Below are 288,358 nucleotides of genomic sequence, written 5' to 3' on the forward strand. Positions count from 1 at the left end.
CTATATATTGAGGAGTGTTATGGGCAACTTGATTGCAATTATAGCAACTAATTTCTGGCTTTTGTTTGTTTACGTGGAAGTAGAGTAGAGCACGAGATTAGTTTAAATCTTATTTTTGTCTCTATCTATGCAAAGTTGCTCGCAGACGCGCAATTTTTTTTAAAAGTCACTTTGTGGGAGAGTTGTTATGTTGTTGTCCATGTCAACCGTCATCTATGGAAAGTTACCCCACCATAGAATCGAGTCAACTTGTCTTATATATTCTAGTGAATTGGACTTATATTTTTGTAGTGGTAGATAAACTACAGTACTCCCCCACCAGAATGCATTAACGCAATATTTATGTCAGCTCTAAGTCAAAATTTACATAAAAATAAGAACACGTGTTATTAAACTTGTTAAAAGTGTTAACGCATTAAAGCAAAATACGGAAAATGTATTTATTAATATACACATAAAAACTGCTTATTTTGCGTACATTTTACTAAAGATTCCTTATTACATAAAACTGCGCACATCATTTTTATAGATTATTTACGACATAAGTATGATAAAATTTAAAACGTCAAATTGCAGTAAATAAAGATTATTTATTTTATGAATACTTTAAAGAAGCATTTTAGTAGATAAATAAATGTACTATAGTAGATCTCCATAACACAAAGCTTAAAACTTTAGGATTTGCGCTTTATGAAATTTTGTGTTATATAGATCTTTTCACTTATCTTTAAACTTAACTACTACATATGACGTTATTAGTCTGGAAAAAATCAATCTTAAAATGCTTTAAAATAAATTTAAGTTACAAATACTTAAAGCAAAATTTGCTTTTAAATATTTATTATTTACAGAAAAAACTGAAATATTCTGCGGCATTAGAACTGGAAGCTAACAAAGCAATCAACTTTGAATTTTTAAGTTTTTCAAATTTAAACTTTTTCGAAAATAATTGTTCTTGCTTACTATGGAAAAAATCTTAACTGCACCCACAAAGATAGTGTGGTTAATGGAGAATCATGGTTAATAGAATTGCTTTTTATAAGATCGACTGTATATTTAAGTTATGAATAAAAATTCAAAAATCGAACAAATATTATCACTGCCATGTGCAATATGAAAAAGGAGCTTGCCAGATTAAAGTAAAACGGACGAATTTTTTAACGAAATGGAAATCAGACTTTTCTTTAAAGCAGTCCGATCAGCTGAAGCTACGTAACTGTAACGTACTACCCCTGCGAAGTTATCACATTGCATGTCGGCAAGTTGATGTAGAATTTTTTATTTAAATGCTACGTACATAAAGCATTAGAAAATTTTGCTAATATAAATAAACCCTAGCAACAATTTTATCTTGACTCCAGTTTGATTCAAAATTGGCTCAATATGGGTCCTACATGTACATGCATCGAGGGACCAATGTCTAGATATCTAGATATCTTTGTTTCTAGATATCTAGATATCCTTGTTTCTAGATATCTAGATATCTCTGATGTAGATATCTAGATATCTCTGATGTAGATATCTAGATATCTCTGATGTAGATATCAAGATATCTTTGGGTTGTCTAGATATCTTTAGTATCGCCCCTGTACAGGACCAATATATGCTTTAATGGGGCCGATATAGAGCCTATATTGACTGAAAAATGAATATAAAATATCAGGTGAATCTGAGAATTCTATATAGGGCTTATATTGGTTTTAAAGTGGATGGAAAATGTAGGGTTAATCGAATAATTCTATGTAGGACCAATATCGGAAAAATAGCTGCCCTTTGAACTTTTATTGAGCCAAGATTCGTGAGTATTGGTCCAATGAGGTAATTGGTCTAATGAGGTAGATGCAATCGACTAACAGAGCATATCAAGCGCAATCAAGATATACATTTTATTTTATTTTATAAAGGTCATTGAACAGCCGACCCAATTTTGAGTTTACGACTAACAATGTTTAAATCCATAGCCTTGTAACTTTCAACCCAGTCCAACCCAGACAAGGGAACTCCTGGATCAAGTATTGGGAGAAATATGCCTTCGTGGGGGACTTTTTGATGCAACTAATCCGCATTTGTGTTACATCGAAAGGAAATTCACGAAAACCTTCCTTGGTTAGTCTGACGGCAAGGGGACTCTAACTCATGATCTGTCTACCACTGAGGATATTTTACGTCAGTACGGTGGTTTTTGCAAGCTGAGTGCGGGAGAGTCATATCGATAGATTTTTTTAATTTTTCGGGTTCACTTTATGATATATTATCTATCTGTTATCCATCGTTTTGCTTCTGAACTTAGGTGAAAACTATTTTGAGACCTCTGAAAAACAAATGTGAGAAAAGATTATCATAAAGTCATTTTTTTAACTAATTGAACAGTTACTGTATTACTGTTGAAAATTAATTTGCATTTCACAAATAAATAAATAGCTTATTTTCGTAAGAAAACTACTCTATTTTATTTACAATGGAAATACGGTACAATGTTAAAAACATTAAAAATATTCCTGCAGAGACGTGCAATTTTGAATTAGACCAATGGAGCTAAAGGAATTCAGGTCAAAATTATTTGATTGCGGCTGTTGAAGTTGGTTTAGATTGTGATACATATTAATGTATTTAACACCCATAAAGCTTGAGTATAATAAGACTCATTAACGTTAAATTGAGTTAATTAAATTTCATTATGGCAAATGACATTGCGTTATACTCCATTAAAGTACTAATATACACTATCGTACTTAGAGACTTTCAAATCCTTTTGAGAATGAATTAAATAAAAATTAAAAATACCATATCAAGTTTTCCAATTTTGTAACTTATTAATGAAAAATATGTCATGCCTTTTCTTTTAAATTAAATGAACACTTTTAAATACACTAGATAGTAAATTGTAATAAGTTAAAAAACATAATTGTAGCATTCCTGAGAGGCTTAGGATGATTTGTTATCACAAATTGCCTTTTTTACATTTTGTAAAATTATTACATTTTTTTGTAAAATTATTGCATGTAAATTATTACATTTTGTAAATAAATGTTTGGATTATTACACCTTTGTGATGTTTTATTTTTACAGATAGCTTTAGTTGAATCATTTTGTTTTCGACAGCGGCAATGCATTATGGTATATGTTTTCAAGAATGGCTGCGCAATACTATATCATTTTTAATGAATGTATTTCAACAATCACGTTAACGCAGACGCCTAACATGATCCTTTTGCAATGAGAAAAAAATATAGTTAAAACTACCAGAATATGGTAAAATTTACCATGTTTCTGGCTCTAAGAGAACATCAAAAAGCTCAGAAATATCAAGCTGAAGCGTTTTCGTAATGAGTTTGCTAAAATTAACAATAAAATATGGTTAATGTGGTGAAGTTTTATAGTATCTTTGAGTATGGCATCAAAACCACTTATTCGATACAATTTTTTTTCTGAGTTGTATTTTTTGCTAAGGGTATAATTGTTATAAGAACTGTAATTTTGAAAATGAGTATTTCTGGTAAATGGTTGCCATATAAACATTACCGTATATTTTTGTTTTTTCTTTAATCGAAATATAATTATCGTACAAACCGTAATTTTACCAGGATTGTTTTCTCCTCACAAAGTTTTGACACATAATCTACTCTTAAAAATAGCAGGAAATGTCTGCACAACTTAAACTAATTGGAATGAAAATAGGAATTCTCAGTTGAAGAACTTGTCTCCCCAGTCTAAGGCATGTGAATTAAAATGACTATTTGAAGATGAAATAAAGTTTTAAAAAGTTCGGCTTAACATTGAACCATATTATGTGTATCTTGAACTATAAATATGATTCGAATAATTTTGCAAGTTAAATTTATGTAATTACGGAAAAATAATTTAGATAATTAATACAGTTAAGGTAATATAGTTTTGTTCAACTTGAACTAATAGTAATGATGTTTTACTTGCTAGCAAATGAGAGTTTGCAGTTAATTTGACCCTTATTTAGAGTTAAAAACGCTCCCTAATGTTTACGAATGTAGTCTACTATTTTTTGTCGTAAAAGAATTTTGGTTTCTATCGTTAGAAAGATTGGCTCAAAATAACTAACATGGAGCAATAAAGATGTATTTTATTAAATAATGGCTAACAAAATTTAAGAATCTGAAAGACAGAGCAGAATGATCTTTGGTTTGATAGAAATAATTAAAGAAAAAATACGCATCCCTTTAACTACAACCGAAGACCTTCCAAGACGTTTCTTTTGATTCTGCTCTGAAAATCATTTTTGTCGCCTTTTTCTTAAAATAATTTTCCCATGACTTGTCATCTTTTTTTTTTCAACTCTCGTCTACGGATAACTTAGACCACTTTTTCCTTTAACTTATTACTAAGACACTTTCTTCTAAATTCTTATAGCATTATTTTCCTGTTTGCAACCAGTTTTATTCTCAACAATTTTTTCTTTCTCTTATGGAACTTATAGGTGCAAGATCGCATATGCAACATGTTTATTAATGCAATCATGAAATCAAAATGCATACTGGATATTTTCACTTCAATAAAATAAGTAGATTCTATTTACGTTAGACTGGCGAGTTCATATTTGACAAAATTGATATTTTTAATTTGTAAACGGAAAGGAAAAAGAGTGAAAAAAAGTGAAAATGCTGTCCCGGTTTAGAGTAAGTTATACTAACATTGTACTAATTGTCATTGTTCTCATTATTACAGAGCTATTTTTAACTTTTATGTATCAAATATTACTTTCACCTAAATAATTGCGTGAGGATTCGAAACAATTAAGACAACAAAATTATATATATATATATATATATATATATATATATATATATATATATATATATATATATATATATATATATATATATATATATATATATATATATATATATATATATATATATATATATATATATATATATATATATATATATATATACTATCAAACAAAATATTTAGAGGCTGAAATAATACAGTGATAACATAGTATAAATAAATAAAATAAATTTCATTTTTTAATGCGCGTTTTTAAATATGGATGTTAGGTTTATTTTGCTTGTCCATGTTTCTATGTGAGTTCATTGAAATTAGAACAATTTTTCATTAGTTCCACTTAATACAGAAGTTAACAATAAAAAAAGACCAGCCAGTTATAAATAAAAATACTTTTTTGTGCAAAATAAGTTTGATTAACTTTTTACCAGATTTTTTCCGGAAGAAACAAAAAAAAAACAAATTTAGAGAACAGTGATACGCTGGTAATTTCAATTCTGGATTTCATTTACTTTATTTTTCAAGTAGAACTTAGTTTTACATTGATAAAATCTTGACACATATATTAAGTCTTCACGAGCGTTAGATTCTGCACTTCAAGGAAGCAGAAGCAATTAGTTTAGGAAAAGACTCTGGTTGACATCTTTTCTTTGCCGCCCTTCAGCAGTTTTGTATAGAATACTTCAATATTTTTTTTTTTTTGTAAATAAAAACGATTTCAAATAAGAACCTTGTAGCTAAGTATAGAGGGTCCTGCTGAACTGTCTAAATAGTCTGACTAGAGACTGACAGATTTAATCAAGATATTCATTGTTTAGTTGCGTACAATTCCTGAAAAAAGGAAATATTAATTTGAAAAATATTTATTTTTCGAGAAAAATGTTAAGTTACTTACCTCAAAAGTGGTTGTCCATGGACAGAAGTCTCAAAAGTACACATTCAATTTCAACAAGATTTAGCTGATAAGTTTAGTTGTAACATTTCTGCAGACAGCATTATTAAAAATTATTACCTTTACACGCACATGCGTTCTCAATTTTGATTGGCTGTTTTGTGCGTTACTAACCAGACGTCTTCTGTGATTGGCTATGTGTTATCATTCCACTCGCTTCTTATATATAAAGATATATATATTATTTTTATATATACACCCTTGTGCAAATTAATTGAAACAAGCTTTTTTTTCGTGTTTTTTAAAGACGATGTTTTGAGGTTGTTTCGGTTACAATGGGGTTGGACCTTTGCAGCCTATTGACGGTATGATGCGTTCTGAGCAGTGCATTACTATTCTGGGTAAAAAAGTTGTTCCAGAGTTGAAGAAACGATACCCTGATGGAACAGGGGTTTTTCAACAGGATTTAGCTCCTTGTCATACGTCCAAAATTGTCAAGAAATTCATGTCTGAGAATCAAATTGAGACATTGGAATGGCCAGGGAACTCTCCGGATATCAACCCAATTGAGAATCTCTGGGCCATATGCAAGAATCGCCTATTAAATATGGACTGTACAACTATGGAGAAGCTAATCACGGCGTTAATTCATGTGCGGTACAAGGACACAAATATTATAAATGACTGTAAAAAATTAGTGGAATCCATGCCGAATCGTGTCCAAATGTTAATAAAGTGTCGTGGAGATCATATTATGTACTAAAAATTTTTGAGTTTGTATAAATTTAAATAAAATAGCATTTTCTCTTAGTTTTCTGAATTTATTGAGTTTGTTTCAATTAATTTGCACAAGGGTGTATGATTATTTTTATTTTGCGAAAAAACTTGACATTTTCTGAGTCACAATGAAGTTTATTGTTATGGCTCAGTTTGTATTATATGTAACAATTCTATTCAGTAATTGCTCAGTTCATGGTTTTCATTAAGCAATGTTACGTGCTATATTTTAAATGTTATTGTATTATGGTATCTGTAAAATATCATTTATAACTAAGTCTTAAAATATTCTATAGATTACGGAGATAGATACAGATAATGTTTGTTTATTTAGATTTTCACTTCATTTCTTTTCACTTTGAATCTGTTTTTTTATCTACATTTCCCTCGCTAGTTTGGGTACTCAACTGGCGCAAAACCTATGAGACTGAGAAACTTGAAACTACAATGAAACTAAAATGATGTGTGGAAACTTAAACAAAGAATACGTTGAAAAAAACTTAAATTCAATGATAGTTTCGAGAATTTTTAACTTTAAACTTGTAGGAAAAACATGACGAGGAAGCCCTCTATAGGGCACGTAAACGGACAATTGAGTTAAAATTTGACGTGCTGAATAGCCATTATAATTTATTATGTAACTGAATATACGTTCTACGTATAAGGTTGATTAAAAACAAATGATCATTAGTATCAATAAACAGTTAGAAATTAAGAAATCATGCATAAAATTGAAAGAAATATCGGCACAATTAATTAAGCTAATTCATTTCATTTTTTTATGATTTATCGTCCTTCCACTTAGCTTTATACTTCATAATAGCCAAAACATGTTCTTGGAAGTTCCTTTCCTGTAATGATTAATTATATTCAATTTCATTTGGCATAATGTTAATGTTTCAGGTCAACACCAGATAGTTAAAAATTACGATAATTAACGATTTTCTCCAATACATATCCCTTTCGATATGCCATAAAAACCTATTTCCACAATACCAATATTAGTATATTTAGTACTTCTTATAAAAGCACAAATTTACATAATAAGAATATTATTGATCACTAAAATCTACGAAGCAAAGTTGGAGTCAATAATAGTAAAGTGATTGTTTTATATTTTTCCTAGATTAATAAGTGCATTTTCTCCATTAATTTTGCTTTTTAGTACATAATTTTTGATTTTTTTCATTTCAATTTATACCTATTAAAAAATTTTACTAAGCATCAGTGACGTCAATGCACCATGGCAATTGTTTATGACCTATATATACGAATAAGTAGTATTTCTCCATTAATTTTGCATAATTATATAAAAATTTTTATTTCGATTTGCACCTATTAAACAATATTAAAAAATAAATGTATAAGATAAAAAAAAGAAATTCTACGCTTGTTAAGAAGACTAAATATACGATAGAAGACTTTTTTATTATTTATTAAAAATGCATCAATATGCTATGAAAATATGTTGTCATATCACAGTAATGCAAATGATTTGAAAGAATTAGAATTTGTAAATGAGGTGCACATAATCAGAAGAAATGGGTTTTTTTTCCTGAAATCTTGATAGCGAACATATTAGTCATGTGTTTATTAATTAATTTTAAACGTATATAACTATTTAAATTTTGTACGCATTTATTTAATTTAATTACGTATTTATTTTAATTCTAAACGTAAATTTGAAAAATAAATGTAATTTCACTACTGAGACGGAATTATTTTTATAAACAAGAATATTTATATTATTACATTTCAAGAAAGTCAAACGTGCAAAATCAATAGACCTGCATATGATAGCTCCTTTAACATTTAATATTGTTAGCTAATCATTACCTTAGTTCAATCTCTTTTTTATGTTAGACATAAGATATATATACTTCAAGTAATTACTCTAAGTTTGCATGATTTAACATGACTAAGTGCAAGTTGACCAGCGTCCGCTTAAAACAACAAAACTGACAGTAAAGTTTCTAAATAGATTGGCTGTAAAGTTTCTGAATACATTTCCGATTTAATATTCTGAGAACATAGATTTTTTAAATAATTTGAATGATAAAAAAGTAAGCTTTCAAATATCTGTTTAGAAGTATCGGTTTCAGACTTTTTTTAGTTTTGGGAAGAAGCAGATCAGCCTACTAAATAGTATGAATTCCGTCCAATGTAGCTATTTATTATTTTTGTCTTTTTATTAATTATTCTAAAATCAATTTTATAAAAATATTTAAAGTTGGATTAAATAAACACGGCCCATTTGTAAAATTGACGATTTTTACACAAACATATAATACTTCAATTTATTTAGAAAAAGACAGGTTTGAACGTTGCAAAAGAAATTTGATTTCTAGTTAACATTTTAACGTTCTTATTTCCTTAATCCCTATAAAAGTGTTTGTGCATTTTACGCAATTTTTGTAATACTAGAAGACTGTCTTGCCATTTTCAACATAAAAACGTTGCTTTTCTTTTCTTACACTAGAGCCCTTAAGTCATAGCAAAGTATGACAAACACTTCATTCAACGTGACGTACCTTTCCTCTCAAGAGGCTTCAGGCAACCCTCAAATATGGCATGGAAACTCACCTTGTCATATTATTCTCTGCTATTCCTTTTATAGCAAGAGACAGTGATTGAGCTATTCTGCAGTGTTTCAAAGTGTGCATTTATGAAATTTCTCCTGTAACTTTAAGGAATCTCTTTTATCTGAGAGCAGTTAATAGGATGTTTACGTTTTCTTTCTAGAATACATTTATCATTTTTCCAGTATAAAGTTTATGTATTATAATTTATATTACCTTTGGCATCAAATCTTGGAGAGGCGAAAACAATTTTCATATTCGGCAAATCAGAAATTAACCACGATGAGGAGATGAAAAAGAAAGAAAAAGTGGTTTTATATCAAAAATATAAACTTCAATAAGCGCATAATGAGTAGAAAATTAAAATAAAAATGTTTATACTATTGGTATAAATAGTTTTAAAGCATTTTCCAGAATTTTTGGTTCTTCATCAGAACGAGATCATATAATAGCAAAAACTCAACCCATAATAGTCTCAACAACTTAACTCATTTTAAAAGTTGTCATTTTGTCATATTTAAAATAATCTTTTAATTCGTTAATGAATAATGAGACAATTTGTGGTAAAAAGTATTCAGCGTTCGAAACAAAGTTTCTCTACACTATAAATAAATCTCGTGTTAAATTACGGTATAAAGCAATTCGAATGCATCATCCGAAAACTTCTTCTTACAGTAAAATCCATTTGTACTGTAAAATAGTATGCGATGATTCTTGCTATAGCATTTATTTAATTAAATGTTTATTAACATTTATTTATTATATTCATTTTAAAAGCTGTCATTTTGTCACATTTAAAATAATTTTTTAATCCATTAATGAATAATGAGACAATTTTATGGTAAAAAGTATTCTGCGTTAGAAACAAAGTTACTCTTCACTGTAAATAAATTCCGTGTTAAATTACGGTACAAAGCACTTTGAATGCATCATCCGAAAACTTCATCGTACAGTGAAATCCATTTGTTCTGTAAAATAGTATGTGGTGATTTTTACTATAACATTTATTTATTTAGAGTGATTCAGTGATTTCAAGGTAAATATTACTGTAAATATTACGATAAATCACATTTTTAAAGGAAAAAGGAATTTCATGATAAAAATTACCGGAACCCTGAGTGATGTTAGTTTTTACCGGAATTTTTTGCTATGCACAATGGAGTAACTTTGAATGGTGTTGAGGCATATTATCTTTCTCAAATTTGCTGAAATCTTGGCTGGCTGTTATGGTAAATAATATTGCTGTATTTCGTAACCTTAACTACCAGGTGTTGTGTGCAAAAAATAAATAAATAAGCAGTTGAATCGGAATAACTTATGATCTCATGATCAAATCTTCAGGTTCTAAGTCTCCATTTCAATGATATGAGAAAGTGAACTCAAAAGCACCGAAGAGCCATTACATTATGACCATCCTGCTAATAACATGTAGAACCACCTTTAGCCCTCAAAACTGCTAGCACCCGCTGTGGCATTGACTCCAGAAGGTACTGAAAGGCAGTCTGAGGTATCTGTTACCAAGCGCTCACCAACTGGTCCTACAATTCCCTCCCATTGCGAAGGGGTAGCGTGGCAGCACGAATTTGGTTTTCCAAGTAGGACAACGAATGCTCTATTGGATTACGGTCAGGTGAATTTGGGGGCTAAGATATGACTTGAAAGTCACTGGAATGCTCCTCGAACCAATCCATGACGATTCGACCCTTATGACATGGTGCATTATCCTGTTGGTGAACACCATACCCCGCAGGAAAAACTGTTGCCATGAATGGGTGAATCTGGTCTGCAACTATGTTCAAGTAGCTTACAGACGTCAGGGATTGTTCTATGAGGATTATGGGTCCTAATGGGCCCCATGAAAACATTGTTCCTACGCGAGAAACCATGAAAACCTGGGCAAGCCCATTGTTATAGATGGAGGGTGGTCATAGTGTAATGGCTCTTCGGTGTATGTTGATTAATTATCACTGATATTTTAAGTTGCGGAATCAGACACAAAAATTTACTTTCTCTGAATAAGTATATATTTTTCAATGGATTCAGGTTTGCTTTTAGCTAAAATCTTTCACCTGTAGACAATTTTATAACTCTAGTGGCAGTAACTGTAGTAGTGATTATATATGTACAGAGTGAGAAAAAAAAACGTGTCACCCCTAATAATTTTTAAATTGAGGATTGGATCTTCACGCTTTGTGACTTAATCTAAATGGTTCGAGAGGGTGACTTCAAATATCCTAATTAATTAGTACAGACGATATTTTAAGCTAAGAAATCAGAAACAAAAATGCAATTTCTCAGAATAAACACACATCTTTTCGATGGATTTAGATTCTTAAACCTCAAAATATAGGAGATAGCCACAATCTGGGAAATATGGTCACAATAGTTTATTCAGGAGAGAGCTCCAAATTTGGACTCTTTAATATTAATTTTACTTTTGCGTATTTCACCATATGTCGAGAAATTCAAGCGAATTGAAAGATTTTTATGCAGAATTCTAATATTCATTGATCCAAAGATAATTCATACAAACTGTAACTTTTAGTAAATATTTATTATATTTCTATTATTTAATTAATAATTTAAAAAAAATTTAAGTGTAGGGTATAAAATATTTTTTGCATCATTTTGAAAAATGAAGCTTTAAATGGAACTTAAAAAGTTTTCGAAATATAGTGAAATACGCAAAAAGTTAAATTAGCATTTAGGGAAGCAAACTTTTGACCGGTCGCATGACAATACAATATGTCCTGACTATATGGACCATATTTCCCAGTTTCCAGCTACGTCCTATACTTTTTGCGTCTGAAATCCAAATCCGGTGAAAAAAGGTATGTTTATACAGAGAAAGTACGTTTGCTGATTTCATAACTTAAAATATCGCCTTCAGTAATTAATTAGCATATTTGAGGTAACCTCATTGAACCTTTAAAATTGAGTCCTAGAATGTGAAGATCCAATTATTAGATCAAAAGTTATTCAGGGTGCTTCATTTTCCATTTTGCTTATTCTACTTTGCTCAACTAGAACGGAAACATTGTTTAACTTCACACTTAACTAAATTTCTGTATGTTTTCGAATTCTGGTTCGGTGTTCATTTTAGTTTTCTAAGAATGTGTTATTAAAAATTAGAGGAGTAAATTAATTGAAATGAGTTTTTTTGAACACTCAGACTAGATATCTAGTTTTTGTTTTTCATAATCTATTCCTAGTTATTATTCGGTTCAACCACGAATACATATATTCTGTAGAAATCAAATTCCTACAGAAGCTATAAGAAGTCTCCTAGCGCAAAACACAACCAATCAAAAAGAGCATATGCCGTTAAAGGAAAACTTGAAAATATTGAGACGACTCATTCTATTTAATTTTCAGATGAGTCTATTGCTCGTAATCTCTTGAACGATCGGAAAGTTTCCAATATTTGACAAATGTAAGAGGCTGGTCATTAAAATAGATCAAGTAACGTACGTCTATTAGTTGCGAAAAAATAACACATTAAAAACTAGTTTTTGGTCATCTGTTAATTTAATTCATCATTTAGGGAAAGGTTTAAAATGTATTCAATATTTTTGACGTCAGAGTTTAAAGTATCAGGGAGCAATATTTTCAGTGATAATTCTAAACTAACATCCTCCGGTAATGACACTTCCGATTCCAGATATGTATAAAGTGAATAATATCGGACATGGCATAGAGTTCTGAAGGACCTCCTTATTCATCTTGTAATTACGAGGCAGGGTATTATGCAATTCGCTTCTATTAAACTGAAGTATTTTCAAATTATCTAAATATAGTTTTATAATATAGCTTGAAACAAAAATGATGACATGAGCGATTGAATTATTCATAGTGTTTTTTTTTTATAAAATAATTTTTGATTAACTTCAGAACAGATATTTAGATGACCTATGTCTCAAGTAAATATGCCACATTTAAATTTAGGAAAAAAATCTCCATTGGCTTTGGAAACTGAATTTATTACATTTTAAGTTTGATTTGGTGCATGATTATTTTAATGCCCTTAGCAATAATATTTTTTTTTCAAATTATGAAGAGTTTCCTAACACTAGATTGCCTAAGGAAGTCATTTTGACTGCTTTTAATTTCAATTAGAGAAACAATGATGTATATAATGACACAATTTCGTAAATTTTCTACAACATGTAATTTTTTTATTGTTAATATTTACTAATAACTTGTTATATAACTATAAATGATATAAAAAATTAATTTTAAACAAATTTCTTTACACATAATTTTTTTTTTCACAATCCAGTCATTTTGACTGCTTTTGGGCAATATAGGTATATACTAAGTTTCAGTCTTTCTACTGTTAAAAGAATAGGCCCTGATCATTTTTTGAAGCAAAAGCATATTTTAACATTATTCCTTAAACGGACTTTTTTTCTCCTAAATTTAATATGAAGAGCAATAATTTTAAAATCTAAATTAATCTAATATAAGTTATATTGTTAATCAGCTCTAAAGTATATTACAATAATAAATGGTTATAATGAATTCAATTGTTTAAAATTCTAGGAGGTAGCACCAGCTGTTCGCTTCGCTTAACAAACCCCGTGATTGCTTCTCATTCATCATTAACGATCAAGGGAGAGGAACGTATTATGTCCATTTTTTTGCTAAAATTACAATTGGATTACCAATTGTTTGGAAAAGAAATAATATAATTTTATGTAAGCACATTTTATTAACAAGTCAATCGTAACGAAATGAAATGATAGCTGGATTTGATAAATAATCAAATAAACTTGAAAAAAATTAAATTATGCAGAATGAGCGAAACAATAAGTAATAATAAATGATAATAATTGTTTTACTTGTTAACAGTATATAACAATCACCTTATATTGTATAGCAGTTCTCATTGAAGTCAGATCTTGTAACTCTTCAGTCATTATACTTAAAATTTTGATATAAATGTTAAGGTTTATAGGTTTATATCTGGCAACAACTACTTCCTCTCTTACTTTTTATTTATTCCTCTTTTCTGTTGCTTTTGATATCATGGCAAGCGCAAGCTAATAAAAGGAAAATTTCACGAGAGATTAATTATTCAGCAACAATAGATTAATAATTGATATTAAGGGAGAAAAAAAATTAAAAAAAGGCACTTAAAATAGAAAAATTTTTTAACAAATAGGAATTTCGAAGAAAAAAAAACTCTGGTTAAAGTTATAATTCGAAATGGTCTATAGACCGCGTCAAATTTCATTTCCTTAGTTGCATTCCAATGGACAGTAGATCGAACATTGTCTTTTTATTACCACAAATTGAAAAATTAATAATTCTCGAACTAATACTATAATTTTATTTTTTCTCTCCATAGAATACCTTGTAGAGTCTTTTACAGACTTTTATAATTTCAAATTTCTAAGTCTTATAGATTTTGAGCAGCAAAGTAAGACGTTGCTTAAAAAAATAATTTAGAAATATTTCACAAAAAAAAGAACTTGATATTTTAATCACTCTCGAAAAAATTAGAATTTGAAAAGAAGGAAAAAAACCTCTAGATTTAATTTATAAATTAATATGGCCTTTTCAACTTTAAAAATTTTAAATCTTTATTTGCATTCCCACAGCCTATAGAGCGACCCGTAAGGTGTTTTCTCCAACATTTTTACCAGATTTTTTAAGATCCAGACAGAATGGGGTACTTGATATTTGATTTTTGGGAAATTTTCAAGATTTGTTCTTTATGCAAAACTATTAAACATGAGTTGTTGTTTCTTATTTTAGCGAAACAAAAATATTTCTCGATGTTTTGGGGGTCAAAACTGCAGATCTTCTAAAATTTTGAGAGAAACTCATCAGTTTGCAAGTGGCTATACTTTTTGTGAAACAAGTGAATCATGACACTCATCGTTGCTTTATGTTCTGCTACGTTTACATAACCTATTAAGACATAAGTACTTTCAGCGGACTTTTGTATCAAAGGTCACTCAAAAATCTCCGAAAAAAATTCCATTTCTTAGACTTTCGCTGGCAAAGTCTATTAGTACCAACAGTGAACAACAAAGGTATGGACTTCTGTGAATGCATGCTAATCAGTAGTACTAACAAAATAAACTTATATGTGGTGTATATTTGGGGTGACCTTAAAATTAACCTTAAAGTAGGAAAGAAAATAATTTGCTCCTCTTTCAAGATCATTAACTGCCTTCTGGTGAAGCTTTCTGGTCCCACTGATGAAGGTTGATGGTATGATGAATGCCGATGGATACTGTGATATTCTCGACAATCAGGTCCTTCCTACCTTGTGGGTAACGTACGGTATGGCTTATTGCTTGTATCAAGGCGATAACGCAAGATCCCATGTTGCAAGGAGGACTCTTGATTGGAATGTGAACAACAACATTAAACGCATGGAGTGGCCGGCGCAGAGCCCTGATCTTTACCCAATTGAACATCTCTGGGACGAATTGGACCGTCGGTTGAGGGCCTGCACCCCACTCCCCAAAAGCAAGCATGAACTATGGAACTTCCTGTTAAAACTTTGGAGGGAAATTCCTCCCTGCCATTATAACTAATTTAGTGGAAAGCATGCCTAGAAGGGTTGCAGCTGTGATCGCAGCCAAAGGAAGCCCTACCTCCTATTAATTTTAATAAATATGGGTTTATGTAGTTATAGTGTCGTGTCCCGTCACTTTCTTCCAAATAGTGTATTTTAAATAAGTTATATTTTAAATAAGATATAATATAGAATGTACAATGTGAGTGAATAGAGAAGAGAAAGAATAGATATACAACAATATAGAATGTGAAAAATTGTTCGAGTAATTGCAAATTTACAAAAAAATTGGATTTCGGGTAGCCGCGCTCACGTAAATGCCGGGTATCACGGCCCAATTTTATTTCGTCGATAAATGTACGGTTGCAAAGATTATTATTTTATTGCTTCAAATTTGAATGTTATATGCATTTTTAACAACAAATATTGTTGTTATTAAATGATTGTTATTAAATGATAGAATTCGCTAAAAGTATATCAATACGTAATAAATAAAATAATTTAGTGATAAAAATGATAAATGAGGTTTATCTATAGTCAATACATTGGTCATTTTCACTTACACCTGAAAAATCAAACGAAAAACATAATTTTTGTAACTGGGCGGGGCTACCTGACACATTTAGAAAAGAGCTGAAAAACATGTTTTCTTAAATTTCTATTTTTTTAAGTTAAACTATTATTTTTTGGTTTATTCTTTTTGCATTATTTAATTAGATGATGAAGCAATAGAAACATTCAAAAATATTGAATATTACTCAATATTATACAGAAATATAAGCAATACTCCTTATGTGGGCGGGGCTACCCGACTCTCCCCTATTGCTTATGGTTAATATATTGAATAAAACGTCTGTCCTTTAAAAAAAGAACATTTTAATATCATTGAATACTATTTTATATCACAATGGATATCTAGTATCGTATCTGGTTAATTAAGATGGATATTTAAAAATTGTTAGAAAAATGTTAGATAAAAATTTTGGTTTATCAATAAATTAAAAAATCGCAATGTTACTATAAAAAATTTGTAAAATTAAGCCTAAGTTTCCTTAGACATAATTTTGTAACTTTTTTATGATAATAATTTATGATAATTAAACATAATAAGTTATTCTATTCATAACAAACCTTTTTGTTTGTTGGAAAGTTTTAAGCTTGAAACATATTGACATAATTTTAAACTTAGATGTATAATTTGGCTTTGCTTGCAAAATCTTATTCACTAAATATTTTATTACGGAGGGGTGGTAAAATTTTAATACTGTCAAAGTCTTTTTGGTAATTTGACAGCGTACTTTCATAGTTTCTCTTGTATTAATTAGTTATTCAAAATTTTCCCAAATTATATTAGAGCATGTAGTTAAATGCGCTTAAGGTACTTATTAAACAATTTAATCCTAAGGGTATTAGGTAAAGATTTTCCTTTCACATCATATTTCACTTTTTAAGGAAATTTCATATTTTTGAGAAAATGAAATTGTGTTTACTTACATTGTTTGATAATACCTTTTTTATATCTTGGAAAAAAAACTCTGATGGAATTAGGATTATTTTTCAAAAATAATCCCTGTAGCAAACATATTGAGCATTTATATTGGTGACACTTTTTTTAAGATTAAATAGATTGTTATATTAATGAAGCAAAAAAAAATAAATATTAAAATTGTTTTTAATTAAAAAATATAGAATACAATAATCAATTTGGGATTTCTATAAAAAAAAAATTCTTAAATGAAAGAAACCTTATATGTTAGTTTCTACGCTGACGTCAATTTAGCATTAAATATGCAATTATTTCTCGTAAAACATTTTTAACTCACTGAAATAACAAGATTATTAGTCTGCTTGAATATTGCAATAAAAGGAAAATGTATTAATCTCAGTTGAAAGTTAAAACTTTTTCTTTTCTTTTTTTGTACACACATATACTAGTTTATTTGCTGAAAGTAAGAAACATCTTAATAAACCACGTTATTAAATAATATATATATATTTTTTTTAATTTCCAATGGGCTGCACAATCAGTCTTCCCGATGAGCAGACCTAGTGCGCTCTTCAGAAGTGGTATCCACTCTTTCAGGACCACCACAATGGGCGAGATACCGTTGGCCATGCTAATTTGGACGTCTAGTTTCTGCCACACTAAATGGCAGCACCGAGACTCTATTTGGATGCTAAAGTGAACTAGGAATTTAATTTTGCCGGAATTGCCAAGAGCCAATAAGGCACTCCAGGGATCTTTTATATGCCGCATAATCATACGACAAGGTGGCTGAGGATTTTCCGCATCCCGAAAATACATTATTAAATACATAGAAAAGCGTATAATTAGAGAAACAAGCTATATTAAAGTTTATGATGGGATTCAAACCCGTTAATTCCATGCTTTAGAGCAGTGGTTTCAAACTTCTGGGCCGCGGACCAGTACCAGTCCGTGGATCAAATGGTACTGAGCCGCCCAAGGAATATTAAATTATATCCATTTTTTACACTGGTGTATATCTCTCAGATTTATGCTATTTTCTATGGACGAGTGGTAAGCTGAGAACGGAAATAAAACTTCATCTGAGATAAATTTAAAACTGAGATCCATCACCTAAAGTCACACCCATACCACATATGTAACTGTATTTTGTTTTAAGATATGTTTACATACAATTAAATTTTATTTTATTTTTTGACCGCCGTTGAACAGCCGACCCAATTTTTGGGTTTACGACTACTAATGTTCAACGCCGTAGGCTTGTAATTTTGAACCAATCCAGAAGACAAGGGAACTCCTGGATCAGTACCCCCAGAGGCATTGATTTGTTATGAGAACATGGAGGACTTTGAGACTCGACAGATTTAGCGTGCATCAGTCACCATTTACTACACGGGGAGTCTTCGACCGGCGGGGACCGAAACCACGAACACTTGGACATGGGCCCGGCACCCACCGACCAGGCTATCCCGGCCTAGTAGCGACAATTTATCAGAATTCTTGTTGCACCGCACCTGTAGACCTGCTACAAGGGTAGTATTAGTTGGTTATAGCAGTAAATGGAAATCATTTGTCATGATTGGATATTAATCCGTCAAACCATAGTTACTTTGGTTAGATAATGGGTTTGGTGTTTACCAAGATCTTCTAGTGGTTCTTCCATGGTGTTGTTCATCGCCTGTGAACTATTGAATTTGAAAAATTAGTATCATGAGAAAAATACAATTAAATTTAAATTATTAAATCAGAACCATCTTAAATAAAAACAATCAACTCCCTCATCCCCTTCAATGTGCCGCGGTAAAATTATCAAACGCTGACCTGTCAGTGGTGATGCAGAGGTTGGGGAGCACAGCTTTAAAGTATTCAGCAGAAGAGCATATATGCTACATGTCGGCTATGATTTTGCCTTTTAAAGTTATAGTGGCAGACAACGGCTTAATCAGCAATTTCTTTAATCATTATTGCCAATTTCACAAAAGTACTTAATCTCTTTACGTATTTGTACAATATCAATCTACTTCTCAAAATTTAATTTCAGCACTTAAAAGAAAAAGATAGGAAAAATTGCGCGAGAGTTTACGAGAGAACATTATTGGGAGCTTGGTGCAAAATTATGGGGAATTTAAACAGATCACCTGTTAAAGTTTTTAGAAATAAAATGAAAATGAAGTAATGAAATGTAGCAAGCAGTACTATTAAACAGAAACACATAGTAAAGCATACCATTTAGAAGAATTATCATTGCTTTAACAAGTATATGTACCAGATGGTTATAGAATATGAAGTAATTTGAATTTTTTGAAAATATGTAAGTATAAATTGCTGCAAGCGTTACAGTTAAGAATTTTATGCTTATTATGTTGCTCTTTATTTGTATTTAGATTATAAATTCTCTTTGTTCCTATTTTTATTATTATTACTCTTGTTCTATTAAATAGATTTTGAGAAAAAACACTATAATCGAAACATTGTGACGCAGAAATAACTTAAGTAAAACACCTATTAGATTTCTCATTTAAACACTGTCAATAATGTCGTTTTTACGAAAATTTTCAAAAGAATTCAACAAACACAATTACATGACAGTGCAATGCCTCATGCGAGAATTTTTTTGAAAAGGTTATAAAAGAATTTACAGAATTCCAGGAAGGCAATCATATATCTAAGCCAAAAGTTAGGAAGATATAAAACTTTTTATGCCACTTTTACAATTCTCTAAAATGCGCTACGTCTGTTTTGCACTACAAACACGTTTAGAACGTTCGCAAAATTACCTAGCCTACATCTTTTTTACTCGTTTCATCGAAAAATAGCCGATGGAATCTGTATTGGCTTTCTTTTGAATTTTCACAGCTATTCTTTCTGGATCAGAAGTAAATATTGGTATGATACATGCTTTATAGTCATGAGAAATGTTATTTACGTAGTAGATGATTTTTTTTAAATGTTTGATTTTACATTCTAAATTATGCGGTTAATTTTTTTAAAGGATACAATTATACGTTTGAAACAAACTGAGCAACTTTTTTTCCCTTAAGTATATTTCATTCACCAAATTTTTTTCAATGTATATATACACTAATCACTTGCACTCATCTACCATCGATTGGTGATACGATCTATAGGACTAGTTTTTGAATAAATCGCAATCTTCAAGCAATCTCTGCAGTTTAAAATGCGTCTTGGGAAAAGTTTAGCTTTTTTAATATTTGCTTATATATTTTTAATATTTCTTTCTAAAGCCCTTACAGAGAAAGAATTATTCCTTTAAAACAAAATGTGAATCAGTTTTTGTTTTTTCAAAAAAAAATTGATATTTTTTCTTCTTATCTTAACAAGCAATTTACGACCAAATTGTTAGGACGTATTGTTGGTTTGACCTCTCTAATTGTTTTTGGAATAAAGGTTGTAATATCTTTTTCAAAAACTTAAAATGTGTTTTTAAATTTTTTTATACTTTTTTTAAATAAAATGTTTTATTCCGCGAAATTTACATTCATTACATTTATTTTTTAAATTTTATATTTCATGTCACTTCTAATTTTATTATACACATTACACAAATAGCACATAAAGTAACATTAATTTAATTGTCCTAAATCAATGATTCTCATATTTTTATAATTCAACTTTTCCCACATCTTGTACCCTTTTTCAAAATATAAACGCTATATTTTCAGTTTTCCTCCAGGTGGTACCCAGAGTTACACTTAGATTCAATCTTTATCACTCTTCTTACAAGTGTTTAAAATTATAACGATAGATGCTGAGTTTATTTGATCTTGTGAATTTTAGTAAGCTCTCTACGTTTTTAACGTAGAGAGCAAGTTTATGAACAGAAATATTTCCTCATGTAAGAAAAAAAAATAATTAAATTGATTTTAAGGAAATATTTAGAAGTTGATTTATTTTTTCCTGTGCCATTGGGTTTATTTACTTTAAAAAAAAAAGGCCTTTAATAGCATTTTTAACTAAATGACCCTTTTTAAATAATATTCATAATATAAATATTAATTAATGACAATAACGTTGCGATTATTTTAAATTCAAATTTCGGAACAATGGCGTATCATTTTTCTCGCACCTTAAGCGTTTTTTATTTAAAATATAGTTATAATTTTGACTCATAGTTTTTTTTTTACGTAATCAATATATATAAAAAAGTTTTAATACGAAAAATACGAAGTATGACAATTTAAATTTAACGAAATTTTCTAATTTTTAAGTATTTTCTTATTTTTATAAAATATGAGCACATTAAAAAAGTTGTTTCTATCATTAGATAACATTTTGAAATTTTTTAAGACTTATACTTAATAACATGTTGCTCTTATGTTTTTGTTAAGCGATTTAGGCACAAAAACCTTTTAAAAGTACTTCTAAGCAATTAAAACTATTTCAAAATTAATCACCCGCCTTCACTCTCATTGAATATTTCTATAATGTTTCAAATAATTCGGAAATATCATTAAAATGAAATTTTAGAAATATTTAAAAATAACAATCCATTTCTTATTTTCAATTAAAATAGAGCTTTTAGATGTTTTTGTTTTAAAAATATTTTTTTTTAATATTTGCTACTACATTCAAAACGTAATTCCGACAAATGAATAGTAAGAAAAAATAATTAAATAGCAGTTGTAAAAGTAATATATTTCAGTAACTTATAACATTGCGAAAATTCTGAATTTGAAATCTTGCATCATAATAAGGTTTCATTAACAATACCTTATTTCCATTATTTTTTACTGTGATATCTCTTTAATGTAGAAAATCGATAGCACTGCCGCTACTGTTCTGGATGTCAGATTTAGAGATACATCTTGTTTCAACAATAGGCTTTAGGAACATAAAATTATGAAGATGAGTAGAAAATTGCGCAGAGAGTACGATGGAAAATAAAATAAAATTACATTCGACAACAAGTTCGAGCCTTACTTAATGATAAGCTTGTAGCAAAAAAAAAAAAAAAAAAAAAGAAAAACATGTGGGTTATTCTACAGGTTCACAGAAATACAACTACAGGGTAAAACTTTGTCATGCTGAAATAGTTTGTAAATGAACTTAACACTATTTTTTTCTGAAGTACAATCCGTTTAAATACCAATGCTTACAAAATTATTTGACTTTTTATGAATTTTAGAAATTTTATACCATTTGTAAATTTTATGAATATGATTTACCAAAAATCCAATTTTTGTAATACAACTATATCACTTACAAGCTTTTAAAGTAATAATATTACCATCTGTTAGGCATCAAATTCAACATTTTATTTTAAAATCTTGAATTTAAAATATTAGTTTAGATCCTTAGGTTACAATTTTTGAAACATTTGCGTTTTAAGAGTTCTATTTTTAGATTTTAAGTGATTCATTCAATTATGTTGAGTGCGCTTCATACTATCCGTATTATGAAAATTATTCTTGATAAGAAAGGATGCTTTAATGGAAAAAAGAGGTTGAATGTGTTTAGGTTTCTTTTGACATCAATTCGCAGGTGGCTGATAATACATGGTCATTGGCAGAATACTTAGAAAGTGATGCAAGATATGCAATATTTCATACTCAGTCTCTTTCTCTTTTGTTGAAATTCGAATAGATGAAAAGAAATAAATTCTTTCCCATAAGGTGACTGCGTGGATGGGAATCTTCTACTTTTTTCCCGTCGCTTGGCAACGATAGAGTTTAAACTCAACATCAAAGATGTTTTGCAATAGGTTCTCAAAAATATTATTGCAAAGATTCTTGTTATCGATACTTTTTCCTTTCTGATGGGATTTATTTAAACTTCCGAAAAAAAATTGTTGTTACCCAACGAGTTAAAGAAAAGTGTGTCATTTTTCTTAATTTGTCTCTTTTGCAAATTTCGATTGTTTATAGCACCATATCTAAGAGATGCATAACGATACAGCAAATACTGTTCCTGTTCGAATTACTTTCTGATTCTGATTTGGAAGATCTAGATATTTTTCAGTAAGAGCCTGATGAAGCAAGAGTTTTAATTTGCACACGGAACTTAAATGAAAATAGCTTTGAGATTTTCATTATATTGTATATATGTAGAATATTCTTTCTAAAAGTAGTATCTCTTACGAACAAAGAAATTAATACCAAACAGAAATAATACCAAGACCTATATAGCAATACTGGTATAAAATCATACCGGTAATTTTAAAACCTGGTATGGGCTTATGAGTTTATAAATTTCTATCAGTTTATTGAAGCTTGACTTAATTAAATTTAAATTATTTAAAAGAATGTACCTTGTTTATTGCTTAAAGTAAAGATTTTTAATTGAAATAATTCTTAAATAAAACATAAATAAACAGAAAAGAGCGACAAATCCTGAAGTTTACGAGATCTACGCAAAAGAGGAAAATCGTCTTTCATTTATTCTTTGAATTCGTCCGGTAAATCTGTAACAAGAGCAAAATATTCCAATTTTTGAAAATAACCAATTTTTGAAATAGTAGTTTTCTCAGTTCATTCCGTTTCTCTGCTTCTACTTGCAGCCAAACATATGCGGGTTGTTCAACTAGCATCTACTTGTATTTGTTTACCATTAGAGCATCATATGGGAAGTAAAAAGCCTTATTTTAGTAAGTATTTTTACACCTTTATTCCATTTTTATTATACGCCATTGTCAGTTTTTTTCGAGTTAAAACGCATATTCTTGAGTAGTATTCATATTAAACTGTCAAGATTTATGTATAATTCTTAAATTATTAAAGCATGTTTATGCATAGAATTAATTTCTGGAGGAAAATATAATCGAAATGCTTTGCTGCATACGTGTTACGTTCTTAATTATTTATTCTTATTATTTGTTCTTAATTAACAGATAATCATTTATTTTGTTGCATATAAAATTTATAAAGTTTGCATTCTATCTGATATGTTAATTAAAATTTTTTTGTTGATTTTGTTGATTTATTTTATTCTAGCAAATCCAGTGAACGTAAGTTTAATTGCATGTTAACTGTTAACCTTGCGTTACGCTAACCGTTGCTAAAAGGAAGAAAAATAATTAATAAATAAAATGTTTTTTAAAATACCACATAAAGCGTATTGAGTTAAAATTTATTTTCACTTATCGGCATCTTGCAAAAATGATTTAAAATATTTTAATAGCAAGTTTACCAGATTACAAAATATGAAAACAAAAGCGCAAATACAGGACATTGGCTTGTATTTTATGCCGCGTTCTTACTGAAGTACAGAACCGCATTTGATTTGTTAGTTACCTTGAATTGTTACAAAACTCGATGTGCACAAGGTAATAATATTTTACTGGATAGTTTAAGGTTTACAATAAATAAAAGGTTGAAGTTTAGTTATAAAATTTTTATTTGACGATTTTCAGAGAATTTATTATTATTATTGAAAATATTTTTAGGGAAAAAAATTCTTTATTAATTATTAGTATATTTTTGCCACGGAATTGCCCGATTGGGTTTGCACATGGTTAAAATATATTACATTGTATATAAGTTAACAAAGACATTTTTAATAAATTCCTTAATAATATAAATATATATATATCAATGTGAGAAAAAATACTCCAGAGAGGCTGCTCGTATTTGCTGGACTTTGTGATCGTTTAACCCCTTAACGATCGGTTAATTTTGAAGAAAACGGTCAGAAAAGTGCCTATTTTTTGGCTTTTGTATTTGTATTACGTATTTGATTAGTGCTACAACTAGTTTAAAGTAAACAAACTATCTACAATTACCATAAAAGTATCCTGGTACTGCCATCTGGTGTGTAAAATGAGAAATAAAATGTTTTCCGGGCAAAAGAAATTAATTAGTTTCATTCTTATTGGCGCGTTACTACTGAATACTCCAGTCCGTCAATATCACGGGAGCGAGAAATAGAGGGCGAAGCCTCACCCCGTCATTTTCACGGGACCGAGAAGGAAGGGGTTAAGAAAGCTGCTAATCAGAAACCTCGAGTTCGAAAAACCACCGGAAAAAAGAGGAAGACAAAAGTGACTCAGAAGAGTGTAAGTTAAAGTTTTTATGTTTCGAAAAAATGTTTTGTCTTTCTCCTCTGGCCTTTTTAGCTCTTTATAATAAAGTTCAATTTTAGACACTGAAAATAAATTACATATCAATTGTAAATGCTGTTTTTATTGTTTTTCTTGTCCTCAATAAACAAGTGTTTCTGATTGTTCATTAAATAGATGCTTGGTTATATCAGTTTTTGTTTGGTTGTTAATGTTTTACGGAGCACTAGAGCTGCAGAATGGGCTACCGGTGACAATCTGGGAAACACCCCTGAAGATGGTCCGGAGAGAAGGCATATTCGCCACATCTTATTTTATAGGAAGGACACAATCATACATAATCCATCCATCCCCGGATCGCTATTTTGATCTGAACCAGAGCACGATCAGCCTCTGATCCAGTACACCCAGAGGTATTGCTTTGCAGTGAAACTTGCAGGACTTTGTGACCCCGAAAAATACAGCATCGACCAATCACTATTTTTACTCGGAGTGTCTTCCACCGACGGGGATCGAACCCACGACCTATCGGACACGGGCCCAACTCCCTACTAGCCTTCTTTCATCCCTGCCGTTTGAATATATAAGACAGACCAAGATTAGGTTTGCGTGAGAATGTAGCTGATTTAAGTCGAAGACAATGCTTTCATTTCGCTTCTCAGAAGTTATGTGCTGTTTTCTTGCTTAATAAACGTTTTTTGCGAACTCAAAGGACAGTATTTAATTACGCTTTCTTGGCATTCAACAAAATTTCCCAGCAACATTATGGGTCAGGTCTATTCTGCCAAGCTAAGATTTCGTCAATTAATTTATCTTTATTGGAAGTAAGATTTATTAAGATACAACTTGGGCCGTTTACGTAGTTTGATGAAGAGGCTGAAAGAGATAGAAGTTCCATTTTTGGGTTCGCAAAACTAAATAGTTTCAACTACTCTAGCTGGATAGTTAATATGAAAGTTTTACTCAACGATAAAAGCTCTTAATGGAGTTGTAGAGGATACAGAGAAATTAATAAAGTTTGAAACAGGCAGAGGAAAATGTTCGTATGAAATAAGAAAATCTCGAAGTTATAATACAATATTTCAAGATATTGAAGAACATTTCCATGGGCTGATTGCCCATATAGAACACAGCGTAGAAATTTTTTTTAACTATTTTTATCAGCGGACTATTTCAAACTTTGAACATGCCAACCCAGCATGCTTAGTAACTCAAAGTTGACCCGGATATGAAGGCCATATAAATTTGTCAATGAGGAAAACAAAACAATTTAATGATATCGGCTTTGAAATAATTCAAAAGTTCACGCGTTTCCAATTAATTAGAGATTTTCCAGTCGACTGTGATATCCTAGTAAAATACTTTTTTGACTAGAGGCTAAAGATCTTAAGATTTTAAATATTGAGAAAGCTCTCCTTGTTGAATCTGAAAGGAAACAACAAAAATGCAATTGGCAGGATATAGTAGCCAATGCTTATGCTACTTAATTAGCTAGAAAGTAAGTTTATCACAAGTTGCATGTAAACGAGCTCAATGGTCGAGACCTAGGCTATAACAAACCCCTAATGACATGCTCCTACCGTAATTAAAATGATATTCAGTGGATAGATCTACAAGACAAAATTCGAAAAGTTAAGAATCCAAGGAGCCTTTTTACAGTGTTGTGCAAGGAAAAAAAGTTATTATTCTCCAAAATAAAGAACATAAACAGTTTGATGAATTTCTGATTGATACAAGAGCGAAGCTGATTTTTGCGCTGGTTCACTACTTCTAAGAATTTGAATTTAAGTCAAGCTCTTGTTGGAGATAAGAGCAGTAAATACAATATGTTTGATTTTGGTATTATACATTTCAATTATAAAAATAAATTAGTTCCCATAAAATGAGAAAACGTATATTTTCACCTTCTGTGCATAGGAATTTGAGAAGAGGAGCTAACATGGATTGACTGGAATTTCTGTAAAATGGGGTAACAAGGAAATGACTGTATTTGTCAGTAGAAACATTAGGAATTTTAGCGTATATAGGAACTATAGAGAATCATTAGTATAGTAAAATGAAACTTTTACTAATCCTCAAGTCTTAAGCGCAATCATTGAAGCATTTATGATATTAGATGATATTATTATATTGGTAAGCTACGAAATTTTACGTAAAAATGTTAGTTAATTTACAATTACCAGAAAATCCCGAGGCTTTATTTTCTCATTTCTAAAGATACGAACTATTAATACATAAACATTAATATTACATAAATACATTAATGTAATTTAATTATTAATATATTTATGAAAATAATATTTTAAATTTTTATGGACCTATTTGTGGATACCATTTTGTCCCTACCAAAGATAAATACTGGAATACTGCTGACGCTATCTCGACAGCAGCCAGCAAATAAATGAATGCCAATGTTCCAAACATGGAATTTCAGTAATAACTCACTTAAATGTTTTTTGCTCCATTTTTTTTTAAATTTAACAGTCTATTTTAGTTGCGAATGTATCAAATTCTAAGGTACATGGTTAAACCTTTCTTAATTCAGCATTTTAACTGTTCAGTGTTTTTTTCCACCTAATTTTTTCCACACTTTTTTTTGCTTTAAGTTACAATTTGCTGTGCTGCGCAAAACGTATAAGATTTAGAATCAGAAATTAAAAAAGTAACTGAAAAATGTACATGAAGTGCGAAGTAATAAAAAAAGAGCAAAATGTATAAAAATTGTCGTAAAAAAAATTCTGTGCTAGTTGATCTGATTAGTAACCCGCTGAGACGCATCTACAGAGATGAAATCTGACATGCTGAAAATGCAATTTTCCTTTTCTAACTTAATTTTTTTTGTATAATTTGTTAATTTAATTGTTAATTTTTTTCCTAAATTTCAATTTTGTTTGACTTATAGTGTTTTTTTCATGAGTTTTTCAAATTTTTTTTCTTTCTATTTACTTTATTGACATTTTAAATATGGTTGTATTGAAAATTAGCATTTCTCTCTATTTCGTAAACTCATGCTTGAGAGATAGAAAGAAAGATCATATGTTGCCATATGTAACTCATGACATTTTTAATGAATTTTAATCTGAGAAAGATAAAACCAACTTCCAAATAGAGTTGCTATAAATATCTTTAAGGAGAAAAAATACTTCTTATCTGTTTCTTTTTATTGAGTAACATATTCTGTATTCCTTAGGTCAATTCTTTTCAAGAACAGATAATAATTTTTTTTCAAATCCAGCTAATCATTAAGTTCGCTACGATTAGCATCTTTACAAAATATTTTTATATTAATCTACTATAATTGATTATTTTGTTGCGAAAAGTATCGACTTTGAATAAAATGCAATTATGAAGTTGCTGAGAAGAGCGTGCAAGAGGGTGGAGGAGCCGCCTAGTATTTTCATAAAAATACGTATTTTGAAGCATACTAAAATAAACTAAGAGGAATACGTCATTACCATTATCCTTTATTATTAGAGGAATCCGTTGTATTAGTTAATTATAATATAAACCTATGTACAAAATATTATTTTTTAAATTGCCTTTAATGTTTTATTTATATTTGCCTTAATTAATTAAAACCTCAGGGGAAATTTAAACTTTTAGTTCCACAGTACTATTTAACGAGATGTTTTTTTATAATAAAATTTATGTATGTCCTCTTATATTTAAAGAATATTAACAATAAAAAACGCAGCTTTTTTTTAAACAGCTTAAAAAAATATATTTTTTGTAACACTAATCATGCTTTTATTTATAAGGAAAAAATATTTTAAAACAAGACAAAAAGTTTATATTTTAAAAAGGGGTAACCTTTCTAGATTCAGAAAAATTTTCAAGAAATCCCTTTAAGGCATATTAAAATGTTTAATATTCATTATAAAAGGATGAAGCTCAGAAACAGAAATCTGATGCAACATTATATAATCTTTTTATTCAAATGCTGTGTAATTATTTTTCGTTAGAAAGCAATTTATAAAATATTTCATGAAAAGAATTAATTAGAGTAATATATTAAAATATAGTTTTTTTAATAACTATCACGTAAGGATTTCTTACTCAAATAGTCTAGTCAATTTGTTTAATGCATGTCAACATACTATAGAAATATTAAAAAAAAATCTTCATAATCATCAATTTAGCATGAGAGACATGATCTTCTTTTACATTCACTGTAGTCTATTTTCAGACTAAAGCAACAACAAAAAAGGAGGGTGGGGAATCTTCAAAATTGCTTATTTAGTTTAGGCAACAAAAAAAAAACAGTTTACGGCCTTTAAGTTTATTTTGTTTTTCTTTTTATACTTCTTTCTTTATTTTTGCTATTATGTGTTATTAACTTGTACTATATTTAATCTTTTGTATTTTTTTAAACATTACGACTTTGCACATATCTAAATTATCAATAAATTCCTGCTGACTGGGCTCGTTCCAAGGCTGGTGTGGAGCCGGACCAGTAGCCAAGCTTTGGGCTATATGGTAAAGGGTCCATAGTGACCTAGGCACATGTCTAAAGCTTAGAGAAAAGAAAAAAAAGTCTATTTTCAGATTTACTATCATTTGGACATGGCAAGCAAAATTTTCTCCTGGCTCCCGGATAGCCTATTTACTCACCTGCTATCATTTGGGCATGGCAATCAAGATCTTATTTTGACTCCCGGACCACGAACTGCGGTTCCTTGAGGAAAAAGTTGACCATTCCTCCAGGAATCTTTTTTAGGCACCACGAATACCGGTTATCTTCGGCAATTCCTTTAAGAATTATCTTTAGAATGATGATGTTATATCGTTTCGCACTTGCAAATTATAATAATTAAGTAATTAACAGAAGTTTCTTCTCAGTGCTATTTTTTCAATCGAAAATTCGAAAAGTGGAATTAAGTTAAAGTCATAACCAGAAAGAATATTCAAGTTAAATACCATCAAAATTCATAATTAAAATAGGAAGACGAAAAATAAATAAATAAACAAATTAAAAAAAATTATTCAAAAACAATTTATGAAGTTAGCAAAAAATAGGTGTTAAATTAAGGTTTAGAAATTAATTAAATGAAAAGTAAAAATTCAATTTTAAATATTTTTTCACTTTAAATTTGAACTGCATTTAAAATAGAGTTATATTAAATAATAGTTTTATTACAGATACATTAAATAATAGTTTTATTATAGTTATATTAAGTAATAGTTTTCAGAACTTTTAGAGTGAGTCCTTTTAAATCAAAACAAAATTAACATATTTCATGACTCTTTAGTTATTAAGTTATTTGAAAAGTCTCTTTATAATAAAAGTAATATTATATTTAAGTTTCAATTAAGAGTATATTTTTTCAAATAATAAGCTTTGCAAAGTTCTTATTTGCTATATTTTTACTTCGTTTTTTTTCAATTAATGATTATTTAGTTATTGTTGTTGAAAAATATATTTATCTCTTACGAAATCTTCACTTTATTGCTCGAGCTTGTCTTGATATGCGAAGTAGCAAAAAATTTATAAATGTAAAGGGAAATAAATAAATAAAGTAATTAAATAAAAGTAAGATAATAATTGTAGCCAGATTTTAACATTTTTATAGATATTTTTAAAAATAACTGAAGATTCAAGATTGATAAAAAGCGTTTCCAATTTTATCTGTTATATGATATAAGTTTATCGTTATATATTATTAACAAGTTAAAGATTAAATGTATTTTTTTGTTCAAGCGCAGTAGACTATTCTTTAAATCCAGCTAATCGTTATGATTAACATATTAACAAAATGTTTTTACATAAAAGTATAATAATTATACATTTCACATATAAAGATTACTTTTTATGTGAAATAATGAATTAATGAAGAAAAACAATGATAAAGTGAGCAGGAAGTGAAGACTCCAAGTTCAATAGAGAATTGTTAAAGGATACATATTTATAGATAAAAAAAAAGACGCTGCACTGACAAAATTGATTTATGACTTAATTAAATGGAAACTATCAATTGTGCAATCAAAAAAAGCTAAATGTATGCCTTTTAAATTGCAGTCAAAAAATATTTAACAGTTTGTGTAGCTGTATACATGGGTTTGAAATTCATAAGGATAGCAGAGCAACGCTTTTGAATGTTTATGTATTGTTTTTTGGCCGTAGAAATATTATTAGTAATTAATTTCAATACTTAATTTTATATATTTAATTTGTCAGAGTCACGATGGCTCAGGGGATAGAGCATTCGCCTTCCAATGAGGTGAACCAGGTTTTAATCCCTATGATAGCTGGTTGATACGAATTCTGCTTCCGACTTGCACCGACCACAAAGCTGAGGTGAAATATCCTCAGTGGTAGACGGATCATGTGTTAGAGTCCCTTTGACGTCAGGCTAACCCTGGGAGTTTCTCGTAGTCTTTTTTATAATGTAAAAGAAATGCGGGTTAGTTCCATCGATAAGTCCTTCACGAAGGCAAATTTCGTCCAATACTTGCTCCTTGTCTTCTGGAATGGATGCAAAATTAAAAGGCTACAGAGTTGAACGTTAGTAGTCGTAAACCCGAAAATTGGGTTCATTGTTCATCGATGGTCATAAAAAAATAAAAAATAAGTAAATAAAATTTAATTTCTTAGATGTGATAACAAATTTAAACTATCTCATCATTCTCTCACATTCCTACTTGTCCCTTGCAGATATTATGAAATCGACTTTCGTCAAAGGATGTAAACATATTTTTAAATTAAATACAATTTGAATTTCTAACAGTGCGGATGAAACTTATATCAAAATTATTTTCGAAATTTTAATATGTATTTTACATTAAATATTTTTTATTTGTGTGTATAACGTATCATAAAATTAAGAATAAAAATAGCATCACATTAAACTTAAACTGATTCTCACAAACTAAAAAATCAAAAATTTGAACCCTAGCTTTATTTTCTTCACATATACTTATTCTATGCAAAACGGTTTATACTATATAAAAAAGTTTTCATATTTAAATTCGGTAATTATAGTATATTTAACTTATATAATATGTTCATATAATGACATAGAATTAAATTTCTGAAAAAAATATTTCTTTTCAAATGTATTTCATTATTGTGCTTTTAAATTTCCCTTAAAAAACATCTGAAAAAATATCGAAACTTATCGTCCTTTACTTTCTACATTTTGCATTAGTATCTATTTCTCCAAACCACTGCGTTACTCATTAAAACCCGTTGATGATTGTCTAAATCGGAACCTCCACCTACTTTGAAACGTCATATCTTTCGTCCTTGTGGGAATGTCTTTCATCTTCGGAAACTGGATTCCTTGAGCTTGATTTCTTGATGTACATGGTACCGTTTTTGGGAAGTAAGGAATCTAAGGTTCCAGGTTTAATTTTCCTTGAAAAAGTCAATTCCGTTCCATCGGAATTCGTGATGGGGCCCCTGCTATTATTTATGTATGACAAGCAAGATCTTCGTTTGGTTCCTAAATAGCCTTTTTACGATCTGCTATTATTTCGGAATGACAAACTGTTTCTTCTTTTGGCTCTCGTATAGACTATTTACGATCTGCTATTATTTCGGAATGACAAACTGTTTCTTCTTTTGGCTCTCGTATAGACTATTTACGATCTGCTATTATTTCGGAATGACAAACTGTTTCTTCTTTTGGCTCTCGTATAGACTATTTACGATCTGCTATTATTTCGGAATGACAAACTGTTTCTTCTTTTGGCTCTCGTATAGACTATTTTCAAATGTGTTATTTATTCACGCCTCTCACTTTAAAATTAGATTGCGCAGAATCTAACCATTGTAATTTTGCTTTCCCACGTTTCCGATTAGTAAAGGGCTTTTGGAACCAAATTCTTCTTGACAGGATATTTTTCATCTAATATAGAAACATATTCTGTCTGTTTCATGTTTATATAGTTTATTCTCTTATTTTTGATGCTAATAATTATGTGCTTATTTAAATTTCTATAAATTTATGGGTTAACACAATTCTTTGATACCACCATAAATAATACGAAATTACACTAATTTCACTTTGGAAACCATTCATACCGAGTAGCCAGAAGACCATTAGATTCATGTTAATACAGATGGCTCCTATTCTGACTCACCCATGTCAGCTTTTAGTTTTTTTTCTGATTTGTTTTCATGGTATGCCTCTGCCACAAAAATACAGAACAGCCTTTGATGGCGAAGTTTAGGCTTCATTTATTGCATTAAAGCAACTATTATCTATCCACTACAAGCTTGAAAAAGTTGTTTCATTATCAGATTACAAGGCTGCAATCCAAGCAATTAGTTCACAAGAAAACTCCTTATCAGACGAGGTGCTCCAGTGCTGGGAGCTGATCAGGCTTCTAGTACAGAAAAACAAAAGCGTTATGATCAAGTCGATTCCCAGCCATTGAGGCATTTACGGTAACGAGCAGGTGGTCTTCCTTGCTCGAAAAGGAACTCAGTTGAATCAACCAAATTGCTCTGGACTGTCCTACCACTACATAAAACTATATTTAAAATGCATAATGAAAATGAATGCCTTGTCTTATCTACGAGATAGTATTAAGAGTAGGAATTGGACTGAGACAGATTTAGATTCAATACCTGACAAACCTCGCCGAGATGCTGTAGCCCTCTTTTGTCTCGTAACGGGCCTCGACTGCTTGGGAGAACACTTGTAACGTTTACGTATATATGACCATCTTGATTGTAGATTATGTGATTTGAAACAACCTATGAAGCGAAAACATCTCCATCGCTGTTGGTCACTCCACTGACTTGACTCCAAGACTGTCAAATATTGGCTTGCGAGAGAGCTTCTGGGGAAATGACTTCAGTCTTTCTTTTACTTTTTGTGGTTTCTTCTGATGTTAATTGCTTTTCTTTGTTGTATTTCATTGTTTTCCGCACCATTGGAAATGAAGAAAAAACATTAATTTTACATTGTATATCTTACGTCTAGTTTGGCTAAGCGAAATGTAAATGTATTAAATGCCTACAGAAAATATATGCTTTCGACATTTCTCTAAAAAAAATGATGTAAAAAAGCAAAATAAAAGCTTGAAAACAAGTATATATAGACATGTTTTAAATAAAAATGTATACAATTTTAAAAGAGTAGGGGAGATAAACGAATGAAAAAAAAAGTGCATATTATAAGTAGCCAATTACCTTCAAAAACACATTTTTTTAAAAACAATTATTCTATTTAACAATTATTCTTTTTTATTGATTGACCAATAATTTCGAATACATGTTTAATATTATCTCTCTTATCAAACTAAGGGAGAAAAAAGTATTATGGTAATGATTATATAAAAATTATATTATAATGTGATATTGAATAATGAAAATGCATCATCACGCTGTGTCTTTTTAATATTTCTGCTTTTATAAATTAAATTTCCTAGATATATAATGATAGCATACTACAAAGCTTTAGTTTTTCTAAGTCGATTAGATTAGAAAAACTACTCAAACAAAAACTAATTAGATTATATTTTTCTGCATCATTAAGAAAAAAAGTTCTTTTTTATCTAATTTGTTTTTAGATATATTGGTGCAATAGTTATCTTTTGTTCAAATTGTAATTTATTTATCAAAAATATTTGCTAAAACTATAGCTTATTAAAAATCCAATAATAATATTAACTTTTTTTCACATTTACACATAATTAAATACGAAAATGATTGCGCAATTTAATCATAAAAGATATCTAAATAATCATAATTGTTATTTTAATAACTTCACTGTCTTAAATTCTAATATTTCTATAAATATTTAGTTTAACAATTTATTTAATCAAATCAATAGAATAGAAATATTTGCAGCAATATTTATTTACTTTAAAAACCAGCTTAAAATACTCATCCATTAATTATATAAAAATAAACACATTCAACTAAATATGTTTCATTCATTGAGAGGTTTTTGATAGATATTATTTAGATACATTTGAATCTCCACTAACCTCTATTTAATCGAATCTCTGCTGGTCCTCTATTTAACGTTTGTTTAAAGACGATATGTATAGATTCTGGCTTCCTCAGAGTGAAAGAATCTCTATTAAATGATGTGCCTTTTCAACTTTTCTCCACAAAAAGTGATTTTCTGGAAAACGAGAGAAATTGCTAAATCTTTTTGCTAGGAATTAGTAGATTTTGTTGTTTATAACTGAATCTAAATCAAAGAGTGGACAATGTCATTGGTTAGTGACAACTGAAAGGAAGGAAAGGAAAGTTAGCAAATCGATGAAGCACGTATGTATGACAAAAGACCGAGGATAAGTTTTAGAACAGAGTAGTTTTAGTTGTATTATGTCCAAAGCAGTATTGAGAACTTCACAATACCCGAATTCTCTTTTTTGTTTTATAAAGTATTAAATTTAATTCAAGTTGAATAGACTTCTCTGCAATATCAGAAATAATGATTTTTTCTGAACACTTACAGTAAGCCATGATGTTATTTTTATGCTTAAATGACTAAATCTTTATTGCAAATTGTAATGAAGTGTAATAATTTAACACACCAAAAACAATATGCGTGGATTACACCAAAAATCTGTAAAGTATTTGTTTTAAAAGTTGTAACAATTAATATCACAAGTGGTTGTGTTTTTATAATTCACATTTTTTAAATATTAGAGGAACATCTCTTTTAAAATAACTTAAAGGCTTTTGTTTGTTATATCATAATTGTTTTTCATATCTTGTTAAAAAAAGTAATTAATTATGTTTTAATATATTTTGTTTTATTTTACAATATATCCTGTCTTCTGAAATTGAGAAGGTAGATAAATATTTACTGTTAATTTTCGTTCATGGAATTTTTTGAGTCAATGAGAAATAGTGCTGACAAATTCTGGTCAGAATTTTGAAAAGTATGTTTTTATCATAATTTAGTGCTATTTTTTTATTATCAAATGATCAGTTTCATATACTTTTTCTATTACATTAATTTCTTTCTTTCCAACATTTTGATTTTGTAGATAGGTCGTAGGTATTTAAATGAAAAATCTTTCATTCTGACATAAATCATATTCAAACTTCGAATTATAAAAAGGATCAAACGTTTAAAGATAATTTCCATAAAATAATTAATAAAGCACTAGTACTAGATATACATGATATTGTCAATATAATATCTAATAAGTATATTGCACGTAATTAACAAAGCATACCCTTTTTATGAAAATGGAAAATATTTAAATAATTATATCGTTAGTGATATTCCTTAATAGAGTTATTTGTTGTATAAAGATAACAAAGTTGAATTTTTTGGTTTACTTAACATAATATTATGAAATTCATTACTTAATATGACAGTTAATACAATATTAGTAAATAAAACTCATGTCATAAAGTGCAAAATCATATAACGGTAAATAAATTGCTCCATTTAATTTATTTATTGTAAAAAACAATAAGCATGTAATGATATCAGGATATTTTTGTAGTCACATGCGGTTATACGTTTATACTTCATGAGGCACAAGAGAATTAAATTGATTTGAAGATCATTTACAGTTTTTCGCTACACGCAACAGTAAGATAAAAAATAAGTTGTAGTGCTCTATTGTATTATTTTGTGTGTAAGATTTTCTCAAGTTTCTTCTTATATATTTCAAAAACTGAAGATTTACAAAACAAATTTAATTAAAAATATCCAGAAAAGCATAAAATTTCATATCTTATTCTCTTATTTTTATATACAGATGCAATGTACATATACAAAATACGTATATGTATACGATTGTACACGAATTGTATACTTGTATATATACGAATTTACCAATATGAGGTTCAACTGCAAACAATACTTAATTGTGTTATGAGAAGTATCAAATTATGAAATATGTATTTAAAATTATTACATTTTAAATTATTCAATAAAAACCATCATATTACAGGCAAATATGGTTTGGATTACATCCTTGAATTTAGGGGTTAATATATTCCGTTTAATTTAAACAAAATAAAATTCTACACTTAAACCATTCTTAGTAATAAGCTGATTATAGATTAGAGTACATTGTTTTCATACCAACTAATGCAGATTGGGTGAAAATTTTGACCAAAAACTATTTTTAGTGTGCGTAGGAAGTCAAAACAAAATGAAAACTAACTTAAGTTATAAAACTAAATGATTTTATAGCAATATTGTGTTTTTTAACGTAAGTAACCTTCAAAGGGTGGTATCATAGTTATCTTTTCTTTCGAAGTGTGCATATGATTCATTATTACAAAATAAATATAGTTTTAATATAAATTAAAGAATACCCAGTATGTGCAATAAAAGCATTCATTATTTAAATCAAAAATTAAAAACCACTATAAAAATGGTTTCAAAGTTTTCTGATTAAAGTGTGTTAAAGTAAGCAAATTTAAAAATATTTGAATATAAATGTTTGAATAAAATGTTACAAAAAACAAAATTTGCAAAAGTTATAATTTTATGCATTTTAAAGATTGTTTGAAAAATATTTGAATATAAAAAAACATTAAATGATATAATCTAAACTAAAACAAACTTAATTAATTACGGAATGAATTTATTTATTCTTTCCTTTCCTAATTTACATCAAGTTTACACATTTTTTCCCCCCGCCAAATATCAGTCCTTTTCAACAAGTATTTTGTTCTCGCTAATGATGCTTAGCTAACGAACCGCGAAGCTCTCAAATCTCAAACGAGCCAAAAAAGTATGGAGATTCTGTGAGGTAAAGTTCTTCTTTTTGTGCTCTTCAAATCCCATGACGATATTCACCTCGGTGCTACTAATGAGTTACTTTTATTTTGCATTTTCTAAGCACTCTGCTGGCGTGTAAATTAAAGAAACATTACAATCTCCAAAAAAAATCGACCCTTAGAAAGTGTTTTTACTTTATATATAATTGCATAAACGTATTTTTCTAACCTATGGATACTAGTTCAATAAACCTTTTTAACCAAAACAACAACAAGAAAATGCCCTTAAGTATACACGCGCGTGTGATAAAACTTTAGACGTTGCAATTGAGGAGGTTTTATGCATTTTACGGAAAAACTTTTCTTCGACATTTTAATTTTGATACATATAATAAAATAAAAAAATGAAAAAAAATTTAAAAAGAAACAAATACTAGCTTTTTTAAAAATTTTAGTTTAATTCTGAATTAGTTTTAAAATGCATTTATTTTATAAAAATGTATGAGATCATGCATTTAAAAATAAGAAAATTAATTTTTACTTGCGCTTTAAAATGAAATTAAGTTTATTAACACATCATTGAATTTTCGATTAAAATTAGATTAATTAAATAAATAAATCCCTTTTTAGCAAATGCATACGTTAAATTTTTAAAACTGTATATTGACTAGTTTTTTTATGTTCTTCGAAACTTGATCTTAAAGTATATATTTTCGTATTTTAAAATTAAAAAAAATATATATAAATCTATCTATACGTTGCAAATTTAGAATAAAATTGAGAAAAATTCGAATAAAAAAAGTAGAAATAGATTTTTTAAAACTGAATAATCAAAATAAAAACTGTAACCAGGCTCAAGCATCGATAACCATTACTTTGCATTACTTACCTCGCTCAAGCATCGGTTTGCATTATTCTCGCCATAGAAATCAGTCCAAATCAGTGTGAAAATAACTTTTATTCTAAACACTCATAACATGTATTGATGGACTTATTGGAAAATCAAGGCTCTTAGTAAACTGCCAAAGTCGTTTGTTAAGCTTATTGACATGAGCCATCTGGATGCATAACAAAAGGCAATTTGCTAATTATGAAATAAGTTTGCTAAGTATGATATATTTGCCGAATTATGAAATAAGCGATTGGTTTATATATATTAAATGGCTGCACTGGTAGAATTTCCGTTCTAAAATTACAGTAAAATAACCGGTAGAAACCTGTCCATCCGTTAACAGTAAATTTTTTTGATTCGGAGTAATTTTTTACCTTCATGTTTTTTAGTTACTCTTATTTATATCGTTAGCAGATGGTTAGTTAAAAAAACCATGAATGCGCAATTGTTCGAATTTGTACTCATTTACAACTATCATAGTTTTAAAAAACCACAAAACCGTATTTGATTGGACATTGGAGTTAGATTCTGTTTCGCTAAATGATCCGTAACACGTTACATTGTGTTGTCAGTATTGGAATTCGAACCCCACGTTCAGTCAGACATGGAATTGACCTGTTAGACCACTCGGCGATAGCATACACCTAGCAGTACAAAGTGACTTCATAAGATGAGCCTAGTTGTCGCAAATAAAATTTTCCTTGTTGCGTAAAAACAGTCAAAATTTTTTTACACATGAACAATTTTTCTCACAGTTAACAATTTCTATATTATATTTATTATGATTGTTTGACAGTTTTGGTTGAATATAGGAAAATAACAAATAAATTGTGATTCAACCCTTTTTTTCCGGGGAATTTCTAACCAGTATACATAAAACATTGTAAACGTATGGTGATTTCATTGAATATGTATGTTTTTCTTTGTTTAGATGTTGTAAACTCATATAAATCTTCTAAAAGAAATAAAAATATCATTTTATGGTACTACCCTAAAAAAGAAAAAATAAATCTTACGTTTTGCTCAAATGTTGCTCAATTAAATAAATAAAATTCAAGATTTTAAATTTTATAATCAGTTAGGAACTTTTATGGATTTAAAACCGGTATAAATAAACTTTTTCATTATTCACTGGATAAATACAAGTATGTAATTCAATAAAAAAACAATAGAAAAAAAGCATAAATTTCTCATCAACGGAAAATTTCAGTAAATAAAAACGAGTCTCCTTGCTAGTAGTGCTTCAGTTTGATATCCACTTAAATTTATTTAAAAAAGAGTTTATTTGAAAAAAAAATGCAGGAGGTAAAAGTGCTTAAGAGTTATGCGTAAATGCTAAGCACTTTTACAAATTGCTTAATACTCAACAAACTGGCTTAAAATATTGCAAAGCTGTTTCAGGCATTATCAATAGTTATGAAATATTTTTAAGGTTAAAAAAACCATAAAAAATATTTTAAGATATCTTTTAGATAACGGGTTTATATCTATTTATTCCCAACATGATCAATTTTAATTACAAATTTGAATAGTTCGATATTTGTGCATAAATTTTCATAATAGTATGTTAGAAGTTTCAACGTCCGTGGAAAAGTATTACGTCAAGTGTGAAAGCAAATGAAAGTTATATAATTAATTACGAATGCATCACTTTGAAGGAAAATAAAACAAACTGAAGTTATTTAAAGAAACTAAATATAAAACATAATAAATTAAAGTGAAATTAAGTCTGATAAAAAAAACATAACATCTTAGAAATAAACAAGTTTTTTGATTTTTATTTTAAGCTGCAGGGTTTCAATACGATTTTTATTTTGATGCTTCTTGAAAGACTTTTAAATTTATTAAAAGAGAAGGAAGAAAAAAAATGGAACTTTCAGCATGTTTCAGTGAGAGCGAATAGGAATATCATACTCCCTTGGATATACGAAGTGTTATGTTTAGGCTTCATTTTTCTTCCTATTAATTTATTTCCAATCGTTTTTTAAAATTTAATTCTGAAACTGTAACGGTACGTTAAATGCTTCAAAGAATTTTTTCTTAATTGATTTAGTAAGCAGTCACAAAATTGTGATTTTTTTCACGCAAGGAGCTGCAAGCCTAATACAACAAATTCAAGATATGTATTGCTTTTTGCAAATGAAATTCATAATATTCTTATGAAGAAACAAAATTATATAATTAGGAACAAAAACTGCAAAAATTTTTTTTTGCTAAGAATGCTATTTTTGTGTTAGCAGAAATATTCAGATATCATATAAAAGGCTACATTTTTGAGTTACATGTAATATTTAAGCGAGAAAAAAGAAGAAAACGCTACTAATTTGCTATTTTCAATGTGTTACTTTCTTGTTTTTATTTTAAGTAATAATTCACAAAATGCAGAGTAAAAGTGTTTTCTTCGAAATACCCTATAGATCCTGAACCCTTTGACGCATCTGGGACACAGTTTTTCCACTGATATAGATATTTTTGATACTCTAATTACAAGCAAAAATATATTTTCACATTTTTTCCTCATAAAAATAATAAAAGATTATTATTAATAAAGTTATATTGGGTTTTATTAGCTAATAAATAAAAATATATAATATCGGAAAATAAAAATTAAAAACATTTGCATATATTTCAAAGAAACCTTCAGAATCAGTGCAACAAAATTGAAAGAATAGATTCAAAATTTAGAAGGAATAATTTAAAAATTTAAGAAAAATATCATTCTGCTCATTGGTTTTATTTAAGTTCATAAATTCATTCGAGTTCTTTTTCAATATATTCGTAAACAATACGTTTAAATTAAATGCTTCTGAAACTTTAAAAAAAATGGTTATTATTATACAAATATTATATCAAAATATAAGTCATTATTTCCACTCAAGTATTTCAGTTCTAAAGTATTTCTAGAACTGAAATTCACTTTTAATCTATCTAACCATAAGTACTTAATAAGTTTAATCAAAATTAAGTAATTATACAAAAGTTATATCTAGAAAACATCTCAGCTACAACCCGTTGTGAGACAGAAGGTTCAGGCTCTAAATTTTTGCGAGCAACAGAATGTTTGTGGCTGTGTAGTCAGCACTGCGCATAGGCCGCCTTTATTTCTTGGGTATTTTGGTACCTATCTATCTGTTTGGCAGCCACAAATATCGTTTCTGGGTCTCTTCTTGACCCAGAGATTGAAATCTTTTTCAATTTATGGGGTGCAAATCTCATTTTTTTTCCGAATGGCAGTGCAGTGTCTTAACCATTGAGCCATTATTACTGCACATTTGAAAAACGCTGCGGTGATTACATCTACATATTTAAAAAATGCAGTCACGGTATTATCTGCAAATTTAAAAAAATGCCACCGTGTTTAGATCTACATATTTGAAAAATAGTTTAAAATAGTTTTAATTAGTTTCTCGTTTATCTTTATACAACTGTTCGGATTCCTTTGCAACTTCTTTTTGAACTCATTCTTGTGCCAGAGCTTAACTTTTTCAATGGATTCAAAAGTTCCAAACAAAACTGTTCAAAAACACGTACTGAAACAAAAATAATCTGAATATTTAAAAAGAATCATTAGCAACATTATTGCTCAGTTAAAACTAATTTTACATAGAATGCACAGTAAATAATTTCTTAGTTCTTTATTAACGTTTACAAGTGTAATTTTCAGGTAATCCAAGAAGTGTTTGAAATTTTTTTTATGACATCAAGGAATGCATCATCATTTCCAATTTCAGAAATTAAAAATTTGAATGAGTATAAGTGATGTTTTTACACAAAATTTCATTTTCAGTCCGTATTTTCAAACCCTAATTGAATAAATAGTTCCAGGAAACTAAAGCAATAAGTAAAAAATTTCATTTGCTTCAAACGAAGCGAATTTTTTAAGCGAATGAAGTTTTTAATCGAGTTACATAGTAATAATTGTAAATGTTAGGTTTTCTTCGAATAAGAATGCGTTTTGAATATAAAAAAATACTCCAGCAAAACACGAAATAAGGTTAAAATTTTCAAGTATGAATTTCGTTTCAATTTTGGCAAATTATTTAGATAATGGCGTCTTGCAAACCTATTTTTTTCAATTTCATTACAGCTTCCATTTCCCCGATAAAAATATTCTCACGTTCTGTTTATGGAGTGTTGAATATCAAGAAAATTGCCTCTCCTTTTTTGTTACCTTTTCCATTAAAAAAATCTCTTTAGGGATAAAATGAGAATTTTGCGTTAAATATTCATTCAATATGAGTTTGGATTCATGAATATTTCAGTTATTTTACGAAGAAAAACTTATCCAATGCATGAAAATGAAGTTGAATTTTTGGTGTCAAAAATAAAGGAAAAGATCCATTTCCACATAAGTGCCGACTCCAAAGATGTTGCAAAGGTTAGCCATTACGCTTGGCGCTTTGAATATATAATTTATCATAATGTTTGGAAGCATAGCGTTAGATTCATTTTTTTGAAACGCCATCGTAAGATGAAACTTGAAGCCTAAATATGAAAACTACAATGAATAAAAAGTTATGTGTCTGTAGTAAATTTTAATAAATACTATGCAATAAAACATTTATTAATATATGACTCTTTACATAAACAATAAATTCGTTTCAATTAAAAATAAATCTATAATTTTTTCTCAGCAAAATACGTTCTATTTTGATTGGTTTTCTTTGATTTTATTTGAATTATAATCTGTAGCAAAAAAATTTCAGTAATCTTTATTATTCTATGAAATCTGGATTTTAAAAATATATATTTTATACTTAAAATTTTAAAGTAATTAAAGTGTTTTAGTTTTTGCACAAATATTTAATCTGTTTTTAAATAATATATTATGAATAAAACACACAATTGCAAACATAAGGTTAATGTATTAAACCAATGTAATAATACTAGGAGCAGAAAAAAAGTCCTGCAAAATTTCATTTTTAAAATTTGAGTGATTTTGAAAATTTTTTTTTTTTAAATTATTTTTACTGATAATCATTTTTGAAATTTATTTTCTCCTTAATATATATTCATTGCCTACAGTTATAACTCGACTTTCCTTGAATTGTTTCATTTAAAACAATGTTAATTAGGAGAAAAAAAATTTCCAACCCAAAAAGTTTGCTTTGTATTTTATTTATTTGTATAGATCTATAAAGTGTTTTGTAAAGTTTAAATTAATGACAAAAAAAATTTATTCGGATGGTTCTTAACACCAACACATGGATTTCGATTTTAAATACAAATCTAACAAAGCACATTTTCTGATCAGGCCATTATATATTTTATTAATTTGTGAAATATTTTGTGTACAATGCAAAGTAGTTTTTTCAAGAAATATTTTTCTTGTAAAAAAATAGCAAAAAACAATTTTTACATTCTCATTTATAAAAAAATTAAAATTGATGAATAATTGTGCACGGTATTATAATTTCTTACTCGGACTAAAAAAATTAATATCAGTGATAGGCATACATGGCAGTACTTTTACTTTCGTTACTTGTACCGCCGGTACAAGTAAAAAGTACGTACTTTTACTTGTACTTCGTTACTTTTTAAATTTAGTACTTTTACTTGTACTTTCGTTACTTTTTTAGGGAAAAAGTAAAAGTATTTGTAACGGAAATATCGAATGAAATCGTTACTTTTTTTCTAAAACACGGTAAGCTTTCTTTAAAAAAAAGAAAAAAAATGTGATTCAGGGTTCCCGCGGCCTTGAAAAAGCCTTGAAAAGTACTTGAATTTCATTTTGATTTTCAAGGGCCCCTAGAAGTACTTGAAAATGATATTAAATCCTTGAAAAATTCGGAATGACCTTGAAAAGTATCGAAAACTCAGGAAAACAGCCCTATTTCCAGTATTTCTATGTTTAACTTTTTGACGCGCGTAAGTGTGAGAGAATGACTTCCCCGTCTTTCAGATGATGACGCGTACTGATTGAATTTAGGATTTTATGTATGTTTGGCTGATTTTAGGAATTTTAAATATTGGGAACTGCGCCAGATTCTGACAAAATCTCGATTCTTATTCAGGCGATTTTAATATCAATCATCGATCTTCGTATTAGACTTATTTAAAAATTATGTGTTGCAGGGATGAAAGACTTCCGCGAAAAAGCTGAAATCCGCTTTTTTTCCCCAATTTTGAAAATTTCCGACCATGTTCCAAAAACTAAAATTTTTGGGAAGTCCTATTGGAGAAACCCAAGCCGCCCGAACGATAGTCGGATTACCGCGACTTCTGCTATAGAGTGGAAAGGAGTCTAAGCGTTTCGTTACGAGCGCCGATATTTGATTTTTTTTTTTTTTGTTGTTGTTTGGCTGATTTTTGGAATTTTAAATATTAGGAACTGCACCGGAATTTGCTAAAATCGCGATTTTTAATCAAACGATTTTAATATCAATCATCGATTTTTGTATTTAACTGATTTAAAACTTACGTGTTGCAATTTTTTTACGCGATTTAAAAATCGTACTAGCAATTCCTAGTCACTCAATTTCAAAATCCAATATCGCGATTTGTATTTAAGCGTTTTTAAAACCCAATATCGCGATTTGTATTCTCGTGAGTTTAAAATCCAACGTCGCGATTCGTATTCACGCATTTTTAAATCCAATTTTGCGATTCGTTATCACGCAGTTGTAATATCAGATATCGTTTTTCGTATTTGTACGCTATTTAAAAATTACTTACTGCGATTCGTATTCACGTGATCTAAAAATTATGCATCGTGATTTTTATTTACGCGATTTAAAAATTCAATATCGCAATTTGTATTTCGTGTCTTTAAAATCCAACAGCGTGATTCGTAATCACGGGATTTTATAAATCCAAAATCGCGATTCATATTCACTCGATTTTAAAATCCAAAAACGCGATTCATATTCACGCGATTTTAAAATCCAATATCGTTATTTGTATTCACGCGATTTTAAAATCCAATATTGTAATTTGTATTTTCGTGTTTTTAAAATCCAATATCGTGATTCATATTCACGCGATTTTAAAATCCAAAATCGCGATTCATATTCACGCGATTTTAAAATCCAAAATCGCGATGCATATTCACGTTATTTTAAAATCCAAAATCGCGATTCATATTCACACGATTTTAAAACCCAATATTACGATTCTTGAAAGAAGTAGAAGTAAGCTTTCTCTTGAATTAGTTACTGTAAAGATGTCATATATTTTTCATTAGTAAGTAATTTAATAGTAGCGCCTTCCTATAATTGCTTAATTTTTTGTTAATATATTAGTGGTCAAAATTAAAAAATTATATTTAAGAACAATTTAAAGTTAACTGTCTAAATGCTTCTGCCACTTTAAATATTGAATAAAAATCTCCCAGCATAGTTAAAAGTTGCTTTTATAAATCTCAGTATCATATAGAGCACTCCCCCCCCCTCCTCCTAGTGACCTGCGTTGTAAAAGTTCAGCTTTTTTTATTTTTGTCCACTTTAATGCCTGGTGTTGCAATTCGTTTTCGCGTGATTCAAAAATCGTACTCGCAATTCCCATTAAAGCAATTTAAAAATCTAATATCGCGATTTGTACTTAAGCGTTTTTTTAGCGCAATTAGTTTTTCCGCGAGTTTAAAATCCAATGTCGCTATTCATATTCACGCATTTTGCGATATCAAACATCGATTTTCGTATTCATACTCGATTTGAAAACTACTTGTTGCAATTCATATTCACGTGACCATGTCAAGTGCGTATGATCGATGCTACTGAAAAAAAGTTAATTCAAGTATGAGTGGTTAATTAAAAAAAGTCAGTGACCAAAATTGTTACTAAGAATCTATCAGAAGGTATTGAGGTGAAAGTTGGCAACTGTTTCAATTTAAAATGGTTGACTGGTAATAAATTTAAAATAATCAAGCTGCAACATCCAATAATTGATTAATTTTCTTAAATAGAAAAGTGGTCGAAATTTCAAAATTATATTTAAGAACAATTTAAATTTCACTGTCTAAATGCTTCTGCCACTTTAAATATTAAATAAAAGTTTCCCAGCAGAGTTGTTTTTAAATATCTAATTGATATCACAGTATTATATAGAACATTCCCCCCTACCCCGTCTTCTGCCCGAATCTTTGCTTATTCAGACTTTGTATACCTAGCTTAAAATAAGCCTTAATGCAAAATTCAAACCTGACGTTTTTATGCATCATGAATTTTATTCTCGACTTGATGCCAATCACCCTTGTTTTTTTTATTTTTATATATATACTTAGATCACTTTCCGAAATCAAGAGAGAGCAATGGAAGTCTTATTTTTCAGTACTGCTATTATCGACTAACATTTATGGTCAAAACATTTTAGTTTAAAATGTTAAATTTTAGTCTATCTTTAACTAAAATTTAAGTCCTTGAGAATTTTATAATAAGTCTTAAAAAGTCCTTGAAAAGTACTTGAATTTTATTTTTATAGTAGAGCATGAACCCTGGTGATTGCAATATATATGCATTCACAGCTTAGTTCGTGTTTAAATACCTTCTGTTTCAACTTATTCTGCACATTCAATTATTTTTTACTAGCTCAAAGATCACAAAGCTATCTGAAACCCCGTTTTTGCTTTGTTTATGTTTGTGTTTTTAAAACGCGTTTCTAAAGAGCAAAAAAATTTTAAATCAATGGTAATTTAAATAATAAACTAAAAATTAAAATCAATAGATAAAATTTCTTTTTCGTGCAAATCCATAAAAAGTTTAATATTAAAATTATATTTGATTTTAAAATTATATTATACGATTATATTATAAAATTATACTATGATATTCTTCCGAATTTAAAAATAAATTGATGTCCATAACTTTCAAAATTAAAAATAATTAAATAAATAACAACAATTTTGCGAAAACATTAAGGAACATAATATTATTCAATAAAATTTTAGGTTACTTTGAATTTTCGATTTCCTAGAAATGTTCTTTTAAATCGTTACTTTTTTTGTTTAGTACTTGTACTTTTACTTGTACTTTTTACTCGTTACTTTTTAAAATGAGAACTTTTTACTTTTTACTCGTTACTTTTTTTAAAAATACTTGTACTTTTACTCGTTACTTTTTAAAAGTAACGTTGCCATACATGGTGATAGGTAATATTATGTTAATATTGATGTAATATAATAATATTAATATCAATATTATATATTAAGATAGGAATATTAAGATAATATTTATATTAATCAATGATAATTAAAATAAAATTAATGCGTTCCACATACTTAATTTTAAAATTACTTTTATTATTAAATGTATAATATAAAAAGTTTATCAACTAATTAAATATCACATACTTTTCTATAGTGTGATAACATTGTTACTTTTTAAACTGGAAAATTGAAATCAAATGGCAAAAAAGCAAACAATTATTTTTTTCTCAGAATTAAAGGAAACATTTTTAAAAAGTGATGAATTATTGTAGTCTAATTTCCATTTTGGAGGAAAAGATAAATATCAGTTATCGACACTGTTTAAATATTACTAATGTATTTCACATACTTTGCTTTAAAATTTTTGTAATTATGAAAAGCATAATTTTAAAAGATAATCAATTAATTAAATGACGCACACTTTTCAATACCATTGTTTAATTTTTTTATTCAAGAAAAAAAAGATTAAAAGACGAACAAAAATATAGTTGATAGCTATTTTCCCATTAGCCTAAATAAAAACATTTTAAAAGAAATTGATGAATAATTGTATATTGTATTATAATCTTCTTTTGTGGAGTAAAAAAAATATCGATGGTAAATAATATTATGAATATTAATGAAACGTTTTTCATATGTTGTCTTAAAAATATTTTTATTATTGAAAATATAATGTAAAAAAGTAATCAATTAATTAAATGACGTACACTCTTCAATAGCATGATACCATTGCTTCATTTTGTTAAACCAGAAAATTAAGATCAATAGGCAAAAAAAAAGTATATTTTGCTTAAGTCGGAATTGCACCAACAACGAAATATTTTTGAAATTCTGGTAAACTTTTTGGTAATTTACATAATTTGTATATTTTACTGTGTATAAGCAGGAGCCTGCATAATGCGGAAATAAAAAATTAAACTTTTACTTTGAACCATCATTACTTTTTTTTCATAATAATGCCTATTTACTTATTTGGATGAAAGAATATTTGATATTCTATTGAATAAATTTAAAATTTTCTTAGCTTCTTATTATTTCATTATTATTTCAAAAGAACGGAATTAGTTACACGAAGGCAGTAGGAATGATATTTCAGATTTCAATGAAAATGATGACACTGATGTTATAAAAATTTAACTAATACGCTTTAAAATTAAGTAGATTACTATCTTATTTACTCACAAAGAAAAAAGTATATCCATTCTAATGAACTTAAAAAGTGAAACATGATTCAGATAGGTAATAAAAGCAAATTTAAATTAAGTATTCCTACAAAACTATAACAGTATTGACAGCAAACAACAAATCAAGTCATCAAGTAATATTTATGCAATTCAAAAAAAGCAAGAGTATATATTTTACGTTTAATTTAAAATGTTATTACATTTAATTCAAAATTAAAACTTGTTAGTTTTATATTCTAAACAGATTAAATATTTGTTAAGAAAATTTTATCAATTTAGCTATTGAAAAGTAATTTAATTAAGATGATTCATATGTCACTGCAGTTAATTTATTCCAAGAATGTTAGAAAAATCAGTGCTAGAAAGAATTCTTTTATTCTTAATTCTCATTGCTGCCTTCAACTGAGAAAGAATTTCACAGATCACGACGAGCTTCTTAATTATACCTTAATTAAGATTCTTTGCGAAATTCAATCTCAAATTCCAAAACTTCTTAATTTCTTTACCAGGTTTCTTTTAATAGTAGAAAGAAACTAGAAAGCGAATGAAAGGGGCGCTTTTTAATTTATACAGATAAATGACAGGCAAGGAATTTCACTTTATTTTCAGTTTTAATCTCTTATTCCGTATAGTAAAATGAGGACAAATCTGGCATTTAACTTTTCTGTTGAATCAATTTATAATTGAAGGATTGTTTCAAACAAACCTCATTTAACAGTTCTTTTAGTTTATTTCTTATGAAACATACAATTTATTCTTCAATTTATAAAAGTTTGAATTTCATTTTTTTTACTTAATGGAGAAAATTTAATTTGTGATTGAAATATAAATTTTCACACATTGCTGAAAAAAAATGTTCTTCTTTGTGTATTATACAATATAAGCAGCGTTAAAAGCATTTGATTTGTTTCACAATGTCAAAAAAAAGGGTTTTATTTTGATTAACTGTTGATTGAGTAATTTATTTTTACCTTAACAACATAATTTGGCAATTATAGTTGTGAGTAGTAATTATATACAGTAATTATATACAGTAATTATATATAGTAATTATAAATAGCAATTAAATATAGTAATTAGAGTAATGTTTTCTAAGTATTTGGCACTTCGTTCCACAACATTTCAAACGAAGCAAATAGTTTTCCGTCAGGACTCTTTATACATATATTTTGGAGGATTTCATAACATGTTTTTAATGTTTTTAATAACTAAGATGTAAATTAAAACTACATTTTCAATTTATGGAGTTACATATTTTCATGAATTTAAGAGAAATAATTTCCCAGCTCTATATTTTATATAAATCTTAAATATAAAGTTAATCCACCAATCATTTTCGTAATAAATATATGAATTAAAACTTTTTCTCTGAAAAGCGCATGTAACGCAATTTTTATTCTTAAGAAATATTTTAAAATACATTACATATTAATTAATGATATACAAAAAAAAATGAATGAATTTACTGCAAATTGTTAGTGATTACAATAATTATTCGTTAAGTTTTGTCTTTCGTTATTTTGTACTATTTTTTTGTAATTGACCCTTTATATTGTTTATTATATATTATATTAATTTGGCTACTTCAATAATTGGCCCTTTATATTATATTAATTTAGCTACTTATGAATAATAAATAATAATCCAAGAAATTACAATCTTTGCCTTTAGTAGAACCATTAGAAAGTTATATGAAAGAGGCTTGGAAATAATAAAAATTTAAATTTAGGGTGTCGATAAGTTGTTTTAAAAAATATAATAAACAACAGTTTTAAAACTAAATAATGCAAGTTGATAAAACTTATAAAATTACCTAGTGATTAATTTTCATAATGTTGCACATAAAATTAAATATTACAAAATTTAATCGTTTTTGAGCTTTTTAAACTTTAAGTGCAATAAAACTTGAAGAGTTCAGAATTTTAAACACCAAACCATTAATTAATAACTAGATGAGAAATCAACCTTCAAGTCACAACAACAGATGCTGACATAACAACCAAATCTCACAGTGTAGCACGACATATAAAGAAAGACATTGGAATTTCTAGCAACCGCCATAAGCAAAAATTAGTATGAAGCTAATTTACTGTAATTAACGAGTTCTTATGCAAATTAAGCTTGCAGCGCCAGCTGCCTCCCTTTTAAACTAATCAATGAATTTATTAGTGATCTAATCAAAGAGGAATAATTTTTGACCCTTTGGGGGTAGAAGGTTAATCATATTAAAAAAGTAATATTCTTTGAGACCCCGGAGCTAGAGAACAGTAGAGATAAGAATCCTTGCTCCTCTTGTACGAACCGTCTGGCAATTCTCAAACTCTGCGCCACACGGAACTTAGCTTAATTTAATTCTTGCGTGCCTCTCAAATAAACATGTTTTAAAAGAGTTGAAAGAGTTCTTAGTTCTTAATCTGGCGAAGATCTTTTCCTCTAACAAGTATGTAAATTGAGTCGAATGTTCCTTCATGAAAGTGCAATTAACTTTGTTTGTTTTTTTTAGTAACAAAAAAGGTACATATCGTGTTGAAAAAAGTAGCAGTTTGCCAGTTATTAGAGCAAGTGAATAAATTTTATCTATTTATAGTATGTTTAATCATGAAAAAAAATATTTCAATTATTGATTAATTATTTCTGAGGGCCATCACTAGGAACTTGATTATCTGAAGAAATTACTTCGTCATTCAAAACTAATCTGAGCTTGAAAAACATGAATAGTTTTTTAATGATATCGCTTTTACTTCGTTAGGCTAAGTAGAAAGGCTTTTTTAGGCTTCGTTAGGCTTTTTATCATAGATATACATTCGAAAACTAATTACATCACAAACTGCTTTAAATTTATTGAATATTACGGCATGTTGGCACAAAAAATTCACTAACATATTCTATTTACTATATAATCATATGATGTATTTTGCTGGCAAGAGTAATTTATTTATATATATATATATATGCTCTACCTTCAACCTTTTGGTCAAAGCGGAGCATATATGTCCAGTAGATTTTACCGAATCGTGAAAGTTATTGGAGTGCTACATCCAACCATGCAATTTATATACTGCATGTCCCACTGGTTCCTTGTTATCTCATTCATATGTTAATGCAGAGGATATAGGAATATTTCAATATTGTCTCCTTAACACCGTTTGGGTACATGGTTCCATCCAAAATAAAGTAGAGGGGTACACCTGAATTACTGCCCATACAGTCATTTTCTGTTGTTTTTTTTTGTCGAAATATTGTTCTTCTACTTTTCTTGACCTATTTAAGCCCTAATTTACATTAGTTTTGTAAAATAGATAATTGATGATGTGAAGATTCAAATCCCAATTTTTTTAGTATAATCAGCATCATAAAATGCTTTTTAATTAATGCTTGTCTTTGAAATCGAGTTTTTTACTCCCACAGATTTTAAAAACCATTTAATATTCAATTGAACTTAACCACAAGCAAATTTATGAAATATTATGATACGTTACTTGAATTCCAGACATTTTAAAAGTAAATAAGAAAAGAATCCTTTAAAAAAAGTTCTGCATTATGTTTCCCTAAAAAATAATAATGATAAGAATAAAATCTAGTGTTATGTCTGAAAGAGGATTTAGTGATTTACTGGTATATCACTATTTCAGACATTTCTGAGTTGTAACGTTAGTTGTATACATTAGTTTGTTATAATATCATCTTTATCTAGTTTGGTTTGGTAGAAATGAAGGTAATAAAATCTTGCATTCAATATCTTGATTAATCACAACTCGCATTAGTTATATATTAAAATAAGGTACTTTCTTTCCCTTCAAATGTAATTTGAAAGGGCTTAAAAGTATACTTTGTAATACCGTTACAAATTTTCAGACATTTCCCTGGCTTTGAACTTACTCAATGATATATTTTAAATTGCCACACAGAAAAAAACAGCCCTAACTAATAATTGATCCACTTTAAGAAAAAAGAATAAGAAATAAAAAATAGAGAAATTTAAGATCAAATTACTTCAAACAAAGAGTAAAAGAAAAGAAAAAAAATAACATAAAGCCAACGAAAAACACTCCTGATTTTATATTTGTTGACTCTGATACTTCGTCCCTAAGATCAAAAGGAAAACAAATAAAGAAAATGAAACATACAAAAACATCAAACGATACAGTAAATTTGTTGAGATCTTGATAGACGGGATTTTCTGCCATCCGAAGAATGAAGTCAGTTTCCTCAAAGAAAAGAAGTTCGATTTTCGAAATAAAACTATCGCCACGAGCGATAACAGACATGTAACTCAATAGACAGAGTTAAGTTACACAGGGACGTAACTCAGTTACATTGGACATGAAATGTCTCTAACTGATTGACATGCTCTAATGGTAGGTCATTATTTTTGGACATTTGGCTTTTTGAACGGTAGCCAAATGTTAGTAAGGTCACGTACTAACGTTTACATGTTGCTTTCGAAATGTTTCACTAGGTCATTCTTCTCCGTTTTTCATTCCATAAATTATAGGTTTGAGTTTGAAAGTATGTATTTTGAATCAACAAGTACATTTTAGTTTGTACTATGTTGCAAAAAAGAACTATTTACATCGAAGCTCGTAGAGAATATAGAGCAGATATTTTGATTTTTTTTTTTTCATTTTAAGTAAAGTGGTCCCTGAAACACCCTATAGTACACAGTCTGAATTCAAATTACTAAATCCTTTGCCAAGCTAGGTACGGAAAAAAATCACGTAAAAGTTTCCCAACATCGAAAGAAGACTATATTTACTTTATTTTATATATTCTTTCCAGACTCATTTTTGAGTACTTTGTGGTTCTGGGTTTGAAGCATCTGATATTTTTGGATATTTATAGAATGCAAATTGAATGATATTCATTGTTCAATAGTATTATTTTTTCAAAATTTAACACTTAATTCTGTTTACTAGTTTCAATTCTTGTCACTCTCGCTTACTATAAATAGAATGTTATTGGATTGTTTTTTTTTGTTTCTTTTTATTAGATGTAACTACAAAATTTTAACAAATATCAATGGAGCACTTATAATAAATAGCCAATTGAAGAATTAAACATATACAGTAAAAAATGAATTTTTCAAGTGCTTTATCGGTTAAATGTAAAACAAATACACAGTGAATTGTTCAGCTTAAATGCAGCCATAAGTTACAGCAAGAATATTTGGTTAAGTACAGTTCCAGATGAAACTGGTTTAGATTGTTTTCATTAATATTTTACTGCAAGTGAAAGTAAATCCACCAGAGGCTATTATAGGCATTGCATAATTCTTAGCTTTTAAAATTTCTTTAATTTCTTAAATTTAATTTTTTTTAATTATTCGTAATCCGGTTACAATTAAATTAAATCAATAATCTATTTTCCTTATCACATTTTATTAAAAGCGAATATAAATATTTGTATCCTTTTCTTAACAATCAACGTAACGGCTAACTTTTCAATTTAAGCTTCTTTATTTCTCTAACAACAATAATGTTTCGGTTAAAGGGTTTTATTTAAATTCTAAGGGTTTTTTTGTTGATAAAGCTGTAGCCAGATTATTTAAAATTTAATATTAATATCGTGGGGTTGGTTTTATTATTGGCTACATTATCTATAGATAACTCGCCAAGTTTTGGATCTCTTCCTGTGCCCCTAAGTGTCCGTTAGCAAGTATGCATTCACTGGAAGTATGAACTTCTTAGCGTTAAGGATGTCTAATGTCCAATTTGATAGTGTTACAAAAATGTTTTAAAAAACGATGCCTAAAAAGAAACTGCCTTAGTCTCCATAAAAGAGATGCTTAATATTTTATTTTGTTAATATAATATGTTTTTGAAAATATAAGTTTGGCTATATATATTTGTTTATTTTAAGAAAAATTCTTACCTAATAAAGAGAGAAGATTTTCTTGCTTGATTATGTCTCAGCAGTTTCCCTGTTTTACAGCAATGTATAAAAATTTCCGTTATTACTTTATGGCATGATATTCCAATTTTGCAAATAAAAAGTGATTCGAAAGAAGAAAAGATGTCTCATAACTTACGCAGATGATGAAATGCTTTTTTTCGATTTTATAACTCCGAAATCTTAAATTATTTCCTATCCAGTATTTTTTTTATGTTTTAATAAGTTTTATTTCATATTATTATGCGTACTGCTGAAAATAATTTTTTTGTACTTATCACAAATTGAACTTCCACAAAGCACTATGGATGAGTAGCCACAGTGTGCAAAAAACATAGATTATGTTGTTTATAAAGATTAAACTTAATTTTCGCTTTTTTTTTTTTTTTTTTTTTTTTTTTTTTTTTTTTTTTTAGCTTTTCTTAAAAAAAAAAAACGAACATTTATTTTTAAATTTCAATGATTTTTTTAATGACATGAGAGTTCTTCCTTTTCTTAGAAAAAATACGATCACAAAAACGCAAATATGGTATGTGTAACATATTTTATTTGCATAACCTATTTACAATTCCAATTCCTAAACCTTTATTTAGTAAACTCTATCGTAATCAGTGGTGTAATCTTAAATAGTACGAATCTATGACTCAACTTGAATGGTGACATAGCCCAATTTATCAACTTATTAAGATTGCAGTAAATGCCCACAATATCGTGATTTGAGATGCCCGTGATGTCAAGGCATTATAGGTATTGTATACTTACGTTTTTTTCTTAATTTCATTTGATTTCTTAACTTAAAACCATATTTAGTCATTCCTAATCCTTTTTTAATTAAAATAACAGCTAAATAGTAATTATTAAATTTCATAATAAGTTGATGCAAATATTATTTAATCATCTTCCTCAATTACTCAGAACGAATATTATTCAAGATTATATAACTGAATATTAAGATATATTTTAATTTCCTTTTTCTTTAATTGCTTTTATATTAACATAATATATTAACATAATATTGAATATATTAACATAATATTGAATATATTAACATAATATTGAATATTGATTTTATATTAACATAATATTGAATAGCTTTAATTCTAAACACTTTTTTGGGTGTATTCTCTTGAAACATTATTAACGATAGACGTCATGGGATTGGCTTGAGTTTCAGCTAAATTCCTTTTTTTTTTTCATATATGGCCAATAGTGAATCAATTCCTATGTCTTAAAACATCAATTGATACTTTTTATATTACTTCAGAATCTTGTTATGTTAGGGGTATGGGCTTGCCTTCTCTAAGCATGACCATGGAATTCTTTATAAATTTTAAAAACATATACTTGAACTTTTTTAATAATTTTCAGTAAATATACTTGCTGCTAAAAATCTGTTGTTGTGTATGAAAAAAAAACCTTGGCTTTTTTTTTTTTTTGATCTTCAGAATGTTCTAATATCTCACTAATTCTTCTGAGACGTCGGAAGCTAAAATTATACAGAAAATCATAAAAACAAAACATTTATAAATTACACACAATGAACATTATTTGGATTAAAAACTCTATATAATTATAACAAGCCATCGGGAATACTTCTGAAGAGTTAAGAGTCAACGAATTTCAATTGCCATTAAGAGGTATAACCCGTCAAGAGTATTTTTCAGAAAAAATTGAAGCTATACAGCTTTATACTTTAAAAGAAATTTGAGTTTTATTATTATTATTGCATTCTATAATTTTCGATTTGTTTTGTACACACATAGTTCCTGATACTGTTTTATTTTACTCCTTTGAAACGTAATGAAGAAAACTTTTTTTCTCAGATTTGGTGCAATATATATAGCCAAATGGTTTATCTTCGTCTAAGAAAAAATACGTAAATCGAACTTATTTAACTTATTCTTGATGGCTCAAAAAGTTTTTTAAAAATTGAAGAAAAAATTTTTTACGGAAAACTTTACAAAATGAGAACAGATTTATTTAACTGTCTTTCAAGATTTTAATTTACAAACACAGTTTAAATTGATTATTTTTCACTGAAAATTTTATAATTCTTAAGGATTTTTCTGAGTAATTAACTGTGAGTTATATGTGAAGGATTTATTAAAAATTACCAGTGAATTAAATATCGTTCATGGGCTGCAATTTTGAAACAACTAAAAAAACACGCGTTTTGGACTAAGAACTGGTGTAAATATGAAAATACTCATTCTATTGAGCAGCGATACTAGTACAACTCATAATGCAACTTGAAGGTAATCTTTGTTTAAACATCTCTTATGCATTTTCCTTAGCAATGGAAACTTTAAACCCAAAACATGCCATCCCAAAACATGATTTTTTGAGTTGTGCCACTATTGCAGCCCATGAGCGATAATACTAAAGTCCACTTTTTAAGTAAAAGTAAAGATTAGTTTTACACGCGAAGAAAAATATTTTCGTAAATAACAACACTGCAAGGTAATGACGTTTCTGGTTAAAAAAAACATAATTTAGATAATAAAAGCAAAATGTAGACTATTGAAACCATTCCTTTGATCATTCTTCAGTTCATATGGTAACAGTTTACCGAAAATTCGGGCTTTCAAAAGTATAGTTCTTATTACCACTGGTTTATTATTAAAAAATATAAAGCTGAAAAGAAAATTTAACCAAATAAATGGTTTTTATGCCATGCTTCTTAGGTGTCAAAATAAAATTACTGACTTTTACCGCATTCAGTAAATTTTTCACGTATTATAAAACCGTAGTTAATTGTAAATTTCACCAAAAACATTACCAAAGTGCTTCAATAAAAAAAAGAGAGATTTTGATGTTCCCATATGTCATTGTCATATTCTGGTAGTTTTGACTATACTCTTTTTCTCAATGCAGCTTTAAACCATTTAAAGTTATTTTTTTACTGTTATTTGTTTCCGTTTGCGTGAACACTTTCGCCAAAATATTGCGTTGTTAAATATTTCCCAATTTTACTCTTTAATTTTATTATTCGTAAAATTAAATTTGATTTAGTGAAAAAAAAATAAATACCTTGTTAAAGTATTGAGTCATATATAAACATTCAGAAATAGTTCAAAGTAAGAGAAAAATAACTCAAACTTACAATATTGAACTCAGTATATGCTTTAAAATATCTGAAGTTGGAATGGATAAATTCATACATGCATACAAAAGAATGTAAATTTCACTTAAAGTTTCCATATTTCATAGAATTTGCAAAGAAAGCTGATATTTTCTTTTTATTTGAAAAAGATTTACATTTATAATATTCTATTCAACTTTCAAAATAAACATGTTTTGGTACATAAGTGTTATATCGCGAAATATTACAATCCGTCTTTCTAGAAAACACAAAAATCTTTCAATAAAATTCTATAAGACTTCTTTTTGAAACATTACAAATCTACACAAAGCTAATGACCTCTGCTTAACTTTTTTTTCCTTTCAAAAATCTATAATATTCCAGTATTTTATTGTAAGTTAAAATCTTCAGATAAATAAATAAATAGGAAGAATGTCATTCGCAATATAATTCAAAATGTTGAATATATATTATAACAGAAAAATATATTTCAAAAGTATTTTGAAATACATTTACTAAATATTTCAATAGCTTATTGGAGTACAACTCCAAAGTTTCTCTATTCCAATTTTGATGAGAATCGAATATTAAAATTACCATGCACATAAAAGAATTAAGAGTATTCCATCATATATTTTCTCAACTCACTTAAAGAGGCCTCTGACCAATTAGATATCAAAAAAACGTTTCATTTTAATTTTGAACAAATATTTCACTTATCTTCAAGTTTTTTGAAGTATTTAACAGTTCTATAGAGTTAAATGATTAATTACATTTAACTTCTGAGGGACTTTTTCCCAGAAGGGCTTTCTCTTTTCAAATAATTGTTCTGGAAATGATTTTGCGGAATACATTCCTACCACTTATAATTTAACTAAGGCTTAGTATTGTTGCTATTAGAGTGAGATAGCTTTTAAAGTGTTGTTTGAATTACTTTGTAAGATTTTATTATTTCTTTAGACAGTTTCGTTTTAAAAATAGCTGCTTTCAATAAAATATTAGTAAGGATGGAAATTTCCAAACCAAAATTTTATGTATAAAGCGATAAATATTTTAATGGAAAATATTCAGAAAATAAAATAAAAACATGTGATTATTATAATTTTTTATTTTTCATTATAGTTTAATCCTAAAAGGTTCAGAATTTCTTGGAACGAGATTCTTGTTACAACGATATTTTTTATCGTTCTATACCTTTTCGTGATTAGAGGCTTTGGCAATTTATTTATGATAAAAAATGCTAAGTACTAAGATAATGAAGATTTATGATCAAATCAAGGGTCACAGGCAATCTTTTTAGTTCATGCAAACAATGTAGTTAAGAACATTGTATAAAACTAATACAAAAGTTTTTTATTTACACTATTAACTAAACGCTTTGTTAACCCGCAATTTTACACAGAAACTAAACCATGCAACCGGCAATTATTTTCGAAGTGAAAGGAAATATTGAAACATAGTAAAACATTTTAAATATTGATTTCATGCCCAGCCGCTTTGACCGATGACGAGTTAACTCGACATTGCATATGCAATGACGAGTTATTTCGCCATCACTCAAAATTATCTGGGCATGAAAAGAAGATTAATTTCATCTTCGGTTATTGATTTGCTAAGGTTATAATAAAGGCTATCGGTGTTTAAATTACAAAAAATTAGTGAATCGGGATGCGAGTATAATTATTAATGAAATTACGCAATGGCATATGTAAATTTATGCCTAAAGAAGAGCTTATAACGCATTTATTAAGCAATAAAAATGTCATGTCTGATCCAATACTTGAACATTTCATTAATTTTTAAAGAGGAAGAACAAGCATTATAGTATGGGGATTAATATAATATCATGTAATTAATGTGGTAGTCAGTAATATCCAGAACATATGGTCTCCAGAACATATTTTCAATTTTAGTATTATCTGAGGAAAAATTCCAAAAAAAAACAATAAAATAAATTTCCAATATTTTTCTTTATTTGTTTCTGTTGAACAATTTAACAGTTTTGTTCAAATGTTAGGTAGTAATATATAGAATTGTATAATTTTTAATCACATGTAAAAAAAATATTATTTTTATAGGGAAATTTTTTCGTAATCTAAAGGTAAATTTAACTGATTTAGAATAATTGAACTATTTAAGGAAATAAACTGCTCCATTCATTCACAAAATGCATTTAACCATCGACTTGTTCGAATTTATTTCACAAGTTTCATGAACAAATAGAACTATTGATTGCCTTTCCACTCTTCAAAATTTCGATATTTTTCTAACCACTGGCAGTAATAAAATCTAGATTTTATCTTAAGCCACCTGTGGATTCAGATAAAATCCATTGATTTCTTTTCCGAAAATAGAAACTCTTTACTGAGTCCTCCAAACCCCTAAATACGCATTTCTGAAAGTTCTTGGCGATTATTTTACCTAACATTTTCAGTACTTAATCTTAAATGGAATGCCATGATGACATCCAACACCTGAAAAGAGAAGAGCATCCTCTTTCCCTTAATTCTTCGCTATAACTATGCCAGACTGATCCTAAGACAGGACCTTAATTTATTGATTGATCGCCAAGTTTAAAGCTAGTTCGTGTCCAATTAAAGGATCCGGGGAAACAAGGCTCCTGGGTCCTTGTTCACTACTAATTGCAGATGTTTGAGAAAGGTTATTCTTTTCCAAATTGAAAGACGAGTGTTTAATGTGGATGGTACCAGATTGAGGAGTGTCGTTGAGTTGAATTAGATAATCCAGGTCCTGGCACGGAAATTTATGATTTCGAATTTTAATTAAATTCTCTTCGTTGATTGAGATATTCAGCTGTGATATTCGCATGCTTGAGTGAAATAGGGTGATTGAGACTTGAATTTCGATTTCATAAGAATCATTGTAATAGTTAAATTGGGAACTGTGTTATATCTGAGGTAATTTGTTATTGCAGTGAAATGTGTTTAATTAAACTGTCCTGGAATATTTATCTCGAACTTATCAAAATTCAATTACTGCATATTTAGTGGTTATTTTGGCTTTGTACTCCAATAATTGTGAATATGTTTATTAAACTGAAGATAATCTTTATATGACGTGGTGAAATGGTGACTATTGTTTTGAATTATGACCAATCTTTATTTATTTTTCATTTTCTGTTTCACTTCGGCTTCCACGATTTTTCTAGCTTTGTTTTACAATATTTTCCATTTTTGTTGGCAATTATTTATTTTCTGTTTCAGTTCCTTTTTGATTTCCCTATTCATGCCTTGTGAGACTCGAAAATGGTGCCTATTTTGGAGCACTATAACCATGTTATCATTCATTAATTTATTTTTTTATCTTTTAGAGGGAATAAAAATTTTATATCATAAAGTATATTTTTTCGTACTCAAACTATAATAAAAGTAGAGCATTTTTTTTCTATTAAAGATCAAGATATGAGCCCAAAGTTTAGAAATAGAAGTTTATATACATAAAAAATATTATTCATATTTGAAAGGTTTTTGTGTTAGAATAGGGCTTATTTTTCTTGTAGTACTAAACGTTATTATGTAATATGTACGCAATAGCTAATGCTATGTTAAGATGATTTCTCAAGTTTATTTTTTAGAATTTTCAGTTATTATTTGATTATTTCAGTTTTATTGTCTAATTCTTAAACAGTTATTGTTATTTTTGGACTATATCATCGAAAAATAGTAAAATTAAAGGGAAGGAATATCACGCTAATGAAAATGTATTCCCATGTATATTTTTTGTCATCCCCTCCCAAAAATATATTTATGAAAGATTATACAGATATTAAAAGCACTTTTTGATAGTAACAATATGCTGGACAAAGTTACCTGGGTATTGTTCACTAAGATTTTTTTTTTAATTTTATTCAAAAGAAAACAATGGAAAGATATTTAAACGCAATATATCAATTCTATAAGCACAAAACTAATTCTAGAAACTATTTTCCTATCTAAAATCGATCCAAAATTTTTCGAAATTTTATTAGAACTTTATTATGAGCAATGTAACCCCAGGTATAGTAAAAATTTAAACGTTATTATGCGTGTTTTATTGTAAAATAAAAAATGCAGATTTAAGAAGAAAAAAATGCTTATTTTTCTTCAATTCAAAAGTCATCCAAATTATAACAAAAATTGGCAAATAACATTGGTAATTCAGTAAAGCAACGGTTGAAAGCAATAACGATTGGCCATTTATATCAATGAGTTATAAAAATCTTTCTAGTAAATAAATAGCAGCACGATAATTTTTAATTTAATCTCACTTAAGAGTTATTAAAATGCATTTACTGTCATTTAGAGACGTTTCTGAAAATTAAAGTAAGAATTTAAATTATGCGCGCAGAAATGTGAGCATTCCGACACCTCAAGAAGAAAATAAAATTGCCTTTAAAGCTTCTCGAAACAATCTTAATTATTACAAATATTATAGTACACGTTTCTTGAGAAGGTGGCGCCAGGCATGGTGCGCAGTTGCCAAAGGAATCAGTTGGATGACGTACACAGAATCGGCAACCTTGTACCTTTCATCAGTATTTAAAAAGCTTCGAACATTACTCTGTGCACATTCACACTTAACTTTTGTTTTTCTGTTTTTATCTTATTGTTATGTTTTAGTTGGTAATAAATGTTTGGTTGATTTTGTCATAGTTGTCCTCAACATAATATGTTAGTGTTCCTCCCCCTCATTTGGTGACCCGGACGTGATATAAACATGCCTACCTTGACGGAAACTCCCCACCGGTGGTGAAATGCCTGGCGCCATGACTATGCTATGCCTGGCGCTATGACCCATACAATTCTCCCCACAAGATCATAGTCAATTAAAAATCAACCATTATGCATCAAATAAATAATTACTTTATTTGTGAGAAAGACATGGTACATATAAATTATAATTACATAATGATGTTTACATGAATGTATATTTGCGCCACAAAAAGTTGCACACAACCAGCATTACAGGACAGTTTCTTCTGATTAAATATTGTATAGAATATTGATATTGATCCACTTTTAACATAACCTTATAAAATTTCACCTTTAACAGATATGTTTTTGGATTTATTTTTCGGTGAAATATTGAAACTGTAATAAATTGTTGATATGTATAAGGGTGTTCATAAACAATAATGGCGCATTACTTATGCGTCAAGGTAAATTATTTTCGCTACATTCAAACGTAAAATGCGTTTTGTGAGTAGAAATTGTAAAAAAAAGCACAGACTATCTTCTGTACCCAAAATAAGAAGCGATAAGAAATATAAAAAATTTATTTTGTCATTATGGTTTCAGTAAGCGGTGAAGCTCAGGGGATGCAAGGCCACTTGAAACAACACAAGTTTGAATCTTGGTGGTGGCTGCTTAATTCCTATACACCTCCGAGTTCTTGTTGATCACACAGACAAAGGGTCTAAATCCCCTTAATTCCAGTTTAAACGCAAATGATTTTCAAATACTTATCGCATGAGTGTGGAAATGTTTTGAATCAAAATATCCTTCCCGAATATGAGTTTGTCGCAATATCTCACAAAGGAGTTCTTAGTCTACTGTCTACTAGTTGAGTTCAAAATTTAAATACTCTGCAATTGAGTCTCACATCTTATAAGGATCAAATACTCAACGCTGGTGATAAAATCAGAAGTATATTTATAGAGTGTAACAATACTATAAGAAGAAAGTATTTTTTCCGAAGACAGATCTTTGGCTATGGAGTATTTCATGTGAAACACACTTTTCTAAAACATCGGGATTCTTTCGTGCTGCTTGAAGTTGACGATTAAAATGGTGCAAACATATTATTAAATGTTGGAGAATGTTGCAGGACATATTGCAAAATAAAAACTAAAGCAATTGAATTTACGATAATTAATTTGTTGAAGAATATCAGATTTTACAATTTCTAATCACAAAACGACGCATCAGATCCAAAATTCAATTATAGAAATACTTCTTCTTTTTAAGGAAATTACGAACACCCATAACACTTACAAACAACATGTAGACTTTACGGGAACATTTAACATTTTAATTGTCTTTTTAGTACTATATCATGTACCAAAAATAAAATTCATGAGATTTCTCGTGACTGCCATAGGTCTTTACAAGAATATCGTCGCATATGGTTTTTCTTGTAAATATCAAATAAATTTTTAACGATGAATAATATCTAAGAAACATGCTCTGAATTATTTAATCTCAGTCCGATTAGTTGTTTAATATCAGCCATGTTTATTTTTAGACTTTGGTTTTAAAAACAGTAGCTGTATTAAGACAGAAATAAATAAACGAGAAAAGTTATTAAGCTTCACATGAAATATATAGAGACAAAACAAAAATGTAATAGCTTATAAAAAAGTTCTGTTTTTTCATGTTTTAGAAGGATATTACAGTTGCCAATTTCTGAAAAACCAAGATTTCATTCAAGTATATATTTTTTAATTTACTCTCAATTTTAAACAATATCGTGTCAAATTAATAATTGAAGAATATGTAGCGTTAACCTTCGTTTCATAACGTTTCTCGTAAAGGAAGTAAAAAGAAAAAATTTCTATACACATTAATTTTATCAACTTAATACACATGTTTTAGGAGGATGTTTTAGTCAAATGCATTTTTTATTTGCTATTAAATGATCGTAGTAATCCATTGACCTTAAATATATTCTAAAAATTGATACAATTAAGTTTTTATACAGTCAAGTTTTTTTTTGTGTTGAGTTTTTATTCCATATGAAATTACATTATTTTAAAAGATGCTTTAACATATATGAACTTAAAATAAGTTAATGTAGTTTAACTTCGTTAAAATGACCAACCACATATGATTAAATAGAAGCATCTATGGCCAACTTTAATGAATCTCTTTTTGGGAAATACTGAATCAATTCTGATTTACTAACTTTGAAATAATACGTATTGTAATGTATTTTTTTATGTCATTAAAATTTGTTTTGGAAATTAAATTAACTTTATCGTAGAGCATTATCAACGGCTAAAGAAATCCACTATGTCAAAATGTATAACTCAACCAGAAAAATGGAACAAATAAGTTTTGAAATAAGATTTAATAATTTTTTTAAAGTAAATATACCGGACGTAAAATAAAAAAGTACAACTTTTATTAGTTCTGATTCGAGATTTGATTTTCCTTTATCAACTTGAAAAACTTTGCTTTGAACTTGAAAAATTGAACTTGAAAAAACGTCATTAAAAGGAAATCAGATGTAACAACATGCTCTCGCTGAACTAATAATTTTTTTCACACCGGTTTTCTTAGCATTCCAGGTCATCCAAACATGGGATGTAGATGCTATCTACGAAATATAATTTTAATTGTTCAGTCGGACAAGCAGAAGAAACTTTTTTCTGGCTTTCTAGTTTTGTCAGGACGCTGGTCAGCTTATCTACATTGCTCCAAGCACTTCTTACATATTTGGCAACTTATGAAAAACGTTAATAATTTGTGTAAATTGAATATTTCTTAATAAATATAAATTTAGCTTTTGGTACAGTTATGGAATTGTTCGTTTCAATTAGCAGAAACGTTTTTTATTGTTTTATTTCAATAACTCTTATTAAAATACTTTTAGGAAAATATAAGTTATTTATTTTCCTAATCTTAGATACAGATTCAATAAGTAATATATTATTGAGGTTTTATGTTGACATAATGTGTATTCCTGGAAAAGTTCATTTAAAATAACTTTTAATTAAGAAGTGGTCATAAGTCTTTTATGTTAAGAAATTTTATTTTATGTAAAAAAATATAGTAAATCCAACTTAAAAATATAGAAAATTTAAAAAAATAAATGCGTTTTAGACCTCTATCAATTTACATAGCATAAACGTACTAAATCCCATTAATTATAAATAAAATATAATTTCTTTTTACTATTAAACAATATATTATTTATTTTCTTCATCTGTAGTTTGTTTAAAAATATTACTAGAACATCATTAAAAATCATGCAATTCTGAATTTTAATATTTAATTTAAATATAAAAAAATAATTTATGTTCCCTGTTCACTTTGTTTTTCATTTCACGAAGAAAGAATTCTTTTTTTGAAAAAAACGAAGAGGAAAAAAAAAGAAAATAAATGTTTGGAATATCGAATATTTACTTGCGTGCCATACATTTAGAGTAGAGATTGTAGAGGTTGAGATGAAATTTTATTTTCGTTGACTGAAAAATGGAGACTTTCTTTTTCGGAGAAAAATACTTTTACTTAGCTTTTTTTCAAATATTTTCTTGGTGAAACATTAAATGGGAATTTTATTTTACTGACACAATATTTTGTAGCAGAAAAACAATTTTAAAAGGGCCACTACTCTTTTTGTTTTGGTAATGGATTGATTTTCTAAGTAAATATTTTGATTGATTAAAATATTTAAATAAGGATGAACAGTACATCCTTTTAAGATATTTTGATGAAAAGTATAGAATTGCTATACAAGAATTCAAATATCTCCCCAACCCCAAAGTTAGCCAATCAAAAGTCAACTTGACGCCACGATACCCCTCACCTAAGAGGAATCCAAATCTGTCGGCCATGCCCTAGGCCAGGGATGGGCAAACTACGGCCCGCGGGCCAACTCTGGCCCTCCGGAAGGTTTTATCCAGCCCGTGGATAGAATTCTAACTTGCCGATCCGTGGCGAATATAAACAAGATATATTATGCATCCATAATTCTGTCTACTTTGTTTAAAGCTACTTTTTGTTCCTTCTTTTTTAACAAAGTACTGATAACCCTTTTACTTCTCTATTGGTGGAATTGATTGAAATAGTCAATTGGTAAAATTTTCAAAGCAGAAGTTCTTTATAGAATAGCCGCAGATTAGGTCCCACGAGCGTTTGTTTTTCTCGAGGATCAGACATATGAAACCTAACATAGGTGAATTGTGCTTCACCTATGGCAGACAGCACATTTTAAGCTCCAACGAGCTGATTTTTCTGCCGGTGCGAGTTCTAACATTATTTATTGAATATGTAACGATTGCACACTATTGTTGCTTCTAAACATGCCAAAGTTTGAGTTAGGCAAATCATTACCAAAAGCTAGTTTCCAAAATTTAATATCTCTTGCCCAGAAAATCAGTGCTATGTTTGCTTCATCTTATATGTGTGAACAAAGTGTTTTCAGCTATGAACCATAGAAGAAATCATTTCAGAAGTAGACTAACATACAAGCATTTAACCTCGTTCCGTAAAATAAGCACATCCCACTTCTAATTTCAATATAAGGAACTTTTAAAAATGAAATCACAATTTCATTCATCTCATTAAATATTTAAATAAAAACTTGTATATCGTTTTTTATTTTTTTATTTTTAAAGTTCTTACTAGGCCCAGCAATCTTTTTTTTTCTCGACTTTTGGCTCTCGACAAAAAAAGTTTGCCCATCCCTGCCCCAGGCCCAGCAAACTCGGCTGGTCTATCACCAGTGACATTCATTAAAATTTTCAAAATACATGGAATTCATATACAATTTGTTCCGTAATCAATGCCCTGAAAAATATTTTTAAAATCCCAGGCTATTTCAGAGAAAAAAGTACCTGTGTTCATTAGGGTTTTAAATTAATATTTAAGCGTAGTCTGTTGAATCGCTGGTGAGAAAAAAAATGAAAAAAAAAATACGATAGCAATATTAAACATGCAAGAATTTCTAGTAAGCACATTTCAACTCTTGCTTCCTTTGGTAATCAAGCAAGTTTTGATGATTCTAATCATTCTCTCCACAGTAGTGATTCGATAGATTTAAAAAGAGTTTTTATGCTTCTTACCTAATTATTTATTTGCCTTTACTGTTGTGTAGACGTCATTTTTAATGCATACACTGCAGTAGTTACAAGTCCTTATAATCAGCAGTAGTTGCAAGTCAGTAGTTTTTTAGGATTGAAATTCCTAACGAGGATCTTAAAAATATTTAATAACCAGTGGTCATTCTGGAAATTTCATGCTTTTTTTTAAACTAATCCCAAATTATGAGTCAGAAAATATTCAAAGATAAATTCGCATAAAAATGAAAGTAAACAAAATTGTTTTCCTTGCCTCAATGTATAAAATGCACGTATAACTGTGTTTTTACAGTTAAATGCGACTTAACGAGTTTAAATAACATTTTTGGCACCATCCAATTAAAGATGTATTCATGTATGCAGATTAGAATTTTAGAACGGTTGAAATCGATTTCGTAGCGAAGGAACGAATGCATTTATTTTTAGTTGCATTTTTACAGAATTTGCAGTGCTTTTTTAACTTTATAAAATCAAGCAATAGTCAATGGTATTTGTTTTTTTAGCCTCGTATACAGAGCATATGTTTAAAACAATTGTTTTTTTTTCTTTCTAAAAGTTATAAAGTTTGTTTTTGAATAAAATAACATTTAACTGACGTTGAAGAATTTTGCCACAGATTTGTTTAAAACAATTTTAAAAAAAACCTCCCGATTATAAATTAGAAAAATCGCTATCTCCAGCTGTATCTTTACATTTTCGTTTCATGAAATGAAATATAAAAATGGATTTGCGTACTATAAAGTGCCATTTGTTAAAAAAATGCTTTTGAAGTAAAACTGTTCTTTAAAGGAATTAAATAAATCATCTCAAAATTCTGTGCACAAAAATTTCAAAAAATGACTTAAATTTTTTTTTTTTGAAAATAATTTTTTTTTAAATACTGGGCTAGACAAGTACGCATTTTTATAAATCTACATAAAGTTCAGCATTAGAAAAACTTCTTGCAAAATGTTATGCCGTATTTTGCATTGTATTTCTGTCGTGCGCGTGACTTAGCTCAGAAAGATGGAGTTTTTCTGATAAATTTAACGACAGACATTTTTCTCAAATTTGTGCTTGTTTATATTACTTACTCGGCAGCATCAAATATATAAAAAAATGTATTTTCCAAGAATTAAAATAAGTCACTTTATGAAAGATTTTTTTTTTTGTCGAAATCAATATTTCTATTTTGTTACAAATTTAATTTCTTTCGAACTTGGTGTTTATATATTTGTTTGGATGCTTAATAAATTAAATGTACTGACAAGAGATTAAAGAATGTATTTAACTATCATTAATCCATAGTTAGTATACATTGTTTTGTCATGGCATTATGAGAGTAAAGCGTACATAAATTTTCGAATCAATCAAAAAATCTTTTTTCTTCCATGAACTCCTTCTGTAATAAAAGTTTTGTAATATTGGAAGATTAATTTTTTTTCGTTCTTAATATTTTGGTGACCAATTAAAAAGTTAATGTGTGAGAGGTTAAATTTAAAAACAGATAAATTGTTTTCAACTCTTCAGCAAATAATTTATTTGGATCATCATTTTTGAGAAATCGATCCTAGTTTCAATCAATAAAGCTTAATTTTGAAAGGAAGTAAAATCATTTTTAAATTATTGTTTTTGCATTCAAACAAAGGGATGTATCTGAATTCGAAATAGATAATGCTGAGTACCTGAATTTGGGAATGCATAACTGGAATACAAGTTTGCATCTGAGTAGTTTTAATCTTAAGGTTTAAATTCCACAAGGATTTATGTTCTTTGAAATTTCTTAATTCTAATTATTTCTTTTTCATTAGTCTGGTATTAAGAAAAGGCTGAAAATTGCATGTAAACGTGAAGCAATTCCTGAATCTGAAAGAAAGAATAAATAAATAACTGAATTAATTTATCTGGTTTTGAAACACGACTTATCACATCTCCTTCAGATTTCCTTTAAAGAGCTCTTTGTTGTCAAATCACTGTTATCTCTGTCAACCACACATCATTCAGTTAACTTATAAAAGCTATTGCAACATGATGCAATCTATCCAGTGTTTAAAATATTTTGAACAAAAATAACATCGACGAAAATACGTGGATTTTCTGTGCATGGTTTTTAGTCACATTCCGGATGTTTTAGTATTCCGGTTATCTGAATGTAATTTTATGCGATATAATACAGATGCCTTTAAAAGCATAAATATTTCCCACGTTGACTTCTTTAATACACGAGAAATGATAAATGTATCATACATCGATTCTTGTCAACACAAACTTCGTTATTTCTTATACATCCTATGCCTGCAAAACAGCATAAAATGTTTTTTTTACAGCAATGTATCAATTCACAACACATTTATATTTAGATTTGCACAAAACCACTCAAGGAACATGTGTGCTGGATACACGGGGAATACATTCAGTGCAGCTCTCTCAACTGCGGTAGCAGGGCCTGTTTGTCACCATAATTTGCCAACAAAATAACGATTTAATATTTATTCACTCATTTGATCACAATAAAACGGTTGCAAGCTCGCTTCCAGTCCCAGAAAAATAAATCAAGATACAGTGTATCTGCTGTGGAAGAATATGATGCTGATGGCGAGGACTAGAGAGTACAATGGATGATTTAAGGATGATGACATGGCTGAATCGCTGAATGTGGAAGACAAAACGTTGCCGCCGTCGACTACTGTTTCGGCTATCAGACCTTTAGTCCTCTGCAACTTAGGATCGGTGAATTCACTGAATCCTATATTATTCTTAGCACTCACTCGGACAGCGTAATCCATATCAAAATTCAAATCCTGAAGCATGAAATCTGTGCCTGAAAAATAAAGTATAGTTGTTAAAATGGGTAAGTAGGTATTTTATTTACTACGCACTAGAGCTGTACAAAGGGATAATTGGAGTTTGTCTGGAGAAAAAAAAAGCCCTGAGAATGAGCCGAAGAGATGTCATCGCAATTTTGTGAGCCTACTTCCACTATTTAGACATAGATCTGAAGGGGAAAGAAATTGTCGTCTTATCCCTGTACCAATGGTACTGCTCAGCGACTGACCACACGATTCCACAGATTTTAAGAGCGAGTATGTACTCAGTGGGTCTTAGAAGATTCGAAGATCGAACATCGGCCGCTCCGGACCGTAATCAGATTCCCTAACCACTGGGCTACCACGGCCGATAGTTATTAAAATGCAATAAATTCAGGAATCATGATTTTTTTGCTATACTATTTACTATTAAATATATTGTTCCGTGTAGTAAGCTGACCAGCGAGCTCCTAAAAATAAAAAACTGGTAGCAAAATTTCTTTTCATATCTTTGAAAACTCATTGCTTAGCATTTTCAAAACTCATTGCTCAGAAGAGAAATCCTTTCGCAGAGATTCTCTAATTGAAATACTTTTTTAAACAATTAGAAAGGTAAAATAAGAAGCTTACGAATGCTCTTTTCAAAATTTTGCAGCATTTTTTTTTAAATTTCAGGAGGATGCTGGTCAGTTTATGTATAACGCTCGAATATTAAATGCCAGAAGAGGATTTTTTATATATTTAAAACCTCTATAAATTATTCACCTCTTGCTTTCTATTCTCCTCTTGTTAGAGAGACACCAGTACATATACATATATAGTCATTATTCTCGTGCTCATAATTCTTTGGTCGGTGTGCAGGACTGATAAGCCAATGATTGCGGGTTCAAATCCCAATCAGGTCATGGATGTGTCTCTCCATGGGTTGTCCTCTGTTGTAGGAATGTGGCTCACCGTATGAATGGAATTGTGGCAGGAATAATGTCACTCGCGCCCGTGTCTTAGTTTCACAGGCGCCCACCGTGTAACGTTAAACGATCAACAGTTGCGGTATCTTTCAAAGCGAGTAACGAAAAGTTCATTCCGGTAGAAAAAAAACATTCTTTGATTTATTACCCTTTTAGCACATTGTAGGTACAGAATTGATTTAAAACTTTCTCTAGTTTTCAAATTTGTCATCAAAATTTTTTTATCTTTAAACATAAAAATATGCATGCAAAAAACAGATTTTCAAAATTTTTCATCTTAATAAAACATATTTTCCGAAAATAAATCTTGACCATAGAATGCGGATTCGATTTCAGCACTCCAAAAAACATAAGTGTACAAAAAATAAATATTCCCGCTAATTTTTCCAGGTAATATCCATTTTTGAGCTCTATGATTGGACTATCAGCTAATAACACCGTTTTTCTAAGATCTACCTTATTAACGGCCTTATATATGAATAACGTGTTCAATTACTTAAAGCAGATTATTATTTATTATAGAATTAGGTACCTGAACTCGTTGAATATTCCTTTGCATATCTCCATGAATCAGTTGCAAGTTTCCATTGTATCTTATAACCTGTTATAGGTAAGGAATCCAAAGGTGATTGATGTATTTGCACAGCTAATGTTCCTGGTTCAGGGCTCGACAACAAGAAATTTGGTGGGTTAGGGGAAACTAAAATTAAGAAAAAATGAAGTTTAGTGATAGTTTGTTAGGAAACAAGATAAAATATATACCCAACGAAACGTGGAATAACCCAGAATAACTTATTGATTTTTTTAAAAATTTTATTATTAGATTGCAATGCAGAAAATCCTCAGCGACCATGCCGTATGATTATGCGGCATGTAAAAGATCCCTGGAGTGCCTTATTGGCTCTTGGCATTTCCGCAAAATTAAATTCCTAGTGCACTTTAGCATCCAAATATAGTATCGGTGCTGCCATCTAGTGTGGCAGAAACTAGACGTCCAAATTAACATGACCAACGGTATCTCACCCATTGTGGTGGTCCTGAAAGAATGGATACCACCTCTGGCGAACGCACTAGGTCTGCTCATCGGCAAGACCGATTGCGCAGCTCATTGGAAATAAAAATATTAGAGACTTATTAAATTTTTTTTCAAAATCTGAGTAAGATTGGGTATACATTGTGCGACATATGGATAAAGTTAAAAAGCGTGAATAAAGCACAAGAAATTTTGCAAAATACTGTAGTTTTGGTTCATAAGCAACAACGTTCCTCGGTGTCCAAAGACAAAATAACAATAGAAAACACAAGGCAAATGAGTTGCAACAGGGAAAAAATTTTAAGCAATAATGGATGAAGAGCAAACTTAAATAAAATAGTTAAAATAATAAACGAAAGAATAAAGATGAGAAATATCTGTGTCAGGAAGTGAAGTGAAAAGCCCTGATATGTAACATGTCGAAATAAATACACGTGACTCTCTTTCAAAATATTCGGAAAAATGGGGTACTAGAATGACCATAAATTAAATAAATATAATTTTTTAAAATTAGAAATACTTTCTAGAATTTAAACTCATGCATTAACTTCTTGATTAATTTTAGTTTGTGTTCAATGATGTTTCAAAAGAAAACTCTAAACTATAATTAAAATTCCAGAAATAAAGGGCCATAGATGATTCTTTAATGTCTTGATTTTGAACTTATACTTCATGTACAGTGCGCCGAAAAAAACAGACCACCCTAATTAATTTTTGATCTGTTGATCGGATCTTCACTTTCAAGGACTGAATCTTAATGGTACAAGGGGGTCATCTCAAATATGCTAATTAGCCAATTATTTAATCAAACACACCTTCTCTAAATAAACACACCTGTTTTTCGACGAATTCAGATTTCTGACCCCCAAAATATAGGAGTTAGCCGCCATCTGGGAAATATGGTCCCCATAATATGGTCAGGAAAGCAAATATTGGACCTTATTATGTTAATTTTATTTTTGCGTATTTCGCCATATCTCGAGAACTTTTTATCCGAGTTAAAAATTTTTTATTCATTTTATCCAAAAACAATTCTATGCAAAACATAAATTTCAGTTAATATTTCTTTTAATATTTATTTTATATTTTTAAATAATATTTTTTTTCTTATAATATTATATTTCTTATAATATTTATTTTTTATTTAATAATAGTTGGAAAATTTTGATTCTTTAGGTATGCAATTTTTTATATTATTTAAAATTTAATAATTTTGCAAGGCGAAATATAAAAATTGCGAAAAATTAGTTCAATAGTTCTTGAGAAATGGAAATTTACTTTTTCAAAATTCGAACCACAGTAAAACAATTCTAGTGCAATTCACGTACTGTTTAGTAATAACATTTTCAGTGGAAAAAAACATAATTCTGGTTAATAAAACCAAAACATACGGTGTTTAAACCATTTAATTGGTAATTTTTCCGTTCATAGCGCAACGATTTACCGGAAATTCCAGTTTTCAAAATTATAGTTCTTATTACCACGCGTACAAAAAGTACAAAATTGAAAATAGATTTAACTGAATGGATGGTTTTTATGCCATGATCATAGATAGCATGATTCAATTTTACTGCATGTTTTAAAACCATTTCTTAATTTGTTAACTTTACCAAAATCATTGCCTGAGTACTTCGGTAAAAATTACTTAGCTTTTTGATGCTTCTATGGAAGAAGAAATGCGGTAGTTTTAATCATACTTTTTTTTCAGTGTGAGATTTTAGATTTAGGTAGATCCTAATTTAGGTAGGGGTAGCTTAAACTGATCTTCACCTTTTGTATTCACTATATTTAGAACTTGATTGCATTTTTCATATCTTGACCCCATGTTTACCCTCGCATCGTAGTTTGAGACTCCATGTTTTATGGTAAATTTGTATTATATATTGTGAAGCATTCAGAAATGTCATATTCAATAAGTATAAAAAAGTGGGGGCTCAGACTCATCCGAGACGAGCAACAATCATGCAATCTAAATATGAGCTTCAAAATGATAATCTGGTTCCGTCGAAACAGCGTGGGTGAGAGTGAAGTTGAAACAATGCAGCATTTGAGCTAAACTAATTAGATGGTGGAAACGAAATCAAAAAATTAATAATCGTTTTAAATTAACGATTAAATAATTACCTCCTTCTAGCAAATACATTTCTTTCTGTATTTCTCCTACAGGATTACTCACAAGACACAAATACGTTCCTAAGTTAGAATGGCTTTTGATTTTAACCTGAAAATGAATACATATTACAACTTATATTCGCTAAATACGTATTTAAACGCATTTTAGATATCCATTATGGCATCGAACAAGAATACATGGTTTTAGCTTTAATAATGATCATATTATATTAGAACAGAGAAAATGTTTTCTTTTAATTAAGCACAGTCGGAATTTATTTTGTAGTTTATGAGAAAATAAATGTTTGTAAAAATAATAACGAGCTTTTCGTGATAAGTTATGTAAAAATCGATAGTCTTTGTTGAATAGAAAATTTAAGTAAATAATGATTTAAGATTGCATCGTAATAATAAATAAACTAATTGCAAAAACAAAAATTAATAAGGTATTCCAGTTTTTATTTTGCACTCCGTACATCTCAGTTAAGAAACTCGATAAGAGCATTTCAAATTATTGCACTTTACAAAATTTAAATTATTTTCTCTTGTAGAGGTTCTTTTCTTTTCTTGATAAACACAGAACAAAACAGTAATGCTGTGTTTGACTATATTTATCAATTAGAAGAGGAAGATATTTTAGTTAGAGAAATAATGTTGAAATGACACTGAATGAGACAACTTAGATACTAACTCAATTTAAAATTGCTAAAAAATATTTTCCTACAAAGCATTTAATCAAAACATGGGGAAAAGACGAAAGATTACAAAAGATTTAAAAAAGAACGTAAATATGAGCATGATATTAAATAATTATTTGCGCAATCAGTAGAAAATTTTTGACAGCTATTAGTTTATGTAGATAAAGTATCAATGTGTATATATTTTTAATTTTATTTTAAAAACCATGTGCAAATTTTTTTTATATAAATATACAAATTGTTTTAACCAATTGTAACTTAAACTTTAAGCGGTAAGAAACAGACAAACAAAGACATTTTTGAAATCTGTCAAGTAAACCACTAAGGTCAATCAGATGAAACTAAATTCCCTAAAAACATTTTTTTTAACAGATGAAATAGAATGCTAAGTGTGTTTTGCCTTTGGAACAGCTTTTCACTTTCATTGGTCAAATATAACGATTTTTGAAGGTTTTAATTTCTTTTTCGCTTTAATCGTAAAGGATCTTACTAAATATTTTCATTTTGAAATTAAATATAGCGATTTTAACCGTATTTCTTTGCCTTTAAAAATTAATTTTATTAAAAGATAGCGTTAAGACACTTATTAGCAAACAAAAAATACCATTACTATGTGTTTCATGCCATTTTACGTATATAGATATTTAATTTCTTAGGTAAGTGAAATTAGGATAAATGAGTGTGCAGTTTGCATTAGTATATGAGTTAATATGCTTATACGTCCTCTTTAGTCATTTCTAATATTAAAAATATTTTATAAAATATGCTAACACTAAATATTATTAAAAATTTGAACAGAAAAAAATAATTAAATTTTTTCTTTGAGTTTTGAAATTAAGTTAAAAAAATATTCGTATGTATCTGGCTGCATCCAGTAAAAAGCAAAACTTCAAAAAAAAAAAAAAAAAAGAAACATCCGCATCTTCTGTTATATATTCATCTCAGAGAATTTCAGTGTAGAAATCTTCTTACGCTTATATAGAATTCTTTTGTAGTATTACCACACTACAAGAAATAAAGAATAGGAATTGAATAAAAGACATAGCAATTCAATTTCCAAACTCAACGAACTACATTTCCGGTGAAAATTTGATATCCGGTGAGTGAGAAGAAATCAGAATTCCATCGAAAAGTTTTATTCTCGATACTTAGAGATATCCATTGAATTGACGATAAAGTTACAAAATATTCTATATTTTTCATAAATTTAAAAGAAAAAACAATGTCTATTTTTCATACCCGACAGTTGTATAAAATATTTTCCAGGACTCTTGAAATTAGAAATATATTGTTCACATGCCTTTAAAAGAGATAAAGCTTTAGACACCGAACAATGCTTTTGTGTTCATCTTAGTATTTTATTTTTTCTTCACCATTTTTTTGATTAAATGCTTTGTAGTAAAATATTTTTTTAATAATTTTAAATTTAGTCAGTATCTAGGTTGTCTAATTCAGTACCGTTCCAGCATTATTTCTCTAACTGAAATATCTTCCATTTATAATTGATAACACATTATAGTTAAACACAACATTACAGTTTTGTTCAGTGTTTTATCAGAAAAAAAAGAACTTCTACAAGAGAAAATAATTAAAATTTTTTAAAGTGAAATAATGCGAAATGCGCTTATCGAGTTTTTTAACTGAGATGTACTGAGTGTAAAATAAAAATTGGAACACCTTATTAATTTTTGTTTTTGCAATTAGTTTATTTCTTATTACGATGCAATTTTAATGATTCGAGTTCAAATTACATTGGGTAGCAGCACTTCGAGAAATTCGCTCTGAATAGATTTCTCAGGAAAAAGATCGAAAGTTTTTTTTCTTCACTTAATGTTAGTTTTCTTTTTCATACGTTTTGCAACATTTCTAGAATTATTAAAAAAGAAAATTTTTGCATGCAAGTGAAATTGTGTCTAGGCTGAAAAATAAATTTCCGCATTATATTGTCTTTACAACTATTTCTAACTTTTTTTAGTATTTTATGTAACAATAATAAGAAAAGAAACATTTAATTGCAAGCTGTACATTTTCTCATTTATTGCAAAGTAATATTGAAAAATTAATGTTATACTAAATTTTTATTTCTCGAGAACTTATTGGTTTATTCTTCCCAAATTTTGTCTTTTGTTTTTAAAGAAATGTAGTTTGATATAACTAAAACACTTTTTTTAGTTTAAAACAATTTTCAATCCTCATTAATTATTTAAATGCTGAATTAAGAAAGGGTAAATCAAATAGCTCGAAATTTGATAAATTAACTACTAAAGACCATCTAAAGACAAAAAATTAATAAACAAATGAGTGAAAAATAGTATAAGTGTAGTTTAATCGTATGACAGTTTTCAATTAGAGTGAACAAGATCGCTTGAGCTTTGTTCCAGAAGATATGCTTGGTTGAAACAAAATAATATTCATGATAATGTAGATTATCATTTTGTGAAATATATTAATAACTTAATCTTTTCAAAGCATAAAACTATTATATATTAACGATATATTCAACATAGTATCCTGGAATAGATATTAAAATTTATCAAGCGGAGCGCAATTCATAAGTTCGTGACATTTTTCCGAAATTTTCGGAGTTTTCGGCTTTTCAATTCTGTTGGCTCATCAAATTTCATTTGAATTTATATGTGGCTTTACACATTTACGTTTCTGTTGCACTTAACTCTAGGATGAAATTTCCCACTTCATCTTCTCTTATATTATTTTTAAAATCTTTATGCTATAGACATAGAACGGCAAAGCAGGTTTGAAGTTGTTTTCATATATGTTTTCCTTACTAATTAAAACACCAAGTTCATCAGTCTCTGGTTGACAAATATCTAGATATTTCGAATCTAATTCAGACACTGTTTATAACAAGGTCATTATTTGTTGTATCTTTATGCATCTCTTAGATCATAGTAATAAACGTAAGCAAAATGAATGGGGCAAATAAACAGGTGCACAATTTTTTTTTGATTAACTGGGTAACACATTTAACATGAAAGTAAAATAAATCTCAAAAATCAGAAAAGAAAACTTTAAGTTGCAAAAATCTGCTAAATTTTTCTGAAAGAGCATATTGAAAAATCCCTTTGATGTTAAATTTTTACTCTATTTTTGTCAGATAACAACTGCTTTAAAATCATTTCCATATCCGACAAAATTTCTATTCAATTCACATTATTCTTGATCGAGGTTCTCTCTATTATCTGCAGATGGCAGTACAATAAGAATATGTTTATAACTTCCACTTGATCATATGAATGCATTAATTTTCACTAATTTGAACTGCCATGACAACATGAAAGGATCGCAAGACTTCCGGTTTGATTTGTTTTAAAGAATAATAGTTAGAACTTCAACAAAGGGAGAAAAAAAACACTGACCTTAGTATGAATGCATAGTTTTTTTTCATATTTTGCATTACTTTTTATGTATTTTTTTTCAACTATTGACGTTTTATCAAAATTCTGCCCATTCATATCAAAATAAATTGAACCTAAACAATTTCATTCCTCTTTCTCACTTCAAATAAAGTTTAAAACTCATGAATAAAAAGTTTCACTGAAGAAAGTACGCTTAATGACTTAATTACCGCACCAATATCTGGAATGTATGGAAAAAATTTCGATAAAAATCATTATTCCAAAAAGGTTGAACAAAAAATTAAATTCATAAAAATAATTATCGATTATTTTTGAATGAACTATCATATTTTAATGAAATTTCTCGTAGCTGCATATGAATATTTTTACTGCATCTTCACTGAATAAAAAGATAGAAATGCGTTCTGTTTTAAATAAAAAGAGAAATAATTAATATCCTGAAAAAACATATTTCAATAAATATGCCAATCTGGTTTTTCTTTTTGCCAGAGTCTGTTTTTGTTTACCATTTCAAGTTTTTTCATGGTATGAATTTCACAGATTTTCTTATTATTTTTTATTAAATTATTCATAAATATTACTATTCTTATCAGTAGAATTTGTGTTTATTTGTTCCTTCTTCTTTTAACCAGACTATAGAATATATTAATGCAACCTATTTTATAGTTATGTAACATTAAATTCCGTATTATAAATAATACTTACACGACTACAGAATGCCACATTTGAACTTCACTAATGTATCATAAGGTATGGTAAGGTTATGCTAAATATTTGTATCGACTTTACTTAGATAATAATGCATAACATTTGCGAATTACTTTAAATTCACGTTAAATTACAATTTAACGTGAATGTAACGTTATATGAGATAGATGTGTGAATTTGGAAAATCTTGAGTTAAATACCTGAAGAATACTCTTGAACTTTCCATTTGAAATTCTGTATATTTTACTATTACCCAAAAGAGCTCGACCTTTAAACCATTCAAAAGTTGGTACAGGTTCAGATTCAGCTTCACAACTTAAATTTCCTTCTGAGCCTAATACACCGTAAAATGTGTCGACATCTTTGTCCTTCCATACCGGCTTATCTATAAAAATTCACAACAAAAAAGTACTCATTCAGAAATCAATTCAGAAAACTATCTGTTACTATAAAACTTTTATGTATTGCCAACTTATTTAAACCAAAGAATAGAGGTTGGAAAAATATATAATATAATTATGCTCTTCTTTTTGACCCATGATATGTTTAAACATTTCTATAAAATGTGAAAAGTACAAGCAAAGAAAAATAAATTTAATTGTTACTAAAAATATTTTTAAGTTATAGTTGTTTTGACTATGTCATGTTTTTTAACCTTCCGTTAGTCGCGCACTTGTTTCCGACATGGTTAATCGCGTTGCACCTATGAGGTGTTTCTGATTTTTTGAAAGCCAAATGAAATTTAGTCTAGTTTAAATAGTTAATTGTTTCCAATTTAAGACTCTTTACAGAGATAAATATCAAAAAATTTATTTAGCGAAGTACCGAAGATAAATTTTTCTTGCTCCCGCGTCGGATCTCTTCCTCCATCCCAAGATAATCAACCAATTGACGCAAGAAGGTTCTGCGGTTTTTAACTCCGTCACCATTTTCTTCGTATATAACTTGACCATTTATACCTGCTACGTTGAGTAGGACAGAAAATGAGATAAAATATATATATTTAATTCATAAAAATATTATATCCATAATACTTGCGTCAATGGTCGCGCTGCACCAGAGGGGTGATTTGAGCGGTTCCAACTCTCCATCGACATGTTCTAAGGTCGGTTTTACACGGACATTTGAGTAATCCAAAGTTAGGAACATAACATTAGGCTCGACCCCCGGAAAAATCTTTTGACGGCAAAGGAGGTGGAAATGCAGTAGGGATGCACCTGTGAGGTGCGCGCGACTAACGGAAGGTTAATAGTTAAATCTTACATATTTTTATGTTATTTAAGTTTATCCCCTGAAGCCATTAAGATTGAATCTTAGTTTGTGATAAACCTATCAATAGATTAAAAGTGTCAAGAAACACGTTTTTTGTTTCATTTTTGTTTTACTCTACTAAATTTTTAACAGTTTTAAATGCATAATAAATCCTTAATGTAGCCATGTGATTAGAGTGAAATAATGATTTTGAGTAATGATAAAAATTATTTTGTTTTATAATGATTTTGAGTATCCGGTCTGCCGTATATATCTATTTCATTATGAAAAAATCAACTGAATCCTCAACATTTTCTTGCGCATTGTGTATTTTTGATTCATCAAGATATATTAAATTCATGCTGTGGTGTAATTTCACAGTTTGTCTGACTATTTTGTTTAAGTTATTTTTCGAATTTCTCTTCATTTTGCATGCTACGGATCAAGTCATGAGGATCTTGAGCTGTTTAATCATTTACAAGCGCTTCCGTAAGAATTAGCAAACTTTTTGGTGCTCTCATGGAGCTAATAACACTGTAAATTTTATCGTATTCAGGTAGTTTTAACTATACTTTTATCCTAAGTACATGAAAGCTTTATAGATCATATTTTAAACAACATAGAGATGCATATAAAAATTACGATACATAAATTTATGTGATGAAACTTGAAATAAAAAGTTTTTGTTAAATTGTAATAATTAATATATATTTAGTAAATGATATCACAACATCAATGATTAATATTAGAAACAAATAATACAATACATACAATATGTGAACAATGGGATAATACAATGCAATATGTGAACAATGGCAAAAGGTATAAACAAAATAAAGAAAATTACATGTTCGAAAAATTGTTTTTACTATAACATAGGAATGTTTATATTTGTAATGTTAGAACTTTACTTTCCTATATTGAAAACATGAATTTTTTTTTATTTCTTTAACTAAAATATCTTTATCAACCGTAACATAAAGTTTACTTTTTTTGATTATTGTAATTTATAAGATGAGATAAATGTTTTTATTTTAACACCAATTACAACATTATTTCGAGTTCAAATTTCTTAAAATACTCATTCCTATAGTATTTTTAATTAAAATCAATAGCTCAAAAAATATGTAATATTTAATATTAATGTTATATTTAGTATATAATACTAGAACTTAATTCGCTTTTTCAAGAAATATTTTTGTTAAATCTGTTACATCATGTCTTAAGATATATGTTGTAATTCATTTTGTTTGGAACATATTATTGTCGTCAAATAGATTAAGTTTTTATTGGTGTTCAATTGGTAATAAACAAGTCGCTTCTGACGAGTAGCTGGTACACTTTTTAGACAAGTAGAATTTCAAAATTTTCAAATCTATAATCGTATAGCCAAAATTCATGTCAATTTTAAAAATCAACTTTTTTTTATAACCGTGACACTTGTTTTAATTTTACATCTTACACGTTCTTAGACGTTTGGGGAGCATTTTTGAATAGGATTTACTAAAACTGTGCTATATGGTCACTCTTTTATTAGAGAATTATTATTATTTAATGAAGAAAGATTTTATTGTTTATTACAAATGCTACTATTTTAAATAAAAGGTTATAGTTTAAACTTATTTTATATGATTGAGCTTTTGAAGTATACCAAAATAAATAAACAATTTTGTTAAAACAAGACTTTGCATTTATTTGCAACTACAAGCGGCATCATAGTAAGTATTGATCCTAATTGACTGTTGTAACATAGCAACTGCTCTTACCGTTCTATTTGGAGAAAGACTAGTTCATTAAATTGGAATTCGATTCATAATCTCTTATTGTGCCATGTGTACCATCTCGTAGCTAATGAATTCTCATAAATTTATGAAATATATAGTTAATACTTAGGAAAACAAAAGAAAGGAGCTATTAATTTTCTTTATTAGAGAAAAGAAGCCAACAATTAAGCAAGACCATCAGCTGTAAGATTAATAAGCTATCTTGTTTATAAGCCACCAGCTGGCGCTAAGGTTATAGGTCAGATGGTTGAGTATCAGGGAGTCTTATTTTTAAGTATAGAGTATCCCATAAAAATGTTCTTTTGCAACTCAAGAGGAAACAAATTTTTACTGTTAAATGTCTATTATGTCTTATTGGGAAAAAACATGAATTTATATTTTTTAATCAATGAAGGAATAAACGAAATGTAATTTTCCTTTTCGCCCTTTTTTGCAGAAAAATATTTTGGCTGACTGTTATTAATTGTTCATTAGTAATTTTTGTTTTTAGTAATATCACAAAATATTACTTAATGCATAATAAAGTGAACTAACCAAACAAGCAAAAAGTCTTGAGAAATAAAATAAAAAAATGAAATTCGAGAAAATTACCAGCAAACTGCTATAAATTATAATTTCGAAAGACATAAAATGTATGAAACGAGGAAAAACAAAAATAAACGCATTTGCAAGTAGCCATTAACGTTTCAATTAATATTTAAGCATTTGTTTGTTAAAATGTCGAAAAAATTTTTAACATTTACGGTTTTATCAATTTCCTAATAAAATTTATACAGAATTGAAAAATAAATTGCAATAATTCAGTTAGATGTGCAGATCTATAAATATGTGTAGATCCATTAATATGTGTCGATCCATATAAGGAAACGGAAACAGCAATAAAAGGGGAAAAGTGCATGACTATGCATTACATAATTTGAAAATATTTTCTGCAAACTGCTTTGAATTCAGGCTTCACAGGACATAAATGGTTCAAAATGATTTTTAAAAAAAGGAAATGTCCTATTACATATTTTTGCTAATGTTAAATGGACCTCACAATGATTTCCACTTTTTATATATAACTTGTTTTCATTGAGATGGACACTTCAAACAAGTCATCTGTGAAGAATAAAGCAGTGCTCACGTATTTGGCAGACGGCCAAGTTTAAGCCAAGAAAAGGTAGACGGCACGTGAGTGTTTCTTTGGTCACGTGTCAATGTGATTAAAAGTTTGCAACTGACTGATCACGAGACGCTATAATGGATCCGAAACTTATCACTTTAGTTTTATCACAAAAACATTTTTATGCTGTTGCCAAAATATCAACTTCTTTCGAGTTTCTTGCACATTTTAACACAAATAAATAAATGAATAACTGCTCATTCATTTATTGATGGTTGAATATGCCTTTAAGTGTTTTATTTGCTCTACGACAGTTATTACTATGAGAATAGTACATTATAGAGAAATGCACATCAATAAAATTGCACATTGCTGAAAAATGCACAAGCAAAATTGCGTGAAATGTATGTACAATATGCCAAAAAAACGGATTGCTCTAAATAACTTTTGATCTAATGGCCGAATCTTCAGGTTCTAGGAATAAATACGAAGGGGTGACCTTAAATATCCTGATTAATTGGAACAGACGATATTTCTGTTATGAAATAAGAAAATAAGAAACAGAAATGAACTTTCTCTGAATAAGCACATACTATTTTTTTCAACGGATTCAGATTTCTGATCCCCTAGGTATAAGGGGTAGGCGCAATCCTAAAAATATTGTCCCGATAGTTTGGTCAGCAGAGCGATCCAAAGTTTGGACCCCTTTATGTTAATTTTACTTTTTGAGCATTGCGCCGTATCTCAAGAACTTTTTAAGCGAATTGAAAATTTTCGCCATCAATTATAAAATTCGTTTATCAAAAGATAATGTCACGCAAAAAATAAATATTAGTAAATAATTGTTTATACTATTTTATTTAATTACAGTCAAAAAATTTTAAATTGTGAGGTATGAAATTTTTTACATCTTCTTAAATGAGGTAATTTTAATGAAATCAGTCAAGCATTACTTGAGAAATCAAATTACAAAAAAAGCAGAAATTTAAGATACATTTCTTAGGAATTATTCAACCGATTTTGCTCAAAATTTGTATTTTGCCAAGTACCATTGTACACCATTCAAAATGATGCAAAAATTATATATCTTGTAATTCAATTTTTTTTCGACCATTATTTAAAAAAAAATTAAGAGTAACAAATATTTACGAAAAGCTATATTTTGTGTGGAGTTATCTTTTAGTAAGCGATCTTTATAATTACGTGCAAAAATTTTTCAATTCTCTTGAAAAGTTCTCATGAGGTGTTGATATACTCCAAAAAGTAAAAGCAACATTAGGGTCCAAATTCTCCCTCTCCTGCTCTCCTGATCCAACTGTAGGGGAGCATATTTCCCAGGTTGAGGCTACTCCCTATATTTTGGGAGTTAGAAATCCGAATCTTTAGAAAAAAATATTTGTTTCCTCAGAGAAAATATGTTTTTGTATCCGATTTCGTAACTTAAAATATAGTCTGCACTAATCAATTAACATATTTGATAGTACCCTCTTGAATCAATAAGATTGAGTCGTAGAACGTGAAGATCAGATCATTAGATCAAAAGTTATTCATAATAGTATTTTTTTTTTTTTTTTACGGACTGGTACATCATTTTTGCAAGAATTGCTCGTTGCAAGGAAATACACATCAATAAGAGTTCACCAATGCGGAGAAAAAAATTTCTCTAGACACTAAAAATTATCCGAATTCCCGAATTTTCTACCAATTTGTCATGAAAAATATTGTGTTTAAGTTTTGATTCTAAAATAGAGCAATTATGTGCAAAATTACAGTAGTAACAAGAAAACTGTAATCAAAGTATTATTAATGTTCTTTCATGGCAACGCATTGCTTTGATACTTAATAGCCTTTCCACTTCCTTAATTCTCTAGAGAAGCGGTTCCTAATTTTTTTCGGTTACGGAAAACTAAATGATCGATCTTCTTTGGGTGGATTTATTCTTCAAATAAAAAATATCGAGACCATTGTAAGAGTTTTAACCAATAAAAGTTTGTTTTATTTTGAAAAAATTCATATAATAAGAATAAAACCTCGGTATATTAGGGAGTAGAGCATTTGTCTCTCATAAAGGTGTCTCAAGTTTGAAGTAATACGTTGAAGTGATATGAATTCTGTCGTGGCTCTCACCGACCATAGTGCTGACAAAAATATACGCAGTAATAGAAGGATCATTAGTTAGAACTTTACCACCAAGCTAACCATTGAAGGTTTTTGTGGTTTTTCTCGCCATGTAATGCAAATGCGGGAAAATTTCATCGAAAAGTCCACCTTGAAGGTTAGTTTGTACAAATGCTTTATCAAGGCGTTTCCTTGTCTTCCTTTTGGATTTAAAATTACAAAGCTATGGAGTTGAACATTAAACGTTGTAAACTCAGAATTTGGTCGGCTTTTCAACCCCGGTTATAAAATAAAAGGAATAATATTGTTTTCATCGTTTTCCATTAATAAAATAAAATTAAATTCTCCGCAAGACAGTTGAATTTGTTGCCCGGGCTAGTCACGCTAAGAATTTGATTATAATCTGAAATTGAATGAAATATGACGCGTTATGTTTTTTTTTCTGAAATAAATATAAACAGAATTACTTCAAATGTTGAGGACAGTTATTTGGGAAACAGATTTCCTAGTTAACGAATTTAATTTAATTATTTTATTTTGGTTTGATAAGTGCGATTATTAAGTGCTGAGACACTTGATTATAAATGCTTGTCCTTTTCACCATTTATTCAATATAGCATTATTAGAAAATTGCATATTTATATATATATATATATATATATATATATATATATATATATATATATATATATATATATATATATATATATATATATATATATATATATATATATATATATATATATATATATATATATATATACGTAAATTTAAATAAATAATTGATAATTGGTTGGCTCTTAATAAAATTAGAGGTTATGAAAATCATCACTCTCGTTTAAAAAAAAATCCTGACTCTAGGGACTTTTTTTTAACTCTTCTACGGAGCTCTATGCTTCCGTGAAACACCATTTGGGAACCGCTGTTCTAGAGAAATAGATTTTCCAAAATATCTATAGCCCTGATCTTTAAAACATGATTGAAAAGTTTCATAAAACAAAGCAGATGTTTCAGATGATATTAAGAAGGCAGTTTGCCGAAATCAAGTCAAAATCGGCAGCTATTTTGAAAATTGTTGCTCGAGTACCAATTTGGATAATTAAAGCTGCTGCCCTAATTAGATAATTAGGGCTAATTATAAAATGTTTGATTTCTACTACTTTACTCAATTTCCACATTTAAAAAATTTAAGAACATGTGATGTTGTTATATTATCAAGACGATTTTATTATTTATATCTATCTATCTATATATCGATATATATATATATATATATGTGTGTGCGTGTTTGCCTCTTACATTAGATATTCCTTTTCAACTCTCTACAGATTAAAATTTTATTTTTTTGCTCTTGTTTTTGTTTATTATACACGATTATTTTTATAAAATGAATAAAACTTCTATTTGATTTGTAGTTATAAATCTGAGTTTCCCTCTTCCTTTCAATAAAAATTATTTAATAAAGATAGGATATCTATGTATCAAAATTAAAGTTTTAAACCAATTCAAATTTTTTTTATTTTAGGTTTCAGCTCTATTATTCGTAAAAAGTGCTTCCTAAAAAGGATTCTTAAAAGAGATAAATAGTTCATGCCACCAATATATATGCAATTTGCTCGACCAAGAAATACATTTAATAACATGCAAAATGGTGAGGAATTAAAAATATAAAATAAATCATACGTTACTTTACAAAATGTAGTTAAGGACATATAAACGTAAAAACGGTAAAACATCCATGCAGTTTATAGAATGAAAATTAAAAATAAATAAAAAATAAAAAATGATCAAAAATATTTATAAGCTCAATTTAGAGTATTTAAAAGAAAATGGTAAACTCAGAGTCTAAATCTTTTCATAATTTTTTTTTACCACACAGGGGCTCTGAACTCTTTTGTTAGAGAGTGCTGCCATTTTATTACTTAAAGAATCAGTTTTTTACATGCTCTAACAATAGAGTAGAAACTTTTTATAATATTTTCTGAGGCTTATTTTACACTGATGAAAAAAATCTCAAAATGTTTCTGAATATACGGTGGATGTAGCTTTCAAAAACATTTCCTATTATTTCGGAAACCTCTTGATGTAACAGGCAATATTAACCGTCATCTATCAAAAGAAACATCAAGATAGGATTAAGTTAATATGTCTTATATACTAACGAATTGGGATTTAATCGTTATAGTGGTAGCTACGCTACACTCTGATACTGAATCCGGGTCATTGCTATTCAGTTTCCTACTATCGAAAATAAAAGAAATGTTTCTCAATTGATCAGCAACAAGACATTAAAGTTTTCTTATATTTTCGGAAAAATTTTTGTTGAGTCAAAATTAATTTCTGAATATTTTTTACAGAGTACAAATTATTGTAATAAAGAGTGTATAACCTATTTTTTTAAACGTTTAATCGAAAGAATTTACTGCATTTGCTTAATGAATTAGAATAAAATTAAAGACTATGAAGGATTAATGGACTGAGTCTGAAGTTCGTAGAGATATTGAAAAAATAATGACTGTGCAAGGAACTATCAGTTGTAATCACCTATTTAGCACTCGTGACAACATTTGTCCTAAAATATTCAATAAATATATTAATTCTAGTATTTTTGTTCATATACAAGCAGTTTCAAAGCGTAATGTTTACTTGTTTGAAAATTATATAGTTCTATTTAAATCACTTTATATACTGATAGAATTTTTATTCTAAAATTATGGTGAAATAACCTGAAGCAATCGGTCCATCTGATTTAGCGTTAAGTTTACAGTAAAAAAACTTTTTTTTTTTACCTTTACGGTATTGAAAACGCTTACAACTAGCATGGTTATATAACCATACAAAACTGTACGGTTTTTTAACCATTTACAGCCAGCATAGGCTTCAAAACTGAAAAAAGAAATTTAACTAAATATAGGAGCTTTGCTTTTCAGTAGGTTTTGTCATCGGTGTGATTCGAACCCCAGCTCTTTCGGTCATGAGACTGACAGAATTGCCCTCTTGGCTTTAATATGTACCCAGCTGCCAATAAGTGGCTTCATTTCATTGACTTAGTTGGTGCGATAAAATTCTAGTTGGTTATCCATAGTAGGTGAAAGCTGTTATGATTTATGATTTTTTAACTGTTTTGCTTGAATATGGTAAAATAACAATTAAATAAATTGGTATTTGACCATTTTTTTGAAGAAATTTCTAACTATGCAGAAGTAAGTACATTAAAGTGTTTTGGTTTAATTTTATAAAAAGAGTTTCATAAATTTTTGCGTAATTTTTGAACAAGTAGTTTCATTAAAAAAATAAAATATATCAGAAATGAAAAAGGGAACAGGTAGAAAAGGTTGACACACAGAAAAACACCGATGTTCAAACGAACCGTACAATGGACGTGGACCTCTATGTGCTTGTCTTGAATCTGCGATTTGTGTGGAGTGACTACAAATGCTCTACATGTGTAGTTTCCGGCATCTGATGTCTTTAGATTTCTAACAAACAGTCCATCTTCAGTAATAGTGCGTCGAGGACCTAAAAAATAATAATATAGAAGGTTTGGGAATGCAAATTTAAAAATCTCAAACAGACGTATACTTAAAATTTGATTTCTCAGGAACTAGTCAACAAATTTCGATCAAATTTTGTATTTTGCCATGTAAAATTACCTACTTTAAAATTATGCAAAACATTTTGTACTTTATAATTCAAAATTTTCTCGACTCTAATGAAATAAGAGAATAAAAAAATATTTATTAATTTTATTTTTTTTCACGGTATTATCCTTGGACGAACAAATTTTACAATTGTCAACAAAAATTTTTCAGTTAGCTTAAAAAGTTCTCGAGATGTGGCGAAATATGAAAAAAAAAGTCAATTAACATTGAGGGGTTCAAACTTTGAATCGCTCTCTTGACCAAACTATGGAGACCATATTTCCCAGATCTCGGCTACCCCCTATATTTTTAGGGTCAGAAATCTGAATTCCTTGAACAAAATATATGTTTATTTAAAGAAAGTACGTTTTTGTGTCTAATTTCATAACTCAAAACATCGTCTGCTCTAATTAATTAGTTCACTATCGTCTCCTCTATGCAGATTCTAGGTAATGTTTTTTCCTACACTAAATCTATAAGCACAAAATTTCCAAATAAAATTCTAACGATAACGAAATCGCACAACATATTTCAAAACATACTCCTCGAATCACTTTTGTTTTCTCATTAGAATTCGAAAATGTTAACTTTTATTTAAATGTAATTAAAAAAATTTATTTATATTTTAAAGGCACCTTGAAATCATTGAAAAAACATTTCGAACAGTTTTTGATGTCACTATATATATATATATATATATATATATATATATATATATATATATATATATATATATATATATATATATATATATATATATATATATATATATATATATATATATATATATATATATATATATATATATATATATATATATATATATATGGGTCATTCTCACGAAAACTGTCATTTTTAAGTTCATAAAATCCCAAAAAAGTAAAGTGAATAAAAAGCTCTGAAACTTTTTATATATATTAATAGAAATATGTAATGGAATTATAAAGAAAGTATGTATCCTATAAATTATACTTAATAATTAAATTAATTAATTTTTTAAATTATTAATTTATAATTAATCAATTTACGATAATTAATCATTAATTAATTAATTTAATAAATAAGTTAATTAATTTAATAAATTAATTTATTAATTTATAAATTAATTTTTTTAAGATTAATTAATAAATAAATTAATTAATTTCACTATTTAAAAAGTGAGGGAATGACACTAATAGTGAGGGAATGATATTTTATTTTAATACATGTTTTAATCTAAGTTACATCTACCTGAAGTTTGAAAATAATATCATACTAAGTATATCTAATATTTATTATAATTTAGTTTTATATATTTAATAGTTTTTACAGGTTTGGGAAATAAAATTGGCCGGCACGATTAAACAAAAAATTTTTTTATAATATACTCATTTTGAATCATTCCCTTACTTTATACACTAGTGAGGGAATGACAAATTTATTAAAATTTAAAAATAACAGTTAGGCCTAATTAATTTCTGAAGTCAATCACATACAATTATATTCATACAAGAAAGCAACATATAATTATCCACTTTCTCGATGAAGTTGTATTTTATTTTACTCTAAAAAATGACATGAGGGAATGACAACTGTAATAATTTTTATATTTATTATAAAGACACCATTGTTTGCGTCTTTTAGCACAAATCGAGTAAATATTACTTTTATAACATGTTATTTACACAAATATAAATATTTAATTTCCAATAAAATATGTTAAGCTTACTTCAAATGTCTCAGATTCAAAAGAGGAGAAATCTGACAAATCTAGATTTTGAACTCATTTTTTTAAATTAATTTGGTACATTTTTATTTGTTAAAAGATTTAGTGAATTTCGTCCCAATTATCATTTTGAATTGTATAAAATTGGCTTCCACAGTTTTGGTTAATATCCGTTCGTTCACATTCACTATAATTAAATTTCTAGTTCCATAAAGGTGTCCCGACATGGGATTCTATTTTCCCCCCTTCCCATGCTAACCTTCATAAATAATACAAATAATAATTCCTTACATAATTATTCACTGATTAATATTTTGGAATACAGTTTGTTTTATTTTTTAACATAGGGATTAACATAGTAATTATGCGGATTAACTATACAGATTAGCTAAACAGAGTAACACGAGGGACGAAGTATATTGACTCTGACTCCAAGTTAATCGTAAATAATTTTATGAATTTTGCCATATCTAAACCCAACTTTATCAAGTCATGATCTCATCTGAAACAACAAGAAAAACAGCTTATGCTTTTTTTTTAATTTTAAAGAAGTAATTCTTCAATAAGTAATTCTTCAATAAGCAAAGAACAAGATATTACATCTAGATAATGGAATGAATTTGGAACCAAAATTTTGAAAGAAATGTTCTTTACCTACATATTTCAGTCTAATATTATTGTTGAAATCATTTTTTTCGTTCCAAATTAAAAAAAAAATTTAAATAAAAGGGTTTTTTTATATACTTTTTTTCTTAAACTAAGAGTTATCTGAGCATTTTTAAAAAAGTTCCGCCACAAGTTCTAACTTTCTGAAATGAGTTATAATATTTTTTGTATTATTAATATAGGTAAATTTCGAAAAGATAATTTTTAAGTTAATAATACTGAAATCAATATTCTAATTTTGTATAGTGTACTTACTTTGATTATTGATAATGTACACGTTCCAAAAACTAATCATGAGGAATATCAAGCTTCAGGACAAAAACAAAAGATGATCGAAAGAAGGGAAGAGTAATAAAAAAAAAACTAGGCCGATATCTGATAGAGTAGAAACAGCAATACTATATAGGCTATCATACTAGAATAATTACTTTTGGGAATCGAAAGGGCATTCTCTGACGGAAATAGATTAGCTGAACGAAAAGAGCATATTCACGTTTCAAATAAAGAAAGTCTGAACATATGCAGCCTTTACATCTTTTACGGTGTAGCAAATAATATAGTAAATAGAGCTTACTTCTATATAAATCCTAACTTCTGTTGGGAGTTGTTTACTTGGATACTTATTTTGTTTTCTGTGTAGAAGGGCTTGTAAATTAATTTTTTAGACATATTATAACACCATCCGTGTTCTTTTTTTATACTACCTTCATCTGGGGGATAAGCTTTTCTTTTTCTTCCAACTATATCTATCTATCAATCTCATTGCATTTCCAATGTGTCAAAATATCAAAATGCTACTATTAAAGACACAAAAACTGTATGTTAATAAACTAAACTAAACTAAACTCAGCTGCGTGACAGCCCTAGAGGGCCAAGGCCTACTGTGCCCATCTCAGTTTTCTTGACCTTGGGCTCTGGGGTGCAGAAGCAGATGTTCCGGTCAGGTGGTCAGCGGAACGCGGAACTCCCCAGGGCTAAAGGGAACTCCCTGTGTTTAGTTCCCAAGCATGCTTGGTACTCATTTATCGACCCACTGAAGGGATGAAAGGCTGAGTCAACCCTGCCCGGCCCGAGGATCGAACCAGGGACCTGTGGCACGGCAGCGGCCCCCTGGCTTCAAAAATTGCATAACAATTATTAAAATCATACCGTAGAACAAAAAGACGAAGTAAGTGGCAAACGCGTTTTCTTTTAGTTAACCGACATCAAGCGATCGTTAGAGTAATGATAATGTAGTTCGGAAATTTTGTTTATAACAAACTGAATATTAATATTTTAATACTAATGCAAAAATTTTTTTGAGAAAGATACATTCTTCTACTGTTTGAGAAAGAGCAAAATGGTGAGCATACCTATTCTGTTATCAATGCAAAAAAAGAGGAAAATGAACATCATTTAACCTTCTTGTTTATAATGCTTTGCGAGAGCTGTCACCGTCTAAGTAGTTTTCATCCTAGTAAAGTAGCAGATTTTCCGCAATTTTTAATAATCGGCACATTTCAGAGAAATTAATACTTTGCTGCCCACACGTTCACAACGTATGAGCTACAATGAATGGGCTCCTTATTTCTCTTTTTCATGGCTTACTATTAATTCTGTGCACTACATTAGAAAGCTATTGTGCCCCATTTAATTTTTATTTTTAATCTTGCAACTTCTTTCATTTTTCGATCTTCTTCTTGATTGGTGACGTATACCAGAACTAGTAACTAGAAAGCAAATCTATTTTAGCCCAAATGCGAGGGACAGAGTTGTACCCCTAAACCTGGTGTTATCTCTGTCTCCGTTATAGGAATATATATTATGTTTTCATAAAGCTACTGTTCTTCATTTAATTTTTTATCTTGTTACTTATCCTTTCATTTTCTTATCTTCTTATTGAATAGTAAAGTGTGACAGAACTAGTAACTGGAAAGCAGATTTAATTTCGCGAAAATAAGAGGGGCCCAGTTTTGCCCCATAGCCCGGTTTCATCCTAGTCTTCCCTATATGAATAGATATTATGCTTTCTGAAAGCTGTTGTGCTTCATTTAATTTCTTCACTTGAATTTCTCCTTTCTTATCTTGTTATTGAAAGTAAAGTGTAACAGAGCTAGTTACTAGAAGGCTTATTAAATTTCGCCAAAATAAGAGGGACACAGTTTTACCCCACAACCCGGAATAACCCTAGTCTCCTTTATATAAATATTTATTATGTTTTCTGAAAAATGTATTCATCATCTCCATATTTACCTATTTCTATAGATGAGTATTAAAGCACGGTATTCAATACATTCATCAAGTTTAAGATCATTTAAAGTTACTATGGTCAGTCATCGGGATGCTTCACATGAAAAAAACTGAACATTTTGAGCACCTCAAAATAAAAGTAAGTTCAAATTTTTAAAATCCCTTTAGAGATATTAAAAATCGAATTATAAATCATGAACAAAGTAAAAATGTGGTAACTATTTTATGACAACCACTGCAAATCATTAAAATGAAATTATCACTTCCTTTAAATTATCGCTTATTTTGAATTATTATTTCCATTTAAACTAAAAAATTTTCAGTCAATTTTATTTGTGTCAGCCGCTTTTATTCTTCAAAAAAATAATTTAATTTTTGAACTTTATCTATAATAATATCAAGATGTTGTTGTTGTTAATTTACGTCGCACTAGAGCTGCACAATGGGCTATGGGCGACGGTCTGGGAAACATCCCGGAGGATGATCCGAAGACATGCCATCACAATTTTGATCCTCTGTGGAGGGGATGGCACCTCCGCATTGGTAGCCCGACGACCTGCGCGCGAAGTCGAGCACTTTACGGTAGCACAGTTTAACGAGGACCAATACCGCACACCCTCGGTCCCTACGCAGACTGATCCAAGTGGTCACCCACCCGCACACTGACCGTAACCAATGATGCTTGACTTCGGTGATCTGCTGGGAACCGTGTCTTAACGATCAGTCCACTGCGGGACATAATAATATCAAGAGTAATTATAAAAATATCTTCAGACATTATTTATATACCATTCATTTATAACTCATAGCATGAAATTTATTTTTGTTAATTCTTTCTAACACCGAAAGCAATTAGCTGCATTTTTTTATAAAGATATCGGATATATATCAAGTGAAAAAAATAGAGATAAAATGTATGAACAATAACTCTTAAAGTTAACTAGTTTATGTTAACAACGTTTAATAGCAAACATGAAGTTAACCGCATTATGCAGTTATTTGTTTCAAGTGTGTGGCATTCGATTTTTTCATGACGCAATTCAGGACATATTATATCATTTTTAGAGATTAAACTTGTCAGTCTTTTAATTTTTAAATACCAAACAACAATTTTGTTAAAATCAATTATTGTGTTATTATGAGTTACTTGAATTAGAATAGTAGCTTTCTTAAAAAAAAATTAAAGATAATAAATTTTAATTCCATAAACTGAAATTTATGAAAAACTTTTTTTTAACCTTCTTTTGCATTTATTTACATTTTAAATGAAATATCGTGTCATTGCTATATAAGAAATTATTTTCACCAAGTGGAATTTCTTATTTTTTCACTTTTGAACTTAACACTTTTTCTTCAGAAGAATAACAAAATTGTTGATGAATTTTATGTGACTGAAATTTTATAAAAAGATTTAGATATTCGAAAACCAGTATGTATCACCGCTTTTGACGAGAAATTTTAATTTCAGTTACTGATCATTTTTCACAATGTGTGTACTGTGTACGTTAAATTGAGTAATGTGTACGCTAAACTTTCCGCAATTGGTTCAGAAATATGACAAATTTTGTCTTGCAAACTTCGTCAACACTTAATACAAAATAAAACCATTGATTTCTAAGAACAATTACTGGAGCGGCATTCATAAAATAAATATAGAAAAGTTGATGAAATGGAAAATAATAAATTTTCCATGTCTCGAATCAGTTTTCAAAAGGTAATCAGATTACAAAATTTATCCGAAAATTGTATCCAAATAATTGATATAAGAAATTATGCAAGGATATTTTTCTGAAGGTACGAAAATTTTCGTGGCAGTCATTTACAAGTAAAGTTTAAAAAATTTCTTTATTACATATAAAATAAATTTTTTTTCAATTAACTGAAATCTAATCTTATAAATCTAAGCAAAACTGAAAAGATTTTAATCTCGTTATCTTTTTTTAATATTGACATATGCTAAAATAAGGTAATCTATGACCTAAAAGCATAATTTTGTACAGATATTTAGTGTTTAAATATAACTTTTGACCTGTTTTGTTTGCAAAGACCAATTTTTAAATCTTGGAGATGATTACGGTAAAAGATAAGTTCAATTATAACTATTGAATTGCTTTACTTTATTGTTCTTTTGAACTTTAATGTTCAAATCACGCTATTAAAATTGTTAGTATATTCTTTACTGCAACAATGCAACTGAAGTTTTCTTTTGTACTTGTAATACAATAATAAATAATGATAATTATAATAATCATAAAAATAATAATAATAGATTACTCGAATGTATAGTTTAAATTTACGATAGTGTTATCTTATTTCTTTCGATATCTATTTTTATTATTTTAGTTGTGCACATGTTTTGCATTTTAAAGTAGAAAAATATTTTAATAAATCAATTTTGTCTATAAATCATCTTAAAACTGCATGATTTATTTTATATTTTTACATTTTAAATTCTAATTTTTAAATTTAGATAATTCTATTTTCTTTAAATCAAAACAAAAAACGATGACCATCTATATTCTTTGCCATTTAAAAAAAATCTGAATACATATTTTCCCAATGCCGGAATTATTACAAAGAGTTTTGTTTCAATGCAAGCGTAAAAAAAATCATAATTTTTTTCCATGTAGTTAAGCAACAAAACTGGAAATGATTTATGGATTCTTTTAAGTAATGTTTATTGAAAAGCCAAAAGTCAAATGGCAGTTACAGATACTCTGTGAGCAATAATGATTTATTGTTCATTTCATTGGCATGTATCGAAAACAAATTAGTACAAAAAGTTTCTTACCATCAATAATCAGACTGCCATTAACGTACCACGAAACAATGGGTGAGGGATCAGCCCTTACTGCGCACATGATCATGAAATCAGTACCTTCTTTTCCTACTTGCTCTTCCGGTGTATCCCAGAAAGTGATTGATACTGAAAAAAAATTGCTTTTTTTAACTAGAACATTTTTTTCAATTGAATAAAGTGTTATGAAAACGTTTGAAACGATTTTTTAATAATGTTAAAAAGGTACTAGTCATTAGTTCTATTAAAAATAATGATATGTAAATAATGTATGTGTGGAAATCAAAAGTATTACAAGGTGTACTGTAATAAAAAAATTCAATTCAACGATTTATATATATATATATATATATATATATATATATATATATATATATATATATATATATATATATATATATATATATATATATATATATATATATATATATATATATATATATATATATATATATATATATATATGTATATATATATATATATATATATATATATAGGAAATAATATGGAAACATTTGAATCTTTTATTGCAATAATAATTATCTTTGATTATTTCAATAAAATGATTCAAGACAATATAATTGATAGGCAAAATTTTATATTGGTCGGATAATAACTTAACTAGTTTCCAAAACACACCAATAATAGTACAATGCAAAGAATCATCTTATTATAAACATGTAAATCATACATTTTTCATTCAAAACTAACTATTGATAAATTAAAACATATAGCTTATTAATTCACAGCATTAAAATAAAATATACTTATCTAAAATATCAATTCTAATTTTAATAAAAAGCATGTGTTTTTTTAATAGTGCTAGATGAGGTATAGTAGGTATAAAGTAAAATATTTTTAAATATGACTCTAAAAACAACCCATGAAATTTTTTTATGGAAAATTTTGAATTTTATACAAATTGAATTTATATAGATTAAATATGAAGCCTAACTTAATTTAAAGAGTCAGTGTTCTAAGTTTCAGTTCGAAGGCAGAATATTTTGATGAACTTTACACAATTTCATCAAAAAGCAAGAAAATTGTAATAGTTTTTTTATCAAATATTGTTGCAAAATGATTCAGTGGTGAATGGGTGCATTAATAAAGAAACCATATTTAATAACAACAAATTTAATAATAAAACAATAAAAAATATATGATACGAAAAGGGGCTCTCCAATGAGTCATCCAAATCAATCCATTGCCTGCCACATAAGTGATTACATAATTATATGTGAGTGAGTGATTACAGCGCCCTCTTCTGGTCAGGCAGAAATTTGTAACAAATATAAATGAAAGCGTAAAAATGGTAAATTATGGTAATTTAAGGTGTGTCTATAATGGTAATTTAAAGTGCTTTTAATGTTTTTAGTAGTCATGCATTTTTATTTATTTAGTTTTTTTCAGGAAACTGTTTTGTTTTCCATGACAAAACTGCCATATGAAGGCAGAAACTTGTGTGAAAACTTATTTATATCCTTAAATATGCTCACTAAGTCGTACCATTATGTAGTTGTATTTTTTTTCAATTGTATAATATGTCAGCTATATTGTTATTACCCCTATAATTTTTCTCTTTAAAAATTAAAATTCAAAAGAAATTTTGTTTTCAGTGTTAAAATTACTATATAGGGCTGTAATCAAACGAGTAATTTACTTTATAGTTTCATTATAAAAAATAGTTTATTAGTTATTTATTAAACTGATCTCAGGAGAAAAAAAATATCCATACCATATAATACTTAACTAAGCCTAAACATATACCCACTTCACCCCTCTTCAAAACACAATTCATAATAAATAGAAGTCTGAAGTTTACACCTATACTTCTACTTAGATCTATTTGCTCTTTAAATGTCCCTCTACTAGTTTGACCAAATATTAATAGTTTGTGCCAGGTTATAATGATATTGGAAGAAAGTTCATTAACAGCTTCAACTAACATACTGTATAAATTGATCCTAAACGTATAATTTGTAAACATAAAATTTTTTTTTAGTTTCCTAAACTGAAATAAAAATTCTTGCCACAATCCTATTGAATGTTTCTAAAATTATTTTAAGAAAAATTCAAAGTTCAAAAGGAGAAAATAGATGTTTTTTTTAACATTTTATCCATGATACCCACTTTATTCCACGTGACCCAGCTTTAGAAGTAAGCAAGACAGCACTATCCAAAACCTCCCTCTAATTGTAATCATAATTTTAAATTCACGTATAAATTCACACATTTTAAAAGTAAATAGCGCTAAAGACCCACTCTATTCTTTGAAATAAAATAATATTTACATATTATAATTTCAATTACATTTTAAAAGTAAACAATATATCCGTACCCAAAACCTAATTATTTTGATATAACAATTATCGGTTTATATTTTAAAAACATATTTAGAATGTTATTATCTCACCTAAATCCAAATTATTATTCATATTGAAGCAATATCTGTACATCAGCAACAATTTAAAAACTAAATAACACATCAACATCCAAAATATAACCTATTGCAATATATTAAAATGACTGCCCTGAAGCAACTGTTCCCAATAACCTTATATCAATTAAAAGGTATTGAAATTCCTGTTGTAACGCCTCATTAAACAAGTTGAGTATTAATCAGGATTTTCCATTGAGTATGCTGCGAGTTATGCTATCAGTTGATTAAGTCCGCTTCTCTTAAATCCTATACACTCAGTTCAAAGGTTGGAAAAGCAGATGAGGCAATATTTCAATAATGGTGCCTGCTTCAAGCAGACGTTTATTACCAGCAGATATAAACTCAATTCAGTGCATATAAGCTAACGAATGGATTTGAGCTGATTTATCACGTGATCCTTACTGCTTGAGTCAATTCCAGAAGAGGTAACCGATTCTGTATAAATGACATCATTCTAAAACTTTTCTTTAATTTGCAAATTCAAAACTGATTTTAACACGTAATTATGGCTACGTCAATTATTACATCATTTTGTGTAAAGCATAGCAACTAACTTATCAACAAATCAATTTTCCTTTGATTTTTAAATATTTCTATTGCTTAATGTTTTTTTAAAATTTATTTATTTATAATGAAATATAGTTAATTTTAACATGAATTAGTAAATGACTAAAATTGATGAAATTTCAATTTTCTTAGAAATCTGTTATGAATTAAAATGTATAAATGTATTTTAAACTGGCAAATTTGCTGATAAAGTTTTCATTTATTTGTTTTTTTCGCCTTCTGATTCATATGCAATTTTTTTAAAAAACAATTCAATGTTTATTAGTTTAAATGAGAATTTTCACGCCTTTTTGAGTCACTTTCTGCTTAAATGAATTTTTTTAAGTCAAATTTAATGTTACCGTGATTTTTTTAAGCTTAACTCATTGAAAGGAAACATTAAAATTGAATTAAGTAATATCTTTATATTTCTTTCAATCACTTTCAATTTACATTGAAATCAAAAAATTATTAATTTTTCACAGATCATATAAATGTATAGTTTGTCTCTTTATTTAAAAAAAATTAAAATGTTTATCAATTGAATTAAATAAGAGTAAAAAAAAATTAAATTTTAAAAATAATTCATATTTTTCAAATGTAATATGCGTAGAAACAAAATTATACTTTGTCATTTCCTCCTTTCATCCATCATCTTCTAATCATATTTCTTTTATAAATAAAAATTAAATTTCATGAAAAATCAAATTTAATAATCTTTTTTTAGTAGACTAAATTTTGTATAAAATACCCTCCTCTTGATAATCAAATTTAAATTAAATGCTGATATTTTAATATTGAAATGCATCTTTTTATTTCGAATTTTGTAACAACATACATTTTATTTATAAAAGTTATATAATTTATTTTCTACTCTTATCACTCTCTTTAAAGTTTTATATTATATACAGTGAGAAAAAAAAAATTAGACCACTCTAAATAACTTTTGATCTAATGATCGGATCGTCACGTACTAGGACTCATTCTTAATGTATCGAAGAGGTGTCCTCAAATATGCTAATTGATTAATGAATTAATGACTAATTAAGTTGGGAAATCAGTTACAGAAAGTATTTTCTCTGAATAAACCTTGCTTTTTTTCGACGAGTTCAGATTTCTGGACCCCAAAATATAGGAAGTAGATGCTATCTGGAAAATATGGCCCTAATTGTTTGATCAGGAGAGCTATCCAAATCATGGGCCCCCTAATGTTAATTTTATTTGTTATGGATTTCGCCATATCTAGAGAAATTGTTTAAGTGAATTGAAAAATATTTGCGCAATTTTTTTCCAGTTTTAAGATTCGTTTATGCTTGCCAAAAATGTATAAATTAAAATAATAATACATTTGATTTTTTTTTTTAAATATCAATTCATTCGAAAATACTTTTCAACCAAAAATCAATAATTATTATAAAGTGTGAAGAGTAAACTGGTCTATACATAGAAATAATAACTGTTTAGAACTTTTTCACCCAATGGTTTGCTCTCAGATATGAAATGTAAATAAATCCCAGATAGAAATTTTGAATTTTATGTTTTTTACTAGAGATGCAAATAATTTTTAACTCTTCATTTATTTACTTATTTATTTATTTTAGGTGTTTTTTTTATTCTTAAAACCTAATCTCTAGAAAAACTACAGAAAATAGTTAATATTTCATTTTCAATAATTTCCTTATGTGTAATATTGAATTCATTCAAAGTAATAGCCTAAACATGAAAGTTGCTTTAGCTAACGCTCACATTAGCTAAAATACGTTCGCGAAATGCATTTCGCAAAATAAAATTAATACAAAATTTACGAAAAAAAAAATTTTAATAGCAAATTGACTTTCTTCACACACAAAAAAAAACTATAACACACTAGCAAATTGTTTATTATTATTTTTTTATTTGCGTGCGTCAGTGCGTGTTCATACTATAGGTAGTTCAAACAATTTCTTGTGTGACGCAAATAAAGCACTACTTTCTCTTAAACAATATTGAGGTATGATTTTTAAATTTTCTTTTTTAAAACTTAATAATTATTCAAATTGCAAATTTTGTTGCGAAATTTGGTGGTTTAGTGACAATGAATAAATTATTGACTTAAATATTTCTTTTTTTAAATTTCAAAGATAAATTTCAAAGATTGCGAAAAAAAAATTTAAACATTATTTTTGAAATACTTGTAGGAATGTTTTTTCCAGTTAACCCGTAGCTTATCATCGTCCTCTATAGAGGACAGCGATAATTTGCTGAATTTTTGCAACGGATGTTGTTATATTTAATTATTTTTCACTTCCAAAATAATGTTTTAGATGGATTAACATTAATAAACTAATTTTATGATCAATTTTAAGTTTTTCGTATTTTTTATAGAATTTTGAAAATAGCTATTTTTTACAACATTTTTTAACGCTAATTAAAATTTAATTTTAAATAATTGCAAGAAGAAAAAAATAAATTTGTTTTGAAATTTATTTACCCCAAGCTCTTAATATTAAATTTGAGTAAAAACTGAATCGAAATATATATATTTAAACTGGTTTTACAAATAATTGATATGCTGTCCTATATGGAGGACAATGGTAAAATCCCCTACTATAAGCATCCTCCTGAGAAACTCAATTACATCTGGGTTTCTCTGAACATAAGTCCAGAGTTTGCTTTTAGAATTACTCCTCATTGGCCATAAGGTTTAATTACTAGGTGGCACTATCTTTTAGAGAGAAAATAATGAAATTAGAGGCGAGCTTTGCATTTAATGCCTATCCATTTTGGCAAAAAAATTTCTAAAGTTTTTAACAAATGAAATGAACATGACTATTTAGTGCCATTGATCAATGGATTTGATAATAGTGACCCTAAAGTGGTAATATTGCCACCTGATCTAGACGTAGTCACTGATGATGAAGTCATTGATGATGCCTGCACTAACATTGAACATTGACACAATATATATGATACAAAAAACCACAGGAAGAAACTGCAGGAACTATTGAAGTTATAAAACTGCTGAAGCAATAAATATTTCATCACCAAAATGGACTAATCGAAATTTTCATCAGCTCCTGAGTTACTTCTGGGTTATTCAAAAATTAAATCTAAAAACTGATGAATTTAAGCAATTTTTGAGAATTATGTTCTTTAGCGGTTAGTAGTATAAGGGGCACTTTGGCTTCCGGAAGTGACGTCACTCCGGAAAGCCAAAGTTTCCCCTTATACTACTTAGCGCGTAAAACCTGATTGCTAATTAAATCTGATTTTCGGGATGTTCTTTTAATTAAATATTTGTCTATTTTTAACTATATTATTTTAATTTATTGTCTTTTTTAGTGAAATAAATGTTTTTAATTATTTTTTAGTAAAATAAATGTATTTAAGTTCTTTTTTTTTACAGTTAAAATTGTATTTTTAATTAAATACGCGTATTTACTACTTTATTCATTGCATATTATAATATTAAAAATAATATTCATTGGTGTTTCTTTCGGAAGAGATGGAAGAATCTGAGAGTTTAAGACTCTTAATAATTTCTATGATAATAAACGAATATTGTCTAAACGCATATTTGATCGAAAATAATTGCATCGCGCACCTGCCGCATATATTCGTTTCATCTTTGAACGAAATAATTGCAAAGCGCATGCTATTTTATAAACGTAATAAATATAATAAAAAACGTAATAAATATAATAAAAAATATCTCTCCAGATGTCTCTTTTTTTATTGTTTTTAAATAAAAAATTTGTGGAAGAGGAATCTGGAAAAAATTTCAGTGATAATAAATGAGTATCAACTAAACGCATCTTTGATCGAAATACTTGTAACGTGCTTGCAATTTTAATAACGTAATAAATATAATTAAAAAACTTTTCCAGAATTCTCTTGATTATTTATTTATTATTTTTTTGTTTATTAAATACAATTTTATGAGAAAGGAATCTACAGAGAAATTTGAATGATAATAAACTAAGTATCAACGAAGAGCATCTTTAATCAAAACAAGTGTAACCGGTTCGAGCCACGTCAATGAATTTTTACCCGAATCATATAAGGGAAATAGTCATTTACCCAAGCGGGAATCGAACCCCCAACCTTTGCCTTTGCAAAAGAGGTCGGGGGATAGTGGTTGTCGTCTAAACCACTATCCCACGACCTCTTGGTGTATCTGTCACCATAAATCAAAGGAACTAAACATTTGAGGATAACCAGGGAGTTAAACCGGTAGGGCCAACTACTTCACTTCACTTTACCCTCCTTCACTTCTTCTAGTATGCAAATTATATTTATAAATTTGCATGATAAACTTTGAATGGAATCGTGAACTGTAAGTTGAAGTTAAAGTCTTGGAAGTACATGGTATAAATATTGCGAGCATCAAGAGCGTACATGTACTGCGTTGTCTGCAGTGGTCCCGCTACGTTCTCCACGTAGAAAAAACATCTATTCTCTTTGGATTTCATATTATGGGTAAGTTGCATTTTAAATTTCTTTTTAGTAGTTAATTTCTATTTTTAAGTTGCACGCAATATTTTTTTATATAAATAAAATAGTATTAGAAATTTAAATTAAATTTTAAAGAAGTAGTATATTTTGTAAAATGTTCTTATCTTTCTAAACGATAGACTGTGACAATAATAAATGTAAAACTCATACCTTGTATTACTTTAATTTTTAAGTAAAATGTTTTATGCTTTTAAGTTTTACTATCCTACTGCTTCTCAGTGTATGTATAAACCTGCAAAATACGTAGTGTTACTTTAAATTATAGCTTGACTGACGAGTAAAGGTGGACTGTGCGCAATATTTACAAAATTTTCTTTGTAACGAAATTGTTGATCCAATATTTTCATTGCTCTCTAATAACAGTGGGCTTTTGTAATGCTTCACTCTTAATGTCACTTTAAATAAATAATAATAATATTAAAATAAGTATAATATTTAAATAATTTTAAATTTAAATGCTCTATCTCGCATATTGTTTAAAAAAAATACTCTTACTACTATGAAACTTTTCACTGTCAATATTTATGTAGATATAAACTGTGAAAAGCTTTAAAGGTTATTTTAAATCTCCTCCTAGGAGTCTGAAGTGTATTCAAAGTAACTTTAGAATGTCTGGAAAATCCTTATCCCAAGAATTCGAAGAAAACGATTTTGTTGCAAGGAAAAATTTTATTTTTAAAATTAATAGTACATGCTAAATCCGTACGATGTAAATAATTTTAACTAAATTATTTTAGCCTTGCAGTCCGGATACTCAGTGGTTTCTAGAATTACCGGACAATGAAATCTTAGATCCCCACGTACAGTCTTTTTTAGAAAATGAGGACCTAGAGTTAGATGAGATGGAGTTAGATTTCCTTGAACGCGAAGATTTTTTCCTTCAAACTGGAGGTGGATCAATTAATAGGCCTTCAACCTCAAATCAAAACGTAAGAACTAAAATTTTGCATTAAACTTAACATATCTTAAAAAATAAGTAAAAATTGATTTTTTTTTTTTTTTTTTTTTTTAAATTTAGGATTTGGTGGAGTTTGATGTAAAAGAAAATAGAAAGCGGACTATAAAGAAATATAACGGGGAAGAAATAGATTATCAGATAATATTTAATTTACAATCAAGAAGTAATATTTCGATATTAGAAGTAGAGGAAGGAGTCTTACAATTGTTTAATAGAATAATTCAACGCTCAACACAATTTCTCAACCCCGGAGATCTTATTAGGATATGTGTAGATACTACAAGTTTAGACAGCCCTTTATCCACTAAACTTATGCCTGTGTCTGAAATGACACCTGAAAAAATTGTTTCTCAGATTGAGAAAGTCATTATTTCAGGGAAAAAAGTTGATTTAGATTCCTCACTAAAAATTAATATTTTAACAATAAAGCGACCTCTTGGTTCAGGTAGAACCAAAATATTAAACCTACCCTTGAATACAAAATCTAAAAAATCTATAATTGCAATCAACAACCAAGATGAGTTATGTTGCGCAAGAGCTATAGTGGTTGCTGTTGCGTATCTTGAAAACGACCCAAGGAAAAAATATATTAGTGCAGGGAATAAACCTCTTCAAGGTGTTTTAGCAAGAGAATTGCATTGCAAAGCAAATGTTTCTTTAGGACCTTGTGGTCATTCGGAAATAGAAAAATTTGCCCTGCATTTAGATGTTCAAATTAATGTTGTAGACGCTCAAGCTTTTAATAAGGTACGTTATTTAAATATTATTTTTAAGATTCTAAAATTTTTTAACAGGAAACTTATCGGGCTGTATTCTTTTTTAGGTAACCTTCAGCACTCCTGATAAATCAAAAAAAATTTTTTTATGGTTAAAAAAGAATCATTATGATGTAATTACAAAGATGACTGGTTTTTTAGGAACTTCTTATTACTGCTCATACTGTGACATAGGTTATAAGACTAAATCTGCCCACAGATGTAAAAACAAATGCCCTACGTGTTTTTCAGACTCTTGTCTTGTAACCCGCCCCGTAAATTGCCCAGACTGTAACAAGATGTGCCGTTCCTTAGACTGCTTTGAAAGGCATAGAAATGATAACAAAAAGCATCTATCTCTATGTGCGCAATTCGGACTTTGCGGAGACTGCTACAAGGTTTATAAGAAAAAGTTTCCACATATTTGTGGGGAAAATATTTGTAAATTTTGCAAACAATCCTGTATTACATCTGAACATCTCTGTTTTATGAGGCGGACAGAAATATGTCCGCCTTCAGAGAAATACATTTTCTTTGATTTTGAGGTAGATCAGTCGTCGAGTGAACATGAGGTAAATTTCATCATAATGCAGTATATGGACGGAAGAGAGAAGCAGTTTGAAGGATATGATTCCTTAGAAAAGTTTGGAGCCTTTTTATTTTCCCCGCCCCATAAAGGCTATACTGTAATAGCGCATAACATGCAGGGATACGACGGTATCCTTTTGATGTCTTATTTAATTAGACAAACAATAAAGCCAAACGTAATTATGAAGGGGTGTAAAGTTCTCAGCCTGACATTGCCCTCGTTAAAAATCCGAATTATTGATTCGCTTAGTTTTTTACCTATGCCACTATCCAGATTGCCAGATGCATTCGGCTTAAAGGAAATTAAAAAAGGATTTTTTCCACATCTTTTCAATACAAGGTAAATATTAATTTCCCATCTAGATATTTCTAAAACAATTTAAAGTATTCCCTTTACGTGTCCTATATTTTAATTTCAGAAATAACCAACAATACGTAGGACCTTTACCTGACCCCGTGCATTTCTGTCCCGATACTATGTCAACCAAAGATAGAAAAAATTTTTTTGACTGGTATAGTTGTCGACAAAAGGAATCTTTTAACTTCAGGAAAGAATTAACAGAGTACTGCAGGTAATAAATAAATAAGAGTTTTCAAATACTTGACCGCTTTGTTTTAATATCCTCTAATTTATTTTACTATTTCAGATCAGATGTTGATATATTAAGGCGTTGCTGTGTTACATTTCGAGAGGACTTTATTAAACTGACCGGCATTGATCCTTTTCAGCAAATAACCATCGCAGCCGCATGTATGAGAGTTTATTCCACCCTCTTCATAAAACCTCTCTCTATAGCCATAATTCCTCAAAATGGATACGTAAAAAATATTAATACGAGTCAACTAGCCCTAGAATGGTTAGGTTTCATGGAATTTAAAAGCGGTAAGAAATCGAGTTTTTTTTATAGAGAGCTGTACTGTCATTTTTTATATTTATTCTGTCATTCTTAAAAGTATTTTTTTTTCAATTTCAGGTCGCACTATTCAGCATTCGAGAAGAGAAACAGGTGAAGTTAAGATACTGAACCGATATGTTGATGGTTTTCACAAGGAAAGTAACACTGTCTATGAATTTTACGGATGCTACTATCATGGGTGCACTAAATGCTTTCAACCTTCTACAATTCATCCCACCATAAACAAGCCGATGTGGAAATTGGAATGTGAAACAAAAGAAAGGAAGGAGGCCCTCAAAAAAGCTGGTTATATTGTGACCTATGTGTGGGAGCATGACTTTAGAGAAAAAAAGAAAAATAACAAAGAACTTAAAGAATGGCTGTTAGGATTTAAGGTATTTATTTTTCTTATTTCTACTTTTAAAATCAATTCGGTATTTGCCTGTTACACAAAGGTCGATTCTTATATTTTACAGTGCATACCTAGATTGAACCCCCGATCAGCTTTTTACGGAGGAAGAACGGGAGTCTCCAAGCTTTATCACTGTGCCAAAGCCCCAGAAAAAATAAAATACATAGATTTCACAAGTCTTTATCCTTACGTAAATAAATATTGCTTCTATCCGGTAGGGCATCCTACTATAATTACAAATAATTTCAAATCAATTGACAACTACTTCGGGTTAATTTTGTGTACGATACTTCCCCCTAAAAATATCTTTCACCCTGTTCTACCTGTTAGATCGAAAGGTAAACTGATATTTGGTCTATGTCAGACCTGTATAGAAACGAGGAAAAATCCTCCCTGCGATCATACTCAAAGTGAAAGATCATTAACAGGTACTTGGACCACAATAGAAGTGCAAAAAGCAATTTCTTTGAATTACAGTTTGCTAGAAATTCACGAAATTTACCATTTTAATGATAGGAGCGATAGTCTGTTTAAACCATATATAGATCTATTCCTGAAAATCAAACAGGAGTCGTCGGGTTGGCCCTTAGGGTGTGAATCGGAAGAGGAGAGAGAAGTATACATTACGGATTATTTGAGAAGAGAAGGAATACTTCTGGATGCCAACAATATTAAGAAAAATCCAGGGCTAAGAGCTCTTACGAAATTAATGTTGAATTCTTTCTGGGGTAAATTTGGCCAAAACGAAGATAAGCTACAAACAGTATTTGTATCTTCACTTCAGGAATTCAACAAATATTTTTCGAGTGAAGAATTTGAGGTTAGATTCTTTTCTATTTCCTAACTCACAGTTTTACCTTAGCACTGTTAAAACTTTTGTATTCTATCTTTCAGATGCATAATGTTGCTTTTCCGACTGAGGAGATCGCCATGATACAGTATAAAATTAAGAGAGATTTTGTGGAGAGTAATTCCCGTGGTAATGTCTTCATAGCGGCCTTTACGACAGCCTATGCCCGGTTGAAACTTCTGGACACTTTATTAGACCTGGATAAAGATGTGCTGTACTATGACACTGATAGCGTGATATACATTTCAAACGGAGGAAACGATCCAGAGATAGGAAACTACCTTGGAGATTTTACAGACGAATTAGATGGATCCCATATACGAGAATTCGTAGCTGCAGGACCAAAAAACTACGGATATGAAACTGCGACTGGAAATACTGTCTGCAAAATCAGAGGATTCACCTTAAATTATCAGAACTCTTGTAAGTTGAATTTTCAATGTTTAAAAGACGTTGTTGTTAACGGCAATAGGAAACCAATTGTAACTGAAAATGTAAAATTTAGAATTAACGTAAAGGAACTTAAAATTCAAAACAAGGAGGAAACTAAACAATATTCATTTAGTTTTGATAAACGTGCTGTTGTTGATGATTTTTGGACAGTACCATATGGGTACGATTTGTCAAATACAAAATGAATGATTTTTGTAAAATACGGAATTTAATTCTGTTAATTTGTATTTTTTTCTTTGTCATAATAAAATGAAAATTGCTTAATTTTGAGTTTGTCTGATTTATAATTAAGAATTTTATTAATTTACAAATGTTGTTTTGAAACTGCAATTTTTTGTTTGTGGTACTTTGAAAGTAATTTATTTCAAAGTTGTGTTTTGTATATTTAATTAAAAGTGATAAGGAAATGAAACAAACACAAATAAAATAGCCTATAAATTTAGAGTTTAATCCATGAATTTTTTCTAGCATACATTACAGGTTTTTTTGCAGGTTTTGTTACAGTTTTACGGACTTCATACAATTTTCTGTTGACATCTAATGTAGCAGGGAAATTCACATTTTTTAAAATTTTCAAAAAGGTAGTGCGCCCATTTGGAGCGTTCTTTCTATTTCGTAATAAATCATTCACTAAATGTACAATACTTGTTTTTGGAATGACTATTTCTTTGTGAATGATTTCACCTTTGTTATTCCACTTCAATATGTCTTGACCACGTAAAAATTGGAATATTTCTTTAGCAACTTCATGATAACGTTTAGGAGCCGTTCTCAAAATTTGTCCTTCGAAGTCTGAATTTTCGTCTTTCACGTTTGTTTTTTCGATTGTTTCTTCTGTTCGTTCTGGAATCTGCTCAGATTGTTCTGGAGGTATAGATACTTCAGGATCTCTTGATAAATTAACCTTGTCATGAGTTAACTCAGTATATTTTTGTAAAATTTGTAGATAAAGAGTAGTTTTCTCATGATCCGCTAAATCTTTCCTTTCTAAAATATGTTTCATCTGCTTATCCAAATCCGATAAATAATTCGCCTGCATTTGATCGTGTGGGATTAACACAAATTTCTTGCTAAACTCCATGAATTACTGAACTTAATATTGATAGTGCAGCAGGTAATAAGATAGAAAGAAAACCGCTTCCTTGTTGAATTAAAATTTTTCGTTTTTTATATAATGGTATTTTTTTATTTGATAGTTTTCTTAAACTTCTCTTATGAAACGAAAGTTTATTTGTCTGCTTTTTTGTTAAAGGGACGTTTCCACGGACAACATTTAAAATACATTCGCACACAGATTTAATAACTTTATTGGTAGATTTTTTCAGAATGTCTTTTGGGTTATTACTTTTTGATAACTTTTTAAGAACTTGTAGAGTGTGCACTGTACACGTCGACATCTTATTGCGAAATGAAATTATATTACCTGAATTGGTAATTTATATAAGTTTTAAATTTTTTTTTCTTTCAATTTTTGACTTTGTATGAAATACAGCACTTAGTCAGGGTTAATAATTCCATTTTAGGGAAGTTGATAGCAGTAGTAATATTTACTATTGTGTACTAATTTACGGCCTTACAAAATAAATCAAAGAACATTTCTTTTGTTCTGATTCTATTCAAAGGAGTTCTATTTTGGTTGATAAACATAATATGTATCACCAGGAAACATACCTGTTCTCACGCGGAAATTATCGTCTGTATCACTTTTCAGATCAAGCAGTAAATAATGAAAAGGTTTCGATGTGGCGTCTTCATAACTTTCTCTAAAAAATTTTACTTTTGAAGGATACAGTTGTTTTCCTAAATGCAATGCTTGTGATCTATCTCTTGGGTTTTTAAATAAAACTATATAATGAGAATTTAACGATATTTCGCGCATTTCTTTTCCTTTGTGAAAGATATTTTGAATCAAAAAAATTATGCTGAGCCCTTGGTGGTGTGACATTTTAGTGAACATTTTAGTTAATTTGGAATCATTTCCCAATTCACTCATTAGATCATCTATTACAATTAAAGTATTTGTATAGGTATGCAAATTAGACGGTATGCCTTCGTGAAACGTAATATTAGGCATTTCAGAATATAACTTTTGATAAGCACCATAACACCATAAAATAGTTTTAGGAAATGGATGTATCATTCGAAAATCAATGAGTTTCTTAACATAATGTGTCTTCCCACATCCTGATGGACCCGCCACAATCATATTTAGGGGATGTCGAAGCTTTAGAATCTCATCCATTGGAGATATAATTTTCCGGCTAATTAAAAGTAATTAATATTAAACTTTCGATTTGTTGGTTTTATGTCGCAATATTCCTTAATACATATATATATATATAAAACTGATAGTTTGCAAAAAATATTTTTGGAATTAAATATGAAATATTTTTATAATTCGATAAATGAAATACAAGTTGCTTAAATCATAATTTATTGAACATAAGTCATTCTTACACCATATTTCTTCTTTACATACTGGTACATACGAAAATCATTCTTTTTGGTTACAGATAATTTGCTAATAATTGAATACATAGAATTTCCTTGGCACCGCTTTACAATGAAATAAATACAATAAGGTCCACAAACATTCGAAGACATTGATTGAAAAGTAATCGAGTTCCAACATGTATTGTGGTACTTGGATACATAGTCTTCTATTACTTTTCCATGAAAATTCGGCGTTTGTCCATACGAGTCAAAGAACTCTAAATCATTGAACTCGTTAACGTACATCGCTAGCCAGTGAGATCCGGGTCCTGATGAGATATCTTGATTCACAATTACACATGATTTTGCTTGTAAGATAGGAATGGTATCCGCCGAAAAAACACCTCGGAAATAAGGGGCTGTTGTCTTGTCTTTAGACAAAATATTGGTAATTTGTATTCCATCCATAATCAATTTCCAAAATCGTAAAGCACGTTTCTTGATTTATTAATTTCAATTAAATTTTCGAATTCTGCGAATACAATAACACATACAGTTTCTATCAAAGGTTTACTGAATTTCATTTCTAGACGTAGGTTGCTATGTTTGATGAGATTCAAATGCTCTCCGTCACATAAATCCGGTGATAGATCAAACCCATAAAGTGCGTTACCGTTCGGATAATCCTCTCTAGAAATATAAATACCTCTATTTTGACCCATTCTTTCAGCTCCCATGAACAAACTCTGATATGCCCGAATAAATTTATTTTGTTCAAAGTTCAATTCAAAAGGATTGTGAGGCGTAGGTTGACCGTCAACATAAAGTCCAATAAAGTTTAAGTCAAAATGTTTAAACTCATACGGAGATTTATTATAACTACCATGAAAAGCTTCGTTGTCAACACATCCAATTACAACTCTTTTAGGAATTTGGCCAACAAAAATATTGTCTTGTACTATAGACATATTACCTTTCGGTATAGAATATACTTTACATACCACTCTATTGATGGGGTATTTTGCTGTGCTTTTCTCTAGGGCCTTAGCATGCCCTACAAGGACTCCAGGGTGAACTCTTACTTTCCTCATGAATAAGGACACGTGATCTAACACTACTTTAAATCCATTCTTTCCCATCAAACAAAATTGAGGTTTGCTTCGTATTAACTTAATTTTTAAATCTACTAAATTTAACATAAGTCTTTCTTGATGAAAAATATCGCTGTGTATACATCCAATCATGTCAACAGACGTGCTTCCTTTGAAAAACGCAGATCTTTTTTTTAAACCCTCTTCAGAATCCTTATAAAATAATTCGGAGGTTAGCTGGGATGTTTTACTGTCGTAGCCATGATTAAGTAATGTTTCAATGTAGGAACGATAAGGATATGTATTACTTGAATTAGATATTAAACGATCATTTAAAGTTATATCTACTTGCGAAAATAATGAGTGTAAAAACAGATTTATTGGACCAATTTCATCATTTTCTAAAATAGGCTTATTATCTGATTTTACAATTTTCGCTCGGACATAGAGTTGGGTTTGACTGAGATCTATGTAATCTTCCGTATTTCCCGAGACATGAAATTCCACAGGGGCGTTATCAAACACGTTTGACACCGGGTGATACTCTACCCATTGTCCACTTTGAATGACGGTTTGCGTTGCGGGTAAGTTGAAAAGCTCTAATTCAGATTTAACGCATTCGGGAGAATCTTTTAATAAAAACGACATTATGGATCAAAAATATCCCGTCCTTTCACTTTCCTTATTTTTGAACGAATGATTTTTTTCTGCTTTTTACGCTTCCTTTTATACTTGCCTTTTCCAACCATCGATTGAACTTTATCGATAGCTTTCTGGGCTAAATTTTTTCCACCTTCTTTGCTTCTTGCTTTCATAGCATCTTTAAAATTTTGACCAGATAGTACATCAGCTGCTACACGGGTTCCAGTTCTTAATGCTTCTTTTCCTACTGTTTTGGTTCCTTTTATTAAAAAAGGAAGAGCAGATCTGAATAAACGTCTAAATAATCCACCAAGACCGTATCCTTTTTGAAAAGGAATTCCTTTATAGTAGGGCAATCCTTGACCATTTTGACCCGCATAATGCTCTTCGAATTTTTTTGAACAACACACATAAGGTACGCTCATCTTGAAGACTTTTGTTTAAATGACAGTTAAAATTGTTTGTGTGTATATTTAAAGTATTTGCTTAGTTCTGAAGTGTAGAACTAATATCACTTTCCCTCTTTCAAACGAAACAAAATCCCCTGAGTGAAATCGGATTTCTATATCAATTGTTTGAAAAGATTGACGGATCACAGGTAAGTATTGGGGTCTATCGTAATATTGACTAATTACATCACCATCTTGCGCTTTGACCCTGACTAATCTCAAGAGGGGGGCTTGTACATTTCCCACTATTTGAGGAGAAACAATATCCGTATAGACGTAGAAAAAAGAATATGCAGTTTGGACATCGGCTGGAAATTCACTTTTCATAGTTCCTCGAATAATTGTATTTTGGGGGAAGCCTAACAAAACACTTAGATTTTCTAAATGTAGTGCTGCTCCTTGAACTACATTGATTTTAACCCGTTTTGTAACTTTGTTATACATTAAAGTAAATTTACTTGGATTTTTTGGTAATATTAACTGAATTGCAGATACAAGATCGTACATTGATTCGTAATATGCTGCTTCGATCGTCTGCTTATGCAATTTTCCATCTCCAGTACTATAGTAAAATGTATTATTTGTATGATTCACATTAAGCCACGAATGAGGATAAATGATTTCAGACAAACCCACTTCCCATTCTCCATTTAAATTTATCGGTACAGGCAGTTGCGTAGTAAAATGGGATATTTTATTTTCTTGAAAATAATGCGTAGAGCTGTCGGAAGGTAGTGTCACATAGAAAGACATTTTTACAAATGATACGATTATATTAAACAATTATATTTTATAGTAGTTTGACGTCAGTCACCCAGTCGTTAAATTTATCCGGATATCCTAGAAATTTTACAAAATATTCAATCCTTCCGCCTCTTTTCCTTTTCCTAATGATCTTTTCAACGGGGTAAAAACCGGAATCTGCTACTTTTTGTAATTCTTCGCTATAAAATGTTCCTTTTATATTTTCATCCATTAAATCTTTGATTTTATATACAGTAGGATTTCTTGGAATTACGTGAGTAATAGTAAATAACTCTCTCGTCCAGTTTTGCTCGTAGCCTTTTTCAAAATGACCCTTTTCTCTGCTAACACGAACTGTATCTCCTACTTTAAAACTTATTACTGGTTTTCTGAGCATATGTAGATCTCCATATAAATTCTGCCACACTTTTCCTTGATTTGCAGTTGTAACGGATGCTGGTTCCGTTTTAATACTCCTATGAAAACTATGATTATAGCTTAAAATAAGTTTTTTTAAAATATCTATGTAACTACGTGTATTGTATTCCGTAAAATATTTCCACATCTTCGTCTTCAGGGTTCTATTAAAACGCTCAATAACAGATGCTTTTGCTTGATTATGTGTTGTAAAAAAATGAATTTGTTCTTTCTTCAAGTAATTTTGTACAATTTTATTTTTAAACTCTGTTCCCGAATCTGTCTGTAATTTTTCGGGTTTCCTTTCTTTAAATATTTTTTTAAATGCTCTTAATATAGTATTACCTAATTTGTCTTTTAAAGGTATAGCCCATGCATATTTTGAAAAAACATCAATACACGTCAACAAATACTTGTGACTTTTGTTATGTTTAGCTAAGGATTTCAAATCAACTAAATCTGCTTGGTATTGTTCATTAATTCCGCCTACAATTACTCTATTTTTTTTAAAGTTTAGCTTAAGAGGTTTATGTAAATTATAAGAATCTTTTTTCTCTAACCATTTTTTTATATCTTTAACTTTAGATTTACCTTTTAAAACTCTCTGTAAGGCGTTTATTCCTCCAAAACTACCCGGAAGTTCAGGTTTACTATATAATTCATTTAATTGTTCATTCATAATACTATTTAGAAGTTAGACACTTTTACAATGTTATATTTGTTATCCAGTTTCGAGCAAAATGAATATTTTTTTAAAGGAATGCTTTTTATGTAGCTGCCGTAAAGTTTATATTGCTTTCTAGCAAGAATAATAAATATAAAAAAAATTCCATCTATTTATAAGTAAATTTTAGAGTGTTCATTTTATCTAAATACGAAAAAAAATTCCGCATCATTTAAATTTACTAGTTAAATTTTCCATTAATGAAGCGCATTTTACTGGTGTTGCCCTCTATGAGAAAATAATTTAATTACAGAGTTTATTGTTCAACTTTTTTCTATGATAACGATTAAGGAGTCGGAAGAATAACTTTTAGTGTTTAAATACTATGAAAATTAAAATACTATACTAATTTTGATTACGAATATTAAATTACACAATTATCAGTGCTGCCCTCTGTGAAAAAATAATTTAATTAAAGTGATTATCTCTAAAAAAACATATTGCAAAACTTTTTTCTGTAATAATGATTAAGGTGTCAAAAGAATACCTCTTATCTTTTAAATTATTAAATGCTAAAAAAAATGCCATACTAGTTCTATTACGAATTTTAAATTACACATTCTTATAAGGTTTTAAAGCACAAATAACAACTATAATAGTACACATCACATAATATTTATTGAACTAAACACTGATGCCATCTAATGAACAAAAATCAATTTTTGCAAGCATTATCAATTCAAATATATTAACAGTATTCAGATATTGTTCGTTTATATAGTCAATTAAGGGAAATGGATACTTTGTAGGAAAAAATATTTCCTTTTTCAACGCCTTTTCAAAGTCAGTAACTATACTTACTGTGTTCAGGTTTAAGCACGATTCATAAAAATCATAAACTGTGTTAATTTCTTCGATTTCTGGGAGTTCGTCTGTTCTTCGTATAGTTTTTAGTCCTTTTTCTAGAGAAATATGATTGTTCACAATATTCCTTAGGACACGAGTCATGGATGACGAGGTTAATCTTTCGATGCTTTCGTCAGACACTTTTTTGAGAACATTACATGACGTGTGTCGTTTGAACAGTTCATTAAACTTGACGGTGTTGTATTTTAAATTAATATAATTACAAATCACTGTGTCGCGCACTTGACCGAGTTGTGACCATTGCACTGAATCTATTTCGACAGTAGATCTATAAATTCGACCGCTTCGGCACTGATACTCATGAGATAATGTGAAATATTTATCTTCTTGCATTTGGACGTAGTAGGTATCTCTTTCATCTCGATCTGAAGCATCCAATTTCATGTTAATATCAACAACATCAAATACCGACATCGGAGGCACATATGTTTTGCTCAACACATTAAACTGGGCTATTTCTAGAGTAACACCATCTTTGGAGGGATAATACATCTCACGATGAAGTTTATAGGTTCTTATATGGATCTTTACTTTCCTCTTGTAAGCATTCAAAGTCAGAAACAGATGGTTGCCAAGAGGATAAACGTGTTCTGGGATACTGTCTCTCTGAAATTTTCCATTTTTGTGGCCAACGTACTTGCATTCCTGTAATATTAAAACGTTTTTGAGTTCTTGACCAAATAGTGATAAAATTTTAGTAATAACACTGAAATGAAGTATATTTGAAAATTAAATATTAAAATTATAAACTGGAAAAATATCAAAATTAAATAAAAATAAAACTTTTATTTAAATTTAATCATTCTATATTATAAAAAGAAAAAAGAATACAAAATACATAATATAATTAAATACATAATATTTATAAAACCGTCATTATTAAAATTAAATAAAAAATTAAATAAAAATTAAAAAATAAAATTAAAAGGGAATAATTAAAAATAAATAGTAAAACCTATTAACTAAATAAATTTAAAAAGCATTAACACGAAAATTAAATAAAAAAATTAAAAATAAAATATTATAGTTAAGGAAATGGAAAAATAATTTTGAAATTAAAATTTTAATTATATATTTAAATAATAAATTTTAAGATAAATAATTTTAATAATAATTATTTACTTTAATAATAAAATACAATTGAAATAAATAATGACTTTGAAAAGAATAAAATAGCTTTATTTTTAAATCTAATATTACAATAAAATAAACATTACTATAAAATATACTTACATCGTTTTCATCATATTTTCGCTTCATTGCCGTATTTTCTGAACTTTCAACTCCAGCCATTATGAAATATATTCTCAGACTTCGATGGATACTATTTGAAGTTTAAAGCATACGTTCTTATAAATGTTTCGTGACTTCGAAATGGTTATATATGTATAAAATTTCTGAGTCCTGTTGCCAATTTTTTTGAATGAAATATAAACAGCCAATGAATAAATTTAAAAGAAGCAAACTACTAGTTCAACTCCAAACTGCACATGTTTCGAAGTGCATTCTTTGGAAAAACACGATCAGTCTGCTAGTTCCTTGTTCAAACCTGATCAGAACGGAAGGAGGGGGGAGGGTCATGTTCAAAACCTGTTAGATCTTGTTCAGGGTTTCATTTCATTCCTCTAAAACCTATTAAGAGACTAATTAAATGTGCTTTGTTTATCCCTACGTGTAATAGAGACTCCCTTTTCTTAAATTTGCATATAATAAACAAAACAAAAACTTACTTAAAAGAGAATTTTGGAAAAATATTGTTATTATATTTATTACGTTAATAAAACAGCAAGCTCGTTTCAATTATTTTGATCAAAGATGAGTTTCAATGATACTATCACTAAAATTTCTCTCCAGATTCCTTTTTCATAAATTTGTATTTAATTAACAAAAAAAAAAGACTTAAGAGAACTTTGGAAAAATATTTCTTTGATATTGATTACGTTAATAAAATAGCATACGCTTTACATTTATTTCATTCAAAGATGAAACGTATTTATGTGGTTAGTACGTTTTACAATTATTTCGTTCAAAGATGAAACGAATTTATGCGGCAGGTGCGCGATGCAATTATTTTCGATCAAATATGCGTTTAGACAATATTCGTTTATTATCATAGAAATTATTAAGAGTCTTAAACTCTCAGATTCTTCCATCTCTTCCGAAAGAAACACCAATGAATATTATTTTTAATATTATAATATGGAATGAATAAAGTAGTAAATACGCGTATTTAATTAAAAATACAATTTTAACTGTAAAAAAAAAGAACTTAAATACATTTATTTTACTAAAAAATAATTAAAAACATTTATTTCACTAAAAAAGACAATAAATTAAAATAATATAGTTAAAAATAGACAAATATTTAATTAAAAGAACATCCCGAAAATCAGATTTAATTAGCAATCAGGTTTTACGCGCTAAGTAGTATAAGGGGAAACTTTGGCTTTCCGGAGTGACGTCACTTCCGGAAGCCAAAGTGCCCCTTATACTACTGCGGTTATCACATTTTGCTTAGAGAAATAAAAGTGCTGGGAAATTGCTTTTGATACTGAAACAACTCTCTTTAGTCAAGCAATATCGAGAAAAAGGTAATCTGATATCAAGAAGCATTTACACTTCAATGACAACACTGCTATTGATTCATCAGATAGTTATTACAAAGATCGTCCAATTTATGAGCTGTTGAATAAAGATATACAACAATTTGGTGTGTTTTTGGAACATTTAAATATTGACGAAAGAACGTTTCTTTATTTCGGAAAACACGGTAGGAAATGTATATACAAGGGAAATTCGTAAAATTTGGATACAAGCTCTGGATGCTCACATCTTTTGATGGATATTATTTTCTTATGATACCATATCAAAGAGCAAAGCAAGATATTGAGTCTGAGATAAAGAAAGAAAAAATGTCATCATCTCCCATGATTGTTGAAAATTTGCAATCAATAGGTGAAACTCTCGCAAACCGCAAAATTTATATGGATAACTTTTTCACATTTTATGATCTTTTCGTTAGCCTCAAAAGTAAAATCTTCTTTGGTACAGGAAATTCCCTTCAAAATCATCTAAAATGTTGGGAAAGATAAATCGTGGAACATCTCACCGAAATTTTGACTCTAGAAATGAAATAGCAGCTGTTAGTTGGAATGATAGTAGGGTAGTATTTGATTGGTACCAAGTTTGAAGACACAAGTTGAAAGTAGACATACCATCATGTGTTGTTTCTTATAAGAAGTATAAGAATGGAGTATACGTGTTTGACAATCTCATGGAAACATATTGTTGCTCGCTACAAAGAAAAAAATGTTGACCATTATTCCTTAATACATCTGAGACATCATTGGTTGCAGCTTGGAAACTCTCCTAACTTTTTAAACAAATTCTAGAACTCCTCGAATTTCGTCGACACACCACAGTGTCTTACATAGTATTGAGCGTGCCTCAATATATTGCAAGGAGAGGCTTAGGGGTTGAACAAAGAAACCCATACTACTTGAAATTTCAAACTGATCATATATATATATATATATATAAGTTCAAAATGAAGAATAAAACAAAGAAAAATTATAGACATATGAAGAAAAAAAAAGGGGGGTGGGAAATAATAAGTAAAAAAATAACAAACAAAATTTTATTTAAAAAAAAAAAAAAAAGTGAAATGTTAATTAAAAACCGGAGAAAAAAAAACCGGAAAAAAAGATATAATCTTTTCTTCAGCCCACACGATTATATCCGCAAAACAGAGTACTTTCTGATATTGTATCAATAAAGCCAAAGCAAAATATATTAATACAATAGTGTGAGGAGCACTCAAAAAATTTTATAAAATAACTACATAAAAATAGATCATAAAAAGTAAATATAACATGTAAAAACAGATAATGTTATATATATATATATATATTAATAAGAAATCCTAATTTAAAAAAAAGTCCATTGCTAGCTTACAAAAACTTTGCAAAAGAACCTAAGACTGTGTGCCCAAAATGTAATTTAGGACTTTACGTCGAATATTTCCTGCCATTTCATGTAAGACAAGAGGCTTGATCACAAAGCATTTAGTAGTGGATTGGACCATCGTCCTATAGACAGCTTGTAAATATTAAACCATTAAAGTTTTTGTGAGTTTTCTGAATGTTATGTTTTACTTGGTGTTTCATCAATATGTGATAGAATCTTTTTCAAAAAACCTAATTTTTTAAGTGTGGTAAAATATTGGTTAAATTCCTCTCTCACTCTTCCTGCGAAAATTTCTATGGACAAAATAAAATAAATTAATAACTGGAATGAGAAAAAAAAATAAAGCTACTTTCGTAATTTGCACTTTATTCTCAATAACTTCGGAAGAAAATTATTATTTTTTATTAATGTTGGTTTATTTTTAAAAATAACGTACATTAACGAATAATGTTTTAAAAAATCACATGCTGGTTTGATCGTAGTCAGAGGAAATGGAAATATTAAAAGTTTTCAAGGAAATAGTTTTTAATTATTTTCTCAAAAAATGTCTTTCTTATTTATTTATTATTCAATTCTAAAATATTTAATTTAATTTTTATTACAAGGAATGCAAAGAATTTTTAGTCTCTTTTATATTTTATGTCAATTCTTATTAATTTTTTCCACCGCCTAAATACATAAAACTAAAGTGAATTATCTTTGAATTTATATTTCAATAAAGTGAAAAAGGAAATTACATATGTTTTTAGATGGAGAAACTGAAGCAGAATGAAATGATATAGTTCATATTATGAAAAAAACATTTGTAAGAAGGATGAGCCTGTACACGATTACTCTCTAAGAAAAAATTCCTTTTATTTCAAAGAGTAAAAAAAGAAAAAAGGAGTAATCTAAAGGACATTTCATGAGCATTTTAACTCAGCTTAATGAATGGTTCCTTCACAGAAGCTAAATAAAAAGCAAAGCAATCTTATAAGATTAAAATGCTACGAAGAAATACAATAAAACAATAATAAAGTTTCAGACAGTTCACGTTTTTTTTCTTTTTCGTCATCACGTTTGGTGGCTTTGCACCAATCCTGTCATTTTTCGCCTCTTTCTATCAAAAAATTTTGCATATGGTGTATTAAATATTAAGCTTATGCGACGTGGTATAAATTAATATTTGTTGTAAATATTTGGATTTTTTATTTTTTTTAGTTTAGGGGAGTGTCGGGTACCCTCACCCACTGTCAATTTCATATGTATAGAATATTTTTTCAAGTCAATGGGCCGTCGGACATTAATTATTAAATTAAAAAAAGATTATTTTCAAAGTTTCAAGTATTTATGCAGCTGGTAACATGGTAAACAATAGTTTTGAAAATATGTCGAATACAGTAGTCATGAAATTAAGAAAAATTGGTTGAATGTTTTGATTAAACTTCATTTTAATACTAAAAAAATAATTTTTTCAATACATACAGCATTAAAGTATGTAGTCTTAAGTTTAATTTGCACAAAGAAAGAAGTTTATATGTGAAAAATTGTTCGAGTAACTACAAATTTACAAAAAAATTGGATTTCGGGTAGCCCCGCTCACATGAATGTTAGGTATCACCGCCCAATTTTATTTCGTTGATAAATGTACTGCTGCAAAGATTATTATTTTATTGCTTCAAATTTGAAAGTTATATGCATTTGTAACAACGAATATATGTTTTAATATTATATGAAACATAAATTTATATATTTAAAAATGCAAATTAAAACGAGTTTATAAGAAGAGATCAACCAAATAAGTTTATATTAAAAAACAACTATTGTTATTAATTATTGTTACTTAAATTAAATTATTTTCCTTAAAGATTTAATATAAATATATACTAATATTATAATATATTAATATACATTAATGCTGATGTCAGAAGTGCCATCTGTGAAAATTCAGAGTGTGTGCAATGAATCCGATGAGCTCGGATGTGTGAAAAGAGCGTTGCTCTAATTGAGTCATGTTAATAAAGTGCTGTGTTTAGTTATTACAGTCCATTTAGAGATTTTTGAGAACTTTTTTCTATTATATCGAGAATTTTTGTGAAACTGAGCTATCGTCGGACCCAATTAATAATAATAAAAAGAATGACATTTGTTGTTACAAAATGATAGAATTCACTAAAAGTATATAAATATGTAATAAATAAAATAATTTTGTGATAAAAATGATAAATGAGGTTTATCTATTGTCAATACATTGATCGCTTTCATTTATACCTGAAAAAACAGTCAAAAAACATAATTTTTGAAACTGGGCGGGGCTGCCCTTCGCATTTTGAAAAGAGCTGAAAAACATGTTTTTTTTAAATTTCTATTTTTTTAAGTTAAACTATTCTTTTTTTGGTTCTTTTATTCTTTTTGCATTATTTAATTAGATGATAAAACAATAGGAACATACAAAAATATTGATTTTTACTCAAGATTATACAGAAATATAAGCAATACTCCTTAAGTGGGTGGGGTCTCCCCGACTCTCCCCTAAGAGACATTTTATGAATGCTCTACTATGAGATGCGACAGAGCTTTCAGTGTATCGAAAGGTGATGGGAGTCGTATTGGTCCTATATTATGTCATCTTCAGCTGAGATGGGGAAACTAACTGCATTTCAGGGGGTGTGGCAGATCAAACGACTTTAATTATTAATTACAAAATAACTAGCAAATCCACTGAATTGAAATTAGTGCCTATCGTCCCACAATGGCATAAAGTTTAAGCATCGTACTAAAAGTTTAATTTTAAAAAATAAAAAAAATACTACGCAGGTTCCTCCTTGCGTAATTAGCTTTTGACCTATGATCTAAATCTAAAAAAATGAAACGAACAATAAGGTGTCCTAATTTCCGACCTCTCTCATGACTAAACTAGTGGAATCATATTCTCCAGATAGCAGATACCCTTCTCTAATTTTGATAGTAAGAATCCAAATTCGTCGAAAAAACAGCATGTTTATTTAGATCACAGTGCGCTCTATTTTTTTAAATTCTTTATCCTAAATGTAGAAAAAGATGAAGACACTAGTGTTAAAGATAGTGACCAAGATGCTTTAGAAATGATTAAGTAGATTTTTAGTTATAAAGTAAGTTGGAGTTTTAAAGCAAACTTCGATTAAGGACTTCTTAAATAATGAAATAATATTCACTTCAAACCAAATGATATGCAATTCAGGCATTAATGGGTTGATAATCATAAAAACTAAAATGAAATTTTGTTTGGGCCCCGAGTCTTGTGTTTACTTTTCTTAAAATTAAATTTCAGGAATATTAATTTCTTAGATTTTTTTCGTCAATTCCGTATATGTGTATAATTGAAAATAGTTCTTTAAAACATGTACAGGGTATTCATTTATTTGCAAAATCTTATTACAGAATTCACTTATAAAAAATGAGTAGAATGGGCATGCAAATATGAGAAAATAAAGGAAAAATTATATAACACAGTAATAAAGATTTATTTTCATTACAGGTGAAAAATTAATGTAAAAATAACATTCAAGTTTATTTAACGTAGAAAAATTATAGTTAACATTTCTTTTATTAAATAAACAGTGCATTTAATGGACAAGTTTTCCTAAAAATAAAGCTGTATTAAATGATAGTTCTTAAGATGTATTAAATACTATTCATCCAAAAAATGGCTTTTCATTTAAGCTGCTCAAGGAAATTAAGACTCAAAAAGCGGAAATAAATGCCAATACCAAAGAGAGTTGGTTGGGGAAGAATTTTTTCTGCAATCCAAATGGAATAGAAAGCCCTGAAGGAATTTTCTCACTGATGTGAATATATCTCGAAGCTATATGCCAGAAAATTATTACTTGATAAAAGCATTTTTAAGTACGAAAAAGAAACTGGAGCTAGTATTAGTAAATTAAGTTCTTTTAGCGGAAGAAAATGAATTAACATTGAACTCAATATATGATTAAAGTGACTTAAGAAATTACTAGATTCATTCATAGTTAGATAAATTCTAATATTGCATTTTGAACGAAATAAAGTAATTCCAAACTCTCATACTTGATAAATAAATAAACTGTGAAATTTTTTTCTTAATAAGAACTGAATATATTTAATAACACAAGTATGCGAAATTGAAGTTTTTGAAAAATACAAGAGAAGTTATTGTTGATTTAAATGTTATTTGATATGCTGATTTCGAAAATGATCTTCATTTTTCCCAATCACATCAGGATTTTTTGTAAAATCGATATTAATGTTTTCACTAAAATCCTATTTGAAGAGGAACTCTCACAAACAATTTTGCATGTACAATCCGGTAGCTGTTATTTTCATTCATTTTGATCTATGTAAAATTTAATCTTGTAAGAGAAATTTGATTTTCGAGCTATCAGCTAATTTTTATAGGCTAAAATGAATAAAAAGTACTGTTAGCAGATCACACTAGTCACCTGTGGTAGCGAGAAAAACAATAAGTTCCTTGTCTTCAAACTTTTTACATCAGTTTCTAGAAAAAAATCACTAGCATAACATTTTAATTTATTTTTATTAAGATAACTTACGTAAAATTGAGGATTGACCAAGAATAACAAATATTGTGTATGTGTACATGAAAGTTTGAAACTAAAAACAGAACAAGCAAAAAAACAAAAGAGAAAAGTTTCTATTTAAATGCATACTCGTTTTCCTCTGAAGCTTATTTTTGATGACCTTCCTTTATGCCTAATTTCAGGTCTATCCAGAGTGCTATCATCCAACAGTAGTCGGCGAGCATGTTCTTGTCTCTTCTTCCTTGATATTTACGTTCCATATCTCTGATATGATGGGACCTTTCCGCTTGTTATCCGATGACTGCTACATTTTCGAGGAAAAAGTCCACATGTGAGTGAAGGAAATGTATTTTTACACTGATTGAGCAACCCAAAGTTTTAAATTTGTCCAGCAGTTTCATTACAATTTCCGTATAATCAGGATCCTTGTAATTACCTAGAAATTTACTAACGACATTTTTGAAAGCAATCCAATCTTCTTTTTCCGTTACTGTCCTGCTCAAAATCTCTATCCTTCATGAGTTTGCGGATACCTGGACCAACAAAGATTCCTTCTTTCAACTTGGCTGGGGATAAACATGGAAACTCTTTGCACAGGCATATAAAACGATCTCCAACTTTTGGAACAACCTTGACAAACTGCTTCATTACACCTAATTTTATATGTAGCTGAGGTAACAATACTTTCTTGGATCAACTAAGCTGCTTCGAATAATGTTCTTGGTGCCTGGGTCAAGATTTTGTCTTCTCGGCCATTCTTTTTTTACCCAAGTCTTGTCACGGCCTTTGAGTCTTGTCACGGCTGTCCCACTCACAAATGAAACATGAGAACTTTGTAAATCCCCCTTGATGACCAAGAAGCATGGAGATAACTTTCAAATCACCGCAAATGGTCCAACTGTGGTATATATGTTTTATTTTGTCCAGGACGAGAGCCAGGTTTTCATAGCATTCTTTTAAATATACTGAAAGTCCAACTGGTACAAATGCATACTGGCTCCCATGGTGAAGAAGAGCAGCTTTTAGGCTTCTTTTAGATTAATCAATAAACAGCCTCTTCTCATCTTTTTCGTAGATGACATTAAATTTGCTCATCAATCCAGGAACATCCGAAGAATAGACCAAGTTCTCCTCTTCATCAAAGTACTTAATAAACTCCTTTTCACGATTCCTGCACCAAAAAGAAGATGTTCCTTTGGCCAATAAGTTTTTTTTCTCTATCAGTCTGAAGCCTAACAATTCAGTGGCCTCTTTTGAAAGGCCTAGATCTCTAGTCAGATCATTAAGTTCAACCTTAGAGAAGGGCTGAGGTGAACCGGCTACAAATGGCTTACATTCGATATCGGAGCCTTGAACTTCTGGATGTTCAGAATCTGAAGACTCTGAAGAGATGAATGGCAATTCAGTTAGAGGCACAGACACATTAGCTCCATGAAGAACGAGGATTAAGACCGATGGAATACTATCAGGATTAGGTATTAGCCTTTGACTTTTCTGGTTATACTCACGAACATGGTAGGAACAAAAATAACAATCATCAAAGTGGTTTTTTGGTCTCCCTCCACGTCATACGAATTCCAAATCGTAAAGCAGTCTTCTTTCCTTGTTGCCATAAGCGTAGATCATTGAGACACTGCTCACGAACTTTATGAGGTGCCCACGATTTGTCCTGTTCTTCGAGTTTCATGCCAAAATATGAGAGATGAAGTTGTCTTACATAGTCAGTAATATTCCTCATGCGATTTTTAACAACACTATATTTGCCGCAAATATAAAAAAAGTCACCTGGGAAATTTTCACAATGTCTCGAACTCGAAGCCATGTTTCACGAAACGCACAGAAAAAGTAGACGCTAAAATGACTGCCTATTACGCTTGCTTGTGTTTATGAGAGGTCAGCGAACCTAGATAAGAATTCTCGCGACGCTATTGGTAGAAAGAGATTTATGACAGAGAAAGAGACGGTAACAGGGAGTAGTCATAGAGGGGTACTTTTGTAGATTTAACCAAAGTAGAATGCTGGTCAGTCAAGAAGTGAAGAAATTCAAAAACGAAAACTTTTTTATGGGAAATGTTCATAAAAACTCTAGTAAAATTGAATTTTTCAAAAAAGCGCGACGTGACAGAAAATTTCATTATTATCTTCCATTTCAGCACCAAAAAAAACAGCTATCAGATCCCTTGTATTTCTTTCATTGCAGGCTTGTGCAATTATTTTCCATTTTAGGAAATACTTTTCTTCCTTTAACTGTCGGCTCTGAACTCCTCGTTCTTCGCCACGGAAGATGCAGGAGAAGTTGCTCATTTTGCGTTGACTGGTGAGCCTCTTGTGACTAAATTCACGGAGGTGAGCAATATTACCCACTCACAGGGTAGTTAACATTCACTCATCACGCACAACAGAGGGCAACCACAGAAAGTAACATCCATGCCCTGAGTGGGACTCGAACCCGCAGCTATTGGCTTTGCTGTCAGGCACGCTAACCGCTCGGCCAAAAAGCGGCTTTGAAGAAATATTATTAGACAAATAATATCCAATTAAATACTTGGTTATCAAAAAAAGGTTTTATAGTGATGAAATTGGAACCATTCGAATTAATTCATAAGACTTATTATATATTGACACGTAAGGAGTAAGCTATTTTAAATTAAAAAAATGTATAACTTAAATTTAGCAATTCGAGCTCCCCCAATATGTTCAGAAATTCACGTTGTCTACAAATTTTTTTTATAGACAACCTAAAACTATTTTTTTGTAGACAACGCTGTACACAATGTAAAAATTTGTGCTACGCTGTTAGAAATATTTAGGAAAAAATTGCAAAATAAAAATATATTAATTGTTATTTTATCATATTCAAGCAAAACAGTTAAATAACCGTAAATAAGATGGTATTCAAACTGTTAACTGCCAGAAAAACCGTTTATTAACTGCTTTAACTTAATACAGTTAAGCAACTAGAATTTCATTACACCGACTAGTCCCACCTAATGAAGTCACTTAATTCTTTGTAGCTGGGTACATATTATAGCCGAGAGGGTTCATCTGTCAATCTAATGACCGATTGAACTGGCGTTCGAGTCTCAGCGTTGAGACCACAATGTTTGCTTCAACATAGATTTTTCAGTGTCCTGCACTGTACAATGTGTAACCTAGGACGATTAGAATACAACATTTTCCTTCAATTATAGATGGCAGCACCATAAAGTTGATTAACACAAGAAAATTTAGTATTTACCAAGTCATATGACATGTGAAGCAACTGGATAAATTAATTAAACCACATTCCACTGTTCATTTGATGAAACACAACTCAATCGCATCTTTACCTTACAAAAAGCTTAGCACCAACGTACAGTTGAATTTCATTTTTTCGGAACCAAGCTAGTTGTGGATGTTTAAATACCCGTATAGTTTTGCCGAAGAATATACATAGGGGAAGAAGTCTAGCTTTCATTGACATAGTATAAACTAGTCCCTTAAGATTTTGCTTGTGTTCCCTGTGTATAAAAAGAAAACAACATTTAGGGGCACAGCAGCTGAAGTTCTACAAACAGGTTTGCACCCTTCTATTTTCCCTGGACAGAACACAGAGAAAGACTAGATACTCATGGACACTTGCTGGTCATCGACCATGACTATGATAAGTCGTTTGAAAGGTGTTTTTCATTCTGCAGTTATTTTTTTTTGTTTGAGATTCTGACATTTATTTTCTAAATTTTTATTGTATTTTAATAATAAAAGTATGGGGTTCGAAAGCCTTCTAGCGGGAAGACTCTCAGAGGATAGCGGAGTGGTGGATGACTCTCTTTTTGTCGGCCTGGTCTCCCAGTGTCTGGCAGTGGATTTATCGCTGCCGTCCAGTGGCTTTCAGCTCTCTTTTGCTTCAGCAGATATTCTCTGTTCCTCGAATCGATTGTGATGCTCTAGCTCGGGTGTTACTTGGGGCTATATGATTCGTGTCACTCATTTCTTGGCACTCCTACGTTGTATGGATTTGCTTCCGCGTGATGAGACTTCTTTTGATCTGCGGAAGGGCCTTATGCTTGTGGCGTCGTAAAGATACGCTTATCAAAAATGTCATTACCCTGTGGTAATTATATTATGCTTCAAATAAAACTACCGCCTTATGCTTCAAAAATGTTAAAATTTGTAATTACATTTCGATTGTTTCTTTTTTTGATTCCTGCCCGGAAAAAAAAATTAGGAGAATTACCAAACAGTATAATATTGACATTTCTGAATAAAGGAAAATATAATTCTGATGTTAAAAACCATTATATTTAAACCATTTCTTCAATAATTGCTTAGTTCATATGTTAATGATTTACCGAAAATTCTGGTTTTCAAAATTACAATTCTTAACATGACACAGTTAGCAAAAACACGAGAAATAAAGTAAATTTAACTAAAAGGGTTTTTATGCCAGGCTCTCAGATTTTATGATGAAATTACCTAATTTTACCAATTTATCACATATAATAAAATCATACATTATAGTTAATTTTACCAATAATACCAAAGCACTTTGGTAAAAGTTATTTCACATAGAGTCAGAAACACAGTAAATTTTATCATATTCCGGTAGCCTTAATCCCACTTTTTTCCTTAGTGTGTAAATAGAAGCTATTGAATCGACCATGAATACTGGATAATATTTATTTTAAATAGGAATAATTTGCAATTATTCTTTAAGGCAGAAAAAATAATGCATCTTAAAACATTGGATAATTAATATATAGTACTCATCGAATACTCTTTTCGTACGGGGAGAAAAAGGAATAAGTCGATATTAATCAACATTACTTAATCATGTACAAATTTATAAGCTTTATGATCTGATATGTAATCAATTATGTAATTAGTTAAAATTATTGCTATTTGATATTCTTTCCTGGGATTTTACCTCATTAGATTACTCAAAACACGATTTCAGAAGTTTTACTCATAAAAACCATGGTTGACTATATTCGAAATTATTCCACTTTTAAGTTAATATAATTGATTATTGATGGTGACCAGTACATCATAATCAAGGTTTAACTTAAATAAACAGTTTTCCCGACTATCTTGCGTCTTATGAAATAACTTTTTTTTACTTCTACAACAACTGATTTTACATTATTTATGTAAATAAAAAAATGCGTTTCAGAGCCACCTGATTTCAGATAGTTTTCTAACTATTAAGTTACTGATGTCCCCCCACATACATTTCGCTTGAGTGTACTTACCATAACGAATCAATAGTAAATAAATATTGAAAAACGTAACAATAAAACTATTTTTTTATTAAATAGAATTAATTAGAAAGCATCACTGCCGCTATATTTTTATTTATTGGTAACCAACAATTTTAACAGTTGAATTTGTAACACAGAGAATTTGTTATCCAATGTAAACTAATTAAGCATTACTTGATTGAAAATTTAATTCGCTTCAAAAATGTGCAAATTGGAAATAACATTTAAAGTGCTTCAAGCGCTCAAAAACAATCAAAAAGAGTAATTTTATAGTAATAAATCAATTATTTTCACCCTAGTCACATCAGATCATCTTGATACCCTGAAATCTTGTTTCATTCATATAAATTCTGATTCTCTTGTTAATGACATTAATTCCTCCTTTTCTGTACATAGCTTTGGACATGCATTTTAACCTAAATTGCTTCACTCGCGGTTTTTCTTGCTCAGTTTTTCATTTTTTTTCCTCATTTAGATACTGTAGTTCTATCTTTGATTTTTACCTGTATTGTTTCCTTTTTAGTTAACAATTTTGAATTTTAAATTTCAAAATCATTTTTTTCCTCCCATTCACATCTGGCAAGTTTTGAAAATGCAAGCCTGTTTTTTCACAGGGCTAAAGGTTTTTTCAGCTCTTGACACACGTTGAATGTTATTTCCAATTTGTATATTTCTGAAGAGAATGAAATTTTAAATCCAGTAATATTTCACCGCTTCAGTTTCTTGGGATTATTTATGTAATTGCAATTATGTAATTTGCTAGTACCTAGTTGGTAATTCTTTTGAAATGGTGGCTTTAATATTTCTGAATATCCACCGTCCAAGGTTTAGGAATTTAACCAAACGCTTCTGTAATGATAAGGAAGATAATTAGACAGTCTTCAACTCGAATGTATTTCACACTTATTTAAATTAAACTTCTGTATTCAAGCAGAAAAAAGAGAAAATTAACCATACGTTGTAATTTAGATAGATTGAGAAACAAAATAAAAAGTCAATTTAAATCTTTTATTGAAACGAATAAATTTTCTTCTACTTCCTTGAATTCAATTGCTTGAAAGATGCTTATTTATTTTTCGTCGTATATTTCCTTCTCTTAATCTATTTTATAGAGAAGAAGTCACATTGAGTCAATACAATTACGAATTCAGCTGACTGAGTTCCGAAATTAAATTCTCCAGGCAGTTCTCCTTCCTTTCTTTCTACATTAGATATAACATTCTGCAGCATCTTAAGATTCGATAAAGGGATGATTTCACTTGAAATTTAATTTTATTATAAAAAGGTCAAACACATGTATATCATATTTATATTAAATTTCTGAAAATTTATATGGTGTGTAAAAAACTGTAAATTCAAATTTTAAAAAGAAATTTTTTTTTTGATAAAGTAAGTAAGGAAAAAGTACGTAAGGTGTATCCAGCGTATATCTGACACATTAAAGCTCAAATTGTATTTTTTTAATGTTGTTTAGATTAGTTTCGTTACATTTTATCTATAATAAAATTAAGAGTTTGTTTGTCTCTCTCTCTCTCTTATAACTCCAGAACTGTATGTCCTATCATTCTGAACTTCAAACAGCAGCTGTTGAACCTGTCAGGGATTAATTTACCCCCGATCCTAATATTCGTTTGAAATTTTCAATTAATTCGTTTAATACAACAGTATGAAAAATGGAATCTCTTCATTAGCTCAGAACTCGCCATAGATAAAAATAAGACAGCACACGATTTTTTTTCTTTCAAATATTTTAAAACTTACTTGAGTGATATTTGCTAGGTTAAAGATCTCATTAAAAAAGGGTGCTTTTTTGAACGTTCTTTAAATTTAATTATCTTTTTTCGTTCTGTAAGATTAATTTTGATTTGCATAAACATGCCAGCTTTGGTGGATTAGGTAACCAAATTAGTATATCTAAACGTATTTGAAACTAAGTGTTTATTTTGTTTTTAATTATGCTTTTAAAACAAAAATCTGAGACATACAGTATATAATTTAAAATTAACAGATTTTGAAATAGAGAAATAAGTTATATATTGAAAAGCAAAATAATCGGAGAAACATTACTAATTCTTATAATGGAAACTGAAAAAATATCTATATGCCAATAATATTTATTTAAATTTTTTATTAGGAAATAATTTAATTAAAAAATAACTAGCTACGCTCTAGGAAGTAAAATTAATGGAGAAAAGTTAAAGCATGTAACTCATTTTTAGTTCATATTTTAAAGGTAATAGATGTATTTACTACTTACATATGCTTAATGTGTCAATGTTTTTATTTAGAACTTTGTATTTTAAATACTCTACAAATGTTATAACATAATTTAAAATATGCCTAGTTAAAATCACGAACGATTCTTAAATTAATTTAATTAAGAAACTGAGTATTGCAGGGTTAATGACAAAATGAATTATTTTCTATTAAATCAAAATAAATTTAGCTATGATTAACAGAAAAAAATCTTTTTCGAAAGTGTCTCATTAATTTCAAATGCTTCATTTATTGGTTTCTATTCGAATAAATTTTTTTTATATGGGATTCACTTTATTTAATTATAATTTTTTTGACACTCTTTATAATTTTTAATAGGTAATACATAATTTTTCTGAGCCTAATCCTTTTCTTTTTTTGAAAAAGAAAAATTACCTTGAGTAATATTATAAAAAATTAAATATCGGAGAAGATTATTTAAAGTTTTTGTTTTAAGAATTTAAAGCTTTCAAAGATCAATTTCTGCAGCATGTTGAAGGTTATTAAAGATAAAGTGATATTTGGAAATAAATTGCTAGCAGTAAAAACTGAAAATAATTTTTATTGACAGCATTCTGAAAAAAAAAAAAAAAACTTAAAATCTGCTTGGGCAAATTTGTAACAAATTGTATTTGAAATGCAATACAAATTCTGTTTACATGTGTCTATGGTGTTCTGTTAAATGTTTCATTTTAATTCAATGTTTTAGTTAAATTGAATCACTTAAGAAAAGAAACTTATATATACATAAATCCACGATATTCATTTATCGCAGGCAGAAGTTCGCTCTTTGCTGCAGTTCACTAATCCCTGTGTATTATTTTGCAATCATTTATTTTCTTCCATGCACCACAAAAAGGAAATTATTTTTTCAAAAGTTTAAATTATTTTGCTTTAGCTGTATTTTCTAAAACTAATTCAATTCAAACGTTTCACTCTCTCTAGTAAGTCTATTAATATTATATTTATTTATTAATATTATATTTATTTATTAATATTATATTTATTTATTAATATTATATTTATTTATTAATATTATATTTATTTATTAATAATATATTATTTATTAGTCTGGACTAGGAAAATCATGGAAGGATATGATTCAAAATTTCAAGAGCAACGAGATAATGTCGGTAATGTGCCCAGCATTGAGCCTCTTCCACCTTTATTTTCAAAACTCATCGTCAGTAGACCCATTCCTTTAATTTTGAATATTATTAAAATAACATTTAAACTTAAAGCTCTATTTTCCTAACAAATTTAGGGAGTTTAATACCGTAATTTAATAATTTTGCATGCCAATTGCAATGTTAGAATATTCATTCTGAAATTACGGTAAAGTAACCGGCAGCAGTCTGTCCATCCAATTAACTGTAAAGTTTAAGGGAAATAATGCTTTATAAATTGATGGTTTTTAAACAGTTTACAACGAGTATACTTAAAAAACCATAAATACGTATACGTATAATACGTTACAATACGTACAATACGTATACGTATAATACATACAACGTATAATACGTTTACCAAACCATAATACGTTTTCTTAAACATTCACAAGTGTATGTTTTCAAAACCGAAACAAACAAAAATTAACTGGACTCTGGGGATAGGCTTTTTTGTTAGGTAACGAGAGTTGGAGTTAGGTTGTGGTGTGGTTGAGTTGTGTTTCAATAAATAAACTGCGGAATGTGGTTTAATTAGTTTATCTGGTTGTCCCACCTATCGTAAGTGATGGGAAATGCTAGATTTTTTGTGTTTAGCAGCTTTATGGTGCTGCCATCTATGCGTGAATGAAAGGATCGTATTTTAATTGGCTAGTTTCAGAAATTTGGAAGTGCAGGAAGCTGGAAACTCTTCATGTGTGGAGGGAAAGGGGGGAAATGATAGGATCAATGCTGGGACTCGAACCCCAGGTCTCTAGATCAAGATATTAGCAGGCTTGCTCTCTCGGCTTTAATATGAACCCAGCTACAAGGAACTATGTAATAATAATCAAATTTAATAATATCCAATTCTCTATATAAAAATAATTTAAAAATTTCGTTTTTGAAGTATAGTTTTAATAAAGTAGCATGGTACTATAATCGTTTAATTATTTTTTGAATGCTCTAAAACCGGCTATAAATATCATGATAAAATTAAGTAAGTCTAAGCTTATGATAGCCTAAAATTTAAGGCTCTTCGTTGTTAAATAAGGAAGCATACTATGTACTGTAACAAATTTCGGATCAAATTATGATGAAATGTATTGGTCCTCAGGGTGCTGGAACTTTTTGCAGCAAAACTTATTTAAATGTAAGATTTTATAGAACAAAAACATGATAAACTAGGAATTTTACAGTGATATTCACAGTTCAATCATTGAGTCACTGTAATTTAGTAAATATTACTGAAAAATTACCAAATAAAATTTTACGGTAAAATGAGTTTTACTGATACTGAACATAGGGTGTCAGTAAATTTTGCAACTTCACATACTTCAAGGTACAGAAGTACCTTGAAGTATGTGACATTTTGTTCAATAAGTATGCACCGACAGTAATGAAAATCAACTTTATGCCATTACGTATTTATGTTATTTAGACATATGTCGGTTTCTATGCTGGCACTTAATAATAATGAAAGTCAAGAGCGAAATTTTTTAAAGTTTTCAATTAAGTGTACGATGAGAAAAAAAAATATGGTCATAACTTACTAGAATATGGTTGAATTTACTTTATTCCTGACTCCATGGGATTACTAAGAAGCTCGGTAAACCTTATGGAAGCGCTTTGACAATGACTTTGATAAAATAACAATAAAATATAGTTTTATAGTATGTGAAAAAATTTGGTAGATGTCGAGAGATATAATAGTTTCCTCATAATACCTTACATGGCATGAAAACCATTTGTTCTGTAAAATTTCATTTTTAGTTTTGTATTTTTTGCTAAATGCTTGATAATAAGAAACATAATTTTGCAAACTAGAACTTTCAGTAAGTCGTTACGGAAAATTCACTAAATGAACGGTTTAAATACCGTATATTTTAGTTTTATTAGCAAAATCATGCTATTGTTTTTTAACCAGAAATATTATTCCCAAATAAAATAGTAATCTTACAAGATTGTTTTTCTCCGTGTAAAACCTCATGAAGAAAAACAAATGACGTTACATAACTAGTTTATAAGTTTTGCAATAAAGAAACGATTAAAAAAAGATCACAACGAAATACAGGAGCACAATGTATCTTATTACTTATCTTCGAATCTAAATAATTCCCCATGGGTTTCCCTATAAGTTTTGAAGTAAAAATTTTCGTTTTGTATAAAATACGGCTCCTTAATAAGAAATAGTTAAGTTAAGAAATAGCTTGTCGTAGATTCTAATTTGTAATTAAAACCGTACTCATGTTGGTTTCTAATTAGCTTAATTTTGGTTTAAAACAATTTCATTCGAACTATTGAAAATAACTTAACTTTGACTTATTTATGACCTATACGTGCTTTCTGTTGTAGGCAATAATGATTTAATATTAAAGTTTGATAGACTACTATTTAATGACATTTTAATTCATCTTCCCCCAGTTTTCTTTTGAACTTAGATTCTAGCAAAAAATATTCAGGTTAGAAAAAAATTTGATATTTTCTCGCAAATATCAAGACTCTAAAAAAACAAAATGGATAAAAAAATAACTAAAAAATTTGAATAATAGGTCGTACATAAAATGAACTCAGACCATGCATAAAAAGAGTAATCTTACCAAAAGATGAAGCAGCACTAAAAATGTATAAATTTTTTTTTATTTCTCTTAAAATAAATTACTTGAAGCTGTGATTCCAGGTTATATTTTACTGCTTCGAATCTCAAAAGCTTAGAAATGTTGTAGTTATTATCCAATATCGATCGACTTCGGAGGCATTAAATACAGAAGAAGAAACGAAGACTTAAATAACAAGATGTTCCTTGGATGCAAATTAAACTTTACTCTTTCATTGACTGTTTCAATTCCTTTGTGACCAAGTTCAATTAAATCCGTACTTTTGTAAAGTTTTTATGTAGCTCGTAACACTGAAATTAGCATTTTAAAGTGTTTGAGAAAAATAAAATCAAATTAATCCTTCGTTGAAACAATCGCAAATACCGAGATTTATTAAAATAGCTTCGCGCTTAATATCAAAGTTGCTTTTATCGTATTTTTTTTTTAAAAAAAATTGTATTAAAAAAAGTGAAAATTTATTTTTATTTCGAATTTAAAACAAAAAAAAACATGAAGTTATTGTTTTTTTTTCTCTTAATTCTGCGAATGAACAAAAATAAAATAAAAAAATGATAATCTGGTCAATCACAAGATGGATAAATTCTGTTTGTCATCAATTTAAGCTAATTTTTCTTTAATTTCCATTCCATAAAGATAAGAAAACTTTGACAACCAATATATTTTCAGTTTATATAAAATAAAAAGGTTTTTTAAAGTAACAAATAAACTTATATATTTTCGTATCACCTAGGACCATGCAGTATTTTGGTTCAATTTTATAAATAATACTTTTTACCCTCTTAAATGGGCAGAGTTTACGTTTGATGTTCTTATGAGAGAAAAATCCTTATTGCTGCTGAAATAAGAAAATAAAATAAAAGCAATCCACTTGTAATCACGTGTTTTCCCAATAAAACCAACTATAACCTTTAAATTTGTATTGTTTCAGTGATGAATAGTTTTATAATTAATATTATTTTATTTTTTTTATATTTAATTATTATTAGTAATGACGCGTGAAATAAGTTTAACTCTTTTTTCAATATATTCCATACAATTTATTTTTATCGAAAATTGAAATGAAATAAAATTTTCTCGGAATTTATTGACCTTATCATATACGTATAAGCTTCTATATATCCCCAGTTTATTTTAATACATAAAAATTAGGAGTTTCTTTTCCCTAAGTTTAAAATTTGCTAGTTTGTTTCTGTGCGATTGATTATTATTGGGGGTTGGACTCAGTTATACTTGTTAAGCACTTTCATATTGAGTAATTTGAAACTATTCTCTTAATTCTCGTGGCTAAGAGAAAAACAGGTAGTAAACACAGAGTTTCGCATAGATTGTAGTTAATAATAGTGGTTATTAAAATATTGTTTCCAAAATCATTACAAATCTCATTTACAAGCTTTCTAAAATTATTTTTAAAGTTTATCTACAAAATATTTAATACAAGAGCATATATATTTAAATAATAACTGAAATCAAGTAATACAGCTCACAGCTTTTTTGAATTCTGTCACAATTCACTCACAAATGTAATCACTTCTTTGTTTATTTACATAAACTTTTGCAAAATATCTATTACCATGAATGCAAGAAATTATAGAATTACATGGAAAGTTCTGTAATTGTAAACAATACCAGGCGTTTTCAGGCAAAGCATGAAGATTGAAAGTTATCATAGTCTTTGCCAAGTTATTAGTATACATATAACGCTTATAGATATTCTGCAAAAAGACAAATACTTTTTAAGTAATGTATAAGGAATATTGTATACTTTGTATTTTTATTTTATCGAGAGCCTGAAGGATTTTCATTAGTTGTTTTACAATGTCTTAGTAATAAGAGAAATAATAATCATTGCATAGGTAATTTTAGCCATTTTTTTTACTATTACTAAGCATTCAATTGAAGCTGGGATTCGTACATTTCAAACGAGATATACATTACAACGTCTCAATGATTCTTTGTAATTTAAAACGAACAATAAATTTGGAATGCTATAAGCTATCCTCTTTTGATTTTTTTAAAAATGTAGTTAAAGTTATTTATGAAATTCGAATGCACGAGAATTACAAACAACTAAATAAAATTTATAAAAGCTACCAAAGGAACGAATTAAATTTATGATCCATGCGTAGGAAAAATTGAAATAACATGCTAAAAGTTAGATTAAATATAGTTAAATTAAATTTGAAAAAATTAATTTATTTTATTCAATTAAAAGGATAAAAATTCTTAATTGATGTTTTAGTGTAATATTATTAAGTTCGAAATTCAAAATACAATTATTATAAGGTTCTTCTCAACTAGGCAGATTCCTACTAATGTCATATAAAGTTTAAACATGCGTCATCAAACTGTTAAAAATCCATTACCAAGCAAGTTTATTTAGCTAAATAGAATTTAATTGCCGAATCACGCAATTAATTATCAATTTAGGCAAGGATAACAGAAGTTTTATTGCTTCTATGGGATGTTGGCCTTTCAGAAACAAGTTTTGAAAGCAGATTTGATAATTATCTTTAAATTGCTTATGGTATTCCAATTTCTTTTATCACTGATTAGGAACATAATTTAGTTAGAGAGAGATATTTTTCTTAAAAAAATTTTATTTCATTAAAATTGTATTTAAACTGATTAAATATAAATTGCTATAAAATAATATTTCATTATTCGGGTTTTTTTCCAAGTTATATAACTTCAGAACTCCGATTAATTAAATTAAAAATAATTGATCTTCAACGACGATTTTGCAAACATTAAAAACACATTTATTGCAAGAATATTTTTGTCTGCTGTATTATTAAGGACGAGATTGATAATTATCTTCCAAAAATCAAAAATTTAAAATGAAAATTGCATTTATTTCGTTTGAAAAAAGTTTTATTAATGTAATGCCAAAGCTCCTTTTTTTACTAATCTCGTTACTGTATAAAACTCTAATTCTCTTGTAACTACTTTTGTAGTCACAAGTTACAGCAGTTCAGCATAGTTCATTACCTCGTATAATATTTTTATTCAATCGAAAATGTTCCAAAGTATCCACATTAAGATATATTGAATATCATTCAATAATATTACTGTTTTTGAACTTCATGCTTGAAAAACGGAAATTAAAGTTTTTTTAAAGGTTGTATTAAATAAAACGTCCACTTTTCTAAGTAGATATAGTAGATATTTGGATTTTTTTAAGAAGTTTCAAAGAAATCTTTCAATATTAAATTTTATTATTTTTGTTCCATGGGATGAAGTCCTTATCCTTCTTTATTATCCCTTTCTTCGAAAATTTGGTCGATCATAAATGCAGTGTATTTGTTCAAAAAAACTATTATATTCAGAAATGCCATGATTATAATATTTTTATTACAAGCTTATTGGATGTGCAAATTGGTATCCTTAATTTAAATAAAACGATAATCAGAAATAATGAAGTTTTAAATAGCAGAAAAAAAGGCTCGCTTATACGAAACATGTCTATATGAATCTCGTCTACACAAATCTCGTCTAAGAGAATCGAATATCGGGGAAACTTTTCAATTTATGCAGAATTCCTTGTCTTCACATTAACGTAATCTTCAGAGATTCGATTTCCATGTCCATACAATCCAACGATATATTTTCAACTTGAGAATTTGACTACGGAGATTTTACGGAGTTTGCCATAATTTCAACCAGAGCTTCGCAACGAGAGAAATTTGTTAAAACCATAATTTATATTTTCAATTTTTTTTTACTTGAGAAATTTTATTGCAAGTGCAAATTGCATATAAACGTTTCTCATATATTAATAATTTTGCCAAATATAAAAATAAGTAAATAAAAGGAAAAGAGAGAAAAACCGAAGAAAATTAAAAAATAATCTCCTTCTTCGCTTCTTATTATTCTTTATCGCGAGCTTTAATTGTTGGCGAGCGCGAGCGAGCAGGGGGTGAAGCCTCCTAGTATATATATATTTAGTTAACAAAGTAATTCTAAATTAAGACATAAAATCAGCTGAACGATTTCATATAGAATTTAATTACATTAGCTTGATAGACATTGTTCTTTTATTAAATTTTGTAATAGTTCATCTATTTTATTACATTACAACAATTCATTTTAATTCCGTTCATATAATTAAAAATGGTATTTAAAAAATTTTTTTCGTGAACATTAGAATTCCATGTGTAATCAGTTTATTTATATTGAATTTAAAATTATTTCTTTTATCGTATATATCAACAATGAAGATAGTTTCATCTTTAATAATTCTTAATCCAAAAAATTAAAATTAGCATTATTGTCAATATGAACAAACAAAGTTTAATTCCTTAGAGCTAATAAGTTTTGATTAAATTGTATAATTTTGAAAATTAAAGGTAATTAAATTCACAATAAATCTAAAAGCAAATTTAATGTTAAGAGTAATTTTTTTTCACAATAGAGTAAAAAAAAGTTAGGTAACAGTGATGGGTAATTATCCTTGTATATATATATATATATATATATATATAAGCATAATTTTTCTGAAAATGATTTTTAGCGTTTCAAACAATATTTGACACGAAAATAACATCATTTTTAATGTTTTATTAATTATAAGAGAGAAAATAAATAAATAAATAAAACTTTTTAAAAATTTTACTAAGACTATTTTTTTTCGCATTTAAGATAAACATTTATTGTTTTATCACCAAGCATAAATTTTTTAGCAACAAGCATTTTAGCAACAAGCCAAAAATTTCTCACTATTTACCCTTACATCAACTACAGATTGATGTCGGAAAATACAGAAACCAGCTTTACCTTTGATCTTCAATTTCATGGATTTTTACATCTTGTCAGAGACTAATATAGTTCCAATGATATAATATATTTTCGATGACCTTCTTTAAAGTTATTTATTACATTTGATTTGCAAACATTTTTGCATTTAAAATATTATTTATTTAGGCAATTTATACTTTTGTTTAATTATTTGCCTTCAATATTTATTGTATTTTTTGAAATATTTTTATCGCTTGAGAAATGAGCAAAACGTTATATAAAGAAAAAAAGAGGCCTAATCACGCTTGGAACTAACACACAGAGATATAACACATACTTACGATAAACTTTTAGTGAAAATTGAATCCTTGTTTCTCTTCCATCTACAACGGCAGAACAGGTGAAAATGCCTTGGTCTTTGTAACGAACATCTTCAACTACAAGTTGAAGACCTAAAATATTGTTCGGGGACGGCTCCACGTGCACGCTGAAAGAAAGAAATCCATTTGAATTTGTAAAAGTTTTGCTCAATAACGTAACCAAAAATAAATAAGTAAACAAATATAATAAATAAAAAAATAAGAAGAAAAAAAAGGAAAATTAAATACTTAGTAAGCATCTAAAAATTGTATTAAAAATGCATTATCTAACAAAATTTTTCCCAAGTAGTTTTTGCATGTCTGTATTTTATTCCGTCTATATTATAGAATTTTAATTATTTCGCTTAGGTGTTCATTTATATGACGCCCGGTGGCTGAGCTGTAGCGCTTCGTTCCTGGTTCGATCTTCAGGCCGGGCAAGGTTGACTCAGCCTTTTATCCCTTCAGTGGGTCTATAAATGAGTACCAAGCATGCTTGGAAACTAAACACTGGGGGTTCCGCGTTCGGCTGACCACCTGACCGGAACATCTGCTTCTGCACCCCAGAGCCCAAGGTCAGGAAAACTGAGATGGGCACAGTAGGCCTTGGCCCTCTTGGGTTGTCGCGCAGCTGAGTTTTGTTTAGTTTAGTTCATTTGTATATCATATACTAAGCAATATTATATTTTATAAAGTAATACTATATTTTATTTTTAAAAATTATTTTTAATTTTACAGTGTTATTTTTTATACATCTTTAAATATTAAAAAATTTATATTCGTTAAATATCTACTGAAATATTTCTTATGAAGAAATTTACATTCAAGAAATTACGATAAAATTTTTAACAGCAGTATGCCCATCCAACTAACTGTGAAGTTTACGGTAAAGAACATTTTATCAATTTACGGTTTTAAAAAAGTTTAGAACTAGCATGGTTAAAAAGCATAAATGAAAAACTCTGCTGTTTTTCAACCATTTGCAACTAGCATGGTTTCAAATAGAAATTTAACTGACCTTGGAGCTAGGCTTTCTGTTAGGTAATAGGCATAAGTGTTTAGTTTTGGTTGATTTGTATTAATCAAATGAGTCGTGAAATGCGGTTTAGTTAATTTAATTTACCTGGTTGTTTTACCTATCGTAAGATACAGAAAATACTAAACTTTTTTGTGCCACGCAGCCCCATGGTTTTGCCATATATGCGTGAGAGTATCGTATTTTAATAATCCAGTGTCACAAATTTGGGTATGCAGGACACAGGAAACTTTTTAACGTTAAAGGGAATGGGAGTCAACGCTGGGACGCGAACCCCTGTTCTTTCGGTCTTGAGATTGACAGATTAGTCCTCTCGGCTATATTATCTACAAAATTGCGAGGAGTTAAATGGCCTCATTAGGTGGGCCTAGTTGGTGCAATAAAATCCTGGTTGCTTAACCTTTTTAGGGGCAGGCTGTTGATAAACGGTTTTTTTTCACAGTTTGAATACCTTCTTATTTATAGTTATTTGACTGTTTTGTTTCAATATGATAAAATAACAATTAAATAAATTGATTTTTAACAATTTTTCAAGATATTTCTAACAGAGTACAATTAAAAAAAAAATCCTAAAGAAGGTTGGAGGTTATACTTTAATAATGCAGATTATTAAATAAGTTTATGCTCCGTTTCTTTCTGATTCAGTCGTGTAACGAAGCTACTGTATTAGTCACAAAAACGCAAGTTCAATATAAATCTGTTTGAGTGAAATTGTATCTCAGAACACTCCAAGAAATTTGTACCTTTAGTAAAATGCTCTCATGCCCAGAACATCTACCATTAAAAATAAAATGCACACTTTGAATGCAAAACAAATATTCCGACATAAAGCTCATTTTCATTATTTCTTAAAATATGTAAGTACATACCTTAAACATATTATTAGGCAATTTTCCAGTTATTTTCCACACGGGACGTATGAAATTATTTACTATTTTTGTTAAACATGTGCTTAGTAAATAATCCATAATAATTTCATACCAGAGGGGAATATATAATAATTGTTATATTCATATTGATAAAAGCTCACGTAAGAAAAAAGAATTCTGCCTTTCCTTGGATTTGCCCAATAATTTAAAAATATATCTTTTAATGCATAAAATAATTAAAATTAATGATACATTATGATATATTTTTATTTACCTTAAATAGTTTTGTCTGCTATTCTAAATAACATTAGTATTGAGTTAGCAGTTGACACTTTAATTTGTTAACAATGATTTATGTAGAAGTAATAAAAAAATGCTTTGAAAAATGAAGTAAAAAGGTAACGTACAAAAAATATTAAAGAGTAGTAATCCTTGTATCTGCAGAAATAAACAAAATAGTTTTCAAAGTATATAAGATATTAAATAAAATTTCAGAATATTTTTTCTTCAGAGAGTAAGTAATAAATTAACAGTCCTTTAGAGTGTTTAAATTCAAAATTCCGTACATTTATATTTTCCGTAACTATTTTTTACATAAAATAATTTTCTTTATTCCAAGACTTATATAATCTACTCAGTTGGAATAGAACCTATACATTATTATCAATTCCATTTAAGGTACTGAAGATGCTTCTTAACTTTGAAGTAAAGCAATCACTTTTCAAATTACCTCATTTAAATTATAAAGTGCGAAATCGAAGCCATGAAAAGATACATTTACTTACAATGAAAGAACATATTTAAACACACAAAGTCACAGAGTTATTTCCAATTTTCTATTCAGAAATTAGTTTAGAGTTAAATTTAAAATTACCCTTTCAATAAAACTGTGATTTAAACTTTAATTTTATTTTGAGCTTTTCGGAACTTCTCACACTAGTTTCAAGTGCTGTATAGTAGTTCTAAGCAAAAAGGAATTAATCTTTTGTAACTTTTTTTTACTTAATCATTGTATTTTCATTTCTGCATCTAAGGTTATTAGGATTCAAGAATTCCAATTGAAACAGAAAGCACAAATTCAGCAAGGATAATCTGAAAAATAATACTGCTGTCATGAAATATACTGTTCTAAGGAAGTGTTCAGAAAGCGAAGTTTTAATATGCATACGAGGATCAATTTGAAATTTTTTAGATACGTACAGACAAGAAGTGGATTAGAACTAACAGTTGCATTTTCAAATATAAACTATATCTTCCTAGTAGACGATCTTCAATTGGTTAAATTGAAAGCAATTTTGTCTCGCATAAATTTTGAACAGAAAGGAAAATGAAGTAATCTTTTGATCGAAATTATTACTTATACAAAATTTATGAGCATTATTTGCTGCATGAGATTTTTAACTGCTGGAAAAAAAATATTTAAAAAAATAGGAAAGAATTATAAAAAGGAAAACAATCACGAGATTAACGGGATAAAAATAGCTGAAAATCTCATTTCAAGTATTCTTAATACTAAATCCTTTCTTCGAAGACAATACGCGATTTTGTGTAAAGAAAGATTTTTAAAGCAGATGCCTTAATAGGTAGCGAAATCCTTCGATCGATGAAAACCAGCTGTAAAATTTTAATAGAATACTTCAAACTCGATTTTTTTTGGTTTAAAATACTATTTTCTATGTGCTGAAAATGGTGTTCTCTTACAGCAAGCTTATAATGAGCATATTTTATTTTTAATTTCTCACTTGAATCCTTGAGATCATGGCTCACAAAGCATGCTTCCTATATCACTGTTTCAATGATTTTCAGCAACAAAAATTAGAATAGTAAAAATAAATTAAATAAACTGATACTAAGTATATGGCTATTATAACTTTACTAGTTAAACTAGGTAATGTTTTCTGGATAAAAACAAACACAATATGCAAATTTATGAAATAAATCTTGCATATCAGAAGATATCTATCCGGTATAATTGAAATTGATTCAACATAACTACAAATTCACTGCACACAATTAATTCATTTTTAAACTTCTTATAATAAATTTTTCATCTAATTACACCATCTCTTCATCCATTAAATTTCTATACAGCCTTACATCATCTAATAAATTTCCATAAAATTTTGAAAGTTAGCCGTTAATTTATACGCCCAGCTCACCTTTTTAAGAAACAAAGCCTAATACTCGTGATTGCAACAAACGCCAGGAAAAAAAATTTGTGGAGTTGTCAATTTATTTATATTGTCATCATATAAAGATTCCTTTCTTAATTCGTAAAAGTACACCTCTTTCCATGGAGGTTTCAGCATTAGGCTAAGGACACAGTTCTCGAATTCGAACCTAGCAAAAACCATAGAACATTTTTTTTCGTATTCCTTCTATTACATTGGTGACCACAAACAATGGACACCACGCAACTTTCCTATTTTTCGACAGATGGCTAAATTACAATATTTCAACTTGTACATGGTTCGGCTTGATTTGACAAGCACACCGTTTCTGTCTAAAGCAATGTCAAAGCCCAAACTGATGACAACTTTTAAGAGGATGGTATTTATTTACAGTCTGTAACCTTATATTTTTGTAGAAAAATCTTATTAGCAGACTGTCTTATCAGTTTGCGGGCTTGTCAGTTTTACAGACATATATATATATATATATTTATGGTCAGTAACTAAAATATTTTTTAACTAACATATTAAAATACAGGTCACAAACTGTAATCTAGTGGATAAGTCACTTTTACATAAACTTTTTCAGTGGAAAAAAATCGCTAGGAACAAACGTTTGACAGACTGTATTTTTTTTATTGCATTACTTTTACAAGAACTTTTTTTGAGAAATAAATCGCTAAAAACAAACATTTAACTTATTATGAACTTTTTTACGGTATTGATCATTTCCACGTTAGAACTTTTATTCAGCAATACATAAACTTGATTTTAACATTTCACAAAACATATTGCTAAAATCCGTATTTGTTTTTAACATATAATTCTACTTTCTATATCTAAACAGGTTTGGTAAATTAACACTATTAATAGCTTCCTCTGGTTCAAAAAAATAAATCAAAAACAAATACGAATGCCAGTTAATAGCATTTCTCTTTTCGTTTACATATGTTGAAGTAAACATGTTCTTAAAATACTCAGTTTTTTTTTTTTTTTTGCCCATTTTTAACACCTTGACTGATATTACATGAAAAGTTTTGAATGACATCGGAAACAATGATTTCTCTTGTATCTGGTTCTGTTGATAAATTAGATGAGTAATTTTTTTATCGGTTATGAGATTTTGATAGTATAATTATGTACTACTATAATTATGTACGAATAAAAAACTTCAGTATACTTCTCATTACTAAAATTTTCTAAGGAAATTTTCAGCCTGCGGATTAGAAAATTATATGAATATCATGAAATTTGAACAACTGAAGCCACTTCAGAATGTTGTAATTCTGAATAGTTTTTTTATTTTTTTATTTTCGGTTCTAAAACTCCAATCACACAAATATTCAATAATATTAATAATTTTTTTTAATGTTTTATTCAAAAATTTACAAAAAGCGGTACTCTATATGAACAATGTGAACGTAAGGAAAGTATGCAAATTTAGTTTGACAGTTGGATTGAAATTTCAATCATATTAGCTGAATATTTAGTTAAAAATTAAAAGTCAGTAAATATTTCATTAATTTAATACACGCAAACCTATATCAAAACCAAAACCGGTATTAGTCTACAGAATTTTGCTTTACGCAAGCAATAAAATGGACGTTTCCTAGGATTTGAAAAAAAGGGGGTTGTTCTTACAATTAGATTGTACGTTAATTTTCTCTATAAGAGGAGAGGTTGCTTAATATACTCGTCAATATACTTTATCAATAGAGATAATTAGTCCTTTTCAGATCTGTAATTCAGTAAGACTTATGGGATATCTTATTTTCCCGCTTATATAATACCTGTTATTACCATTCCACATAAAACACGAAACTGTTACTAAATAATATCGATGTTAGATGTTAAAGTTGGGTTAATTACATTTAGAGTTGGGTTAATTATATAAAGTTCCTTACAATCAAATTCTTCGGAAAACCTAGGTGGTGTTTTGCTTTCTAATTCGGTTGCAAACTTATAGAATTTCAAATTACAAATTCAACATATTGCCAAGCTTTGCAGGACAAGTATATCTCATTATATAACTTGATATTTAAAAGCAAAGCGCAAAAAGAGTGTGTATGGTATACAATGAGAATTTAAATTATGCAAGTGAAGAAAAAATTTTTTAATCGTATTCTTACCGGCCTCTAGTATGTGTTATATCCCTTCCAGATGGCGTCTGCCACGTAAGTCGTGTTGCTTCACTTGATGGGTCTGATAAACATGTAATGAAAAAACTGTCTCCAGTAAAATAAGCATAGAATTCATCTGAAGGCTCCAATCTTAAATGACCAGAGAAAGTTCCTGGAAAGAAATTAATATTATAGCCATAAGTTACGTAAAAAATCTGGGAAATTATTATAGTTTTCCAAAATATCTGTGATACGTAGGCAACCACGAAATTGTGTTAATTGAAATTGTTTTAATAATCATATAATAGTTTGGGCTTTCTTCTGCATGCATTGATATGTATATATATATATATATATATATATATATATATATATATATATATATATATATATATATATATATATATATATATATATATATATATATATATATATATATATATATATATATATATATATATATATATATATATATATATATATATATATATATATATATATATATATATATATATATATATATATATATATATATATATATATATATATATATATATATATATATATATAAATGAATTTAAGTCTATCTGTTTGTTCTGACCCCTAAACAATCCCACCGAGAGCGAGTAAATTTGACATACTGATAGTTCGAAGCACAGAGAAGGTGACAGTCACTATTAGAACATTCCATTACGTACAATTCCAGTGGGATGGAGGGAAAACTAAATAGATTGTATGATTAGTTGAGCGTTATTCCTTGCTTCAAATTAAACTACAGGCAATTTTTTTAATGAAATATTTAAATGATAACATCAGTGTTGTTTACTACTTTATAGTTTTAGTTTATTTTTTAAAAAAAAAAAAGAGTTTATTTCGCGTAAAACTTTTAATTCTTTTTTATTCGCTTCATCCGCTCAACTCAATGAGCAACGTTAACGCTGTAGCAAGGTAGGACTACGTCACCAAATTAGAAACGTAAAATACCGCTGTACTTTTTTTGACGTCAATGACGCTTTATTAATGTTGATAATTTATATTAATTGAAATAAAAAATAAAAAAAGCGATGTACTTTGAAGCAAAATTAATGGAGAAAATCCACTTATTCATTTCTGAAAACAGTGGAAAATCACCATTCGCAAATAACTCTTAATTAATTTTTGTAATATGTATTACTGCTATAATGGTAATTGGTGCAGGTTTAGTATGAATAATAAAATGAATTTTCTGTCGTTTCATAAAATATTTTTTTCAGTGGTAACTAAGCTAATGTAATAATTTAATGAATTAGAATTAAATAAATTTTTCCTACTTTTAAATACTTACAATACTTTTACCACTTATAAACATTTTAAACAGTCTATTAAATGTTGGATAGAGAAATGGTCATGCTCTAAAATCCTCATAAAAAATCCATTTGTCCCATTGTTTTCATAAAAAATCTATTTGCTTTCATAATTTTTGCTTTAGTTTACTGCTACTGATAAATGTATTTCGTTAAAAAGTCAAATGCTGAAGGATTAAGTATCACCAAGAACTAGATTGCTTTAATCAATGGTTATTAAAACAGCACCAATTTTGAATGGTTTTAATGCCGATACAGAGAAATTAGTGTTTTACAGCCTCTAGAAAAGAATTTGTGCTGGAGAAAATTACTTGAAATTGGTAAATTTTGACTATGATGAGTTGACTTTTAGAAATAGCATCATGTCATGTGATACTGAATACAGGTGGTGATGCAATGGTGATGGTGGATACAAGCAATTCAGATGGGATGGACTACAATAAGTGTGATAAATAAGGTAATGTTGCGGGGAAGAGTTACAAATGATAATAAATAAGGAAATATATTTAAACGTTATTATTTGTATCGGCATATATATTTCAGTTTTGTACATGATTTCTTAGTGTTGTTCAGTTCTGTTTTATTGATTATTTTTTTTATTTATTCAACCCATACAAAGAAAAGTTATTCAGCCAATATGTTACAAATATGAAAAGTAAGAATTGTTGAGTAGCTCTCGTGACGAAATATTTGAAAGGTCAAATAAATTTATGAAAAAAATAATTAATATTTATACTGATCTTACGAAATAATGATCAAAGGACTCGATTTCTACTCTGTTTTTATTTTCTCTGAAATGATGTTTTAGACAAAGTAATTTTTTGACTTTTATGAAATCAGTGGTTGAAATTTTATCAATATTAAAATCTATTCATTAATAACGTTTTTGTAACCAATTTTTCTTTTTTAACTTCTGGTACAATTAATCTCAATAATTAAAATTAAAAATAAAAGTTTGGGTTAAGATACTTATGCTTCAACATTTCAAAATCATTAAATTTATCTCGTTTAAAAAACATTTCCGTAGAATATGATTTAATTTTCTTCATGCCATGAAATATTTTGTAAAATCAAGACAAGTAGCTTTGTTAGACATTTTGAAAAATATTTTTAAGCGATCCGTTTTATATCAAACAATACATTAAGAAAAATATTCAAAATTAATTTCTACATTTTCAGTCCAAGCATTTTATTTTGAAGGGAAAATACAGGAAAAAAGCGCACAAATTAAGAAAAAAACTGATTTTTTATTCAGCATAATCAAAGAGGAAAGAAAATAGTTAGGGGAAGTTTTTCTGAATAAAAACAGATAAATGAGAAAGATTGTTTTCAAAGATATTAAGTAATAAAGCTTTTTTACCTTAAATAATGATTTTACTATTGTGTTCATTATTTGAGTTATTTTAATTATTAATTAGACAATATTATTTAATGTTGTCGAATTAACTAATTATTTATAACAATTTTAAAAAAGAAACTGCTATGCATTTATTTTTAAGTTGAGAAATAATTTTATTACAAAGTAAAACAATGTTGAATTTATGAGAACAAAAAATCCTTTTCTTACATTTAAAACTATTCTCTTGTAAAATTTACAAATTAAATAAATAAATTTATAAATATGAAACTCATAAAATGCATATCAAAAGAAACTAATTAACTTTCAATTTACAATATTTGTTGCTATATCACTTTTGTCATGCCCCAAGCAAACAATTTTCGTTAAAGTAAATGTTTATGGATAATAATTTGAAAAACTGTCTACGTCGGTATGAATATTGTTATTTTTAAAGAAATTGTGTTTTCAATACTGCAAGATAAAATACACATAGAACGGACTCATTGGTACGTCATATGTGAGAGTTATTAAAGTTAGTAAGGGTTGAATAGAATTGAAATCTGAAACATCATTTTTCAATACCTAAAATAACTTTTTAAGCAAGTGAGAGGAACATTTATTTTAAAATATGCAACGTTCTTAAATTTCATATTTGAAGAGTTAACTTTAGTTCCTATAATTGAATAATTTATTTGAATGCCTTCATTTTATTTTGTTCTAGTTCAACCTTTAGTATCTAAATCAATGGTCGTAAAAATAGAAATTTATCTAGTAATATTCTATCGTGAATGAGAATATTGAGCATATTCTCAAGTTTAACTATTTTGAAAAGAAAAATAAAGTTCGCTTTGTGTAAAACAACGAATAGGATATCGAAACACAAATTCAAAATGAAAACATCATTTACCGTAAGATAGAAAAGCAACATAATCAGTGACAATTTTCATAATAAAGCGAAAAAAAGAGAAAAGGATTTTGGAGTCATTTGGGCAGCAACAATAAGTTACCGAAAGAATAGATATCTCATGAATCAGACCCAATACTTAAGTAGTAAATTTGATGAGTAAGCTAAAATAAAGATTAAAAATGATGTAAAATGTAAAAATGCAATGAACTGCGTATAAAGTTAGAAGATCAACAAAGAGAGTTCAGAATGTTAAAAAAAGTAGAAATGAACTAGAAAAGTCATTATTTTATTCATTTGCATTCTTTAGAATAATTCACAAACACCTAGTCCATTAGACGGAACATCTAGCTGAATGGCTGAAATAAATTCTTAGATGTATGCATAAATTTCTAGTTTCAACAGGCAGAGGTTAGAAGAACTCTTTCTTCTTTGATATTTTAATTGAATGACGTAAAGTTTTCGTGAAGATGTCATAACTTTATCGAAAGAAAAGTTGTAGAAAATTCAGCACTCGCACTAACTTTACTAACTCGCACATTTTACGAACCAATGAGTAAGGCCTATGAGTTTTTTTATCTTGCAGTATTTGAAACACACTTCCTTAAAAACATAACAATATTCATACCGATATAGCATTTCACATTTTTTCCCCTTAAATAATTATTTTAACAAAAATTGCTTGCTTGTGGCACGACAAAGTGATATAGCGCCATATATTGTAAATTGAAAGTTGATTAGTTTTTATTGTTACTTAACGGTAATTGCGCCAATAGTTAAAAAAAATGCATTACTCCTTGAATTGTGTGCCGAATTTTGAAGTAAACGATTACAAGTTGGAAACTTTAAAAAAATAAATGCTTCTTTCTTTCTTTTTTGTTAAATTTCTTGAGTGTTCTAAACAATCTTGTAAATTTTAAGTTCGCGTAAAAGAAATGTAAAAGGAGCTATATTTGTTCACACTTTAATTTTAAAGAAAATAATTTGACTTCTTATGGAAAATTACTCTTTATCTTATGTGTATTATTATATTATTCCCTACATATTTATTATCAAAATATTCTAAAAAATAAATATCATATTCAACACTTATATTACATTATTAAATTTATCCATATTCTAATTCTAATGTCTTAAGGGAATTACTAAAACGGTTAAATGGTTAAAATTAAATATTGAAAAGTTAAAGCTTCGTCTATAGCAGTGTTTCCCAAAGTGCTGCATGCGTACCCCTAGGGGTACGGGCCAGTTTAGAGGGGGTACGCGTTCTTATGTGAAATATCGTGTAACAAACGGAAATTTCAAAAACTTTGATTTTGAAGCAAATGTATCCTTGAAAATTTACGATTACGTATTTTTCTATTAGCTATTTTTCGCAGAGTTAACAATTAATAATTAGTGGTGTCAACAGCCAGTCTTGATTCTCAACTTTTAGGCAATTTTTTATAGTAAAAAATACATTCATTTTTTTATTAGTGGTATACAGCGCTAAGAAAAATTTAGAAAGGGTACACGAAAGTCATCAGTTTGGGAAACACTGATCTATAGCATTTATCAAAATCTTTTGTTAAAACTAGTTTGAAGCTCTTTAAAACTAATTTAAATTACAAAAGTATCAGATGGCTAAAATAAGATTGAAACAAATTAATGTTACGAACAAACGGTTATGCAAGGAACATTACATAACATAACCAAAATAACTAACTCAATGCAAACAATATGAGCAGAAAAAATAACTATACTGCTAATAATCTAGTAAACCAAGTTTCTGTGTCTGGGTTTAGATTTATGGACTTAATTTTCCTTTATATGTACATAAAATAGTTTGAAATAACGTAAAAGCACGATGCATGCTGCTGCCAATGTCGAAAGACCTTTTCGTGAATACCCTTTAGACCCCTCTCTAGCATCGAATATTCCATTTCTAGAACGATATTAATTTAAACTTGGACAATAAATCGATAATCAAGAAGCATCAGTTCCTTATAATAATGGTAATGGTAAGTATTTTAAGTAATGCCTCAGCCGAGAGAGCTGGTCATTACTCATAAATGATGAGGGTGGTTCCGACACTCGAAAAAAAGTTTCTAAACTGCTCTATTAATCAAGCATTGTCAGCTTTTCAAGGAATACAAGGATAGTGAATGAAGTGTAAATTTGTTAGAAGACTATTCGTCAACAGAATTATTTGCGATGAAATATACATATACAATATATTTAAAAATGCTAATAAATTCTCATTTAGGTAAAAGTGAAATAGAATCAACATACTTAGAACACTTATTTTAAACTCTTAACTAGATAATTTAAATCAATTATTACACATGAGGCTCCTTTTTCAATGATTTACATTTCTTATAATGTATATTTTTGAATGAAATGAATCGAGAAAAAGACCAATCTTGCAAGTAAACTTTCAGAAATATAAATTTATTTGTATATCTTATTTCTTTGAGATTTGTCTGTACTTGAAGCCACTGGATTAGTTTACCTAAAGTTTTAGGTGTGAATTCTAATAATTTTTTTCAAAACATATTTTAACATACAAGCATCTGTACAGCAAACATCTTGTAAGCAAACACATTTTAAAAAAGAAACATTGCCTAGCTGGTACTGATATACTTCTTCTCATGGCAGTAAGTATCGTTCTCTTACGGATGTGTGATATTGCTGCCATCTTGAATCGATAGTTTCATTGTACTAAAAATGAATTTTCTTTTAATTTCAAAACACTAGAAATTTTATCAAATAAATTAAATATTCCATTTTTCTTCATAATGATTAATTATTATAAAAAAGGATCAAATAATATATTATATATAAGTGGTGCTGGCTGTTAGTACCAAAAGAAAAAGTACTACTTCTAAATGATTTTTAAAAAATTGCAATTGATGTTATAGAAAATACTTCAATTATTCGAGTATTTTTTGTACTTCACAGTTGAGTAAAACTTAAGTTTTGATATACTTCTTCAAAACTTAAACTCGTCTTCTTGATTTCTACTATTGGTTTAAATGACTTTGACAATGTGCGAGAATCGTTCCACAAATTATCAAATTATCTTCGATGACTTACCATATATATATATATATATATATATATATATATATATATATATATATATATATATATATATATATATATATATATATATACAGTGGAACCTGTCTAAATTGACCACCCTCGGGACCAAGTCAAATGGCCACTATATAGAGGTGGTCACTTTATGAAGAGTCTTTAAAAAGGACTCTTTAAATAAAACTTGCAGAAAATGGTCACCTTACTCAGATTCTCACTTTACCCAGGTGGTCACTTTTACAGGTTGCACTGTATATATATATATATATATATATATATATATATATATATATATATATATATATATATATATATATATATATATATATATATATATATATATATATATATATATATATATATATATATATATATATATACCAAATAACAGATAAATTTTTATTAAGAATACAGTGGAAATTATATTAAAAAAGTGTAAAAAAAAATAAAAAATTGAAAAAAAAGTAAAAAGATAAAAAATTTGAATATTGTGGAGATTTTATAGGTAGATCATAAATTAAAAGGACTTCAGAAATCTCGCAATTCATTTACAAATTTTAAAACTGGCTTTACCAATGAACCTTTTTTCTATCACTAGACGTCTTACTTTGCTGCAGATTGATTTCAGCAAATATCCTGCGAGAAAATGAGCAATAAGGGAATTAATAACAAACGACTAATTTGAAACACACCCTGATTACCTATATTACCCTTAAAGCTACGTCGTATATTTTAATATATAATAACAGACAGTAAAAATTTTCACTTTAAATATTTATCATTAGTCTATTAGGACTTGTGGTTGATAACACAAAATTTAAATCCCTACTCTGAATAGATTATGAACTTTAATCAAGTTTTAATCAAAAAGGAGTTAAATTTGTCCAAACTGAAAGATTCCAGATTTTCCTAAACTGATTATTGACCATAAATAATTCAATTTTCTATTCAAGACTTATTAAATGGACAGAACTGATAAGAATAGTATCAGGACTACCTAGCAGTGACTAAAACTGGTCAATTTTATTGTTGTTAATGAGAACTTTTACAAAAATTATACTGAAAAAAAGGGTAACCTTATGAAAAAATAATAAGAGCCGTCTAACCGTTGGCCTCTATAATTTTATATTTTTATAATAAATTCTTTTTATTGCATTTCATATTTTTAGTTAAAAGCGTATTACAATTTATTTTTTAACGTGACAAAATTTGGAAAATAAAGCTTTAAAATAAATTAAAACCCCATAAACGTTTTTTAAACTTTTTTTTTTCCTTTTTTCCAATGCCGACCCGATTGACACTCCTCATTCAGGTATCAGTAGGCCAGATTTGTAGGTTGCTCTTTAAGGGGCACCATGTTAGGTGAACCAACGTTGCTTATGTAGTAAGGGCAGATAGAAAAAGAGAATGAAAGAACGTCCCCGCATTGTCTGGGGTTCGAACCCAGGAACTTTCTGATGTGAGGTCACTTCCCTGAACATTACACGCTTTTTGAAACTTGAAAAAAACTTCACTTATATAAAAATAGAAAATGAAATCTGAGTTATGATATGTAATGTCAGTCAATCTACCCGTTTGAATTCGTGCTCAAGCTTTCTCCGCCTTTATTAAAATTATAACATTGAACCCCATTCTCCGAGGATGCCAACATGCATACAGAAAGAGAAAAAAATCTTAGCTAAAGCCTAAAAAAATTAAAAAACAGAGCTGGTTAAAACTAGAAGGTCAACTAAATAATACAAAACTCAGAATTTGAGAAAAAACATTAAGCGGTAAAAATTGTAGAAGTAGCGAAAGTAAAAAGAAAAAAATAATAAAAACTTAAAATTTTTACTTAGCACATACGGAAACATAGAAAATCTCAAAGCACCAAATTTAGTTCACTCAAAATAATCATAATAATTATAAATTGCACAAACCCCAAAACAACCTGATACACATTACCCTAATACAGATTTAGCTGTCGTACTTAGCATTAAAGTTATTATTTAAGGTAATCAAGCTTAAAAGCTAGTGACAAATTTAGCTTCCCTTATTAAAAACAATACATATTTAAATCTCAGCTCTAACCTCTCCACACGCACATCACAATGAAAATTTTAATTATACTCTGAAATGATAATTTAATATTTTTATTCAAAATGTTCAAACTCTTTACTTTTTATAACATTTATAATATTTTATGAATATAACAGTTAAAATTTTAGTCTTATTCAGTACATTCATGCATAATTCAACAATACTAAAAATTTCTATTGTATTTGATTCAATGAAAAAATTACAATTTCATGATCTCACTAAAAATTTCAAATACATCGTTAAATTATGAAACTACAATTCAATTTCAAAATACCTAACTCAAAAGAATTAGTTTTAACTTCTTTTAAAAACATTCAATCTCAAATGTCCTTAAGACAGCTTTTTAATTTGAATTTCAATATAATTTGACGCACAATAGTTAAAATTGAAACGAAACTATCCAAATTAATGTTCTTTCACTCTTTTATCAATTATTGTCACACAAAATGCTGTCTTACGCTACGTACAAATGCTACGTACAATTGTACCTTAAGGTAAAACATAATAGAAATTTATATTTAATTTAAAAGATTGGGTGAGTTAGTATTGAACCCTTGGAGACAGAAACCATTAAAAAATTAATGACATATTGTATTTAAATTGAAAATCATTAAGAAAAAGTAAGTTATATCGCATTATATATAGTAACAACTAAATGAACATCTTAAGTTGTTTTAAATTTAAAACAAAATCAAAAGATTGAATGAAACATTCCTTAAATTGTGAAAGTTATGAAAACAATATTTAATTTATATTATCTACTAGGGAATATGTGATAGTAATGGATACCCATATGGAATTACTTTCAAATTTATCTTTTACTTAATAGTACATAATAAGTATATTTCAGCCTCGCTTAAAAAATAAAACAGCCTTAAGTAATCTAGATTGTATCTCACACAAAAGGTTTCTTTAAAGTGTAAGTCATTGATATTAGAAAAATTCAAATAAATAATATTGGATAGCTTATTTCCTGTTTTAAATTACGGTACACATATCATTGCTAAGTTGAATCCCAGTAGAACACAGAATCAAACCTGGTATTCAAAAAACGAACAATGGCTGCCTTATATGTATTTTCTGAAATTCTATAAAATAATTCGAGAGCGGATCTATTCCGTTTCTTACTGATTGGAGCTCCACCTACGGAAACTTTTTGTTAGTCCTATAACATCTAATAGAAAATTTCCAGTATTTCAATGCAAAGTTCCGTTTTTCATTAAAAACGGAGCTTTCCCTTTAATAAGAATAAAATATACAGCGCAATCTAAAAAAAAAACACCTATAAATTTCAAGATACAATTTTATAATGCAAAAGGAATTAGCATTTCTTAAAACCTTTGTGTTGTGTAGGGTTAGAGCCGGGATATCCTGGTTGGTATTTCGTTGGACCCATGTCCAAGAGGTCATAAGTTCAATTCCCGGCATTCGAAGACTTTCCGTGCTGTAAATGGTCACTGGTGCACGTCAAATCTGTCAGGTCACAAAGCCCTCCATGTTCCCATAATAAATAAATACCTATGGGGTTACTCAATTAGAAATTGATCATTCTCTGGCTCAGATCAAAATTTACGATTTATGAATAAATAAATGGATGTATGAATGGGCCCACCTTATAAATGAGCTGTGACGAGTGTGCGGCTGAAGTCGTAATCTTGGATATTGATGACGCCACTAAATATAGAGAAACGTACCCTCTGCCTTAAATTCGGTTGGTTTCACCAAACAGGCTTGGTGGCATTGGCAAGTGGCATTAGAAGAGCAGTGATGGCTCAGGGGAAAGAGCGTTCTCCTTCCAATGAGGCGAACCGGGTTCGAATCCCAGTTGACATGAATTCCGCATCTGGTTTGCACTGACACAGGGCTGACGTGAGATATCCTCAGTGGTGGATGAATCATGGGTTAGAGTCCCCTTGCCGTCAGGCGAACCGTAGGAGGTTCTCGTGGACTTCCTCTCAGTGTAACTAAAATGCGGGATAGCTCCATCAAAAAGTCCTCCACAAAGGCAAAACTTCTCACAATACTCGATCCTGGAATTCCCTTGTCTTCTGGATTGGGTTCAAAATTACAAGGTTGTGGAGTTGAACATTAGTAGTCTTAAACCCATAAAATTGAGCCGGTGGCATTAGAAACAGTAATAACAGGGTTAGATGTGAAAGAGAAAGTGAAATTTTTCACATTTTTATTATTTACGACTGTAACAATCATCCTTAATTATGACTATTTTAATTATCTTTTCATATTTGATATTTTATTGAAAAGCTAAAACTTCATTTGTAAATGTATACAACTGCAAGTTTAAAATAGACTATTTGTTTGCTAATAATATTAAACAATGCAAATTTTCTTATATCAAAAAAAATATCTGAATGCATAAAATTAAAGTTTCAAAATAACTTTTAATTAAGATAACTTTTTAATCGAGTTTAATTCAACTCAATAAGAAATATCCTTGAAACAGTAACTCTCGTTTTTTGGGTAGCAATTTTCAGTTGAATATAAATAATATATGCGAGTCAGACAAAATATACTTTAACATTCATTATTCAAGCATTACGCATCTTATATTCTATATCTGACAAATATTTCTTCTACAGTTTGGTTATGCATATTTAATAACTCAATACAAACTCATGCATTTTTAAGGGACTTATTCTTAAAGGTCATTTTTATTCTTGCCAGGATTTGAAAGAAAATAGTTTCTAATGATGTGTTTAAAAAAAGAATAAAAGTGGAATTAAAGAAAAACTGTTAAAGGCGGTATTGTAATGGTTTTAAGTCTAAATTAAGAATTAATACCGTAACATGTATTTTCCATTTTTCTATTATAATTACTTTAGCTCGTAAAGTATTGACATTTTCGGAACATAAATTATTTGTTCAAAAAATGGCAATTTAAAGTCATAAAACAATCATACTATGCATAATACTACTTGCTTCCATCGATAAACTGATCCGCTTTTTTTAAATGAGCAGAATTATAAAGCTATACATATAAATAATACAGCTAAAAAAAAGACATCTTGTAATTTTAATAAACTTATGTTGCTCTTGTGTGAAATGATTTATTATTTGTCTCTTATATGATCGTGTAAGATAGTGCTGCTGAAATTTTTATTAAACTGTTTTGTACCACATATGCTAGCATAAAAAATGTATGGCTAATTACCTAGACGGTACCTTTGATGATCAAGTTAGAAAAATCAACCTTTGCAAAATCAAGTTAGCGACTTTTTCAAAAACAAACGGTGAAAAATCAATTTGCGATTATTGATTTTGCGAACTCATGAATTTAATTTGTAAAAGACTTTTCATCCAAAGAAAACGAACTTAAACAGGTTTCTTTAAGTTAAAAGAATACATAGATTTAAAACAGGAAGCAACAAATTTTCACGCAAAAAAAAAAAACTTTAAAAAAAATTAGATTAATGGACCGGTTTATGAACCAAAACACAGCATAACAAAGTAAATGAGAATTTACACAAAAAGTTAAAATCCGTCTTAACATTTTATTTGGCACAATGGGCTTAGTTTGAACCAGTTTTATTTAACTTTTTAAAGCCCAAACGAAAGACTTTTTCAATTGACGACATTTCTTAATATTGAGACCCAGAAGTTAAGACTTAACTAATCTAAGTGTTAAACATGTATATTCCAATGTAAAATTTAAGTATTTGTGGCATCTATCCGTTGTTGGTACTCAACTTCTTATCTCCTACTTATTGATTATAAGGATCAGGTCTTGATGACTACTGTTTTAAATTGTCACCCACTTTAAGAGGAACACCCATGACTAATTAGAACAAATTTTAATAACGCTATGTATTTTCTAAAATCTATCACGATATTTTCACAAATAATATAATTTCTACATTGTGTCAATATTCTTGCTACCCAATTAAAATTCAGCAAAATTCCCAATGATATCGTAATTAATAATTATTGCTTTGTATACTATTCACGATACTGTCATAGCTGTTGCACCTGTGTGTATTATTGATAGCCGGTGACCTGCATAAATAAAAACCTGGCATTGCTGTACTTGTTGAGAATTCGATTTCATGGTACAAATAACTAACAAATACTGTTTTTTTAATGAAGTTTATGATATTTTCAATTAAAGGTTAATGAGCCGTGTTGGCTCAGGGGAGAGAGCGCTCGCCTCCTAATGAGGTGAACCGGGTTCGAATCCCGACAATGGCGACTGGTTGATTCAAATTTCTCACCCGGCTCACACCGACCACTGAGCTGACGTAAACTATCATCAGTGGCAGACAGATCATGGGTTGTTAGAGTCCCCTTGCTGCGTGCTAACCGTGGGAAGTTTACGTGGATTTCCTTTCCATGTAACGCAAATGCGGCTTAGTTCCATCAAAAAGTCCTCCACGAAGGCAAATTACTCCCACTATTTAATACAGGAGTTTCCTCGCCTTCTGGATTGGGTTCAAAATTACAGGGACGCAGAGTTGAGCATTAGTAGTCATAAACTGAGAATTCGGTTGACTGTTTAACGATGGTACTAAAATAAAATTAAATTAAAGGATAATAATATAAAGATAGTGAATTTAGAATCCTGATAAAAGAAGATGTGAATAATTAATTATTTAATAATAGAATTTAATAAATTTAAAGGCCTTGAAATTGAAAGGACGAATAAGAATAAGCAGATTTATGTTTTACATTGTTACTGACGGTGTAATTTCTCTAATTTCCAATAACTTATGTTAGCATGTATGTTTGCTCCTAACAGGCTTACCTTTGCCCTTAAACAATGCGTTTAGTGATCTTTAAGGGTATTTGGTTTTTTCTAGAATCGCTTTTATTTTTAAAATATTTTCTAAAAAAAGGCAGTTTAAATTCTAGAACACTTTTTAATCTCAGACAATAGTTTCCATCTACAAAATTTCGTATGTCCGATACAGTGTCCGAACCACATAAAGTCCTAACGATATATATTTGCAATTTGCTGAGAAAAAACCTCAATTGAAATCGGTGGGCCCGTTCTCGAGTAGTATCGAACAAACATCCAAGCAGATTATATATATATATATATATATATATATATATATATATATATATATATATATATATATATATATATATATATATATATATATATATATATATATATATATATATATATATATATATATATATATATATATATATATATATATATATATATATATATATATATATATATATATATATATATATATATAATAATTGTACGAAGAAAATAAAAAGAGGGAAAGGCCTTTAAAAAAGGAAAAATAAACGTATGTCATTCAAAAAAGTATCTATATTCATTTCAAAATAAAAATATATGATACATTAGTATCAATGGTGTCAGTGAACAAATGAAAATAAATCTTCATAATCTTCAATAAACGTACAAGTAAAATATGGAGAGGTAGAGGAAAAACATTATTACTACAAAATAGAAACGGAACATCTTTCAATCGCAATTGTAATTGGAGGTAATTGGTGTCAGAAAACATATAGGCTCTCAAACTGGGAAGTGAGAAAAGCACCGCTACAGGTAAGCAAAACAGCATGATGCTAACCATTTTAGGTTGCAAATGGCAGCAGTTCCATGTACTGCGAAATCATAATCAAAACGAGATGGCATAAGTGTACGGTAGAGTAACAACAAGACAGTACGGTCTACAGGTCTGGGGTCTACTACCCCACAATATATTTGAAAGTAGCCGTGACATATTCAGAACCATCTTCTCATTGACACAAATGTTGCATGTGTGGTAGAACTGTAAACTTATGATCAAAATTGAATTTCAATATTTTGTTTGTTTAATATCAAATATTTTGTGAGGTAGAAATGTAGGTTTATGGTCAAAAATGAATCTCAAATGTTTTGGTTCCATAACGATTTGTATAGCAGTGTTATGAATTTGAATAACGGGATCATTGCATTGGCTGAAAAAATGCATTCATGAAATTTTGGAAGGGAAAAGGGATCACACCATTCTGCTATTTTGTTTACAGTCAGTTGTAGCACACGCTCAATTACTCTTCTTTCAAAGCATGAGTCTGTGATATTGAGATCGTCAACATAAAGTGAACTAAAAATTGTGATGGTAGTACGAAAAATAGAGAGAGAGAGACAGAGAGACAGACAGAGAGACAGACAGACAGAGAGAGAGACAGAGAGAGACAGACAGGCAGACAGACAGACAGACAGGCAGACAGGCAGACAGGCAGGCAGGCAGACAGACAGACAGACAGACAGACAGACACACAGGCAGGCAGGCAGGCAGGCAGGCAGACAGAGAGAGAGAGATGAACAATGGAAAGTATGACATTTAAAACACAATCAGATTAGGCGTAGTCGTCAAAAAATGTATTCCTTAATTTTTAATTTTACTTGAAAATATCTCCGACTCAAAAAGTTTTATATAAAAACAGTTTCGACCAAGAAAGCCCATGCTAAACATAGCCTTCAGAATACCGTAGCAAAGAAGAGAGGGATGAAATGGTTATATCCGACAAAAGCATTACGAATCAAGAATCCAAAGCAACATTTTTACTTATAATTTGTCTGCCTTTGGCAAATCTATTTTAAAAAACCTGAATTAGATATTTATTTTTGAGGTAATAGACAAGCTGAAAATTTTCCATGCAATCGGGAATCTTGTAGAAGTAACTAGTCAGTGCTATTGGGAATAGTTCATCGGTTTCGTCAGATCTTTCCTTGGCTTCAAGAAGGGTATGACTGTCGCCTCACGCCTACCATTGGAATAGATATGCTCCACCCAACTTCATGTAATGTTATCCTGCGAGAAATTGCTCTTGCTTGTTTAAAAGTCACATGGTTATTTTTTTATGGTGTATCGATGGAAAATGTTCCAATATCATTGTCCCTCTTTTTGGATCATGCGCTTTGGAGTGATGCTGGAGTTGTGAATCATCCAGTATTTCATCATGTCTTGCGATGATGGGGGAGAGATATTGACGTTGTCGGTCTATGCTGAAATGCGTTATAGTAGAAGTTACAGATTTATTTGAAGAATTGAGATTGTTAATTATCACCTAATCTTCGGTGATGTCATCAGGTTGAGTCAAGAGGCAGCAATAAGCACAATTTTATTTGAAAGAAGGGGATTTGTGAGTAATATTTACAATAGATGAATATGAAATGATGACAAGAAAATTATCGCAGCAATAAAGATCATCAGTTATCAATGCATGTAAAATTGCAGTTAAACATAAAGCCAAATAAGTGAAATGAAAAGTGGGTGCTTGAAAATATGTGCCTTCTGTTTGATTTCACAGGCATAGGTTATAGTCTAGGATAGGATTCTTCATTTGACGTTCACCAGTATTAGAATCAGAACTTCGCCATAGTCCTTAATGAAAATTCAAAATCCCCGTTGAATCCCCGTAAAGTTGCAGGCTTCTGTTGGACAATGAAAACGGGAAAATTAAGAGATTTGAGTGTATTACTTGGAAACAACACTATCTTTTTCCCCCATTGTTAATTTTTTGTACTCGCTCACAGATCTAACTAGATCAACACTTAACTGTTTTTTCCTTCAATTTAGAGATTTACCTCCAATACGCTATGCTCACCAAACCCCGAAACTGCTTGCACAGTCCACTTCATATCGCTTCGTGGTAAGAGTTTGCAATCGACTAAGAGAAGACAAACTTGCTTGTCTTTTCAGGAAATGGTAACATTTTGCGTTATTTTTATCAGAAAAAAATGTATCAAATTTGATAAAAAGCTCTTTCCACGTAAAGCGTGATAAAGATTAATTCAGTGCCTGGAAGGTACACCTGATAAATTTAAATAAATTTTTTGATGGCTGTAAAAATTAAGACCGAGCATTTTTTAACAATTTTATGTGTCTCAGTAAAGATGAGGACTGTAATATACAGCTTGGTGAGTAGCTTGACAATAATGGAAGCATTTCATCGTAAGAGACGAAATTTCACAATGGACTTTGTAGATGCTTGACGCATTTTACGAACAAAAGGAATTTTACGTGTTGCTACATTATGGCAAAATTTGTAGAGAAATCCAACCAATAAGCGAAACTACAGTTACCACACGCTTTAAAAAGTTCTAGTAAAAGTATGAAAAACTTTTTCTTAATACCAATTAAAACTTTCAAAAAAATGTCTGCATCCTTTTACAATATGGCCAATTCACAATTTTACATTTCTTAGTTAACAATACTTAGTTAGCTAATTGTTCTCCAGTTTACAGTTTAGGGAATGTAGATTTTTATTCAGAGCATCTAGCTCTTCGAAACTCCTAGAAATCGTTAAGAAACTTTGTCGACGAATTAAAATTGTCATATTGTTCATCTAATAAACTAACCACTACGTCATGACTTTTCTGAAATTGCAAGCAATAATAAAACTCATCACGCTTTAAAATTATTTGTGGGAAATATCTTGAAATTTTTAAGAAACTTTGTCTTGAATAACGTTCTAATGTCCACAATAATAAATATATTTTATCACTAAATTATTCCTCGTGGAAAGAATTTTTTTCTGACAAAACAATCTCATTAAAGATACCAAAAAGTATTAAAAAAATAACCTTTTATAACTTTTTTAATCATGATATTTGAATAAGAAATTATCTATTTATTCTCGCATCCTCAATTTCTGACGTCGGTCAAAATCTACCCAATGGTGATTCTAAATAGGTTAAAATGTCAGTCGTTCAAGGGTTAACAAGATACCCAGTAAGTGACTCCGAGCTAGACCGTAACCAAAAGATGACGTTTGTGACTAGCCAATCATAGCATACAAGCAAACAATATGCACCTCCCATTTATCTGAAGCACGGACTAAAGCAGTGTTTTGGACTTTCCAGGATTCCCCTCAACTTCCAGGATCCAACTTATGACTATATTAGTAGGTTATATATAAATAAATGTATGCCGTAAAATTATTGCATCAATTGAAGTCAAAGGAAACAGCATTGCAGTTATTTAATTGAGTTATTTTAAGAGAATATAGAAAATTATCAGAACTATTGACAGATCGAGATTTTTAACCATTGTAAAAGGCAAAACCCGGCTATATAATTTAAAAAAAATTACCAATGGAATGGACAAATGGATCAATCGCGAGGTTGAAAAATGGTGATTAAAATTTTTTTGATTCTGTAATATTAAATAAAATTCTTGAGAAATTCAGAGATATTAATTTCTATAACACCGAATTCATTACCAATAACACCACGTTATCAAATAACACCAAACTCGATCTTCCCTTTCAAACTTAGACCCACAAGCTTGCAGTCCTTCCAGCTAAGTGATGGGGATGGGATATTGGTTTCATTAGTTAGGTTTCTGACAACATCAAACTCGATTAATTTTTCTTTTTTCGATTTAAACTATATTTCTCGAAGCATCTCGATTCTAAAAATTTTTTTCTCTATATATTTTGCAATTACAGCGTAACCAGTTAACCGACAAATGAAGACATATAAGTTGAATCGGAGAATTTATTTCCTAGAAAATAAAATCTGCAATAAAATAATGGGAGTTTCTATTTACGATGTATGTTTTTATATATATGTGGCATTAGATTCTTGATTTCTCGATTCAATGCGTATTATATTATTTATATATATATATATATATATATATATATATATATATATATATATATATATATATATATATATATATATATATATATATACACCGAAGAGTCATTACATTATAACTACCCTGCTAATAACAAGTAGGACCACCTTTAACCCTCAAAACTGCTAGCACCCGCCGTGGCATTGATTCCACAAGGTGCTGATAGGTAGTCTGAGGTATGTGGCACCAAGCGTTCACCAACTGGTCTAGCAATTCCCTCACATTACCTGGGGAGTAGCGTGGCAGCACGAATTTGGTTTTCCAAGTAGGACCACGAATTTGGGGGCCAAGACATGACTTGAAAATCACTGGAATGTTCCTCAAACGATTCAACCCTTATGACATGGTGCATTATCCTGTATATATATATATATATATATATATATATATATATATATATATATATATATATATATATATATATATATATATATATATATATATATATATATATATATATATATATATATATATATATATATTACTGGCGAGATTACTTGAATATCTTTGGATACTTTCGCATTTAATTTAGATCACATCAACTTAATTATTCCTTGAAAAAGCAAAAGTTCTGTAATTTTCAGAATAGCGTGATGCCTGTTTTTGCCCAATTGCATTTATTTATAATCTATTTTAATTACGACTATCTCAAATACACTTCGTAATTCAATAAAAATATCCAGGAAGGGTAAATACAACTTGGAGCACTAATTGTGGCGAACGCAAACACTCCAACAAAACTCCAAGACCAACTAATCAAACAATATTTTCTCCGCAAATCTACCCTCAGTTCTTCCACAGTAATACAAAACATCAACAAAAGACGAAAGGGGACTTGGATCTTTATCCTCTATAAATTAATTTCACGGTTCTGCATTCGAGTCTCATGAAGACAATTGTGTTTTTCACTTGGATGACATTTTTTTGCATGCTGAAATAGATGAACACTCAGGCTTACATAGACATTTTAGATTCCTGAAATGCATTTCAATTTTCTGCGGTAATTGAACTGAAACGAGTTATGTTGAATTTCAATCCCAAAGACTTCAGATTTTGAATAAAGCCTTTCATTTTTTTTTTAATTTTTAGATTGTTCGCATTTTTGCAATTGACTTATAAATTTGGAAAGATTTAAGAAACTTAAATATTTTTCGAAGAAAGAAAGAAAATTATTAAATGGAAAATTCTTATTCATCCTTTCATTTTTTTTTTTTTTGTGAAGAAGTCTAAACAAAATTAATAGGGCTGTATTTATTTTGCGGTTAGTTATAAAAGGTTTTAGGAAAGTTTTTTTTTATTTTATTCAAAAAAAATTACATCTCAATTTTGTCTATGATAAGATTTCAATCATTTTATTTGGAGAATTGTTTTATTTTTGAAAACGCATGCATATTTGTAAAAAAAAAAGAAGAAAAACATTGGTTAGGTTCCTTGAGATTTCTTAATATGAAAGGTGACTAAATCGGAATCAAGATCTGGACTTGTGCTTTTTCAGCGTTTTGGAAGCTATTTTAATTATGTCTTGTATTATTGGAACAATAAATTATGAAAAGTTCTATATAAAAAGAAATAGTTGTATGTTATTTCTGTTTAATTAACTGCCTTATATTCTTAAGTTTTTTAATGTGAATTCATTGTTCGGTTAAATTTTCAGTATTAAAATTAGTTTTTTTAAATTGTCAGTATAGGTATTTACAAGCATTAATAATAAAATTATGACAGATCATTTAAAGATCAAAAGAGATAACTGAATACGTCCATAAAAGCTAATTTGGAGAAAAGACGATTTTTCTCGAGGAATGGAATCGTTTTCGCCGATTTCACCGTGTAACAACTCTCGGCGAGAACTTATTTTTTACGTTATTGATTTGTCAAAATTACGCTTTGTGAAAACATAATACCGTTCTTTCCCCTTGAGAGAGAGAGAGAGATTGGCCTCCAGAGAGGGAGAGAGATTCTAACTAGACAATGAAAGAAATTTTCCAGTAATTTTGATTTGATTATTTATTCTTTTTTGGCTAGAATTAGAAGGCAAAATGTTTTTTTTTCTTTTTTTTTAAATATACTAGTTAATAGAAAGTTATATTAGACAACTTAGTTGATTTCAACATTATATTTTAAAAAAAACCAGAAGTGTTCTTCAAGCTATTTAAATTCCATTCTACGCATTGATAGAAGGCATATTAAACTGTGTTTGATTGAGGTCAAAGACTATTTATAAAGACAGAAAGGTTTTTGGTTTAAGAAAACAGTTGTCTTTGTTAAATCCTCTAGTCATAAAGTAAATAATAAGCCTTTAATGCAATTAATTTGCTTCGAATTTTTTTCTTTTTTTGTAGTTAACCCTTTGACGCAGAATATTTGCTAAATATATTTTAATACTTTTTTTCATTATATTGTCTTAATTTAGGTCGCTATAACTGAAAAATATTATTCTTAGCGTTTTAATAATTTTTGGTTATGAAATATGGAATGAAACATTGGTATCTTTCTCTGCGTTAACGGTAAAATCTTTCTAACATGAGTCACTTTCAAAAAGTAGTTTTTCAAATTTTCACTTATTTGTAGATCTAAGAGAAAAAGCTGTTCATCATTGAAATTTCTTTAACATACAAAATTATTGATAAATATTTGAATATAAATGAAAAAAAAGAAAACAACTTTTATGGATTTCTTATTTTAATACAATTATAGATCCGATGTCATAACAGGTTGTTTTTAATAAATATTGAACTGTCTTTTTAAAATTAAAAATACCAAAATATGTTTTTGCTTTCGATTAAATCGTCAGAAAACGTACATAAAAAGAACATCAATGTCTCATCTGATTCAAAAAGTTAAGAAATTGCTATAATTTTCGAATCATGGCTGGTTTATTTATAATTTTAATAACCTAAGTCCCGACAATTCGAGAATAAGTTTCCAACTACAATAAAAGATGAATAAGTTAATATTTCCCACTGTTTCAATTAAGAGAATAAATTTCGTGAAGCATGCTTCTCTAAAACGAAAAATTCAGCTCAGTTTAGCTGCCATTACCATGATACTAATTAAAGTAGAAATATTCCTAAATGATATTGGGTTTCAATAGTTTTTCACTTTTGCCTTTTAAAATCGTTAGCGTTAAAGCTTTAACGTGTTTTTACATTAACTGAAAAATAATGATAAGCTGGGTGCATGAAATCACAACGCTTTAAAATTTTTTTAATGAAGTCTGGAACAAAATTAGAGAACCATTTTATACGTCACTAAATTAGTTATAAAGACTTTTAATTGATTTTTAATATTTAATGTAAATCAAAATAGTTTATATGTATAGATATATTTCTTGTGGCGTGTAGTTAGTAACATGAACCAAATAAATAAAAAAACAGTATTTAATAATAAATAAATTTGCAAACAGGGTACTTTGTCTCTAAGCAAAACAATAATGTAATATTTTTAGAAATGATATAAAATTTACAATCTTTTTACTTTACAACATAATTGGAGCTTAGTTTTTTCAGGTTAAAATTTTGTTTTTGGCTTTAAATTCAACAAAAAAATAATAATAATTTCTGAAAAAAAATTTTTTTTTCATAAACATTAAAATATATTATATCAGCATTGTTTTATTTCTTACTTACGAAAATTTTATTCCTTTTCTTTCCCTTAAAAACGCACTTGTATGCATGGAAACAACCTAATAATAAATTTTGTTTTATTATTATTTAATCTAGTGAGAAAAATGTCGAAAGGAATATAACCATAAAAATTAAATAACTTTTCAATCATTCTTATTCCATCAACTACATAAATATTTTTATTCAAGAAGACATCAATATAGGTAATGATACAGGCTGGATAAACAAAACATTGCTTGCATTAAAAACTTTTTGCTATTAGTATTTACATTTTATAAATAAGACTTTTTCATCGTCCTACGTTGGAGATAAGGAATGCATGGAAACATGTATGCATGGAAACAACCTAATAATAAAGTTTGTTTTATTATTAGTTAATCTAGCGAGAAAAATGTCGAAATGAAAATAACCATAAAAATTAAATAACTTTCAATCATTCTTATTCTATCAACTACATAAATATTTTTATTTAAAAGTCATCAATATAGGTAGTGATGCAGGCGGGCTAAACAAAACAATGTTTGCACTAAAAACTTTTTGCTATTAGTATTTATATTTTATGAATAAGACTTTTTCATCGTCTTACGTTGGAGATAAGGAATGCATGGAAACATGTATGCATGGAAACAACCTAATAATAAAGTTTGTTTTATTATTAGTTAATCTAGCGAGAAAAATGTCGAAATGAAAATAACCATAAAAATTAAATAACTTTTCAATCATTCTTATTCTATCAACTACATAAATATTTTTATTTAAGAAGTCATCAATATAGGTAGTGATACAGGCTGGATAAACAAAACATTGTTTGCATTAAAAACTTTTTGCTATTAGTATTTATATTTTATGAATACACTATGTTGGAGATAAAAAATAACTCATTATTACGTCCCCAAATGCAAACAGAAGGCGTGCAGATAATGGAGATTAAACATAAACATTTAGATGATATTTTAGTACGTTTTATTCTATAACGTAACACTTGATATTAAAATCAATAGAGAGCTCATTTTTGTACCAAGGCGATTCACTATTTTCTTATATCACCCAATGATTACTCTTTCGCCAACCTGACACTGACAATGATAAATCGCCTCGTTTTAGACATGTTGACACTTTTATCCTATTTTATTGGCACGAAGTATTTTGAAGCGCCTGTTTTAGGGCCTACTTATAGAAGGTAAACTGAACAGAACGACGAACAAATTATCTTCTAAAGGCGATGCTTTTTCTCTCCATCGCTTATAATCTCAATTTTGGAGCATTATGCACGGTAAAACTGTATTACTACGATGTTACCTACTTCTATAAGGAATACTACGATAGTTTGAAACGTGGAAATAAAATATTTCGAAGAAAGAAAAATTCCTATGAAGCTAATTTAAAACGTATTTAATTTTCTGATGAAGCAAAACATCCGATTTTTTAAGGGGAAATATTTTTGTTTGGAACCATTCCGAAAAGACAATAAGTGTATTGAAACGAAAACATTTTTAGAATATATTTATATTTTCTATTTATATTATAAGTCCACTTGAACTGCAGCTATAGAACTAACTTGGCATTGGAATATTTTTACCATGCACTCAAATAAACTGCTTGCTTTATTTAGAATTATTAAAAATATAGATAAATTGAAATTAAATCGAAAGTTATTAATAAAATCTACATAATTCTCATAAAGAATTTTAATTTCTATGTTTGTTTGGTTTTAGAAAGATATAAATGATACTTAATTTAGATAAATTTTTATCACAAGCTTTTTGAAATGGTAAAATGCTAATGAAATTGCGTAATCATATTGTGCGACGTAAAATGTTATGATCAGAAATATTTCTTTTTAAATCCCTGACTTAATTTTTGAAAAATGTATATAAAGTAGTTTATTTAACACGGATAGCCTATAAATCTTTAAGACACTTTAAAAATGAGCAAATTAAATCAGTATTAAAATAAATAATCAATACAGTTATTTAGCTATTTTTCATAACGGATAATAAAATAAAAATATCAACTATTTCTCAATTTCTGTTAATATATATATATATATATATATATATATATATATATATATATATATATATATATATATATATATATATATATATATATATATATATATATATATATATATATATATATATATATATATATATATATAATAGCATAGCCGTTTCTAGACTAAAATGTGTTCTTATACATTATTACTATGATTATAAAAAACTATTTTTAATTCGATGATTGTGAAATTCTAAATAATATAGATCTTTTTAGGAATTATCTTAATAATACAACTCTTTTTTTATTCAAATAGATGAAATACAAGTATCTAATTTTTCGTCACTTTAGGCAATTTATTTTCACACTTTTATGAAAGAAATTATACTCTAAATGTTGAAATTTTTTTTAGATTTTGATGATTTGATTATCTTCAATTTCCAAAGTTACGCAATTTCATTGAACATTAATTACCCAGCGGAATTAATCGTGTTCGTAATCATGACGTAAATATTAATTTCAATTTTTTTAATTTAAATACTGAAAAAGAAAATAATTATATTAGTATCATTGCCATATGCGATAAAATGAAAGATTTTAAATTTAATATTTAAGTATAATAATGATTTTAACAAAGATAGTTTAAAAAAACTAAAATCATGTTAAGGAAGTTTTAAAATAAGCTATTTATATGTAATTTCAATGTTTCTAAAATCCTTTATTTAAATACTATTTTTAATCATATCAATAGAATTGAAAGAATTTGTTGTAATGTTTGTTTATTAAAAAAAAGGACAAGCTCCTTTAAAAATCAATTAAAAGCATTGGTATTCAGCTTAGATATTTAAATTCTATTAAATCTGATGCGGGCAAATCCATGACTAAAAACCTTTTAAAATTTTATGAATAAATTAAATTTTCTCAAACAATTATCCAAATTAAAATGCTATTGGTAAATTTTGAATTTTTATTAATTATAAATTTTGCATTATCCTCTATAATACATAATTAACTTGCGCAAATCCCGTTTCGGGCCAATCCAACGTATCAGACAAATCAAATGCGGTTCTGTGCTTCAGTAAAAACGTGCCTTAAGAAATATATTCCATACCCTCCATTTATGTTTTAATTTCATACATTTTAATCTGGCAATCTAGTACGAAAATATTTTAAAATTATTTCTGCAAGATGTCAGTAAGTAAATGGACGTCTGGTCATGCTACTTTCTTCGTGTGTTACTTTTTGTGTCTTAATTTGTATTTTTCTTGTATTTTTGTATTGTTTGCATGATATGTTTTATTTTCGTAGAGAATTTTTTTTGTTGCTCCTCGAAATGTAGTAATGATACATATTTTGCTTTGGCGATATCAATTCAACATTGGAAAGAACTCCTTTTGTCGGATATAATAGTGTGGTCTGATGAGGAGATTATATCTCTTCATTATTTTGTTTTTTTGGCTTTCTATCGTTCTAAAATTTTTAATATTTATTTGTTATTTTTAATAATTTTTCTTCTTTTCTACTTCTCTTTTAAAAAGTGTTTTTTCTTTCTTTCCTTTCTTTTCCTTTTATTAAAAACTGAATCACGAGCACTCACAAGTTTTTGAAGAAATATCTTTCCGATACTAAATATAATGAGCATTCTTGGCACATTTCATTTAAAAAAAAAACGAAAACTGAAAGATTGAGTTCACTTTTTAAAAGTATAACGAGTATAGCAAGAAAAAAAAAGGCTTTATTTTTCTAACCATATTTGAACGTCTTTTTATTGTAAATGTTTAATGCAGTAAAAAAAATTTCGATCTCAAAAGATTTAGAAATTAAAAGCCAACTTTGTTTAAACAAATAAAACTAATTGATGTATTTTTTAAGTTCCATTTTCTATTTGTTTTATTTAATATGCATTTATTAATCCCAGATGCATATTTTACATTTTATGAGGTCACCCAAATTTTAATTTTCATTTCCAGAACCTTAAGAAGAATAAACAACGTCACTATTTAAATTTGAGGAAAAGGAATCATCTAAAATTTTTAAGCTCTAATTAACTTGTTTTTCTGAGAAGTAGAAAGAAGAAAGAAATAATCAAATAAATTTTTGTGTGCTTACTGATCATAAACACTAACCAACATTACGCAGATTATGTTAATATACTTTATTTTCTGTAACTGCTAGTTTTTTTTTTATGTTGAAAATATCTCTTAACTACATAAAACTTGATACATCTCTGATGTATATACAACATATCATAGATTGAGTATCTACTTACTGATTCATTTTGGAAGCTAATGAAAAAAACAAACATAATTTGTGGAAAAATTTGCTCTTTGCTGTATTGTTAAAGAAAATAGCAATAAGTTAAATAAACATTGTAATAAATTAAAAATTTCGTATCAAATCATGTGAAAAATGGCTTCGGTACTTTCATTGTATTTAATTTTAAACGGTACACGTAATGAATCAAAAAATCTGATATGTCGTAATTTCTACAATAATAATAAAATCACAAAATAACTCGAAATATAATATTAGGGTAAATATTTACGGTACAATATTTTACGGTGAAATGGATTTTACAGAAGATATATTCTAAGTGCCGGTTTTCTAAACGGTAATTTGGAAATTTTTACAGTGTATTCTACCTTTTATCAGTGGGTAGCTATTGATTGATAGGTTGGACTAATAACATTGAGCTGAGCAGCGATGGCTCAGGGGATAGAGCGTACGCCTTCCAATGAGGCGAACCAGGTTCGAATCCCAGTCGATACGAATTCCGCATCCGGCTTGCACCGACCACAGTGCTGACGTGAAATATCTTCGAGCCATGATCCGGTAGACGGATCATGGGTTAGAGTACCCTTGCCGTCAGGCTAACCGCAGGAGGTTCCCGAGGTCTTCCTCTCCATGCAACGCAAATGTGGGTTAGTTCCATCGGAAAGTCCTCCACGAAGGCTAATTTCTCCCAATACTCGATCCAGGAGTTCCCTTGTCTTCTAGATTGGGTTCAAAATTACACGGCTACAGAGTTGAACATCAATAGTCGTAAACCCATAAAATTGGGTCGGCTGTTCAACGACGGTTATAAAATAAAATAACATTAAGTTTATATTGCAAACTTTGCCTTATTTTCAGAATGCTCGCAGTAGTTTTCGCAAACAATGTCGATAGACTTTTATTGTGTTTCAAATTTGGCAAGACTTTCAGAAAAAAAAATATTTTAAAGAAAATAATACATAAAAATAATATATTTAAAGATTTTGGAACCGAATTTTAAAACCTATTCTAAAATACTTTTTTTAAAAGTAAAACTATAAATAGAAAAAGCCGTAGGATAATATAGACCTAAATTACCAACAGCACACACAATATCATTTTACTAATTAACTGTATACACAATATCATACTGTACTTGCCTCCATTTTGACTAACAACTAGCGACCACAAATCTGATATCGAGGTTTATTACAATATTTTAATAATTAATAAAAATTGTATTAATTAATGATAATTGTAATAAGCGCAACTATTATATCCAACTATAAATTAATCTAAATAATAATTAAATATCGTAAATAAATTATAAATTTGTGCTTTTTGAAGCTGTTTCCCCATTGAATAAGTTAAGTTAAAGAAGCAACATTCTATTAAGTTGAATAAGCAACATTTTATAATTTGCAACATTCTACGAATTATGGTTATTTTACATACGTTGGCATTATTAATCATATTTATATTTCCTTATTATAAATTTTTATTTCTAATTATTAGTGGTTCTTAAATTAAAACTAAATTATAAAGCCTTTATAGATAACTATTGACGTAAAGTATTTGAAATGCACGAAGCAGATATAAATTTATATTTTCTTGAAAAAAATTTAAAGAGAAATTTTTGGTGAAGAAAAATTGATAAACAGTAAATATTGAAGAAGTAAGCTCCATAATTTATTTTCGGGAATCCATTCAGCACTATGTGAGCTGCGGATATATGGTTGAATGAAAGTTCAGAATCATATCTCAAAGAAGCTTAGAAGAAGATTTCAAAATCAATATATTGGTGAGGGATATTTTTTGTAGAATCGAGTGGAAGAAGATTATTTAGAATCTGAATAATTTTTTATCAATTGAGAGATCCTAATAAGTTGCCTTATAACGTATCTTGAAATTAATATTATCTAAAGTATTTTTAAAGAGTCTCACACAAATTTTTATAAATTATTGTTTTCTGTAACTTTAATCTTAAATGTGTTACAAAATACAAATTTTTGTCTTGAAATTATTCTAATAGCTGAAGCTTTCAATTTAAGCTTTGAACTTAGTTTTACTTTTACTTTAGTTTTACTTTTTGCAGTAAATATATTGAAATATAAATTTATTTTTGCAGCACAAGAAACTAAATAGGAAATCATAATTTCACAGATTAATTGAACTTATGATTTTGGTAATTTTTGTAACGAAAGTAAAACTTCAAGAAATTTTTTATAAATTTTAGGAATTGTTCCTATAAATTTTCGATGTAAAAGTTTTGTACGAAACAACGTAGAGCACGTTTCGGAAAAATGCTAGATTATTTGAGGAAACACAAGGCGCAAAACTTATTTATAGAAGAAACTTTTGAATATTTCTTAGAGGATATTATATGATATGTAATTTTAAGCGTGTGTTAAAAATATACACAAAATTTTATTTTTAAAATTATAACATTTAATTTGCACTATTTTCATGCATGTAGGTTATAAAGGTGCAAAGGTACCAACTTGTTTCCCTCTCAAGGAAAAATATTTCTAGTGCAAGGGAAATTTATACTTCAATGTATGAGTCTTGGGTAAGAAATTTTGATTAAAGGTTATTTTGTTCACTACTATGTACATTAATAATACAAAAGTCTGTATACAACGCCACTTTATCCAGTTATCTCGTAAAGTGTTAAGGTGTCCGCAAAAATTACCAAATGATTGCAATTTAACCTTCAAAATTCTCTAGCACTTTATAAAATATTTTACAGATAGTAGATTTGTTTCCTATCGAGTACTAAAGATTTGTATAAATTTTGTATAAAGATTTATGTATTGCTAAACATATAAAGATTTATATAATTTTTGTTATTTTTGTATAGAACTTTTGTTATTTTTGTATAGAACTTTTGTTTTTCTATAACAGTAGATGTTAGGATTCGTTATTTAAAATGAGTTTCCTTTTCTTTATACATACCAATCATTTAGTCTGTTTTTATTGTATAAAAATTTTTAATCCATGTAAAGTACAAGGAAGGAGATACGTATTATATTTTTTTATTAATGGCGGGCACATGGGTCTATTTCCAATTGTCCTCAGAAAGTCCAGAATTGCTACTCTCTTAGCATTACCCAGTGAGCACCTGTCTATGGCTAAGTCACGGCGGTGGAGCAGCGTCGCCCACGTCATACAACCACAAACCCGTTTATAGGGCGGGTTACATTCACACGATCACACAGAAGAAAGGACATAGAGCACACAGAGAGAGAGAGAGAGAGAGAGAGAAAGTTACACCCATGCAGAGAGCGGGATTCGAACCCGCAGCCATTAGCTTCGTAGTCAGGGACGCTAACCGCTCGGCCACCAGGCCGGCTGATAAGTATTATAAAACTGTTCAAAATTAAATGTTATTCAAAATTAAATTAAATGTTTTACGCTGTGGAAGTGCATATCTAGGGTTATTAAGATTCAGTAAAATGACTATATGATTAAATTTGCTTTTAAGTTTTTAAATAAATAATATATTTCAGCTTATTCCTATCAGTGCCAATGTTGAACATTATTATCAATGCTTCGAATAGCATCGCTTTGCAATGGAACCTTAATAAATGGTTAATTTGAGCTATATTTCCGATAAAGTTGTCTCGCTGTAAGTAGCGTGATGGATTTAATTGCACTAACAGAACTACAACAAAACTAATTTAAGAAATTCTACGGTTGTTCAGTGAATTTATATTATATGGTTCAGGACATTTAAAAATTCCAGATGGAAGAGATTTTGTAAAAACTAAGGGTTTTTGATCAAAATTGTGAACTTTTTATTGATTTCGAAAATATATAGTATAATTTATAGTATATAATAATCTATAGTATAATATGTATTATAGAATATTATTGCCCTATTAGAATCAACTTTTAAGTGAAATAAAGTTTCTTCTGATGAAATAGATACTCTCCGACGTTTAGTCTCCGTTAACATTTCTTGAAAAAAAACATTTTAATGAATCTAATTTTATCTACCCTTAAAAAAATATTAATCAAATACTATATAGTAAAGAGTTAGAATAGAATATCATATTGCTGGAATAGTATCCTTGGTTTTCATGTCAAATAATTGCTAATAATTACTGTGTTGACCAAATTTTCCAGAACCACTGTACCTAATTCTAATTATAGAATACTCAGTTTCTTCTTACACGTCGTTAATAGCTTGTTGTCATAAACCAAATTCAATGCTTTTAATTTTTGGTGCTCTCAGGAGCCAATTCTGAATGCAAAAAGAAATCAATACATGGCATGGGAGGACTCATTAACGATCACACAAAATTGCTCAACATTGAAAAAGCACTTCGATTTAATGTAACATTCTGTTTTTATTATCCTGGATGCTGTGTGGTTGTACAAGCGGTTCAAATTCCGAACTTTCATGTTTTTGTGGCACCTTAATTCAGTAAGCATTATTATTTTTTCGCTACAATTAAACCTAAATAAATAAATTCGTTATTTTAAACATAATATAAAAAACAAAATTTCTTGCAGCAATTACATCGAATACCTTACCATTGCGTAAATCCATTGCATTTTTGTTATGAAATTTTAAAATGATTGTCTACATCTCATGATTGGTTCGTTTCAAAAGTTAAAACTATTTCGTAATGAATTTAAAAGCTTTCTTTCGAACTACGTGCTGTGAGCCAGGAAGATAAAGAAATTAATGATTGAAAATTTAACGACAAATGGCTTGCTAATAACTAACTGGTCTGCATTTCAGAGCTCAGTGCTTCTACAGGTCTCTTCCCTCGACATCTTGAAGTTTAAGTTAAGTTTTTAATTTATAATTCCCTGATATGTTTTTGTACCTAACAACGTTTTGATGATGTAGTATTACTAGATAGCACAATGTCTTTCAAGGAAGGTGGAAAAAAAGGATCGCTTTATTATATTAGGAAAAATAGCTGGCTCGCTTTATTATATTAGGAGAAGCAGCGCTTGCTAATTATTAGAACTTTTATAAATTTTTCTTTAAAAATTTAAAACGATGTGATTGGTGACTTGGAGTAAGTTATTTAAAACTACAAGTTTTCTCAGTTTTTAGATTTTTTAAAACGGAAAAGTTTTGGATTTTTTTAAAATCCAATTTTATTACTGTTTAAATTGATAAAAACTGATTCTGAAACTGAATTGATGTTTTAATGTTAATTGCACAAAAACAGAGATACTTATCAAAATTCTAAGAACAGGAAACTGTATATACTATTATACTACCTATAAAAAACTGCTGATTATAGAATTGTAATGACATAATTTTGTCCGAAAAAAATGAATAGAGAATCCAAAACATCGAACCTTTTATAACTCGGGGTGACCTTGCGTTTCACATGCATCGAAATATACTATAGAGTAAATGTTCATTATCAGTTTATTCTTGAAAAATAAATAAACATGATTAAAAGCATATTTAGAACATTCTCTTCACGCCTCTACCCCTTTGATAGTTGAATTCTGTCGGGAGAAGAAAGACCTCATAACCATAGCGCCATTGCAATTATAGTAAAAAGTTATCTTCTTCCAGAACAAAAATTAAAACACTTTTCATTTTCATTTCCAATTAATTCCATGAATGAAACAATAAAAATTATTCTTAGCTACTTCGTAATTGTTGTAAATATATTTAATTATCTTTTACTCAAGTCTTTTTGGATTCTTGGATTTTCTTGGATTTTTAAAACCAATTTAAGAAGTAAAAAAGAAATTTAAAGATATTTTGAAATATAAATACATATAGTAAACTGATATTCTTTCTTTGAAATTCAAATTCATTCTGCATTTGAATCGTTCTTTTATTTTTAAATTTTTTCCCTATACCGCTTTCCTTATACCGTTTGCTGATCACGTACAACGCATTCTAAAGTAAATCCCAAAGTCTAAAGTCATCTCTAAATTTAAGTTTTAAATTTATTGCGGATCATGTGATGGATAAGAGTTGAGAGCAATAAAATTGGTAATAAATTTATATATTTTATCAGAAGTAGAACACTTTAGATCGAAAGCCATAAAAGAAAGACTTTCACATTAAAGAGACATATAGCATCGCTGATAATTTTGCATATCAAATAATATTGAAATTCTTTTTTTTTCAGTTAAAAAACAATTATCTGCAATATTTACAAAAAGTAATTAACTTTTGCTTTGCTTTAGAAAAATATTTCGTGCATATATGTTATAGTGTTTAAAATCTAATGAAAATTGATATGATATAAGGGTTGGGAGGTCAAAATCCATAACTACATATGATTTCGGACTATGTGAAACAATAAAAACTTCAAGAGGATTTCCTTGAAGTCTAACTAGTTTTCAGTTCATCTATACCAACTAGTTTTGGTTTTCATTAGTCATTAAGCACTATCAATCTCATATACTGTTCACTTCTCTCCTACTTGCACACTACCTTGTGCTTCCGGGGTTGGTTATATTAGTTGTATATAAGTTGTACACTTTCTTGTTCAACACAAGAAAAACTGATAATCATTTTATGCCTAGAAAAAAAAGAAGAGACAAGTCGTGCCTGGTTTAGATTTTTTTTAGTGTTATAAATATGTATTCTAAGTCGGGCTCGACTTGTAGGTATAGTAGAGACTCTATCATTAGAATTGCAAAATATTTTTTTTTCTCTTCGATTAACGAAAATGTTTCATTAAATTGAACATTATAACGTTTTCTATTATACTGTGATGACTCAGGGACAGAACATTCACTTATCAATGTGTAGACCCAAGTTTGAGTCCCAGTAGTGGCTCGTTGATACGAATTCTGTTTACCCGGTTCACGCCGCTCCTAGTGCAGTTCTAAGGAAAAATATCCTCAGTGTTAGATGGATCATGGGTTGGAATCCATTTTCCGTCTGACTAACCATGGGAGGTTTTTGTGGTTTTCTTCTCCATGTAACGGGAAACCACGGAAATTTCACCAAAAAGTCCTCCACAAAAGCTGGTTTCTCCCAATATTAGATCTAGCACTCCCCATGTCTTTTTGGTTAGGTTTAAAATTAAAAGGCTAGTTTTATAGTCGTAAATTTGGAACTGGGTCGGCTGTTCAGCACCCGCTATGAAATAAAATATACTAAAACTTTATAGTTCAGATGATTGAGTTTTGTGCCCTTATTAGCTTTAAAAAATATTATTATATTAAGTATTACAGATTTTAAAAAACGAACTGAAATACTCCTTTTTAATTAACGAAATTAAAAATTCAATGGCAGTCACCTATTTTTTGCTTTTTTTTTACAGTTTTCATAACAATCCCTAAACAACACACTTGTCGCAATATGAATAAGCGTATCGTGTTTACTATGCATTACCTAACATTTAATTCTCTTCTTTAGAGTGTTGTCATACCTTTGTGCACATTTGCCTGACGGCTTCATTTTTTGACTGCATTTTCTTGATTGATAAGTCTGGAGCATATAGCTCTATGTAATATCCTATCTAAGGCAGCTCAGTATATAAATTGACTAATTTATTACTGATATATCTGAAATTGTAAATCGTGTTGAAATGATTACTAAAAAACCATAAATTTTTCGAAAATATTGCACAATACTTATAGGGCCACTGAAGCTCCTGAAGGCAGCTCAGTATATAAATTGACTAATTTATTACTGATATATCTGAAATTGTAAATCGTGTTGAAATGATTACTGAAAAACCATAAATGTTTCGGAAATATTGCACAATACTTATAGGGCCACTGAAGCTCCTGAAGGCAGCTCAGTATATAAATTGACTAATTTATTACTGGTATATCTGAAATTGTAAATCGTGTTGAAATGATTACTGAAAAACCATAAATGTTTCGGAAATATTGCACAATACTTATAGGGCCACTGAAGCTCCTGAAGGCAGCTCAGTATATAAATTGACTAATTTATTACTGATATATCTGAAATTGTAAATAGTGTTGAAATGATTACTAAAAAACCATAAATTTTTCGGAAATATTGCACAATACTTATAGGGCCACTGAAGCTCCTGAAGTATAGGTGTCTATAATTATGCTCCTATGATGCCAAATAACATAAATTATTAAATGAACACTTAAATAGAGTCATACTGTGACATTGCATTGCTTTAAGATGATTTTTTTTTTATCAAATTACAGTATAGCAAAGAACGAGAATTGCCACACAGGACCGTGCGTGTTTCTAGTGTGTTAAATCAAATACTTCAGATTTATGTTATTTACTGGACACTTAATAAATATTCCAATTTTTATGAGTCCTAATCATTCACATAGCGAATTCTGCATTATTGAGCTTGCACGTTTATATAGTGTGATCGATTTCAAAAATAAAACGGTCATTTTTAGGTCAAACAAATATCTACAGTATTTTGCGATATTATATAAACACAATACGTTATATAATACATTATATAAGCACAAACTTTTATTCGATTTACTAAACTGAAAAGGTTACCTTTCACATCGTTACGAAATCATCGACTCTTATTTGTCGTCTCATTTCAAATCACTCAAAACTTTTTTTTTCTCCTTTTTATTTCAACTGAATATTTTATCACTATATTCAGAGTACAATACGGTCTTAAAATATTTATTGATCTCAATTTTGATCATTATTAGCGCAATGATGAATCTTTCCTTATTTCAAGTCACGCGATTAAATCAGAATAAGGTTCCGAATGGGAATTTCCGGTTTTCTGGAATATAAAGCTAAAATTTAGAGTTTACAAAGGACTTTTCTGGTTTTAATGTTGTTCTGCACAGAAAAATAATACTGGTAAAATTGCGTAACTGTATGGTAATGACATTGCTGTTAAAACAAAACACACACGCAATTCTGGCTAATAAATCCAAAATTTGCGGTATTTAAACCATTCATTTGGTAACTTTCGGTTCATATGGTAACGCTTTATCGGAAGTTCTGGTTTTCAAAACTATAGTTCTTATCACCGAACATTTAGCGAAAAAATACAAAACGGAAAAGTTAACCGAATAACTAGTTTTATACCATAATCTAAAGTATCATAATAAAATTACCGAAATTTACCACATTAACAGCCAAATTTTATCACAGATTGTAAAAAAATGTTTTATAGTTAACTTTACTGAAATCATTACCGAAATGCTTCGGAAAATAAATACCGAGCTTTTTATGTACCCATAGTGCCAGAAGTTTAGTTAATGAACATAGCACCGGAAATACGGTAAATTTTATCACGTTCTGGTATTTTTGACCATACATGTTTTTTTTTTGCCAGCGTACTTCAGTTTAAACTAACCGTACCATACCCCCCATTAAAGTTTTAAGAACACATTTGATGTTTTCAGTTTCAAAAGTACAACACTTATATCTTTGCACTAGATTAATGTCACGCCTTTTAGCTAAGATGATAATTCAAGACTTAAATTGAAGTCTCGTGTAGCAGATATAGTACAGAATTACTTATATTCGATTAAATATGATAATTCAGATTAAAAAAATTTAAAATCGTTTTGCATGAAATTTATAAGATGGGTCAGAGCTCCGTAACCGATTATAATACTGTCAACACCTGATAAAACAAACTCTTCTATCTAAACCGCAAAAAAAGTCTATAACGTGTAATCGTTCTATTATGAGTAAACGGAAGTACAATAAATATTTACACCATACTAAACAATACTATGTTCGACCACCTAAGACAAAAAGTTAAAAAGTCGTGTCTATATTCTTTTTAAGGAGATTCAAAATATTTTACTGACAATGTGAGGTAACACCATTAGAAAAGGCACTTTAAAAAATTTGAATTTTTTGCTATATTAAATAACAGAATTTTGTTTTGAAAGTGAAAAACTGCTTGAGACTTATTTTTGAAATAGAATAATTATTTTTCTTTCATGGGAATAAAAGAAACTAAATTTCGATTGCTATATTGGAATGAGAGGTTTAGTGAAGACGTTTTAATAAGTGCTAAAATAATATTGTGTTTATTGAATATAAATGAATGGGATTTTATGTATATGTCGTTATAATGGAATAGTCGTTGTAATGGGTGGTCTTAGTACTGAACATAGACAGTATTGCCTTAGAGGTAATCATAAAAGGGATCTCAAAAACGCTCAAAAGAAGCGATAAATGTGCTCTTCAATATTTCTAGATAAAAACGACTCAATATTAATAATATCAATATTGTCCAAGTTGAATCATGCGGACTATTGGTTGTTTGATTACCTAAGACCTAAGTACAGAACAACTAGAGTAGAATTGTTTTGCAAGTTTATTAGTTCATCAAGCTTGGTCAAAAATATTATTCTTTATATCGGTAAATTGAAATACAAATAATATAAATCAAAATACTGAATTATTTTAGAAAGTCTTTTCTTTTATTTATTTGCATAAATATGGGTATGAAATTTTCAATTATTAAATTTTTGAATCAAGCTTTTTTTAAGTTTTAATTGTGTAAATATGAAACTTTATAAATAAAACATTTTCCTTTAAGATTATATTGAAATATTGTATTTAAATTTGATTTTTCATAAAAACTAATACTATATAACAAAAAAGGAGTAAAATAAAATATCTCGTTGCGTGAATAATGACAAAATGTTCAAGAAATATCACTTTAATATGCTGAAACATATATTTTCGTGCATACGAATCAATTCTAACGAAACTTTTAGCTTTCAAATCACGTATATTGGCTGAAATCCTAAAAGAAAAAAAGAACGCCACTCATAAATTAGATCTAAGGTGAGAACTGTTAAAGTTTTCATCTGATTAAGAGTAAAAATTACTTCTTCAGTGATTAAATTGCCTTGCTTCATTGCAGATAAGTGAACTAACTTTATTTTAATTACTCATCTAAAACTATTCCATTTCCTGTCAGAGTCAACTGCTTTTTTTATAATATTACTTCATGCATTTGCGTGAAATTTAATGACTAAAAATTAACGGTTATAATGCTGTCAATTAAAATTATGGTTCGAATTTATTGATTTATGTAGCGAGATGGTAACTATTCCTCATTACAAACATCTTATTTTTACTTAATAACAGTATTTTTTCTGTTTGTCTTAAAAGCTTAGTATTTTATGCCTGTATCTATAACAGCTGTATTTGATTAATTAAATGATGGATTGAATGTGCAGTTTAACAGCACAAGCTGCAGAATCTGCAATACTCTATAGCTAACTTGTTAACATTTGAATAATTAAACAAAAATAAAACTTTGTAAAAAGTACTAAAGAACGGAATAAAGGAAAATACAATTGGAATCGTGAAAACATTGTTTACCTCTAGAAGGCTAAAAGCTTCTAAAAGATATATGAAAATTTTTAAATTGCTATTGCGGCATCTTAAACAAAAATTTGATTGAAAAGTTTTAAAAACAGTTGAGATATACAAATAACAAGCTGCACTTTTTAACAATAAAATATTCAAAAATGATAAACACACATACATAACTCAACTCAAATATAAAATTTAAAAAGAAATAAATGGAAATAAGGCAGGAAATATGCAAAATAAATCAATAAATTATCTAAAAAAAAGTTTTCGGGAGCTCAATTATTCGAAATCCTCATTTCCATCAGAAATCTTAACGAGTGTTCTCTTTTCCCTTAGAATATATGTTTCAAAACAGGGGATTTTTAGAGGACGCTTTTTCACTGAACAATAATACAATTTCAAAAGCTTCGAAAGTTCTACTAACAGTTTTTATTCAGTTTTAAAATCAAAATAAATAAAGTAAATAATTTATCAAAGTATTTAACAGACAAAATTTCAATCGAAAAACATCGCTATTATGTGACAAATACTGCATAGATAAACTTAGAGTGACGTAGACTGAAAGTATATTTTTATTAAATTTTTCATCTAATGTATTATTTTATGATATTTTAAAAGCATTTATTTTTACTTTTGCATACCTTGTTTACATAAATATAAAATGTTATTCCGCGAACATTTACGAAGCATCATTTTAATGTTCGCATTAATTTTTTCCTTAAAGTTTATTTTGGTTAAATATTGATTATATTGCTTTCAATATTTAAATGTAATATTTTTTCATATTTAATTTGGAAGAGAAATCCTTAATTAGCAATAAGTAAAAGAAATGGTTTCTCATCTTTGAAGGCTTGAAAAATAACTATTTATGAAAGTAGAGATGAAGCATTTAAATGTTCATCGTACACTTATTAAGTTAAATAATCACATGAAAAATACTCTTTTAGATATCAAAAATTAACTTATTTAAAAGAAATAGCCAGAATAGTTTATAGTGCAATAGGTTTAAAAATGAAATTGATATATAATCATGCACAAAAAAAGATAAAAAGGACGGAAATATTTAATATCAACAATAAAAAATATTTAAGATTTTTTTAAGTTGCATTGTTTGACAAATAATAAATAGAAATGGAATTAAATTTGCACATCAACTTTGTTTATCTTTGACCTGTAACTAATATAAAAATTATATAAACTAGGAGGTTTCGCCCCCTGCTCGCTGGCGCTCGCTAACAGAGGAAGAAATATGGTAAATTTAACCATATTCTGGAAGTTTTGATCATGCTTTTTTTTTCTCAGAGTATCATTTCTCTAATAATTTTAGTTTTTAGTACATTTCATACATTTTACTTCAATTAATAACAATTATCAAAATTAATTAAGCATTGTAAGCGTCAATAATTCGACGGTTTTTTTTTTGCTTTAGCCTAAACAAATAAATACCTTTTTCGGTTAATTGTGCTTTTTAATCCATAGATTATTATATTTTGCATTTCCATTAGAACCTATTATCAAAATTAATAAAATACCATTTCTTTCTTTATATGTTTTTAAATTTAAAGTCGGTGTTCCAAATTCTGAGTTGACAACTATCATTGTTCACCTACGTAGCCTTGTAATTTTGAAGCATATTTGCTTTGTGATATTGATGGAGATAAACCGAATTTGCGCTGCACGGAGAGGAAAGCCCCGAAAACACCCCACTGTTTGTCCAACGACAAGATGATTCTAACCCATGATCCGTCTACCACTGATGATATTTTACATCATCACTATGGTCGGTGTGAGTGGGAAGCAGAATTTTCAATTAGCGGCCACTGCTGGGGTTCGAACTTGGGTCACGTCTTTGAGAGGCGAATGCTCTATTTTCTGAGCCACCACTGCTATTTACACATCATTTTATTTTATTTTATTTCATTACCGGCGTTGAACAGTCGACAAAATTTTGAGTTTAAGACAATCAATATTCAACTCCGCAGCCTTGTAATTTTGAACCCAAACTAGAAGACAAAAGTACTTCTGGATCAAGCACTGAGACAAACTAGAATTCTTAGTATACTTTTTAATGAATCTTACCCGGATTATCGTTACATGAAGAAGAAAACGAAAAAAAAAAACAACTCTCAAGGGTGTCCCGATTGCAAGGGAATTCTAACCCACGCTCCATCTACCAATGTGGTGAACCACCTTCCACCCCCAGCGATGGTAACTCCGAACCCGGCTCGCATCGACCACAGCGCTGACGCAAAACATCCTCAGTGGTAGACGGATCATGGGTTAGAGTCCTCTTGCCATCAGGCTAGCCTTGGGAGGTTTTCATGGTTTTCCTCACCATGTAACGCAAATGCGGGTTGATTCCATCAAAAAGTCCCGCATAAAGCAGATTTCTCCCAATACTTAGTCCAGGAGTTCTCTTGTTTTCTGGATTGTGTTCAAAATTACAAGGCTATAGAGTTGAACATTAGTAGTCGTGTATCCAAAAATTAGGTCGGCTGTTCAACAACGGTTATAAAATGAAATAATAGTATTGCGATTTCTAATTCTTCTCGTAAATTGCTTGTACCAATTATCAATTGATTAAACTTTTTAAAACATTCCTTTTTTTCTAAACTTCAATTAGCACTTATTAAAAAAATTAATTTATCATCTTAGACGTCAAATATAGCATGGTATTTTTTTTACGTTTGCTCTGAACGAATTTAAACTATTTCCACATTCTATGTTTTTTAAATATATTTTATTACCGTTGATTTCAAATTACTTTGTCTAATTAGCAAATCCTGCCTAGGCTATCACTTTCACGTCAATCTTTGAATTTATCTGACATAACGAATAAGAAATAATTATAAATTAATGAAGATACAATAAACTCCTTTTTTTAATGAAAGATATAAGGTATCAAATGTCACTGATGTTACCTTTAAAATATTGAAAAAATAGAATCGCCTCCTATTTATTTTTTATCAATGGCTAGTTTTGAATCTTTGAGAATATTCTATGTTTCAAATATATCTTCCGAATGATTTAGCTGAAGCTTTTGAATGATTTTTAGGATCTTAAACTTGAATCAGTACGCTTGGTACGCTTTTGGCTTGGAAAATAACCCTGTTGCAAACTTAACACAACTACTTAAATTTTACCATAGGGTGGTTAATCATGCCGGAACGATATAAGAGCTACGCTTCGTTTCTAGCTATTTATCAAAGTTAGCTATTATCGTTTCTAGCTATTAACCAGATATTATCCAAACAATTGCTAAATAAATTTATTTTGTTATTAAAATATTTCGATTTAACCGTGAAATCATTTGCAGTGGATAAAAAGTTTTTTTAAAAAAAATGATACGTTTGTATACATAAAGTAATGTAAAAGTTTTGACTGAGACTTCAGAATTATAGTTAAAATAACAAATATACAGACGCAGAAAAATTACTATTAGCCAGATACTATTAAAATTCAAATGAATTTATTTGTTTTCAAAACTCACACTGTTTTTGAAACGTTAAATGATAACAGTTGAGTTATACTTTTACATTATTTTATATAAAAAATTCATCATAAGCTTGTACAAAATCTTTATAACGAAATACCGTGAATTGCACACACACTAAACAAACGTTAAAGTATTATTAAACAATGTACCAATTTTCTATTTTTGTACACAACCCTGTAAAAAGAAAGTTCTTAAACATTCATTATAAAAAAATTAGCAAGTATCTAACATGCATTAAATCTTCTAATAATAACTAAATAGCAGAAGTCACGCACTAAAGATAACGCAATTTTGGGTACTCTGATCTTTAACGTGATATCGTTAAATAATTGCGCACCAAGCAGGAATGTTACATTTGATATTTAAGTGATTTAATGTAAATTTTTTAAGCGGTAATCACGGAAATATAACTCAAGAAAACCCAATAAAGTGAAAGAAAAGTAGTAAATAAATGAAAAAAATTTCATATTTAAGAACTTAATCAGTATAGGTATGCCAGTTCCTTATAGTGAAAAAAGATGGAAGTTAGCCCATTGTAGACGTGGGACGAAGCCATTCATCTTCAAAAATTATTTCGTTAAAAAGTTCTTAAAATTGGATTTTCTTTTAATTCAAAATGCTTCAAACAAAAAACAAAAGTTCAATGTTAACGCATGGTCTTAAAAGTTTTTTAGAAATTATTCATAATCATTCATTCTTATTTTTATTCATATTGCTCTATTAATTTAGTAAGGAATTAATTACACAAAAATATGGCTCGTGTTATCCTCACTTTAGTAAGGTTTAAAAAAATTATGACCTTCCTTGTCTGCCCCATTTTGTAAAGAACGTGTAACATGCGGCATCACTACTGTGAAAAATACCGGATCAAATTTCTGTATAAGTACTATGTAAACGGCACTATGGTTGCATTATTCGTAAACTCTATTTTTACCGTAAAACGTTATACCTTAATTTTTGCAGTAATATTTAATTAAAGTAATTCAATGATTTTATGGATATTATTACTGCAGAAATTATAGTTATCAGATAATAGATCTTAATCCGTAACTTATTACAATAAATTTGGTATTTACAGAAAAAGGTACGGGCACCCTGAGTGCCTGTGATTTTTACCGTAATTTGATATGGAATTTTTTGCAGTGACTGCCAAATATACTAAATACTCGCATTTATTTCAATTATTTTAATTCAAAATGTTAGTTTCGTCCGCTACAAGAATATTTATAATATTATATTAACCAATATACAAATTTATTTTTAACCATTATAAAAAGGCAAATCTAAATGTAAACAGAGATTTAGATCATTTGATTAAAAAAGACTTCTGTCAGAAAAAATTAAGAGATAACTAGCTGATAAACTCTGAACATGAGGTAATAGTTAAGGAGAGCGAATTTGGAATAAAGAAAGAAAGGCGAGGAAACTGATTAAAACTGGAGCTTTTAATACGAGGAATGTTTTTTCAGTAAGGGCGGTTTGAAAATAAAAACTAAACGGAAGCAAATTTTCAAGAAGCAAATTTATTTTCAGATTCTACATACGGTTATCCTTTTTCTCAGCATAGTTGCCATGTTTGTTTAAACACTTATCATACCTACAACTAAATTTAGAATACCCTCTTCATACAAAATTGCCGTCTGCTCCGTTAACCAAAAGGTCAGGGGCTTTTTCTCGTATTCGTCATCGTGGTAGTGATTGCCGAAAAATAGATGTTTGAAACATCGGAAAGGCTGAAAGTGATTCAGCGCAAGGTCTGGGTTGTTCGGAGGGGTGGTCAAAACTTCCCAACCAAAAGACTATAATATAGTTGGCATCTGAGGTACGGACAGTGATTCTGTCATAGAGTAGCCGAATTCCCAGTCAGCATGGCAGGGAATTTTTGTACTTCACATATCGTAACTACAAATCTACCAGTGAATGTAGGCAGCAAACAGGTTTTTCGCCGACTAAAAACACATCACTGACGTATCTAGTGAGCGGCGGTTGCTAAATTTGAACATTTTAAAAACACAGAACTGATAGTATAATTTACTTACACAGCTGCAACTGAGCTCGGTAGTTTCCAATGAATTCCGGAACGCGACGCAACACTAGCTGCGACTCATGCGTCGCCTATTAGTGTATGCAACAAATCGGCCCTAACTTAAAAAACAACCCTCGAAATCAAAAGGAATTGTTAATATTGTATTAAATAAACAAAAATGAGTATATACATGATTCAAGGCAAATTGTAAAAATGAGGATTATCAGTTATAACGATGATTCTTTCGCTATAAAATCCACTCACTTTATTTTTAAAAAAAATCCAGCAAACTCACGTCTTTGTGGGAAACAATAAATATTAACTTCATTTTGAATTAATACTGATAGCTGCGAAAACCTGACTCGCCTTACTTCCACCTTACATCATTCAAAATTTTGTTTATCTGCCTCACATTACTTTCAAATTTTACCGATTCGTTTTAAAGAATATCTTCTTATAAACAATGAACCTGATCTGTATCTAGCAGCATCTGATTTTCAATTACGTATATTGTCCGTCCTTCATTACAATTATTAGTTTTTCAGCGGGAATGTCAGCGATTTTATTTATATTATTTTGAAATCAGTTTTAAAAATAATCTCGTATGACTACTATATTGTGTCTGTTTTTTTTAAACGAAACATGTTTAAATTTAGTTAAATTACCTTTAAGTTAGTCACAATATGAATTTATCTTCTATAGTTGAAGTTCAGATTTTTTAAATGTTTATCTTCAAAATATAAGCAATATTTCAGACTTTATGAAAAGTATGCCTACTGAAAGATGTTTGCCAGTTTTGAACGAAATGATACTTACTTGTTTCTTTTATTACGAGTATAGTGACTTTGATCTTTCTCAATTTCGTTCTATATTGAAAAATGTCGTGAAATATAGTAAAGTTTCGGTCTATATTAAAAGTTCTTAAAAATTAAAAAGTAAATTTATTAAAGTTGAAGAAAAACAGATTTTTTACAAGGGACCGTTGTTAATTATTACTTTTTTTCGAAATTCTTATTTACTTTTTAGTTATTTTAAAAACCCGATTAATGGAGCAATATAGATTATTTAGCCGGGTGAGAAAAGTTAATGCTTCTTAAGTATTTTAAATTGTTTTATTTTATTCATTATTTTACCTGTAGACGCAGACTGAACATCTTTTTACTTAAATACTTAATACAAGTAAATATAATTTTTAAAAATTAAATGCAATTTAAGGTGTAACTATAATATGTGAAGTTTAAAAATTGTAAAATAGTAATTAAATGTCTTAACCTTACAATTTTTCTTAATAAGATAATACCACGTGATTATTTTAAAAGAACATATTTTCAGATTTCGCCTTCATATTTGAATTATAATTAAATTCAAAGAGTAATAGTAATGAATATGTAAATACCATTAAATAAGGGGAAAGAAAATTAAGAATATACAAAAACAATAAAATAGGATAGTGAGAGAAACAATACCACTTTTGGAAAATTAGCCTTTAGTAAGAGCTCATTTTACTGACAGTAGTTACGATTACTAAAGCTGCATTTCAGTATTGATCTTTAGCAGGAGTAGAATGATATCCATCGAAGCCCAAAAAAATTGCAAAATATCAATTTTATAAATGTATTAATAGTTTATGCTTATAAGTAGGTCGAAAATTATCATTTATTGACTGTATTTTTTACATATTTTTCAGAAGTATTTTTAAAATATATCAACGTGAACACAGTTCATGAGTTTGTGCATTTTGACAAAATTGGTTCTAGCTTTTTCAATTCCTTTGTCCTATCAAATTTCACTTTCATGTCCAAATTTATAATAGATTTTTCATTTATTTTTATTTGAATTTGTTACAGGAATTTGATTTTTTACTTTATTTGATTCAATATTACTTATAAAACCAATGTACACTACTCCAGAGACATAGATTGAAATGACATGCTCTAAAATAAAATTTTATCTATGTTTTCCTTATCAACTCATCACTTAAAAATGTCTTGATTTGCCTTGATTCTTATCAATGTCTGAGAAATCTCTAAATCTTCCAATTCTGAACCACAAAGAGTTTCTAAGCAGGCTTTTTGTATTGTTATGTATCTTTCATGCATGGTACTATGAGCAAAGCAAAATTTGCAAATGAGAAAAATGAAGAGAATGCCTACTTTTCTTTACTCAATTGGTAACAACAAACGTATCTTAGTAAATATATTAATCACAGAAATGAGGGAAGAAAAGCTATCAATCGCAAGAAGCTATTCAATAAAATTGTTGGGAGCTCATTGGAAAATTTCTTTGATGTTCAATTTCTATCATTGAAAAATAACGTAAAAAAAAGTATAAGCCCCCTGTTTGAGAGTCATGACTTTTTCAGAAAGAATTTATTCCTCTTTAGTAAGAATTACAACAAAAGAGAAAAGTATTGATAATAAATGAATGCATGTGTAGCATTTGCGTAGCGATAACCTTTGTCGCTAGTTCCTTCATATTCAACAGAAATTCCCCCTTTTTTATTTCAACCGAAATAACTGTCATTATAGCAATTGAATGGCATGCATACACATAACTCTATGAATCATATGAAAACTAAAAATAGAACTCTTAAAATGACATTTTTTTGAAACTGAAACAGTTGGCTTAAAACTAATATTTCAATTTCAAAATTAAATTTTGAATTTGATGCATACGACATGAACATATTACCTTTTTAAAAATTCGTAAATATTGTAGTCGTCTAACAAAAATTGGATTTTTGGTGAATTGTATTACAAACGAGAGAAAAGTTAGCAAATTATATCAAATTTTTAAAAATCTTGAAAAAAAACTAAATAACCATAGAAACGGAATCAAACTGAAAGAAAATAAAATGATTTATGATGTAATTTTTTTATTTATGAAAAAATATAATTCAGACTTTAATTTCTTGTTAAATTAAAACTCAAAATACAAGTTTCATTTTTGAGTTAGAGGCATGTAAACAGTTAATAAGAAAATCATATAATTTTCTTGTCCAATGAGAAAGCACAATCGATGGAAATTATTCGTTTTTGGTAGATACTGGCACAATTATCATCAATAAGATGCTAAACTATTTATTAATTTTGAATAATTTGTAGTTTTTCCTATTATCAATATCTGAATTACCACGTTAATAGAAAAGTATTATTTAATAATCCATTCATTAAATCGAGAAATACCTTCAATTGTCAGTTAAAAAATCTAACTTTTTCATAGATTATTAAATATTATTTTTTAGTAACTTTATGTTATAAAGAATTATTTTTTTTTATTTGTATTAAATACGTTATTCTTAGAACGTTTCAAACTGGAACAAATTCTTTTTTTTCTTAAGATTTTATGTGTTAACAGTTTCGATTCTCTGACCCGGCATGCTTTCAATCCTTCCGGATTCCTTCAAGTTTATCTTGTTTTAAAGAGCTTTTTAAATATAGTCTTTAAAATATATTTTGATTACCCATACATGGGATAAAAAAAAGTTTTCTGAATAATTAAATTTTTTGTGAGAAAATTAGTATTTCTGAGGAATTAAGGAATATCTTCTAAATGTGGTTGATTAGTAACTGAGAAAACTAAAAGCAATAATCCTAATATGCAAAAAGGTTTTCTTTCTTTTTCTCAAAAGGTAGATATATTTTTTTTTCTCAAAAAATACATTAAAAAGACTTTTTCCTCTTTTAAAAATCTAAAAGAATTTTTTCCTCTCTTATTCAGAAATGTTCCATTTTGCTAATAAACTCTCTCAGAATATTATTAATCTTTTTTTTTTTTCTTGTATAAATTCCGAAAATGCCTTTTTTATTCAAAGTGTGACAAATACATATACCCCTCAAGTTCTAAAATAAAAGTCTCTATTAAAATGCTACTTTTTATATATTCATGTAACAGATAATTTTTCAACTGATACTCACCAGTTACCAGAGTAACTGCCCAAGCAAATACAATGATAGCGGAGATCATTTTATAATTTAAATAAATATCCCAAGTGAAATATCGTGCTCACAATATTCCTTCAACTGCCATAAAAAGTTACGTCACTCTGCCTGTATCACCGATGTCTGCGCAACTCGTTTTGAGAACTGTCATCGCGAGAAAATATACTCTAACGTCCTAGACTTCTTTCATTTTTAAGATGCGAGAAGGAGAAAACCGTCTCACAGGCGTTCGCTATCGAGAAAGTAGGAACGAAGAACTGGTGGGGCAAAAGCCTGCCTGTTGCAAGTGGAAAGAGATGTCATACAGCGCCCTCTGCCTGTCCTGTCTGGGTGCGTTTTAGATGCATCTCCCGCCTTCGGCTGACACGTTTCTCTGTCAAATTACTGTAAGTGAGAAAAAGAGCGAAGAAAATGACATCTTCCTAACAGCGGCCGGAAAACTCTTTAGTAGGAGAGTACAAGAAAATAGAAAGGCAAAACGTGTTTGTGTTAGTTCAAAATTTGAATGGAAGCTATTATAGGTGAAGAGTAAAACATTTGCTATATCTATATTATTGAAAGATTTATTTAAAAACGAAAGTCAAGAAGAAGGCAGTATTAAAATAAATGTTTTTCTCCCTGGTGAACTGAGAAATTATTCATTCAATTACATGGATCTTTTTTTAATTAAAAAAACTTTAAAACAAATAATTATCACCAAAATTCCATGACGATTAAAGAGCCATTCAAAATGTTTGTGCATTCGAAGAAAAGAATAATAATAATATATTTAGAAAACTGCATCAAAATCCCTTGTGTTTCAAATAATAGTATTTTATCAATATTGCCCATTTTGAAAATGGGCGTAATTCTCAACTAGATCAACAACAAAATCATAATCACAAATAAAGAGTTGTAAGTGTGAGAATTAAAATGTAGTGTAATGAGATCAAACTAAAAAAAAAGCAGACAAGAATTTTGGAATTTCTTGGAGTTGATTGTTTCTTATACAGAGTTTTTTTTATATGTTTCATAGTACAATGCTAATGTGGGATAACAATAACCCAATAGGTTCAAAGGGTCACAAAGTGTGAGGTTTGAACAGATTGGATAATTTGGTATCACCGAATTTGGAAAAGGGTCGAAACTAAAAATAAATTAAAGATTAAAGATGAAAACGATAAAGTCATGCTATATCCAAACAATATATATGATTTAATACAGTAAGCTGATGTTTCCAATAAGAAAAACTAATAAATTCACATTTATGCATGACCATAACAATAATTGAAAGGTACTCACCCTGCACACACAGGACATTTTAAAAGACAACCATCAAAAGAAACACACATTTTTAACTTGCGTTTAAGATTTATTTAAGAAAAATATCTATCAACATAACTAGTGGAAAGACTTTTTTAAAACAATTTTTAACATTAGGAACACCTTTAATAGAAATGGGTGACGAATGAAATTAAAACACAGAAGGCGTCATAGATAAAAGTAAATTATAAAAGAACGAGTAATTTTAAGGTTAAAATAAATATGGAAAGAAAGCTTAAATTCGAGAAGGTTTTTTTTTAATGTTAAAGAAAATTAAAGGTATAAAATGTTGATTTTAAATTTACAGAAATTGATTGCAGCTATGGATTTAATTTAAAATAAAGGTTAAGAAAAAAAAATGTAAAAAGAAATCCCTCGATACGGACCGAAGTCCGCATCGCGGAGAATTTACAAAAGGGTAACCTGCCCGAAGGCTGGAGAAAAAGAGAATGTATTAAAAAAGACATAAAAATTCCTTAACTGGTATAGGACCAGAAAAATTACTGCCAATTAAAATTAAAGAGGCGGAGAGTTTGAAATTTAAAGGAAAGAGATTGGTTAATTAGCCCCCTAAAATTAAAAGAAGAAAAAGAAAGGCGTGAATAGAGGGGTTGGTTGACTTCCCCCCCAGGAAGTGCGATGACCGCATTGACCACGAGAAAGGTCACCAAGAAAGTTAAAATTGCTAAATTGAAAAAAGGAATAACGTTTAAAGAAAATTTAAAGGGTTAGGTATAATTAGAAATAAAATTGTCACGTTACATTAAGTGCAAATGTGACGTAGAGTATATTTTTAAGTGCCTTTTACTGAAAGATTGTTTATTTAGAAATACAGAATTGTTAAAAATAAAAATTCGCACTTGCATTTTACATTTCAAGAAGCACCAAGGATTTAAAGTGAAGTCATCAATAAAATATTTTGCGTTGTTCTCTGAAGGGCAGTCTCAATAATTCCCATTTCTGAATAAAAGAAAACAGCGTTGGCCATTTAGTTCAGACACTTAATTTTTTTTCCACCATATGTATTGAAATGTGAAAATTCAATAATTTGAAATTTGAATACTTAAAAAGCTGGAACAAAACTACCGTGTCAGAATTCACTTTGCATAAAAAAATGAGTTTAAAAAACATTAAAATCGTCATTTTATGTTTGCGTCGAAAATATCTAAAATAAATTGTAGTTCAGAAGAAAATTTAATCTAGTAATATACATATATATTTTGAATAATGATTTAACACTTTCGTACTCTTATTTTTTTTTCTCTAGCGCAATCTTAATGAAATTTTTCTAAGAAGTAAAATCTGAATTTAGGAAGGATGATGGGATTTGTTACTTCCAATCATCCGCTCCAATATTACTTAGAAAAACAATATTCTACAGGCATCGAATTGAATAAAATGCTCTAAATTATTTTCATTTATAATTTCCATATAAAGAAAAAAAAAACTCCTGGTTCATCAGTATCTAACTCAGCGATTCTTAACCTTTTTCTTGGGGCGGTACACTTTGAACGATTTTGAAATTTGACGAGTACACTGTGTTAAATAGTTTGTGATAATAATTTTGAATGTGAAATAAAATATTATGTACGATAAAAGCACGTTTTTTAAGGGAATAATTATTTCTTTCGATTAATTTTTAATTAGTTAGTAACAGTTATTTTTGTTTTGCTAGTTTTTAATTGTTAGCTTGCTTTCTATAGCTATTAACTGTTATTTTTTGTGATTTCTTGTTAACTAGTATTTTTTCTGATTATTAATTGTTAGCTTATTTTTTTGTTAGCTATCCTTTGTTGATTTGTTCTTATAACTATTAATTGCATCGCTTTCTTTAATGATAAGCTTTCATTTTCGTTTGAAAGTTATAATTTAGCTGGCTTTCCTTAGTTAATTAATAATTTTAATAGTCATTAAATTTTCAACTTATTTCACCATTTTTTAAAATTGTCAAACACAATTTAAACACTTCATTCTAATTTTGACTTAAGATTATACTATAGTATAAAAATTGGCGTTTATTTGTAGAATTGCTCATATGAGCAATTCTACAAATAAACGCAAATCAGGCGGCCAAACAAAACTTTTTTTGGGGGGGGGTGTTATATAATGTATGATATTATGTATATAATAGTATATGTATATACACTTTTCTTTAATTTAAACTTTGCTCATAATAAAAAAAAGCATTATAATTTTTATTGTATCATTTCTAATACTTATCGGCGCATTTTAAGAATTTGGCGGCACACAGAAGTGCCGCGGCACAGTGGTTGAGAATCACTGCTCTAACTAAAAATTATCTAAATTTTCAAAATTTGAATGGAGAAATGTTTCTAAGAAGTCTATGGCTTGTATCGTTAGGCATTTTTTAAACATGGTGCTAAGGGCAAACAAAATTTGTAAATGAGGCAAATTAAAAAAGGGAGCACTTTTCTTTAGTTCATTCAGCAAAATTTGTCGCTGAAATATTATAAGTCACAACTATCAGAAAAGAAAAGCTATCAAGAATCTACAAAGTAAGGTGAAACAACGTTAAAGAGCACAAAAAATATCCTTATATTTCCCTCTATCTTTATATTTCTCCTGTTTGGAAATCTATGATTAAACCTAACTAACCCCCCCCCCTCGTTTTGTTCCTTGCTTCCTATTCGTCGTCACCCATTCACCCTTCCCTCCTATTGGCCGTTGCTCTAAACCCTCTTGTGCCTTCATCTTTCTATATATATTTACCCTGTTCTCTTATTTCTTTCTGTTGCACTGATGAAGGTTGCCTTTTGAGCATCCGAAACAGCTGTCTGCCTTTTATATTTTTTGTGCTCTTTAACGTTGTTTTACCTTACTTTGTAGTTCAGCACAAAGGTCGCCCTTATGTGTATTTATCAAGAATCTATTCAATACGTATAGGCCTTCAATACATTGAAGACCCCTTCGAAGTTAATTTTCAATTCTGACTTCAAATAACACAAATAAAGTATTATACGCCCTGAAATCCACACCTTATCAAAAATAATTCATTATCAACAGTTAGAATTTCACTAATTGGGTATGAATAAGTGCATACTTTATATTAATTTCTAAGTGTTGTGATAACATCTCTCACTCTATTATCATCCACCTGAAAATTCACGTTTCTAGTCTTCATGGCAAAAATAAATTTAAAATAGACGCATTCACTCCCCTTTTTTTATACGAACATAACTAATTATCTTGAATAAATTTCACAACGCCAATTAAATGAAATGCACTCAACATAACTTAATGAAATCGTTGAGTTCTAAGAATAGAAACTCCAATGTTCTAAAAATTGGTATTGAATCAACAGAAGATAATTTTATATCTTTAAGAGCTTATAAGTATTAAAGTTGTATTATAAAATCTGCATTTTTGGTAAATTATATTACAGGCGAATGAAAAATTTACAAATTGTATCAAATTTCTAAAATTGATAAATTGTACAGCAATTGAACCAAACTAAATACAAAAATACTTCCTCGTGTAAAGTTTAAATGAATGTAAAATAATATTGTTCAGAATTTAATTTCTTATAAAATTCATACTATAATTGTAACATTGTCAGAAAATTAGTTCAGAGGTTAATTTTTATTTAAAAATGATTGAAATACCTTCTTTAAAATTTACTGATTTCGTGCTTCTGAAAATTTACTGATTAAACTGTGATCTTTTAATACATCAAATAAACAGGTAGTTTCACCAATCTTAAAGACCATATGGTTAATATTAATAGTTCGGTCGGACATTTATCAAATTTTGTATCACCGTGATCTTACTTATATTGAACAAACTAAACGCACCCTTAAACTTCAATTTAACATGAAAAATATGTCTAAAATTAGGACATCAACCAATCTTCCATTGCTCTGCATAGTTGGAATTCAAGTCACAGGTTTAATTTACTGCCACTAAAATAATTTAATACTGCTCTTCACCTTCTGAACTCGATTTTTGGGAGTCATTTTACATTTCCATCTATTCTAATGATCTTTCAAGTATCCCACCATTTCCCAATAATTCCAAGTTCATTTTAACATAATGTGTTGTCCCCTGGGGTACCCACCAAATTTCCCCACACCTGTTTCTTATCTCCCCATTGTTATTTCTTTGTTCAAACATCCTCCTTTGCCGCTATTGGCTAAACAACTTTATTGTGCTGCGTTGAGGAGAACTCCTCCAGACTAAAAATCTGGGGCTGTCTGCTGCTATGGTAACAAGTGAGAGCACATTTCTAATGGGGGTGCAATGGAGGAATGAAGATGTCGCTTGGTTTACTTGCGTTGACCTATGCTTAGATCAAGACAAAACTATTCACCCCACACCCCTATTCAAAGTGACTTTTCCTCGTGACCATGGTACCCGTCACGACTAATGTCTGCAGGATGTGAAAGTCGCACTATACACGTGATCGTCTCTTTACTTTTCTACATTCATTTGGTGCTTAGAGAATGAAGAAGGTTCTTGTTCATACATAGAACTGATGCTATATTATAAATTCATAATTCTTTTCTCACGTTGTTTTTTGGTTTAGCACATAGCATAAAGTATTAATCTTTCCTTTGTTTGAAAATATGTAGTTGTTAAAATATATTATTTATAATATAGTTACTTTTATTACAATTATGGATTTTTAGAAAATAATTATGAAAACAATTTTATATTTAGAAAGAAAGCGCAGCTCAAAAAGGGGGCAAGGGTTCAAAAATATCGAACAGCGCATAATCTGTAGTAACATAAATGATATTTATATTGCTTTCCCTCTAATAAAAAAAGATCTAATGCACAATTTACAAATTTTCGTTCCGAAATGAATTAAATTCAAAACTAAAATTAATTCAATTCTGGACTCAATTCATTTTTTTTTAAAATTCTGCAGTCTTAGAATTCCGTCCCAACCTTTTTTCGTTCTGATTCTCGCGAAAATATAAAGAATGAAAATGACATGCATCATTACATGTAAATTTGAATTATTCCTAAACTCAATCCTTTCAAATATGTCGACAAACATGCATTGTTTGTGACTGTTATGGGTTTATTTCTATAAAAAAAAAACCATGGCAAAGTTATAGGTGCCCTGTATTTATAAATCCTGAAAAAAACCTGCTTAACAACATCAATAACAGACAATTACTAGTCTCAGTTTGATGTCAGAATTAGGGAAGAGAGATCAAATTTAAGACGATTCAACAAGGGGACAAAAAAGAATTTATGTAACTGTTAAAAAGACAATAATTCTTGACAAATTGGCGCAGGAAGTTAGCATTTTAAACTGTTAATATTCAAAACTAATGTATAGATAGGGGAGGGCAAATCGAGACAACATATAGGATAAATTAATAACGGAGGATGTATCTTACCAATGACCACATCAGAAATTATGGAGTCTCCTAATTACACCATAAAGGACAAGAAAGAGGAATGTTATCTTTAATGCATAAAGTTATAGTTTATAACTGTTTTCATTAATATCATTATTTTCATCCCTTTCTCACATAATTATTCTTTGTACCCAATGTCACTCACCTGTTCAGCATTACCTAATTTTCATTCTTTTCCAAACTAGTTATTTCAAATTTTTCATTTTTTTTTCTGAACCATCAACTGGACATCCCTTTTCTTAAATCCTTCAAATAAAAATTAATCTTCTTCTTATTTTATAACCCTTTAGTCACCTTTTGATTGTCTTTAAATCTCGCAACTTAAATGTTAGTATTTATCGAGATAGTGATATTTATCCAATGATAGATTCATAGAGATGATTCATAGAGAGAGACAGGAAGGCGGGGGAGGTCTTATATTTTAATTTTAATTCAAAATCATTAGTATGGGGAGAAGGAGCAACAGGAGTTAACAAATTACTGATTACCTCAAAACTGCATGTTTCCCAAGAAAAGCTAAGCACTTTTGGTGACTAATAAACGAATTTTAATATTTCTTCCCTTATTTAATAATATGATAAAATATAAAACTTACATAAATTATAATTATTGTGATTTAGCTTTAACATTAAAAAAGTATTTGCATTGCCCTAGCTTTGAAATGTTGTACTGGCAAATATTTTCTTGACTTAAATCACTAGTACTATTCGTTTATTTAATTTCTTGTTCTGTAATACATTCTTTTTAATCATTCCGTCATTGTATCATTACTTCTACTATAGTGTACGCGTCTTAAAAAGAACTAATGAAAGAAAGGACCTTTTTTGAAATATTGATAATTTACCTTTGTCGAAGATTATAAATCTCTGATGGGAAGAGATTGGTTAAATAATTATTTTCGATAAGTATTTCTTCCTTTTAATCCTTTTACGTTTTCAAAGAAATATTGTGTGATTAAATTTAAAATCAAATAAGTTTCACTATCTTTTCAAATTTAATTACTTAAATTTAATATTTATATTATATCTTTCGTGCAATGAGTCAAATATCTCAATGAGAAAATATGGTTAATTGGCATTGTAAAATAAGAATTTTTTCTAAAATAGATCATCATTCTGTTATTGCCAATTAATATTTGAGTTGCAAAGATTCAAATTATATCCGAAGAATACATTCAATACATTCAATACGATTCAAAAACAAGAACAATTTCCGAAATCTTCGGGGACAAACTTTACAAATAAATAAATAAATGGAAAAGTAAAACCTCATAGGAAAGCAAATCCAAACTATTTTTCACAACAGGCTAAGTAAAGAGTAAAGACTTTTGCACTAAAATAATATATATATATATATATATATATATATATATATATATATATATATATATATATATATATATATATATATATATATATATATATATATATATATATATATATATATATATATATATATATATATATATATATAAGGCACTAAAGGCAAATAAGGCACTCCAGGGATCTTTTACATGCCGCATAATCATACGACATGGCTGCTGAAGATTTTCTGGTTCTACATTATGAGATAACGAAAACAGAAGAGTAAGAATTTCAAGAGATGTAGTATTTAGCGAACATGAACACATAGACAGTTCAAAAATCGAAGAAATTCAACATGATGATGAGGCATAAATTGCAAAACTATTTTCCGAAGAAACTAAAGAGGAATGTGTTTAAAACCCAGAATCTTTAAGGTACGAATTTAATTCTGATGAATTAAGAAGAGGGAGAAGAAAAAAAAACATTCTGCATACTTAAAAAATAATATTCTTTTTACATATTAGGAAGCTATAACATGACCCGTTAGCGAAGACTTAGCAATAAATGGTATTTCAAAGGATAAAAAAAATGGATGTAATATGTTATGTTTAAAGTGTGTTAGATTAATTGTTAAAAGCTCGTTTAGTAATGAGAGTTTGTGAACAAAACGAGAATAAAAAATTTTTAGAAACTTTTAGTCCTGTTGTAAGCTGCATATCTATAAGGTTTAACAATAATAATCTTTAAGGTCTAATAATAATTTGGTTTAACAATAAGGAAAGGGTATCATATGATGAAATTTGACATAAAAACTGCTTTTCTCCATGGAAAATTAAATGAAGAAATATACATGAAGATGCCAGAGGGAGATGAAGATCAAAGTAAAATATACATACTACATAAGCATTATACGGTTTAAAGCTAGCTCCTGTAAATTAAAATAAAATGTTAAAAGATTTCTTTAACGAAAAAGGTTTAAATCGATAAAATAGGAACAGTGCATTTTCACAGAATAACATAAATTATGTTTACTAATACTAAATACTAATAATGTTTTTGTTGTGTTGTTGTTGTTTCTAATTCAACTTGCCGCACGGGCAAGCCTGCATGGTGAAACCGAGCAAATTTAAGGCAGAGTGTGCGTTTCTTGTTTTTCAGTGGCGCCATCTATGGCCAAGAATTCGACATCTGCCACACCATACGTCTCACCTGTTTAAAGGGCGCACCCATTCATACATCTATTCATTCATCCACAGATCGTAATTTTGACCTAAATCAGAGAACGATCGATCTCCAATCCAGTACCTCCAGAGGTATTGATTTGTTTTGGGAACATGGAGGACTTTTGCGACTCGACAGATTTAACGTGCATCAATCACTTTACTACACGGGGAGTCTTCTACCGGCGGATTCGAACCCATGAACTCTCAAATACTAATACTAAATACATAATACTCGCCATGTACGTTGATGATGGAAGTTTCAGATGACATCATGTTAATAACCAGATCAATTTTTGGGAAAAAATTTAAAATTAGCCGAATTGAGAAAAAAAGTTATCATGAATCTTACACAATTCTAATAATGGAAAAAATTAAGAATGCAAAAGGCTTAATCGACCAATACTCCGATGATAATGCAAAGCAATAAATCAGATGATCATGAAAAAAGGAATTTCCCATAAAAAGAAATAGTTGGGAGTCTTCCATATCTTTCATCAAGAAGAAGACTAGATATAACTTTTCTGGTAATTAACAGTAACAGACATACTGAGATTCCCTCAATGGAAAATATAACAAAAGCTAAGAGAATTTGAGGATGACGAAAATGAAGTGTAAAAGATGGAATCGTTTATTGAAAAGAGGGTAATGATGAGGAATTAGTTGCCTATTGTGATTCTGGAAGATCCTGAAACTCGTAAAAGTACCACAGGCTATGTAATATTTCTCTGTGGATGTTCAATAAGTAGGTCTTCTAGAAAACAATCTATAGTTGCAACATCAAGCACCGAAGTAAAATATATTGCAGCTGCAGAATGGAGTGGAGATCTGATCTCTATTAAAACTCTAATGGAAGAAATGATTGGAAATAAAATTTCTGCAACTCAACTCTAAATCTAGATACGTAAAGTGCAATAAGTTTAATAAAAAAACGGTCTTATGAACAAATGCAGCAAACATATGGATGTGAGACTTCATTTCATAAAAGAAAAGGTTTTATTGATGAAAGTTTGACAAATATTAAATATTGTCTAACAGATAAACAAATAACTGACATTTTTACTAAAATGCTTGCACCAAATAATTTTAATAAATTTAAAGGCAAATTATGAAAATAAGATTTTATTAAACGAGATTTATTTTATATCGAAAATTGGATAAAGACCTATGTAGGTAAAAACTAAAACTGAACATTAATAATTAAGGAAGTGTGTTGTAAAAACAATTATTAGTGTCTTTACTAAACTTATAAAATATTTTGAGTGACAACGCTTTCGATGAGAAAAGCGTGGTAAAAACAAATGTCGTAAAAATTTTTTCGATAAAATTTGAAAAGTAATACCGTAAAAAGTAAAAACTAAAATCAACTCTGTGTATGTTTAAATCTATATTCTGGGCTGTATTAAATGTTTTTTCTTTTTCAATAAATCTGTAGTCAGTTTGTCTTTAAACCACAATGCCAAACACTAATGAAATTATCTTTTACTTCTTCATCGTAATTCAAAAAACGAGAGTAAAGAATTAAACGTAAACGTAAAGTCGAAGCGAGAACAGCGCTTTTTTTTAAAGAGAAGCTGTTCCTTCATATCGTCATAACCTGAAATCTGCATTGGCTCCTTTTTAAGATAAAACAATGCAAATTATAGCTTATAGCTCACACACAATTAAATAATAAAAAAATGAATTCTACTTTTAACAGTCTCTACAAACTGGGTATGTTGCCCCTCACCAAATCATGCTTGAATAAAATAACTTATGTATCATTAAAGTATCTGCAACTAAAGTTCGATTTAACGCAAGGCAAGTATTGGACTCAAACATAGTCGTATTCAACTCAAGTTGAGCTTACAAAAATGTCGCACTTTTTTGAGAAGGGGAATTAACTCCTTCATTTTAAGTGAGTAAAAAATACAAGTATCTAAATGCAAACGTTGCAAGCTTCAATTGTTTTCGAATCTGAATAAAACTGTTAAAATAGTTTCGGGGATCGACGAGCGCAACAGGCAGTGTGTGGTCCCCATCGTACAACTAATGCATACAGTATCACAAAAAATAGAAGAAAAAAAATATTGTTCTGCAATGGCAATAAACAATTGCAGACATTTGAGCCATAAATTGGGTGAACATACAATTTTAAAAGTGAGTTTTTATCAGGGTTGCAACTACTATAATTTTTCGCAAACTATTTCATAGAGTGGTAAATGGTTAAAAATTTTCAAAATTTTGGGAAATTTTGCCAAAATTTTAACAGCTTTACCACGAGAGAGCTGGAACAAGATCACGTTTTAGGGCGCTTCATATGAAGTTTACAATCATTTACACGTAGAAAAAATACCTTTAAATCCAATTTGTACAAAAAAAAAAAATCATGCATTAAACATAAACTTAGCTACCACCAAAAGAAATTTTCCCCAAAAATGTAGCATGTTAATAGCCCTGAGTTAATATATGCAAACTCTTCTATGCATTTTTTGAACCATGCTTAATGCTTTAGTCATAATTAATAAGCCTAATGCAGAATTTATATTATTTTATAAATATAAATTATGCTTATTGATTTACGCAGGTAACAATTAACATAATAATTTAAATATATTTTAGTTTTAATCACGCTTAATAATTAACGTTGGTTAGAAATGGCTTACGTTAAAAATATCGGACAGAAATACGTTGCTCACTTATTGAATCGATTTTATTTCAATGCAATCTCTAATTTTACCTTCAGGGCATCAAAAATTATTGAAACGTATATAAATCAAATCGTAAAGAAAATTGAATTAAATGTTTATAATTCAAATAATTTATAAGATTTAATAACTTTCTACTTTTAGAACGTCCTTTTAAAAAAACAGTGCCAGCATACCAACAAAGTTTGACTAAAATAAATAGGCAATCTAAAAGAAACTGCAAAGGCAGTTCCGGTAATTGAAGAGCATAGCAAGCATCAGGTGGGGCATCCAAGTATTTTTGTACTATACTGTATTGAATAGATCTAAAAAAAAAAGATTAACAATTCAATTTAGCAAAAGGCTATATACATATTTCACGATCCGTATTCAAGATAGTCAGATACGAAAAAGGTTTATTTCTATGAGTCATGCATGTTATTGAATTTTAAATTTAATGATATAGAATACGCTTGTTCCTATAGAATGTATAAGAATAATCGTTGTGCTATTATGAAATCAATTGAATGCGCTGTTATTATTCTCAATTTGTGAATAATGGCGCTCCTGTTTCAGGGAGAAAACAAACCCATGGACAATGGAACTGAAATTCCATTTTGTTAAACTGACTGCACTTAGAAACTCGATTGGACATAATTAGTTCAATTGTGCCATCCTCACAACATCATTTCTGCTGTTTTAGATATAATGAGATAGTAGCTTTCTGTGGGGGACTGCATGCTGAGAATTTCTTGGCTTACTGCACCTGATCATTATCTTACAAAAGTCTTTTTTTTTTAAATTGCTGCAAAATAATCTTTTTTTATCATGTACACTGTATAAATAAGAAAATCTGATAATCTTTTCGTTTTTCCCGTTCAAATTTATTTTAAAATAAGTCCAATTATAGTTCAAAGAACTTTTTCTTTTTTGCGAATTCTAAAATAGGTACTATAATTATGTACATAATTTTAAACAAATCATTACGTTCATTTTGATTCGTTGATTTTATAGATTTTTTTTAAAAAAAAGCATAGTTTTGTTAGACTTTGAAGATGTATTTCTAGATGTTTTTAATGATCATTATTTAAAAGGAATTCTGAATATTTGATGAGCAATACATAATTTATTAAGTGTATTATTAGTTTCTTACCAAACTTTAGTTCTTTTAAACTTTATTTTTTTGGGCTGAATATTACGGCATAATTTAATCGAAATAATTTTAAAATATAAATGTAATTAAAAAAAATTTTTTTTTCATTTTCGTTTGAACAGTTTAAATTTCTAGTATGCCAATTTTATGCTTGCTAGAACCACTATAAAGATAGATAGATAATATCAAACGATAATGAAACAGAGTTGAGAAAGACATTCCAAATTCTATAATAGGGAATTTCAAGGCTCTTCAAACAGCATATGATGATTTTATGAAAATGAATAAGATAATTTTTAGTTAAGTTGATTTGGTGTACTTCAGGTGTGGATCTATGCTCAAAAAATATTTTTTTTGACAAATATATTAATCTTATGTGTCACGTGCAGTACAAACCTTAGAATCGTCCTTTGGGTACAATTGTCAAGGTATATAGGCTCACCTTAGGCATTTAAGCAACATTTCAATCTTCGTACTGCAGGGGTTTAATAATTAATCATCATTTCTGAACTTCCTTGAACACTAAACTAAGTAGTTAAACATTCCCCTATGGTCCCCTTGCTTGGTACAATTTCATAGTAGTGGATGGCATTCGAATACAATGAGTTATCAGACAAAAGCACCGCAGTCATACATCACCCAAGGCTGTAATATATCAAACACATATTATGTAACTGCAGTAAAGATAACTCTGTGAAACTCGGAATGCAAACATGCGTGATAATGAGCTTGGTATCCATTACGGTAACTATAACTACTAGATATCACCTAACTATACAAAATAATAGTTTGAAGAAAAAAAAGTCTAAGAATTGTCTATCACCTTAAATTTATATAAATTAATTATACAATGAATAAAAAATTGGAACACAAATATCAAATTTAAAGTACAAATCAATATGTTGATATATATCTAATGTGGCACCATGAACTCAGGTAATTTTTTATCTATCAATTGCAGTACTATAGTCATTAATCATTTTGTTAGGTTGGCTTAAAAAATAATTTAAGTAGTGTCAAAAAAATTAGACATACGTTAAATATTTAATGAGATTCATTTTGTTTGGTAGCCTTCACTGCTAGTAGTGTTGAGTAGTCATAAGAAAATTACTTATTTAAGATACTTATGTATTTTTATGGAAATAAAAAAACTTAATGATCTATTTCTGATCACTTCTAAAGGGACTGTAAAAAATTTAAACATAAATTAAAGATATTTAAAGATATATTTAAAGATTAACATATATTTAAAGATATATATGCATATATATCTTTAAATAATATAAGAAGAGAGTGAAATGATAACAAATAGCCAATCACGGAACACTTGCGGTTAGTAATGCACAAAACAGCCAATCAAAATTGATAACGCATGTGTGTGAAAAGGTAATAATTTTTAATGATGCTGCTTGCTAAAATGTTACAACTAAACTTATCATCTAAAGCTGAGTGGATCCAGTTTTTCCTCATTCATTTCAATATTGTTTTGGTTGTCATCTGCATAAAATTAACAAAAGTCGTAAAGGTATTGTTATCCCTGAAATATTTTTGTATCCCTAATTTGAAGTTATTTTCCAGTACCGCTATTATTAGCGAAAATATTAAATTATGGTTGAGAACTCATCAAGTTTGTTTGAACAATATAATGCAATAAGAATATAAATATTATTTTAAGTAATGATTACTTCGAAAAATCACTTATATTCACAAAGAGATCTAACTGTTTTTAATACTAATAGATAGTAATATTTGGACTTGGGAAGTAGAGGCACAAGTATATATATATATATATATATATATATATATATATATATATATATATATATATATATATATATATATATATATATATATATATATATATATATATATATATATATATATATATATATATATATATATATATATATATATATATATATATATATATATATATATATATATATATATATATATATATATATATCAACGTGTTCATGAAAAGTATTTTCTTCAGCAGAATTTTTTTCTTGGAATTAAATCTAACTACCACAAAATTTAAGCGTATGACGTGAGACTGACATCTTTGAATTATAAATACTAGATTCACTGCCATTAAATATTCAATTTTACTTTAAAAGCTTCTGCTAAAATAACATTTGAAAAAGAAGCGTTTCAAATAAATTGTATTTTATTAAGACAAAGAAAATATATCATTTAATATTTAGAATTTAATTGATGAAAAAATGATCTTTAAAATGAGTTATTCACCTTTCTTATAATTCTATAACTAATAAAACGACAATTGGGATATTAAAAACCGTTTTAAGGGTACAAGGGACTTTGAAAAATAATTTTTTAAGCTTTAATCCAACATTTATGAAATTTACAAGGTTTACTCATATCGCATTTAGAAATCTGTGTAAAAAATTTTATGCAGATTACCTCAGTAGTTTTAAAAATATTCAACTTTTAAAATTTTAAAATAACGAAACATTTGCTAAGTTCAAAACATCCCATGCGCAAGTAGTGTGGTTATAAAAGTCCAATGTTTTCTTAAGATACTCGTTTCATACCTGTAAATAAACGTTAGCATCATTCATTAACTAAATATTTTGCATAAGCTCAAAAAATAAAACTTCTGCTTCTGCTGCGTCTGCTTTCAATTACTGACTTCAGCACTTATATGAGTAAACAAAGGGGCGTGACTTCATTAAAATGCTAATATTTAGGTAAAAAATGGTCCTATTTAAATAAATTTTTTTGTTTGAAAGCTTATGATGTCTGCTATCCAAACATGTAAAAACTTAAAGGTCGATATTTTGATAATTTTCATCGAATTTAAAGGTCCCCTGTACCCATAATTCTAAAGAAACTTCTAAAATTAGATTAATTATTTATATAATTATTTATGTAATTAAATTAATTTGGTTAAATCTCCTAATTACGCAAATATAATTCATTCGGAATGTAGTTTATTTATTAAATTTGTCCAAAATGGGAACAAATATGAAAAACTCTTTTTTAAAATAATTTTTTACTTAAATATTACTTATTTGATTCTTATATACATAAAGATGATGACATTACTTGGTATATTCAATGAGAGAAAGAAAGATTTCGTAAAATTACTGTAGAGTATGAAAATGACACTTCTTTTAAAAAAATATATAATTTTGGTTAATAAAACCAAAATATACGGAAATTTAAACTATTAATTTGTTTCATTTTTCCATTGATATGGAAGAATTTGCTGGGAATAAATAAAATTATTAAAAAAAATTATTTCTTATCACCAATAATTTAGTAAGAAATATAAAACTGAAAAGTAAATTTAACCAAATAAATCGTTTTTATGCTATGCTTTAAGATATCATGATAAATTTATCAAGTTTCATAACACATTATAAAAATATTTTGTTAATAATTTTACAAATATCATTATCGAATCGCTTTGATAAAAATAATTGATCTTTCTGGGGCTTCCATAGAGTCAGAAACACGGTAATAATAAATATATTTTGATAGTTTGACCAGAATTTTTTTTAGTAATTTAGACTAAGTGTCATAATTTCTTAAATCTTTGAATAAAATTCAAAAAATTATAAACATACACGGATGGCAGTTTTTGAAATAAAATTCAAAACAATTAGATTACGTTTTATTTTTTTTTAAATTTTTGCATTATAAACTACTAAATATGCATGTAAATATATTATGAAATGTGTGTTTGTAACAAATAATAAAATGCTCGTTTTTTATTTTAAAATACTTTTTCTACTATGGATAATAGATAAGAAATTTTACGATGGAAGAAATTAACATTTCTCAATTTATACATAAATGCAGAAATTTTATTTAGCGTAAACCAAATAGTGATTGAGATTACCCCAATGCATAAAAAGTTAATGTATATTTTTAAAAAATAAGTTATTAAAAGTTTATCTCTAGATTTATTGGGTGCTGTACCTTACTACCTTACAACGAGAAGCCATCTGATACTGTATCGAATTATTTTACCACATGGTCTTCCTTTTGAAAAAATATAAATTCTTTGGTGTCTAGAAAGCACTTTTCTGGCAAAATTACAAGCTGTATGCTATCTAGTTTCCTGTTTTAAGTACTATTGAAAATTTTTAATAGATTTAATATCTTCTATTAAAGAGAAATTAAACATGATTAATAACGTTTTTTTTTAAAAATTGTTAAGCACAAAAAATAAATAAAGCATCTCCTAACCAGTGACTGAGCAGGCTTGCTCATTCATTGGAAATTGTTGTTCTTTGTAAATGTGGTTATTATTTTATGTGGTTCTAATATAATTGGTAGCTTTGAAATACAGTAGGAGTCAAAAATTGTGCTGAAAGAGGCATCAACAATAGCTCAAATAATTGCTTCATAGATTTCCAATTCAATAGCCAGAATCGTGAAAGTTATAACTTATACCTATAAATTATGTTTAAATGTGATAGTCAGCTACAATTATTTCAGATTAGACTATTTAATTAAAACTAGTGGACTGCTCCCCCTGCTCGCTAACGCTTGCCAACTCCCGAAAATTGCTACGCAATCTTACATGGTATGCTTCGCAAACCAAGCTCGCTTCGCTCGCTACTAACTTAGGTACATTGCAAATGCACAAAATTCTACAAATTCAAAACATTCATTCAAATCCATATCAAAACTTATTTTTTAAAAAAAAATTAAATCTTTTTAGTAAATACTAAGTCATTAAAATAAATTTGAATTCAAATAAATGACATGTAATTCGTTAAAAATATTATAAATGTGCTACAGTATAATTCGTGATATAAATCAAAAGTCGTCAAATAAATTCGTAATATATAAATTCGCGAACAAAAGCGCTTTCGACAAAATACTAAAATAGAGATCTAACGACAAAGGCTACTCACTTCTGCCTAGCTTAATAGTATGAGATTGCCGCAGCTGATGCTCTCTGGTTATTTCAGTTTCCGTTTTAAAAAGCGCTATATGTTGAGCCGCCTCAACTAGATTTGGCATGTGACATTTTTAGCGATAATCATTGGTCCATTCGCCGTCAAAGCAAACGTTGCCCGCGGCGGAAAAAAAAATACAGCCAAAATTTGGGAGCCACGTAAGAGAATTATATATATTAGATATTTTCTTATTTCAGATGTTATAATTGCATTTTCAATCATCATAATCGCAGTGAACATAATTACAGAAATTTGATTTTATTTCTTGTCAAAATATGGTATGTTACGGTAACAAATGGTACGGATTAAATGAAAAAACTCAAGAAACCGAAGCGAAAGATGTGCATACTTGATAATCAGGAAATTGCATTTGTTTCAAAACTAATACAAATGGAAAAGTCACCATAATTCAAGCACTAAAAAGCAGGCCTCCATTCTCAAGACTCGTCAGACGGGAATGAGGAAAGCAAAATCGAATTTCCCGTTTTAAATCTGTTACACCTGTAATCTGTAAAATCATTTTCAAACTGTTTTGATGAGAATAATTTTAAAACGTCTATCGAAAGCATTTATGACCAGAAATATTCATTAATAAATGTAATTTTGGAGTTGTGGACTTGAAAATGTTTTAAAAGCTTTAGATCGAAACGACTATGTCTAAACAATGCAGCAATACAGTTTAGTGTTCCAAAATTAAAAATTGGCAACAGAATTAAGAGGGTAAAGATAGGCGTAAGGAACCATTATAAATATTGACATTCTCGGATGAAAAGTCCTAGAAGATTAGATAGTTGGGAGGCAAAAATTAGATTGGTGGCTCAGGTGATACAGCGTTCGCCTCAGTATGAGGTTACCCTCCCTATATCCAAACAATGGCTGTCCATACGAATTCCACACCCGACTTGCACCAACCACAGTGCTGACGTAAGATGTCCTCAGTGGTAGACGGATATGGGGTTCGAATCCTGTTGCCATCAGGCTAACCATGGAACGTTTTCATGGTTCTTCTCCTTATGTAACGCAAATGCGGGTTAGTTTAATTAAAAAAGACCTGCACGAAGGAAAATTACTCCCAAAACTTGATCCCGGAGTTCCCTTGTCTTCTGTATTACGTTCAAAACTACAAGGCTATGGAGTTGAACATTGGTTGTCGTAAACTCAAATTTAAGTCGGCTGTTCAACGACTGTTGTAAAAGTAAAATTAAATGCATATGTAAGGTGTGAAGTATGCTGTGCTCAATGTTATGACAGAAATCAGAAGAAAAAACACATTTACAGAAAATAATCCAGATGAAATGTGGGCAAAGCAGTTTTAAGAAGACGCAAAATGATCAGTAAATTTTATATATGGAAAATTTCGAAAGACAAATATGTATGGAAAATTTCAAAAGTCCTGCATTGGACACGGTTTCCAGTGGAACAGCGAATTCAAGTATCACAGGCTGCAATCAGCAAGTGGGTGGGTGACAACTTTGATCAGTCTGCGTACGGACTGAGGTATCGCATGGTATCGATCCTGGTTGAAGTGTCCTACCGTAAAGTACTCGACTTCGTGCTTAGGTCTCCGGGCTACCAAAGCAGGGGAGTCATTCCCTCTGCAGAGGATCATAGCAGGTCTTCGGATCATCCTCAAGAATATTTCTCCACCGTAGCCAATAGCTCATTGTACAGCTCTAGTGTGACTTAATTAAAGTACTTACTTACCTACCAAAAGACACAACTTCCCTAGATGCACATGGTATTTGAAAATAGCTTCAAGAATTTCTAATGTATTCTAAAGAGAAAAAAAATTTAAAAAATTAGAAAAAAGTACGGAAAGAAATGAGGATACAGTGGTTTCTTTTTGGTATTTTAGAATTTCAGATTTCACTTATCATCTGAGTAACAAAGTATAAGAAAGAAAATGGAAAATATTTTTTTTCTATTTAATCGACTCTATTTTTATTTATTCTCCAAAATAATTATTATAGTAAGCTTCTATTCCAGATAAAAAAAATACTTTCAGACATTTTTAGGATTCATGAGTCCTACAAAAAATTCCCCAAAAGATATAATATGATTAGAATATGAAGTATTAATTAACTGGGAAAATTTGTGTTTATTAATTATTAAGAACTGTTCATTCACTTGATTATTTTTATACTTATTATTTAAACCATAAAAACTTTAAAGAAAATTTTATATTTCTCCATTTATTTTTTACGTAATTTGCGTTTTTAACTATGAATATGGTGACACTATCACTTAGCAAAAATTAGAAATTTTAAAAATATTATGGATTTTTTTTTTGACAATCTGGGTTTAATTGTTCATTTACTGCTCCGTTTATTCTACTTCACTTCGTTGCTCTGAATTTATAATTTTTCTGACGTACAAATGTTTTTACGTTTAGAACTGTCAAATGTATTCTAAAATGATATATTGTTTGTTTTTGCGACATAAAATTGAGATAAAGTGACAGAAAGAATGATAAATGGAATGAATCATTGATCTCTACTTTTACATTTCTCATTTTGATGAAATTTGGATTGTCTTGCTCTTGAAATAACTATGATAAACGAAAAACTAAAGATTTTATTAAGTTTGCGTTTTCAAAAATGTAATATTTTAGTCCATGAGTTCTAAGTACTTCATAAGAATTTTTTTTTCCTGACATACTTTTTCCTTTAGTGGTGTATTTCCTAGAGGTGATCCTTAAAATTTGTAATAAAATTTAAGTATTAACAATAAAGGAAAATATTAACTAATATTCAGTAGTTTTGACAGCAGGGCAGGTAATAGTATTCTTAAATATTTTCTATTTCTTTATAAAAACTGTAAGAGCAGCTTGAAAGAATAGCTTTTATTTTAAATAATAGCTCATGTACTACAAAAGCTCAAACATCTATTTCTGTATTCTCTATGAGACAAGGCTTTGAAATATACGTTTTCAAGTAAAAAAGAACTAAACAAAGAAGAAACAAGATTATAATTAGAACAACTTAAAGAGACAATTTTTCATGTAATTCAGTGCACATCAATATTTTTTGGAAGCAAAAGAAACCTTATTTAAAATAATTTTTGTATTTTTTGCTCCTAATCTTTTGAAAACCAGAATTTTGTTTTTATTTCGCAAATAGTTTCTTTTCTTTTGTACGAAAACAAGTAGTTGATATAAAAGAAAGTCGTTTTTACATCACGAGTTTTAGAAGACTTCTTCGGTTTTATTAAAAGTTCTGTAAAAAAAAAAAATACTAATCTTTATCCTGGGATTTGCAATTTTGAAAACAATTCTTTAAAGATTTTCGAAAGAGTGGAACTTCGTAAATACATAAAATTCGTATCAAAACTTTAAGTAAAAAAATATAAAAAACTATTATTTTGCAAAATCACATATTCGGAACACATCATAACATAATTGCTAAAAATATTCCCTCACAATACTTTAAATCGGAACTAAAATCTGTATTAGTATGAGGATTTAGTTTATCAACCTAAAACCTCAGGAAGTTTAGTTGGTCAAGCCTAGGCATCTATTTTGAAATTTCATTGTAATAAAAGATGATGAGTAAGTATACATCTAAAAATTGTTGCTCATAATGAAAAATGACATTCCATGAAGTAATCAACAAGTGTACAACCTTTTATACTCTAAGAAAACTATTAGCACATGTTACTCAACTAATAATAGACAAAGTCCGCAAAATGAACAGAATATTTATTTTAAAAGAATTTTCTTGTATGATATTCTATAGAAAATTATTGTTATACAAGTATTTATTGCATTGTTAAAAATATATTGTGAAATCTAATTTTCTCAACATTCCTTTTGTTGCTTATCAATGCTTAATAAAGCTACTAATACTGCATAAATACTGAAATTTACGAACAATGCAAGGTTTTTAAAAATTCTATGCTGAAAAATAAAGGCATGAGTATCACTTTTTACAAGAATTTTCTAAATCTTTTTATTGCACGTTATTAAGTGACATTTTAATCTACTCCCACAAAATATTCTAAGATAAAAATGACTCGCTTTTTAATAATTCAAATTTGCTTAATATGTTTTAACTTAAATTTTAAAATCTATCATATTGACACATTTTTCATGGAGTTAATCATCACGCAAATCGTTACGGTACTCAATAATACAAATGTGGTGAGAATGACTTAAAAACATCCCTCATCGATTTTGTCGCCAAAATTACCCCCATTGGTGACATTTATACCTATGCGTGAGTATAATTTCAACAAGTCGTGACAAACCTTTTCTAACACACCCGCTTATTAGCATAAACTTCATCAATGATTTGTGGCAATTTCTCATCAAGGGAAAATGAATAAATGGAAGACTTTCTAAAAGTTTATTCTAGTTCGCTTTTATTAAGCTTTTGACCATAAACAGAAAACAAACTTTACGTCTATTGACAGAAATATTCTATTCATTTTGCTTTTGATTAGAAAATATAGGTCTGTTGAAAGTCTGTTGACATTTAATATAATTTAGTGTCCTTTAAAGCTATTGGTTTAAGACAATTTTTTTCTCATTTATTATGCACATTTTTACCTTAATAAAATAAAGATTAATTTTTCGTTGTTAACAAAGCTGTAAAATCAGGAAGAAAAAAAACAATGCAAAAACTGCTATATAATAGCCTCCAATCGTATTCCCCAAATTGTTCCTCTCTAATGATCAAACCACTTTTTTCCTTTAGTTTTAACCTGTTTGTAATTTCTCCTGCATCACTGGGTTTCTCTCTTTAATTTTGTGTTTTGAAACTTAAGTTTATACAAAGTACCGAAACAATCGAGTGTTTATTTATGTGTAATTTTGCAAACTCTTTGCACATCAGCTTTTTTTATTACATTTTTAATTTCCATTGTTCAAAAAAAGTATATATTTTAGTAAACATTCATCGAATTTCAATTTTCTACAATTTTGAACATGTTGTTACTTGAAAAAGGGACTAAATTTAAATGATCAAAACCAAAACAGTCTAATAACCATAATTAAGATGGTAATCCAACTGTTAACTGTGAGAAAAAGTTTATTAACTGTTTTTACCATCATTCATTTTCATTTCTTCATCATTTTTTTCACGATTAAATAATTAATATTTTATCACTGAAACTAATGAAGTCACTCAGTTACTTGCAACTGGGTACATATTAATGGCGAAAGAGTTAATCTGTCAATCTCGTGATCGACAGAATTGGGATTCGTGTCGCAGATTTGACAAAATAATATTTTCTCCTTCCCTTCAACACATGAAGTACTTCCAGCGGCCTGTACTCCCCAGCTTGTGTCCTACACTCGCCAGTACACATTACTTAATCAAAAGCCTAGTTCTCATGATCAGTTTATTTCTTTTTCATGGTAGTAAAACCGTGTTAGTTCTAAACGATTCAAAATCCGTATGGTTCTGTATCCATGGTTTTATAGCCATTCAAGTTGTAAACGGTCTCAAAATCGTAAAGGTAAAAACTGTTCCTTATTTGAAGGTTAATTGGATAGACTGACTGCTGCTGGTTATTTTGCTATAATAATTCTAACCTTGTAAAGTACGATTCAAATATGACTACTATTAATAACAAACCTGTTTATAAGTTCTATTAAATCTATTTTTTACTTAATATTATTATTTTTAACATCATTATTATTAAAACAAATTAAAAACATTTTTCGACTAAAACAGTATTGTAATAGACTAGTAAAAAAAATATTTTTTTATCAGTATTATCTCAATAAAATAGTTCAATTCTAAAAGTTACATATGTAACTAAATTTGCAGAAATTTAAAAAAGTTAGCTTACCAAACAAGGTATTAAAAATTGTTTTCTAAATCAGCTACAAAATGGCATGTTGCTTACAAAACAGGCAATGCTTATTATTATTTTTGAAAAAAGCACACTAAAATACAAAATGAAACAAACACGTTTGAAAGTAATTGTGAAAATTATTTCTAAGCAATTTAAGCATTCAAAATGATTTAAGTTTATAAACATTAGTCTATATATCCATATATTATCTTAGTTTTATTTTAAAGAAAATAAATCTATACAAAATAAATCCTATTTTTCAAATTAAATTTTATAATTATTATTTTTAAAAACTTTTTTGTTTAAACGGTTAAAAACTCACTATTAATTTATATTTCTACAACCCAAGTAATTTATATTTTCAAATTAAATGATGGTTTTTATATTGCAATGTAATGTAATTATAATATTAAAAATAATTCATATCATTAACGTAATTAATTAATACTTTATTTATGAGATGTTATAGAAAATCCTCACGATCCGAATAATTTTTAACTCCTTATTATTTTATTTAACTTGCGTTTTAAAAGAAGTTTTTCTTAAATTTAAAGAATATCACTTCAATTTCTTCAATGTTACTGCTCAAAACAGAAAGGGCATTTAACATATGGAAAGGTAGTATATCAAAATTCTTAAAAGTTTGAATATTCTATGAACATTACTTATGTTATCTAAAACTAACTTTCAGCGCTAAACTATTTATCGCTTCAGCATCAGTGCTACTGGCTTAGGTTCACTTTCAGCGCTAAACTATTTATCGCTTCAGCATCAGTGCTACTGGCTTAGGTTAGGCTACCGTCATTGAACAGCCAACACAATTTTTGGGTTTACGACTACTACTGTTCAACTCCGAAGCCTTGTAATTTTGAACCCAATCCAAAAGACAAGGGCACTCCTGAATCAAGTATTGGGATAAATTTGCCTACGTGGAGTACTTTTTGATGGACCTAACCCGCATTTGCTTTACATGGAGAGAAAGACCACGAGAGCCTTCCACGGTTAGCCTGACGGCAAGGGGGACTCTAACCTGTTCCGTCTACCACTGAGGATAGTTCACGTCAGCACTGTGTTCCGTGCAAGCCGGATGCGGAATTCGTATCAACCAGCCATCGCCGGGATCGAACCCCGGTTCACCTCATTAGAAAGCGAACGCTCGATCCCCTAAATCATCGCGGCTCTAAAAAATGCATTTTTTTAGAGCTGAGCTGATTGTTGACATTTATGAATGACCAAAGAAAAAATGCATTTTTATTTTAAAAGGAAAGAAATATAGATAAAGTGGACGATGAACTATCGAAAAATATGACCTATGAAAGAGAGAAAAATTGTAGAAAATAATGGAGTGTTCATAATATATCCGGGATTTCTTTATATATAGTATTTCCCTATCATTAATTTTGTCATTTTAAGTTTAAAATTACAATCTCTAAATTTTTTAAGTTCACATAGTTTGATCATACAAAATTATTTATTTTTACCAGAATAGTCTTAAAAATGACTGAAAAATACAACATTATTTTTTTATATACATTTGAGAGCATTTTAAAGATAATATACATCTCTAAAAAGCTATTTTTAATCCTAATTGCTTTAAGGTAGGACATAGATATTGCTTTTTTCGTATCCTTACGTAGGAGAAAAAAGTATTGGCTTTCACATCAAGGATAGAAGAGTAAAATTACTTTTAAGGATTATTTGTAAAAATTAAATTATAACTTTATAAATAGATTGTGACAGGATTGCCTTCCATTTTAAAAATAGATAAAATAAGACGATTTCAAATCACATTACCTGTATCCATTTTTGGATTGACATAGATAAAGATTATATTTGTAAATTTTAAAATAAATGCAAAATTCAAATTACAACAGGTAATGAGGAAACAGTTGGATAGATTTAAAATAGAATTATTTTTAGAAAAACGTATAAGTTACATATGCCGCGAATATCATAGCAAAATGACAGTAACAAATTCATAACTTAAATCAAGAAAACTAGCGTCATATTACTTTTCGATTATTACTGATCTATGTTACGTCACGGTAAAAAATTGTCTGAATTACTAAAGCATATTTGTGTTTCGAACTATTCTATCATTCAACTCGATAGTAGTTTAATAGTGATGCTTCAATAAAATCTAAAAATAGTTTCGTAAGCAGTTACTTACATTAGATTAGTTAGTTACTTTGAAATTTAATTACTTTTAAAACAGTTAGTTTTTCTTTCGTATAAAAATATTATTTATATATATATATATATATATATATATATATATATATATATATATATATATATATATATATATATATATATATATATATATATATATATACTTTGGTGCCATGTACAATGTAAAGCACAGTTTTTTTTGATTGTGTTGTAATTTATTTGTAATTTTTCAAAAAATGCCAGATACTCTTGCATGACTGATTTCAAATCTGCAATTCGTGTCTCAATCCAAGCTTTATTTTTTAATGAAATTTTTATTTTATTCTTTGTCAAAATGAACAAGTTTAGAAATGTTATGTATAGCAGGGAGTGGCATAAATGCTACGACAAACTTAAAGGGGAGTTAGGGCACATCCCCATGATTAAAATTGCATAAGGACCCATGGCGACAATGTCGTCATGCACCGTCGTCTAGGGGCAGTGCTCTATTCTTCATGTGCTTCTGAACAGGTCGTAATAGCTAAATGACCCTAGCTGCGTATGACGACATTTCCGAGCATGAATTCCTATGAAAGTTTAATTCGGGTGATGCGACCTAACTCCCCTAGAAGTTAATCACAAAATTTACGCGACTCCCCGTTATATATAAAGTTTTTAAACTTTTACATTTCTTCAAAAAATTAACTTAAAATACCATTTAAAAAATAGGAATAAAACTAATTTCAGATTTGAAATCCACATATCTGAATTAGGCAAGATTAAATATTTACATATTTGTAAGAAAAAATTTATTATTATAAGTAAACTTAGTTTATTCTTTAAAAAAATTGCATAAAGATGAAAACTTAGCTTTTGGAAAGATTACGTTTTCATATTTGGGGGCGACAAATGTTTTATGAGAAAAAAAACATTTTGCTATATTATTTTGGCATCATACTAAAAAATTTCAAAAGCTGTTTTGTAAACAGTTTTAGTTATTTTCAGACATAAATAAGGGGTTCCTCCCCCCGTTCACTTTGCTTACCAACCCCTACAATTACAACCACAATTTGTTTTGCTCATTTCTTGATGATGAATAGGTTGTTTCATCTAAGTTTAAAAAAAAAACATTTAAAACGAATGTCTCAAATATTTTTATTGTAGTAACACAGATTTGAAGTCATAGCTTATAGTTTTGCTCGGTTACCAATTCGTTACCTAGGTTACCGTATTCATCCATAAATATATTTTTTAAATCATATATTTCGTTCTGTTCTCTGAAAATTCAACAACGGATTATTTAGCATTTTCGCAAAAAATAAATTTGGATTATATACTTTTTTCACGATTTTGTATTCAACATTTTAATTCAATATGCTGACTGGACACTGTTCTTATTGACAGCTTATAATCACTGTTTCAAAATATTTACCAAAAAGCTTTTCGAATATCAAGTTAAACTATTTCACATAAAAACACAAATATAATTTTTTTTTTCAAAATTTTTGAGAAGCATAAAAACAACCATTATCCACTAAGGACCGTTGCCATCCTAGGAATGTCTTTAGTTTTGTCCCTTATTAAATCTGTTTTAATAAGAACTGTAGTTTTAAGAAATAGAGCTTCCAGTAAACCATTACCATATTAACGTCAAAATTATCAAATGTATGGTTTAAATACCGTACATTTTGGTTTTATTAACCTAAAAATATATATTTTTATTTTAAGAAAGGTCATTACTATACAATATAGTAATTATATAAAATTATTTTTCTGCGTGTTGGACCCTATTTTCTCATTGTTAAGAGAGAATATTGTGGATGTTCTATTGTTTTAAAATGCGCTGCCTGTTAAAATGGATGCGGTATTTCATATCAATCTAAATATCCAAACTCAAATTGTTTTCCTGAATTATTAAATATAACTTAAGGCCTGGTTTCTTAGGACAAGCGCCTTATCTGGGCGTCAGCGTGACGTCAACGTCCCGCTGACGCCAACAAAATACTGGTTTGTTAGCTCAAGGCCTGGTTTCTTAGAACTAGCGCCTTATCTGGGCGTCAGCGGAAAGTTGTCGTAGAGCTGACGCCAAAAAAATACTTTTTTGTTAGCTCAGCGTGAGCAGTTGGTCCAACGCAGACATTATCTCTCATTGCGCATGCGTTAATAACGTAAACAAATATTTATTTTGAATTTATATTGATTTTGTTATTGTCGACCAGTGTTTTAGAGAACAAATAATGACTTTGTCCAAGAAAAAACACATTATAGTTGAGCTAAATGAAGAGTGCTATGTTTAATGAAGAAGCTATGTTTAATGTCAAAATCAAAATCTTGGCCGATTTCAATGTGCTGTTGGATGTTGTCCGCCATTGCTTCTATGGTTAACGTCACGTTGTAATCCAACTGCAGTTGAGCTGGACGGCAATTGTAGTTCAAGATGAGCGTTCGATGACGTATACTATCAAACTAACAAATGGACCAATCAGAGGTTAGCGCTGATTTCCAGCTGACGGCGTCCTGTCCTAAGAAACCAGGCCTTTAATGTTTTATTCCAGGACGTTCCTCGAATGATCAATAGTGTTACAAAAAGTTAAACTAAGAAAATAAAAAATTCCACGCCTTTTAAACAACTTAGTAAAAACCTATATACATTTTAAATAATTATATTTACAAAATTTCAGTTTGTTTGCTTATGGCTAGCGTTAGCGAGCAGGGGGCGGAGCCTCCTAGTTTTAAATATCATTACAAAGTTACTATGATTGATATTCTATAAAGCTGGCTTAATATCACGAAAACTCTTGGTAGAATCGTAAAAAAAAATTACAGAGTACTAAAAATACGGATTAATCATTTAAACAATTATTATTTTACCTGATACAGGTTCAAATATTTTTCTGTAAATATATATTTTTTAAAATAAAATTAAATTTTCTTTTGGACTCATTATTTCTTCAGTAAAACAGTATGATAACTAATATATTTCATTCAACAACAGCAATAATCGCAGGCTTCTTGGTGTCGCTGTAACAAGTATCTTCAGGAAAAATAAATTTCATAAAACCTCATTGTAAAGTGGTTTAATTTCTATTGAACTCCCAGTAATATAGTATCCCGTGTTACAGACTAATGTATATAGTAACACGGAAATAACACTTAAGTGTCCTTATGATTTTTTTAACTCTGTTTTTTCTCTTATTAGTCAACCCAAAAACTGCATTTGTAATGAAAATCAAATATATTCCAGGAAAACACATAATCTTTTATAGTTTCCATAGGAAATTATAATTAAATGACAGTGAATAAACAAATTACAGCAAAAACAATATTTATCATCATATTAACTTATGAAATTATAAATATGTTTCAGAATAAGAACAAAATTTCTTTGTGGTTGTGAGAAACATAATAATATTTTAAATACATAATGCATTTAATCATAAAAATTTCCTTATTTTTTTTCAAATAAAAATTTTCATTATTGTTATGGCCACACACACATTTCTCACAAAATTGAATTATCATATGAATAAATGGCTTTAAAGAATTAGAACTCATATTAAATTAAATGATGAAAGTATACCTAGATATAAAATGCTTAAATAATATTTATAAACGCATAATTACTACAATCTTGTATAAATTCTTTTACAAAATTAATGTCATTTGCAAAAAGGTCTGGCAGAAAATCTGGAGAAATGCAATGTCATAATTAAATTAATAGAAACCATTACTTTAAATATTCACTTTATTAAATTGCTAACAACAATAAGTTTTCATATCTTCGAAACTTTGCTTCATATTAACATCGGGCAATTTATCTTTCTGGAATTGAATTTTATATTTTTTAATATTTAAGAATATTAAAGTAGTACTCAAAGCACTATTTTTAAAACTAACAGAAGGAATTCTAATTTCTTATAGTTTTGAGTTATGTGATGATCGAAATTAACTAAAAAACAGTTATGATGTTGAAACGTTCTAAATATTACAATTTTTATAACATTTTTTTCTTCAAATAAATCAATTTGTGTATGTTTAGTAGCAGAATGGAATATAGGGGAAAGTTGCGATCAATGTGTAACATAATTTTAGCAATGTTTGGATGAAATTTGGTTCTAGTTTTGCATGTATTACTTTCGGTAAGACTCATATCTATATTATCTAAAACGCGTATGTAGTAACAACATTGATCAGATTTTATTTCCTTATTGGCAACAAAGAAATTAAATATCGAACGTGTAAGCAGTCATAAGCAAGTTCATATTTATTTTAACGCATTTGTATTTAGATGTAACTAAAGGCCATGTTAGATCAGACAAGTTCTCAAGCTAACGTTATGTTAGTATTAACGTGAGAGTTTAAATGCAATTTGAATACCTAAAATCATTGATATGGGTGATTGTGCAGCGGTAAATCGTACAAACAGTTCAAAAAAAAAGACTTTTGAATGTTTAGATTTCCTTCAAATTTGAAAAGAAAGAAGAAATGGATAATAAATTGCAGAAGAAACAACTGGAAGTATAGAAGTGAAGCTCGCTTATGAGAGGTAAATACTCATTTATTTATAACTTACTACATTTATTTACTTATATATGTAGTATAAAAACAATATTGAGTTGTTAGAATTTGTTTTTGAATGCTTGTTTTCGTCTATTTTTCAAAAAAAAAAAAAAAAAATATGTGAATAACTTTTAGGGTTACTTGAATTGTACAGTTTTAACTACTTACCAAATATAAGAATTTTCATTGAAAATTACATTTATGAAGTACATATTTATTTAAAATGTGACTTTTAAACAACATTTAATGATTTATTTAACAACTTTTAAGTGTTCATGGGCAATAAAACCAGTAAATAAAGGCAAGAGATTGACCGAATAAGTATTCGCCGAACTATTTCAGAATCGCCAATTTGTATTCACTTTTAAGTATTTCTTTTTATTAAAAAGCAATATTTACTCGTTTTTCATTGTATTCCTTTTTATTTCATTAAGATCAAGTAGCTACTTTCTTAATTTTGGCTAATTTAAGTTTGTTTCTTAGTTATTTATGGTAATATATCGCCTAAAGTTCAAACGATTTATTTACATTTTTCATAAGAAATCTATTTCATATGCGATCTTTCATATATTTTTGGATCTACCAATGTTTTTTTTCTTCGTAATTCCTGTGCTAAATTGCTGAAATAATTAGTTTCTGAGTTAAAAATTTTTTATGGGAGTATGTTTAAAAATTGTATATTCTAAATTTTTTTTAATATGATTTAATTCAAGTATGAAAGTCAAAAAATGTATTCTAACAATTTTGCAGGTTCATTTTGAAGAATCTCAACAAGAAATAAATAGAAAAGATGCTAACAATAAATTAAGACCTGATGCTATTCCAAAAATTTTCAATGTCCTAAACTCCTTAAAAATTCCCCAAAAAAAGACTAAAAGTAATAGGCTGTCCCAAATCTGGATCGATTTCAGATAAGCTTAAATCTAATGCAAGCATAAAATAAACCCATTCCTTTCCATTTGCTTAATTTTTTGTTATTTTTTTATTATTAAAGAACCAAAAATTTGCAAAAACTATTTCTGTTTAGTAATGAATAATATATAGATAGTATATATTTTTAAATTGTATTCCTTATTTATGTATTACTTATTTAAATAAATGCTATGAAAATGTGATTTGAAGCATGATGTTTATTTAAATAAATTGTCTAAAAATTTGTCATGCGTCGTTTCTTACCCTCTAAAACTACAGTTTCTATTTATTTTATTAATTCCATTTATATAATAATAATAGCTAAAAAATCTTAATTCGTCTTGTCCTTTTGTGTTTTAAAAAAATTCGAAATCTCAAGAGAAAAAACTAATTTCAAATTAATTCTTGATTTTGAAACAAAATTTATCACTTCTCATGATTGTATACATTTACATTTAGAGTATTGCATTATAAATGTAATTATTTTGATTATAAAAACATACTTAAAAATATTTCAGGACAAAACATGCTTTTTTCTATTTTAATTTTGTTAAAAAAAAAACTGAAAATAAATTGGAAAAATCCAGATCCAACAGAAGCATAAAATTTAGTGCCAAATTTACTTTGAAATCATTAAAAAAAAGATTGATGCAATTAACATGCAGCACATATAAAATTTTTTATTTAACACTTTTAATCGGTAATAAAGTTTGCAGTGAATTTGTTCAAGTATAAAAAAAAGTTTCCAAAAAATAATGTTAATCGATGCACGCTTTTCTTTACTGATTATTCTTTAGTTGAGGTTTACGTCGTTTGTAGCTATAAGTTGCCAAATCGTTTAGCTCTTCATTATTGGTGGAAAAACTTTTGCTCCGAAATGAATGATAAGTCGGCCTCTCTAATTTAGGGGCTCTAGATATTACTTGCATGGGCTACAAAATGTCTATGCAAAACAAAATAAATTTTTGAAAAAACTGATAGATTCAAAAGTGAACAGCTCTGTAAAAAACTGCTCTATTTTCCATATTATATAAAACACGATTATTTGCATTGTTAAAAAAATAAAAAATTTCTGCTCTTCGTTGGAAACACGGAAATGAAATATCAAACGAGTGAGTGAGCATCAGCAAGTTCAAATTTAAGGGTGACCGTTGGTGAAAGGTTTCCTTTTCGATATTTCTCGAGCGAGCAAAGCAAAGCTAAAGCAAACAAAATTATAGATTAAAAGCATGAACTATAATATTTAAGGACGATTCATTTTGATGTCATCACAATGCTTTTTTAAAAAAATTTTCTGGTCCAATGATTCTATGCGTTTCTAACAACACGTGAAGAAATAATTAGTTGATGCAAACAAATTTGAATAGTGGACTCTCTACGGTTATAGTTTAGTCCCGGTGTTATATTTTTGTTTATTTCCGTACTATTATATCAAGAACGATGATTATATTTAGAGCATTTAGGAATGAAACACTTTTTTGAGTGTGATTAGTTCTCAAGTGGATATTTTTGTCTTCATTTCAATAAAAATGCTTGAAAAAAACATAAGATTGCGGGAATTTATTTTAGTGCATCGAATTTTTTTCATGCTGTGCATTTTTGTGGAAGCATAAAAGTTTCTAATAACTTTCAATTCTTTGTTGTGTACCCACTGTTGTGTGTCTGAACACTGACATTTAAAAATGTGTAAATAGGAAAAATTAGATTTAAAGGCAAATAATTTAAGGTAGGGGTAAAAAATTTAGATTAAAAACAGATAGCTAATATAGTGTGCTTTGAAAGTGAAATAAGTCTCATAGCCGAGATATTCTCAAAGGAATATTAAAAGATAGATGTAAAGATGATTCATACATTCATCAAAGTTAAAAAAAAGCAGATGATTCAAACGTACATTCAACGTACATTCAAAATTGTGAGGAATACATATGTAAAGAAGAAACAAACATATCGGATGAACATTTACAGATGAATCGAAGAACCTTCACAGTTTGCAACTCGGGGAAAGTTTATAATTTTATTTGTACTTAAATCAATTCAATTGTTCAAAAAGTTTCACATAATTGAAGCTTTCAGTTACAAGCACTGAATGTCAGAAAACATCGTAAAATCTTTGCCTGTATCTTTATATCTAAATTCTAAAAATGTCTAAAAAAGTTTATTTCATTTTTTCCATGATATGCAATTGAAGTTTATATTACCTTTAATCAATTCGGCCTTTAAACAGTCCATCTGTTATAATAATAGCACCTGAATTGTAGTAGACGTACTACACTCAATGATGAATATAGCATACTAGAATCTATGCTGTTCGCAACCCTTGAATTCAACTAGATAATTAAATGTTCGTCTAAAATGAAAGCAGCAGAATTAAATAGGCTGGAATTAAAGTATTCAATTATGCAATTATAAGAATGAAAAAAGGAAAATCTATAGTCTTCGCCTACACTTTAATCTAAACAGACACTTTAATCTTTGTCAAAATTAAGTGCATTAGAATTTATTTAACTTATGAAGCCACATTATAGATTCAATCACCTTATAGTTGCGAACCAGCAGAGTTAGAATTAACCATGTTGACATTCCGCCATGTTGACACAGTTGCAGACGATTCTTTGTTATTTACAATATTACATTCAAGGATAAATTCGCTTGTAATCTAAAGTAATGGGATAATAATGCAATGTAAAATACTTTATTAACACTTTAGAACAATAATATCATGAATTTTAATAAAAATTCAGCAAATACTCAATGTAAACAAAAAAGCTTTAAAAAAACATGACCTATTTTCAATAATCAATGTTCAACTCAATAGCCTTATAATTTTAAACCCAATACAGGTGTAAAGTGAACTCCGAGATCAAAAATTGGAACAAATAACTTTAAACCGATCACCTTTAATAAGCCAAAAGTTACTAAAAATGCACAAGTAGAATTTTTTTTAGTATATCACCTTAATTACAAGTCAGTATAAAGTTAAAAAAAAAATTTGGGCATAGTTTATAATAAAATGTTGATTGAAAACCAACACATTTATCCAAAGTTTTATTTAAACATATTATGATGAATATTGTTCATCTAGTAGAAATTAGGTTATGATATGAAGAGGTTTTTTTATATTTATCTCATAAGAACTCAAAGAATTTAAAAATAATAACAACTAAGATCAAGTTTACACTGTATTCCTTATTTTCCAATAACATTAATATTTCAACAATAATCTATATATATATATATATATATTTCTCTTACACGGCGACAAAAAAGGACTCATTACTACTCTCCGAATGACAACGCTAGAAAATCGACCAATGATTGCCGCAAAAAATGTCACATGCCAAATCTAGTTGAGGTGGCTCAATATATAACGCTATTCAAAACGGAAACTGAAATAACCTGAGAGAGCATCAGCTGCGACAATCTCATACTGTTAAGCTAGGCAGAAGTAAGTAGTCTTTGTTGATAGATCTCTATTTTAGTATTTTGTCGAAAGCGCTTTTTTTCACGAATTTATGTATTGCGAATTTATTTGACGATTTTTGATTTATATCACGAATTTATTTGTTTTATTATTGTTATTAGTTATTCATTGAAAAATGAGTCTCAGTCGTGCTGTTACGCCTTAAGATTTTATACTATAGAACATTTCTAATAGGTTTAACGAATTACATGTCATTTATTTGAATTCAAATTTATTTTAATGACTTAGTATTTACTAAAACGAAGTAATTTTTTTTAAAAAAAAGTTGTTATATTGATTTGAATGATTGTTTTGAATTCTTAGAATTTTGTGCACTTGCAATGTACCTAAGTTAGTATCGAGATATGCATTATTTAAGAAATATCTCAAACAAATATGAACTGTTAAATAATATTTCTGGCTGAACGATTTTTTGAAAGTAAGTAAAAAACAATTAAAAGTAAGCAAAAACAATGATAAAATTAAAAATTATTTACAAAACCACCTTATATGCAACATTTTTTATCAATTTCCTTTCCATATTATTCGTTTTCATTTACACGTCTTGACTCTTCAACGTTTCTTCGCCACTCATTCCGCCGTCGCGTATTGATAGCGCTACGATTACTTTCCATGTAATTTTGTGCTGCTAAATTATGTTCAGCTCTAAGTCGCTGTTGATATCGCCTGAGATATTCACGGTGATCCATTTTTCAGGAAAGATATAAGTATTTTAAAGTAAACTCTGTTCAATATATTTCACACATTCTATACAAAATAAAAATCGCAACAAGATTTAGCTGGTAAGTTTAGTTGTAACACTTCTGCAGACGGCATTATTAAAAATTACTACTTTTTCACACGCATGTCTTCTCAATTTTGATTGGCTGTTTTGTGAGTTACTAACCAGAAGTCTTCTGCGATTGGCTATGTGTTATCATTCCATTCTCTTCTTATATATAAAGATATATATATATATATATATATATATATATATATATATATATATATATATATATATATATATATATATATATATATATATATATATATATATATATATATATATATATATATATATATATATATATATACATACATATATATATATATATATATATATATATATATATATATATATATATATATATATATATATATATATATATATATATATATATATATATATATATATATATATATGTGATATATATATATATATGAACCCTTTTAACGTCTTTGCTTCTTAAAATGTTGTTATTAATAAAGCCTTGAATGTAATATTGAAACGTTGAACATGAGCAAATACTGGACATGAATCAAAGGATTCATTAAAACTACATCAATAAACTCTCACCTTTTATTCGCCAAGAATTTTCTTGGTTTTCCCAAAAGAGTCATGTTTGTACCCGAATCGATTTGTTTGAAAATGAAGATCCTTCATGAATATGCAGAAATTTCTCTCGGAAGTCAAGTTGACAATCATCGCTTGGTAAGATAAATGTTTCATAAATTACTAAGAATAGACTAAAGCAGCAATAGACCCGTTTCTCAACGCGTTTATTTAGAGAGCTACAAGGGAGCAACGTTGCTCTCTGTTATGCGGTGTTAAATAACTTTACAATGCAAATGCATGATTTTGGAGAAAGTCTTTCAGAGACCTTCTAGGATTTATAACTGCTTCTTTAGCATTGCGATTATATTTTGGGACGTAGTAAGGAGTGGATGATTTAGGACCAAGATTCACACAGTCACTTACGTATACAATCTATTCTCTAAAATCTCTTAGAGTTAAGTATAGCACAGAATATTGTGAAAAGAATACAGATGGAGATAAATCTGCAGTTCGTTTTAAAGGTAATGAAATAAAACAAATTAGTTTGTGAACGCACGCAACTGTAGGAGTGGTGTAATTATTCTTGTGTCGTAACAATAACAAATGCGATGAAATCAATATTCTGTGCATGTAAGAATATAGATGAAGCTGTTTTAAATAACAAAGATGATGAAAGCTGTATTTTTTAAATTTTATAATGTGTTTATTACTGAGCTACTTTAAGACATATGAATAATTCATTGAATTTTAAAATTAAGTTATTATTTTTAATTTTCGAAGCGCTATGTTTTTATCCGTATTCCGCTGTCTTTAAAAATCAGAAAATCTGATAAGACATGTACGTTTAGAAATAACATTTTTGAAATGTTTTGATTTGTAATATCTCTTGGATGAAATGCAAATTATTAACATTCTTTTATATCATTGTTTATCTAATACACAAATCGAGCTGTTTTTATGGATACGAAGCGTCTTATTTTATTTATTTTCTTTAAAACCAAGAAAATATTTCTTCCCTTGAATTAATTTCAGATTCTTGACTTTTAAAGGTTTTGAATTTATCGTATGATAGCAGCTTTTGTAATTCTTAAGAATGCTTATTTGATTGAGAAAACATGCAATGTCTGTGTTCGTTTTGAGATATATACTGCTTTAAAAAAATAATAAAAATTAAATTACAGAACTTAGAATTATCGCAATTACTATAATTCTGAAGCACATTTTTTATTTTGAAAATCATTTTTGGTTTTACAATGATGCTAACCTATAAAAATTTAGTTTTATTAAAAAATAATATTTGCAACTAATAAATACACATAATAAGTCATGAGCAAGTTCAATCTTGGTTCGCATTACATGAAAATTAAAATCGCACTTAATACAAATAGTCTATTTTAATTCGATTCATTTAATTCAAATTTTTTGATGTAGTTTATTGGGTATTATTTTAAATATTTTTTTTATTTGAGTTTTTAATTTTTATTTTTAAACATTGGTAAGTAGTTCTTTATTAATTTTCGAATTATCGTTTCTAATGTTCCTTTAACCTTATAAAGATAGATTTATAGTTAAATATAAATATTTGCTAGTTAAATTAGTTAGACCTTGTTCCATAAGTTATTTTTCTCTTAGTTAAATCGGCTTTTATAATTTATGAAAATGCTTTGACGCTTTGAAAACTGTTCGTGAAGCATGTTTTTGCAATTTCAATTTATCAAAATTTTGGCTTTTAAGAATTTCTTATGAATCTAACTTAATACATTTGCTGTTTAAATTCTTGCTAGAACATTCATAACATGCATGGGCAATAAAAATCAATCAAAGTAATGTGAAGAAAAATAAATCATATATAATCCCATTGGCTAAATAAGTAAAGCATAGTTGGAAATTACTTTAATACGTAATTACAAATGATTTGTTAGAGTGCAAACAGTAAAAAAATTCCGAAATAAATTACGATAAGAAGTAACAATACTTTTTACCTTAAAATTTGTTTTAACGGAAAGTTGTTATGAAACAAAACTCTGATAAGCCGTATTTTTACAGTGATAATTATCGTAAAATCACTCATACACTTAAATTAAACATATATTACTGTAAAAATTCTGTATAACATTTTACTCCTAAAATGGATTTTATGGATAATTCATCCAAGTGCCGATACTTTATTTCGTAATTTAATAGTTAATTTTTTACAGTACAGAATTGGTTTCTCCTTAGCTTGGGCACTGCGCCTTGGAGCTTTTACTGAACATAAAATCCTTAATTTTACTAGTGTTTCATATGATTAAATTTAAGTAATTTTTTTCTAATCTTTTTTTTTGTAAAAAAATAAATACACGATGAAACAATTCAATCTCAATTGATACAAGGTTACCAAAATATATTTTACTTATGATGTGATGCTCAGATAATTTCAGAAAATTATTCTGTAATGTTAATGCCAGAAATAACACAAGACTAGTAAGCGAAACATAATAATTGTTTCTTTTTACATTTACCATTGAATAGTTGGACCACATAGTAAAACGATGATATTATCTGAACATTTTAAATAGCATTAAAAAGGAATTTCTAAAACTATTCAATTGAGTATAATTTTATCGATAACGTTTTCCAACACACTTTTTTAACACAAGTTATTAACGGTTACTTAACGCTGTTTTTCTTAGCCCTGCCGCCAAAGAAAATTAAAAAAAACATAGTTAAAGTGCCTTACACTCGAAGCAATGTAGTGATTTTAAGCTATGGATATAATCTAGCCGTAAAGAATTATCTGGGCTTTAGAACAGATAAATAACTTGAATATTTCATAAGTTATTAAAAAAATTTCATTAGGGAACCACTCCTAAACTCCAGGATAAACGGAATTGCAATGTTTTGCCTCAGTAAAACCTGCAGAATTATTTCTTTCGTAAATTAAAACCTAACATTGCAGACAGCGATACTAAGTTTGAAAAAAGGAAAATTTCTTCCTAATTTCAACGTCACATTTTCGTCATGACATTAAATCTTTATATCGTCATGAAATTGAAAACTAACATGAATTTTAACATCGGAAGGCATAGAATGAAACTAATATTAGGGGGACCGGAAAGTAATGTCGCTTTGGAGCATTATATAATCGTTAGTCTTAAGAACCAGTTCATTTTTTTTATCCATTTCGATTCCTTTTCGATCCAGATTTGAAACGTTATTGCTAACTAGGGTGAATACATTATTGATTAAAAATAAAAGCTTGATAACAAATACAAAATGCCCCAGAAAGACATAACTTCGCGGTTCCGCTAATACTAGCTATGAGAAATGCTAGAAAATAATTTGTTGATGTTTTGTTGTCACTTTCACGTCACACGGATATACTGTATACGCCTACGCTAACGCCTAACGAGTGATGGAGCTTAACATTTTAAAGCATGTTATGTGCTAATGTATACACGTTTTATACATGTCGTTTGTTTATTTTGTTTATTTGCTTATTATTTGCACTCATGCGAAAGAATATTCTGCAATACAATATTACATTATAATGTAATATTGTCCTTGCATAAATAATTTTTTTAATGTATAAAAAATCTTACATATTGTTTTTTTTAACAATATTCATTATTTAAAAAAATAATTTGCTTTGAAAAAACTTCAATTTCTTATGAGGATCAAATTGACCTTCAAATGGCGGCTTTAGGTAAATTGAAAATCCGACCGTTCTAGTGCTAACAAGAACATGATTATCACAGTATAACAGTATTTTATTCCTTTGAAATCATAGGCATACTGTCCAGTGGTTATAACAGAACTATAAAGCTTAAAGTAAAAGCATAGAAAATATGCTTCTAAGGCAGTTAACATACGTAATTGGTAATTAGCATTGGAAATAAATTCCAACCAATATTATTACAAGTATGAGTTCTTCAATGACATCGATTCTCGTATCAACACAAAGTAAGAAAAATTGTTATGGCGGCTCCAGAAAATTTATGAGCTATAGTTTAGTTCAAATTAGTCAAAACTTGAGAAACGTATTGCGTTGAGCTAAGGCTCCTATACTATCTAATTCAGGGGCTCTACGTTGAGTCGTATTTACGTACAGGTTAATCCTTTCCGCAAAGTTCTACACTCTAAAAAATCTCTTCAATTTTGAGCCATAATATCCGCAAGTAAGCTAATTTTGACATCAGAACACTAAGATTAACTAGTTCATTCAATACACGATCACGAAAAGGAAAGAAAACGGGAAAAAAACAACTACTAAAATTTAAAGATTGAAAGAAAGATAAAAAATATTTTTCTTGAGAATAAAATAGGGCTTTGCTAAGTTAAAATTGCATTATTTTTTTATTTTGGTTTTAATTTGTTTAAGGAATATAATAGCCAGTTGCTCTTATTAGCTTAATGCATAGCGCTTTGTTTAATATGGGTTTTTAGCGATTCTGAACTAACTTCAAAACTAATTGAAAACTACAGTTAATTAGAAGAAAATTCGCATTTGCAATAGCTGCTGCGTTTGAGTTAGAATTTTTGATTTTAAATTATTTTCATGTGATATTTCTTTTACAGTGAGAATATATTTCGCTGCGATACGCGATGTCATGAATTGTGTGTTTTTATGAAAGAAAATTGATTATTATGAGCTATGGTCTAAGTTTTCTTTTTCTTCAGATATTCGTAATATTGTATGGAACTAAATTCAATTTAAAGATGTGGGAAATCAAAACATTTCTCGCCAAAAACTAGCCAGTAATTTGAAAATTTTATAAACGAATCATTTAATTGATTTTTGCAGTTTATCTTCTATCGCTATATATACTGACAAGTTTTACCATATCTATTATAAAAAATACAGTATACATTTTTAATACTTTATCATATTACGCGGGGATACATTTCATTTGAGGACAATTCTCGATTTAGTCTGGCACTAAATGGTTAAAAAAATTTTAAAAGATAACAGTTAACAAAATTATACTAATTTAACTTTTAACATTGAGGCTGAAAGAGTATAATAATAAGTCATTTAATTGAGGGAGTATTTTTCCTTTTTAAAAGTATTGTGGTGAAAATACAAGTTTATATGAGCAATATGATTTCTGCGTACCCAACTATCATCTGGTGAAAAATCCGGTAATTTGTATTGAATCTATGTTGAAACTATTTTGAAGAGCAGTTTGATGCAAAAATGCTACTATTCAAAATATGTGATTTATATTGACAAGTGCCTTTAAATTTCTGCATTTTATTTTGTTCATTATTTTACTGGGAACGAATTTTATATTTTTTTCATCAAACTTCTTTTTTTAACAAATTTAAATATATTCTGATATTTTATTTTTGATTTATGTTTCTATTTTTAGACTAATTTTGAAACAGGAAAATCGTCAAGAATATGAAAAACTGTAATTATTATGTATTACATATTTGAAGGTTTTACTGAGATAGTTTTAAGGTAAAATTTCAATAATGGTTGAATTTCAATTTGATTTTAAAATGAAGATGCGAAATGATATCGAAAATCTAATGAAAAATTGTCCAAGAAGTGAAAGTGATCAGTACTGGAAAGAGTTTAATGGATTTCTAGATTTATTTGACAGATTTCTGACCAAACGAAGTTCCGAATTTCAATGGGAAAGATTGCAATTAAATTCTAATGATTCATTTATCGATTATGAAAAATTACCATTACCGGAAAATGATCAAATAAAATCCTTTTTGAATAAACTAGTGATAATAAAGCTCAATGGAGGATTAGGTACAAGCATGAATTGCGTTGGAGCTAAGAGCCTCCTTTTCGTCAGAAATGAATGTACGTTTTTAGATTTAATCGTTCAACAAATTATAAAATTGAACAACGAGTACGATGTAGACGTTCCATTGGTGTTCATGAATTCATTTAACACACATGAAGACACACTAATTGCACTAGAAAAGTACAGAAATTTTAGAATCAAGATATTTAATTTCAATCAATCTCAATACCCAAGAATACACGCTCTTAATTATAAACTTGTTACAGAGGCATATAATGACGAGAAAAAACATGCCTGGTATCCTCCTGGACATGGTGATTTTTATAAGTCATTTTACCATTCCGGATTATTGCAAGCTTTCATAAAAGAAGGTAAAGAGATTTGTATGGTCTCAAATGCAGATAATCTTGGAGCTTCAGTGAATTTTCCTCTTCTAAAAGAGATGATGCTTTCAAATCAAAATCAAACAATAGATTGCTTGGTGGAAGTGACTCCAAAAACTATAGCCGATAGAAAAGGTGGCGCTGTTGTAAAAATAGGTAATAAACTCCATCTTGTGGAAGTGGCTCAGGTTCCTTCAGAACATATGGAGGTCTTTCAGAGAGGGGAACATTTTAATGTATTCAACACTAATAACATGTGGATTAGATTAGATTCTATTTTGAAGCTAGTAGTGGAAAGGCGTTACCTTTCAATGGATGTTATTGTCAACCACAAAATATTAAAAGTAAATGGAGAACCTGAAGACATAATTCAGTTGGAAACGGCGATGGGTTCAGCTATAAATCTATTCGAATGTTCTATTGGAGTAGTCGTGCCACGAAGCCGCTTTTTACCAGTTAAAACAACATCTGATTTCTTCCTGATCAAAAGCAACGTTTACGTTTTAAAGAATGGCACTCTTTTGTTGAATCCCTTAAGACGCATATCATATCCACCTCTAATTGAACTGGTTGGCAAACATTTTACTTCATATTCGCAAATCAAGGAAAGATTTCCAGAAATGCCAGATTGTTTGAACCTCTTAAGTTTGACGGTGTCGGGAGACATAGTTTTCGGTAAGAACATTGTGCTTAAAGGAAATGTTCTCATACAAGCAAACCCAGGTGAAAAAATTGATGTTCCTAGTAATACAGTATTGGACAATTGTCAAGTAATCACGCCATATGCATAAGGAACTACGCTGATCTTCACTATTGAGGTCGATAAATATTGTAAAACTGAGGAAGGGCAATAAAGTAATGGTGGAATTAAGTATATTTTAGTTACTTTAAATTGTAGAGAAATTTAGAAAATGCCTTCTAATATGTAAATTTTTGATTCTAAAAATTATGTGATCACAAGCACATCTTAAATGTGTCAAAACAATCTGATTTCCTTCAATGTTCAATGAAAGCTAGAATCAAAATTCAAGCAATCATAATCTATTTATGAATTGAAGTTTTGTGTGATTTCATTGAATATTCGGAAATTAATTAGTATGGAAAAGCAATGGGTAGAGAAGGGTAAGGCTAAGAAGTACGATGAAACAGCTACAAATTTCGAACTAATCACCTTACAAAAGGAAATGAGGCAGATGACCCTATGCAGTTTAATGCAGTGCATTACAAGCGTTTAGGCGCATTTGGAATTCTTCCATAAATTTTAAAAGATATGCATGTTTTTCTATTATTTTTTACTCTAAGTGCAGTAAACAGAGATGGAAATATTTGAAATAAGAGAAAAGCAATTTGCCGCAAAATTAAAACTGAACTAAATAAAATTAAGTTATTATTTCTAGCAAAAATTTAGATATAGGACTATATAAATTCAGATTTCTAGCAAATGAAGCCAAGTTAGAAAGCTCTTTTTAATATTACCGCTGTCATTATGAGAAGCCGAAGTTTCAAAAATTTTATTCAAAGCAGTTCACAAGTAAAGAATTTTTCGGAATTCGGAGATTATTCATTAAATCTTTTCTTAAATAAACTACTTAAAGTTTTTTTCACAATTATGTTGTAAAAAAAACGCGAGCGACGACTTATAAAAAAATTAGAAAAATTAGAAAATGAGCTTCTAACAACTGAAGGTATCATAAACTAAAAATAAATGAAAATCTAAAATTTAGATAGTTTAGATAAATAAAAGTACCTGTTCAAGATCACACGAATTAACACTTCGTAATGAAGAGAGCGCTCCTGGCGGCGTACAATTTCGTTACCGGCTTAGTTCGTAATGTAATTTTTAATTCTTATGATGTGCTCGATATATCCTGGAAGTTTGTGTACATATATATACGTACATGCATATTATAAAGAAATTTTTTTTTATCTTCTTCCATTTGTTTACTAAGGAGCTGCCTCCCAAATTATTATTTATGAGAAAAACAGCAAAAATGTTCATGACGGTAGAAACATAACTAAGCTTAAACACTTTTACAGGCAACTTTTACAGCTTAAACACTTCTACACTTTTGTAATCTTTATCAAATCAGACAATCAAATTGATTGAATGTTAGTATGTTATTCTTCCCTACTTCTTCACTAGAGATTCAACTTATTTCAATAGAGCCTTTGGCTCATTTCTCTCTATTGTACTATATATGACATTTATGTATATTTGACTCATTTTTTATTATTTATTTTTGATAAAAATTCTTAAAGTATACATTATAAGGTTGTCTTATAAAAAACTTTGTATACAGTACAGATATACGGTGAATTTGAGTAAGAAATGATTAAAAAAATAATCAAATTGAATTCACTAAAAAAATTATTTATCCAAAGCCAATCAATGTCCATATCAAAGCTAATATATACTGGGTATGCAATTGACTGTTTCAGAGCAAACCTAAAAGGAAATTAAATTTCGTACAAAAATAAAATTTGAACTTATTTCATATTCATTTATTTAATAGAATCTATCTCTGGTGATCATTAAACAAGCAAACATTATTTTCTAACAAACTTTAAATGCATATGAAGCTTTTAATTCACGAATTATTCGCCAAATAACTTAAAAGTTATTGCTGCATTGTAAATTCTTTAATGGCTAAATTAAATTCGTAATTTTGGTGGAACATGCAAAACTGAAGAATGCATTCGTGTGAATAATCTTTCCCGTTTTATTATTGCGCCAACTATCTAGAAGGTGCCATTCACTCTATAAATCACAATTTGAACCTTATTAGAATTGTTTGGATTCTGAAATGGCATAAAATGAATTGTTAGTGTTCTGGAATTAGAATATGTGCGAAAATTCTGTATACGGGTTATAGCGCGTTATTTAAACTATTTTGAATGTTCTGTCTCACATATGAACGCAGAATGAATAGCTTGTAAGAAGAGTTTGTCAAACTGTAAACCCATTGCTAGGCGAAAATGTAGTCATAGTCTGGAACACACGACGATAAGCATCAGTTCAATTACTATCAATCGTTAAAGCGTAATGTTTTCTCGCATCATTTGAACTGAGTAATTTTAACTATAAAAAAAGGTTTGTTAGACATTATCAAAACGATTATTTGATATTTTAATTTTTCTTATTCCATCTGTTAACATTTTTGAAACTTATTAACAATTAGTTACGATCTTGTTACATTGTTAAAATTTTTATTCTGAAATAACTGTCAACTGTCTGTCCACCTGAGTAACCTTAAAGTTTATGGTAAAGATAATTTTTTTTTTCCTTTATGGTTTTGAAACCATTTACAAAAAGTATGGTTATAAAACCATGAATATAAAACTATACGATTTTTTAACCTTTTGCAACTAGCATTTTTCAAATACATAAAAAAAATTAACTATTTAACTAGACATAGGAGCTCGGCTTTTCGTAAGGTAATGGGCATTGGAGAGTGCCGGACACTGGAAATTCTTCATGTGTTGAAGAGAATGGAGGAAATATTGTGGTTTCAATACTAGGACTCGAACTCCAGTTCTGCCGGTCCCGAGATTGACAAATAAGCCAGCTCGGTTATGATATGCACGCAGGTGCAAAAAACTAAGTATCTTCATTAGGTGGTTCTAGTTTGTGCGATAAGATTCCGGTTGCTTAACCGTATTAAGTGAAAGCAGTTAATAAGCAGTTTATCTCAAACTTAACAGTTTGATTACCATTTTTTTACGGTTATTTGACTACTTTGATTGAATATGATAAAATAACCATTGTTATTTAACCACTTCTTCTGAGAAATTTCTAACAGTGTAGGAGGAGCATCGGAAAATAGTAATAATAATGAATGAATTTTGAAAATTCTAATTGCATTGCATTTTTACTAGATTAGTTCACTCCGCAAAAGAACAAGAAATATCCCTCGCACTTCATTCCCCTCCAAATTAAATTGAAGAAGTCTTGTAATTAGAAATAAGTATATTCAACAATTTCAAACGTATGGCTTCGCAATTTTCTTTACACTAATTTTCTTATTTGCTGTATAATTTATTTTCTTATCTCAGAATATGATTTGAAATATTTTTTTCATGTATGTATTAAAATGAAATACAGAGAAAACATATAATTTGTATTTTTGTTGCCACAGCTATCCTAGACTATTTTGGTGAAATAAAGGGATTTTTATCGAAAATTGATAACCAATTTACCAATGCCGTAATTTTACAATAATTACTATAGTCTAGTAATTATTATGAAAAAGGGGTGTTTCTTCGCAAAAATTAATGCTCAACGTATTTTTCTACAAAATGCTTTGCTATGTTGTTATAAATGATGTCTGAAATCTTCTCTATTTTCCTCTGTACACTTCCCTATTTTTCGGAAACGAGGAAGATTTGAGGGAGGGGGGACGGATTTTTTTCCTAAAAAGGTAAGTGAGGCACTGTACCCGATGTATTTTTTCATATCGAATTAATTGAGTCTAATCCCGAGACGATCAAACAAAAAGTACACATTTCTATTTATACACATTTAGGTATCTAATATTACTATCTAAGAAAGTGAAAACAAATTTCCGATGTTTTTCTTTTACGTTTAATCAAATGAGATACACAACTCAATAGAATGAAGAGTTCAAATGGCGCAAGCGTTTTTATGTACAAAATAACTGTTACTTTAGTACATTTTTTCTTTGAACTATCTAGGAATTACTAGGGACTATCTGAACTTGTGAAATGCACTTTCCGCTGAATTTTTTTTTCATTCTGAGTTGAATGAAATCAAATTCGATTTGATAAAATAAATATTTTGAAGTTAAATTTTTTTTTCATAATAAGGGCAATGCAAAAATATTACTTTTTATACAACAACAAAAAAATAACTTTAGAAATGTTTTTCGTTTGGTATCATTCAAATAAACGACAAAAAATGCATGAAAAACAATACCTTTATGTTTATTAAGGAAATTAGATTGGTTAAGGTAAGTGCAAGTGCAAAATTGTATTTTATTTTGCAGGAGCAAAATTGTATTTATAACTTCTTAACTATTAATTATATTGTCTCATTCGCTTAAGCATAAGAAACAACATTCGAAAATATCACTTTAGCATCCAAAATAGAGTCTCGGTACTGCCATCTAGTGTGGCAGAAACTAGACGTCCAAATCAAAACGAAATTGTACTTTATATTGCAAAGCAAAATTGTCTTTATAACTTCTTTAATATTAATTATATTGTCTCATTCGCTTAAGCATAAGAAACAACATTCGAAAATATCACTTTAGCATCCAAAATAGAGTCTCGGTACTGCCATCTAGTGTGGTAGAAACTAGACGTCCAAATCAACATGACCAACGGTATCTCACCCATTGTGGTGGTCCAGAAAGAGTGGTTACCACCTCTGGAGAACGCACTAGGTCTGCTCATCGGCAAGACCGATTGTGATGCTCATTGGAAATAAAAACATTGGAAAATATAAATCACTTGTTTAGATAGTTCTTGAATAACAGTGTAAAAGTGTAAAATACAGTATTTATTATACATAAAAGAGCCTGAAACTTTTGAACTATTTGTTTTATTGACTTGTGTATATTCTTACTTGATTCAGCGTAAATTAAATGCATATGAAACAATGCAATACTTGCTTAGGTAGCAATTTCAGATTCGCACATAGGTGCAAGTACAAATGTGTACTTTTTTTATTTAAACTTCATATTGTTTCTAAACTATTAGTCCAATCGTCTTTCCGTCTCATCCAATCCAGAGAAAAAAATACATCAAAAAATATGTCTCCCTTGACTGCCTTGAAAGTATTCAATTCTTCCACTCAAATTACCCCCATTTCCCGAAAACAAGGAGTAAAAGCACAGATGAGAGTATGATTCAGGTATGATTCAGGTATTTTCAGGTATGATTTATAATATTATAACAATTTTTTCTGTAGAAAAATCTTGGGTAATTTATTCAAAGAAAATTTCTAAATTTACCTAAAGATTTTATCTTTTTTTATTTTTTATTTTTATTTTTTTATTTATTTTTTTTTTTGTAATTTTTTTTGTAATTTTTTTTTTACAAACAAACAAAAACTTTATTGGGAATATAAACAAACATATAAATACGAAGTACGATCTTGGACAATTTTTTCAAAGAAAATTTCTTAATTTACCTATAGGTTTTATCCTTTTTTTTAAAATTTTTTTTTCTCTTTTTTCTTTTTGCAAACAAACAAACAAAAACTTTATTGGGAACATAAACAAACACATAAATACGAAATATATATATATATATATATATATTCGTCGCCTGGAATAAAATCCTGTCCAGACGACAGAGAAAGGTATAATACGAGAGAAAGGTATAATAAATTTAAAATAGAAATTAAGGAAAAAAAGAAAAAAAATTACTGACGACAAATTTCTTTTTTCCTTCTTTCATTGAATAGATATTATGAGGAAGGGGGTTACGGTTAAAAATGATTATTCTCCATTTAAGCTTAAAAGATATATCGGAAATCTAAAGATACGTTAATAGCATAAAGAAGAAATTTCTAATCAAATAATAGTAATAAAAATAATTAAACGTATTCATTGTCCAGTTTGTGTTGGAAGAAATCTTGGTGGTAGTCACTGATATTACGGTTTTGAGTTTTTAACTTTTCATTGTCATTGTTCCTACAATATTTATTTACTTTACAATTTTTTTAGAATTGTTGGCTTAACTAGAAAGATGAAGAAAATAAGGACATATTAAAAAACTTAAACTTAAGTCCTAAAAATTTCATTAACGATACAATTTAATAAATTCTTCCAAAGGAGCTTAGTTCTGTGCACCGCACGCCTATAAACGCTATTGTAATTCTATATACCGCAAAGAATACTACTTCCATTTTTCCGTAAAATATCTAAAATTTATCACCATCAGTATTGAGTGTCATTAGATTTACATTAAGGAAACCCTTCCGCTAAGACTTTTCATCAAAATTTGTATCCGCTTTGCTTAATGATCCATAGCCGGTCCTATTTTACTCTAGATTTCGTCGTTAATCATCTTTGTTTACTTCCATCATTGTTTCCTTATGCCTTCATTTGTCAAAGTTATAAAAGACGAAAGAGGTAATTTCTGGATTGAGCCATGACTAATTACAACCTCAAGTTTCAGTAATTGATACATTAATAGTCAGAAGAATAGTTCTCCATATAATGCTTTGATTCAATGAAGTGAGCTGTAAAATTCAGGTAAAACTCAAACACTGCAAAAGTAACACATATTTATGCGATATGTAAAAAATGCAATAATTATTTTATACTTAAAATGATTAGTTTAAAATAAATAGGAAGTTTTACATCAACATTATCTTAGGATTAAAACGTTAAAAAGGTATTGTTCTTAAAATTTCATAAATTTTAATCATACATCTAAAACATATATAAGTAAGCAAATGTGAAATGCAATAAATGCTAAAAATTTTAATATTTTGCAATGCTAATCCATTGATTTCTATTGTAGTAGTGTTAGTTTGTTTAAAACAAATAATTCTATATGCAGGCTAAAAAGACACAAAATTGACTACGAAAAAGACGTCTTTTCTTTAATATTTTTTTTTATTCTTTGTTCTAACATTATTTATTAATTTAACATTATGACAAGAAAAAAATTTAGTCGAACCATCAAAAATATTTTTTCTTCATTCACTCATTAATATATGCTATAGACTAAAACTGCGCACCAATTACGAAAGTGTGCCGTATAAGCGTAAACTAAAATGAGAAAATAAAGTACGTAATTTTTTTTCTGAAATTTCACTCGAATCTATTTAAATTCAAGAAATTAAAATAAATCTTTAATTGAGAATCTGCCCCATTTACCAAATCAAATGTTTGCTTTTTTATTGTGAAACAGAACCTTCCTTCTAAGACTCGAACTTAAGAAATTGAAAATATTCCAAGTTTCAGGTATGTTAGAAGGAAAGAAATGGGTCAATCATCGCAAATATTTGCTCTGACTACTAATAGCTGAAGGCATTATTGATAATTTCTTATAGAACATACGCTATTATGTGCTTTTAATGCTGATACCATATGGCAATAAATTGTTACAGAATGATAAAAGTGTACTATTTGAAACTACTAGCACGTTAAAAAAACGAAATCCATGTTTAAAAAGACTACTGCTAGTAATTAGTTAGAAACGCTTTTAAATTGCTAAGCAATTAATTATTCAAATGTGACTTTATCATTTCAAAAATGAAAGAATGAAATAAAGGAAATAAAAATAATAGTTTAACAAGGGAAAAGATTGGAGACAGAAACGAAGTGCAACGTAGAAAGTTTAGTATAAAGTTAATCATTTTCAAACAATTATGTCTATGATGCTCGCATTCAGATTTAATTTTTTAAGGAGCAGGGGGAATAATATTAAATTCTATAACTTTTCATTTCCTAAATCCAGCTGAAAATCATTTTCAATTTCTTCTGTGTTATCTTGGTTCTCGATTTGCTCTATTTCTTACAGGTACCGCTACAAATGCTATTTCAACAAACAATTGAATAATTCAGCCCAGCGTTTCAAAAGCTACTTGCTCTCTGACTTATAACCGTAAAACTCTCTTACTGAACATTTTTATAAGCACACGCAATGAGCTGTAGAATTTTTGAACCAGCAGGAGATTGAACAATTAACAATCTGGAGAAAAGTGCTTTCCCCATCAGATCTATGTCTAAATTGAGGAAATGACCTCACGAATGAGATACCCTCTACAGAGGATCAAAATTGTGTTGGTATGTCTTCGGACCATAACCAGGAATGTTTCTCAGATTTTCACCTGGGAATTTCCCAGATTTCTAGAGCGACGTAAGTAAAATTATAACCTACTATTCCAAGAACTTTTATTTATAGTTGCACAGACATATGCAGACTTGTGTGCGCATTACTAAGTATGATTTATTATAAGCCCTTGTCAAGTTGAGGAACATATCGCAGTAGTTAAAAAAGATGCATTTATTTTTTTTTATGAGATTTGACCCGCTACCTCCAAAATTCAGTGTCAGGATGATGGGACAACCATGATGAAGAAATTTTATTTGTCCTGATGTAGTATTTATTTAGTAACAGTTAAGTTATTGATTTATTTCGAACTTGTCTAGGCATTTATACATTTACACAATCATATATTTTTTTTTTAAAGTTTAAATGTTGGTAGATGTTAACTTACAACTTACATAGAAAAAAAACGAATAATCATCGAGAAAGAAAGTTAATAGGATTTTGGCAGGTACTCTGTCTATATATATTGTTGCTGTTGTTCACATAAGTCGCAATAGATCTGCACAATGGGCTATTGGCGACGGTCTGGGAAACGTCCCTGAGTATGATCTAAAAACATGCCATCGCAATTTTGATCCTCTGCAGAAGGGATGGCTCTTCTGCTTTGGTAACCCGACGACCTGCACGTGAAATCGAGCACTTTAAGGTAGAACAGTTTAACGAGGATCGATACCGCACGCCCTCGGTCGGTCGGCACCCTACGCTAGATGATCAAAGTGGTCACCCACAAGCTTACTGACCGAAAACAAAGTTTTACAAAATAAAATAGAAATTATCAAAATGAAAATACTTGCGCCATCTCAAACTATACTAGAACTATTAAAAATACTGACTTTTGCTCGAAATTATCTTATTTTACCGCTTTTACTACGGAACAGCGTGGTAATGAAAACCGTATTTTATTGCTAATTTTACCAAAACGTCATTAACAAAGAGCTTCAGTAAAATTACCTTGCTTCTTTAGTGTTCTCATAGAACCAGAAACACGGTAACTTTGACCATATTCTAGTTGTTGTGACCATACTTTTTTCTCTCCGTGTAAAATAAAAGTTCTATTGCTTTGAGTTATAAGAAAGATCAAAAGTAATGCATTATTCTTCTTTTTACGAGTATTTTTTCCAATAAATTGTTTTTGACTAAATTATAACTCCAACGAGAAATCTTTACTACTCTGAAATTCAATCATTGGGGGGGGGGGGGTCATCTTTAATTCCTATGCCCTCTATTATTGCAAATCTTACCTTTCAACAAAAGCAAAACTGTTTTACTGGCGACACCTGATTATTTTGACCTCCATTGCGATTCTTGACCATTATATCTCTAAATCATTAATTCATTGGCCAAAAAAAGGTATCTTGATTCTGTAGACGAGTCTTTTTTTCCAATATCTCATTTGCAACAATAAATCGAATTATCAAAATGCATTACCAGAGGTGTTCAAAGTGAATCTCGCTGTTGAAACACAGTAGGAACAAGAAAGACATCTATTATCTCAAAATAGCCCAAAAAACATTTTATCATAATTTATCAGAATATTATCATAATTTATCAGAAAGACATCTATTATCTCAAAATAGCCCAGACAAAAAAAGCTGGCTTAGTTCATGCTTATAGTGGATAATAACTTTCCCCTAAATCACACTACATCAACACAGATATACTATTCCTTCCTGCAGACTCTGTAATCTGGGATTAGTCATGGATGGTCATAAACTGATCCATTTGCCATGCATTGATTATACTTTTTCTTATATATGTTTACTAAGCGGATAATGGTTTTTTGGATTCATAAACTATTTGCTACAGCTGATTGTCTTTTTTTTATTCCATGTTTTCATTGGCTTTTTCCTGTTTCATTCTGGTGTAGTTCTCATTTAATATTTGCCTTTGAAAATAAAAATGATTTGAAATCTTGCATCACAATCTTCCTATGCATGCTAGCAATAATCATAAAATATGTTTTTCATGACTCATACAATGCATACTTGGCACTGATCGAAATTCTGTCTATGCACCCGTGGTTTGTAAACCTCTCCTATTTTGAACCTATTATTATCGCTTCTCCTATTATTATCGCTGAAACAAAATATCTGTAACATTTTGTATATCAAGGATTAGAGTGACGCTGCTGACAAGTGCTATCTAGTTTAAAGGGAATTATTTTTCTTTCAAAAAGTCATAAATTAAAATTAATGCAAGCTTGCTACAAAACTTGATGAAACTTATTTGCATTCTTAGTTGCGTTTTTAGCCTGTGTTCGAATTAAAGAAATGTAAAACAAATATTTGAATATTTGCTGCACGATGAAATGTTTTTTCTCTTAAGTAAATGCAGTTCATTAACTTTTAAAAATCTTCATATTATTCAATGTCTAAATTGAAAATATTTTCATGAAGGAATTTATTTAGAAAAGTTTTGCATAATGGTTTAAAATGTTTCATACAGTCGGATTAAATTGAAACGTTGGTTTAAATAAAATTCTGAACTTTCAAAACTTACCCAGAGTAAAATCTTTTAACCATACAACACAGACGATCTCAGAAATTTAATCTATATATATTATTCTCCTACTATGGGTTATGTACAAGATTGCTAAAAACAGTTGTATTTGCTTTTTTTTAAAAAAAAATGTTCTGGCGTTTCTTCAACTACAATTACAATACTTCATTACCAGTTGTCCATCTTGATAGCAATTAGAATCTCTTGTTATCTTATCTACAATCAAACATTTATAACCCTTGCATTCTTGAAATAACTGCACTCTATGAATTACTTAGTAAACTTAACTGCACTCATAGAATTAAATAGTAAAGGAATGTTCAAAGCTATTTTCGTTCACTTTGTCATAAATATGAACAAAATTGTTCCACAGACGCTTACCTTTTGTAAATTCATTAAGATTAAAAGTATTTGGAGCTGTAAAATAGCCAAAGAACTGATTTAAAAAGAATTTTACGAATAAAATAAATTATTTTAAATCTCTTCTACCGAAAAAAAAAGTAATTTAAATGAAAAGTTCATTTTATAATCGAGTTTCACTCCTTTTTCCCAAAATGTCAATTTAAAAATCCTAAAGCACAGCTGATAACAGTTTCAACTAAATTATTAACTCTAGAAAATAATTTTTGAAAGACTTTTATCTTTTTCCATTCAATTAACATCCACTTTCGGCCCAATCAATTATTCAACTGGCTCATCGTTTTCAGTTTCATTATCAGTTGACTTTACCCCCTTTCTCCAATGAAAACGAACCACGTTCCGAAAATTTATTATGCTGTTTATTTCGGGGACGACTTAACGAACGCGATAGTGATTTACTGTCTCTCCTTCTTAACTAATAGCCTTTATCTTCAAAACGAACCTATCCGATATTTTCATCTCTGAACCCTAAATGGATAGGCTGTTTCTGTCAATAAACATTTGATTTTATTTGTTTAAAGCTGGTCCTTTTCCCGTGTGGAGAGATATTGTGATTGGTTGGCTGTTTTCTAGGAAATTAGAATTAAAATACGAGGGCAATTCCCGGGGTAGAGGTAATTTAGGAGGTAGTTAATCAAGGAAAGGTTGGCACTAAATATCCAGTTCGTTTTATAGGTATAAGATTGCATTAGTAATATTCACTAAATTAGTAATCCATTGATTTTTACGGTTCAGAGAGGTATGTGAAAGTAAGATAATACACTAGTATATCACTCATAATAACTACGCTCATAAACATTTTTTGTCTCGATTTTTTGTAATTTATAGTTTTTATTTTTAAATTTTTCCACTGATTTCGCTCAATTGGTTAAACTTTGCTGTTTTTTTTAAGATTAATTTTTCTTAATAGCAGTTTTAATTTTATATGCTATTTCCCTCTATATTCCACACCAACGCAACTGCTATTTTGGTAGGTCAATTTACGTTTATTTACGTCATTATATTTAAATTTACTACGAAGATCTATAAAACGTAGAAACTTGAAATTTCTAAAGTGTGCAGAAAAATGTACAAGAATTATGATGATAACATTAAATTTCGCAATTAGTTCGTGAATTATTAACTGTTAAAATTTTTGGAAAATGGAAGGAACCATGTATGTAAATGAACTTAAAACAAAATTCTTTAGGAGATTCTAATTTGTAGGAAAGTTATTGCAATTTTAAGAGGATTATTTTTTCGAATTTTTTCTCACTTTTTTGTTTTACGTTGCATTTTATTTTATCCTCAAAACAATTTGACTTGGGCTCTTTTAATTGGGATGGTGTGCAAAAAATATACAAGGAGTTCGTCGGTATTAAAAAAACTTTATAATTAGTTGTTAAACTTGTAGTAAAAGAGAACCGATGTTAAGTAATAATGATACTTAAATTCAACTAGTGTTGAAATTTGACGTGCTTATAAGACACTTATCAAATTAACGAAAACATTTTTCAGAACTCCAATTTATTTGAAAATTATTGCAATATCATGCTTTTTTCCCTTTGAATAATAATTATTTACCCACTGCTGTAGAAAGTTTTATCTCCCTCGCAATTTTCAGTTTATAAAATTGCGTGTGACTTAATATTAAAAGTAACAAAAAGTGAATGAATAAAGGAAAAAAATAAAAGAGAGATGAACTATTGCCAGATATAAATCATAAAATTTACATAAAAATTTTAAAAATACAAAGACTGAAGTGAGATCAAAACAGTTTCCAATGGAGAAGTCAAAAGCTGAAGTTACTTCACTAACCTGTCCACTGGTAGTCCATCAGCTACATATAGATACAAATAGAAATTTTATTGAGATGGGGAAAAAAATTCTCGGATAGAAATGGTGCAAACGCAATTTATTGATTTATTCCATTCAGTGATATAGTTCAGCCTCTATCATGCACATCTCTATGCAAACTGTTATATAACATAAGGTTATCATTTATATTGCTAGCAATTAAAATAACTTCCCATTTAATACTTTTATTCTATTGCACATTCTGTTTTTCTTAGTTTAATTGTTTTTCAAGTACAGTTGATTATTCTTCAAATCCAGAAACTCTCTCATTTTGCTATGCTTGACATATTAATAAAATGTGTTAACAAAGAAGTTATAATAATTATATATTTTATAAATAAAAAGATCGTTTTTATCTACTTTTAAGGAAAGAAACAATGCTAAATACAAATCAACAATGGACCTTGGTGAGTGCAGCAAACAGAGAACGGAACCTCCTATTAAAATAAATTCATGACACTTTCAAAAATATTTAATCAGACAAAATTTTCATTATTCTATTTTTTATGCATGATCTTAAGAATTTTAAATTGTTTTAGCTACTTTCTTCCTTTTCAGAATGGCTTTTTGTTTAAAACCAATAAATACTTAAATTATATTTTACAATTTCTTAATTCTTAAATAAATGTATAATCTTTCAAATCAATCTTTCCACTTATTAGCATTTGATCGATAAATAAAGGTGATGACTTCAATTTTCTGAAAAAATTTCTTGTTTTACTCATTTATTTCAAAACAGAAACAAAATCATTCGAGAGGCAATACGTTTGTTAGGACTAAAACATAATATGTATAAGTTTCTTGAGGAAAAAGAAGGTAAACCTATAAAAATAACTTACGATTTTAATCTCAGAAAGCCTTTGAACTATCTTGGTTATGAAATAAACATCTTAAAATTAGAGCTGCTTATCATTTGAAAAGAAAATACTAATAAAATGTCCTTGCAAGAACAAAGAGAAATTTCATTTCACTTCTCCTGAGATTTATATAAAGATGAGGGTGATGGAAAAAGTAAGGAACTAGGCAAACATGGCTACACTGAAATGCTTTCATCTATTCGTAAATCTAAAATGGTAATTTCTGGCGATAGAAAAATGATAGTAGAAGTTGATTGTTTACATGGGAGTATTTAATGTCTTGTTAATTTAGAATATCATTTACTTTTCATGAAATTCTTTCTTTTATGTGTATGTTAGAAAAAATAGGTCTCAATTTGAAGAGAAACATTAAAACATGAAAAAAATTGGATAAATAGGACAACCGAAGCTGACGTCTTCAGGGGGTACCAGCTCCGGAAGTCATAAAAGCAAAACCTTTTCTATCATAAGTATTACTATTTTAATAGCTTTCAATAATGTGAATTCTTTTCTTAATTTGAAGAAAATCCCTTTGATAAGGTGTTTATTCATGGTTAATATTGAGCACAAGTAAATTATGTATGTTAACTGCATATAATTGTTGGAAGTTAATTCCTGGTTAAAAGAAACTAGATGTCATTTTATGTCTGAAACAATTGGTACAACTTGAAACAAAATGAAATTTTACATTCTCGTGTATTTTAAGAAACAACTAGGCTGCTCCGTTCCCTGTTCTCCCGACTCATCATCCGCTGAGTTTGTCATTTTTTTTCTAAAGAGTCGAGATATTCCTTAAAAAAATATCTTTTTGTTAATAAAATATAAAATTTTTATTTTTTATGTAACAACATTTTTAATGCGTTAATTATGATTACCTAGCTATGTAAATAATTAACTGTGTAATTGAAAAAATATTTTTACATTGGAATAGAAATTTCACGAAACAATAAAAAGTGAATTTTACTAGTTTACAATGTTTAACGATAACTATAAATCATATAAAATCTCAAAATAAAATTTTCGATACTAATATTACATTTGTCCTACTATATGGATCTGAGACATGACACTGACATAAAAATAGCAAGAAAAAGCTACAAGTATTTATTAACAACATATCGAGTGGTTCCATAAAATTTGTAAAGCAGGAGTCCTTAGAAAAGCAAAACAGAAATGGATTGATCTTTAAATAAAAAAACGTAAATGAAAATGGATTGGTCATGTTCTACGAAAACCAGAAAAAATTAAAACCAAACAAGTTTTTGATTGGAACACTCAGTGAAATATAAAAGAAGAAGACCTAAAAATACTTGACTGAACACCATTGTAAACGAATTAAAAGCTATAGGTAAAACATAAAGAGAGGCAAGATACCTGGCCACAAATAGAGAGACATGTAAAAATTTCAAATTGGAAATGATTTTCTCGCCCTTAAGTCTTTTTCTTAAAACTTGATATAAATGTTAAGATTTATGTCTGCAACAGCTTAATCTCTCTCTCTCTCTCTTTTGTTATTTAATTTACTCATTCGCTTTCCAGCCAACAATTTTACCTTGGCCCCAGTTGGGTTCAAAATTGGCTCGATATGGGTCCTAAAAGAAGATGCACTGGCGGACCAATTTTGGGATATCTAGATTTCTTAATATTGGTTCTAGAATGACCTATATAGGGCCTACATTGGCCAATATAGAACCTACATTGGCTAAATAATGGATATAAAATACCCAGTGAATCTGACAATTCTATATAGGACCGATATTGGTTGTAAAGTAGCTGTAAAATATCGGGTAAAATTCTATGTAACTCCCAAATTATTTTGCTGTTAGGGTTGTTCTGTTGAGATCAAAGTAAAGTTTAAAAAATAAAGATCTTCGGAAAGATAAGTAGAAATATGCTGAAAATGAAAATGGTTTATCTAACTCCTCAAATTTAAACTCTGTAGTAGCGGACCGTAGATTGGACATCATAAAATATTCCACTAGCTGAACAGTTGATAATTCTCCAACAAATAATTAAATCTTGAATTACCTTTTTCCATTTCACTCCATACACTTTTATTGAAAGTGCATAGAAAAATTTATTGCTCGCACATTTGCTTACAGTTTCAAAATTTCAAGCAACTAAGTCGTTGAGTATTTGATTACAAATGCAAATTGTAACGGAAAATTAAAAAAATGAGAAAATTGGCTGTGAAAAAACGGAAATAATATGTTGTTTGAAAAGTATGAATAATTAGGTTGTTTTCTACAGTAGATGTTGAGATGTTAATTTTTAGCAGGTGTCTATTTTATTTTATATTACTCTGTTTTTCGTGCTTTTTATTGCTCACCTGATATTTCAGATTTCCATTTTTTTGTTGCCAACAGGAACAAGTAATTTTATCAATGTACAATGCGCCTGGTGTTTTAACAATGTACACGGAGAAAAGAAAATACCGTAAAATTATTGAAGATATTTAATAAAAAAACTATAATTCTAGTAATAAAACCAAAGGTTTTTATGCCATGCTCATGATAAAATTACCAAGATTTTACCACATTTACTGTCAGAAAGCATGCTAATAAAATCATTTTTCATTGATAATTTCCATTATCTAATATTAATTTCTATTATAGTTAAACTATTATCAAAGCGTTTTAATTAAAGTTAACGAGCCTTTTGGAGTTCTCATTGAGCCAGCAACACTGTAAATTTCAACATATTCTAGTAGTTTCGATCACAATTTTTTCTCAGTGTAGAAGGATTTATTTTTTGAGCTCAATTTTATGATTTATTTTATTATCTCGCGCGATATTTATTTTATGAGCTCACTATTTTTTTTCGCAGTTGAATGTAAATAAAAGGTACAGGTGGCCATTAATTCGCTATGTTTTATTACAATTGATATTTTACACATGCTTTAACCGAGAATTTTTTTTGTTTAGTAATAATGCAAATCGTAATTCATGCTTAACAAACTGAATAAAGGAAAGGACAAAAAAGTGAAGCATGTCTAAGAACTTTCTAAAAACGAAAAAGTATACAATGTTAAAAATCAAACAGTTTTATTTTAATTTAGTATTTCAACTCGATAACACTGTGTTATAATAACATAAAAATGTTCAAATTATTTATATTTTTAATGTTTAGAAACTAAAGTATATTGAAGAGAAATATTTACAAAATACACTTTCAACTAATTAGTAATTAATTTAATTTTGTCAGTTTCATTTAATTAATTTATATTTAACTAGACAAATTAGTTTTAGCTAAATCTAGTTTATTTAATTGCGGAAAATTAGGAAGAATTCAGTTAAACAGGATTTTTATAAAATTAAAAATTTGTTTAGGTTCCTTTAAAATGATCTAATCATGGTATTCAGTATAGCAATAATTTTATCGCTGCAATAATTTTTTAATTTTATTTTGCTATAATTTTATCGTTTTTTTAGGTACTTCATTTATTAAAAGTAGTTTTTTTTATAGTAGTGATTAATTTTTTGTACACCAAATAAAAATGAAAGATAATAAGGGCATTTTATTTGTGCGATTAAGAACTAAAAAGTGAAAACAATTAAGTTATTACATCTTAATTTTAATATTCCTACACTATATAATAATTCCTACACTCTTAATATTAAAATTAATCAACATGGTCCCGGTGTAAACAGTAATAAAATTTTAAATAACCTAAAATTGAATCATTTTAAAGTACGTAATTTTAACTGTGTTAATATTAATATTTTAGATATAGTTTAAGATATCGATTTAAGACGACAAAAAGAAAATTAATACATACTTTTATACAAAACAATTTTGCCGTATAGGCTAAATGATACCTTCCAACATACGCAGATTAATTTTAATAACTCCTCAACTTACTCACTTTTTCACATTAAAAATTAGCGTACAAATCGAGGTAAACAGGGTAACAGAAAATAATAAAAACTCTTTTAATACTGACAAATTAAGTATAAATGTTATTTCTAAAATGGAAAAATATTTTAAAAACCATTATAATATTAAACCAATGAAAGATTTTGCTTTCTTCTTTAAGAATTATGATGTATATTAGCTTTAAGATTTTGTTATTAACTTTTCATTTATTAATTTACGCTTGAAAATTCTTTGTTTCGATCTTGCAAAACCTAAGAGGATAAAAATTTCACCAAATGAAAATAAAACTTTTGATAATTCATATTTCGTTATTAACTCTCAAAGACCTATTTTCAATAAGATGAAATTTCATTATATTTTTGAAAATTAAAAAATATTGTTTCAATAAAAATATTTTAACATAATGAAAAGTTGTAAATATAATAAATCTCTCGGTAAAACTATTTTTAATTATAATGATATTAGTAAAATATTTATTATGTATACGATTATGAATGTCGTTGCGAAGAAGAGAAATATTTTGAATTTCTTTATAAACAATCATAAACATATTATTACTGGCAATTCAAATTTTAAAATACTTTCTTAGTGATCTCAATAATGTTTGTTTAAGATAGATATCAACAAACATTATTTGATTACAAAAGATATCAAATAAATTCTCTTTACCTTTAGGTATGTTAATATAATAGAAATAAACTGATTATTATTACTTTAAAAACTTTGTTTTCAATAATAAGGAAAATTCAAATAACAGTAACAATTCAAAAAATTTTTCCTAAATTGGTCGATCAATTAAGCAACTTCAAGAATCTTTTGTAATTACATTCATAGACAGAAAATTGCAAAAGTTTTAAGCTTAATAATTTAAATAATAATATTTCAATTAAAAAAATCAGTCTTATATAAGAGGTTTAAAATTAAAATTAGCAATATACAATCGTTACTTAATTAGTTCGAAATTTCATAAAATTAATATAAAATTCAAAACAATCACATATGGCTCTAATACTTAGCGAGCTTAACCAGGCACCATTTTCTCTAACTACTTAAATAAAATTACTAACAATATTATTAAGTAAGGTTTTTCTTGTATAATCACTAATAATCAACCGATTTTAGAATTTATTAAACAAAATGAAATTATTTCCATCATGACTTTTGATTTCCAGAATTTTTTTTCAATAGCATTCCCCATTGTAAACTAAAAGAAATTCTTTTGACCTATTATTACTATTTTAAAAATATCTATAATTGCGATTATAGGGAAATTCAAATTAATTTTTATCTTTTCAATTCAAATTACCTTTCCTTTTAACTTTTTGAAAAAATGCTGGAAATTGTTGAATTGAGTATTTTTTTTCTCTTAAAATTTGCAATATTGTTTTATATTCTTTAATTTAGATTTCAAAGAAAATGTGATTTCTTTTTTTCTCTCAATTCTTCAAAATTTAGTAATACTCTTTCAATTTATACAGTAAATAGATTTTTGTGTAAATGGATAAGTAGAAACTTATCAATAAGCTCGAGAATCTAAGTGAATTATCCTTATTCAATTTATTTGATTTTGATTATAATAAAAATTAACTAAAAAAAACTGCCATTTATAAGGGTACTCCTTTTCATCATTACATTTTAAGACGCTACATTTTCTTATTCGTTAAATTTTCTAGGGTCGATATTTTACCATTTTTTTTTTTTTTACTCGCTTGGTTTTTATCTTTACCTCCATGCATTCGTTCAAAAAAGTTCCAGTCAACATTTTGTTTCGTAGAATTCTAACCCATTTATTCAAAAATATTATGAGAGAAACTTTTATTTTTAGCACATTAAATATTAAATAAAAAGGGGAATTTTTATTTCAAAGTCAAATGAAAATAAGTAAGGTTTACTATATCAAACATAGAAAAGAGGAGTATTAACTTTTTTTTATTCTAGACCTATACAAGCTGAATTATTTTTAGATCTAATTCGCACACCACATAGTTCTCATTAAAAGTCTGCAACCACCCTGCTGGATTCCTGCATTTTCACTATATCGAGAGTGAATAGAGTAAGAAAATACTATTAGGTCCAATATAAATTGTTTCCTTTGTTGTAAAAGGAGAAAAAAAAGTGAATTTTCTTCTTTTTTCGTTCTGAGAATAATTCTCTCTTCGTTAACAAGCTTAACAAGAAAAAATGCAACGTTTTTTTTTTCTTTTTTCTTTCGGGATTATTTTTAAAGGAAGGAAATTCTAACATAACATCTGCTTTAGTATGCATTACATTTAATTTGAAACATTTTAAATTTTATAGCTTTTTTTCTTATTTTTCTTGTAAAATATAGGTTGATTAACATATTTACAGCAACATAATAAACCCGTTGTTAAGGTACCGAAATGCCATTCTGTAGTAGAAAAATTTCATTTTAAATGTTTATTAAATTTCAGCTGGTTGCTATTGTACACTGTTAGAAATTTCTCGGAAAAAAATCGTTAAATAACATTTTCCTTAATAGTTATTTTATCATATTCAAGCAAAACGATGAAATAACTATAAAAAAGATGGTTTACAAATTGTTAACTGTGAGAAAAACCGTTTATCAACATCCTTCACCTAATCAGATTAAAAAAACAGAATTTTATTGCATCAACTAGGCCCAGCTAATGAAGCCATGTAGCTCCTTGCAGTTGAGTAGATATTACAGATGAGAGGACTAATCTGTAAATTTTACGACTGACAGAGAGGGGGTTTGAGTCCTAGAATTGACACTACAGTGTTTCCTAAATTCCCTTCAACACATAAAAAGCATCCAGTATCCTGCATTCCCAAATTTGTAACACTGGACAATTAGAATACGATACTCTCATTCACACATACACCGAACATTATGACCACCTTACTAATAATATGTAGGAGCAACTTTAGCCCTCAAAACTGCTAGCACCCGCCGTGGCATTGATTCCACAAGGTGCTGATAGGTAATCTGAGGTATCTGGTACCAAGCGCTCACCAACTGGTCCTGCAATTCCCTCACATTGCGAGGGGGTTTGCGAGGCAGCACGAATTTGGTTTTCCAAGTAGGACCACAAATGCTCTATTGGATTAAGGTCAGGTGAATTTGGGGGCCAAGACATGACTTGAAAGTAGCAGGAATGTTCCTCGAACCAATCCATGACGATTCGACCCTTATGACATGGTGCATTATCCTGTTGGTAAACACCATTCCTCAGAGGATGAACTGTTGCCATGAATGAGTGAACCTGGTTGGCAACTTTGTTCACGTAGCTTACAGACGTCAGGGATTGTTCTATGAGGATTATGGGTCCAAATGTGCCCCATGAAAACATTGTTCCTAGGCGAGAAACCATGAAAACCTGGCAGAGCCCATTGTTATAGATGGAGGGTGATCATAATGAAATGGCTCTTCGGTGTATATAGCAACAGCATTGGACTGCATTAAACAAAAAAGTTTAGTATTTTACGATTCTTACGAAACGTATCTAACTAGAGGTAAAACAACCAGATAAACTAATTAAAGCACATTCCACGACTCATTTTAACAAACACAAATCAACCAAACCCAAACACTTATGCTCATTACCTAACAGAAAGCCCAGCTTCAAGGTACAGTTAAATTTATTTTTGACGGTTTTGAAACCATGCTAGTTGCAAATGGTTAAAAAACCTTATAGTTTTTCATTTATGGTTTTTAACCTTACTAGTTAACTTTTTCTAAACCGTAAAGGGATAAAATGTTCATTTGCGTAAACTTTACAGTTAATTGGATGGACACACTGCTTTTAAAAATTTTATCGTAATTTTTGGAATGAAAATTCTAACAGTAATTTTTTTATAAGTAATATTTCAATAGATATTTCACAAAAAAAATTTTCTTTAATATTTCAAGATATACAAAAAATAACACTGTAAAATTAAAAATGATTTTTAAGAAAATAATAATTATAATAATAATAATAATAATAATAATAATAATATATATATATATATATATATATATATATATATATATATATATATATATATATATATATATATATATATATATATATATATATATATATATAATATATATATATATATATAGCATCCTTTTTATTTAAAAAAAATTATATTTTTTTCCTACATCTCCATTTTTAACTTAACCTGAATTTTCCTTAATTACATGCTTAGACTAATATTTTCTAAGATAATATTTCTGTCCCATATACACATTCATAGCAATCTGTAACGAAAATATATTTTCAATAAAAATTACAAAGTTTGATATAATTGTGAATAAAATAATTTCTTATTGCCAAAAACGTAAAATAATCGAAATAAATCTCATAAGACGTACTTTTTTAAGAATAAGTAGCGACCAAATATTTGTGAAGGATCTGAAATGGTCTCTAAATAAGACAATTTCTTTTAGCGTTTTTAGGAAAAATACGGTAAAACATTTGCTCTACTGTTAAGAACCATCGTTCTTCTACTTCAAAGAACATTGGAATTTTGAAATCTTCCACTTAGATCTTAAAATCAACGATTCAAGTACTGCGCAAATCTTTGTTTGAAATCATGAAAGAAGGAATAGAAATAATAAGCTATCTTATTAAAAGGAAGAAAAAAGTTACGCAATTTAATTTTTAAGGAGTATAAACAATGTTTTTATATTTTAAACATTTAATAAAAAGAATATTTCTTAACAAAATTTACTGCGCTTGTTTAAAAGAAAAACTATTGAACAAATACAAGATTGTATGAAGGGACCAATGATCAAAATTGTTAAAAATTTCGATTTTATCTCAATTTGCCATTGAACAAGATATAAGGCGACGTGAAATGTTCCGTATTAAACTTCGTATTGAACTTAACGTATTGATCTTTCTACTCATCTTCTTCGATTTTAAATTTAGCTCTCCTCAACTTTCAAATCAAATTCGAATTTAATTTATGATTTTTGTATTTTACTATAAATGCAATTATAATGTATTGTACTATAAATGGATTGTAATATATATGTATTTGGTTATAATCTATGAAATGTAAAATTAAAATCTTGACATTTGCGTTTATATAATTAAAAATTAAAAAAATAAGTAATGAAAAATAACTTTTATTTAAAATATTATTCTATAAATGTTTGAGCATGATATTGGGAACAATTTAGAGTACTGATATTTTTGTTCTAAATGTTAGTTCCATTATATTAATATTAAATCCATTTACATTGAAAAGTAAAAACATCAATTTAACAATAAAAAAATTATGCAATTATAAAATTGCAATGCTTACAAAATAGCAAGCATGCAACTCTAATCAATAAATTCCAAACTTCTTGGTAGAGAATCAAAACTGTTTTCTAGCTTATAGCTCTCATTGATAAGAAATTTTTTTTATATATATTCTTTAATGCCGAATTATTTCTTATTCATTATGTCAGATAAATTCAATGATTAACGTGAACATTGGGACAAAAGCTGGCCACGTCACTGAATACATGTTTCTAAAGTTATATAAAACAACGAGTTAATTTTGTTTGTAGTGATGCTTCAAAATGGGACTCTATAAAACTAATTAATTTAAAAACGACTGTTTTTGAAACATAATAATTAAGTTATGTACTGCAATGCTAAAGTAATGCAAAAATAGTACTAATTCGCTTTGGAAAAGCGTCAAAATATCTCATGCTATAATTGAAACCAACGACAAACGAGTAATTTCTGTAATAAGTACTGCTTGAAATAAAAAAAGCATGATCTATGCACTAAAAAGCAAAATTGTACTGTAGCTCCTCTTGTCTTCCACGGTTTTTTCTTATTTTAATTATTGTTTCAATTTTTCCTTTCTCAAAGTTCAGTTTGCTTCTCTCTCTCTCTGTATATATATATATATATATATATATATATATATATATATATATATATATATATATATATATATATATATATATATATATATATATATATACAGAGAGAGAGAGAGAGAAGCGGTTAGGATAAATGAAATAATCTGAGTCGATGATGAAATAACGGAAACTGTAAATGTTTTACTCTATTGCTGTTCATTATTGTAGAAAATTGCCCATTAGAAGTATGCTTGCTGTTGTCGGTTAAAGTAGAGAGATATTAGTCTTCTTAAAGGCCATAGAGAGGCAATGTATTAGACATTGTCAAACCATTTTAATTTATCTGGTGCACAAAATGAAACAAAATTTCTAATAAGCTGTTTGATGTTGATTTTAAAGTTTTATTTTTTATATTAACAATGCAGTTAATAATAATAATTATATAATTAATAATATTTATTGAAACAGTAAAGATAATAATAGAAATAAAAATAAGCTTATTGCTGATAGCTACAAAATTTTTTTATCTTTTATTAGTTTTCTTTTATTTTAAAATAAAAATATTTCAACACTAGAAAGACTGGAGTGGTCACTTTGACTGCCAATAAACTTGAAATTACGAGAAGTTCTGGAATATTTATACCAGCTTACTTGATTTTGGTGACGTTATCTAAATTTGTGAAATCTTCAAAAGCATTAGAGTAAAATTTTATTAGAATATATAATAAGCGCATATTATGATTTAATTTGAATGAACATAGCAGTCACACTGACCCCTACAGAGATTGTGTATTACTTGGATATAGCACACTGTTTCTCTCCAAATGCTTATCTTTGTTTTATTTGAGCATGCGCCTGACTGTATTGACATTATACATTTTTTTCCCCCTTCTTTTCGATGCAGCACACCAACCTCTCGCAATAGCCTGTGCAGGTGTGAATTGTTTTCATTCAGATTGCTTCGAAAAATGAATTATTTGCCCTACCGTTCGAGAAAGGGTAAATTTTTGTGAAGAATTCTAATTTGCATTTTATAACAGAGAGAACTGAAGAAAAAAAAAATTTTAAAAAACGAAAAGTTAAAAATTTATTCAGTACATGGGTAGAAATGACTAGGAAATTTATATTAACATTCCGGCGCTATGGAAAAGTTTTAACGAAAATTAGCTGTAAGATGCATTTGGGGAAATATTCAAAGCCGTAAATTACAGTTTAAATGAGATATAAACAAAAAGTTCCAAAGTATTACAAGAAATACGAAGTATCAAAGAAGTTCCACTTTACGATATGAAGAAAGAACAACTGGAAACGTGATTTGAACCTGATGAAAGGAATGATCTTCTAAGAATATTGCACCTACTTGGATATTGCAGAAGATATTTCAAAAGATGAGGGGAGAGTCGGGAAAAAATACGCTTCGTAAAACAGTTAAGCAAAAGTTTTTATACAATAACAACATTAATAATAATAATAATAAGCAATAATCATAATAATGAGAGGTTTTATTATGATGGAAACTGTATGCAATTTACAACAGGAGAAAAATTCTAATAAGCTTCGTTTGCAGATTGGCAGTTTCGAATAATAAAGCATGATTTCATGATAATAATGACGAATAGCTTTTAAAACTTATTTAGTGGGTAAGTCAACTCAATAATTCACAAAAATATCATACTTGTTTATACTTGTATTCGCCCAGCATGAAAAACCCTAGCATAAAGAATTAATGGAAATATACGATGAATTCCCTTAGAAACTCATTTTTTATTTAGTAGAGCTATAAGCTGCTGAACATCATTGCATCTATACATCAATATCTAAGCAAGCATCATCTAGAATGAAATATATATATATATATATATATATATATGTATATATATATATATATATATATATATATATATATATATATGTATATATTGCTGGCAGAGTTTAGTGCGTTGTGGAAAATGCCCAGCAAGCATAATGAAAAAGTCATCTTTTAACTAATCATAAATTTTATTAAGCAAGAAACATCATAACTTAACTTAAACATCATAAAGGAGAAACAATCTTCTCCATAACATGAATTCAATACATACAGTCATGAAATCAAAAGAAACAAAACTCCAAATCCAATCTTGATTTGTTATATATATACAAAATAACACTTGCATAATGAGGGTACTTACACATTCAAAATTAATACTATGCAAATTCTGTCTTCGAATTATTTTTAAATGTTCGAACTCCCTCCTTCGGAGGTTTTTCGAACTCGTGATCTCTGACTCTTACTCGAACCTTGTTCATTGAAATTCATTGTCTGACATGCGGCCCCATCGAACATTTCAAAATAAATTCCTTTAATTTTATTTAATTCAGTCTTAGTTAAAGCCTTAGTCAAAAAATCAGCCAAATTACTTTTACTTTTAATATACTTAATTTCGAATTTTCCCTCATTAAGCAAATTTCTCACAAAATGAAATCTAATATCAATATGCTTCGTCTTTAAATTTTCAACATTATTTTTACAATAATAAATTGCAGATTGATTGTCACAATACAAAACAGGTTTTTCAATTTTTGATATTATGTTTAACTCATTACATATGTTTGTAAACCATAAAAGTTCTTTAACCGTATCGGTTAATGCTATAAATTCTGATTCCATGCTACTTAATGCAATACATTTTTGTTTGCTACATTTCCAACTAAAAGGAATACCTGCTAAGCATATCAAATAACCTGATGTAGAAAATCTGTTTGTTAAATGACAACCCCAATTTGCATCTGAATAAGCTATCAAAGAAGAATTATTAAGATTTGATAAACAAAGTTTATGTTCTTTAGTATTTATTACATAATTCATTAAATCTACAACTACAGTCCAATGCTGGTAATTATAGCAATTCGAGAATTGTGACATAACGTTCACAGCATATGAAATATCTGGTCTGCTACGATTTGCTATAAAAGATAAGCATCCTATCAATGTACGATAAGGAAATTTCTTCATTATTTTATTTTCAACAATTTCATTTACTTTATTTGGCAATTTAAAACCTACTTTAATTGGTAACGTAACATGAGTTTTAGGTAATTCATTAAATCGTTTACATAATTTTTCAATATAAGTTTTTTGATGTAAATACAAATTACCGTTTTTGTTCTCAAAGTTAACACCTAACAAATATTTGACTTTTCCTAAATTTTTCCTAAAATCCTAAATTTTGAATATCAAGTTTACTCTTAATCAATTCAATAGTTTCATCTAAAATAGTTTTAGTCTTACAAAATAACACCATGTCATCAACGTATACTAATAAAATAATGTTATTCATTTTATACACACAATTACAACATTTGAATTTTTCGAAACCAATCGATTTTAATATAGTATCTAACTCTGCATTCCATTCTCTACCTGATTGTTTAAGTCCATATATCGACTTTTTAAGTAAACATACTTTATTCATTTCACCTTCAATTTCAAAGCCTGGAGGTTGCTTCATATAAATTACCTCACTAAGATGTCCATACAAATATGCAGCTTTCACATCTAGCTGTGCATATTTCCAACATAACATAGACACAAGAATAATAAATAGTAATCTAATAACTGAAAAATTCACAACTGGTGAAAATACATCAAGAAAGTCAACACCATGCTGTTGTCTAAAACCTTGTGCTACAAGTCTAGCTTTGTATTGTTTAACATTATTGTTTTCATCTCTTTTTACTGCATAAACCCACCTATTTCCTATTACTTTAGCATTGGGAGGTTTATCAACTATTTCCCATACCTTTCTTTCGTTCATAATATTTAACTCTTTTTCCATTGCCTTATTCCACTGATTTCTTTCTGGTAGCTTTTGTGCATCAGAAAAGTTTTTCGGTATTTCTACATTATATACCTCACCTTCAAATATATCACTTATCTGATTATCTACAAAAGAATTAGATGGCGAATCTTCACTTTCGCTATCAGTGTCACTATGGGAAGAAGTTAAATTTTGAGTTTTGCTTAAAGCTTTAAAATTAAATTTAGAATGATCATACTCAATTTGGTTTTTATCGCAATATTCTTTAGCTTGGTTGTTTGATCTCAATCTGGTTTTATCGCCTGGAGGGTAATAGTAAACATCTATTCTGCTACTTTTATTACGCGGTCTCTCAACTCTAGTCCATTCTGTTATTTTTAAAGGTTTTAATTTTAAATCTGGAGATTTAGCATGAACCTTATCTATTACATTATCATTGTTATCATCAAAATTGATATCTGAATTCAGATTTATAAATAAAAAGTTTTCATTACTAGGTTTACCAAATAGTGTTTTAACTCCGTTTTTACTTTCATCAATTTTTACGTGTATAGTTTCTATAGTTTTCCTATCTTTAGGCAAGTAAATTCTATAACCTTTAGTATTGACTGCATATCCAGTTACAATTCCTACTTTTGCATTTGGTTGTAGTTTGTTTCTCTGAACTTTAGGAATATGAGCATACGCTAAAGATCCAAATACTTTGAAATGTTTAACTGACGGTTTATAACCATAGAAAATTTCAAACGGTGTTTTACCTTCCAGTAGTTTGTGTTCACTACGATTCTTTACGTGAACAAAACAATGCAGTGCTTCTGCCCAAAATCTACCTTTTAAACCACTATCGACTAACATTGAGCGTATTCCCTCTCCAGCTACTCTGTTATAAGATTCGGCTACCCCATTTTGTTCTGGAGTGTATACTGAAGTTCTCTCCATACGTATACCTAATTCATTAAGAAAATCTTGAAATTTTACATTACAAAATTCCATGCCGTTATCACACCTTACAGATTTAAGTTTAACATTTAACTGTCTTTCATATTTTGCTAAATACAGTTTAAAGCAATTAAAAACTTCATGTTTATGTTTTATAGTAAAAATTTCAACATAACGAGAAAAATCATCTATTACAGATACGAAATATTCAGCTCCGCCAACTGAATTTACGGGACTTTTACCCCAAACATCCATATGTACTTTCTCTAATACACTTTTAGTCATTATACCATGATTTACTTTAAAACTAGTTCTAGTCGATTTAGTTATTTTACAAGTATTACAAGTATCAAATTTACCACACAAATTATCTAAACCATTCACAACATTGTTTTGACTCATGTGATTTAACATTCCAATATTTAAGTGGCAAAATCGTCTATGAACCAATTCCCTATCTAGACCTGTACTAAATGCTAATTCTTTAGTTACTACCACTTTTTCAACATAGCCTTTAAGTATATACAACTTATCAATTCTAGGTACAGTAAATAAATAATTATGGTTTTTACCAAATACAGTCATTTTGTTGTTGCCCCATTTTACAGTAATCCCTGCTAAATCCATATTCGAACCGCTTATTAAATTTCTACGCATATTGGGTGCAAAATATACATTTTCTAATTTTATGGGAACAAATTTATCTCTATCTTTAACATTAAAATGTATATCAGCAATACCAAAAATATCAGACTTACTATTTTTATCTCCAACAAGTACTTGACTAGGATTCAAAGTCTTGAAGTTACTAAAGTAGTCTCTTTGTGTACAGAAGTGAGCTGTGCTGGCAGTGTCAATCAGGAATTCAACAAACTGCTTGTCTTTCCTTTGGCGAATTTCAGCATCTCTTATCGTAGTCAAATCACTGTAAAAAGTTTCCTTGGAATCTTGAGTTTTAGAATTCCGTTTCGTGGTTTTCTTCTTCAGGAAACATCTTTCCGCACTATGTCCTTTCTTATTGCAGTAGGAACACATAATTGTTGTTGTTGTATCATTGCCCAGGACGCGACCACTGCTTTTATTTCCATTCAACTTCCGATAGGCTTGCTTTCTAGTAGATGAAGTAGTATAAGCATCGGCGACTATGTCCTCTCCTCTGTCTTTCTGCTTTTGTTGTATCCTTCCAGATTCGATTAGGAGCTCCTTTTCAACATTAGAAATCGAAAACCCTTTATCTTCTAGTCGATAAAGCATTTGAACTAAGTTGTCATAATCTGCTGGCAATCTTCTAATTAATTGGAAACATGTGAGCTTTTCTGGCATTACAAAACCTGCGTCATGAATCTGTTTCCTTTTTTCATTTACTAACTTGCAGAAAATGCCAATAGTCTCCTTCTCTGGATCAAACTTCAATTCAAAGAATTCATCAATAAGTCCGGCTAACCGTGCTCGGGAGGTAGGTTCAAAGTTTTCCTTCAAAATAGTCCACGCTGTCTTTCCGTCCTCTGTGTCGGCTATCAGCGGTTGAAACTGCTCATCAATTCCTTGGAATATAGTAGAGTAACTTCTAGCTTTTCGCATTTCATAAGAGCGTAAGTCTCTGTCTGTTGCATCAGTTGGTAATGGCTTCTCTGTACCACCAACAAATTCCCAAGAGCCTTTATCGATGAGTAATACTTTCATATTTATTTTCCAACTACTGTAATTGAAACTGTTTAGCTTTGTAAATCCCAATATGGAACTGCTGTCACTTTCGGCCATCTTCAATCTGTCTACACGGCCCCAGTAGCTTTATAATAAACTTGCTTCTAAAGACGACAAAAGCTTAACTAAGCTGGGCAGGCATGGCCCATAACCTTGCTGGCAGAGTTTAGTGCGTTGTGGAAAATGCCCAGCAAGCATAATGAAAAAGTCATCTTTTAACTAATCATAAATTTTATTAAGCAAGAAACATCATAACTTAACTTAAACATCATAAAGGAGAAACAATCCTCTCCATAACATGAATTCAATACATACAGTCATGAAATCAAAAGAAACAAAACTCCAAATCCAATCTTGATTTGTTATATATATACAAAATAACACTTGCATAATGAGGGTACTTACACATTCAAAATTAATACTATGCAAATTCTGTCTTCGAATTATTTTTAAATGTTCGAACTCCCTCCTTCAGAGGTTTTTCGAACTCGTGATCTCTGACTCTTACTCGAACCTTGTTCATTGAAATTCATTGTCTCACACATATATATATATATATATATATATTTGTGTGTGTCTGAATGGAAATAATAGACCATATTAATAGAATTTGTTGTAGTAATGTTTATTTATATTGATTTTGTTGATAAAAACGCCACAATTTGATAAAAACGCAATGGGTATCCAATTATAATTAAATTCAATATGAAATCATTGAGTGAATTGTATGTTCTGATTAATAATGAATTTATTAAAAATCTCTTTGTTGACTCAAGTTATATATTTATTATGTGCAAATGTAATTCGAACAAATTCACGACTAAAAAACTTTTAATATTTAATCGAGATTTTTTTCAAAAAACTTTTTCTAATGAATGTTAATAATTTCTTTACAAATAATCAAAATTTGAAGGTTACAATAAAAATTTTACTTTTTATAAATTATAAACTTTGAATTTTCCAGTATAATATAATTTTCTTGCGCAAATTCAGTCTCGAGCCAATCCAAAGTGACTGACAAATCAAATGCGGTTCTGTGCTTCAGTAAGAATGCGCTATAAAATACAGCCCACTCTTATCCCTATTTACGTTTTTATTTTCATATTTTATGATCTGGCTTAATTGTTTCTAAATATTTTAAATCATTTTTGGAAGATGCCGGTAAGTGTAAACATATTGGAATTCGTTAATCGCTTTACATGTTACATTTTGCGTCTTATTCTGTATTTCTCTTGAATTTTTTTCGACTATTTGCTTGATACGTTTTATTTAGTATTTATATTGTATTTTCGCTGCAATTTTAAGGGGGGGGGGGGAGATCTTCATACATTATTAGAAAGAAAGCACTTTTTTGCTAACGTAATCGTGTAAGCTGATGACCAGATTATATATTTTCCTTACTTCGTTTTAAGACACTTCAATTTTTTTAAAATCTTTAACTTCTTAAAATAAAAATATTATTAAGTAATAATTTTTGTTATTTTCTTTTTTCGCGTTTTCTTTGAATTTTTAACTCATTTTATGGATTCTATTTACTCGCAGATTATGCGCAGTAAACAAGACTTATTATTTTTTAGAGATTTTCTTCGTTTATCGTTAATCTCTTTCCTTATATATATATATATATATATATATATATATATATATATATATATATATATATATATATATATATATATATATTTAGACGAAGAATCATCACGATCTCAATTCTTAACGTTGTTTATATGAAAACTTTCAAGAGATAATTTTATTACTTACGCTTTGTTTTTAGTTTTTCTTTGTACAGACAAAAACATTTTTTCCTATTTGTTTCTTCGATATGAAAATGAGACAGTTTTTCATTTTAATATTCAACTTATTAGATTTGTATTTCAAATTGATTTATCTTTGAAATAAATTCAGAAATTGAAATTGCATTAAGATTTTTTTTATCTTTAATACCTTTTGTTCTTAAGAATTTATGAGGTAAAACAATTTTATGCCTCATCTATTTCATTCTTTTATTTGACTAGTATTTCCTTTCAAGCGCATATTTTGTTTTAATTTTTTTTTTGTTCGAAATTATTTCAAGTATTTCCTTTTTTCAAGCATTAAATAAGAGAACGAAAAGGTCCTTTTAATTTTCAAGAACTGTTAAAAGATAATTTATGTCGAAAAACAAACTAAGAAAATTGTGAATTTGATAAGCATGAATACTCTGTAAAATTTTGCTAAAAATTTAATTACAATAAGAACTTTATTTCTTGAAAAGAACTAGTTTTGAATATACGAAAACGCTATAAAAATTAATTACGTTTGTAAATTTAATTGACATAAAGTTCACGATAAGATACTTTCTTGTGTTTAAGTTAAGTCTCTTTTTAAAACGCGTTCTTACTGAATATTTTAAAATATTAGTCATGCTACCAGAAAATTTTTCAGGTGTAAGGCAATGGAAGACTTGCGGAAATTTTATGCATTTATAAACAGGCAGCTATTAATAAATTGAGTATTAGTGCAAATGTTGATCATGTAATTGGCCTCTTGCAAACGCCGCAGTAGATTTGAAATGCAATAGGCTGATTTTATTACTAACTGACCATTCTCTCATAGCTGATCTTGTAGAGTTATGATTTAGTATTCTTTCTCAACTCATCGCTCTGCTTTCAACGTTCTAGCGAATCAAAGATCTCCAGAACTTGATAGTGATGAAATATTCCACAGAAAAAATATATCAAAGGTCTCAGAGCATTAGGTCAATTCTTAATAATTAGGAATTATTAGGAATTATTAGTCAATTAGGAATTATTAGAGTACCTTCATAAATTAAAAGTCTAAAGTAGCACGTGCCTTATAAAGATCTATACTATAACAGGTATCACCACATAAAACCGTAGACAACTAGTAATTTGAATTTTAATAAATTTTAAGAGTTATAAATATCTGCAATAGTAAAATAATGCAAAATATTAAATTCTAAATTGACAAAACTTTCTTTGAAAGAAACGCACTTAAAAGCAGCAGAATTTTCAAAAGAAAGAATAATTGAAGCGATAAAGAAAACAATGGAAATAAAAATAAAAATATGACCACCGAAGCCGACGTCTTCAAGGGGTACCGGCCTCGGAAGTCATAAAACAAAACCTTTTCTATTGAGAGGGAGGACAAATGCCAAAACTAACTCTCTCAGTACCCTAAAGGTTTTGTAAAAGTTCAAGAAAAAATGCAGGAAATACAAAAAAATAAATCAGAAAAGAAATTTCAACGAATCTTGAGAAAATAAAAACTCACATTAAACCGGTCAAACAGCGATTTCACAAACAAACTAAATTCAAAGGAAACTCTAATATAAAAGAAAACAACGCCCTCTGTTAAAATGAGTAGAATGAAAAAAGAGAATAGTAAAAAAAAAGATTACGTAACAAATTAGTATAATGCTCTTAACGGGGGCTGCTCAGTTAAGACTTGATTTTCGCCCTGTTAAAAGAAATAATAAACTAGTATTCTTCAATCATTTTCTTAATCAAAAAATTAATATTACAATAATTAAAAGATAAATCATTATTGCTCAAATTATTCAAAAAATTATTCATAGTCTCCTGAAAACTACTCCTACTGCAATGCAATCTTTATCATTGAAATAGAAAACATTTACTGCCACTTTTATCCATTTGCAAATTCATGCAGTATTTCCTATACAGAAATATTGACAATTAAAACTTAGCACTAGAAAAACAGGATTCTGTTATAATTTACTTATCTTTTGACATACTTGACTATAACTTAACTGGCATAATCGCATCGTGGAGCCCTACTAATTGATAAAATGCAGAAGTGCTAAGCTGGCCACTTGATAAAATGTATGCGACAACTCGCGTAACGATTTCAAGCTCAACTGGAGTCATTACCGCTATTGAAACACATAATGGATAGAGGTTAACTTTCTATCGATATGACTAGTAAAAATGTTGGTGTTGTCTTACTGGTATACAAATACTACAGTATAATTATACAGGATTTTATGTTTCAGATTAAGTTACGAAATATATCATACATAACCATACCATCAAGAATTCATCGCATAGATCCATTGCAAGAGAAAATACTCTCGCCGAGAATTATTTGATATAAAATATTTAGTTTAAATGAAAAATATACGGTAGATAGTAGAGTAATGTTTTTTTTAAACATGATGTAAAATTTTAATTTTGATGTTATCAATCTTATATTTGAAATAAAGAAAAGTCAACCACTTATTTTCCTACAGAAGGTTGGATATAATCATTGTTTTAGATAAGAATTCAGTATAAAAATAGTCTCCAAAATTGCATACTTCAATTTATCGGTCACTTGTTGAATACCCGTTCTTCGTACGGGGTGTAAAAAAATAAGCAATCAATATATCAGTACAGAACAACACTACAAAGTTCTGCACAAAGTTGAAAGACGTATACAAACACATTTAAAAAATCTAAAATAAATATTTTTTAAAAATTCATCACTGTATTTTGCACTTCCCGGTAACTTTACGTTATTAGATTAAGCAAAACAGGTTTTTAGTAATTCATTTCGCAAAAAAAAGATTTACTGTTATAGATTTACCGAAATAGAGATTTACTTTCAGAGTTATTAGGCATGATGCTGCTGCTCGAAGCCAACTCATGATAGTTAAAATTTACACGCAATTCTCACCGGTACTTATACCTTTAGAAGGACCGTAAAAACCTCTTTTCACTTTATCTATAATATTTATTTCAACATAATCTATTGGTAATTTCAATTAGCAAGTTTTACAAAAATTATTTAAACTTCAATAGCATCAATATATGATATTCCTCAAAAATTTAGTACTATTTGTTCATTAATTTTGCTTTAGCACAGCATATTCTTTCCTTTCATTTAATATTTATTACCAAAATTGAATAAGCTGCATTGGCGTCTATAATAGTTCGATTTTCATACGCTTTTCTTAAACGAATTAGTACCGTTTTCTATTATTTTTTAGTACACAGCCAATTTTTTTTTAAATTTCAATTTGTTCATATTAACAAAATTAATTAATCCTCATGAGAGTCAATAATAGTATGGCGATTTTACTAAGTTTCTCTAAAAGAATAAGCGCATTTTCTCCATTAATTTGACTTTTCTTTTATTTCAATTGGATACCTGCAAGTGACGTAGTGCGGGTATCTCGATCCTGATTGGTTGTTGAAACGTGACGTTAGAAACAGCTCATTCCATTCTAATTTGAGTAAGTGAAGCCCGTCAAGTATCAGTTCTCTTAAGTAACACATTCGATAGTTTTACACAAAGATTCTTTCGTAAAAATTTAAATTCTTTCACTATAAATTTCGTACTTAACACACAGCCATGTAAAGCATAAACAAACTATTTATGAATAAAAATTTCCAGGTGCATGAAATAAAAATATATCACGGTTACAATAAACTACATATAAAATAATAAATCTAAGCTAAGTATAAAACTTAGACGAAAGAGAATTACATTTCAACACATTCGATGTGTATTAAAGTGCTATATTTAATAAAACTTCTAATTTATGTGAAGAAACTAAGCTCAACTTTAGCATGCTAATTTGATTATAGGCGATTAGCTGGTGCTGACGTCATTGTTCACTTGTGTGACGTCATTATCCACGATCTTCTTCTTCTTGAAGTTCTCATATACTGTTAATTTTAAATTATTTTAGAATTATTCAGTTTTATAGGTTCACGTTTTAAAAGCTTATCTAAAACAATACGTAACTTAAAATAATTTCAGGAATTCTAATTTGGTGACGTAATCCGCCAATGCTAAAATATTCTTGATGATCATGGAGTTTATCTGGAAAAACGAATAAAAAAATTGAATATTAAAGGGCGTAAAAAAATATCAATAATCAATAAGCTAACAAATAATACTGATAACACCAACACTGTCTACGCTTATTTTGAGAATGGCGCAAAACGTCAATATAGAGAAAACTCACATTTTTGTGAAAATGAAAAACACTTGTGGTCTACTTTTTCAGTATTTAAATACTTACTTTAATGCTGCATTACCAGAGCACATAAAAATTCTCAAAAACTGAGAATAAGGCAGTGATTTTCATAATTTTCATCTAGATGAAAAAAAATTGGCAAATTGGCGATTTAATAAGTAAATGTTTCGCTTTAGGGAATAAGGGAAATCTTAATAAATATAATTTTTTTTTCTTAAATAGGTAGAGGGAGAATAATGTTTCTCACAGTTCGAAAGGAAAAAAAAGTTAAACTGTTAATCATTTAAGAAAGAAAAATAAAACATTTCTGTATTTAATTTGTTTATTGGAAATTCCTGGGAAAAACAAAAGTACTAAAAATAATTTGATTAAAACGGCATTTCTATTTAAGTATTAATAAATTGATAAACAAAATATAAAGCAAACAAGGAATATTTTTTTCAATTAAAACAATTTTAGATTAAATTAAAACAAAGTTTGTTCACGGGTAATTCTTCCATACATTTTTCACTGATACTCGACACAGTTAATATTGATTGTTTATTTTTCTCCCCGAAGTTATTTTACTTTTCGTTTAAATGATATTATCTTTTAAAAAATTTTTTTCTTTGCATATTAATGCAGTATTTATAAATGCATAATCTTCTTAAACTTTAGTATTACGGGATTATTTTTCGAAACTATTTCTATTTCTTTTTAGTTCCATTAATTATTTATTTAAATTTAAAAGCATTTGATTTATTTGATCGTATTTTACACCTCTCCAATTCACTTTCTTTTTAAAACTGTAGGTGTTGTGATTTAGCTTCGTAACAGTTTCACAGCCGGAAAAAAATTATTTGTAAAAACCAAAATAATTTCTGCTTTTTGGATTTGCTTAAATGTTCTTCAACGGATATTCGAATCTATCTATCGATCTATCTATCTATATGAATATATATATATATATATATATATATATATATATATATATATATATATATATATATATATCAAAGTGAAAAAATACAAAAAACAGGAAGAAAATTAAGAAAAATATTTTTTTTTTTGGCGGATATAATCGTGTGGGCTGATGAAAAGATTATATATTTTTTCCCCGGATTGTTTAAAAAAATTTATCTTTTTTTTTTTCAGTTGTTTGCTATTCTTTTATTTTTCTTTTATCATTATTTTTCTTTTCCCCCTTCTTTTCATATGTCTGTGATTTTCCTTTGTTTTATCTTCATTTTGAACGTATATATATACAGGGTGATTCATAAAAGATGGGCAAAATTTTAGGAAGTGATAGTACACACCTAAGCAAACATTTTTCATCAAAGAATACATGGTCGAAAAAAAACCGCAAAGGAGCTGGTGCATTTTGAAAGTTGTTTAATGCAAACGAGAAAGCTCCATTCCTGTTGCGAGTTACCGCGCTGCGAGTTATTATTTCCATGCTATGGGAAGAAGAACCTTTAGCTTGGTAGTCCATTAGCTTGGCCACCGTCCTCACCAGATCTTTCAGGTCTCGATTTCTTTCTGTGGGGGACAACTGAAGACTCTTATGCATAAGACTCGCATTGAATCTGCAGAAGGAACTTATCTCCAAGCTTTCGGCGGCTGCAGGGGAAGTTCGTGATATGCCTGGTGTGTTTCAGAATGTTCGCCAATCTTTTCTTCGCCGTTGTTCTGCTGGCTTAGCCGCTGCCAGCCACTGTTTTGAACGTTTGTTGTAATCGCATGCCATTAAATTTGCTTTTATAACTTAACTTCATCGTTCTTTGTGTGTTTTTGCATCATATAAAAACATAACTTTTGACTCCCTCTAACGGTTTTGGGTTTTGTTTTCGACCATGCATTCTTTGATAGAAATTATTTACTTGGGTGTGTACTATCACTTCCTAAAATTTTGCCCAACTTTTATGAATCACCCTGTATATACACTCAGGACGCAAAAGTAACAATTTAACGGTCGCCACCGTTTGCAGGATGTCTCAATAAATATAACTGCTCGCGATTTAAATAATGTCGGTGAATAGCCTCCCGAACACCACCATCAAAAATGCGCCCCAAATGTCAGTGGCAAAATGGGTCTTGGTTTGGATTTGATGGCGTTCACACACTTTTCAACTGAGTTCGTGAGTATTAATAAACAGTGCGCATGCGTCACCATTACATGCGTTGCTATGGCGACCGCTGCTGTCTTTCTTTTTCTTTTCACTAGCAGGCATTTTTAATGTATTTACATAATAATAATAATTTAAAGTGTTTTATATTCTTTTTATTATTAACGTATAATTACTGGCTTGACGATGATTTTAATTTAAATAAGAAAGTTGAAGAAGGAAAAGTATTTTGAGACGTCTTGAAACACGTACATAAGCAGGGTAGTAAAATCAATCCGACGACAAGCGTCAATTGCGACAGTTTTTGCAACCCATGATTTTAAATGTTGTGAAGTTCAACGGAGTCTATCCAGAAAGAAAACGGATATGACCAATGGGAAACCAGTGATCATAATAAGGCGATCACAACTTTTTTCTTCATTTTTTTTATTGAGTGTTTTAATTAACATTTGTTCCTCTAATTATTTCTTCTTTTTAGAAATTATCTTTGTAGAGTTAACCATAGTTTGAGAAATTATTTAAAAGAAATGTTGTTGTTTGACAAGTGCAGAAAAGTACAAGTTAAATGGGACCAAAGGCATGGAGCACAGCCCTGGCTGCTTCTCCGATTTTTTCGGAATTAAGGGTGTCATGGCAGCAGTTGAGGTCGATGTTGAAGAGGGTTGAGGCAACAGAGGCACAGCTGAAGAGATGATTTAAAAGAAGTTCCTCATATTATTAATATCAACATTTTATAAACTTTAAATTTTCCAATTCTTGGAAAACTGGCCACATGCAGTAAAAACTGCTCAGTGATAAAAAGGCTACAATTGGTCAGTGACCAGAACCAAAACTTCCTTATTCTGTCATAAATATGTATGGGTCATTCTCACAAAAACAGTCATTTTCATGTCCCCAGTACATTTTATGTTTGTTTTACAACTTACGAAAAAAATTTCAGGGAAAGTGTCCTTCAGAATGCAGGCTAACAAAAGAATGAAAATAAAATTATCAATTTTTATTTTTTACTTATTTTAGGTATATAAAATATACCAGTATGTTATTCCCTCACTTGTCCCCACGGTTGATTTAAAAAAAGAAAAAACTGTTTCTGAAATTAAAAAAAAAATTTACAAATTCGTGTTTTTTATTTCAGAATATTGAAACATAGAATTCAGAAAATCAATTTTAAATTTGATTTCTGATAAAAAATATTAACACAGCACCATTTTAAACTTTGTCCCTAGTGTTTCGCGTCATTCCCTCACAACAATGTTCTTATCACTTGCAATCTTCTTAGAATAAAAATATTTTAATAAAAATCAAATATCAATAAAATAATCAAATATTTTAATTTTTTACTTGCAATCATAGAGCAAAATTGCACTATGTTTCCATTTTCAACTTAAAGAGGCTTTGCTGTGGAATAAATTTGAATGAATCAAACCAGGTAAAGTTTTTTACATTTGTCATTCCCTCATGTCGTTTTTTAGAGTAAAATAAAATACAACTTCATCGAGAAAGTGGATAACTATATGCTGCTTTCTTGTATGAATATAATTGTATATGATTGATTTCAGAAATTAATTAGGCCTAACTGATATTTTTAAATTTTATTAAATTTGTCATTCCCTCACTAGTCACTATTCTTAAAGTGAGGGAATGATGCTGAAGTGAGGGAATGATTCAAGATGAGTATATTATTAAACTTTTTTTTGTTCAATCGTGCCAGCCAATTTTATTTCCCAAACCTGTAAAAACTATTAAATATATAAAACTAAATTATAATAAATATTAGATATACTTAGTATGTTATCATTTTCAAACTTGAGGTAGCTGTGACGAAGAGAAAAACATGTATTGAAATAAAATGTCATTCCCTCACTTTTTAAATAGTGAAATTAATTAATTAATTTAAATATTAAATATAATTTATAGGATATATACTTTCTTTATAATGCCATTACATATTTCCAGTAATATAAAAAGTTTCAGAGCTTTACTTTTTTGGGATTTTATGAACTGAAAAATGACAGTTTTCGTGAGAATGGCCCATATAGAGAGAGTATGATACTGAAAAAAGTATCTACAATGTAATTTTGTTAGTTAACTAATGTAACAGCTCGTGTCTATTTTGTTAGAGACAACATATTTTTTCTAGATTCGTCCTTCTCTAACTATACGAGCAAGATCTAACCCCTACATTACAGAGCGCACAGATATTCTTTATTTAATAGAACGAATCACGATAAAACTGTGAAAATGATAAATTTTAAATTTTAATTTAAAAAAAAAAAGGTATGAGGAAAATATCCTATTTGTTCCCACAATTTTAAGTAAAGACAAAAATGATCACACGTCAATTTAAAATACTGGTTTATAGATATCTTGCATGCTATTCTCCCAACTAACTCCAGGTATTTTTTTTCTGTAATATGCAGCATAAATGTTTTTAACTTAACTAATATACATTTTTGGATAATATTTTGATAAAATAAGCAGATTTAAAATAGCCCATGTATTTTTAAATATCGAAAAGCACTGATGCGCTAATATCTTTTAGAATTTCGAGAAAAAAAATGCGAAAATAAAGGACTATTTATTAGTATTTCCTTTTGTCCATTAAAACTCTTGTCCTTGGAAGCTATTTGTCATTAATTACATGTTGGACTTGCAGCTAAAAATCCCTTCTGGGGAATAATCATGCTATTTATCAATGCTTTTACGAAAACAAATAAGGTCTATTTCTATCTATTTTCCCTTGAGTGTTAGGGATCACACCTGAATACTTCCCTCACAAATCGTTAACAGCGGAGATAATTACACTCGCCTTTTCCCGTATCATCGACGTACTCCTGATTTTATCACTGACCGGAAAAAGCGGGATTTCTACCCCTGTTACTTTCCCTCTCAACTCTGACAACTAATGCTTGTTAATGTCGTTGTTTAGGGCGGCATTCGGAACAGGGGTGCTATTCATCTATCGGCACTAATTACCGGAATGTGAAAACAACCGGGTACACTGAGTTCTGCCCCCTCTCAACCCCTCTTGTATCCCCCTTTTCCAATCGAAGCTGATAGTTTGGGCGAATGGACGATGTTAATTATAGTGTTGGAGCTGTAGGGCTTTCCTGTGAGTGTGAAAATTTATATTTTCCCTACCTTTGACAATAAACAATTTAGTGGGTGTGTAACCAACTGTGGTGGCTTTGATGGACGACAAGACAACATATTTATTATATTAGCTATCTAAGAAAAGAAATAAGTAAAGAATAAAATGGTAATTATTATTTGTAGCAAATGTCCTTTGGAAATATCTATGCGATTTTGTAACATTAGGTTGTCTTAAAATCAATTTGTCGACACAGGGAAATTAAAATTTAAATAGTTTCTGTTATATAATTTGAGAATACATTTTCTGTTCTTTACAAAACAAATAACTTATTAAAACAAAATAAGCATTATTTAAACTTATTTAAATAATGCTTATTTGCTATTATTACATACTATATAAGTTGGCTGTAAATAGATTTTTTTCATTGTGCATGGAAACATTAATAGAACCCATTAAAAAGAGCAATATTTACAATGGAATATAGTTGTATTCCAATGTGAAAGGTAGGAAAAGTACACACGTGACTGCTTGGCTTCCTCGCTCACCGGACTTTAACACTCTGGATACTTTCTTCTTAGGGCATGCGAAACCTTGAATGTATGAGATGCCTCTGGACGAGACAAAGCACCGCCACAGAAAAAAATAGCACAACAGTAGGATCTAGTTACTGGGCTACAATATGCTTAGCAATCACTTTGATCAATTGTTAGTTTTACTCAAACCAATAAATCAGACTTTGAAATTTTTGGAATAATTAATTTACATTCATTCATTACATTTACTATTATAACTCCTTGTTTAAATTTAATATTACTCTTTTCGGAGTAGCTTTTGGCCCTATGTGTTATGGGAGTTATTACTCATTTGCACGGGTAATATTGCCCCCTTTATTTTGTAAATGCAATGTAGAATTACCTTGTTCAGTGCGCAAAGAAAATAAAACGACCACCCTGAATAACTTTTAATCTAATGATCGGATCTTTACGCTCTAGTCAACCTTATTGGTTTGTATGCTAAAAAGCACGTTAATTCATCAGTGCAGACGATGTTTTTAGTTACGGAATTAGACACAAAAACGTACTTTCTCTGCATAAACATACCTTTTTGTAGACGAATTCAGATTTTTGTCTCCCAAAATATCCATGGTAGCGAGAATCTGTCGAATATGGCCAAAATAGCTGTCAGGAGAGTGACCTCTTAATGTTAATTTTTCCCTTTTGCGTATTTCGCTAAATCGCGAGAATTTTTCAAGAGGAGTGAAACAATTTTGCACACAATTATAAAATTCATTTATCCAAAAATAACTCCATGCTAAAAATACATTTTATAAGTATTTATTATTTTTTATTATTCTATTTACTAAAAATTTTATTTGTGAGGTGTAAAAAATTTTCCGTCATTTTAAAGTATCTAACTTTTCATGCAAAATGCAAAGTTTGAACGAAATCAGTCAAATAATTTCTGAAAAATCAAATTTTAAGAAAGTCGCATGTTTAAAATTTGATTTCGCAGGAACTATTCAGCCGATTTCTCAGAAAATTCGTTTTTGCGTCTGATTTCGTAATTCGAAACAAAGTCTGCATTAACTAATGACCATTCTTAGTTAACTCCCTTGAGTGGTCACTCCTTCCTGTGGTACTATTATCGAGCTTGGCATAAGTCCTTGAACCTCTGTTTAAAGTAAGATATTTTGTTTAAATTAATTGATGAAAATGATTAATCTTATGAAAGCAATATTAGATTTCATAAGATCGCATTCAGAGATTATCGTTAACTTATAAAATAACTTAATAATTTAATTTTCTGAAAAGGAACTAAATAATTACATCAATAACATATAAAGAACATGTAACGAGCATTCGAGCATTTACGAATATATATATATATATATATATGTATATATATATATATATATATATATATATATATATATATATATATATATATATATATATATATATATATATATATATATATATATATATATATATATATATATATATATATATATATATATATATATATATATATATATATATATATATATATATATATATATATATATATATATATAACGCTTTTAATTAAGGTATATCAAATATTATGAAGCATAAACATATTGTCCGAAAAATCTTTCACAAAATGGAAAAAAAATATTATATTAAAACATAAATAAAATCTTTTTGTAAGGTATTTTCTAATAAACTATTCTAGAAAAAAAATTTCTAGAAAAACTATTTCTAGAAAATATTAATCATTTTTAAAACGATTTCGATGAAAAAATTGGACAGCCTTGATTAAATCATAACGTATATACAGAAAATTAACGACACTTTTTGCAATACCGTTACACTATTTTCAATGGTAAAAAATTCGCTCCTTTAATTCATCAATTTCACCTCGGCCTGAATTCAATTTAAGTTTGAGCACAAAAGTATAATTTTTGTTCCACCATACATACAACTACCGCCTACACTTCCGATGTGATCTATATATCGATAAATCGATGCTGATGATCAACTCTTTCGCAAGTGGCCACAAAATATTGTTCGAGCGTGCCTTTCTTTATTTTATTTTCCTTATCTATGCCTACCTGATTGATGAGACCGATGCTGAGCGCTGACATGCGATTAGGGCCCCAGAAAATTGGTCCCCTGAACCACTGAACGTTCGAAGAGTTAGTGCATAATTCCAGAATGGAGATTATAGAGTTTTATGAATAAGATAAAGATAGTGTTATCAAAGGTCAGGCATATCAAATTAATATGCGTCGCTTTAGAAGGTGAAAAATATCCTTTTTTTCTTATAAATGACGAAAATGATTTATATTGTATGCATTAAAAAATCAATTCACTATACATTTTGGGAACTAACATTTATTTTTGAATACGTTATATTGTTCTTAAGTTTAAGTGTACAAATTTATGTAGAAAATATATTGATAGGCATTTTTTTATAAGCATTATGCTCATTAAGATTAAAGAAGCTCTTAAGAAATTAGATTATATCATTTTTTTAAAATTATAAAGAATGTTTGCTTTTGTTGTTGTTGTTGTTGTTGTGGCTCATTTACGTCGCACTAGAGTTGCACAATGGGCTATTGGCGACGACCTGGGAAACATCCCTGAGGATGATCCGAAGACATGCCATCACAATTTTGATCCTCTGCAGAGGGGATGGCACCCCCGCTTCGGTAGCCCAACGACCTGCACGCGAAGTCGAGCACTTTACGGTAGCACAGTTTAACGAGGACCAATACCGCACACCCTCGGTCCCTACGCAGACTGATCCAAGCGGTCACCCACCCGCACACTGACCGCAGCCAGTGATGCTTGACTTCGGTGATCTGCTGGGAACCGTGTCTTAACGATCAGTCCACTACGGGACTGTTTGCTTTTGAAAGAACATATTTGTAATTTGACATGTAGTTTTATGTTGTATACAGGCAGTTCAAGTTGAGTATTTTAGTTAAAAGCTATTTGAAAGTATTCGTGGTAAAGTTTATTAACCCCTTAACGATCAGTTAATTTTCAAGAAAACGGTCATAAAAGTGCCCATTTTTTTGACTTTTGTATTTGTATTACGTATTTTATTAGTGTTGCAACTAGTTTAAAATAAACTAACTATCTACAATTACCTTAAAAATATCCTGGTACTGCCATCAGGTGTGTAAAGAGAGAAATAAAATGTTTTCCGGGCAAAAGAAATGAATTAGTTTCATTCTTATTGGCGCTTTACTACTGAACACTCCAGCCCGTCAATATCACGGGAGCGAGAAATAGCGGGCGAAATCTCACCCCGTCATTTTCACGGGAGAGGGAAGGAAGGGGTTAAAAGATACAAAATTTATAAATAAGTATTCAATCAATCGTTTAAAGTAAAATTTCATCGGATCTAGACTTCGAATCGGTAGTGATCAATCTTCGGTATCAATTACTAAAACGACTTTAAATTATATTTTATAGCTGGTGTTTAACAACCAATCCGTTTTGGAGCTTATGACTGCCAAGGTTCAGCATTGTAGCTTTGTAATTTTGAACCCGACTCAAAATAACCCTACTCCTGGGTAACGCATTTGATAGACCTACTTAGTGGAATTGGCAACTAGCTTGCAGAGCTCGCCTTATCGGTCACGAAATCACTGAAAATCATTCTTTCCGAGGCTATTGAATGCGATTTCTAACAATAATTACGGCAAAGAATGATATTGGGATAATTTAGCTAACTAGAAATACCGATTATAATGTACACAAAAAGCTAGTCCATGACACTCAAGCTCCCCTAGTGGTGTACGAGGACATTTCCAGCTACAAGTTGTTGCAATTCTCAATCCTAAGGATTTCGGCTATCGCAAAGCCACCTAGGCTAAGAACTCTTCCATATAGCAGTTGTTTCTCATCTCTTCTCTAAGTAAAACTTCTGTGTATTAAATATAAAATTATTTTTGAAAGTTTAAGGAATACAAATGAAAAAATATACTCAAGATGCGATTCGCCATAACTATGTTTCCACAACTACACCTGCCACTATTTTGTTATTTTAAACATATCTGAAAATATCATGAAACACACTTTATTGAATTTCCTTATTAATAAACAACGTTAATATTCATTAGTTGAAATAAATCGTGGAAATATGACCGGTAAAAATTAATTAGCCTTCTTAAAGCAGCGCCTTTTAATCTTTAGCTAATGGTTTTTGACGCAAGAGCTGATAACGGATGAAAAGCTAAAAAAGCTATCTCAATATTGGCATTAAGTACTTCGGGAGACAGTAACCACAAAATATTTAAACTGAAGCTAAAAAGTAGTACTCTTGAACTTTATCAGCACAACAAAAAAAATTAAAAGCACTCTTCTCTGCGTCAAATATAAATCTCTTATGTTAATGACATAATGGATTTTAGCAAATGAAAAATGTGTTGTTTAAGAAGAAAGGCAGATCGGAAAACAAAGAAAGATAAAGCGATAACAAGAGTTTGAAATAAACATCTTAGAAGAAAAATAAATTCCGAGGTATAAGATTTTTCTAATTATTTTACTTCTCATGTACTTCTTACATACTTTTATTAAATATTTTAAATAGAAATAAGCTGAGACCCAGAGAAAAATAATAAAACCCAAAGTTACGAAAAAATAGCAGACTGAGCTTTATTTTCAATATGGCTCATGCGTTTTTCATTTATAAGTGTATTTATAAAACGTGCTACTATCATATTTTAATTTAACATTCACTTCAAGGACCTAATAAATCTATAAAGTCAAAAATAAAATAATTTTCAAGTTTTCAATAAATGCATAGTTTATCTTTCTTTGCATCTTTTTTCCACTCTTCGTTTTTCGTGTTAAATAGTGTTTTCATTTTGAAAAGGCGACCACATTCAGTTAAATTGCACATTTTTCTAATTTAAAAGGGGAAATTATTTATAAATTGAAAATTGTCTTAATATAATCTGGATACAGGAGAGCTTCATGTGAAATAATACAATCACAAACGGTCCTCACTCGCAGTTAGAATCTGTGTTAAATAAAATGTAGATGAAAAATGTTTATTTCTGATTGTGTCTCATTAGCGGGAATAAAAGTGACAAAAGCAAGCAAATTAGCAAAAAAGTCATAATACTATTTACTCTGCTCATTAAGAATTCTATATTTAGCTGATTGTATATCGGGAATTCGGTTAGTCTTGATGTATTTGCTCAGCAGTCTTGGAAGTTGAAATAGCATTAGGATTTTATATTCGATGTATACTTTAGCTAATCAGGTTTTTTTTCTGTTGATGAATTGTGCTTTTTTATCTAAGTAAGCTAAAACGCTAATTGGTATTATACAGCCATCCCTTGAAAACTCCCTGGCATAAAGGCTTTAATAAGTAAATGAGAAATTAAAACGAGAAATATCCGTGGTATGAAAATTGCAATGTTAGAGGTCTTTATTAAAGTGATCAAATTCTTCAAGAATTTGCAAAAAAGTTAAAATTTTCAACTTTTGTCACCATTAAAAAGTAAATGAACTGTATATTTTTTCAGCACTTTGATTGTTGGAATTAAGATTTCTTGATTTTGAGATTTTTAATCGGATATAATAGTTTCTTTCGAAGATGAACTCCCTGAACTGGTAAAGGATATTAAAACTGAACACAAATTTGAAAAGAAATCTGTCATAAATCTTTAATGTGCCAGTCTAAACCACGTGACAGAAAGAGCAGCCAGAGTCTACTTTTATGTCAATTTATCTTTTTGAGTCAAGCTTTATAACTCTGTTATAAATGAAAACGACTCAAGAAATTGAAAGCGAACTGCATTGTTCCTTTTCCTACGCTACTCAGTCTATCTGAAAAAAAATCACTATAACCCATTCAGGTAAAAGTGTTTAAAAACATATTAGCTTGTTATATTGCGTAAATTTTCTTTTCAAAAATTACTTTACTTATTTAAATTATATAAATTACATAAATTACTTAATTGAATTTCTTTTTAATAATTTTTTTTTTTAATTTTCGAAAGTTGCTTTGATTTATTTTGCTAAAATATTTCGTTTGTAAACATACTCAAAAAAAGTTTCAGTATAACTGTAAATCTGATTAAGTAAAGTAATATTTGTTTTAAGCCACGAAAAGAAAAATTAATTTCTAGCAAATGTATTTTTATGAACTTATTCACTAAATTCAGCTCGATGTCTTAAGATAAGTCTCTTTGAAATATCAAACATATGTATTTTTTTTACCGCCCATGAATTTTTCGAAATATCTCCATTTTAAACACTTTGTATCCTATTTTATATTTGTAAATCATAATGCCATCTGTGTTCCAAAGTGAAAAAAAATACTGTGGATCACTTTAGGATACTCTTTTTTGAAAGATCTAAATCCGGATTGGGAAGAGAAGGTTCCTTATTTAAGATTTCAAAGCCCCACTCGACCTCAGAAGCGCGACTGGGATGAAAAATGTGTATATTTCAAATCTAAATTCCATACTTATGAATATGTGAGTTTTAACAGAAATTTGTATTTTATAAAATGAATGTGGTTGCGTCAATTTCATCAATAGCTAGTTCTAAAATATGTATTTTATACACAATAAGAATATTTAAAATTAATTCCATTTACATAATTACTACAGAAACATTTTACTGGGAGCGGTATTTTAATTTTTTAAAAAAAAAAAGATGCGTATGTCTGCTACAAAATCATAAGTTGAAATTCTTAACAATTTTAATTTTGTAGAGAAACTCACCAGAACTTGGAAAATAACATAAGTTTTTACTTCTGTTAAACATGTTTCTTACAGCCGAATAGAAATGGCCTAATGAGCCATAAGTTCAGGTTAAGAATCGATAAGGTAACGAGCAATGGTTAGCATTATTCAATAGAATAAGTTAATATTTTATGTGGAATAAATATAAGTTAATATTTTATAGAAAAGGCCTAATGAGCCATAAGTTCAGGTTAAGAATCGATAAGGTTACGAGTAACGGTTAGCATTATTCAATAGAATAAGTTAATATTTTATGTGGATAATGACTTGCGAGATGCTTATTATTCTGACTATGATGTTTACAAAAATATTTTTTTCTGAAGCACATTTTTTAAACTTTTATTCAGCTTGCTTGTATTGTTTTATATTTCCAAACAGAAATTAAAATTTATATAAAAAATTTCTTAATGTTAAAAATCAAAACTTAAGTTTGAAACAAACACTGAGAGAAAAACACATTTAATTATTTAAGATAATTTTCAATTTATACGTCACTCGCATCAGCTTATTCAAACATTATAATTAAGCCGGATTCGTAGGAATTTCTATTTTAAACAGATTTTTACTAATCATGTTTACAAAAATTTGCCTAAATAAAACTCTTCCTGAACCGTACCAACTCTGTTTTTTTAAGAAATATTGAATTGACACGGCTTTTTTGGACAAATTTTTTTAACTAGGTCATCCAAGCAGAAAAATCAAATCACTGCTTACCTGCTTAAGTTTTTATTTAATTTAATCTGCTTTACAAGCTTTTAACGTTATTTTTAACATCAGGCGAATGAAATTAATTTGGATCGTTTCATGACCCCAAGCCCTAACGTTCGATCAGACACGCGTCTTTCTATGTTAAAACCTACTCAAGTCTGGGATTTCTATTTGAGGCGTAACTAGGCAAAGAAATAGCAGAAATAAATTGATGTAAAAGCTATTAAATACAGTGTATACTTGTTACGCTACTTATTCTGTTATATTGTGCTTGTATCCTCATTTAGCTAGATGATTGTTTAAGGAGCTTGGAATAACATCCTGTTTAAAATATTATGTAGTTGCATGGATTTTACATCATGTGCAGTTCTAAATCATACCGGTAGAATTTCAAAGAAACGTATCTTTTACAAAAAAAAAGTTTTTTTTGAGGTTGTTTTGAATTTGACAGAAGTAAAAAAATAAACACCTGAGGTTGGAAATGAGGTACATTTTGCACCAAAATAACCTCATCAATAAACCTCAATTACAATCGCATTTACATCTAATAACATTGACCTCATTCATTGCCCCAACGGTACTTTCAGTAGAAATAATGTGACATTATTCACAACTCAAATATACTCGTTTGCTTAAAGTGTAGAAAAAATACCTCATAATGCACACCTCAAAAACAATCTCTCTAAGCTGTTTGCTCTATATTCGATTTCCATCAACCTCAAAACAGCCTCAAGTGTAATTAAATAATTTCATGCACCTTGTTTATAAGCCTTAGGAGGTTGAATTTGAAGGTTTTTTTTAAATCAGCACGAAATGAACCTCAAATAAACCTTAAAACCTCACGAAACACCCTAAACCTTTGTAAGGGAATTGATTTATCGATTTTCAAGCTGCACCCAAACTATCAAAATGTGGAGAATAACTAATCTTGGAAAAAGTTTTAGCAAAAACTGAATTTCTCATCTCGCAAGTGAGACTTTTAAAAACCATCAGCAAGTGAGAACAATGCTTAAATGTATTGAACTGTTCTGGTGCGTCAATATTTAATTAAACTGACTTTTTGAAAGAAGAAAACCGCTATCTATACGTAAATGAATTGGGAGGAAATAAAACTTTTTCAGTGAATTCATTGTGATTTAATACCCTTATGATAATATTTTGTTTCATTATTTCCACGAAGGAGAAAGTGGTGAAAGCATCTGTGATGAAGCTCTTAATTAGATAAATGATGATATGGCAGTTATTGGTTGGTAATGTCATTTAATGGACCAATCATTCAGAGTATCTTCTAGGTTGACGGCTTCCATAGAACCAATTTCTCTGTTTCGAAAACCCAATTCTTCAATAAATTCACTCAAAGGATTTAAATTATGAATAAAAAATTAATGATAGTCAGTTTAGTTTGAGTTAAAATCAAACACTCAAATGATACTAGTGGTCTATTAACTTCAAGTCAATACACTCAACTTCAAGTTAAAGTAAAGCAGTTTCAGTCGAATCAGTGTAGAAGTGCAGTCGATGATGATAATTATCAATAAGAATAATTGAAATTCACTCAAGTTCGAGTTTAAAAAAATACACTCAAGTCATACTGATAGTCAGTGAAAAATGATTGAAATTCACTCAAGTTCCAGTTAAAATTATGCACGCAAACTCGAGAGCGTCTTTGATTCAAGTAAATTTAACTCAAGATAAGATGACTCGTTTTTTTCCAGACAAATGAATGAAATTTAGTTCATGTTGAGTTATTTTAACGCTTTCATTTTTAGTAAGCAGAAGCAAGAAAAATCCATAATTTGGTTATAGATCCCGAAAAGATGCAATCTTAATAAGCAACACTTACAAAAGTCATACCTGAAATTAGTTACACTTTACA

General features: G+C 28.8%; 3 protein-coding genes and 1 pseudogene across 4 annotated transcripts; 2 read left to right on the top strand and 2 right to left on the bottom strand.

The window, feature by feature from the left end:
- Nucleotides 1-62,726: 62,726 nt before the first annotated feature.
- On the bottom strand, nucleotides 62,727-194,976 carry LOC107455655 (fasciclin-2-like). The gene is made up of 9 exons (XM_087167742.1): nucleotides 194,425-194,976; nucleotides 147,483-147,645; nucleotides 141,260-141,405; nucleotides 96,660-96,794; nucleotides 89,003-89,146; nucleotides 79,570-79,754; nucleotides 74,599-74,695; nucleotides 71,974-72,141; nucleotides 62,727-70,487 (listed from the first exon to the last, which is right to left on the bottom strand). The coding sequence occupies exons 1-9, from the start codon at nucleotides 194,471-194,473 to the stop codon at nucleotides 70,219-70,221; spliced, it is 1,356 nt and encodes a 451-aa protein (XP_087023868.1). The 5' UTR covers nucleotides 194,474-194,976; the 3' UTR covers nucleotides 62,727-70,218.
- Nucleotides 104,831-109,320, top strand: LOC122271788 (uncharacterized). Its single transcript, XM_087167741.1, has 8 exons — nucleotides 104,831-105,074; nucleotides 105,164-105,850; nucleotides 105,927-106,786; nucleotides 106,866-107,018; nucleotides 107,094-107,329; nucleotides 107,421-107,737; nucleotides 107,819-108,574; nucleotides 108,649-109,320. The coding sequence occupies exons 1-8, from the start codon at nucleotides 104,988-104,990 to the stop codon at nucleotides 109,240-109,242; spliced, it is 3,690 nt and encodes a 1,229-aa protein (XP_087023867.1). The 5' UTR covers nucleotides 104,831-104,987; the 3' UTR covers nucleotides 109,243-109,320.
- On the bottom strand, nucleotides 116,157-118,230 carry LOC147807041 (uncharacterized). Its single transcript, XM_087167743.1, has 2 exons — nucleotides 117,658-118,230; nucleotides 116,157-117,069 (listed from the first exon to the last, which is right to left on the bottom strand). The coding sequence occupies exons 1-2, from the start codon at nucleotides 117,715-117,717 to the stop codon at nucleotides 116,182-116,184; spliced, it is 948 nt and encodes a 315-aa protein (XP_087023869.1). The 5' UTR covers nucleotides 117,718-118,230; the 3' UTR covers nucleotides 116,157-116,181.
- Nucleotides 194,977-232,006: 37,030 nt separating the features above from the next.
- LOC107455097 (UTP--glucose-1-phosphate uridylyltransferase pseudogene) lies at nucleotides 232,007-237,631 on the top strand (annotated as a pseudogene). The gene is made up of 2 exons (XR_015435761.1): nucleotides 232,007-232,133; nucleotides 235,990-237,631. The product of XR_015435761.1 is annotated as a UTP--glucose-1-phosphate uridylyltransferase pseudogene (transcript).
- Nucleotides 237,632-288,358: the final 50,727 nt, after the last annotated feature.

Source organism: Parasteatoda tepidariorum, chromosome 7 (assembly GCF_982258835.1).
Source record: "Parasteatoda tepidariorum strain Cologne lab strain chromosome 7, Ptep-v5.0, whole genome shotgun sequence".
NCBI classification, from domain to species: Eukaryota; Metazoa; Arthropoda; class Arachnida; order Araneae; family Theridiidae; genus Parasteatoda; species Parasteatoda tepidariorum.

What these genes read in the sequence shown, in the direction of transcription:
- LOC122271788 (XM_087167741.1), top strand. Translation starts at nt 104,988, where the DNA reads ATGGAGTTAGATTTCCTTGAACGCGAAGATTTTTTCCTTCAAACTGGA. An exon ending in TTTCATGGAATTTAAAAGCG is followed by an intron (nt 107,330 to 107,420) that starts GTAAGAAATCGA and finishes TTTCAATTTCAG; the next exon opens with GTCGCACTATTCAGCATTCG. An exon ending in AATGGCTGTTAGGATTTAAG is followed by an intron (nt 107,738 to 107,818) that starts GTATTTATTTTT and finishes TATATTTTACAG; the next exon opens with TGCATACCTAGATTGAACCC.
- LOC147807041 (XM_087167743.1), bottom strand. Translation starts at nt 117,717, where the DNA reads ATGGCTGGAGTTGAAAGTTCAGAAAATACGGCAATGAAGCGAAAATAT. An exon ending in GAAAATATGATGAAAACGAT is followed by an intron (nt 117,070 to 117,657) that starts GTAAGTATATTT and finishes TTAATATTACAG; the next exon opens with GAATGCAAGTACGTTGGCCA.
- LOC107455655 (XM_087167742.1), bottom strand. Translation starts at nt 194,473, where the DNA reads ATGATCTCCGCTATCATTGTATTTGCTTGGGCAGTTACTCTGGTAACT. An exon ending in ATTTTCACTAAAAGTTTATC is followed by an intron (nt 96,795 to 141,259) that starts GTAAGTATGTGT and finishes ATTTTTTTTCAG; the next exon opens with TATCAATCACTTTCTGGGAT. An exon ending in CATAGAGGTCCACGTCCATT is followed by an intron (nt 79,755 to 89,002) that starts GTACGGTTCGTT and finishes GAATTTTTATAG; the next exon opens with ATAAGCCGGTATGGAAGGAC.